The 288358-nt window shown below is 47.1% G+C and overlaps 4 protein-coding genes across 9 annotated transcripts; 2 read left to right on the top strand and 2 right to left on the bottom strand.

Annotated features, from left to right (window-relative positions):
* Positions 1-5677: 5677 nt before the first annotated feature.
* ttc12 (tetratricopeptide repeat domain 12) lies at positions 5678-68498 on the bottom strand. Of its 2 annotated transcripts, XM_085967793.1 has the most exons (21): positions 68391-68498; positions 62335-62534; positions 57780-57801; positions 57125-57202; positions 45889-46010; positions 43108-43167; positions 39643-39714; positions 37678-37738; positions 36055-36243; positions 33528-33597; positions 32556-32644; positions 30547-30715; positions 29129-29221; positions 27624-27687; positions 26161-26295; positions 23607-23705; positions 16404-16472; positions 16110-16211; positions 14220-14319; positions 8645-8870; positions 5678-7052 (listed from the first exon to the last, which is right to left on the bottom strand). In XM_085967793.1, the coding sequence occupies exons 1-21, from the start codon at positions 68434-68436 to the stop codon at positions 6983-6985; spliced, it is 2136 nt and encodes a 711-aa protein (XP_085823919.1). In that variant the 5' UTR covers positions 68437-68498; the 3' UTR covers positions 5678-6982. The 2 variants fall into 2 exon arrangements, with proteins under 2 accessions (XP_085823919.1, XP_085823921.1); XM_085967795.1 differs by lacking the exon at positions 39643-39714.
* A 52257-nt stretch (positions 68499-120755) lies between these two features.
* Positions 120756-208655, bottom strand: usp28 (ubiquitin specific peptidase 28). 4 transcript variants are annotated; one of them, XM_085967787.1, is made up of 26 exons: positions 208408-208655; positions 183706-183783; positions 171487-171619; positions 170980-171103; positions 169388-169550; positions 162809-162895; positions 160261-160398; positions 158159-158229; positions 157204-157280; positions 155113-155261; positions 153861-153988; positions 152363-152458; positions 150186-150374; positions 149176-149393; positions 148933-149003; positions 147959-148187; positions 146153-146353; positions 141991-142130; positions 138642-138803; positions 136643-136807; positions 131423-131601; positions 128584-128662; positions 127284-127363; positions 125690-125813; positions 123169-123364; positions 120756-121183 (listed from the first exon to the last, which is right to left on the bottom strand). In XM_085967787.1, exons 1-26 carry the CDS (start codon positions 208450-208452, stop codon positions 121008-121010), a joined length of 3498 nt encoding a protein of 1165 aa, XP_085823913.1. In that variant the 5' UTR covers positions 208453-208655; the 3' UTR covers positions 120756-121007. The 4 variants fall into 4 exon arrangements, with proteins under 4 accessions (XP_085823913.1, XP_085823914.1, XP_085823915.1 ...); XM_085967788.1 differs by having other exon boundaries at positions 138642-138788; XM_085967789.1 differs by having other exon boundaries at positions 136643-136738; positions 208408-208654.
* htr3b (5-hydroxytryptamine (serotonin) receptor 3B) lies at positions 206667-244361 on the top strand. 2 transcript variants are annotated; one of them, XM_085967791.1, is made up of 10 exons: positions 206667-206934; positions 220128-220262; positions 225153-225310; positions 227448-227492; positions 231023-231132; positions 232036-232205; positions 236154-236311; positions 237578-237788; positions 239644-239853; positions 241712-244361. In XM_085967791.1, the coding sequence occupies exons 2-10, from the start codon at positions 220226-220228 to the stop codon at positions 241993-241995; spliced, it is 1383 nt and encodes a 460-aa protein (XP_085823917.1). In that variant the 5' UTR covers positions 206667-206934; positions 220128-220225; the 3' UTR covers positions 241996-244361. The 2 variants fall into 2 exon arrangements, with proteins under 2 accessions (XP_085823917.1, XP_085823918.1); XM_085967792.1 differs by lacking the exons at positions 206667-206934; positions 220128-220262 and adding an exon at positions 206999-207498.
* Positions 244362-255294: 10933 nt separating this feature from the next.
* On the top strand, positions 255295-287810 carry htr3a (5-hydroxytryptamine (serotonin) receptor 3A). The gene is made up of 9 exons (XM_085968250.1): positions 255295-255708; positions 265134-265294; positions 267628-267672; positions 267919-268028; positions 275929-276098; positions 279461-279627; positions 281846-282056; positions 283206-283439; positions 286126-287810. Exons 1-9 carry the CDS (start codon positions 255645-255647, stop codon positions 286407-286409), a joined length of 1446 nt encoding a protein of 481 aa, XP_085824376.1. The 5' UTR covers positions 255295-255644; the 3' UTR covers positions 286410-287810.
* The last annotated feature ends 548 nt before the right edge of the window (positions 287811-288358 follow it).

The raw sequence follows: 288358 nt of genomic DNA, 5'->3' as shown, positions 1-288358 counted from the left end.
AAAAGAGAGGCAAAAAGTTGCACCCCAATTGATAGCCCCAATGACACCTGGTAACTCAGCATAGACCGGCAATCAAAGGTATGACCTTCTGGTTTCCTCAGCTCAGTACCAGACCTTGTGCTGCATTTACTCCCTAAGACATGAGGAGATAGAGTTTAACCACACTTCTGTACACCATAACATTTCAATAGGAAACAAGAACTGGGGGGCAAAACCGAGTACGGCACCTACCTGACTGAAGTAACATGCGGACTGTCAACAGCAGAAGGCTCAGCATCTTTTTATCCAGGTTCAGTATTGAGCTAGAGTTTTGTTCAAAATAATACATTCAAAAGTTTTACAACAAATGTTTAAAGGTGTTCATTCCAGTGGAAACGTGTTTCTTGGAGTAAATCTGACTGTACGTATATCGTGGGTTGTCTCTTCAATGACTTCTTGTATTAATGCAAAGTGCGGTATTCAATTACATTTTGCAGTCTTGCACCAATTACAATTGATATCCCTTCTCCACTAAAGCAAAAGCATTTAACCCTATCACTCATCATTTTTCATTTTGTCACCAAGCAGCCTGTTCCCAGAGGTGGGAATCGAACATATTTATCAATTTGTTTCGCGGTTTGGGGTTTAGGGCGAGAGGCAGGCTTGGCAAGAGGGGACAAAACAAGACTGCAACAGCCTTGCACAAGACAGAACATCAAGGGTGTCGTGTCTGACCAAGCCAATACTTACCACAAACAACAACAGAAAATGCTGGAAACATTCAGCAGGTCAAGCATCATCGTGGAGAGAGAAACAGAGTCAACGTTTCAGGTCTCTGACCCTTCGTCAGAACTGGAAAAAGCTGGAGATGGAACAGGTTTTTAAGCAAGTGTAGGGGCTGGGAAAGGGGGGAGGGGAGGAAAGAACAAAGGGGAAGGTCTGTGATAGGATGGAAGGCAGGAGAGATTAAAATACAAAGGGGATGATGGTGCAAGGCAAAAGGAGATGGTAACGGGACAAGTAAAGAAACAAAAGATGACTCTAGATGAGGTGTAAATGCCAGCAACAAAAATGGCCGCCCAGCACCTCGCCTTTAATTAGCGCCGCCCCGGCCGCAGGTAGGTCCCCCCTGACCCCGTCGGACATAGCGTCCGGTGGTAAGTCGGGGGCGCTACCGAATATTGCGGCTGGGGCGCTGCGCATGGCGATGACATCAACGCCAGCGGCACAGCGGGGCGCTAACGGTTACCGCCGCCGCTAATCTCCCGCTGAATTTTGCGGAAGGCGTTGGCGGTGCTGCGTCTCGCTAGCACCCTAAGAAGCGCAAAGCAACTGAACTTTTCCCCCATAGAATTTACAGCATAGAAACAGGCTCTTTGGCCCAACTGATCCGTGTCAGTGTTCATGCTCCACACGAGCCTCCACCCACCCTACTTCATCTCACTCTATCAGTATAACCTTCTATTCCTTTCTCCCTCTTGCACTTATCCAGCTTCCCCTTAAATGCATCATTGTAATGTATAGTAGTGATTGCTTGTAGCAAATTTCATCATCAGGATTTTTTTAAGCAACTTTACAGATTTTTATTTCATTAAAAAAATGTTTTAAAGTATAAAGAGATTATTGAGGCAGCTTACCTGCTTGAAGTTTCAATTCTATGGTGGCGACATCTAGCCACGCTAGGAAGGGATCAGGTCCATGAAACTAATTTATACTTTGTTTCTTCCTCCACGCTTCTTTACTCTGCCCCAATCCTCTTCACAATTTTCTACCTTCCTTGCCTGTAGGTGCTGACTTTTGTTTGATCAGCGCTCCATAGAGACTGGCAGCTTTCCAATACCGCACCCTAGTGACCATTCTTCATGTGTTAGCCTTAGACGGTGATTGATGGCAGGTTATTTGGCTAGGAGAGGTGTCACAATGGCGCCTGACATCCACACACTTGGGCATTTGAACGGGGCTGCACAGGATTTCCCAAACCCCCCTCCCCCAAACTCTGAGGGCAAGTGTAGCCCCCGTAACCTTTCATAAGAAATAGGAGCAGGAGTCGGCCATTCGGCCCCTCGAGCCTGCTCCGCCATTCAATAAGATCATGGCTGATCTTCCACCTGAACTCCACCTTCCTGCACTATCCCCATAACTCTTGATTCCCTTAATATCCAAAAATCTATCGATCTCAGCCTTGAATATACTCAACGACTGAGCCTCCACAGCCCTCTGTGGTAGAGAATTCCAAAGATTCACCACCCTCTGAGTGAAGAAATTTCTCCTCAGCTCAGTCCTAAATGCCCGACCCCTTATTCTGAGACTGTGACTCCTGGTTCTGGATCAGTCCTTAATCAAATCCGAGCCCACCCAACCATCAGGTAATGTTTCTTTAAGCACTGGTGTAAGGGTGCAAGGAAAATCCATCTATGAATGTGTCCACAGTTCACTGAAGTTCTGCATTTCTATTTAGAGAACATTTCATCCATTTAAGTCACTGCCATTGCAGGTATAAATCTGCAGTCAAAAGGTGAAAACGTAATTCAAGAGAGGGAAAACAAAATCAGCAGACGGGAAGTGTCTTCTGAAGGATAAAACATAAGGGGGGAAAAATTCGGTATCGCCCCATTTGGGCCGCCATTATCGGCCGTGCGCAAAGTTTAGCGCCTGGCGCTAATTATCGCCTCCGACAGCAAACTTGGCTTTTATCACCCCTGGAGGTGATTGGAGCGCTAAATCAGTCACTTCACACCTGTCTTAAGGCGCAAAGGTCGAGGAGCGAGGCGCTACCTCAGAGTGCTGGCGAACCAAGGAAGGGCAAATCAAAATGAACCTGCAAAGTGCTGCTCAGTACCCAAAACTCCTTCACACAGCGTTGAATCTCTCCAGAAGTCTCTCTCTTTCTCTCTCAGAATGCGTGGTGCAAAAATGTCACCGACAAAAAAAGGCAGGAAGCGGTCGCCTTTAAATAGCGCTCCCCCAGTCCCTTTCTGACAGCAAAATGCTCCCTTCAACCTGTCGTTGCTAGCGGCAGGCGGTAAGGCAGGGGGCGCCACTCAATATCCGGTCCGGGGCGCTAACGGGGCGTTGCACAATCGACTGACGTCACAATCTGCCGGCGCAGGAGATCGTGGCGGTAGTGTTTAGCGCCGCCGCAAAATGTCTAGTTAATTTCGCGAGCGACGCAAACATCGTGCGCCTGGGCGCTAGTTGCTTTGCGCCCCATTAGCGCCCTCTTAAGGCGCTAATGGGAGGCGCAAACAACTGAATTTTTCCCCCAAGATGTGGTTTGTAACTATTACATCTAAATTAGGTGCAATTAATTCCTCCTCAAAGTTAGAAGTACACATGTACAGAGAGGCTCATACCGTGGCATTGCGAAATGTTATGACCAGTTTTGTGCCGTTGACTTAAACCTGTTGGGCTGAAACTGTCCAAACTTACTTCATCTGACAGAGAGATGACTTTAACCCATCAGTCCAGGACTAAGATCCTACGGGGTAAGAGGTGCAATCTCCAATTCTGATGCAGACGCAAACATGTTCCTCATTGGCACCGAAATACACAGAAAACCCTTTTTTCTGCATCATATGCTTCAGTATAAACAACTCTTGTACAACTTGGTGAGTTGCTATTACTTCATGTTATAACCTCAAAGGGCTCTTTGAATTTGCAGATTTGCCAAAGTTTTATATTACCCAGTGAAATCAGTAAAGAGCACATAATTCTGTAATTGCATATTCAAGGCCCTTAGAATTTTGCTGAAAATAAACTGATGCGATGATTGCAGCAATCAGCGTTGGACTCGTGTTCACCAGCAGCAAGGCAGCTTGCAGACAATCGACAAACGGTTTGATTTAAATTGGCAGATTGCTATTCACTACCAAGGACAGCGCGACCTTTAAAGCTGAAACTTCTGATCTTCGCTTCTGTGTCTTCTGATGTGCAGACGTTGACAAAGAACCACCACCCCCACTAGCTCAGTTGGTTAAGTGAACTGCCCAGTGAACCATGCAGAGCAGAGATATTCCAGGATAACAACAGAAAACGCTGGAAAAACTCAACAGGCCAGGGCAGCATCCGTGGAGAGAGAAACAGAGTTAACGTTTCAGGTCAAAGACCCTTCGTCAGACGAAAGGTCATCGACCTGAAACGTTGACTCCGTTTCTCTCTCCACGGATGCTGCCCTGGCCTGCTGAGTTTTTCCAGCGTTTTCTGTTGTTATTTCGGATTTCCAGCATCCGCAGTATTTTGCTATCATAGAGATATTCCAGGTCTGTGCCAAACTAGTTGATCAGAGCTCGGTGACAACTGACCCCGGTGCCCCTGGACTTGGGAAGGAGTAGTACTAAGGGACAATGTTCTCTCTTATTTATTTATTTTTTACGTGCGCGGACCCTTTAACTGGCTGCTTGGCCCATTCAAATTTTCTCACATGCGCGCTTTCTTCAATATAAAAGCCGGTGAGCGGCCTGCACAGGACCTCCAGACCGCACCCCACACTGCGCAGCTTAGTGGGAGCGTTTCTGAGGGAGTGTCAATTGTCCGAGGTGCGGCCTTTCATATCCGATGTCAAACCGGCGCCTTGTCTGCCTGTTCAGGTGGATGCCAACGATCCCAGGGCACTATTTGAAAAGAGGAGAGGGAGCTCCTGCTGCCCTGACCAATAATGCTCCCTGAACCAACACCACCAAAAAATAAACTAATTGGCCATTCATCTCCTTTTTCGGTTTGTGCGATCTTGCTGTGGGCAAACTGGCCTACCTTACAGCGACGACTCTTCAAAAGTAATCATGGCTATGAAACACTTTGGGACTTTCTGGGCTGGATTTTGCCAGCCCCGAGGAGGCGGGTATGGAGGCGGGACTACCGGTAAAGTTGCAGAAAGTGGGGGCGGCTGGTAAAGCCATCCTGACCTGGGTCCCATCTCCTTGAGGCGGGAAAGGGATTAAATCTTTTTAACTGCCTGTTAACAGGTAGTTAACGGGTTGAAAAAAGGATTAGTCCCATTTTACCTTTTCAATTGCAGGCTTCCCGACCTCGGAGAACCCTGCCGGGTTGGAGAAGTCGAGTAGGAGGTCTGTGGGGGTCAGAGGGGTCTGAAAGTAAGATGTAGAGGTGAGTGATGGGTGCAAGTGTGGAGTGGTAAGTATGTAAGGGGAGTGTAAGTTGTTAAAAACTGTTCACATACCTTTGTTTCTGCCTACAGCCTTCATTTGCTCTGGATGGGGAGTCCCGACATCTTCCTTGTAGATTTCACAGACTGGCTGTTGGATCCTCCAAACGAACAGTCATCTGAAATCTACAAAGTAGAAAGGTTTGATGAGTCCTGAACACAAGGGCTCATCAAACTACACAGAATCTGAGTGTTTGACAGCTTCACAGAGCTATCAAACGCTGACATTTCATTGTTCAAGAAATCTTGACAGATAGCACGTTAGATTTGACGTGCTCTGAGCGTCAGTGACTTCCCCCTAATTGGCCTGCTGAGCCCGCAGAGCGGGCTTAACAAAGTCAATCAGGGGAAAATCCCACTGGTTGGCCAGAAGATGATGGAGGCAGGACTTAGACCCGACAAGCAGCAGGCCCGCCTCCAACTTATCTCCATTCACAAAATCCAGCCCTCTTTTTTTACACACTCTATATTTGAACATATAAAATAGTAGGTTTAGATTCTGCTGTTCAAAATAGAAAATGCCTTGAATAGCTTAAATTTACTTCGTTTTGTAAGATTTATTGCGTTAACTAGTTATACATAAAGGATCAAAATGTACAAAAAAATTTACTATTGGTTTTAACAGTTACACCAGAAATGGAAGTCTTGCTTTAATATATGAGATGAGAATCAGCAGAAATTGACATTAACAGTCCACACGAGTCTTCCACTGGTCTCATTTTCCAAGATCTATGGTAAGAGCTAAGCACTGCCAGGACTCAAATGAGTTACAATACTGATGAAACCTCACAGCATCTATTATCCAGCATAAATCCCTGAAAGAACAGGATTTAATACCAGCGGGAATTGCCTAGCAGGAGGTCCATTAGTTTGCACAAATCGGGACTGTACAAATCTTGGAAACACCTTAAAAGTATGCTGTGCAAGTCTTAGCGTACAAAGTCTTAATGCGTTTGCATGTAATCTTTTTATCCTCTATTTTAATGGAGGTGTAAATCTTATTTTAAATGGATTAACTTCTCTTGTAAAATAGCGCTAAGCACTCAGACAGCAACATTTCAGAGCCAAATAGCAATAGATTTGTGAAATAAATCATCAAGAAAGGCTACTGACAGGGACATTATAAATGGACTCAATGTACAATTAAATGCTTTGGTGGAGAGAGTAGAGATCGAGAGATAAGGCAAGAATAGTGGCAGGTGTGGTGGGAATATATCAAAAAATGGGACAGGCTTAATGGTCTTTTTTCTGTTGCTAAAATTAGTTATGGTTGATGAATTAACTTTAAAATTATAAATGTGACAATCACAAATTACGATTTATTTATTTTTTAAGTTGGGAAACCTGGTTTAAGGGCCGAGGCCCATAGTCCAAGGCACCAACAAAGGTTGGAAAACCTAGAAGGGAAGACTAGGTAAATCGAGAAGTAATGTTAGCCAAGCTTAGAACTTAAAATGTTGTGGATAATTGGGGGGGGGGGGGGAGGGGGGGGGAATAATGAGCGTGGGAAAGCATTCCACATTTTGGCGGTGCTGGGAAAAAAATGAGCTTGAAAAAGAGCCGTAGTAATAAACCCTGATTTCAGCACAGAGTGATGCGGTGAGGAGGACTGTGTAGGATGCTGATTTTGCAGCTTAGGAAGAAAATGTGAGTAAAGTTTGGAAGAGCACTGTCAGAGTCAGAGTGTATTAAACGTCAACAAGCCCTATGTTGCATGTCTTCCACCTCCAATTAATCCGAGATGCAAAATGTCTGTAGAGTAACCAGTCCCTTTAGACAATTCCCGAGAGGCATTATCATCGTGTACACAATCCCTGAGCCACGGCTGGTAACGTTACATCCTCACTTTATGTACTTCATGCAGGAGATCAGAATTTCCAATCCATGTAGCTCTCGGAGTTCAATCTTATGCCTGAGTACAGCAAGAGAAATATTAGAAACTAACCAGCAGAAGGGAAACTCGTTAATCATTTTCAGTGGTAGCTGTTTTCTGTCAGAACTTATTATTAAAAAAAATCAGAGATCTTTGGGGATTTTCACTCTTTAAGACAGTGGTTATATTGAAAGTACAGGTACACTATCCCTTATCCGAAAGCCTTGGGACCAGCTGAGTTTCGGTTTTCGGAATTTTTCGGATTTCAGAAGGTATTATTATAAGACTGGGAAATTAGTATTTTCGGGTCGGGGGTCGGGTGGGAGAAAAGAATATCGGACAGGCCGCGGTTCGGGTCGGGTCGGGGGGAGAAAAGAATGTCGGACGGGCCGCTGCAGCTATCGGACGGGCCGCTGTATTGTTGGGTTCACCCTCCCGGTACCTCCTTCACACTGCCCGGCTTGGCCTGCAATCTCCTACCCAGGAGGGAACTCTGTGACCCTCTGCCCTGCTCAGCGTAAGTCGTGCGCCACTCTGGTCATGTCGTGCGCACGACTTACGCTGAACGAAAAAACTTTCGGTTTTTAGAGGTTTTCGGAAGTTCGGATAAAGGATAGTCTACCTGTACCAGTTTGAGATGGTGCCTGATTCAAGCAAATGCAGACCCAAGTAACTCTGCTGGCTTCAGTGCTCTCTGGCCAGGGGAAATGGAGCTATGCACACATGTGGATAGGGTGGAAGGAGGCTGGTGTGGTGCAAAAACACTGGCACAGCCCAGTTAGGCCCAATGGCCTGTTTCTGTGCTGTAAATTCTACATAATGTTTGTAATGATGCTCCACTCACTGGTGTCAAAAGGCTAGTTAAACGTTAATGTTAAAGAGCGTTCAGCACAGTCAGGTCTCTGCTAACATTAAATGGGAAAATTAAACGATTCCCGGGCCTGGCAACTTCTTAACGTTGCATCCCGTTAGTTTCATTGATACTGCCTTGGTGAGACCACACCTGGAGTACTGTGTGCAGTTTGGTCTCCTTACCTAAGAAAGATATACTTGCCATAGAGGGAGTGCAGCAAAGGTTCACCAGACTGATTCCTGGGATGGCAGGACTGTCTTATGAGGAGAGGTTGGGTCGGCTAGGCCTGTATTCACTAGAGTTTAGAAGAATGAGAGGGGATCTCATTGAAACGTATAAAATTCTGACAGGGCTAGACAGACTGGATGCAGGGTGGATGTTTCCCTTGGCTGGGGGGGGGTTTAGAACCAGGGGTCACAGTCTCAGGATACGGGGTAGGACATTTAGGACTGAGATGAGGAAAAATTTCTTCACTCAGAGGGTGGTGAACCTGTGGAATTCTCTACCACAGAAGGCTGTGGAGGCCAAGTCACTGACTATACTTAAGAAGGAGATAGATAGATTTCTAGATACAAAAGGCATCAAGGGGTATGGGGAGAGAGCGGGAATATGGTATTAAGATAGAGGATCAGCCATGATCATATTGAATGGCGGAGCAGGTTCGAAGGGCCGAATGGCTGACTCCTGCTCCTATTTTTTCTATGTTTCTACTGCAGGCTGTGTGAAACTGCAGGCATGTGCTAATCCCTTAATGTTGAGACTTGAAGTTAAACCTTACCTAGGTTCTGCCAAGCAGAGTTTACCCAGAGCAATCGCTGCATTCTGTTGGAGGGCATTTTCCTTGGCGTCGCCACCAGCGTGCTTTAACAACGATCTGACGATGTCGGTCTTGAGCAGAGACGCAGCAGCTCCCGGGATCTCGAAGCAGTGCGAAAGGCAAAAGGCGGTGTTCGCCGCCACCAGCTCATCGTCCGAAGGCAGCAACATCCTTAGGCCACTGAACTCTGGGAATGGGACAACGGAGAGAGAAGCAGCATTTAGAAAAGGTGGGCGGGGTTTCTAAAAAGTACCAACAAATTGGCAAGGAAAAATAAAAGGATAAGCATAATTTAATCGGACAGAGTCAGCATGGTTTTACGAAGGGGAAGTCATGTTTGACAAATTTGCTCGAATTCTTTGAGGACGTAACAAACAGGGTGGATAAAGGAGAACCAGTGGATGTGGTGTATTTGGACTTCCAAAAGGCATTTGACAAGGTGCCACACAAAAGATTACTGCACAAGATAAAAAATCACGGGATTGGGGGCAATATACTGGCATGGGTGGAAGATTGGCTATCAAACAGAAAACAGAGAGTTGGGATAAATGGTTCATTCTCGGGTTGGCAATCAGTAACTAGTGGTGTTCCGCAGGGGTCAGTGCTGGGACCCCAACTCTTTACAATCTATATTAACGATTTGGAGGAAGGGACCGAGTGCAACGTATCCAAGTTTGCCGATGATACAAAGATGGGAGGGAAAGCAGTGAGTGAGGAGGACATAAAAAACCTGCAAAAGGACATGGACAGGCTAAGTGAGTGGGCAAAAATTTGGCAGATGGAATATAATGTTGGCAAGTGTGAGGTTATGCACTTTGGTAGAAAAAATCAAAGAGCAAGTTATTATCTAAATGGAGAGAAACTGCAAAGTGCTACAGTACAAAGGGATCTGGGGGTCCTGGTGCATGAAACACAGAAGGTTAGTATGCAGGTACAGCAGGTGATCAGAAAGGCCAATGGAATCTTGGCATTTATTGCAAGGGGGATGGAGTATAAAAGCAGGGAAGTCTTGCTGCAGTTATACAGGGTACTGGTGAGGTCACACCTGGAATACTGCGTACAGTTTTGGTTTCCATATTTAAGAAAAGATATACTTGCTCTCGAGGCAGTTCAGAGAAGGTTCACTCGGTTGATTTCGGAGATGAGGGGGTTGACTTATAAGGAAAGGTTGAGTAGGTTGGGCCTCTACTCATTGGAATTCAGAAGAATGAGAGGCGATCTTATCGAAACATATAAGATTGTGAGGGGGCTTGATCGGGTGGATGCGGTGAGGATGTTTCCACTGATGGGTGAGACTAGAACTAGGGGGCATAATCTTAGAATAAGGGGCTGCCCTTTCAAAACTGAGATGAGGAGAATCTTCTTCACTCAGAGGGTAGTAAATCTATGGAATTTGCTCCCTCAGAGAGCTGTGGAAGCTGCGACATTAAATAAATTTAAAACAGAGATAGACAGTTTCCTAGCTGATAAGGGAATAAGGGGTTACGGGAAGAGGGCAGGGATCCTATTGAATGGCGGAGCAGGCCCGAGGGGCCGTACGGCCTACTCCTGCTCCTACTTCTTATGCTCTTATGTTCCCTCCATCAGCACCCGTCCTGGGTTCATTTATCTAAAATGAGCGCAGCAGGGGAGGAGATGTAAAGTCAGCTATGGGAGACAGGACAGGAGTCGGGAGGGAGAGCTGACGTCTAAACATCACGGCCTAGAAATTCGGTAGGCTTAGCGCCGCATTTGAGGCGCTAGAGGGCCTAGCGCCGGAGTTATGGCCAGTTGAGAAATTCCCTGGGGCCCTAAATTGGCGTTGCACCGGTAGCGCTGCGCCGGCACCGATGACGTCATCGGTGTGCGCAGCGTCCCGGTTGCCGTGGTAACCCGGCCCCAAGCTGAAATTCAGTTGCGCCCGCCTCGCCCGTGGCAGGCGCAACTAAGACTCTGGCAACAGAGTCTTCCCCCAGTGTGTGCCGGCGCATAAAGGTGGAGCGGCGGCCGGCCGCGTTCCCGGCGGCCGCCTGCCCGCACCTCCCTTCCCGGACTCCTGCATTCCCCCCCCGCGGCCCTGATCAGTGTCTGATGCGAGCCCGGCACTTCCCCGAGGTGCCGGGCTCAGATGTCGGGTCAATCCGCCGGACAGTTGTCGGCTGCAGGCAGCTCCTCCTTAACAGGAGGAGGAGGCCTGCAGTTCCCCCGCCTGCCGCACCGCATCGGGTGCCGCAGCGGGGGATTAGCGCCGGGAAACCCAAGTTCACGCCCGTTTTGAGGCGCTAAAGGAGGGTTTTAGCGCCCGCTGCCGTCTGGGCCCGGCGCACCCGAATTTTCGGCGCGCGCTGCCGCATTACCGCTGGCGCAAACTTTCTGGCGCTACAGCCCTGGCAAGACCAAAACCCAATTTCTAGGCCCACAGCTCTGGAGCAGCAGAGCAGCAGCTTTCGGTACTGCACAGTTTGACGTGCAGAACAGAGAGAACATGGAAAACAGTCAACATGAAGGTGAGAATTATGGTGTTTAGAAGCTTCACAATTGTGTCCTGTGCCTTGTACAAGGGTGGCGTATTGCGTTCAGGCTTTTAAAAAATTTTAAATGGAAGTTTGGGGAGATGTCTTAAACGCGAGTCACCGTATATGCAAGCACATGCAGCACTAAAAAAAACATAAAACGTTTCGAATGAACAGCAGGTCAATCAGCACCGCAAGAAAGAGGGAGCCACAACCAAAATGTTAACCTATCAGTCGCACATCATTATACCTTGGACATACGTCACCATTCCTTCATCATTGCTGGCTCAAAATCATGGCAGCACCATCGGCACAAGGACTGCAACCGCTCTGAATCTAGGCGATGTGAGTAAAGTGGCATTTATTACCCATCCCTAGTTCTCAGGGGCAGTAGGTAGGGATGGGTACTACATGCAGCTTCTGGTGGCATCGGCCATTACCAGACAACAAATAAATTTAGGCTGATTATTGAGTTTATCTTCCCATTTCAGGTGCCAATTAGTTTGGTCTCCACCTTCACATTGGCCCCGATTTTCGGCTTGTGTGGGAAATGGTCGGGTTTCCCCGAATGTGGGGTTTCTGACACGCATAAAAAAGTGTCAGCCAGCTCCACGCAATTTTCCCTCAAGTGGCCAATTAATTCCCAGCATGTGGGAAGCCTTGCTAATTGTCCAATTCGAGTCAGAAATCCCCACACTATGATGTCATCATTCGTGGTGCTTTCAAGGTCCATAGCAAGCACTGCATCCTCTGAAGGCTTCCAAACGAACCATACAGGATGGCAGAGGAGCCTGCAGCAGCTGTGGCCAGTGCCAGACCCCGAGCTGCCTTCAAATTCGACGAGGCTTCACTGCAGGCATTATTGGATGGGGTTAGGGCCCACAGGGAGGTCCTCTTCCCTAGGTCAGGGAGGAAGAGGCCTCTCACTGAGACCAATGCTGCATGGATGCAGGTGTCAGCAGATGCCAACTCGCTGGGAGTCACCAGAAGAACCTTGGCATTACATCTCTAACTCCTTCCTTTACTCCCCCACAGTACCATCCAGAGCCCCCGTCCCCACTGTGGAGGAGGAAGAGGCTGTGCAGCCAGACTCCTCAGAGGAAGCTCCAACATCTGAGGGCGCAGCATCAGCAGAAGTAAGCGCACCCAGCACCAGCGCAGACACTCACACCTCGGGGGGACCTTCGGGACATAGAATAGTGTTGTCACCTGGTGTTTCACAGCTCACAAGTGAGCCTCAGCAGATTCTGGAGACAGGGACAGCAGTGGAGAGTCCTCGTCGGAGGGCGCAGGACTCTGCCAGCTCAGCTCAGCTGCGCTGCATGTCGACCCTCTGCCTCTGGGTCCGTCCGCAAGAGAAGAGGTGATGGATCTCCATGCACAGATGCAGGAGTCTCTGGCAGGTTTTGTCTCCAGGGTCGCTGCGAGTGTGGAGCGAATGGAGGAGTCCATAGCGACCATGAGCAGAGCCTTTGTGGAGTCATTGGCGCATGAACGCATCACCATGGAAAGGTTGGCAACCTCCATGGAGGAGATAACTCGCCAGGGTACGGAAAACATGGTGAGTGCTCATAAGAGAATGACATCTCTTGAGGAGCGTTGGCCATCTATTGAACAGAGAAACCAGACCTTCATGGAAGTCCTTCTGAGTAGGACTGCCAGTGCAGATATGGGTCACCATGGCCCCCTGAAGCGCAGCAAGGTGCTCTCAAGCCACTTCCAAGCGCTGGCCCCTTCTGGCCTGTGCAGCTTCAGGTGAGTGAGCAGCAGCCTGGTGCTCCTGTTGCTGATCCTGCTGTTCCTGATTCTGCTGCTGCCGCCTCTGCTGCTGGAGATCCTCTAATGGCAAGAAGGGAAGGAAAAAAAGGCGTCCCATGCTTCTCGTAGATGCCTCCGCTGAGGAAGCGCTGAGTGAGGGTGGTGAGAGGGCTTCCCAGGAGATCGCATTGGAGAAGTGTGTGAGGCTCCAGCCTTCCACAGCTGTGCCTAAGCCTTGAAGAAGTAGCCCCAAACCTGCAACAACAAGGTCCTTCAACATACAAGTGCTGTCCCTTTAAATCGCAGCTTCTCCGATTGACCTGCAGCTGACAGCAAGCAAGCCGGCAAGCTTCACGCCAGGTCTCAGCAGCGGGGTTCCCCGCAGGCGTGTTTCAGGTGGGGAAAGCCCCAAAGTCACAACGGCCCCGGAAAATCTACCTCAACAAGCTGATAATTGCTTATTAGTGCTCCGACGACCAGTCCCGCCAGCGGCGGCCGGGACTGAAGCAGGTCGCGGAGAAACAGCGGTCCGAAAGTTGGACGGGGCGGGGAATCAGGCGGAGGGGGGTCCCGACCCGCTTTTCGCCGATTTTTGGCCCCTGGCCGCATGAAAAGCCGCCCAACGGCGGCCAGAAAATTGACCCCATTGCTTTTACTTCAGATTACCAGGGTTAGTTTTTTTTTATATATGATTAGACAATGTATTAATAAAGTACACACCCACCATTATAATAATGTTCTGTTTACTGATGATTATAAATAGATTGTGCTGCAGTGTCAGCTCAGTGGGCAGCACCCTCGCCTCCGAGTCAGACTGGCTGTGGGTTCAAGTCCCACTCCAGAGACTTGATCACAAAAATCTAGGCTGACACTCCAGTGTAGTGCTGAGGGAGCGCCGCACTGTAGATTAAACCGAGGAACCGTCTGCTCTCTCAGGCGGACGTAAACGATCCCATGGCACTATTTCGAAGAAGAGCAGGGGAGTTATCCCCGGTGTCCTGGGCCAATATTTATCCCTCAATCAACATCACCAAAACAGATTGTCTGATCATTATCACATCGCTGTTTGTGGGAGCTTGCTGTGCGCAAATTGGCTGCCGCGTTTCCTACATTACAACAGTGACTACACTTCAAAAAGTACTTCATTGGCTGTAAAGCACTTTGGCACGTCCTGAAGTCAGTCTTTCTTTCTATTTCCACCCACTCGGCCCCCAGATGCCTTGTTGAAGCTCAGTGAGAAAGTCATTTTAAAAGATTGCCCAAACGGGAAGCTAATTATCACATACTTTTATCACATTTGACAATCTCTTCTCGAGCCTGTTCGCTGTTTCCACTGCAGATTGCCAAGGTCTTCACAGCATATCGTGTAGTTGTCTTCCCACCAGCCTGAAACACAAACAAACCAAACTGTGGATGTGCACACAGTGGGAGTCAAGCAAGCAGATGAACAAAAGTTTGAATAATCATCTTTCTTTTTCTTTGCCCCAATTCCCAATTTATCCTCTCCACGCCCAACCCACTTCCCTACCACATTAAAGATGTCCGTTCTCGCTGAGGTATGATTCCACAAGCACCAGCACTTCTTTGGTACCGTGCCCAAGTGTTTATTATTCAAGTGTGAGCCTGGTTAGTGTCAGCAGGCTATTGAACGGCAGAGGCATCATTGCCAAATATTCAGTTGATCCACTCAAGAGTTTGGAGGCTCTTTTCTGGTCTCACCCGATGGCCACACACAATATGCCCCCAGCTGGAGGTCACTGGGCAGCAATGGAGGGGCACTGAGACCACTGATTTGTCAAAACATAAGAAATAGGAGCAGGAATAGGCCACTTGGCCCCTGGAGCCTGCTCCGTTCAGAAAGATCGAACCCGATAACTGATTCATTTACTTCTCGTTTAAAGTGTTATTTACTTCTTTTTTCATTTAAACTCGTGTCCCATTGCCAGGAAAAAAAAACATGCCCAGCTGAAGAAAAATTAAGTCACTGATACGGTCTAGGAGCTAATGGGCCTGAAATTGCGATCGGAGGCTTCCCAAGGGCGGATGCCTCCGACCTGTAAAAAAATAATCTACGAATGTACCTGGTGGCCCGGGAGGCTTTGCGATCCTGGGCCTCTCCGGGTCCGCGCGGGCAGAGCCCCACCTATCCCAGGGCGCATGCGGTTCGCAAGCGCCCCTGGGATTACGTGGGCCGGCCCAACCAATAAAAGAAGGGAATCCCCATTCATACTTATGGGAGTTCTGTACGTACGGAACTCCGATAAGTACGAATGGGGATCACTTAAAAAAAACACTAACACATTAATTAATTTTTTTAAATTACATATTTAAAATTAATTAAAATGCCATTTAATTAAATATTTAAATGAAAATTTTATTTGTTGAAATTTTTTAAATATGTTTTAAAGGGGCTAAAAATAAATTTACCTTATTGGACAGGGTTTTTAATGTATAATTGAGTGATAAAATTTTATTTTTCTATTTTTTTAAACTCTTATGCTAGTAAAAGCAGGCCTTACGCCTGCTTTTACTAGGCGTAAGAATTTCACAGGCATTTAGCGGGCGGAAGTTGTGCAAACAGCGCAACTCTCCACCCGCGGAGGCCCATCTCCCGGGGATGCGGAGGAGGATTCTTGACAGATCGCAAGTTCCTGGTTTTAGGGCATGCGCTTCACCTGCCTAAACCTGGAACTTGCACGGCCCCTACGGGCATGTGCGCACCTCGTACGCACCCGTAGGGGTCGCAAAATACAGCCCAATGTCTTTTATATAGAATCATGGAATGATGCACACAGAAAGAGGCCATTCGGCCCATCTTGCCAGTGCCTGTTTGGTAGAGCTATCCAATTAATCCCACTTTCCCCATATCCCTGTAAATTCTTTCCCTTCAAATATTTATCCAATTCTCTTTTGAAAGTTACCATTGAATCTGCTTCCACCGCCCTTTCAGACAGCGCGTTCCAAATCACAACAACCCGCTGCGTAAAAAAATGTTTCCTCATGTCGCCTCTGGTTCTTTTGCCAATCACCTTAAATCTGTGTCCTCTGATTACCGACATTTCTGCCACTGGAAACAGTTTCTCCTTATTTACTCTATCAAAACCGTACGGCATGTATATGTAAAAAGCCGATTTATACCATGTACTGAAGTTTCGATGTACATCGGTGTTTCTTACCTTTATAAATCGGAGCATTTTCTTCACCATCCCGGCTTTCACTACCTTTTCCACTGCTTCATCAGACTGAGGGAGCAAGTGACTCAAAAGCCCTGTTGTTCGCTGAAAAATGACAAAAATGACCAACTCTCAAAGTAGCAAGTAGTGTGAAGCAGAGGATTCAGTAGCAACACGTTAGACCACTCTCTTAAACCACCCAGATTGACCTCTCATTGTGAGTTCCTGTTGGTGCATCTGCTTCCAATTAGTGAGTGAAACGCTGCAGTAATTAGATCAGGAATAGATGGTACTCACTGTGAGAATCCCACCATCTACGCTGCCAAGCAGGGAGATGCACCTTTCTGTAATAGCTGGAGCTTTGACCTAAAACACATGGAGAGAAAGTAAGGAAGGAAAAGCTAGAGATCATGGACAGGTGATTTATTTACAATCTTTACCCCATTTCTAAATGTTCTTATACAGATCCCTTTACTCCTTCCATCCCTTTCAGCACTGCAGTCGGCGGCGGCAGGATACGCGGCGGCAAGGCTATAAAAGGCGGCTGAGACCAGGTAGGCCTGAGTGGCAGCAAACACGGCAGCGAGGCTATAAAAGGCGGCTGAGACTAGGTAGGCCTCAGAGCGGCGGCGGCGGGAAACGCAGCGGCGAGGCTATAAAAGGCGGCTGAGACCAGGTAGGCCTCAGAGCAGCAGCGGCGGGAAACGCGGCGGCGAGGCTATAAAAGGCAGCTGAGACCAGGTAGGCCTCAGAGCGGCAGCGCGAAACACGGCGGCGAGGCCATAAAAGGTGGCTGAGACCAGGTAGGCCTCAGAGCGGCAGCGGCGGCGGCGGGAAACGCGGCGGCGAGGCCATAAAAGGCGGCTGAGGCCAGGTAGGCTTACCAATCTCAAAGAGGGAGAGAAGTAAAAAGTAATCGAAGTGTGACGTCACCAGAAAGCAGGTAAGTGATTGGCTGGTGAGTATTTCTCTCTTTTTTAAACTTTAACTCTGTGATTTATACTTTCTAAGCTCTCTGTGGTGTAGCGGGGACTGTTGGTAAACCAGGGCCCTTAAATATATCATTTATCTGTAATGTAATTGGTGGGATTGATTTGTTTAATTTAATTTGAATTAATTAAAGGGTAAGTCATGGCAGGACAGCCCGGTGCCGTGGTATGCTCCTCCTGCGCTATGTGGGAACTCAGGGACACTTCCTCTGTCCCTGACAACCATGTGTGCAGGAAGTGTATCAAGCTGCAGCTACTGACAGACCGCATTGCGGCACTGGAGCTGCGATTGGGTACATACTGGACCATTCGTGATGCTGAGGACGTTGTGAATAGCACGTTTAATCAGTTGGTCACACCGCAGGTAAAGGTGGCACAGGCAGCCAGCTCTCGCCGCCAGCTCTCGCCGCTCGCTCCCGCAACCGGAGCGAGGTGCTCGGTGAGTCGGGCAGAGGCAGGGTCGGCCGGCAGCTCTTCGACGGGAAGGAATTCCGACTGGGAGGAGGGGAGCCGAGCATGGCAGCCAGAGGCCGAACCGTGAGAGGGAGAAGCAGGCCCGGGCCGTCGGACCGTGGAGCCGGCGACAGTGAGGAGGAGGCCGCGGCGACCGGAGCATTCACATCCTGACGATGTGTTCGGCAAGTCGGGCGGAGGCAGCGCAGCGCAACGAGCAGCAGCAGCAGCCACGACGACCCGCTGCAGCACGTCGGCCGGCAGCTCCATGGCGGGAAGCTCGCAGTCCGACTGGGAGGAGGGGAGCCAGGTATGGCGGCCAGAGGTCAGATCGTGAGCGGGAAAGCAGGCCACCACTTGGAGCCGGCAACAGTGAGGAGGAGGCCGCGGTGACGAGGAGGATGGAGCGGCTGAGGGACATCGTGCTCCCACTGCCACGGGAAGCCATTGTATTGACTTTCTGAACGCGGCGCTGTATGAATAGCTGACGCGTCCCTACGGGGAGTAAGCATTCCATTGTAATTGTACTTGTACTGGTTACATATGACAAATAAAAAATTGAATTGAGAAAGGGAACAGGTGACCAACAGGCAGAGTAGTAGGCGCAGGCAGGTAGTGCAGGAGTCCCCTGTGTTCATCCCCCTCTCAAACAGATATACCGCTTTGGATACTGATGGGGGGGGATGGCTTACCAGGGGAAGGCAGCAGCAGCCAACTTCCTGGCATCAGGGGTGGTTCTGCTGCACAGGACGGGAGGAAAAAGAGGGGGAGAGCTATAGTAATAGGGGATTCTATTGTAAGGGGAATAGATAGGCGTTTCTGCGGCCGCAAACGAGACTCCAGGATGGTGTGTTGCCTCCCTAGTGCAAGGGTCAAGATGTCTCAGAGCGGCTGCAGAACATTTTGGAAGGGGAGGGTGAACAGCCAGTTGTCGTGGTGCATATAGGTACCAACAATATAGGTAAAAACCGGGATGAGGTCCTAAAAGCTGAATATAGGGAGTTAGGAGGTAAATTAAAATATAGGACCTCAAAGGTAGTAATCTCAGGATTGCTACCAGTGCCACATGCTAGTCAGAGTAGAAATAGAAGGATATTTCAGATGAATATGTGGCTAGAGGAATGGTGCAACGGGGAGGGATTCAAATTCCTGGGACATTGGAACCGGTTCTGGGGGAGGTGGGACCAGTACAAAACGGACGGTTTGCACCTGGGGAGGGCCGGGACCGATGTCCTAGGGGGAGTGTTTGCTAATGCTCTGGGGGAGGGTTTAAACTAAAATGGCAGGGGGTTGGGAATCTGAGCGGGGAGACAGAGGAAAGGGAAACAAGGAAAAGCAAAAGACAGGAAGGAGAAAAACAAAAGTGGCAGGCAGAGAAATTCTAAAAGATCTAAGAGCGTTAAAAAAACAAGCCTGAAGGCTTTGTGTCTTAATGCGAGGAGCATTCGTAATGAGGTGGATGAATTAGCTGCGCAAATAGAGGTAAACGCATATGATATGATTGGGATTACGGAAACATGGCTCCAGGGTGGCCAAGGCTGGGAACTCAACATCCAGGGGTATTCAATATTCAGGAAAGATAGGCAAAAAGGAAAAGGAGGTGGGGTAGCATTGCTGGTTAAAGAGGGGATTAACACAATTGAAAGGAAGGATATTAGCTCTGATGATGTGGAATCTGTATGGGTAGAACTGAGAAATACCAAGGGGCAGGAAACGTTAGTGGGAGTGGTATATAGACCTCCAAACAGTAAAGCGGAGGTCGGGGATGGCATTAAACGGGAAATTAGAGAAGCGTGCAATAAAGGCACAGCAGTTATCATGGGTGACTTTAATCTACATATAGATTGGGCTAACCAAATTAGTAACAATACTGTGGAGGAGGAATTCCTGGAGTGTATACGGGATGGTTTCCTGGACCAATATGTCGAGGAACCAACTAGAGATCAGGCCATCTTAGACTGGGTATTATGTAATGAGAAAGGATTAATTAGCAATCTTGTTGTGCAAGGCCCCTTGGGTCAGAGCGATCATAATATGATAGAATTCTTCATTAAGACGGAGAGTGAAATAGTTGACTCAGAGACTAGGGTCCTGAATTTAAATAAAGGAGAATACGATGGTATGAGGTGCGAGTTGGGTAGGATTGATTGGAGAATGTCACTCAAAGGGTTGACGGTGGATGGGCAATGGCAAACATTCAAAGATCGCATGGATGAACTACAGAATTTGTTCATCCCAGTTTGGCATAAAAATAAAACAAAAAAGGTGACTCAACCATGGCTAACAAAGGAAATTAGGGATAGCATAAGATCCAAGGAGAGGACATATAAATTGGCCAGAAAAAGCAGTAAACCTGAGGATTGGGAGCAGTTTAGGATTCAACAAAGGAGGACAAAGGGATTAATTAAGAGGGGGAAAATAGAGTATGAGAGTAAGCTTTCAGGGAACATAAAAACTGACTGTAAAAGCTTTTAAAGATATGTGAAGAGAAAAAGATTGGTGAAGTCAAGCGTAGGTCCCTTGCAGTCAGAATCAGGGGAATTTATAATGGGGAACAAAGAAATGGAAGACCAATTAAATACATACTTTGGTTCTGTCTTCACAAAGGAGGGCACAAATAACCTCCCAAAGATGTCGGGGAACATAGGGTCTAATGAAAGGGAGGAACTGATAGAAATCAGTATTTGTAGGGAAATGGTGTTAGGAAAATTGATGGGATTGAGGGACGATAAATCCCCAGGGCCTGATAATCTACATCCTAGGGTACTTAAGGAAGTGGCCCTAGAAATAGTAGATGCATTGCTGGTCATCTTCCAAAATTCGATAGACTCTGGCACAGTACCCATGGATTGGCGGGTAGCTAATGTTACCCCACTGTTCAAAAAGGGTGGTAGAGAGAAAACGGGAAATTACAGACTGACATCGGTTGTGGGGAAAATGCTAGAGTCCATTATAAAGGATGTAATAGCAGAGCACTTGGAAAAAAGTGACCGGATCGGACAAAGTCAACATGGATTTACAAAAGGTAAATCGTGCTTGACTAATCTACTGGAATTTTTTGAGGATGTAACTGGTAAAATAGATGAGGGAGAGCTTTCGATAAGGTCCCGCATAAGAGATTAGCGTGTAAAATTAAGGCACATTGGATTGGGGGCAAGGTATTGACTTGGATAGAGAACTGGTTGGCAGACAGAAAGCAAAGAGTTGGAATAAACGGCTCTTTTTCCGAGTGGCAGGCAGTGACTAGTGGGGTACCGCAGGGATCGGTCCTTGGACCCCAGCTATTCACAATATATATTAATGATCTGGACGAGGGAACTAGATGTAATGGGGTAGATTTTGCCGAACCTGTCGGGAAGAAGGCGGGACTTCCGCTTTCGGGTTTTTGACCCGCCTACTTCAACATCCGGCCAATCCATGCGGTTTTCCCTTGATTGACCTTGTTGAGCCCGCCCAGCAGGCCAATTAAGGACCACCCGGCAACAGGTGACGTCACAGACTGCAATTTCATCTGTCAAGAGTGCTTGACAGATGAAATATCAGCGTTTCACAGCTGTTTGAAGCTGTGAAACACTGACACTCTGAGTTCTGACATGAGTCATTCTACGCAGACTCAGTTAGAACTCTTACCGGCACTCAAATCTGTCACTTTTGACAGATCGCAGCCGTTCAGCTTTAAGTTCCGGCTGAGTGATGCAGCTCCCGACGGCTACAGGAAGAAAGGCTGTTAAGGTAAGTACAGGTAAGTAAAAGTTCTTTACACACTTTAGACACACCAAACACACTTACCTTTGCACTCATGCACCCATCACTCACCTGAGCGCCGACATCGCGACCCCTCCAACTCCTTCAACCCGATGGCCCGCCTGCTCAACCTGGCGTGGTTTGGAGCCGTCGGGAAACCCACACGAAACCCCTCAAAATAGGGATTGGCTAAAAACTGCCTGTTAACTACCTGTTAACAGGCAGTTAATTGGCACTAATCCCTTCCCGCCTGGTTTCGGCGGGTCCCAGTGCGGGGCGGGTACCCGCTGCCCCTGAAACTTACGTGGGGCGGGGTTTTGGGCGGGATGGTGTCGGGACCCCCCCGAATTCGGGATTTTCCCCCCCTACACGCCTGAAACCCCGCCTGACGGCTGCCCGATCTCCAAGTTTGCAGACGACACAAAGCTGGGTGGGCATGTGTGCTGTGAGGAGGATGCCGAGAAACTCCAGGATGATTTGGACAGGTTGGGTGATTGGGCAGAAGCATGGCAGATGCAATATAATGTGGATAAATGTGAGGTTATCCACTTTGGTGTCAAAAACAGGAAGGCAGATTATTATCTGAATGGCAATAGATTGGGAGAAGGGGAAGTGCAACGCGACCTGGGCGTCCTTGTGCACCAGTCGCTGAAAGTAAGCATGCAGGTGCAGCAGGCGGTTAAGAAGGCAAATGGTATGTTGGCCTTCGTAGCGAGAGGGTTTGAGTACAGGAACAAGGATGTCTTGCTGCAGTTGTACAGGGCCTTGGTGAGACCACATCTTGAGTATTGTGTGCAGTTTTGGTCGCCTTATCTGAGGAAGGATGTTCTTGCCATGGAAGGAGTGCAGCGAAGATTCACCAGGCTGATACCTGGGATGGCAGGAATGACGTATGAGGAGAGATTGGGTCGATTGGGCTTGTATTCGCTGGAGTTTAGAAGAATGAGAGGAGATCTCATCGAAACTTATAAAATTCTAACAGGACTAGACAAACTAGATGCTGGAAGGATGTTCCCGATGGTCGGGGAGTCCAGAACCAGGGGTCACAGTCTAAGGATAAGGTAAGCCATTTAGGACAGAGATGAAGAGGAATTTCTTCACCCAGAGAGTGGTGAACCTGTGGAGTTCTCTGCCAAAGAAGGCAGTAGATGCCAATTCATTAAATATATTCAAGAAGGAGTTGGATATATTTCTTAAGGCTAAAGGGATCAAGGGATATGGAGAGAAGGCAGGGACCGGGTACTGAATTTGGATGATCAGCCATGATCTCATTGAATGGCGGAGCAGGCTCGAGGGGCCGAATGGCCTACTCCTGCTCCTATCTTCTATGTTTCTATGTTTCAGTCACATTCCCACACCGCAAATATAAGTGAGTGCTTTATATTTTACATAATTTAAAAAATTAAATTGAAGGGTACACTTAAGAGGACTTAATTTAGTCAGTTCTGTCCCTTCACAATTAGTGCCTTAGTCAATGCACGGTAATGTATTACAGATTTTTCATTCAGTGCTAATTATGCCAAAAGTAGGGCTTGCTGTCAAAATAATCACTCTGCAATAAGTGGTTTATAGCTGGTAGCATTGCTGCAGGCAGAACAGTTTTACCTAATATCTTTAAAGAAGATTCCATCCCCAATGATTCAAAGAAACCAGGGAGGGGCCAGCATCCCATTCCCACTTTATGCAGAATTAGCTAGTCTCAGCGGGCCAAAATGTCTCAAGGACAGGAAGGTTCTCATTCCTGGTTGCTGTCCAGTGAGTCTTGCGGCAAAGTGCATGTGTGAATATCTGCTGCAGACAGGATCAGGATCGATCATGATGCCCTATATGGGTGAATAGCCTGCCACGACTAACTACCCAGACCCACACATGAAATCAAGTGGAAAGTCGAACACTTGGATTAAAAACGGTCCATAATTCATTTCTTGTAAAAGTACCGGGTTGAGCGGGGGGGAAGAGATGAGGATTTTTTTTCTGCACAGCGAGTTATGATGATCTGGAATGCGCTGCCTGAAAGGGCGGTGGAAGCAGATTCAATGGTAACTTTCAAAAGGGAATTGTATAAATACTTGAAGGGGAAAACATTACAGGGCTATGGGGAAAGAGCAGGGGGGAATGGAATGAATTGGATAGCTCTACCAAAGAGCCGGCACAGTCGCAATGGGCCACATGGCCTCCTTCTGTGCTGGATCATTCTATGATTCTAGGAATTGTACTCCAGCATGAGGCACTGCCTTTAGAGGGAAAGTGGGAAAATGTTTTGAAAACAGTATCTAAAGGTGAGCTCTTGCTGTCCTTGTCCTTAATTTCCTACCTGGATGGCACCGCATTGTTCTATGGATAAGTTTACCATCAGGCCTAGGAGAGCGTACAGGCTTTCCCTGTACTCCGCCTCGGTTGACACACCCTCATCCTGTGCAAATGGAGAGACATTATTATTAAAAGTTGGGTGACCATCGAGTATTTGAGACATAACAGCCTCAATTCTACACATAAAACACAGGCTTAGAAATCAATGGGATGTAATGACATTGCCATTTGAAACCTCAGATGATGTCGTGTAAGCAGTTAAATTAAGCAGAAATACTAAGGTAGTTTGGTCCAAGTAAAGACCACTTTGACCACCCAGCCCATAACCTTCCACTATCTCAATCGTGAACTTTCAACCCATACCCCCAATCCACGATTTCTTAACTTTCTTCCAACTCCTATGAGAATCAAACAGATTTTATTAGTATTTTTTTAACCCTCAATCCCTTTTCTGTAACCCACCGCTGCCGTGGCACAATTAAACTTTAACAGTAGGAGAATGGGACATGGGTTGAAACTGATGAAAATTTAAAACTGATGTCAGGAAATTCTTCTTCATGCAGAGAGTGATCAACACCTGGATTGGACGTCTAGACAAAGTGATGGAAGCAAGATCCCCTGGAATCATCAATGAGACTTTTGGATGATGTAATTGGAGAGGGGTAAATTTCTTCTGGGTGGGTGGACTAAGAGGACCCTCTTCATTCATATCAATCTTGTGTGCTTGTGTTCCAATAAGCTATCCCATCTGAACCCACAACCTGTTTGTATGCTAACAGGATAATTTCACCAATTGTTCAGATTACACACATTTATGCTGATTATAGCCCAATTTAGAAAGAACTTGACTTGATATAGCACCTTTCATGTCCTCAGAACCCCCAAAAATGCTTCACAGCCAAAGAAGTACTTTTTGAAGAGTAGTCACTGTTGTAACATTGGCAAACGCAGCAGCCAATTTGCGCACAGCAAGGTCCCACAAACAGAAACAAGATAAATGACCAGATAATCTGTTTTATGGTGGTGTTGGTTGAAGGACTAATGTTGGCCAGGATACCGGGAGAACGCCCCTGCTCTTCTTCGAATAGTGTCATGGAATCTTTTACATCCACCTGAGAGGGCAGATGGGGCCTCGGTTTAACGACTCGTCCAAAAGACAGCCCCTCAGTTCGAAACTGTGTCAATCTCGATTATGGTTTAGAAATTGACGCATCCATTATGCGCCTCATGAGGCTGGCGACAGGACCATGCAAAATTGGTCCGCCGGTCTCATTAGGATAGTACCGGCGAGCTGCAAGAGTCAGTAGTGGCTCCAGAGGCAGCTCGACAATCGGGAGTGGGGGTGGGGGGGGGGGGGGGGGGGTAGAGGCGCAAATGGGGGTAGGCACAAACGGGGGCGGGGAAGTAAGAACGGGCAAATGGGACTTCTGCGGATGAGTCCAGGGCAGGAGGCAATCTGGAGGGAGCAAGCAAGTCGCTGGCAGCTCCACATTAAAGGTAAGTAAAAAAAAACTTTAAACTTGTCTTTTGAACAGCAGCCTCCAGCAGTCCCTTTAAAGACTGCTGGCTTGGCTGCTCCGCACTTGAGAAAACAGACTGAAAAATTGTAAAATTACAGGAAACTTTCTGGTATCCGGCACTGATGGGACCGAGCTGGTGCCGGCCCATCAAAACTGCCGGAGAAACCAGCGCTAATGTTAAAACATACGGAGCTTCTGAGCTCTGTCTGAAGCAACAAACCCTGTTGCTTAGCAACAGCTTCAAAACAGTCAGCGCAGCTTGCAAGCGTCTCTGTAGCTAAGCAACAGCTTCAGCTAGACGCTTGCAGAGCCACGACTGGAGAAAAAAAGCAACGAGAAGTAAAAAAACTTATCTGAACCGACTCTTGAATTTTGCCGGTGGATAGAGTGTTCCGGACATTTAACCTCCGTTTAACCGAAAGTTTCCTGTACTTTGCGACAGACTTTGCATGTTAGGCTCATTGGGGGCCTCATGCCAATTTCAGGCGGGTGTGCTGGACAACTACAGGGCACCCTAACCAACATGGCGTGCGGCGCACGTCCGGTGCAGAATGAGCATGCAATATTGGGTCCTGCAACGCCCGTTTGTCACCCGAATAAAATGAGCACTGCGTAATCAAACCATCTGACTCAGAGACAAGAGAGCATCACTGAGCCAAGGCTGACACTTGTCACCTAATTCCTATAAACTATGCAGCCACCTGTCACACAATTCCTGTTATTCCAACAAGGTTAATAATGAAAAGCAGTTACAAATAAAGACAGTATGAAATACGTCACATTTCTGACTGCTTTCCATATGATGAGAAATAAACATGAAACAGAAAGTTATTATAAATCTTTCAGTCAATGCCTGAATCTTTCAGTCAATGCCTGATAACAAGAAAAGTTGTTTGTCATAAAAGAGAGGTACTCACTAAATAGGAATCAGCGTCATTAGTTAATATCCTAAATGGACACAGGAAATTGCTAACTCAAGATAAAAGTGAAAGCACCATTATGAAAACTCAAGTTTTTCCACATTCTCAGGAAACTTACGATAGCAATTAGGCACGATTCCCAGAATTCTTCTCTTCCTGCTACTTGCCTATAAATTGGCTTGTCAGATGCTAAGCTCCCTATGACTGAAATGCACTGCGGAAAGATCTGCTTATTCGTCAACTTCAAGTTTTTCTGCAACAAATATCAAACCAGCAAAAATAAAACATGTATTAGAAACAGTAAAGTGAATAGTTGAAGCATGTATACTGAGAACTTACTAACAGCACCAGATCCCCTGAGGTACTGGCCCAGAAATTCGGGTCGGGGGCTTCCCGCGGGTGCAAGCCCCCAACCTGCACTTACCTAGCGCGCCGGCCGTTGAGCTGTGGGCCCGCGTGGGATTCCGATCCGGGGCCTCCTCCAACTGCCGGTGTGCAGTGCTCACGTATCCCAGGGGCGCAGTTAGTTTGAAGCGTCCCCTGGGATCACGTGGGCCATGGAGAGCCAATCGTAGCAGGGAATCTCCATTCATAAATTTGACAGGAAGACCTGTCAAATCTATGAATAGAGATCAGCCCCAAAACATAACTAAAACTTCAAATACATTTTTAAAAAAACATCACATTTTTAAAATACAGGAAACTTTGTGTTATCCGGAGGCTAAATGTCCGGCAAGCTCGAGCCACCGGCAAAAATCAGGAGCCGTTTTGTTAGGTTTTTTTTCTTCTTGTGGCTTTTTTTTCAACAGTCAGGCTCTGGAAAGTCTCTCTGAAGCTGTTGCTAAGCTACAGAGACGCTTCCAAGGTACGGGCAGACTGTTTAGAAGCTGTTGCTAAGCAACAGTGTTACATACAGTGTTTGTTGTCAGATACGGAGATGAAAAGCTCCGTATGCTTCAACATTAACGCTGGTGTGTCCGGCAGTTTTGAGGGAACGGCAACAGCTCGGTCCCGTCGGTGCCGGATAGCACAAAGTTTCCTGTAACTATAAATTACATAAAATAACTATTTTAAACAATAATTTAAAATTTTGAAAAAATTAATTACAGTTTTTAACGGGGCTAAAAATAAACTTACTTTCTTTAAAGTATTTAAAAATAATAAACCTGTGGAAAAAAAATTTTTAATTTTACTTAATTCACCACTTACCTTGTTGAAAGCAGGCCTTGCGACTGCTTTTTAAACGCGCAGCTGCTGGAGACTTACCCTCCCGGAGAAACCTGTAAAAAAAATCGGAAGTTCCAGGCGTCGCGCTGCCTCTCTAGCGCACGCGTTTGACCCTCAAACCCCTTCCTTCAAGGGAACGGAAGTTCCAGTTTCCAGCGCATGCGCAGTACATGCACGAAACCGGCACTTTCGTTGGCCTTACACGTGAGTACCCAGCGCGTACTCACCCGTGGGGACCCGAATTTCTGGCCATTATAAAGGTAATGTTCAAATACACACAGAAATATACACACACACACACACAAAGTTAAGTGACTGGTGAATATGTGGGAAGCCTCAGTATGAATTCCTTACCAAGAGGATTTCAAATGATGGTAACACATGGAACGCAAAAACATTTCGACAATGCTTTTTAAACCTAATGGGGAAAAAAGTGAAGGTGTTATTGCCATAAAAACCCTTATGCTAAAATCACAAAAATGTTCACCATTTTAGAAAACAAAATTTCATATATATGCCAGCAACACCTTTCAATATGGGATTTTAGGCCCAGTCATAGGCTTTTAATAGTCCCAATTTATCAGCCAAAGCACAGTGTTGAGGAATCATGACTGACATCACTTCAGAAGAAGCATCCGATTAATATTACGTTCTTTGGGGGAGAAATTCGGTTGCTTTGCGCCTCCCATTAGCGTCCCCGGGCGCAAAGCACCTAGCTCCCGGGCGCAGCGCCACTAAAGCCTCCTGCGAAATTCAGCGGGAGGTTAGCGGCGGCGGTAGCGCCCCGTGGCGATGACGTCATCGCCGTATGCAGCACCCCGGCCGCAAACTTCACTCGTGCCCCCTGACCTACCACCAGACGCCATGTCCGACAGGGTCAGGGTGGCCTTTCAGCGGCTGGGGCGGCGATAATTAAAGAAATCTTCACTGTATACTATGAAGTCCTTCTGTAGCACTGCTCGGTGAGTCTGGGATATAGAATCTTGGTTAGACCACACTTGGGAGTACTGTGCGCAGTTCTGGTCTCCATATTATAAAATAGGATACAGAGGTACTGGAGAAGGTGCAAAAAAGATTCACAAGGATGATACCAGAACCAAGAGGTTATTGAACAGGCTGGGGCTTGGTTCTGTAGAAAAGAGAAGACCGAGGGGCGACCTGATAGAGGTCTTTAAGATTATGAAAGGATTTGATAGGGTAGACGTAGAGAAGATATTTCCACTTGTGACCAAAACAAGGGGCATAAATATAAGACAGTCACTAATAAATCCAATAGGGAAATCAGGAGAAAATTCTTTACCCAGAGAGTGGTTAGAATGTGGAACTCTCTACTGTAAGGTGTAGTTGAGGTGAATAGAATAGATACATTTAAGGGGAAGCTAGGTAAGTACATGAAGGAGAAAGGAATAGAAGGAGATGTTGATATGGTTAGATGAAGTGGGGTGGGAGGAGGCTCATGTGGAGGATACACACCAGCACAGACCTGTTGGGCCGAATGGCCTTTTTCTGTGCTGGAAATACTGTGTAATTCTATGTAAATTGTGGACCTTCCATGGCATTGCTCATGGCGAGTCTGGGATATGCTGTTTAAAATGGAGACCAAATTACAAATAGGAAGTCTCAGTGGCGTTGAGCTAAGGGTAGACACACCAGCAGGAACGGACGATCAGCTGGTGGACACTGCGGAGTGCCAAGGACTAGTCGAAGGAGCAATGATCTCTGCTTCTGGCTAGGCAAAAGGATTTGAAAACACTACATTGTACACGCAAACACAAGGCTTTTAATAAGATAGATAGAGCAACAATGAGAGAACGATAGATGTAAATTTTTTGAAGCAGGAAAAAAAAAGTTAAGGTTACTTGTTCTCTGGCACGAGGTTGGTGAGGATTCCCATGGCATCACCAGCGGCTGCATCAGGGCAATTCACAAATCCCATCAGGATCTGCATCAACCTACACAAAAAGGCAATTAACATCAGCCAAGTCAGTCAGGAAAGAACTCACATTTATACAGTTCCTTCTCATAATCCCAGAACATCCCTAAGCATTTTACTACCAATAGATAATTTTTGAAGTGCAGTCACATATCATATATACTACACGGACACCATTATGCTGACTGATATTGTCGCTATATGTTATGGCGCAGTGTTTTTGTTGACTGGCTTACGACAATTTCCCCCCCCCCCGCTAACTGAATCTTTCAAAATAGTCCTGGTAGTGAAAGAAGGAAAATATAAGGAGATTGCTTTTATTTGAAGTACTCCTTTTTAATAGAAGCAAATGACAAACCCACTTTTATTATCAAAATATCAATTAAGTTTTCAGCATGGACCCTCTGGAGAAGGAGCTTCCTTCCCCTACTAGGCCGCCCGTGCAAAATTAAGATGGGAGTGCCTTGGAGTGACTCCATTGCGAATAAATGGGTTGGGGACCCAGGAAACTATACCGCCAGACTGGTTATTCCATTTTTTTCCATCCCATGATGGTATCTTCCTTCAGGTGGTAAATTAATGAGCAATGGGCTCCTGTATAACTGGGCCAGATCCCCATGCCCAGCACTTAGGTCACCTGTTGCAAGAATGCTAGACTAGGTCAATTTTTCACACCCATTTCAGTGGTAATGGCAATATCTCTACTACTGATTAAACTCCATCAAACATCTTTGAATGCTTAAAGGATCAGAATCAAGATGGTAGCTCAACCAACTTTACCCGTATAGTAAGACTTTAATTGTCCTGCACTGGGAAATTGAGGATACCAAGCCAACTGAAAGCATCAATCTGCCTATCTTTAATTTCCCCATGCAATAAGGTATGTGTCAATTATCCCTTCTCTTATTTTTGATCTTCGTTGTTGCAATGCCTTCTCATTAAAAAAATAAGAATTAGGAGCAGGAGTAGGTCATACGGCCCCTTGAGCCTGCTCCGCCATTCAATAAGATCATGGCTGATCTTCGAGCTCAACTCCACTTTCCCGCCCGATCCCCATATCCCTTGATTCCCTTAGAGTCCAAAAATCTATCGATCTCAGGGTTGAATATACTCAACGACTGAGCATCCACAGCCCTCTGGGGTAGAGAATTCCAAAGATTCACCACCCTCTGAGTGAAGAAATTTCTCCTCATCTCAGTCCTAAATGGCCGACCCCTTTTCCTGAGAAGTGTTATTTAAACTGTCCTCACATACAGACAAGTTCACCATCCCTTCCTTCTCCAACCTCATCACAAAAAGGAAAAACTCTATTTGTGCTTTTACAGGGATGGTACAGGGGATTACCTGGTTAAATTCAGATTGCACAGCAGTAAACCTCTGCCATAGTCGGACAACAAGTAAATGGATAGTAGAGCTAGGCACTCCTTGTAGATTTCACTCTCCTTACATGACAACAGATCCAGTAACGTTTCACTAGTATCAGAAGAAGTGATAAGTAATCGCTGGTTTTCCTCTATAAATAAAAGAAAAAGTTACGGATTAAAAATGCAAACAAAGTTTGCCAGACTTTTTCATCAATCCAGATTGAAATCTGTAAAATGAATGCCATTTATTTTGCATTACTTGTGAAATCTTTCTGTAAAAGGCTTTGCGTCCTGGTTTCATTCTCACGTCTTGTTAACTGGAAGAACAAATTCATAATCTCACCCTGCCCCCACAGAGGCTGCTATTTCAATTTGTTGTTTATTACATAATACGAGAACGACCAAGGAGATGAAAGACCATTCAGCCCATTGAAACTCATTCCTTTTGTACCCTAACTCTGCCAGTCTGGCATCCAAATGCATGTTGAGTGCCTTTATATCTACGTTCTTATCTGGCAGATTGTTCGAAATATCTAACAGCTACTGAGGAAAGGAATTCTCAGTTTTAACGTTACTTCTACTGTCCTCTGGCCATAATTTTCTGACTTATTTTCAAGTAATTACATAGGAATACATAGGATATACGGCACAGCACCAGTCCATGCCAGCGTTTATGCTCCACACGAGCCTCCTCCCGTCTTTCCTCATCTAAATCTATCAGCATAACCCTCTATTCCCTTTTCCCTCATGTGCTTGTCGAGCCTCCCCTGAAATGCATCTATACTATTCGCTTCAACCACTCTCTGTGGTAGCGAGTTCCACATTCTCACCACTCTCTGGGTAAAGAAGTTTCTTCTGAATTCCCTATTGGATTTCTTGGTGACTATCTTATATTGATGGCCTCTAGTTATGCTCTTCCCCACAAGTGGAAACATTCTCTCTGTATCTACTCGATCAAAACCTTTCATAATTTTAAAGATCTCAATTAGGTCACCCCTCAACCTTCTTTTTTCAAGAGAAAAGAGACCCAGCCTGTTCATCCTTTCCTGATATGTATACCCTCACATTTCTGATATCATCCTTGTAAATCTTCTCTGCACCCTCTCCAGTGCCTCTATATCCTTTTTATAATATGGCGACCAGAACTATACACAGTACTCTAAGTGTGGTCTAACCAAGGTTCGATGCAGGTTTAGCATAACTTCCTTACTTTTCAATTCTATCCCTCTAGAAATAAACCCTAGTGCTTGGTTTGCTATTTTTATGGCCTTGCTAACCTGTGTCACAACTTTTAGTGATTTCTGTATTCTGGGTTTACTTTATCTGCACCAGTTAATATTTTATAAACTGAGGTCCCTGCCTTAGCCGCCTTCTCTTATAGACTGTGCAGCTTAAGGTCTTCAAATCTTCAGGACATCATCTCGTTGTTTGTAATAGAAACATAGAAACATAGAAGATAGGAGCAGTAGGCCATTCGGCCCCTCGAGTCTGCTCCGCCATTCAATGAGATCATGGCTGATCATCCAAATTCAGTACCCTGTCCCTGCTTTGTCCGCATATCTCTTGATCCCTTTAGCCTTAAGAAATATATCCAACTCCTTCTTGAATATATTTAATGAATTGGCCTCTACTGCCTTCTGTGGTAGAGAATTCCACAGGTTCACCACTCTCTGGGTGAAGAAATTCCTCCTCATCCCTGTCCTAAATGGCTTACCCCTTACCCTTAGACTGTGACCCCTGGCTCTGGACTCCCCGCCATCGGGAACATCCTTCCTGCATCTAGTCTGTCTAGTCCTGTTAGAATTTTATAAGTTTCAATGAGATCCCCTCTCATTCTTCTAAACTCCAGTGAGTAATTAAAAGCTTTACTTTTTCTTAATTCCCTTTCCTCTCCTAGATGCACTGATTTGACAGATTACAGTAAAGCAAGCGCTGATCTGTTACAAAGATTGACCTATTAACTCTATAAGAATAGGTGTGTCGAATTACCATTTCCACGAGAGACTGCCTGCCACAGCACGAGGACAGAAACACATAGCTCCACCTCACACGGTTCCTTCACTGAGCTGGTAAGACTCCTGTTAAAGGCATGAATGATAGATAATATGTACTTTTGGCTCTTGCAAAATTATACAAATAAAAAAGCTTGGGATTACATAGAATTACAAGGAATATACACGGAAACAGGCCATTCAGCCCAACCAGTCGAGCCTCCTCCCATCCTTCCTTATCTAACTCCATCAGTATAACCCTGTATTCCCTTCTCCCGCTTAGATGTTTAAAAACTAGTAAAATCAGTGATTACCCGAGTCCTTTTCAAAAGGACAAAATTTATTCAATTTAGTAAAAGAAAATGCCACACATTTTTATACATTACTACAGAAAAGAATGTCTACAATTTATGTCATTCTTTTTACTAATTATCACGTAGTTTTGCAATTACTCAATGTGCATTTACTATGAGAAATACACATTGGTAAAGAGATAACATTTCATGCATGTGGGGTAGTGCGCAGTTAGTGCACATCTCAGCGATAGCTCTTGAATCTAAACTGTATGTTTGCTCACTGCGATAAAGGCGAGTCTATGCTGCTGGTCTGATGTACCAGTTCTACTGCAGCTGCTATGAAGCCCAACTGGTGTGTGGGGCTCACCTCCTCGAGATGGTTTCACAATGCTTGCCAGAACTTGACCTGCTATCAGATAAGCAGTTCTTCGACTGGTGCAAATCAGAACGCACGTCACCATCACACCACGACTGGACTGTCATTTATTCACACTCGCACCAAATAGCAGGTTTTCCAGGCACTATGGTACCTGGCCAAGTGCCAGCTATAAAGGTTAATAGATGCAAAATTAATTTCAATGCATCTCTATGCTGTTCTTAATTTCCAAGCCTTCGGTTGGTCTCAGCGTCGGTGTTACCCGACACTGGCACGGACAACAGCCATGGTTCCTTACCTTCTTATAATCTCATTGTCCTTGATAACACTGAATCCACCGTTTGTTCTGAATAAAGTCTGTTCAGTGCCTACAACAACAGATAAAAGACATATTCATGAAAAACTTTAAAATAAACGAATGCCCATCGTCCTTTATTGCAGATGGCAATGTGTCACATTCCAAAAACAAGAAATGCTGGAAATACAATAGAGAACCATCACCATTTGAAAATAAAAGATGACTAATGTTTCAAGTTTATCAGGACCAGGGAGAGATAAGCAAGCCCATTTTATAGGACTGAACAAAACAAAGGGAGGGGGGAGAAAACAGGTGAAAGTCAAGACTTGGGAAACCAACCTCCGAACACAAAGAAACAATTAAAGACTGTATTAGCCTGTGAGTAAAAAATCTGTAGAGAGGTATAAAAGTCCCGGATTGTGACTTTTTTTAAAATTCGCTTATGGGATCTGGGCGTCGCTGGCAAGGCCAGCATTTATTGCCCATTCCTAATTGTGACTTGAAGGCACAACCTTCGGAGGTGAGAGTGCTGCCAGTCTAATGAGTCAAGCTCTACTGTGCCTACCAATCCTTTTCTAATAATTCCAGAAGAACCATCCCAATAACCAGTCTCCATACTTTATGCCCAGCATCCATGAAACCGTACCCCAGCTGGGCTTCCCTCTTTAAGGGAGAGGAGAAAAGGCAGGGCAGGGGGAATGGGTAAGAATTGTTTTTAATCTAATTTGTGTACTGAATAGGCTGTAGATTTTGATTAGTTAGAAACACGTCAAATATTCTTCCTTCCTTTTATTATGTCATTTTTCTTCTGTGTTTAATACTTTGCAGCAACTTATTGAGTATTAAATTGCCCTGAAATCAAAATGAGGGGATATTAGGTATTAAGGGGCAACAAGTATGGAGACTGGTTATTGGAATGGTCTTTCTGGACTTATTAGAAAAGAATTGGTAGGCACAATATGCAGAACCATAAGAACATAAAAATTAGGAGCAGGAGTAGGCCATTCGGCCCCTCGAGCCTGCTCCGCCATTCAATAAGATCATGGCTGATCTTCTACCTCAACTCCACTTTCCCGTCCGATCCCCATATCCCTTGATTCCCTCAGTGTCCAAAAATCTATCGATCTCAGCCTTGAATATACTCAATGTCTCAGCATCCACAGCCCTTTGGGGTAGAGAATTCCAAAGATTCACCACCCTCTGAGTGAAGAAATTGCTCCTCATCTCAGACCTAAATGGCCGACCCCTTATCCTGAGACTGTGACCCCCTAGTTCTAGACTCTCCAGCCAGGGGAAACAGCCTCTCAGCATCTACCCTGTCAATCCCCCTCATTGTTTTAAACTCCAGAGAGTTTAGGCTCAATCTACTCAACAACCCTGGCAGATGTGAGTCTGGAGGTAAAGTATTCCAGTCTTGGGATTGCCTTTTACTTGAATCTGTCTGCCCCAAGTCAGAAGAATCTTCTCAGTTGGATTCCCCGATGCATGATAGAATCTTATAGCACAGAAGGAGGCCATTCAGCCCATCGTGCCTGTGCTGTCTCTTTGAAAGAGCCGTTCAATTTAGTCCCAGCATTTCCCCTATAACTCAAAAATTAGTCCTCTTCAAAAAGTAGATGTCCAGTTGCCTTTTGAAAGTTCCTATGGAATCAGCTTTCACCACCCTTTCAGGTAGTGTGTTCCATGATATGGAATTGAACCATACAAACCAGGAGCATGTTGGCTTCAAAGCCACAGTTTATGCTGAGTGAGCGAATCTCAGCTGCACCAGTAGTAAGAGCACTATAATTGGCCTCAGCACCCCAGGCCAGTGAAGAAAAAAAAACCAGATCTTGATCACTATCCAGACATCTGCAGAAAAGTGAACATGCGAGGTAACAAACGGGCTAGGTTGCATGTACTGATGGACAGCACCAATTATATACGCTATTCGCTGCTCATGATGCAGTCTCCTCTTCACTGGGGAGACCAAACGCAAATTGGGCGATCGCTTTGCTGAACATCTCTGTTCAGTATGAGCCAGAGTTTCCGGTTGGTTGCCATTTTAATTCTCCATCCCACTCCCACTCTAATCTCTCTGTCCTCGGCCTCCTACACTAATCCAATGAAGCTCAACGGAAGCTCGAGGAACAGCACCTCATCTTTAGATTAGGCACTTTACACTCAACACTGAGTCTAATAATTTCACATCATAACCACTGCTCCCATTTTTTCGGGCAGCAGGTGCTGGTAATGATTCTGCTGTTAATCCCTCCTGCCTTCCACCTGATCACAAACCTTAACGTCTTCCAGTTCTGACGAAAGGTCAGCGGCCTGAAACGTTAACTCTCGTTTCTCTCTCCACGGATGCTGCCTGACCCGCCGAGTATTTCCAGCATTTTCTGTTTATTTGGCACCAATTATACCATTCACCCAACAGATAGCATTTATCCAATATTAGCACAACCACAGTGGGGCACCATCTCGAAAATGAGTGCCTCTGGGTAGCTCTGTGACAGTTAAGGGCATCAATGTATCTTCGACTTACACTCCTTCATCAGCTCAGTCAGAAGCCTCACACCGCCAATGTAGAAGAGAGGGATTTTATTAGGGCTGGATAGTTTCTTCAGCACTTCATGGACTGTCGTAGTATTCACATTGCCCCGTTCAAATTCTTCCACAACTTCTTTCTCCTGTTGTTCCTTTTTTTGGGCCAGGTCCAGTAAATTTATATATTCTAAATTTAAAAGGCAGATTTTCTGTCAGTGGTTAGAAAATAACAACAACAACAACTTGTATTTATATAGCGCCTTTAACGTAATAAAATGTCCTATGGCACTTCACAGGAGCATTATGGCAGATGTTAGGGCAGATAACCAAAAGCTTGGTCGAAGAGGTAGGTTTTAAGGAGCGTCTTAAAGGAGGAGGAAAGAGAAGTGGAGACGGCAAGATTTAGTGAGGGAATTCCAGAGTGTAGGACCTTAGAAAAGATGAATATTATACACCACAGTACATAACAAATCAAAGCTGATTCTGAATATAACTATGAAGGTTGTGTATCCGGTTTTCCCAATGGTTCAGTGGACAAATCGTGTGTTGTAATGACCCAGAAAGACCAGAAAGGTCCCAGGCTCAATATCTGTTCTCTTCCAAGTGGCAGTCAACTTGGGCTCAACGCTCGCAGTGCCAAAGAACAGAAACACAGTCAGTCATGGTTCTTGCTCCCAATTGCTACGCGGTGATCCTAACCGGAAAGGATGCCTGTTTTAGAATCGGGTGAGGCCGAGATACCACCTGTGCTCAAAACAGCCCCACTGACACTCTAATGTCTGGGTTCATGAATTAAAAATGAACGTAGCAGGAGTCACTGAATAATGATCAGGAGTAGGAGCCCTGCTGATTTTTCTCAACTCTATTCTCAGGGCACGAAGCCCAAATGTAGCATTCCAAGTGCTGTCCTGGCTGAGAACAACAAACTCCGACAGGGACAGGGTACTGAATTTGGATGATCAGCCATGATCTCATTGAATGGCGGAGCAGGCTCGAGGGGCCAAATGGCCTACTCCTGCTCCTATCTTCTATGAATGAAGACCAAACCTGGGACCTTAATACCCACTACTTAGTTTCCTACATTACAACAGTGACTACACTTCAAAAGTACTTCATTGGCTGTAATGCGCTTTGTGACATCCTGATGTTGTGAAAGGCACTATAGAAATGTAAGTCTTCCTTTCAAATTTATCAAGGGAGCTCTCAAACCAAAAGTTCTAAAGCAAAAAATAGGTAAACGAGGAGTAATTTAGTACACACAAAGCACACACATATCCCTCTTCTAGATTCATCTTTTGTTTCTTTACTTGTCCCGTTACCATCTCCTTTTGCCTTGCACCATCATCCCTTTTGTCATTTAATCTCTCCTGCCTTCCACCCTATCACAGACCTTCCCTTTTGTTCTTTCCTCCCCTCGCACTTGCTTAAAACCTGTTACATCTCCAACTTTTTCCAGTTCTGACGAAGGGTCATCGACCTAAAACGTTAACCCTGTTTCTCTCTCCACAGGTGCTACCTGACCTGCTGAGTATTTCCAGCATTTTCTGTTTTTATTCCTTCTTTATATTTTGGACTATATGACTGCATAGTGCTTCTTAAAGCCAACAAACATTTCTCATACCATTAACCAGCTTCTCTCGGTTTGGATCAATTGTCAAAATCTTCTGATAGCACTGTCGAGCCTGGCGGGGGGGAACATAAACCCATTAGATCACAGCATTTCCCACAGCAACACTGACCTTCTGAAGACACAGAACAATGGGGACTCAGGATTGATTACACTGCAGTGGATCTAATATAACACTTCAGCGAAAATCAGCAACTGCGACAGTAACACTCATACAGTAAACGGAACCCCCGAAATGAGAATATAGCCCCGAAACCACCTCGTTTTATGAATATAAATACTAGCCGACCTCGCCTGGCACTGCTCACGTCAAACGATATGCTGTTTTATAAGAACAGCAGCATTATATCGTGACGTGCACAATGTATTATTCTGCTGCTAAGGTGAAGCTATGTGAGTCTAACTGCTGTTAAGCAAACACTGGGTGAGGTCAAGAGTTCAATTCCTTTTCAGCCTGCAGGTCACAACTGGCTTTCTTTCTCTTTTTTAATTTGTGATTGGTAAGGCCACTTATAATATTATCATATAAACAGAGATATAGATACATACTATGGCATTAGTGAAAAGAGTTTTATTCACGTCTGAAGTCATTTTCCGAGGGTTTTTTATAAACTTTTGATCAGTCATTTGTTTGCCCCACAGCCTAGTTACAGGTTTGATTTCATCTCATTGAAACATGCAAGATTCTGACAAGGTAGAGGCTGTATACCCTGGTTGGAAAATCTAATACTGGGGGCATAGTCTCAGGATAAGGGGTCGGCCATTTAGGACTGAGATGAGGAGAAATTTCTTCACTCAGAGGGCTGTGAATCTTTGGAATTCTCTACCCCAGAGGGCTGTGGATGCTCAGTCGTTGAGTAGATTCAAGGCAGAGATTTTTGGACTCTAGGGGAATCAAGGGATATGGAGGGATACGGAGATAGGGCGGGAAAGTGGAGTTGAGGTCGAGGGTTAGCCATGATCTTATTGAATGACGGAGCAGGCTCGAGGGGCTGTATGGCCTCCTCCTGCTCTTATGTTATGTTCTTGATTTGTACTTCAGCTAAAAATCTATTTTTTATGCTTTTCCCACAAAAGTGGTTACACTTCAGAAATGTACTACAGTCACACTTGACAGGGAATTGATTATAAACTTAATTGTACGGAGTATTAAAAAAAACAGACAGCTGTGGAATACCCTAAACTGGAAATTATAATGAATGTGAATGGTTAATCTTTAATCTACTGGAAACCTAAACATCTGCTTAGTCTTTGCTTATCTGGGGTTGACTGAAGGAACAAAATGGCAAAGGAAGCAGAGATTTATCTGTCGCGTAGTCTCCTTTGCTTTTAATTTAATTTAAATTTGGTAAAGATTGAAGATTATCTTGCACGCCAAAAGTACAGTGGCTAATCTGAAAGCCACTTCGGCAATTTAAAGCAACTACAGGAAACTCTTTTTTATCCGGCACCGACGGGACCGGCGTGCTACCGGTTGATCAAAAAGTCCGGATTACAGAGAAGTATACTTACTAAGGTACGAGAGCCCCATACACGGCCACAGATCCAGGCGTCCCTGTTGCATGGCAACAGGTGCAGGAACCCCGGTTATACGGCCACAGATCCAGGAACCCCGGTTACACGGCCACTAATATGAAGTAAAACTTACCTGAACCTACTCCTGAATTTTGCTGGTTAAGAGAGATTTCCGGTTATTTAGGTGCCGGTAAAAAGAGAGTTTCCTGTAGATTTTTTATCCCAGACTTATTGCATTTCAGAAGGGAATTGGATAAATACTTGAAGGAGAAGAAATTGCAGGGATATGGGGAAAGAGCGGGGAGTGGGAATAACTGGATTGCTCTTCGAAAACAGCCGGCGCAGACTCGATGGGCTGAATGGCCTCCTTCTGTGCTGTACTATTCTATGATTCTATAAATATCAATAGAAAGCTGTGATAATAAACTACTGAAACAGTCTTACCTCCTCATACTTCTTTAAGCCTAGGTTAGCCTTTCCCATATGGACATATGCCTTTATACAATTCTCATTGCACTGAAGACATAAAATAAAGAGCAGCATGTTAAATGACCATAAGTAATGTACCAGTAGCCTACTTAGACCAGTTTGACTGCTGCGTCACCCATGGAGCTGTAGGTTAGAGGGTCGCTTTAGGACTCGAGTACAAAAATTTAGACTGATACTTCAGTGCAGTACTCAGAGTGTGCTGCACTGTTAGTGATGCCATCTTCTGGCTGAGACGTTAAACTGAGGCCCCATTTGCCTGTTCAAATGGTACAAGTGGACATTAAAGATCCCGTGGTAATTTTTGAAAGAAGACAAGGGAGTTCTTCCCAAGTCCTGGTCAATATTCCTCCCTCAATTGACACCACCAAAAACACAGAAGAACTGGTTGTTCAGCTCACTGCGGTTTGCGGGAAACATGACTGCCGCAGTTAGCTGCATACCAGCAAATGTATTTCAAAGTAATTATTGTATGTGAACTACTGTGGGATGTTTCAGAGATACAGAATGCAATGTTATATAAATGCAAATTTGTCCTTTAGCTTGAATCTGCAAGAAGGACTCCTGAATAACCAATCACCTCAACGTGGGGATCAAAAATACTGTGTGAACTCGGGTAGGTGAAGGGTCACTGTAGAAAACCCTCATTCTGCAAGTGAGGAAGATTTAATAACTGATGTGATATAGTCCAAAGAGAGTTAAAATCTTGCATTATTCATACAATAGGTTCCGTATTTCTCACTGGCGGTATTGTTTATAAGAACTCAAGAATTAGGAGCAGGAGTCGGCCATTCGGCCCCTCGAGCCTGCTCCGCCATTCAATAAGATCATGGCTGATCCTCGACCTCAACTCCACTTTACCACCCGATCCCCATATCCCTTGATTCCCCAAGAGTCAAAAAAAATCTTTTAAGTCACCTTATTTTGATTTATCCAAGGGTGAATGCTTCAAGATAAAGCCACCTTTAACCTTGATATAATAAAACTGACTAACCATAGATTATCAATGGATCCATACTCACCCCAACTTATTGGCAGCCATTTTCAAAATACCTTTTAAAATGATGAAACGAAAGTGCACTGTGACTACTTGTGAAGTTTAAGGAGTAACCATGCATTGAATTCCTTTCTATGAATTTATATTTTCCATTCTATTATTTCAATATCTGCTCATCTCATCTTTATAACATGGTGCTGCTGTAAGTTGTATTTTCAACCGAGCTTGTCTTGTTTATTGATTAAGGACATTTTCAAGATGGCAGCCAAGTGTTTCCCCCTCTGAGAGCATGTACCACAGTAATAAAACAGAACAATCCCACAAAAGTATAACTAGGCAACCATGAATACAAAGTCCTCTGTACGCTGGGAATTCATGATGGCAGCAATATTGTAATGTGAGGTTTGGATTACATGCATCACTTTTCAATTCAAATTGACACTGTGATACCAAAGATGATACGAGGTTATGAAAGGTGGAGGAATTTGCCATTGAGGAACTTGCTCTCTGGATCCAAAGGCTGTTCTTACGAAGGGTAATTAACTCATTATGGACTTTTTGCAATACAGGTACACTATCCCTTATCCAAAAGCCTTGGGACCAGCTGAGTTTCGGTTTTCGGAATTTTTTGGATTTCAGAAAGTATTATTATAAGACTGGGATATTTGTATTTAATATAAATTTTAAAAGTTCAGGCTACCTCTTGCGACTGTTCCGTGTCTGATTCCCCTTCCTGCTTCTCTGGAAAGCCGGATATCGGCTGACTCCTACTAAGCTGGCCCGCAAATCAGGTCGGGTGGGGGGGGGGGGGGAGAAAAGAATATCGGACGGGCTGCGGTTCAGGTCGGGGTCGGGGGGGGTCGGTCCGGGGGGGGGGTCGAGGTCGGGGGGGGTCCTGGGGGGAGGGGTCCGGGGGGAGAAAAGAATATCGGACAGGCTGCTGCAGCTATCGGACGGGCCGCTGTATTGTTGGGTTCACTCTCCCGGTACCTCCTTCACACTGCCCAGCTCGGCCTGCAATCTCCTACCCAGGAGGGAACTCTGTGACCCTCTGCCCTGCTCAGCGTAAGTCGTGCGCCACTCTGGTCATTTCATGCGCACGATTTACGCTGAACAAAAAAACTTTCGGTTTTTAGAAGTTTTCGGTAGTTCGGATAAAGGATAGTCTACCTGTATATGCATATTTATACTTTTGTTGTCCTGGCCAATATTTATCCCTCAATCAGCATCAATAAAACAGACGATCTGGTCGTTATCACATTGCTGTTTGTGGGAGCTTGCTGTGCGCAAATTGGCTGCTGTGTTTCCTACATTACAACAGTGACTACACGTCAAAAAGTACTTCATTGGCTGTAAAGCGCGTTGGGATTTCCGGTGGTCATGAAAGGTGCTATGTAACAGGAAACGCTGGAAAAACTCAGCAGGTCAGGCAGCATCGGTGAAGAGAGAAACAGAGTTAACATTTCAGGTCGATGACCTTTCGTCAGACCTGTAACGTTAACTCTGTTTCTCTCTCCACCGATGTTGCCTGGCCTGCTGAGTTTTTCCAGCGTTTCCTGTTGTTATTTTGGATTTCCAGCATCCGCAGTATTTTGCTATCGTAAGGTGCTATATAAATGCAAGTCTTTCTTTTCTTTATTTTTACAGTTAGTATTTACCAATATTTTGTGCTTCATATATTCCCGTTTCACGGTAAATAATTGCTTGAGTTTGCAAATCTAGGTTGGGTTTAATATCCACCAATCCAAAGCATGTGTGATTGCATAGCACCAACAACAACTACAGGAAACTTTGGTTTATCCGGAGGTTGTATGTCCGGAATACTCGATCTAACGGCAAAAATCAGGAGCCGTTTTCTATAAGTTTTTTTTAGTTCTCGTTCTTTTTTTCCCAGTCAGGCACTGCAAGGTCTGTAGCTATAGCAACAGCTTCAGCTAGAGACGCTTGCAGCTGCAGCCGACTCTTTAGAAGCTGTTGCTAAGCAACAGTGTTTGTTGTCAGATATGGAGATGAAAACCTCCGTATGCTTCAACATTAACTTTGTATGTCCGGCAGTTTTGATAGATCGGCAACACGCCGGTCCCGTCGGTGCCTGATATCACAAAGTTTCCTGTACTTGCATTTATATACCACCTTTAATACAGCAAAACATCCCAAGGTGCTTCACAGGAGCAATTATCAAACAAAATTTAACCCTCGGGCTCACATCGCTTGGAAAGGGAAAGGCTGCTGAAAAAAGGCTCCCGATTGTTGGGTTCAACAAACATTTGAGAATTGCAGTGAAATTGTTGAGAGACAATATAGTTCCAGAGAAACCTGGAATAGTTAGCCAATGTACGTACACACACACAAACACACACACACACCCACACACATTAGAACCACAAGGGTTCATGTATCATACTCTTAGATTTAACTGTTCTCACCTTCAGGGCCCACTCACAATCAGTGATTGCCTCTTCATATTTTCCTAGCTTGATATAAGCCTGAAAATAGAAACAAACACAGACATTTAGTGACCACAAAAGGTAATTCAACCAAATTATGGCAAATGGTTCCAATCCCAAGGGACACGCCAAAAATTAGGAAAGCCAGGAGTAGGAAAGCCAGGCAGAACTTTTTCTTTCAAAAGAATAGAACTGTGAAATAAGTTACCAGGAAAGGCCATTGAAGTGGATAGTTTAAATGGATTCAAGAGAGAATTGGCAATATTTCTGGAGAAGGATGGAGGGATGCGCTGAATAGAGACAAGCCTTGGTGGGCCCTATTTCCTGTTTGTAATTATTCTTACCTTCTAGATAATCTGCATTCCCCCCCCCCCCCCTCAGGCTGATTTAAAGGAAAACTCAAGTTAGACTACTATTGACAGTAGATAATCTTATTATATTCCTTCATAGTTTCAACTACTATCCAGATGAATGGAATCATGGGACGCATACGACATAAAAAACCAACACCTTATCACTGAACCAACAGCAGAGGTCCCTGGCTTCAACGTCCCTCGAAGACAGTGGACAGCGCTCAACCCAATCCGCACAGGGCGTGGACGGCGCGGCCACCTGCTCCACAAGTGGAAGAAGAGGGATGACCAAAAATGCGACTGTGGCCCTGAGTCCCAAACCATGGAACACATCACATCCACCCGCCCACTGAGATCTGTTGCTGGAGGCAACCTCATTTCTCCACTCGGCATCTCAAGAGGCCATCGAATGGAGAGCCAAACGAGACCTCCCATTATAAGCTGCTCCTGTCACACAAAAGTAGTACAGGAAACTCTCTTTTAACTGGCACCTAAATAACCAGAAATCTCTCTTAACCGGCAACATTCAGGAGTAGGTTCAGGTAAGTTTTACTTTATATTAGTGGCCGTGTAACCGGGGCTCCTGGATCTGTGGCCGTGTAACCGGGACTCCTGCACAAGTGCCGAGTAACCGGAACTCCTGCACCTGTGGCCGTGTACGGGGCTCTCGTACCTTGGTAAGTATACCTCTCTGTAATCCGGACTTTTTGCTCAACCGGCACCACGCTGGTCCCGTTGGTGCCGGATAAAAAAGAGTTTCCTGTAGTACAGTTTCAACTCTACAGAGGTGCTGTAGTAAAAACTATGCTCAGAGCATTAATTTCAGTTACCCATCTTTGTTCTTAAAATGGTGTGCCCCTTTATCTTTCACATAAACGAACCAACTTTTTGTTGACATATTTGAAGGAGTTTGTCTAAATTAAGTTAAATTTTTTTGTGCAAGTTTTGTCAGCCATTTTAAACTTTCTACTTTTTGCACCCAGTGTCAGCGTCAAACACTTCCTGGCCATAATTAAAAGCTGAGTAAAGCTCGCTCTACTCTACCCACAAAATATGCTTGGACCCTGACGTAATAAAACTCACTCCGCACTTGGTTTGAGTATAAAGCAAGGCTTTAATCAACTTGTTTCAGAACATGGAGGTCTAGTTGTACTTCACTAGCTCCTTGTCTTTACAAAATGTCCCAGGAAAGCTGGGGCCAACGCCCGAGTATTTATACTCCTTGGACGGCACCACCAGCTGGCCGTCCAGTGTTATTTCATAGGTAGTTTCTCGATAATGAGATTTATGACAGACCCCAAACTTCTGCTGCATCAGTGTGGCATTTCCGCTCCTCTCGACAGCCATCCTTGCAACTTCCAAGTTAGTCAGTTTGGCTCAATTAGTGGCATACTTTTCTGGGCCAGAACTGGGAATGTTAACTCTTAATGTAAGCGGACACTCCAGTGCAGTACTAGGGTATACTGAACAGTTGGAAATGCCGTCCCTCAGATGAGACTTTTAAATCAAGGCCCCATCTACCTGTTTTGGTAGTTTAGATGAACGTTAAAGATCCCTTGGAACTGTCCCTTGGAACTTGCCTTCTGTTGCCTGGGCCCTAAGCTTTGGAATTCCCTGCCTAAACCTGTCTGCCTCGCTACCTCTCTTTCCTCCTTTAAGACGCTCCTTAAAACCTACCTCATTTACCAAGCTTTTGGTCACCTGCCCTAATTTATCCTTATGTGGATCGGTGTCAATTTTTTTGTCTTAAAATACTCCTGTGCAGCGCCTTGGGACGTTTTACTATGTTAAAGGCACTATATAAATACAAGTTGTTGTTGTTATTCGAGGAACAGCAGGAAGTTATCTCATGTCCTGGCCAACAATCCTCCCTAAAGTAAAACCATCCAAACCTAATTAACTGGCCATTCATCTCACTGCTGTTTACCAACTACCAACACAACAGTCACTACCCTTCAAAGTAATTCATTGTATGCTTTGAAAAATTTCAACAACAACAACTTGCATTTATATAGCACCTTTAATGTAGTAAAACATCCCAAAGCGCTTCACAGGAGAGTCATCAAGCAAAATTTGACACCGAGCCACATAAGAAGATATTAGGACAGATGACCAAAAGCTTGGTCAAAGAGGTAGGTTTTAAGGAGCGTTTGAGACACATGACAAGACACTTTGTAAAACTAAGTCTCATTTCTCTGGCAACCAGCTTATAGCAGTAGCAAAAGAGGTCCAAGAACAGGTCATTTACCCTTCTCGGCCTAAACTGGCTTGTGACACTGGTGGGAGAAAATAGTAACCTCACAAAACAAATTACAGGCAAAAACCTTCCTCCAACACCCATCTTTCTAAACTGTTTTTATAAAGTAACAATTCCAAAGCACGTTTAGCAATGAATGGTTACACATACCTGCGCTCGATTGGTGTACAGGGCCTGAAAATCTCGTAGTTTTTCCAGGCCGGCCGTATAGTGCTGCACAGCAGTTGCATAGTCCCCCTTGTCAAATGCTGCATTCCCCTTCTCTTTTAACGCTACGGGAGAAAACATTAATGTTCAAAATAGAAAAGTTGAATTAAAAAAGTACCAGGTGAGGAGAAATATTTTTTACACAGCGAGTTATGATCAGGAATGCACTAGCTGAAAGGATGGTGGAAGCTTCACCTTGTTAAATCTCTCCTTGCCTTCAAAAGCCTCTAGCTCTTATTTAATGTTTATCCTTTCTTCCCTTTTAAGAAACACATTGGGACGTTTCACTATATTAAGGGAGCTATACAAGTACAAGTTGTTATTGTGCACAATGGGTAGCACTCTCGCATCTGAGTCAGAAGGTTGTGGGTTCAAGTCGCATTCGAGAGATCTGAGCACAAAAATCTAGGCCGACACTCCAGTGCTGTATGGAGGCAGTGCTGCTCTGTCAAAGTGTGACGTCTTTCGGATGAGACGTTAAACTGAGTCCCCGTCTGCTCTCTCAGGTGAACGTAAAAGATCCCACGTCACTATTTTTAAGGAGAACAGGGGAGTTATCCCGGTGTCCTGGGGCCAATATTTATCCCTCAATCAAAATCACTAAAAACAGATTATCTGGGCATTATCACATTGCAGTTTGTGGAAGCTTGCTGTGTGCAAATTGGCTGCCGCGTTTCCTACACTACAACAGTGACTACATAATGCACTGCAGCAACTCGCCAAGGCTTCTTCGGCAGCACCTCCCAAACCCGCGACCTCTTCCACCTAGAAGGACAAGGGCAGCAGGCACATGGGAACACCACCACCTCCAAGTTCCCCTCCAAGTCACACACTGACTTGGAAATATATCACCAATCCTTCTGATATGCCATCAATGACTCAAAGACAAGGGCCTAGAAATTCATTGACGCCACTTTTGGGGCGCTAAAGTGGGGCGTCCGCTAAAGTTTGCGGCCGCTGCCAAACCTAGGCCACTTCTCCGATATTCATTAGCTTCGCCCTACTAGTTCGGGCGAGCGCTAAAACTGCTGCTGGACGCCTCTCTTTGGGCGCTAAGCCGGAGGTGGTGATCGATAGCGCCAAGGCCGGGCGCAGCGCAGGTGCGGCCATCTCGTGACTGACAGCAGACACCCTGGCGCCGGCCAGCTCTTAAGGGGGAAGGGTCGACTGTGTCTGCTGCCACGCCCTGGATAGTGGAGCCCTCCAGCTAGGCCTGAACACTGCTGCTGGACCCAAATAGCGCCTGAAGACATGGAGAAGGCCCGTGAACGTGCGCAGCGCTTCTCAGAGCGTGATCTGAGTGTGCTGCTTGCTGCTGTGGAGAAGAGGCGCCATGTTTTGTACCCGGACAATGGCAAGAAGGCGACGGTCCGCGTCTACAGGAGAGCCTGGAGGCATGTCGCCAGCAAGCTGTCAGCCAACAGCGACGACCCCAGGACCGGTGCCCAATGCCGCAAAAAGTTAAATGACCTCACACGCATTGTCAGGGTGAGTACCCTTTCCAATGACCTCCTCATCCTTGCATGTGCACCTCACATTATGGGCAAAGGGACCTGAAAGCTCTAATGGCCAGCCTTCATCCAGCAGCTATGGCACAGGCATGAGCATCAATTGCACATTCTGCACTGAACACACTGGCCAAGCTATTCCACCATGGGAGGCAGCGCACACAAGATCACGGCGACACACTGGCCAGGCTATTCCACCATGGGAGGCAGTGCACACAAGATCACGGCAACACACTGGCCAGGCTATTCCACCATGGGAGGCAGTGCACACCAGATCATGGCGACACACTGGCCAGGCTATTCCACCATGGGAGGCAGTGCACACCAGATCATGGCGACACACTGGCCAGGCTATTCCACCATGGGAGGCAGTGCACACAAGATCACGGTGACACACTGCACTTAGAGGCCGTCCTTTCTCTTGCAGGCCAAGCTGGCGAATAATCGCAAGAGCCGGACTGCGACCGGGGGAGGACGACCCCATATCCAGCCACTCACCGACCTGCAACATCGCGTGGAGCGCCTCATGGGTGGCCGGGTGATTGGGCCCGTTGCATGTGGAGATGCCGACCCTGTTCTGGGCAGCAATGGTAAGGACATCACCTTTTGCACCTCTCTCGTCCCACTTGCGCATCAGATCTACATCCTTTGCCACTGTCCGACCAATGCGCTGAATGCCACCACTCATGCATCCCGCACTGACGCCCTCTCCTCACTCTAAAGCTACTCTTGTGCCTTCCTGCTTTCAGATGGTCAAGAGGAGGTCCCTCAACTTGCCAGTGACAGACCCTCCGAGGAGGAGCAGGAGGAGGAGCAAGAGGAAGGCGGCCCATCAGGGGAACCCTCAGCCGCGCCCACCCAGGCCAATGTAGGGGACACGTCTTCCCTGGAGGGCAGCGTGGCGGAAGTGTCGAAGGGGAGGGAAGCTCCTGGGACCTGCATGCTGCAGAAAGCCGGGAGGGGGGTGGAAGCTCGGCAGCCTTCTCCCCAGAGGGGGGATGCGTCGGAGGGGAGTCCAATTGCTGGGCCCAGCGGCCTCCAGCAACGGAGGAAGGGTCGGCCAGCTCGGCGGCCTTCTCCCCAGAGGGAGAGTCCGGCCTCCAGTCAGGAGATGCTCTTCGCCGAGGAGATGGAGTGCCTCGAAGACTTGTCCGCGGACTCGGAGCGCCGGCACACGGAGCTCATGGCGGCAGTGGCACGGTTGCCTGAGTCCATGCCTGGCTGACACCGCGAGTGTGGCCGAGTTCGGGCCCTTAGAGGCCACCAGTCGGGCGGAATACCGGGCAGATCTGTCAGCGACTGGCCAGGTGATTAGTGGTGCCGTCCAGTCACTGGCTGCTCTGCTGCGGTCAGTGAACAGGTCAACACGGGCACTCACTGCTGCCACACTCGCGGTGTCAGCCAGGCATCGCCAGGGCACCCGGCGCGCTGCAGCAGCACATCGGTCTGTCCCTCGGCAGATTGGTGCGAATGCTGCAGTGCTGGCCCAGGCGAGTGCCAGTGTCTCAGGCGGCCAGCAAGCGCCTGCCATCCGCCAGCTTGCCGCCATTCCTCCAGCCGCCACTGCCACTCCCCCAGTGGAGCTGCCAGGAGCTGTTGCAGCGACTGATGCTGGCCAGCCACAGCTGCAGCAATCAACAGCCAGCCGCTCGACGGCCAGACCTCGACTAGGCCGACCCCCAAGGGCATCTGCCGTCACGACATGTGCCCCTCAGGAGCCTGCCCCCAGCCTTGCAGCAGCCAATGGCCTTACTTTGAGGCGGAGCAGCAGGGCGGGCAGGGGCCACCCAAAGATGGCCAAGGCATCGCCCTAGCGGGCCAAATAGTCGAATGTGTGGCCATTTGTGTTTGTTTCTTGAGGCCGAGAATTGGATGTTTGTTTTTTGAAGGCCGATGATGTGATGTTTGTTTTGGACGAAGGCCGAGAATGACGGCCGTTTTAGTTGCCCTAGTTTGTTAATCCTCCCCAGGTTGTGGGAGCGAGTAATGTGTTTGAGTGTTTTTTGGGGGTTTCATCTGTTTTTGGTTTTCATGTGGGAAGGGCCCAGAGTTTGTACAATAAAGCATTTTATTTATTCACATTGTCCATGTTTGATCTTTGAAGTGTTTGTTGCCTTAACCGGCTGAGGGCTTGCGGAGCGGCTGCAATCATGTTCTATCATTGGCACAAGCCATTCCCTGACAGGGGGCCTAGAAGTGACGTTCAATAAGCCGACGACGGGCGGCCCTTGGACCTTGTGCTTCCCTCCTGGGCTGGTACTCCTCGTCCTCGTCGTCCTCATGCTCCTCCTGCTCCTCCTCCTGAGGTGGTGGTCCAACGTGAGGTGGCAGTGCCTGAGTCCTGCGGATAGCCAGGTTGTGCAGCATGCAGCAAACGACGACGAATTGGGAGACTCGATCCTGCGAATACTGGAGGGCTCCCCCGGAGCGGTCGAGACAGCGGAACCGTTGCTTGAGCACGCCGATTGTTTGTTCTATGAGGTTCCTCGTCGCTTGATGGCTCTCGTTGTATGCCTCTTCAGCAGGGGTCGTGGGCGCGCGGAGCGGGGTCATGAGCCAGGTACACAAAGGATAGCCTTTGTCCCCGATAAGCCATCCTCTTGGGGGAGGCTGTGCCTGGAACATGTCAGTCACAGTTGTCTGTCGCAGGATAAAGGCATCGTGGCTGCTGCCTGGAAAGCGGGCATTGACAGCTAGGATGCGCTGCCTGTGGTCACACACCAGCTGTACATTGAGGGAATGGTAGCCCTTCCGGTTGCGGTACTCCTCGGCATGCTCAAGAGGTGCCCGCAAAGCCACATGCGTGCAGTCAATGGCGCCCTGCACCATGGGGAAGCCCGCTATTCTTGCAAACCCCACTGCACGCTGCTGCTGCTTGTCCAGGGTCATGGGGAAGGAGATGAATTGATGTCTCCTTCTGAAAAGGGCTTCGGTCACCTGGCGGATGCAGCAATGCACGGCGAACTGGGAGATGTTAGCGATGTCCCCAGTAGCGGATTGGAAGGAGCCGGAGGCATAGAAGTTGAGAGCCACCGTCACCTTCACTGCCACCGACAGAGACGTCCTGCGCATCAGCTGTGGCTGCAGATCTCTCTGAAGCAGCCGGCAGATGTCTGCAACCACCTCCCTTCGGAATCGCAGCCTCCTAACACACATCGCGGCAGACATGGTCAGATAGGAGGTCTGCGGGCGGTATACCCTGCGTGGGTAAGGCCTCAGTTGGCGACGCCTGTTGCCCCCTCTGCGTCTAGCCAGGGCTGCCACTCTCTCACGGCGTCTGTAAGCCCTTCTGGCATAAGGCTGAAATTCTGCGTTGCCACCCAATGCAGCCCCCATTATATGCTGGCAAACACTGAGCTCTGAATGAAGGCAAAGATAATTGGTAAGCTCTGGCCTGAGCCAAAAATACCTGTCCAAGTGTTGGTCCAAACCAGTAAACTCTCCTCCTTGGTCTCTGTCCAAAAAACCGTTGCACAAGAGTGAATGCTGCAAAATGGCTGGCCTTTATACTGCTGGGTAAGTGCCCTTTAATTAGCGCTCCCCCCGGCCCGGCTGGCCTGTGTACCGTTCCACTTCACAGTCGCTCGGGACGCCCGGCGCACAATTGGCCGGCGCGAGTGAAGTTCCGGTTTGGGGCGCACAAAGGGCGTTGCACTATTAAATGACGTCATGATCTGCGCGCGCAGCAGGGCGCGCGCTAAGACTTTGCGCCGACGCTAAATGTGTCCTGAAGTTGGGGAGAGACGCAGATCGCGCTGCGCCCGGGCGATAAGCGCCTAGCGCTCGAGATCTACTCCCCCTAAGGCGCTAACGGCTGGCGCGCCCAACTGAATTTCTAGGCCAGGGATTCAACTGAAGGCTTTTAATCACTAAGAACATTGCAGCATTACAGGTCTTCCCACATCGGGTTCGTCTGGTAGGAATGACTCATACAGCTTTTGAGACCTTTATATGGCAAAGGACAGGGGCGTAGCCAATACACACAATAGGAACAAAAGGGGGCGGTTCACACAATACAAGCAGGTAAAACACATGGGCTGATGAAGGCATATATTTCATCACATTCACCCCTTCTACAGATTTAGTCTGTCCGGGGGTGTGATAGTCCTTCCTGAACGTCGCAACTGTACCTCGGGTTCCGACCGGGAGTCCGTGGTGCCCTCCTGGGCATACCCATGTGCTGGGGGTGTTGCAGGTACTTCTGGGGGCGGTGAGGATACCTCTGGGGATGGTGGAGGTTCTTCTGGGGGCGGTGGTGATGGGTCGTCGTCGTCGCTTCCTGCCGAGGCGAGGTCCTTTATGGACACGGTGTCCTCACGCCCATCGGCGTGCTTGACGTACGCGTACTGTGGGTTTGCGTGGAGTAGGTGTACTGCCTCCACGAGGGGATCCGTTTTGTGGCCCCTCACATGCTTCTGTAACAGGACTGTCCCTGGGGTGGAGAGCCACGAGGGTAGGGATACTCCTGAGGTTGATTTGCGGGGAAAAACAAACATCTTCTCGTGGGGAGTGGCGTTAGTAGCAGTACACAGTAGCGACCTTATCGAGTGGAGTACGTCTGGGAGGACCTCCTGCCAGCGGGAGGTGGGGAGGCCTTTAGACCTTAGTGCTAAGGTGACCGCCTTCCACACTGTCGCGTTCTCCCTCTCCACTTGCCCATTACCCCGGGGGTTATAACTAGTGGTCCGACTCGTGGCTATCCCCTTTGACAGCAGGTATTGGCGCAGTTCATCGCTCATGAACGACGCCCCCCTGTCAGTGTGGATGTAGTTAGGCATGCCGAACGTGCAAAACAGGTTGCCGAGGCACTTGATGACCGTGGCACTGGTCATATCTGGGCAGGGGTAGGCGAATGGGAAGCGGGAGTACTCGTCCACAATGTTGAGAAAGTACACATTGCGGTCGGTGGAGGGGAGTGGTCCCTTGAAATCTAAGCTCAGGCGCTCGAATGGCCGTGTAGCTTTGATCAGGCGGGCTCGGTCGGGCCTGAAAAAACGGGGCTTGCATTCCGCACAAGTGCGGCAGTCCCTGGTCATAGACCGGACCTCCTCGATGGAATAGGGCAGGTTACGGGATTTTATAAAGTGGAATAGCCGGGTGACCCCCGGGTGGCAGAGGCCATTGTGGAGGCCCTGTAGCCTGTCCCCCTGGATGCTGGCACACATCCCTCGTGATAGGGCGTCGGGGGATTCGTTGAGGGCCCCCGGCCTATATATTATGTCGTACTCAAACGTGGAGAGTTCGATCCGCCACCTGAGAATTTTGTCGTTCTTGATCTTCCCCCTCTGTTTGTTGTTAAACATGAAGGCTACCGACCGCTGGTCGGTAAGCAGGGTGAAGCGTTTGCCGGCATGGTAGTGCCTCCAGTGCCGCACTGCCTCCACTATGGCCTGGGCCTCCTTCTCTACCGAGGAGTGCCTGATCTCGGGCCCTTGGAGGGTTCTTGAGAAAAAGGCTACGGGCCGCCCATCCTGGTTGAGGGTGGCTGCTAAAGCGAAGTCGGACGCATCGCTTTCGACCTGGAAAGGGATGTTTTCGTCCACTGCCCGCAGCGCAGCCTTCTCAATGTCGTGTTTAATGCTGTTGAAGGCGGCGTGGGCCTCGGCCGTGAGCGGGAAGGACGTTGATTTCAGGAGGGGACGGGCCTTGTCGGAATAATTGGGGACCCATTGGGCGTAATAGGAGAAGAATCCCAGGCACCTTTTCAGGGCCTTGGGAGTGTTTGGTAGGGGTAGCTCCCGTAGGGGGCGCAATCGGTCGGGGTCCGGACCGATTTCCCTGTTTTCCACCACGCAGCCCAGGATACAGAGGCGCGTGGTGCTAAAGACACACTTATCCTCGTTGTAGGTGAAATTGAGTCTGAGGGCGGTTTTCAGAAATCTCGCGAGGTTCGAGTCGTGGTCTTGCTGGTCGTGGCCGCAGATGGTGACGTTGTCTAGGTATGGGTAGGTGGCTGTTAACTGGTTCTCATCGACCATGCAGTCCATCTCCCGCTGGAAGACAGAGACCCCATTCGTTACCCCAAAGGGGACTCTGAGGAAGTGGTAGAGACGTCCGTTCGCCTCGAAGGCGGTGTATGGACGGTCCTCCGGCCTAATGGGGAGCTGGTGGTATGCCGATTTTAGGTCGATGGTGGAAAACACCCGGTATTGCGCGATTTGGTTAACCATATCCGCTATGCGGGGCAGAGGGTAGGCGTCTAGCTGGGTGTATAGATTAACCGTCTGGCTATAATCTATCACCATCCGCTTCTTTTCGCTACCCTTAACTACTACTACCTGGGCGCGCCACGGGCTGGTACTGCATTCGATGATACCTTCCCGCTTGAGTCTTTCTACTTCCGACGCAATGAACCGTCTGTCCTCCCAGCTGTACCGCCTACTCTTGGTCGCTATGGGTCGACAGTTGGGTGCGAGGTTGGCGAACAGAGAGGGCGGCTTGACCTTCAGGGTAGCCAGACCGCACACTGTGAGGGGCGGCTGGGACCCACCGTAGGTAAGCGTGATACTTTGGTGGTGGCACTGGAAGTCCAGACCCAAGATCACGCTCAAACAGAGATCTGGCATTATCAATAGTTTAAAATCTCTGTAATCATTGCCTTTTACCGACAACATAACCGCGCAGAAACCTGTAATTTTTGAGGTATGAGTCTTATCGGCCATGGCGATTTTGCCCTGTGTGGGGACTATCGTTAGTGAAAGTCGTTTTACCAGGCTAGGATGAATAAAGCTTTCGGTGCTCCCGCAGTCAATCAAGCATTTAACCTTGTTCCCGTTTACCTCTATGTCCATCATCGATTTAGACAACGGATGCGGCCTGGATTGATCCACTGTGATCGAGGCCACCAGTGGGTCCTGGAGGTCCGTGTAGTTGGGGCAAGATGGTGGACTCCATGAGGGTGGACAAGATGGCTTCCAAGATGGCCGCTCCCACGGCGCGCACGCGGCGGTGGTGGAGTTGGAGGCGGGGTTCCCTCTGCAGACTTTGCTGAAATGTCCTTTCTTCCCGCATTTAGAACAGGTGGTGCCCTTCGCTGGGCACAGATGCCTGGAGTGTTTGTCCTGGCCGCAGAAGTAGCATTTCGGGCCCCGATGCATCGTGGCAGTAGTGGGGCTCCTGGGTGGAGGCTGGGGCTCCGATGGTGCTGGGCTGGCCTGAGACCTGGGAGGTGAAGATGGCTTCCAAGATGGCGGCCCCCACGGCGCGCACGAGGCGGAGTGGGCTGCGTGGCCTGGGGAACAGGATTCAGAGTTCTTCTGGGCCATATCCAGCGATCGCGCTATATCTATTGCCTGTTTTAAGTCCAGTCCCTCCTTTTCAAACAGTTTCTGCCGAATGTAATTTGAACTGAGGCCCGCAATAAGGGAGTCTCGAATCAGCTCCTCCGTGTACGCGATGGCAGACACGGCCTTACAGTTACAGTCTCTGCCCAGTACTTTTAGGCTTAGTATAAAGTCCTCTAGTGACTCACCATGCCGCTGCGTGCGAGTAGTCAGAAGATGCCTGGCGTACACCTCGTTTATTGGCCGCACGTAGTGGGCCTTCAGAATGGTGCAGGCATCCCCGTAGCTGGTGGCATCTTGGATGAGAGGGGAGACCCGATGGCTCACCCAGTTTCGCAGGATTCCCAGTTTCATGTCTCCGGTAGCGGTTGCGGCTGCTATGGTGGTGGATGAGTTTGCAATGAAAAATTCGAAGCATTGGAACCAGTGTCCGAACTGTGTGGCTGCGTCTGAGGCATGGGGGTCCAGATCCAAGCGCTCTGGTTTCAGGAGTCGATCCATCTTGGTGTTTTAGTGATTAAAATTGATATGCCATCAATGACTCAAAGACAAGGATTCAACTGAAGGCTTTTAATCACTAAGAACATTGCAGCATTACAGGTCTTCCCACATCGGGTTCGTCTGGTAGGAATGACTCATACAGCTTTTGAGACCTTTATATGGCAAAAGACAGGGGCGTAGCCAATACACACAATAGGAACAAAAGGGGGCGGTTCACACAATACAAGCAGGTAAAACACATGGGCTGATGAAGGCATGTATTTCATCACACCTTCATCATCACTGGGTCAAAATCCTGGAACTCCCTCCCTAACAGCACTGTGGGAGCACCTTCACCACACGGACTGCAGTGGTTCAAGGCGGCGGCTCACCACCACCTTCTCAAGGGGCAATTAGAGATGGGCAATAAATGCTGGCCTTGCCAGCGACGCTCACATTCCATAAACGAATAAAAAAAAAAATTCAAAAATACTTCAATGGCTGTAAAGCGTCTTGGGACATACTGAGGTCATGAAAGGTGCTGCAGAAATGTAAGTCTTTTCTTTTTTTTAACTTCAATCCTGCAGTCTGAAAATCCAGAAGGGAAACTTAGCAATGAATCAAGTATATTCAATTTCTGGGCAATAAACAGTACGTAATGGAACCTTTTTAAACTTGTGGTTGGGCTTCTATATAATCTTGAGAGCACTAAGAAGCTCCATCGGAATAAAAATATTATATTATAATATAGGGAAAGGGCGAGAAAGTGCAGTTGAGGTACAAGATCAGCCATGATCTTATTTTTTTTTATTCGTTCATGGAATGTAGGCATCGCTGGCAAGGCCAGCATTTATTGCCCATTCCTAGTTGCCCTTGAGAAGGTGGTAGTGAGCCGCCTTCTTGAACCGCTGCAGTCCGTGTGGTGAAGGTGCTCCCACAGTGCGGTTAAGTAGAGAGTTCCAGGATTTTGAACCAGCAACGATGAAGGAACAGCAATATATTTCCAAGTGTGGATGGTGTGTGTCTTGGAGGGGAACTTGGAGGTGGTGGTGTTCCCATGTGCCTGCTGCCCTGGTCCTTCTATGTAGAAGAGGTCGCGGGTTTGGGAGGTGCTGTCGAAGAAGCCTTGGCGAGTTGCTGCAGTGCATCTTGTAGATGGCACACACTGCAGCCACAGTGCGCCGGTGGTGGAGGAAGTGAATGTTTAAGGTGGTGGATGGGGTGCTGATCAAGCGGGCTGCTTTGTCCTGGATAGTGTCGAGCTTCTTGAGTGTTGTTGGAGCTGCACTTATCCAGGCAAGTGGAGAGTATTCCATCAAACTCTTGACTTGTGCCTTGTAGATGGTGGAAAGGCTTTGGGGAGTCAGGAGGTGAGACACTTGCCACAGAATACCCAGCCTCTGGCCTGCACTTGTTGCCACAGTATTTATGTGGCTGGTCCAGTTAAGTTTCTGGTCAATGGTGACCCCCAGGATGTTGATGGTGGGGGATTCAGTGATGGTAATGCCGTTGAATGTCAAGGGACATTGGTTAGGCTCTCTCTTGTTGAAGATAGTCATTGCCTGGCACTTGTGTGGTGCGAATGTTACTTGCCACTTATCAGCCCAAGCCTAAATATCATCCAGGTCTTGCTGCATGCGGGCACGACTGCTTCATTATCTGAGGAATGAATGGCGGAGCAGGCTCAAGGGACCGTATGGCCTACCCCTGCTCCTAGTTCTCATGATAGATTTTGTTGGGCAAGTGTATCAAGAGATATGGAGCAAAGGCAGGTAAATGGAGTTGAGGTACAGATCAGCCATGATCGAAGTAAACGGCAGAGCAGGCTCGAGGGCCCGTATGGCCTACTGCTGCTCCTAGTTCTAATGTTCTTGTGTATTAACTGTTGCAGCTTTCCAAATTGCTTACCGTTGGCTAGTTTATGACTTTCCTTTCTTCTCTTTCCTCTCTCCTCTGCGTCCCTCTCAAAAATCGTTAAGAAATTCTCTAAAAACATGCCACAAATAAAGACATTCAGCAGAGTGAAAAAACATCGCAAACCTAAATTCCCTCTGTTGCTATGTTGTAAGTGCCAACTTTTTTTATGGTGAGTTTTTTGTGTTAAGTAAGAGATATTAATTGCTGGGGAATGGAACATTTTCAATTTGGGCACAGTGTCAACGTCAAGCATCCCAGGTTAGATACAGCCCAACAATTTGCCTCAGCACCTACCTCAGAAACACCCCCAACTGCACTAGCCATCCCATAACTGCGTACGATTTCCAATTTAGTGCTGAATTAGGAGCATTTTCAGTGGTCCTATGACCACTCGTACCTGATTGAGACTCCTCTAAAGTCACTCCAGTAGGGGCAAAACCAATACAAATACCACGCAAGATTCAAACTCAAGTCTTGCACCTGGAGTCCGATATACCAGGAGTCCGGCACACCTGGGGTTCGACACACCTGTAGCTACTTGTACACTGGAAAAGATCACTTGTCATTTGCATATTTTAATAGTACTTCCTGAAAACCGTATATAAACCTGTGTCACAAATTATCTTATTTTTTTAATGTATCTTACCTTGACTCATGCTCTCCATTCCCTGCAAGAAATAGATTTTTAAAAAGTCAGTTGCCATTATCAGATGGGTACTCTGAGGAATCATGCAGAAAAAACAACTCCCAGATAGTGATTGCAACTCAGTAATATAACTGAGGTGTTCCGACATGAGGGAGATTTCTAGCCATCCTCTGAAGCCTACACAACCCTAAATGAGCCATAATGAATCCAAGCTAATTGTAGCTGGAATAAAAACAGAAAATGCTGGAAACACTCAGCAAGTCAGGCAGCATCTGTGGCGAGAGAAACAGAGTTAACGGCCCCGATTTTCCCCGAGCCGTCGGGCGGGGTTTCAGGCGTGTGGGGGGGAAAATCCCGAATTTGGGGGTCCCGACACCATCCCGCCCAAAACCCCGCCCCACGCAACTTTCAGGGGCGGCGGGTACCTGCCCCGCACTGGGACCCGCCGAAACCAGGCGGGAAGGGATTAGTGCCAATTAACTGCCTGTTAACAGGTAGTTAACAGGCAGTTTCTAGTCTAATCCCTATTTTGAGGGGTTTTGTGTGGGATTCCCGACGGCTCCAAACCACGCCAGGTTAGAGCGGCGGGCTGTCGGGTTGAAGGAGTTGAAGGGGTCGCGATGTCGGTGCTCAGGTGAGTGATGGGTGCATGAATGTAAAGGTAAGTGGGTTTGGTGTGTCTAGAGTGTGTAAAGAACTTTTACTTACCTGTACTTACCTTAACAGCCTTTCTTCCTGTAGGCGTCGGGAGCGCATCACTCAGCCGGAACTTAAAGCTGAACGGCTGCGATCTGTGAAAAGTGACAGCCTTCAGCTTTGAGTGCCGGTGACAGTTCTAACTGAGTCTGTGCAGAAGGACTCATGTTAGAACTCAGACTGTCTGTGTTTCACAGCTTCAAACAGCTGTGAAACACTGATATTTCATCTGTCAAGAAATCTTGACAGATGAAATTGCAGTCTGTGACATCACCTGTTGCCGGGTGGCCCTTAATTGGCCTGCTGAGCCCGCTGGGCAGGCGCAACAAGGTCAATCAAGGGAAAATCGCGCGGATTGGCCGGACGTCGATGTAGACGGGTCAAAAATCCGAAAGCTGAAGTCCCGCCTTCTTCCCGACAGGTTCGGGAAAATCTACCCCAACGTTTCAGGTCGATGACCTGTTGTCAGAACTGAAAAAGGTTAGAGATGTAACAGGTTTTAAGCAAGTATGGGGGCAGAGAAAGAGGGGGGGCAGTGGGGGGAGGAAAGAATAAAAGGGAAGGTCTGTGTTAGGGCGGAAGGCAGGAGAGATTAAATGACAAAAGGGACGATGGTAATGGGACAAGTAAAGAAAAAGATGGATCTCGAGGAGGTGTAAATGGGAATGAGAATCTTCAGCAACAGCTGCCGTCCAAAGAAATAGGGGCAGAGGTTATGATCTGAAATTACTGAACTCAGTGTTGAGTCCAGAAGGCTGTAAAATGCCTAATCGAAAGATGAGGTGCTGTTCCTCAAGCTTACATTGAGCTTCATTGGAACAGTGTAGGAGGCCGAAGACAGAGAGGTCAGAGTGGAAGTGGGACGGAGAATTAAAGTGCGAGGCAACCGGAAGCTCGGGGTCACGCTTGCGGACTGAACGGAGGTGTTCCACAAAGCAGTTGCAGTTGGTGTCAACATGCAGGCACCCAACATTACACGTGGTTTAAATGGACTAACGTGCTTAGCAATACTTGAACACTGGAAGCAGACTGAGAAAACATTCCTTTCCCCAGAGCCCTGCTCAATTTAATAACAATACAAACATGTTTCGTTATTTCATACTTGTCAAATTTACTATTCCCTGAAACAGCCCAAAACCTCAAACTATTTCACAGCTAAGCATGCAGAAACACAACTATTCCCCATTTCCATTATTATGGTAATTCTTCCTCTAAACTTTCCCTTCATTCCTCCAGTACGATCTCTAGCCAGCTTCTCTGCTTCACCGTAACCTCACTGGATTAAAATCAAGATTCTTCACACCCACTCTACGCATTACTTCCAAGAATTTCAAAATTCTGGGACTCCCAACCGAGCTGACCCCCCCGCCCCTCCCCCAACCGAGCTGACCCCCCCCCCCGCCCCTCCCCCAACCGAGCTGACCCCCCCCCCGCCACTCCCCCAACCGAGCTGACCCCCCCGCCCCTCCCCCAACCGAGCTGACCCCCCGCCCCTCCCCCAACCGAGCTGACCCCCCGCCCCTCCCCCAACCGAGCTGACCCCCCGCCCCTCCCCAACCGAGCTGAACCCCCGCCCCTCCCCCAACCGAGCTGACCCCCCCGCCCCTCCCCCAACCGAGCTGACCCCCCGCCCCTCCCCCAACCGAGCTGACCCCCCCCGCCCCTCCCCCAACCGAGCTGAACCCCCCCGCCACTCCCCCAACCGAGCTGACCCCCCCGCCCCTCCCCCAACCGAGCTGACCCCCCCGCCCCTCCCCCAACCGAGCTGACCCCCCCTGCCCCTCCCCCAACCGAGCTGAACCCCCCGCCCCTCCCCCAACCGAGCTGAACCCCCCCGCCCCTCCCCCAACTGAGCTGACCCCCCCGCCCCTCCCCCAACCGAGCTGAACCCCCCCGCCCCTCCCCCAACTGAGCTGACCCCCCCGCCCCTCCCCCAACCGAGCTGAACCCCCCCGCCCCTCCCCCAACCGAGCTGAACCCCCCCGCCCCTCCCCCAACCGAGCTGACCCCCCCGCCCCTCCCCCAACCGAGCTGACCCCCCCACCCCTCCCCCAACCGAGCTGACCCCCCCGCCCCTCCCCCAACCGAGCTGACCCCCCCGCCCCTCCCCCAACCGAGCTGAACCCCCCGCCCCTCCCCCAACCGAGCTGACCCCCCGCCCCTCCCCCAACCGAGCTGACCCCCCGCCCCTCCCCCAACCGAGCTGACCCCCCCGCCCCTCCCCCAACCGAGCTGAACCCCCCGCCCCTCCCCCAACCGAGCTGACCCCCCCGCCCCTCCCCCAACCGAGCTGACCCCACGCCCCTCCCCCAACCGAGCTGAACCCCCCCGCCCCTCCCCCAACCGAGCTGACCCCCCCGCCCCTCCCCCAACCGAGCTGAACCCCCGCCCCTCCCCCAACTGAGCTGACCCCCCCGCCCCTCCCCCAACCGAGCTGAACCCCCCCGCCCCTCCCCCAACCGAGCTGACCCCCCGCCCCTCCCCCAACCGAGCTGACCCCCCGCCCCTCCCCCAACCGAGCTGACCCCCCCGCCCCTCCCCCAACCGAGCTGACCCCCCCGCCCCTCCCCCAACCGAGCTGACCCCCCCGCCCCTCCCCCAACCGAGCTGACCCCCCGCCCCTCCCCCAACCGAGCTGACCCCCCGCCCCTCCCCCAACCGAGCTGAACCCCCCGCCCCTCCCCAACCGAGCTGAACCCCCTGCCCCTCCCCAACCGAGCTGAACCCCCTGCCCCTCCCCAACTGAGCTGAACCCCCCGCCCTTCCCCCAACCGAGCTGACCCCCCACCCCTCCCCCAACCAAGCTGACCCCCCCACCCCTCCCCCAACCGAGCTGACCCCCCCACACCCCCCCAACCGAGCTGACCCCCCTGCCACCCCCCCAACCGAGCTGACCCCTCCACCCCTCCCCCAACCGAGCTGACACCCTGCCCCTCCCCCAACCGAGCTGACCCCCCCGCCCCCCCAACCGAGCTGACCCCCCCGCCACTCCCCCACTCATACAAGGTTTTAAACCCCAAGCTTAATGTCAGCTAATAGAAACATAGAAAAACAGGAGCAGGAGTAGGCCATTCGGCCCTTCGAGCCTGCTCCGCCATTCAATATGATCATGGCTGATCCTCTATCTCAATACCATATTCCTGCTCCCTTGATGCCTTTTGTGTCTAGAAATCGATCTTGTGTCTAGAAATCTATCATAGAGATTCTCATAGAATGGTTACAGCACAGAAGGAGGCCATTTGGCCCATCGAGCCTGTGCCGGCTCTCTGCAAGAGCACTTCAGCTAGTCCCACTCCCCCGCCCTTTCCCCAGAGCCCTACCATTTTTTTTCCTTCAGGTACTTATCCAATTCTTTTTTGAAAGCCATGATTGAGTCTGCCTCCACCACCCTTTCAGGCAGTGCATTCCATTCTCAGGATAAGGGGTTGGCCATTTAAGACTGAGATGAGGAGGAATTTCTTCACTCGGAGGGAGGTGAATCTTTGGAATTCTCTGCCCCAGAGGGCTGTGGATGCTGAGTCGTTGAGTATATTCAAGGCTGACATCGATAGATTTTTGGACTCTAGGGGAATCAAGGGATATGAAGAAAGTGGAGTTGAGGTCGAAAATCAGCCATGATCTTATTGAATGGCGGAGCAGGCTCGAGCGGCCGAATGGCCGACTCCTGCTCCTGATTCTTATGTTCTTATCCCACACCATTAATCTTCTTGGAGCGTGACTGCCAATTAGGGAAGCCGTCTCCGCTGGCACAAACCCGTTTCACAGCCAGCATGCTAGAGGCTTTCTCAGAACCACAGTGCCAGAAGTGAAAGGCCAGCGTTAATGGAATTTCTAATGACTGATCTGACTGAAAACTCACATATTGTCCCGGCAGATTAGGAGGCTGGGGTGGTCCGCCGCGTGAAGGGTTCGTGTTGATCAGGGTGCGGTTCAGATTCGTTCTGCATCCTTCCACTGTCTCGGCTCCTACGGGACCTTTTCCCAACTTCTCATCTGCTTTCTGAAAAGCTTTGTCTCGCACTGCAGGGTCATCGGAGTTAATTCCTGCAACTAGATCCGCTAAACGAGGAGATTCAAATAGAAAAGCACAGAGTTTTAAAGGGGCTTCAACTCCTTGTATTCTATATAGACTGGGGTAGTGAAATGGGTGGCAGGAAGAGCAAAAGGCTTTTAGACCCAATAAGCCTGTCCCTTCCGAATCACAATCCCATGTTCTCACTATATTCTCACTTCACAAACATATCTACTTGGCTCTTGAACCCATCTGTATTGTATTGTATTGTCAATTGCCTTCCCTGGTACTTTACCCCTTACTCCTCAGGTACCTTCTCCCGCCATTTCAAATCTGCCATCATCACCACCCCCCCCCCCCCCCCCAGTCAAAAAACTGACCCCTGACCCCTTCGGTCCTTGCAAATTACCGCTCCATCTCCTACCTCCGTTTCCTCTCCACAGTCCTTGAACATGTTGCTGCCTCCCATCTTTCCCGAAACTCCATGTTTGAACCTTTCCAATCAGATTTCCGCCCCTTCCACAGCACTGAAACAGCTCCAATCAAAGTCACGAATAACATCCTATGTGACCGTGTTACACTATCCTTCCACATCCTTGTCTGAAGCTGAACCAGACTGTTTGCAACTTTGGTGTCATATCTGACCCCGAGATGAGCTTCCCACTACATATCTGCGCCATCACTAAGACCGCATATTTGCACCTCCGTAACACTGTCCGACTCCTGCCTCAGCTCATCTGCTGCTGAAACCCTCATCCAAGCCTTTGTTACCTCGAGACATGACTATTCCAACGCACTCCTGGCCAGCTTCCCATCTTCCACCCTTCATAAACTTAAGGTTATCCAAAACTCTGCTGCCTGTATCCTAACTCACACTACGTCCTGTTCACCCCTGTGCTCGCCGACCTACACTGGCTCCTGGTTAAGTAATGCCTCGATTTTAAAAGTTTTCATCCTTATTTTCAAATCCCTCCACGGCCTCGCCCCTGCCTATCTCTGTAACCTCCTCCAGCCCTACAACCCTCCGAGATCTCTGCGCTCCTCCAATTCTGACCTATTGCGCATCCCCGATTTTAATCATTCCACCGTGCCATCAGCTGCCGAGGCCCTAACGTCTGGAATTCCCCCCCAAACCTCTCCGCCTCTCTACCTCTCTTTCCCCCTTTAGGACACTCCTTAAAACCTACCTCGTTGACCAATCTGCCCTAATATCCCCTTATGTGGCTTGGTGTCAAATTGTATTTGATAACGCTGTGAAGCGTGTTTGGACGTTTCACTACATTAAAGGTGCTATATAAATACAAGTTGTTTTTGTTGAACAGTCTGCAGTTTTTGACACGGTTCACCACACTATCCTCCTCCAATGCCTCCCCTCCATGGTCCAGCTGAGTTGGACTGCCCTCACTTGGTTCCACTGTTACCTATCCAGTTGTAGCCAGAGAATCGCCTGCGATGGATTCGCTTTAGCTCTGGAGCCCAAGGATCTATCTATCCATGGCTTCCTTCTGTTTCTCATCTACATACTGACCCTTGGCGACATCATCCGAAAATACATAAGGTTCCACAGGTACACTGACACCCTGCTGTACCTCACTACCACCCTCACTCGACCCTCCACTGCATCTGTGTGTCAAACTGCTTGCCCGACATCCAGTCCTAGATGAGACAAAATTTCCTCCCACTAAAGATTGGGAAGGCTGAAACCACTGTCTTCAGTTCCTGCCACAAACACCACCACCGTTTGCATCCCGCTTCCTGGCTACAGTCTCAGGCTGAACCAGACTGTTCTCAACGCGACGTCCTACTCGACACGGAGCTGAGCTTCCGACCACATATCCTCTCCATCACAAAGACCTACTTTCACGATCGTAATATCGCCCTCCTCCGCCCCTGCCTCGGCCCATCTGCTGCTGAAATCCTCGCCCATGCTGTTGTTACCTCCAGACTCCACTATTCTTTGGCTCAGTGTCAATTTTTATCTGATTATGCACCTTTGAAGCAGCTTGAGATGTTTTACTAGGTTAAAGGCGCTATATAAATGCAAGTTGTTGCTGCTGTTATAATCTATTACCCTCTGGGTCAAAGGGTTCCGCTTAATTTGCCTTCTTATTCTGAACTTCCACTCCCTGGTATTTGAACTCTTTATCACAATTTCCCTGGATCAACTTCCGCCCAACTTCCTTACACTTTTCTCATAACTGAAACTACTACATGAAATCACATCTGTTACCCTTTCACATGCAATAGGAAACTTTCGATTTACTGGCACCTAAATAACCGGAAATCTCGGTTAACCGGCAAAATTCAGGAGTAGGTTCAGGTAAGTTTTATTACTTGCCTTCCTCCATCTGTTGCTGTGCAAGGGTGTGGCTGCAGCTGTTGCTAAGCTACAGAGACGCTTGGAACCTGTGGCCATTGTTCTGAACCTGTTGCTAAGCAACAGGGTTTGTTGCTTTATACGGAGCTCTCAGCTCTCCGTATCTTTTACTATAGCTTTCGGTTATCCGAAATTTTTGATGAACCGGCACCACGTCGGTCCCGTCGGTGCCAGATATTTCCAGCTGTTAAGTAACCACAGCTGCACACAGTTCCCCAGATGGGATCTAATCAACACCTGAATTTTTGTGCTCAAGTCTGGAGTGGGACTTGAACCCACAACCTTCTGACTCAGAGGTGAGAGTGCTGCCCACTGAGCCACAGCTGACACCTTGGCAGAAGATGGCACCCTTTTTCTCACACATACATATACACAATGCACACTATATATAAATCTAATACAGAATTACACATGCACATATTTTCAAATCCATCCATGATCTCACCCCTCTCTCTAATCTCCTCCAGCCCCACAACCCTCAGAGATTTCTGCGCTTGTCCAATTCTGACCTCTTGCGCATCGCCAATTTTCATTGCTCCACCACTTCAGCTGCCTGGGCCCTCAGCTCCAGAATTCCTTCCTTAAACCTCTCCGCCTCTCTCTCCTCCTTTAAGATGCTCCTTAAAACCTACCTCTTCGAACAAGCTTTTGGTCATCTGTCCTAATATCTCCTTATGTGGCTTTGTGTCAAATTTTGATTGATCAAGAAAGACTAACATTTATATAGCGCCCTTTCATGACCACCAGACGTCCCAAATGGCTTTACAGCCAATGAAGTACTTTTGGAGTGCAGTCACTGTTCTAGTGTAGGAAATGCGGCAGCCAATTTGTGCACAGCAAGCTCCCACAAACAGCAGTGTGATAATGACCAGATAACCTGTTTTAGTGATGTTGAATGAGGGATAAATATTGGCCAGGACACCAGGGATAGCTTCCCTGCTCCTCTTCGAAATGATGCCATGGGATTGTTTACGTCCACCTGAGAGGGCAGACGAGGCCTCGGGTTTAGCGTCTCAGCACTGCACTGGAATGTCAGCGGAGATTTCTGTGCTCAAGTCTCTGGTGTAGGATTTGAATCCACAGCCTTCTGACTCACAGGCAAGAATACTACCAATGGAGCCATAGATGACAATAGCTGATAATCGCCATGTGAAGCACCTTGGGACGTTTTACTATGTTAAAGGTGCTATATAAATGCAAGTTGTTGTGGAAATATAGAATCACACATGCACACTATATACAAACTCCAATATAGAATTACATATGCTCAGCTGTGTCTCAGTGGGTAACACACGTGCCTTTGAGTCAGAAGGTTGTGGGTTCAAATCCTACTCCAGAGACTTGAGCACATAAAGCTAGGTTGACACTCCCAGTGCAGTACTGAGGGAGTGCTGCACTGTTGGAAGTGCCGTCCTTTCGGATGAGATGTTAAACCAACGCCCTGTCTGCTCTCTCAGGTGGACATAAAAGATCCAAAAGCAGCGGAGTGCTCCCTGGTGTCCTGGCCAATATTTCTCCCTCAACCAACACAACAAAAACAGATGATCTGGTCATTATCACATTGCTGTTTGTGGGAGCTTGCTGTGCACAAATTGGCTGCCGTGTTTCTTACATTACAACAGTGACTACACTTCAAAAGTACTTCATTGGCTGTAAAGTGCTTTGAGATGTCTGGTGGTCATGAAAGGTGCTATATAAATGCAAATCTTTCTTTCCATATATAAGCGCTAGAATTATATATAAACTAAGAAAGAATTGCATTTCTATAGCATCTTTCACCACCACCGGACATCCCAAAGCGCTTTACAGCCAATGAAGTACTTTTGAAGTGTAGTCACTGTTGTAATGTAGGAAACACGGCAGCCAATTTGCACACAGCAAGCTCCCACAAACAGCAATGTGATAATGACCAGATAATGGCCCAGAAATTCAGGTCTCCACGGGTGAGTACGCACGGGGTACTCACCCGTAAGCCCAATGGAAGTGCTGGTTTCCTGCATGCACTGCGCATGCGCGGGAAACTGGCACTTCCGTTCCCCTGAAAGAAGGAGTTCAGAGGTCGAATGCATGTGCAGGAGAGGCTGCGCGTGCGCATCGAACTTCGTTTTTTTTTACAGGTTTTCCCGGGAGGGTAAGTCTGCAGAAGTTACACATTTAAAAAGCAGGCGCAAGGCCTGCTTTTTACAAGGTAAGTGGTGAATTATTAAAATTAAAACATTTTTTCCACAGGTTTATTATTTTTAAATACTTTAAAGCAAGGTAAGTTTATTTTTAGCCCCGTTAGAAAATAAAATTATTTTTTTCAATAATTTAAATTGTTTAAAATAGTTATTTCATGTAATTTATAGTTTATTTTAAAAAATGTGATTTAAAAAAAATTTATTTGAAGATTTAGTGATGTTTTGGGGCCGTAGTATTTATAAGTTTTGACAGCTCTTCCTGTCAATCTTATGAATGAAACATTCCCTGCTCCGATTGGCTCCCCATGGCCCACGTGATCCCAGGAAACACATCGAACTAACTGCGCCCCTGGGATACGCAAGCACTGCGCGCCGGCAGCTTGAGCAGGCCCAGGATCGCAATCCCACGCGGGCCCACAGCTCAACGGCCGGCATGCTAGGTAAGTGCAGGTCGGGGGCTTACACCCGCGGGAAGCCTCCGACCCGAATTTCTGGGCCAATGTGTTTTTAGTGATGTTGGTTGTGGGATAAATATTGGCCAGGACACCGGGGATAACTCCCCTGCTCTTCTTCAAAATAGTGCCGTGGGAGCTTTTAGGTCCATCTGAGAGAGCAGACGGGGCCGCGGTTTAACGTCTCATCCAAAAGACGGCACCTCCGACAGTGCGGCACTCCCTCAGCACTGCATTGGGAGTGCCAGCCTAAATTTTGTGATCAAGTCCCTGGAGTGGGACTATGAACCCACAACCTTCTGACTCAGAGGCGAGAGTGCTGCCAACTGAGCCACAGCTGACACTAATATACAATTAATTATGCACGCTATATACAAGCTATCCTATAGAATTACAGATGCACAATATATGCATTATCATATAGAATCACACACGCACACTATATGTAAAATCATGCAAGCTATCCTATAGAATTACAGATGCACAATATATGCAATATCATATAGAATCACACACGCACACTATATGTAAAATCATGCAAGCTATCCTATAGAATTACAGATGCACAATATATGCAATATCATATAGAATCACACACGCACACTATATGTAAAATCATGCAAGCTATCCTATAGAATTACATATGCACAATATATGCAATATCGTATAGAATCACACACGCACACTATATGTAAAATCGTGCAAGCTATCCTATAGAATTACATATGCACAATATATGCAATATCGTATAGAATCACACATGTACACTATATGTAAACTCTAATGTACATCATTGAGTTTCTATAATGTGAATCCAGCCCTTTAGGCTGCAGCCCAGGGCCATGCTCTGACTGATCGTCCCCCTCCACCCCCAGGCCGGGCCCCCACACTCACTGATCTCATCCACCTGCCGCAGGAAGCGCTGCAACTCCGGCTCCATGCTGCCCGGCCCGGACCCGCTGGCCGCCGCCGCTCCCCACGCCCCGCCAATAGCCCACGCCCTTGCTACGCAACCCGGCAGTAAAGCCAGAGCCCATTGGGCAAAGACTGTCGCTAGGGCGCGGGGCACCGCTGTTGCCCCTGGTTACCGTCAGGCCCAGCTGGCAACCGGGCCCCCCGCTGAAATATCCAATCCTCAGCATCCTGTAAATCAACCACAAGAACACAAACAGGCATCTTTGTAAATATAGAGCCCTATCAATAGAAAATAAAAGCTATATAAAGGTTTGTTCCGGTTTATCCCTAAAAGAAAGACTTGCATTTCTATAGCACCTTTCACAACCTCAGGACCTCCCAAAGCGCTTTACAGCCAATGAAGTACTTCTTGAAGTGCAGTCACTGTTGTGATGTAGGAAATGCGGCAGCCAATTTGCGCACAGCAAGGTCCCACAAACAGCCATGTGATAATGAGCAGATCATCTGTTTCAGTGATGCTGGTTGAGGGATAAATAGCAGCCCCAGGACACCGGGGAGAACTCCCCTGCTCTTCTTCAAAATAGTGCCGCGGGATCTTTTATGTCCACCTGAGAGAACAGACAGGACCTCGGTTTAACATCTCCTCCGAAAGGCAGTACCTCTGACAGTGCAGCGCTCCCTCAGCACTGCACTGGAGTGTCAGCCTAGGTTTATTGTGCTCAAATCTCCTGGTGTGGGATTTGAATCCACAATTTTCTGACTTAGCAGCACAGGTGCTACCAACTGAGTCACAGCTTTCTTTCAGGTTTATCTTTAAAAGGTATATATACTTATAACTATTATTATAATAATGTTAATAACGGTAATGATTCTGCTATTCCCATTTACACCTCCTCTAGACCCATCTTTTGTTTCTTTACTTGTCCCATTACCTCCTCCTTTTGCCTTGCCCCATCATCGCTTTTGTCATTTAAAATATCTTCTGCCTTCCACCCTATCGCAAACCTTCCCTTTTTGTTCTTTCCTCCCCTCCCCCCTTTCCCTGCCTCTGTACTTGCTTAAAACCCATTACATCTCCAACATTTACCAGTTCTGACAAAGGTCACGGACCTCTCGCCACAGAAGCTGCCTGGCCTGTTGAGTATTTCCAACATTTGCTGTTTATATTATAAATATACACAAGTGTTTATTTTTCAGGTTTATCCCTACTTTCTCCTACTGCTGCACAGTTGCAAGTGAGGGTGGTCTCCACTCGGGTACCTCTCTCAGTATTGTCAACCTTCCAGGATTGCCCTGGCATCTCCAGGAATTTAAGATTAATCTCCAGGACACTGCTGAGAACAAAACCCAAGGAGAAAAATATTGGGGTATTAAAAAAAATGTATCTTTTAAAATTTTCTTTGAACACTTTAGTTTATTAGTTATAAAAGTATTGGAGATGGGGAAAAAAGGCTGTTTGACTGAGCAGAGCAGTCGGAGGTGGGAGGTCATGTGATGAAACCTCCAGGGATAAGACAAACCAAAGTTGGCAACGCTACTCCGTATCCAGCCGGTTATTTTAAGCAGGCAGCCCACTTTTTGTTTTTAATGTAAACTGGGTGGCAAAGGTGCAGTTAACCAGGTCTGGTCTTTGGCAGATTATTTCCATCCAATATCGGGAGGTTTAAAGCCATAATCAGGAGCATGTTCCATGTTCACTGACACTAAGGTCATCCAGAACATGCACCAGGTGTAGCTCAGCTCCCCAGCCAGATCCAAGACCTGGTCCTGGTCAAAGGGATCTCACCAACCCCTAGTCAGTTAGCACCTGACCTGACACATGGCATGAGCCAGAAAGACAACAACAAAATAAATATAATACATCACAGATACTGATCTCAAAAAAATTTAAGAAATAGGGTCAAAACTAACACTAAATACAAAATATACAAATTATAATCGATAATATTCAGCCCCCTCCAGAAACAGCGACAGTCTAAATGAAAACATTTTTGAGGATATAACTGGTAGAATAAATAAGGGAGAACCAGTGGATGTGGTGTATTTGGACTTTCAGAAGGCTTTCAATAAGGTCCCGCATAAGAGATTAGCTTACAAAGTTAAAGCACATGGGATTGGGGGTAAGATACTGTCTTGGATAGAGAACTGGTTGGCAGACAGGAAGCAAAGAGTTGGAATAAACGGGTCTTTTTCCAAGTGGCAGGCAGTGACTAGTGGGGTACCGCAGGGATCGGTGCTAGGACCCCAGCTATTCACAATATATATAAATGATCTAGACGAGGGAACCTGATGTAATATCTCCAAGTTTGCAGACGACACAAAGCTGGATGGGCGTGTGTGCTGTGAGGAGGATGCAGAGAAACTCCAGTATGATTTGGACAGGTTGGGTGATTGGGCAGATGCATGGCAAATGCAGTATAATGTGGATAAATGCGAGGTTATCCACTTCGTTGGCAAAAACAGGAAGACAGATTATTATCTGAATGGCAATAGATTGGGAAAAGGGGAAGTGCAACGAGACCTGAATGTCCTTGTGCACCAGTCACTGAAGGTAAGCATGCAGATGCAGCAGGCAGTTAAGAAGGCAAATGGTATGTTGGCCTTCATAGCGAGAGGATTCGAGTACAGGAGCAAGGATGTCTTGCTGCAGTTGTACAGGGCCTTGGTGAGACCACACCTTGAGTAATGTGTGCAGTTTTGGTCGCCTTATCTGAGGAAGGATGTTCTTGCCATGGAGAGAGTGCAGCGAAGATTCACCAGACTGATACCTGGGATGGCAGGAATGACTTATGAGGAGAGATTGGGTCGATTAGGCTTATATTCGCTAGAGTTTAGAAGAATGACCTGAAACGTTAACTCTGTTTCTCTCTTCACAGATGCTGCCTGACCTGCTGAGTATCTCCGGCATTTTCTGTTTTTATCCCAGCCTCACCTTCTGTCCACTTTGGGCTTGGTTTAAAAAAAATGGCACCTCTTCCATTCTTCGTGTGTGAGCCTAGACCATGAGTGTTGGTTGGCTATTCAACTGTTCAACAGTATAAGGGTATCTCAATCGAGCCTGTCGGGTTCTCACCCAGCGTCGCCACATTCAGACTTTTCACCAGAAATCATTAAGTAGCAATCAAGAACAGGAACCCTGGTTGAATTTAAACCCCTCTTGAGGCCAGGGTGATGAAGGCAATTGCAATGCCCCCAGTTAGATCAGCTATCTCAACACAGGAGATCAGGAGTTGAACCTGGGACCATTCCTGCTCTGTATGGCTTAGTATTACACTATGAGTTGTACTTACCCATTCAGCCATGTATTAAAAGAACTTGATTAAATCTGCTAAGTTTTTCTTCTCAAACATATTTGGGAAATGCAGTAAACATTGAAGTTTGGATTACTGCTGCTCTGGAGATGCCAGGTTGCTCTTTATTTGGTTATTAGAGATTGCTGATTTATAAAATGTCCACTACAGACAAAAATAATGAAAACCATATTTAATATTACAATCGTTCACAGTAGAGTAAAAGAGGATGACAGATTTAATATCACAGTGCATCAGAAATCTATTATAACAAAAATTACTTTGCCGCATGGTTGCACTTGCAGTTGAAATCGCTACCTGGGACTCAAAGCTCAAATCAGCCAACCTTCAGTGTGTTTTTTTTAACGCAGGGTGCACTACCAGATTGAGCATCGTGATCCCAACTGGCATCCCTCCATCCCTGCCCCAGCCCCACCCACCCGGGCCCCCCACTCCCCTGACAAAAATAAATAATTTTTGTCTTGTTTTAAAAAGAAAGACTTGCATTTATATAGCGCCTTTCACGACCACCGGACGTCCCAAAGTGCGTTACAACCAATGAAGTACTTTTTGAAGTGTAGCCACTGTTGTAATGTAGGATTAATTTTAATGTAATTTAGCTTGGTAGCAGTCCCTTTAACTTAGTCGCAACATATTAGGTTTAAAAACCAGCTTCAAAATTACGACCCCAGCCTAACTCAATACAAACGTTGCAAAAATTTGTTTGACCATCTCCAAGAGGAAGGAGCCAAGCCACATTCAAACAAGTGCATACTGTTATAAATCTCATCATCATAAAGAAATGACTCATGAAATAATGCTGGACGGCCAGCTGGTGGCGCCGTCCAAGGAGTATAAATACTCGGGCGTGGGCCCAGATTGCCCAGGGACATTTTGTAAGACAAGGAACTAGTGAAGTACAACTAGACCTCCATGTTCTGAAATAAGTTGATTAAAGCCTTGCTTTATACTCAAACCAAGTGCGTAGTGAGTTTTATTACGTCACATACTGTGTGATTTGTTATGTGTGTGACTAACAGTTAGTTTTGAATTTAGCTGACAGTTATTGAAATCCATAACCATTGGGTGGGTGGGGGGTATTCATGAGCATGGATTGTTCAAATCATTAAGTTGCTTTACAACTTTCAAAGAGACAGGCCAGACCAGTTAACTCCCACAGTTAGTAAGACTATAAGAAGAGAGCAATTGCATATATAAAATAATATAACAAAGTTTATGAATATTTATTATTCTTTAGAGTTACATAAAAACGTTAGATATTTGCTAGTACCTTTAATGTTCAATGCATTGCTCAAAGTCTAAAATGAGATCTAACTTTGCGACATTCAGCAACTTTTCACAAGACGTGAGCAAGATCCCATGGAGGCACACGATAAATTCAGCCGCCACAGAATATTTTAAGAAACAGTTTTCTGTTTATTATCTGGGGCATATTACCAAAATTGGCCGAGATATCAAGGCCAGTGAAATCTTGTGATCGCAAGGAACTAAGATTTCACCTGCGAGCGTACTCTAAACTACGGTAGGGAAGGGCTTGGAAGGGAAGGAAAGGGGAGGAGGAGGGAGGCTTGAATTTCACGACCTCAGGACGTACCAAAGTGCTTTACAGCCAATGGGAAGGCGCCGAACACCTCGAGTCTCTTCGCCGGGAGCAAGCGGAAGCCAAGTGCAGGCAGCGCAGGGAGCGCACGTCAACCCAAGCACCCCACCCACCCGCCCCTTCAACCACCATCTGCCCCATCTGTGACAGAGACTGTAGGTCCTGCATTGGACTCATCAGTCACCTGAGAACTCATTTTTAATGTGGAAGCAAGTCATCCTTGGTTTCCGAGGGACTGCCTAAGAAGAAGAGACAAAGGGAGTGCTGCACTGTCGGAGGTGCCGTCATTCAGGCAAGACGTTAAACTGAGGCCCTATCTACTCTCTCAGGTGGACATAAAAGATCCCATGGCACTATTTTGAAGAAGAGCAGGGGGAGATCTCCCCAGTGTCCTGGGGACAATATTTAATCCTTCAATCAACATCACTAAAACAGATGGTCTGGTCATTATCACATTGCTGTTTATGGAAGCTTGCTGTGCGCAAATTGGCTGCCGCATTTCCTACATTACAACAATGTAGGAAATGCGGCAGCCAATTTGCGCACAGCAAGCTTCCATAAACAGCAATGTGATAATGACCAGATCATCTGTTTTAGTGATGCTGATTGAAGGATTAAATATTGTCCCCAGGACACTGGGGAGATCTCCCCCTGCTCTTCTTCAAAATAGTGCCATGGGATCTTTTATGTCCACCTGAGAGAGTAGATAGGGCCTCAGTTTAACGTCTTGCCTGAATGACGGCACCTCCGACAGTGCAGCACTCCCTTTGTCTCTTCTTCTTAGGCAGTCCCTCGGAACCGAGGATGACTTGCTTCCACATTAAAAATGAGTTCTCAGGTGACTGATGAGTCCAATGCAGGACCTACAGTCTCTGTCACAGATGGGGCAGATGGTGGTTGAAGGGGCGGGTGGGTGGGGTGCTTGGGTTGACGTGCGCTCCCTGCGCTGCCTGCGCTTGGCTTCCGCTTGCTCCCGGCGAAGAGACTCGAGGTGTTCGGCGCCTTCCCAGATGCTTCTCCTCCACTTTGTGCGGTCTTGGGCCAGGGAATCCCAGGTGTCGGTGGGGATGTTACACTTTTTCAAGGAGGCTTTGAGGGTGTCCTTGAAGCGTTTCCTCTGCCCACCTGGGGCTCTCTTGCCGTGCCGGAGCTCCGAGTAGAGCACTTGTTTTGGGAGTATCGTATCGGGCAATCGGACAATGTGACCCGTCCATCGGTACTCCCTCAGTACTGTGCTGTGAGTGTCAACCTAGATTTTTGTGCTCAAGTCTCTGGAATGGGACTTGCACCCATAACCATTTGACTCAGAGGCGAGAGTGCTGCCCACTGAGCCACGGCTGACACTGTGAAAGGACAGAAAAGGCCCAAAGATTTGACAACCGCTTTTCTACACAACTAGTGTGTTAGCTTCTTGGTGCCCAGGCTTTGTAGGTGAGGAAGAATATCAACAAAACTACAAGGCCAATTATGTATTGACCCTGGTACAAATACAATCTTAGCCCTTGTTCCCAAAAGGAAATCTTGACTCATTATCATTATCCTGTTCAGGATTGAACTTCATAGTTTGGTTTCAAAATGTCTTCCATAATCCAGGCCACTTTGGATATAATTGCAATGAAATCAGTTACACCGGATTTTCACACCAGGATACATGGTACAGTTTCTCACCATGCTCAAGTGCATCATTATGAAATATCATTTATGTTAACATAAAAACATTGCTCCTGTGATTGATTTAAAATAGAACTACTGCAGATGAATCAAATAGATGTGGCTAGCAAATACCAATTCAAGCCTGCCATTGTAGTGCATTGATAGTCTGAAGGTGTCCCTATTCCAGAGGGAACAGGGTAAGTATTAAAGTGTCATTCAAAGAATAGTAAAGAATATATTAGCCACGTTACACAGTAAAACCACTTTCAGAATATTATATGTAATATAATTGAAATGTTTTAGCAATACTTCGCTCTGTATTTCTTACCGATTTTCAATATTCTCTAGGCGGTAATAAATTATTTACATACAATTTCTCAGATCGCTTTAATAATCCAGGCTTGGGTGAGATTTAACATTAGCATCATAAAGTTTACATGAATGTAAAGCTGAAACTATAAGTTTGTTTGTTGTGTTTTATTTGTTATTTCCAGTGAACAAACTGTTCGAATCATTCTTTGCACAAAAAAAACAAGAACCAACAGGATAATTATATGTAAATATCATTTCTTAGTTGTTCCGAGAGCTGAAATACATAATCACACCTCCCCATATTTCTCTTCAACATCGGTTTTGTTGGCCAAGCAACATTGAGGAAACGTGAAGTAAATACTCAAGAAATAAAAATTGCTGTTTACACCTTTTAAGATTTCAAAACTGCCAAAATTCATTTATTTCTTAACACACTGAAATATCTGAATCATTCAGGGAACAAATTGTTGGCTTGCCTATTAACATTAATGAGATGTTAGTTAGGGGCTTTGCCCTTCCCTAGCTCTGTAACCTCCTGAAATCTCCGTTCCTCTGACTCTACCCCCTTGTGTACCCTCACCATTGGCAGTTGTGTCTCCATCTAGGCCCCACACCCTGGAATTCCCTCCCTAAACCACTACCTTTCTCTCCTCCTTTAAGGTCCTCCTGAAAACCCACCATTTTTAACCAAGCTTTCAGTCGCCTCTCCTAATATCCCCTGCTTTGATTCGGTGTCCATTTTATTTTTGCTTCTGCCTCTGTGAAGAACTTTGGGACACTTTACTACATTAGGATCAGGACAGAGGCTGGGTATTCTGCAGCAAGTGTCTCACCTCCTGACTCTCGAAAGCCTTTCCACCATCTACGAGGCACAATTCAGAAGTGTGATGGAATACTCTCCACTTACCTGGATGAGTGCAGCTCCAACAACACTCAAGAAGCTCGACACCATCCAGGACAAAGCAGCCTGCTTGATTGGCACCCCATCCACCACCTTAAACATTCACTCCCTCCACCACCGGCGTACCGTGGCTGCAGTGTGCACCATCTACAAGATGCACTGCAGCAACTTGCCAAGGCTCCTTCGACAGCACTTCCCAAACCCGCAACCTCTGCCACCTAGAAGGACAAGGACAGCAGGCACATGGGAACACCACCACTTCAAGTTCCCCTCCAAGTCACACACCACCCTGACTTGGAAATATATCACCGTTCCTTCATCGTCGCTGGGTCAAAATCCTGGAACTCCGTCTCTAACAGCACTGCGGGAGTACCTTCAGCACCTCCTCAAGGGCAACTAGGGATGGGCAATAAATGCCGGCTATGCCAGCGATGCCCACATCCCGTGAATGATTAAATTTAAAAATTAAAGGCACTATATAAATGCAAGTAATTGTTACATCTATTTCATGAATAAAAAAAACTTGTGCATTCAAAAGAAAAACCTTCACTATGAATTTCCTGATGAGTATGAGGGCCTGCGTAACACTTACAGGCACTAAAGGAAAAGTATAGATTACACCTTTTAGAAATTAGATTTGTAACCATCTATACAAGCCTCAACTAACAACAGTCATTTCACTGACCTTCAATTTTTAATCAAAGTCTGAACACGGTAATTTATTCTGTGATGCTTGGGTTCTTGGAGAAGCTGACTGATTACTGGAATTTAAAAGTTATTTATGAAGATGTAGGGGAGTTGAAGAATTCAAAAAGAAAGAAAAATAAAACCTAACACATCCTTGTTATAAAATATAAATGTGTGCTGTTAAGGGAATTAAACCAACAGATTTAAACTCTGTCACTAGGTCATGAGTCAAAGGTCACTTGTATAGAGGTAATTGGTGCTTCGCTGGCAGAACCTCAATGCCTCATCAAGAAGGCCAGAGAGGATCGAGAAGCTTTATTGTAAGAGGGGACTTCAATCAGCTTTCAAACCTGACCAACCGCACAGAACTGGGGCTGAATTGAGGCAGTGAACTGGAACAATGCCTAGTGCTATACATTGATGGGCTGCAGTTTCATATACCGACTCTGTTCTGCTTCTAACTTCAGTTGCTATGCGGAAACATAGAAACATAGAAAAATAGGAGCAGGAGTAGGCCATTCGGCCCTTCGAGCCTGCTCCGCCATTCAATACGATCATGGCTGATCCTCCACCTCAATACCATATTCCCACTCTCTCCCCATACCCCTTGATGCCTTTTGTGTCTAGAAATCTATCTATCTCCTTAAATATATTCAGTGGCTTGGCCTCCACAGCCTTCTGTGGTAGAGAAATCCACAGGTTCACCACCCTCTGTGAAGAAATTTCTCTTCATCTCAGTCCTAAATGTCCTGCCCCGTATCCTGAGACTGTGACTCCTCGTTCTAGACACCCCAGCCAGGGGAAATATCCACCCTGCATCCAGTCTGTCTAGCTCTGTCAGAATTTTATACGTTTCAATCAGATCCCCTCTCATTCTTCTAAACTCTAGTGAATACAGGCCTAGTCGACCCAATCTCTCCTCATACAACAGTCCTGCCATCCCAGGAATCAGTCTGGTGAACCTTCGCTGCACTCCCTCTATGGCAAGTATATCCTTTCTTAGGTAAGGAGACCTTTCTTAGGTAAGGAATAATCAGCAGAAACCATCCACTGGGCCTACAGAGGCTAATCTTCAGTTACTTCAATCTGTTCTCTCCTTTGTGGCATTATGGAGGACCTTACATAGAATAGGACACTTTACAGACCATGATAATATTAATATCGCACGTTAGGCACAGCATGGAATCAATATATGACAGCATAATATGATAGAATTTTTCATTAAGATGGAGAGTGAAGTAGTTGACTCAGATTCTAGGGTCCTGAATTTAAATAAAGGAAACTACGATGGTATGAGGCGCGAGTTGGCTAGGATGGATTGGGGAATGTTACTTAAAGGGTTGACGGTGGATAAGCAATGGCAAACATTTAAAGATCGCATGGATGAACTACAGAATTTGTTCATTCCTGTTTGGCATAAAAATAAAACAAAAAAGGTGACCCAACCATGGCTAACAAGGGAAATTAGGGATAGCATAAGATCCAAGGAGAGGACATATAAATTGGCTTGAAAAAGCAGAAAACCTGAGGATTGGGCGCAGTTTAGGAGTCAGCAAAGGAGGACAAAGGGATTAATTAAGAGGGAGGAAATAGAATATGAGAGTAAACTTGCAGGGAACATAAAAACTGACTGTAAAAGCTTCTATAGATATGTGAAGAGAAAAAGATTGGTGAAGTCAAGCGTAGGTCCCCTGCAGTCAGAATCAGGGGAATTTATAATGGGGAACAAAGAAATGGCAGACCAATTAAATACATACTTTGGTTCTGTCTTCACAAAGGAGGACACAAATAACCTTCCAGAGATGTCGGGGAACATAGGGTCTAATGAGAGGGAGGAACTGAATGAAATCAGTATTTGTAGGGAAATGGTGTTAGTGAAATTGACAGGATTGAAGGCCGATAAATCCCCAGGGCCTGATAATCTACATCCTAGGGTACTTAAGGAAGTGGCCCTAGAAATAGTAGATGCATTGCTGGTCATCTTCCAAAATTCTATAGATTCTGGAATAGTTCCCATGGATTGGAGGGTAGCTAATGTAACCCACTATTTAAAAAAGGTGGTAGAGAGAAAACGGGGAGTTATAGACCGGTAAGCCTGACATCGGTAGTGGGGAAAATGCTAGAGTCCATTATAAAAGATGTAATAGCAGAGCACTTGGAAAACAGTGACAGGATCAGACAAAGTCAACATGGATATACAAAAGGTAAATCATGCTTGACTAATCTGGAATTTTTTGAGGATGTAACTGGTAGAATAGATAAGGGAGAACCAGAGGATGTGGTGTATTGGACTTTCAGAAGGCTTTCGATAAGGTCCCGCATAAGAGATTAGCGTACAAAGTTAAAGCACATGGGATTGGGGGTAAGGTACTGACTTGGATAGAGAACTGGTTGGCAGACAGGAAGCAAAGAGTTGGAATAAACGGGTCTTTTTCCGAGTGGCAGGCAGTGACTAGTGGGGTACCGCAGGGATCGGTGCTAGGACCCCAGCTATTCACAATATATATTAATGATCTAGACGAGGGAACTAGATGTAATATCTCCAAGTTTGCAGACGACACAAAGCTGGGTGGGCGTGTGTGCTGTGAGGAGGTTGCCGAGAAACTTCAGTATGATTTGGACAGGTTGGGTGATTGGGCAGATGCATGGCAGATGCAGTATAATGTGGATAAATGCGAGGTTATCCACTTTGGTGGCAAAAACAGGAAGACAGATTATTATCTGAACGGCAATAGATTGGGAAAAGAAGAAGTGCAATGAGACCTGGGTGTCCTTGTGCACCAGTCGCTGAAGGTAAGTATGCAGGTGCAGCAGGCGGTTAAGAAGGCAAATGGTATGTTGGCCTTCATAGCGAGAGGATTCGAGTACAGGAACAAGGATGTCTTGCTGCAGTTGTACAGGGCCTTGGTGAGACCACACCCTGAGTATTGTGTGCAGTTTTGGTCGCCGTATCTGAGGAAGGATGTTCTTGCCATGGAGGGAGTGCAGCGAAGATTCACCAGACTGATACCTGGGATGGCAGGAATGACGTATGAAGAGAGATTGGGTCGATTAGGCTTATATTCGCTAGAGTTTAGAAGAATGAGAGAGGATCTCATTGAAACTTATAAAATTCTAACAGGACTAGACAGACGAGGTGCAGGAAGGATGTTCCCGATGGTGGGGAAGTCCAGAACCAGGAGTCACAGTCTAAGGATAAGGGGTAAGCCATTTAGGACTGAGATGAGAAGGAATTTCTTCACCCAGAGAGTGGTGAACCTGTGGAATTCTCTACCACAGAAGGCAGTTGAGGCCAACTTAGTAAATATATTCAAGAAGGAGTTAGATATATTTCTTAACGCTAAAGGGATCAAGGGATATGGGGAGAAAGCAGGGACAGGGTACTGAATTTGGATGATCAGCCATGATCTCATTAAATGGCAGAGCAGGCTCGAGGGGCCGAATGGCCTACTTCTGCTCCTATCTTCTATGTTTCTATGTAACGTGCTATATTAACTTTACACCTCAACTGAAATGTGAGACAAGTGCCTGTGTGTTACAACAGCATGCCATTTCCACTCCACACCCTCAACTTGTGAAAGCGGGGGGGAATGAATAGAGGTAGAATCACACCTACAAACAAGCAAGAGGAACAGTAATGCAATCTGATTGCACCTGAATTAATAGCAAGATGTGTTCCTGTCTGCAATTTCTTTTTTTAAAATATGCAATTTTGTTTTGTGCCCATATTGGAGGAATAGTAGATTAAACGACAAATTTAATTGTAAAGGATTATCTGCACCAGTCAAATAATGCCAAAAATCAAAATTTCATTGCCTCAGGGATGGAATTAATGCAATACATGTTTGGAATTGGGAGGAAATAAATAGAAGAGATTGCAGAATGCTAACTGTGAATGACAATCAAATAAATTGTTAATTTATCAAGCCTGGAGAAATGCCATTGAGCTGAACCAGCTAGCCAGCAAACTGAATGGAAATCCTTTGCAGACCAATTTACTTCACACCATTGCCACTCACAAAAAATGCACCTTAAAAAAAATCACAAATAATGGCCCAGAAATTTGGGTCCCCACGGGTGAGTACGTGCTGGGTACTCACGAATAGGCCCAAAGAAAGTGCCAGTTTTGTGCATGCACTGCGCATGGGCGGGAAACCGGCACTTCCGTTCCCCTGAAAGAAGGGGTTGACAGGTGGAACGCGTGCACCGGAGAGGCAGCGCGTGCGCATCGAACTTACGTTTTTTTTCCAGGTTTCTCCGGGAGGGTAAGTCTCCAGCACTTACACTTTTTGTGAGGGTGCCGGTCAGTTCCTTCAGTAACCCCTAGATGGCACCTTCACTGGTTGGTTTCCCTTTGTTAATTGTTACTTGTTTCTCCTGTTTATTACTTAACTGCCTTTCATCTGGTTTATTGGTTTCACCTGTTTTTGCTTGTATTTAAGTTCATAATCACATAATCACATAAATCACACAGTGCAGATAGAGGCCATTTCGGCCCATCGAGCCTGCACCGACACATATCCCACCCTATCCCCGTAACCCCACGTATTTAATCCCCCTAACACTAAGGGCTCCCTCCCTCTCTTCCGTGGCCATGTTCGCGCCCGGGTGGCCCTGGAGCTGGAGCACGTGGTGTCCGCCGGCACGCTCGATCACTTTCGTGACCGGTGGGCGCCGCGGGGACTGGAGTGCATAATTGGGCTGGAGAACCAAATTTTAATTTGATTATTAAGGTTTATTTGGAGTTTTATTGGTTCATTTACAGTTTTATAGTTTATTTACAGTTTTTATTTGTCTAAATTTATGGGTTCAAAAAAGAGGAACACTAAGGGCTCAGTTCTGACAAGCGAGTTAGTCTTGACTAGGTGCTTTGTTTCAACAAGCCATTTGCCTACGTGGTAGCTTGCCTTGACAAGCCGGTTGCCTTAGTGGTTGCTTGTCTTGAGATCCTATGTCTATAACTGTTTATCTGTGTTATGTTTCTGCTTGTATTTAAGTTCTGTGGTTCTTCCCTTTGTTCTCGGTCTTGACAAGGTGCTGACAAGTTGCTCAGTCTTGATAAGGTGCTCAGTTTGGACAAGCCGGTTGCCCTGTGGCAGCTTGTCTCGAGCTCAGTCTGGACAAGCCGGTTGCCTCACGGTAGCTTGTCTTGAGTTCCTATCTTGACTAGCCATTTGCCTATGTGGTAGTTTGTCTTGAGCTCCTATGTTTTGTAACTGTTTACCTGTGATCCCAGGGGACGCTTCGAACTAACTGCACCCCTGGGATACGCAAGCACTGCGTGCCAGCAATTGGAGGAGGCCCAGGATCGGAATCCCACGCGGGCCCACAGCACAACAGCTGGCGCGCAAGGTAAGTGCAGGTCGGAGGCTTGCACCCGCGGGAAGCCTCCGACCCGAATTTCTGGGCCAATACTTTTCAGTATTGAAGAAAGAAGAAAGGCACAAAGACGGGAGCTCCGCACACATAGCTTACCTGGATTTGCATTCACCAATGTTTTCAAAGATCTCTGTGATTGGCATCTTCCCTCCTAGAAATGCATTTATACTTTTTTCTTTAATTCCCTCCAATTCTCTCATGGAGCAGATCCCTGAAAGAGGTAAGATTCAACAGGCACTGGGCGACCTCTAATGCCCTTTCCAAGTGATCATTCTTCACGTGTGAGCCCAATATTACCAAGCTAACGCCTCTCCCTAACTCTGTAACCTCCTCCAGCCCTGCAACCCTCAGATCTCTGCGTTCCTCCAATTCTGCCCTCTTGAGTGTCCCTGACTTCCTTCTCCCCTCCATGGGCGGCCGTGCCTTCAGATGCCTAGACCCTAAGCTCTGGAATACTTTCCCTAAACCTCTCCACCTCTCTACCTCTCTTTCCTCCTTCAAGATGCTCCTTAAAACCTACCTCTTCACCCGTCCTAATATCTTATTATGTGGCTCGGTGTCAAATTTTGTCTGATCACTCCTGGGATGTTTTACTACATTATAGCTCTGTGAATGCCTCTGCTTTGCCCATAATATCAAGTTTACAAAATGCCCCAGGGGATCGACCCAGCCATCCACCGGAGCACTCCCTAAGCCCAGCTTCACTCCTACAGCAGTTGTACCCACACTGTGACAAGGCATTCTGATGCCACATGGTGTAAGTGCATCCTGGAATTATTTTTGGGACCTGACTCCAGAGTTACACTGCGCCTTGTGTGTGGATGTATACCTGAAGCCACTTTGTGTCAATGCGAAGATGGTACAGGTAGTACAACTGGACCTATGGTCCTATGTGGTCTACAATGCAACATCAGGCATGATGTGGTGTGGCGACTGAGAGGTTGTAGAACGGTCATCGCCTATGGTCCTTAATAACACTTGCCAAATTCTCCTGCACTCAGTACAACTAACAGCTCCCACTTTCATACCAAACAGCCCCTTTCTGTTCTACTTCTACATTCCAGAGAGACAAATCCAGGTGAAGCAATTACACAAAATCATTCATTTTTAATAAAACTCAATCAGATTTAACATTATATTTTATAATCCAATTCTTGGAGTTTTTTGGTTCCTATTCAAGTTAGAAATGAAAAATGTATAATACTTTAAATAGTTTATTGCCGTCACACTGAAAGATATTTCTAACACAAATTGGCACAACCTTGCCACCACTCTGTAACCCTTGAATTCAAGTTTAGGATGAACCTAGCTTACTTTTATCAGGCGCTACCTTTGAGAGTTAATCCCGTGCATTTTAGTTTAATGCTACACCTTGGATATTTTGAGGTTACCATTCAGACAGTAACACTTCTCACCAGAGGTTGTCACCTTCCTGGGGATGGTTCTATAGGCATCAGATACCCTCAGGCATCCATTCTTCAGGTGTGAACTTGGACAGGGAGTACCGGCAGGCTACTTTAACCATATTGGACCTGCTAGCATCCCTACCTGACATCCACACATGCTCAGTGCAGAGGGGGGCGGTCACTGGATAGCAATCAAGAATGGGAACCCAGGATAGGAAATGGAGAAAAGGGGAGGAATTTGGAAAAAGATACTCCGATATTATTCCCTTGTGTGCGAGTCGGAGTACAAGTTCTCTTGGCACACTCTTGTTAGGGTTAGCACACTCATCCTTGAGTCAATAGGTTCAAGCTCTACTCCAGGACTTGAGCACATTATCAACTTGAAGGACTGGTGCATCACCAGAGATGCTACTCTTCAGATGGGATGTTAAACCAGGGCCCCATCGGCATGTTCAGGTTGGCAATAAAGATCTGACGGCTGTACTCAAAAGAGTCGTAACTTCACCTGACCAATGTTCTCTCTTTAACCAACAAAGCTGATCATTTAGTTCATGGCTACTTGGGGGGACCTTGCAGTGTGAAAAGTGGCTACCAAACGTGCCTATATAACAGTCATTGCATTTCAAAGTCATTGTATGTGAAGCTCTTTGGAAAGTTAACGGGAGATTTAATAAAGGTGTTCAAAATTATGAGGGGTTTTGATAGAGTAAATAAGGAGAAACTGTTTCCAGTGGCAGGAGGAACAGTAATCAGAGGACACCGATTTAAGGTAATTGGCAAATGAACCAGAGGGAAGTTTTTATGATCTGGAATGCGCTGCCTGAAACATAGAAACATAGAAGATAGGAGCAGGAGTAGGCCATTTGGCCCCTCGAGCCTGCTCCGCCATTCAATACGATCATGGCTGATCATCCAAATTCAGTACCCTGTCCCTGCTTTCTCCCCATATCCCTTGATCCCTTTAGCGTTAAGAAATATATCCAACTCCTTCTTGAATATATTTAATAAGTTGGCCTCAACTGCCTTCTGTGGTAGAGAATTCCACAGGTTCACCACACTCTGGGTGAAGAAATTTCTCCTCATCTCAGTCCTAAATGGCTTACCCCTTATCCTTAGACTGTGACCCCTGGTTCTGGACTCCCCGACCATCGGGAACATCCTTCCTGCAACTAGTCTGTCTAGTCCTGTTAGAATATTATAAGTTTCAATGAGATCCCCTCATTCTTCTAAACTCCAGCGAGTACAAGCCCAATCGATCCAATCTCTCATACGTCATTCCTGCCATACCTGAAAGGGCGGTGGAAGCAGATTCAATAGTAACTTTCAAGAGGGAATTGGATAAATACTTGTAGGGGGAAAAAATTACAAGGTTATGGGGAAAGAGCCGGGGAGTGGGACTAATTGAATAGCTCTTTCAAACAGCCGGCACAGGCACCACGGGCCGAATGATCTCCTTCTATGCTGTATGATTCTATATTTCCGAGTGACATGATTTGACGCTATATAAATTCAAGTCTCTCTTTCTTTAAGGAGGAAGTAATGAACATCACAACACCGTAACAAACGTTAAAGCAACAAAATATACTTGCAGCCCATAGCAGCTTCAGGATGCTCAGTATTTCAGTGTGTGGCTGAAGGTTTGATTGGCAGCACTGATTGACACGAGGGCTCCTCAGATGCACAAGTGACAGCGTTTCTTTGAGGTCCTGATTAGTTTGCTTGACAGCCCTCGGAGACTCGGCATCGCACATATCTGACAGCTGGCGTGCCATCTGCCATCTGAAGTGTTACAGCGCCGTATCCAATGCCACAGGCTTTGCAGGCAGTTCCTAGGGGTGGGCAGCACATGGAGATGAGTCCACGGGGAAAGAGCGGAGATTTCTGAGAAATGAGAGTCCTGCTAAATGACCGCGAAGCAAGAGCCTCAGTAATATCAGGCGATTTAGTGACATTCGCTTCTCCATACAGATACCATCAAAGAAAAAAAGACTTGCATTTAATTAACACTCACGCCACAGGATGTCGCAAAACACTTTACAGCCAAGTAAATACTTTTGAAGTGTAGTCAAATCAGGGATAAATATTGGCCAGGACTCGAGAGAGAACTCCCCAGTTCTTCAAAATAGTGCCATAGGATCTTTTACATTCACCCGAGAGGGAAGATGGGGGTCTCGGTTTAACGTCTCAACTGAAAGACAGCACCTCCGACAGTGCAGCACTCCCTCAGTACTAGCACTGGAGTGTCAGCCCAGATTGTGTGCACAAGTTTCTTTCTTTCTGTGCAATAACTTAATAAAACACAGCCAGCGTGGGTTTTAGAAGGGGGAGATACTGCCTAACAAGCCTCAACTTCTTTGCGGATGTTGTAGTTAAAACAAAGAACTCCCTATGATATCGGGGCGGATCCTGGGACAGAGCTTCATACATCAGGGCACTTATCGGAATACCAGGTGCAAAGGTTGGTACAGAAAGTCATATATGCTGCAAAAAACAGGGTATTCAATTCCAGGCCAAATATTCCAATCAGCGCTCGTGGCTCATGAATCTCCATCACAGGCACATTAATTCACAAAATCAACCCCATGTTCCACCTGGCTTCCCCTCTGTCTCCCAGCTTCCTAATTTTTAAGCTGTGTATCTGAACCCATCCTTTGCCCCTTTGAAAAATTTTGCCCAGAGCAACTTAGTCAGTTCCTTTTTGTGGACTGGAAGACATCAAGCGAAATGCTTGAAATTCTCCTCTTTCCTAAAATCAAGCAAAGATCAGCTTCCTTAACATTCCCCTCGCAATTTAAATCCCTGACACTCAGTAAACTTTGCTGCTCTTCTCTGTCCTCCTGGAGGGGAAAACATCATGGAGAGCCAAAGGTTAAATTGACTGACCTATCAAATTCCCAAACCATCTGTTTGTGCAGTCGCAGCAGTTTTGTTGAAAGCGCTCTCACTCCAAAGCATCCTCGGGTACTTATTTGCCCAATTAATGTTGCCTTTCAGCTGCAGGCTGAGGTCATTTAAGATCTGCTAATAGTTAGACACGATCGCCAGCTTGTTTCCCCGCCACACTTTTGAGGTCACGCAAGGTTCAGGCGAATGGCACAGGCGCATTCAGAGAGAAGCTAGATAAACACATGGCGGAGAAAGGAATAGAAGGATCTGTTAATAGGGTGAGATGAAGCAAGGGTGGGAGGCGGCTCGTGTGGAGCAGAAACACCGGAATGGAACAGTGGGCTGTTTCTGTGCTGTAAATACGGACGTAAGAACACTCACTAAGCACTTGGTTGAGTATAAAACAAGGCTTTAATCAACTGTTTCACAACCATGAGATTCTAGTTACATCACTAGTTCCTGGTTACAAAAACGTCCTGGGCAAGCTGGGCCCACGCCCAAGTATTTATACTCCTTGGACGGCGCCACCAGCTGGCCGCCCAGTGTTATTTCCTGAGTCATTTCTTCATGAATGATAAGATTCACGATAAATACTATGTAAGGTTAATTCATATTAGATAGGCTATTCAATTATGCAGGAATGACAGCTGAGTCCATCATATCCTTACAAGACTTCCACGCACGTAGGAACATAGAAACAGGAGGAGGCCATTCAGCCCCTTGAGCTTGTTCCGCCATTCAATTAGATCATGGCTGATCTGAACTCCATATATCGGCCTTGGTTGCGTAACCCTTAATACCTTCACCTAACAAAAATCTATCAATCTCCATTTTGAAATTTTCAGTTGACCCCACCAGCCTCAACAGCTTTTGGGGGAGGTAGCAGCATTCAAAAGGGAATTGGATAAATACTTGAAGGGGAAAAAGTAACAGGGCTATGGGGATGGAGTGGGACTAACTGGAGAGCTCTTTCAAAGAGACAGCACAGGCACGATGGGCCAAATTGGCCTCCTTCTGTGCGGTATCATTCTATGATTCCCACTACCTTTTGTGTCACTTTCTGCCCAAAGTAATAGAGCAATCAGGGAAGCCCGTCCATTTTATCGTCTCCTTAGTCCAAGGACGCTGAGGCCATCTGCAATTCCCCCCCCTACCACCCACTGCTGCTGAAATTAGCGAATTCAACATAAACCAGGGATTGGGATCTTCCCATTCTTCAACACTGAGCAATCCACTTACCCACCGAGCTATCAGAAAGCCTCTATTTTTATATTTCCGTGCCATGTTAGGAACATGGGAATTGCTAGACGAAAAAAAAACAAGGTCCATCTAGCTCTCTTTCTGCCATCCTGGTGGTCGTGTGACACCGTCTGTGTACCATCTACAAGATACACTGCAGCAACTCGCGAAGGCTTCTTCAAAAGCACCTCCCAAACCCGCAACCTCTACCACCTAGAAGGACAAGGGCAGCAGGCGCATGGGAACACCACCACCTCCAAGTTCCCCTCCAAGTTAAACACCATCCTGATGTGGAAATATATCGGCCGATCCTTCATCATCGCTGGGTCAAAATCCTGGAACTCCCTACCTAACAGCACTGTGGGAGCTCCTTCACCACACGGACTGCAGCAGTTCAAGAAGGCAGCTCACCACCACCTTCTCAAGGGCAACTAAGGATGGGCAATAAATGCTGCCGTTGCCAGCGATGCCCACATCCTATAAACGAATATATAAAAAATACGATAATGGAGTTGTTGACTAATCACAGCAATCAATCTCTATCAATGAGTCTACAACAGACCCAGACATGAGGTGAGGAAAACCCCCAGTGGTGGAGAGCTTTGGGAACCAGAGGTCCAAAGTCACCTGTTCCTCGCAAGCATTCTACACTCACCACACATCATGCCTCAAATTACTCATATACTGGATCCCAAAATGTTATGTTCTTGCACTGGGTACAAATCTTACGTTGAACCAGTTCAGATTGAACTATCCTTGTCCATTTTACAAAAGAAAAGATGTTGTGTGTAGAGAGAGCCAACAATGATTGGACATGACTTCTGATATCATCTCTATTGCTTTAACCAGATATACGTAAAGCAACACTGACAGTATTTTTGGATTTACACAGGTAAATGCATAGAACTAGCATAGTGTCAATGCAAAAGCTAATGTTCAGGAACATCTGAAACACCTTTGCTCAATATTCAACCTCATAACCTATGATTAATTTAAGATGGCACAACGGTATGTTTTAATTGAACCCGACATCCCATCACCTCTGTACAACTGGCCTGGCAGTAGCGAGGGATCAGATCTGATTGCTTACATCCTGTAGCTTCAGGGCAAAGCATTTCAAGTAAATTACATACACATTTGCAACAGAGGGTTGCGCAGTCACTGCTACATGATCTCTAGAAGCTTTGAAACTACTTTTACTTTACTCAGTAAGGTTCGCCCCCAACTGGGCACAAGTTTAAACTGAGTAACCGCAGGGTACAGACCTGGACGTTCTTAGTTTTGATCCCTCAGTCTGCACCTGATCGAAGCTGAGGCAGAAATTGCTACAAGTAGTTATCCGTGTCCTTGGATTCAGAAGATGAAAGGTGCCCAGGTTTCCCATTCCCGATCGCTATTTGGTGACCTCCGTAATGGAACTGTGTGCGTGTGGATCTCAGGCGCCCACGGGATCCGACCCAGTCATTGGCAGGCTATTCGACCGTGGTGGCCAAGGCAATTGTAGCTGCCCTGGCAGAAACCAGCGAACTCAGCACAGAATGAGAAATCAAACTTGGAAACACTGGACAGTACAGTTTAGTCCCACACTAGCCAGTGAGCTCTCGGAGGAGATGAAATATCCTTCTTCCTATTTTTTTTCAAGTGGTGTGTATGTGTAAAGGAGCACAATGTCTCCTACCTTCTCAGAATCATACAGCACAGAAGGAGGCCATTCAGCCCATCATGCCTGTGCCAGCCCTTTTGAACGAGCTCTCCAATTAGCCCCACTCTCCTGCTCTTTCCCCATAAACCCTGCAATTTTCCCCTTCCCTCACCTTCATTTTTATCAGTTTCACTGTTGCCTCCAATTTTTCAGTTTAACAACAATAACTTGCATTTATATAGCGCATTTAAGGTAGTAAAATCTCTCAAGGTGCTTCACAGGAATGATTATCAAACAAAATTTGACACTTCTTCTTTTGTATGGCAATAGCAAAGCAAATCAAACGTCAATATCTAAGACAGATATCCGGGCCAAAGCTTCCGGTGTAGCGGCGTGGATATCTTGTAGGCTGCCTGTGAATTTCCTCTGAGGGCAGTGCTCAGTGATGTGTCCAGGGTCTGATCAGGAGCTCCACAGTCACATGATGGGGATTCTTTAATCTTTTATCTATGGAGAAGGTGGCAGCATCTACTGTAAGGGGTTTTCTCCGATACCGGTCCCCCGTTACACACCGTTCTTGGGCGTCAGGATTTATAAGAACAAAATACACATGGCCCAGGGTTTTGGCTCAACCTTTGATTCGTTTGTTTATTGAACACACACACACAATTACTTCCCCAGTATAAATCCCTACGATTTATATTAGACTAACAACCGCAAAATACAAATCCCTGCAAGAGTCATTTGCATCGACACAATATGACACAGTTAAACCCGTCCGCGATTTGACTGTTACATATAAGGTTACCCAGACTCAATCACAAAACCCTTATTGTGATGTGACTGAAACTCACAAACTTACTTAGACTCAATCTCAAAAACCCCCTCTATGATTTGGCTGAAACATACAATCACCGCTCCCGATCGGCTGTCTCTTGGAGTTGATTGTCGGCCCGAATCTTTCTGTTCGCTGTTCTGCCATCGGCTTCCCCCACACTGTCTTCGAAGTGATCTTACTTTAAACCAAAACCAACCTTCAGTATTTCATGGCCCCCTCTGAGCATGCGATGGCCATATCAAAATGTGTGAATTCTTCCTGGTTTTGTTCATTGATTTGAGATATCTTTTTTGACACTGCAACTCTCCCAAAGAGACTGTGACATGAATCTTGTCATTCATGAAAGAAAGACTTATGAAATAATACTGAGCGGCCTGTGGGTGGCGCTGTCCAGGGAGCGTATAAATACTCGGGCACGGGCCCAGCTTGCGCAGGACATTCTTAACAGGAACTAGTGAAGGACACAACTAGACCTCCATGTTGTAAAACAGTTGATTAAAGCTTTGTTCAACGCTTAGACCAAGTGCCTAGTAGTTTTCTTACGTCAGACTGCATGTGCGAAGTTGCTGGTTTCTGTTAGCATTCGTATTCAAAAGGTTCGAGGTCCGGCCCATTGTCTAGGCCTGCACTGAAACTGGTTATTCGTGGGCCATGGTCTAATGTGGACAATGTAACTCCTTAAGGTACATGAAGATGTGAATGTTCTTGTATCTTCCCTTTAGATTTGTATATTAGATTGTCTGTGATCCAGTCTCTTGAAGGTACGTAGTTTCGGCTGCAATGTTTGAATTAACCCTTTATTGCCCAGCTCTTTTTGCGGGCTGTGCACTTCTGGGTATTTATCTTTCATAGTCCAATATTTTTACCGTTGGGGGTGGAGGAATCGATCCTACACTACCATGACCGGTTCTGAGGTGGTTGATGGTTGTCCACTGTTTGTGAGGAAGGTTTGATCCTTCAGGTTGTACTGTGGGGTCCTCTATAAGGAATCCATTCCTTCCTTATGTCGCAGTTCTTCCAAGCATTTCGCCATCGGTCATCAAGGCTGAGGTAAGGTCGCTAAAGGGCTTCGGCGACGGCCCAGATTGGCCCTCTAGGTTTGAGAGGGGTTGGTGGTCGGTTGTTCAAGTCGGCCTGGATCGGCATGTCTTTGCTGGTGCAGCGGTTGTATTCTCTGGAGACTGTATATTCGCGGTGTAGGTGTGTTGGTGCGATGTTTGCAAGCACGGGCAGCCAAGGTGTTGGTGTCGATAAAAGCGTACCGGTGATAATTCTCATAGCAGAATTCAACTGGACATCAACATATTTGACATGCGGACTCGATAACAATGCCGGAGAGCAGTACTCCGCTATAGAGTACACCAGGGCGAATGCTGCCGTACGGAGGGTTTGAGTGTCTGCTCCCCATGTGGATCCGGCCAGTTTCTGGATCTGGTTGACCCTACTCTCTAGAGTCTTCCCGAGGTTCTGGAGATGTTGTCTATATGACCGGGTGCAATCGAGCCTGGCTCCTAAATAGGAGGTTTTTTTGGCATGGTTTACCTCTGCGCCGGAGAAGGAGACTTTCAAAGCTTGGTTTGCTTGACGGGTGTTGAGGTGGAATGTCGAGGTGACGGTCTTTTGCGGGTTTGGCCGAAGTCGCCATCGGCAGAAGTAGGCCTCCATCCTCTGTAAATCACTGGTCAGGGTCTCCTCGGTGATTGACAGATCCATGTTTTGCGTGGCCAAGGCAATGTCCTCAGCGTGTACAAATTTGCAGGACTTTGTTTCGGGCAGGTCACTGGCGGAAACGTTGAATAACATGGGGGCCAGGACAGAACCCTGTGGGAGTCCGTTGTTCAATGTCCTGTATCTGCTCTTCTGGGCGTCAGAGTACACACGGCAGCATCGGTAGCTAAGCATGGAGTTGAGAAGATGGATCGTTGTTCTGCAGGGTAAAATGGCGGAGAGCTTGAAAAGCATTCCATGCTTCCATACAGTGTCATACGCCGCTGACAGGTCCACGAGTGCCACGGTGGTCTTAAGCTGGCGCTGGAAGCCTGCTTCGATGTGCGTTGGTCGCAGCAGCTACGGCCGCTCTGGATGCCCGCTTGCTCCTTAGGAACGGATGACACTGAGCCACATAAATAAATATTAGGACAAGTGCTCGGTCAAAGAGGTAGATTTTAAGGAGCGTCTTAAAGGAGGAGAGAGAGGTAGAGAGGTTTAGGGAGGGAATTCCAGAGCTTAGGGACTAGCAGAAGGCTTGTTAATCACCTTGTTTCTTCCCAGCTGTCTGCCCTCGTGTAGGATTGATTCGAGCAGTCTCAAACCAGTAAAAGTTCAGCCTCCAGATGTAATTGGGGTTTCCGCCTTCTGCCAATTCTATCTGGTAAAATCTCCGGCAGCAGTGACATTCTCCAAACAGACCCAGTCCGATGTACAACAAGGAGAAGCTCACGGTTTCAAATCTGCTGCAGCTGATCACAAGCTGGATGCCCCCACAGGCTGGCTGGGGGAGTAGGAAGGGCTGCCCATTCCGCAATGCCAGTCTTATGCCCGGGCATCAAGTTACAAAAAAAAAAATCTAGCCTCATATCACCTGACACATTGTGAGGAGTGCCAGGGAAGATTTTGCCAGATTTTGCAATCCCAGACTGCCATTAAGTTGTTCTAAATGTACAAGCCCTTTAGATCATTGTTCCATTTATATTCGTTTCTTGCCAGAAGACATGGTCGTGAAGCAGCCTCAAGTTATGTCTGATGTGGCCCTCCTCTCAGCTCCCCACTGAACTTACAAAGAAATTAATATGCGCTGGCACACATCACCGTACTGGCAACAGAATGAAAAGACATTTCCATCTGGGGTAGGAATGTCTCTGGTGACATTGAATGAAGCATTTACACCTCTCTGCTGTCCTACCCGCCAATCAATGAGTGCCGCACCCACCCGGGTCACTAACCAATAGGATGCGTTCCCATTGCAACTCTCAGCTGGATGTAAGAGATCCCGCGGCACTACTTTGGAGAAGAGCAGGAGGAGATCTCCCCGGTGCCTTGGCTAATATTTATCCCTCGACCAACATCACTGAAAACAGATTATCTGCTCATTTATTTCATCGCTGTTTGGTGGGACCTTGCTGTGCGCAAATTGGCTGCTGCATTTCCAGTAAAAAAAAATTTCCAGTTCAATTTCCACAGGCGACATAAATTCAGGGTGAAACTCATCCCCTCCCACCATCTCGGTAGAAATATCACCATTTAATTTGCTCGTAATTTCTGCCCACGATATTCACTCATTGCAAAGACCTCAATAATGTTGCATTACAACATTTATAATGACTTGCACTTCTATAGCGCCTTTCACAACCTCAGAAAGTACCAAAGCGTTTCACAGCCAATGAAGTACTTTTGAAGTGTAGTCATTGTTGTAATGTGGGAATATCATAAAAAGGAAAGAAATTAAACAATTTAGTTGTCCTTACCATCATTGCTTTTCTTTCGTGTTCCGTCTTGATCGTATTATTTTAAATTTTAATTCTCATTTTATCCTTTTCCGCCTACACTAATGCTATTTTAGCTTTCCTCCAACCCTCTTTATTTCTTGCTTTGCAATATTTCAGATCTTTCACTTTTTCACCCTTGGCCTCCGCACATCCACTTTGAATGTGGGTGCAACTTACCTTAAAAGCTCAATGGCTGAGAACATGTTTTAGGGGCTGGATTTCCAGCCTAACAAAAACCTAGGAGTGCTTGGCAAGTTCCCCTTCAAGTCACACACCATCCTGACTTGGAAATATATCGGCCGTTCCTTCACTGTCGCTGGGTCAAAATCCTGGAACTCCCTCCCTAACAGCACAGTGGGAGCACCATCATCACACGGACTGCAGCGGTTCAAGAAGGAGGCTCACCACCACATTCTTAAGGTCAACTAGGGATGGGCAATAAATGCCGGCCTTGCCAGCGACGCCCACATCCAGTGAATGAATTTGGAAAACAGGGAGTAATGATGACAATGTCCCATTATATCAGAGGAAACTAGGTCATGATCTTTCACCTTCATTTTTTCAAAAAAGTTCCACATTTACGTGATTATTGCAAAAAATTGGATGGTGTAAGCATAACTGACAACTTGGTAGCCAATGAATATTGAAAGCTAAAAACCTACCAATTATATGAAGACTGCAAGACTGAGAGATGTAAGGGGTTAGATCCTGGGAAAGAGTGGGATAGATTAGGAGACAGTGAGGAGCCTCGATAATCCTGATGGGTTGGAATGAGACAGTTCCATCTGCCCGATATAACTCTGACAATCACTTTTTCCGCATCTCATCATTAACTAGGTGTATCTGGCAGTATTTCATTCAATTATTTTCATCTTTTGCGCACTGAATAGCACTCGGAGCAGAGAAAGAAAAAAAAACTCATGGCAATGCAGGAGGTTTTAGTAAGTGAGCACTAACTAGAGGGAGCAAAAGTATTCACAGCACGAGAATGAGATGGAAAGAAGTGCATCGTTCTTCAATCACCAGAAAGGCTAAGAGGAGATTTGATGGAGGTGTTTAAAATCACGAAGGGTTTAGGTAGAGTAAATAAAGAGAAACTGTTTCCAGTGGCTGAAGGGTCAATAACTAGAGGGCATGGATTTAAGGTGATTGGAAAAAGAATCAGAGGCGAGGTGAGGGAAAACTTTTTTACACAACAAGTGGTTAGGATTTGGAATGCGCTGCCTGATAGGGTGGTGGAGACAGATTCAATAGTAGCCTTCAAAAGGGAATTGGATAAATACTGGAAGGTGAAAAAATTGCAGGGATCTGGGGAAAGAGCGGGACTAACTGGATTGCTCTTCGAAAGAGCCGGCGCAGACTCGATGGGCCGAATGGCCTCCTTCTGGGCTGTATCATTCTATGATTCTATAGCTTGTACTAGTAATCAAATTGGCATCGTTTTCTTTAGTATTTTTGTTTCATTTTACAGCACCCTGACTTCAAATCGCTCAGCCTTTGGAATTTCACTCTACAGCACCCGGATTTCATATTCACTCGCTGAATATGATGCTGAAAAGGTATAGAAAAAGTAAAATCCCTGGGTACTACCTCAAAGGGTAAACCTGACAGGAGGACAGGGAGTGATGGATTCAAACTGGCAATAGCCACATTTAAGACTGATACCAGGAAGTTCTTCACAGACGGACTGAACTTCTGAAGTGGAAGCAAAACTTTCCTTTAAGAGAGTGAGATGCTGTGATAGCGAGACTTCCGGTTTTGCTCGATGGCCGAGCCAAGGTGGACAAATAGATTTCCTCAAGTGTATTTATGTTGCGAGTCAACACCATTGGTTCCAGTGGCACATTGACTACCTGCACGCCCCTTATAATCACTAGAGTTTAGAAGAATGAGAGGGGATCTCATTGAAACTTATAAAATTCTAACAGGACTAGACAGACTAGATGAAGGAAGGATGTTCCCGATGGCGGGGGAGTCCAGAACCAGGGGTCACAGTCTAAGGATAAGGGGTAAGCCATTTAGGACTGAGATGAGGAGGAATTTCTTCACCCAGAGAGTGGTGAACCTGTGGAATTCTCTACCACACAAGGCTGTTGAGGCCAATTCATTAAATATATTCAAGAAGGAGTTAGATATATTTCTTAAGGCTAAAGGGATCAAGGGATATGGGGAGAAAGCAGGGACAGGGTACTGAATTTGGATGATCAGCCATGATCTCATTGAATAGCGGAACAGGCTCAAGGGGCTGCTCCTATCTTCTATGTTTCTATGTTTAATGAGCAGGTTTAGCTGTCAGAAACAATGGGGGTTATTTTGACTTGGGCGATATCGGATCAGCCGCCTATTACACATCTCTCTCATTGACTTCAATGGAATTGAAAATCGGGCAGGCTTCTCAATTTACCTTGTCCTCTATTCTACTCATTTCAACCTTTCTGTTACCCTACGCTGTCAGTGGGTGGTGTAGGATAGAGTGTACCTGTAGGATTTAGTAAACATTGTTAAGATTTTGTAACCATTGTTAAATAACTGTAATATGTGAAATTGTATGTTAAAAACCTAAAAAGCCTGTATAAACTGGCGAATGGCTGAGAAGCAAAGCATGATGGTAAATTATGCCAACTTGATGTAATTCTGTAAAATGGTCTGTTAAGTAAACAAGGAGATAGTGGGGGACAAGAAATTCAGCAACATTGCCAAAGAAGATAGGGGGCTGGAGACGGTCACCACTCCCCGTCTTCTCAAAAACACAGAACCGGCTAAACAATGAGCTGATTAAAAAGCAAAAAGACATCGTGGGAACTTAGTGTGAAGGTTGTTCTCAGATAAGGCCAGCTTGCTTACGAACTGCCACGTAGGCAAAATGGGAGAAAAAGGGGATAGAAATACAGATATTGAACACCGAAAGCAGCGCAAAGCCATAGGAAGAAGAAACTTCAGTCAACAGAACACGGCAAGAGAATGAAAGAGACCGCACCACGGTCACGCGGAAGGAATGCCGGAGTTCGATGAACAGACTGCGACTATCTTTTTGTTAAGTGACATGAATCTTGTCATTCATGTGAAAATGACTTATGCAATAATACTGGGCGGCCTGCTGGTGGCGCTGTCCAGGGAGAGTATAAATACTCTGGCATGGGCCCAGCTTGCTCAGGACATTCTTTAACAGGAACTAGTGAAGGACACAACTAGATCTCCATGTTGTAAAACAGTTGATTAAAGCCTTGTTTAACGCTCAGACCAAGTGCCTAGTAGTCTTCTTACGTCATTAAGTATTACTTCTTTGTATTGGACGTTTAATGTTAATAAACCTGTTTTAGTTATACACAATATACCTGGACCCAGTGTGGTTTGTGTAGTCATGGACAAATTATTATTAAGAGCTTTTAAAGCAACAGTAGGACTTTCGTCTCTGAGTCAGAAGGTTGTGGGTACAAGTCCAGAGTCTTGAACAGATAATCGAGGCTGACACTCCAGTGCAGTGCTAAGGGAGTGCCGCATTGTCAGAGGTACTGTCTTTTGAATGAGCTGTTAAACCGCGGCCCAGCCTGCTCTCTTCAGGTGGATGTTAAAGATCTCATGGCACGCGAAGAAGAGCATGGGAGCTCCCCCCAGTGTCCTGGCCAATCAATACCTCAATCAACATGACTAAAACAGATGATCTGGTCATTTATTTAATTGTTGTTTGTGGGAGCTTGACGCATTTCCTAAATTCCAACAGTGACTACACTTTAAAAGTACTTCATTGGCTGCAAAGCGCTTTGGGACGTCCTGAGGTCATGAGAGGAGCTGTAGAAATGCAAGAATGATGTAGGAAGAGAGATTGGGTCGATTAGGTTTATATATTCGCTGGAGTTTAGAAGAATGAGAGGGGATCTCATTGAAAATTATAAAATTCTAACAGGACTAGACAGACTAGATGCAGGAAGGATGTTCCTGATGGCGGGGGAGTCCAGAACCAGGGGTCACAGTCTAAGGATAAGGGGTAAGCCATTTAGGACTGAGATGAGGAGGAATTTCTTCACCCAGAGAGTGGTGAACCTGTGGAATTCTCTACCACAGAAGGCAGTTGAGGCCAATTCATTAAATATATTCAAGAAGGAGTTGGATATATTTCTTAAGGCTAAAGGGATCAAGGGATATGGGGAGAAAGCAGGGACAGGGTAGTGAATTTGGATGATCAGCCATGATCTCATTAAATGGCGGAACAGGCTCGAGGGGCTGAATGGCCTACTCCTGCTCCTATGTTCTGTGTTTCTAAGTTTCTTTTCTTCCTTTTTTTTTGCCTTTTATTTACTTTCTTTTGTCTGCTGTTGGTTTAAGGTGAACCCTGAGAGAAGAGGAAGTGGGCGAGGGACCGGAGAGCAAGTGGCACCTGTGGAACTGTACGAGTCCCAACCTTCAGGAGAAGATGAGAGAAAACTGGAGGGGAAAGAAGGAAACTTCAACTGCTCTCTGGAGAAATAGACTCTAATAAAATGCTGAGTGCTTGACAATGCTCAGTGAAGCACGACGGGTTATTGACCCCGTCATGTTAGCACTAGAAATAATACTGACTGTTGGAAAGCTGAATCAATCTTTCAGTACACGAGCTGAGCATGACCGCGGAGGCACTGAAACCGACTGGGACTCTCCACCTGTCAACGTTGCTCGCGACTGCGCCGTCAAGAACCTCTGCGTTCCCCGTGGCCTAATGTCCATCACTTGATGTCTCAGGGAAAGAGTTTTAGTGCAGCCCGTGATCCGCGATAGTAAAAACTAGCAGACCTCTCCCCAGCTTTGACACTGCTCATGGTAAGTGAAAGGACGCGCTGTGTTATACAGGGAGCGTTAGACCATGTAACCCACAGTGTACTATTCTGCTGCTAAGGTGGAGCTGTGAATGAGCTGGCCTCTTCCTATAAGGCCACTGGATCTAACCAGCTGAAATTAGACACCTCCTGAGATTACGTAGGGCAAGTTTCTCTGCAGATTGGCAACTGCTTCCCGCCGTCAGAAGTAACTAGCGGGAAAAAAATGTTTTCCTTAAGTTCACAGAAATTTGCTTTTTGTGACAAAGTGTGACAGATACACATCAAAGGTGTCAGCCCAGGGCTCAGTGGGCAGCACTCTCGCCTCTGAGTTAGAAGGTTGTAGGTTCAAGCCCCACTCCAGAGACTTGAGCACAGGATCTAGACCGACACTCCAGTGCAGTACTGAGGGAGCGCCGCACTGTCGGAGGGGCAGTACTGAGGGAGCGCCGCACTGTCGGAGGGGCAGTACTGAGGGAGCGCCGCACTGTCGGAGGGGCAGTACTGAGGGAGCGCCGCACTGTCGGAGGGGCAGTACTGAGGGAGCGCCGCACTGTCGGAGGGGCAGTACTGAGGGAGCGCCGCACTGTCGGAGGGGCAGTACTGAGGGAGCGCCGCACTGTCGGAGGGGCAGTACTGAGGGAGCGCCACACTGTCGGAGGGGCAGTACTGAGGGAGCACCGCACTGTCAGAGGGGCAGTACTTAGGGAGCACCGCACTGTCGGAGGGGCAGTACTGAGGGAGCGCCGCACTGTCAGAGGGGCAGTACTGAGGGAGCGCCGCACTGTCGGAGGGGCAGTACTGAGGGAGCGCCGCACTGTCGGAGGGGCAGTACTGAGGGAGCGCCGCACTGTCGGAGGGGCAGTACTGAGGGAGCGCCGCACTGTCGGAGGGGCAGTACTGAGGGAGCGCCACACTGTCGGAGGGGCGGTACTGAGGGAGCACCGCACTGTCGGAGGGGCAGTACTGAGGGAGCGCCACACTGTCGGAGGGGCAGTACTGAGGGAGCACCGCACTGTCAGAGGGGCAGTACTTAGGGAGCACCGCACTGTCGGAGGGGCAGTACTGAGGGAGCGCTGCACTGTCGGAGGGGCAGTACTGAGGGAGCACCGCACTGTCGGAGGGGCAGTACTGAGGGAGCGCCGCACTGTCGGAGGGGCAGTACTGAGGGAGTGCTGCACTGTCAGAGGGGCAGTACTGAGGGAGTGCTGCACTGTCGGAGGGGCAGTACTGAGGGAGCGCTGCACTGTCGGAGGGGCAGTACTGAGGGAGCGCCGCACTGTCGGAGGGGCAGTACTGAGGGAGTGCTGCACTGTCAGAGGGGCAGTACTGAGGGAGCGCCGCACTGTCGGAGGGGCAGTACTGAGGGAGCGCCACACTGTCGGAGGGGCGGTACTGAGGGAGCACCGCACTGTCGGAGGGGCAGTACTGAGGGAGCTGTGCACTGTCGGAGGGGCAGTACTGAGGGAGCGCCACACTGTCGGAGGGGCAGTACTGAGGGAGCACCGCACTGTCGGAGGGGCAGTACTGAGGGAGCGCCACACTGTCGGAGGGGCAGTACTGAGGGAGCGCCACACTGTCGGAGGGGCAGTACTGAGGGAGCACCGCACTGTCAGAGGGGCAGTACTTAGGGAGCACCGCACTGTCGGAGGGGCAGTACTTAGGGAGCACCGCACTGTCGGAGGGGCAGTACTGAGGGAGAGCCGCACTGTCGGAGGGGCAGTACTGAGGGAGCACCGCACTGTCGGAGGGGCAGTACTGAGGGAGCGCCACACTGTCGGAGGGGCAGTACTGAGGGAGCGCCACACTGTCGGAGGGGCAGTACTGAGGGAGCACCGCACTGTCAGAGGGGCAGTACTTAGGGAGCACCGCACTGTCGGAGGGGCAGTACTTAGGGAGCACCGCACTGTCGGAGGGGCAGTACTGAGGGAGAGCCGCACTGTCGGAGGGGCAGTACTGAGGGAGCGCCGCACTGTCGGAGGGGCAGTACTGAGGGAGCGCTGCACTGTCGGAAGGGCAGTACTGAGGGAGCGCCACACTGTCGGAGGGGCAGTACTGAGGGAGCGCCGCACTTTCGGAGGGGCAGCACTGAGGGAGTGCCGCACTGTCAGAGGGGCAGTACTGAGGGAGCGCTGCACTGTCGGAGGTGACTTCCGCCGATTTTCCGCCAAAGCTGCAGCGGCCGATCGGAAGAAGCCCTCAAGCAAATTTCTGGAGCTAAATTTTAATTTATACTATGAAATGCTCACACAGAATTTTCTAATGACACTTTGTAATAATTTCCTTGTAGCATATTAGAGTGTTACAGGGAGGCCAGTATCTTGCAATCTAAGAATATCTGATGTTACACTGACAAGCGATTCACAGTAAGTGGGATTGGGAATGATGATGGGACAGGCACCTATAATTGTCGCCATTTCGTGCTTTGGTCACCTCTCCCTGGTTTGATAAATGAAACCATGTTTAATGGGCCTTTCAGCGAAGCCCAGTCTCAACACATGCTCCTGTAAACATGGCTTTATACAACAATCCTGACCCCCGGTGTTTAACTAAAGGAAGTTCTTCTGAAAACATTTCTCACCAGTTAATGAATTGAGCAAGGTTAACAGTAACACTTATGCACAGTTAATCCTGGTCAATTACTTTATTTTCACTGTCTGAAGGCTATATTTGGACACATTTAACTGGCCAATTAAATCTAATGCGTTTTGAACTTCTATATTCTGTTACGTGCTCATTTGAAGGGAAATTGTTGATCACAGCAACAACAACTTGTATTTATATAGCACCTTTAATGTAGTAAAATGTCCCATGGTGCTTCACAGGAGGGTTATGAAACAAAATTTGACACCGAGCCACAAATGGAGAAATTAGGGCAGGTGACCAAAAGCTTGGTCAAAGAGGTAGGTTTTAAATAGCATCTTAAAGAAGGAAAGAGAGGTAGAGAGATGGAAAGGTTTAGGGAGGGAATTCCAGAGGTTAGGGCCTAGGCAACAGAAGGCACGGCCGCCAAGGGTGGAGTGATTAAAATCAGGGATGCTCAAGAGGCCAGAATTAGAAGAGCACAGAGATCTCGGAAGGTTGTGGGGCGGGAGTAGATTAGACAGATAAGGAGAGCCGAGGCCATGGAGGGATTTGAAAACAAAGGCATTGCTTAACCGGGAACCAACAAGACGCCAACAGGAAATGGGTGAAACTGCTGAGTCATGAGAGCAAAAGTTCCTAGGGTTGGTTCTCAATCTGTGGTGAGTTAACTGGTCTAAACCAGACGGAAGCAGTGGCACTAAAATTCCACTCAGTACCCTTAGGATTTGTGTGGAGTGGGGAAATAGGCCTGATACTCCTGATCGTTATCCAGTGACCTTTACCAGAACATGTGTGTCAGCCGTGACTCAGTTGGTAGCACCCTCTCGCCTCTGAGTCAGAAGGTTCGAGTCCCACTCCACAGACTTGAGCACGAAAATCTAGGCTGACACTCCAGTGCAGTGCTGAGGGAGTGCTGCACTGTCAGAGGTGCCGTCTTTTGGATGAGAAGTTAAACCGAGGACCCATATGCTCGCTCAGGTGGACGTAAAAGATTCCATGGCACTATTTCGAAAAAGATCAGGGGAGTTATCCCCTGTGTCCCGGCCAATATTTATCCCTCAAGCAACTAAAAAAAAAATTATTATCACATTTCTGTTTGTGGGAGCTTGCTGTGCGCAAATTGGCAGCCGCATTTCCTACATTGCAGCAGTGACTACACTTCAAAAGTACTTCATTGGCTGTAAAGCGCTTTGTAACGTCTTGAGGTCATGAAAGGTGCTATATAAATGCAAGTCTTTCTTTTTCTTTTTATTCATGAAAATGTTAGCGTTCAAAATGATTTACTTAAAACCTGTATCTATATATCCGATATGTTATGTTAGCGTGGCCAGATGTCACTCTTTGTTAAAGATTTAAAAACAATCTTCTGATCTGCTACTGTTGTTGTAGAAAAGCATGACTTTTCCCAAGCAATGCCACGGAAGGTCTGCCAGTAGTTAATAAATATGTTGACCATTGTTTTTAGAATGGAGACATATAGAAACATAGGAACATAGAAGATAGGAGCAGGAGTAGGCCATTTGGCCCCTCGAGCCTGCTCCGCCATTCAACGAGATCATGGCTGATCATCCAAACTCAGTACCCTGTCCCTGCTTTCTCCCCATATCTCTTGATCCCTTTAGCCTTAAGAAATATATCCAACTCCTTCTTGAATATATTTAATGAATTGGCCTCAACTGCCTTCTGTGGTAGAGAATTCCACAGGTTCACCACTCTCTGGGTGAAGAAATTCCTCCTCATCTCAGTCCTAAATGGCTTACCCCTTATCCTTAGACTGTGACCTCTGGTTCTGGACTCCCCGACCATCGGGAACATCCTTCCTGCATCTAGTCTGTCTAGTCCTGTTAGAATTTTATAAGTTTCAATGAGATCCCCTCTCATTCTTCTAAACTCCAGCAAATATAAGCCTAATTGACCCAATCTCTCTTCATACGTCATTCCTGCCATCCCAGGTATCAGTCTGGTGAATCTTTGCTGCACTCCCTCTATGGCAAGAACATCCTTCCTCAGATAAGGTGACCGAAACTGCACACAATACTCAAGGTGTGGTCTCACCAAGGCCCTGTACAACGTAATTACTTTTATTTTGAGAATGCTGTGCCTCAGATCTCAAACTGTCGTGCAGTTCAATTGGCACTGGGGGACAAAGAGGAAATGAATAATCCAGATACCATTATTAACATAATCAATATCAGCACCATTGAGAAAAATTAAGCTTGCTCTCCAATAAACAGCCGGTCTGGTAATGAAGTACCTCGGCAACGCACTCTACACATTCACTTGTTCAACAGAAAAGCCTTTTTTTTTTTAAAACGCTTTCATGTTACATGCTGACAGGCACAAGAGGCTGCGGAGCATCATGTTCAGTTTAATTTGTCCAGAGCTAATCCCGATCCTCTGTGAGTGGAGGTGAAACAGCAGCAGCTTGTTTAATAAGCCCGGACATCTGTTTGCTTACACGCAAGTCTAGGTACTGCGGATTTCTGACAAGAAAACTCGCTGACCTCCGTGTTATGAATTGCTTTCATATTCTTCGTTTGTTCCAAATGATTCAGTCGCAGAAAGTGCTTGAGAATCGAGGGTCGATCCTGGAATCGGCATTTGTGCGAATGCCGTTTTTGCAATTCTCCTCAGTGTTGCTTCCATGTAATGTTCTCATTCGTTTCACACTGGACGAGCATGGATATGTTTCTACATTACTTTTATACCGAACAGGATAGGCACATGTAGGTAATTAAATAAATAAGCCAGGGGGACAATATTGAGCTTAAAGGGTTGTAGGCTTTTAAAACACAGGCTTTTGATCACAGCAGGGAGGAGTGTAAGAGCTAGATTGCTAAAAAAAAAAGAGGCAATATTGCTATAGATCTACATCAAAGGTTTTGTATAAAGTTATGGCTCAAATCTTATTCCCTTCCCCTGTGCAGCTCCATCTCCTGGACCCACCCAAGGTGGAGATCCGCCTACGGAGGAGAACCAGACCTCCCTTGGTATAGAATCATAGAAATTTATGCCACAGAAGGAGGCCATTCGGCCCATTGTGTCTGTGCCGGCCGACAAAGAGCCCTCCAGCCTAATCCCACTTTCCAGCTCTTGGTCCGTAGCCCTGTAGGTTACGGCACTTCAAGTGCATATTCAAGTGCTTTTTAAATGTGATGAGGGTTTCTGCCTCTACCACCCTTTCAGGCAGTGAGTTCCAGACCCCCACCACCCTCTGGGTGAAAAAAGTTCTCCTCAACTCCCCTCTAAACCTCCGACCCAAGTACTTTAAATCTATGCCCCCGGTGTTGAAATAATGCCGCAGAATCTAATGGGCATCATGGCTGCCCAGTGTCACAAGTAATGTTTCTTCTAATTTTTTTCCCCTTGCGCAGGCCCTTTAACTTTGCTGCATGGCCTGCGTGGTGCCTTGCGATCGCTGCATGGCCGCGCATGCTGAGCGGCCTGCGTGGTGCCTTGCGATCGCTGCATGGCCGCGCACCTTAGGGAGAACATTGGTCCCTGCATCTATCCAGCAGCGCCTGCCTCACCCATCGGGTTGGCGGGTAGAAATTACCGGTGGACGGCTACTTTTCACTCAGCTGGCACACCGACCGTTCCAGTTTCCACCAGAACAGAGGGCATCAGTGCACATCTGGAGCAATGTACACAATGTATGGGTTGTTGACAACTTGGCTTGGTGGCACCACTCAGAGTGTCAGCCTGGTCTCAGTGGGTAGCATGCTCGTGCCTCTGAGTCAGAAAGTCGTGGGTTCAAGTCCCCACTCCAGAGGGAGAGGTTGCAGGAGTAGGGAGGAGAGAGGCTGTGGAAAGTCTTGAACGTGAGGAAGAGGCTGTTCGAGTCAATGCCTTTGAGGAATGGGGAGCCAGTGGAGGTTGGTGAAGCCAGGAGCAACGGGTGTAAGAACATTGTGCGGGGACAGGACACGGGTCACAGAGGTCTGGGTGAGTGTAGAGTGGAGCTGGGGAGGCTGACAAGGAAAAGTTCGGAGAAATCAAGCCTGGAGTAGATAGTATTACAAAAACTGCCAATCATTAAATCCCACAGCTAGACTGAGCCCTATGAAGCAGCCATAAAAATGGACAAGTGTGAGCTGAATCCCAAAAACTAAATGACTTGAAGCTCGACGAGAGCTGAATCCTATCTGTCCTCATAATGGTAGTCAGGTGAATCTCCTAGCAACAGTGAGCTGGGCTGTCGGTGACTGGCACTTTGGCAATTACCCTTGACTCGTTTTCTTCCATTTCTTCTTTCACTGGCAATATTACAGCATCATTGTGCAACTACTTCATGCATTTCTAATATTGCTTCATTAACACTGAAGCTGAGCTGCCATGGACAAGTTGACTAGCATAGAATATGGCAACTCATTTCTATTAAAGTAGCTGTAATAATTTCAGCTCAACCTATGAACATATATTAATCTCGATAAACATCCACTGCCTGACAATAGTTGCCCCTCGCAATGCTCTCTTTGACTTTTAGGTGTCGAGCTGTATTTTTTGGCCAATTGTTCCCACAGTCGGTGTCCTGGAATACGTATCTGCATCCACTTCAATTGTTACAGGAAGGTTGTAGTGTAATGACAGATATTTTTCCCCAAAAAAATTGACACAGTGTGAAATCCCACAAATAGCAAGAGATAATGCAGTGTTTAACTTCTTTCAAATTAACTCCAAACAGGGTTATATACAGAACAGTGTGTACTTAATAATAAATGGTATCCGTGGTGGTGCATGCCATTTCTCTCCCTCGTTCTGACGAAGGCCCAACCATCTTCAGCTGTTTCATCAATGACCTTCCCTCCATTATAAGGTCAGAAGTGGGGATGTTCGCTGATGATTGCACACTGTTCAGCACCATTCGAGACTCATCAGATACTGACGCAGTCCGTGTCCATATGCAGCAAGACCTGGACAACATTCAGACTTGGGCTGACAAGTGGCAAGTAACATTCGCACCACACAAGTGCCAGGCAATGACCATCTCCAACAAACGAGACTCTAACCATCTCCCCTTGACATTCAATGGCATTACCATCGCTGAATCCCCCACTATCAACATCCTGGGGGTTACCATTGATCAGAAACTGAACTGGACCAGCCATATAAATACTGTGGCTACAAGAGCAGGCCAGAGGCTGGGAATTCTGCGGCGAGTGTCTCACCTCCTGACTCCCCAAAGCCTTTCCACCGTCTACAAGGCACAATTCAGGAGTGTGATGGAATACTCTCCACTTGCCTGGATGAGTGCAGCTCCAACAACACTCAAGAAGCTCGACACCATTCAGGATAAAGCAGCCCGCTTGATTGGCACTTCCTCCACCACCTTCAACATTCACTCCCTCCACCACCGGCACACTGTGGCTGCAGTGTGTACCATCTACAAGATGCACTGCAGCAACTCGCCAAAGCTCCTTCAACAGCACCTTCCAAACCCGCGACCTCTACCACTTAGAAGGACAAGGGCAGCAGACGCATGGGAACATCACCACCTACAAGTTCCCCTCCAAGCCACACACCATCCTGACTTGGACCTGTATCGCCGTTCCTTCACTGTCGCTGGGCCAAAATCCTGGAACTTCCTTCCTAACAGCATTGTGGGTGTACCTACACCATATGGACTGCAGCGGTTCAAGAAGGTGGCTCACCACCATCTTCTCAAGGGCAATTAGGGATGGGCACTAAATGCAGGCCTAGCCAGCCAGCGATGCCCATATCCCACCAATGAATAAAAAAAACAAAAAAAAAACGTTAACTCTGTTTCTCTCTCCACAGATGCTGCCTGACCTGCTGAGTATTTCCAGCATTTTCTGTTTTTATTTCAGATTTCCACAGTATTTTGCTTTTGTATCTCCCTCCCCCATCCAGGTCTTGCCTGACATACCCAACTTCTCCTGCCCATCCCCCTCCAGGTGTGACAGGAGTCATACTCCACCCCGACCCCCTCAAGGTCATTACAACACTAGCCAGTTTTCACCAGGGGGGGTGGGGGGGGGGCGGAAAGGGCTAAATGCAAAATTGTTGAAAGATTATTTTACAATCTGTCAATCAACAGGAGATACTTTAGCAAATCTTAAAAGGGAATTGAATAAGATTTGCAAAGGAAATAAATGTGAAAGGACACAGGAAAAGGGCAGGGAAATGCGATCAAGAGTAGATGGCTTCAGAAGAAGAGGTAGCATTAGACATCCCGCCTGTGCTGTAACTTCTATAAAATGTATAAAACTTATAAAATTCTGACAGGACTAGACAGACTAGATGCAGGAAGGATGTTCCCGATGGCCGGGGAGTCCAGAACCAGGGGTCACAGTCTAAGGATAAGGGGTAAGCCTTTTAGGACAGAAATGAGGAGGAATTTCTTCACCCAGAGAGTGGTGAACCTGTGGAATTCTCTACCACAGAGGGCAGTAGAGGCCAATACATTAAATATATTCAAGAAGGAGTTGGATATATTTCTTAAGGCTAAAGGGATCAAGGGATATGGGGAGAAGGCAGGGGCCGGATACTGAACTTGGATGATCAGCCATGATCGCATTGAATGGCGGAGCAGGCTCGAGGAGCCGAATGGCCTACTCCTGCTCCTATCTTCTATGTTTCTATCATTCTAAGAAAGGTAAACATGCTATTTTATCCGCTCACTCTCTTTATGTTCGGGAGGAACAGGTGATTTTGGACCTATTGTTCCCAAAGCTCTCCACCACTGAGGGTTTTCCTCGCCTCATGTCTGGGCCTGTTGTAGACTCATTGATAGAGATTGATTGCTGTGATTGGTCAACAACTCCATTATTGTTGGATCATGCGACTACCAGAATGGTAGAAGGCAAACTAGATGGACCATGGGTCTTTTTTCATCTAGCAATTCCTATGTTACTATGAAGAGGAAACTGATAATAATGGACTTTATTACTGATTTTCTTAGTTGCAAAACAACAAATACAACTGAGGATTTACGGATGAGACGTTAAACCGAGGCCCTGTCTGCTCTCTCAAGTGGACATAAAAGATCCCACGGCCACTATTTCAAGGAAAACAGGGGAGTCCTCCCCAGTGTCCTGGCCAATATTTATCCCACAACCAACAACTAAAAACAGATGATCTGGTCATTATCTCATTGCTGTTTGTGGGAGCTTGCTGTGCGCAAATTGGCTGCTGCATTTTCTACATTACAACAGTGACTACATTTGAAAACGTACTTCATTGGCTGTAAAGGGCTTTAGGATGTGAAAGTCCTGAAGTCGGGAAAGGAGCTATATAAATGCAAGCCTTTCCTTCGAATTGTAAAAAGTGCAACAGAGAAAGATGAGGAATCTCTGTGGTCTGGAGTCTCCATATTCTTTTCCTTATCCTCATTTCAAGTGGCTGTGCCCCTTTTGAATCATCTTCTCTATCTCCTAGTCCCTGCCCTACACTCATCTAAATCTAGACTGCTGCCTGTTCCTCTCCCACCACAACACCCACACTTTCTGCTCCACCATCAATGGCCAACCTTTTCAGCCACTGCACTCCCTTCCTCTGAAATTTCCTCCCAAAACTACTTTTGTCTGGTGGCCTCCCACCTGTCTTCAAAAGTCGCTTAAAAACCTTCCTCTTTGACTGTTTCTAGTCTCCTCTCATTTGAAAAAAAACATTGACTAATACAGCATTATGATGCACACTAATTAGTTCCAAGCTATTAATTTTAAACCTGAGATTGATCGATTTTTGTTAACCAAAGGTATTAAGGGATATGGGCCAAAGGCGGGTATGTGGAGTTAGGTCGCAGATCAGCCCTGATCTCATTGAATGGCGGAACAGGCTCGAGGGGCTGAATGGCCTCCTCCTGTTCCTATGTTCCGATGTGTTGTGTTGCCGAGGATGAGGAAAGGCCAGCAGGCCCCATACATGCCCGTCCCAATTTTAACTAGACTTGTCCCTGTATCTCCACCCCACCTCCAAGGGAGAAAGATAGAAGACCCCATGCCAATTCAGGAAGCCTCTGTCAAAGATTCCTCTCTGACATCTCAAATGCAAGACTCAGAATACACCAACGCTTCAGTTAGTATTCCAAAATCTTATCTTCATGGAAACAAGGCTTGAGGCCCAATATCAGGGCCCCTCGGGCCTCACCTTTCAAGCGTAGGAATTGTGCCCTGCCCCCGTCTTCACACCCCCCCCCACACCTCCCCGTAATGCGCCCACAAAGCCTGACATCGGTAGTGGGGAAAATGCTAGAGTCCATTATAAAAGATGTAATAGCAGAGCACTTGGAAAACAGTGACAGGATCGGACAAAGTCAACATGGATTTACAAAAGGTAAATCATGCTTGACTAATCTACTGGAATTTTTTGAGGATGCAACTGGTAGAATAGGTAAGGGAGAACCAGTGGATGTGGTGTATTTGGACTTTCAGAAGGCTTTCGATAAGGTCCCGCATAAGAGATTAGCGTGTAAAGTTAAGGCACATGGGATTGGGGGCAAGGTACTGACTTGGATAGAGAACTGGTTGGCAGAGAGAAAGCAAAGAGTTGGAATAAACGGGTCTTTTTCTGAGTGGCAGGCAGTGACTAGTGGGGTACCGCAGGGATCGGTCCTAGGACCCCAGCTATTCACAATATATATTAATGATCTGGACAAGGGAACTAGATGTAATATCTCCAAATTTGCAGACGACACAAAGCTGGGTGGGCGTGTGTGCTGTGAGGAGGATGCCGAGAAACTCCAGTATGATTTGGACAGGTTGGGTGATTGGGCAGATGCATGGCAGATGCAGTATAATGTGGATAAATGCGAGGTTATCCACTTTGGTGGCAAAAAACAGGAAGGCAGATTATTATCTGAATGGCGATAGATTGGGAGAAGGGGAAGTGCAACGAGACCTGGATGTCCTTGTGCACCAGTCGCTGAAGGTAAGTATGCAGGTGCAGCAGGCGGTTAAGAAGGCTAATGGTATGTTGGCCTTCGTAGCGAGAGGGTTCGAGTACAGGAACAAGGATTTCTTGCTGCAGTTGTACAGGGCCTTGGTGAGACCACACCTTGAGTATTGTGTGCAGTTTTGGTCATCCTATTTGAGGAAGGATGTGCTTGCCATAGAGGGAGTGCAGCGAAGATTCACCAGACTGATACCTGGGATGGCAGGAATGACGTATGTGGAGAGATTGGGTCGATTGGGCTTATACTCGCTGGAGTTTAGAAGAATGAGAGGGGATCTCATTGAAACTTATAACATTCTAACAGGACTAGACAGACTAGATGCAGGAAGGATGTTCCCGGTGGCGGGGAGTCCAGAACCAGGGGTCACAGTCTAAGGATAAGGGGTAAGCCATTTAGGACAGAGATGAGGAGGAATTTCTTCACCCAGAGAGTGGTGAACCTGTGGAATTCTCCACCACAGAAGACAGTTGAGGCAAATTCATTAAATATATTCAAGAAAGAGTTAGATATATTTCTTAAGGCTAAAGGGATCAAGGGGTATGGGGAGAAAGCAGGGACAGGGTACTGAATTTGGATGATCAGCCATGATTGCATTAAATGGCGGAGCAGGCTCGAGGGGCCAAATGGCCTACTCCTGCTCCTATCTTCGATGTTTCTATGTAAATGGCCTCCTCCTGTTCCGATGTTCCTAAGGCAAAGTATGAGATGATTGAGATTCAGTTTTTGCTGCGCTGAGTACAATTTAATCCCGTCTGCTCATGGCCAACAAACACAGACAGATCTTGCTCTGCAGTTACAGTCCTGTTGATGATTTTCACTGGTCGATGCCGCGGGGCAGAATTTCACTTCTTCTCAAGTACATTCAAAGGCAGCAATCATTCCACTCAGACAGACATCAATTCAGTGCGGGAGCCTGGTGGCAAGATTTGATACCGGGTATCAGAGCTGCTTAATCTCCTCGTTCACGGACTCAGCCGTTTGATAACAAGAAGTTAGGAGCCTTTCTCAGGGATTTCATCTCGTGCAACGCCAAAAAAGCCGGCACTTAAGTCTCGTTTGTGGAGCTTCAGTCGGTCTGTTGACCCGTGTGCAGAAAGCAAAGTGAAGTTAGTCCCATTTTGTAATAAAAACAGAAAATGCTGGAAACACTCAGCAGGTCAGGGCAGCACCAGTGAAGAGAGGAACAGAGTCAATGTTTCAGGTCGATGGCCTTTCATCAGAAACGGAAGATGTTCAGAGATTTAACAGTTTTTGAGCAAGTACAGAGACAGGGAAAAAAATGTGTGTGATGGGGAGGGGGCGGGGTAGAACAATTGGGAAGGACTGTGTCATAGAGTCATAGAGTCATAGAGTTATACAGCACAGAAAGAGGCCCTTCGGCCCATCGTGTCTGCGCCGACCATCAATCCCTGTCCAGTCTAATCCCATTTTCCAGCATTTGGTCCATAGCCTTGTATGCAATGGCATTTCAAGTGCTCATCCAAATGCTTCTTGAATGTTATGAGGGTTCCTGCCTCTACCACCCTTTCAGGCAGTGAGTTCCAGATTCCAACCACCCTCTGGGTGAAAAAGTTCCTCCTCAAATCCCCTCCAAACCTCCTGCCCCTTACCTTGAATCTATGCCCCCTTGTTATTGACCCTCCTACTAAGGGGAAAAGTTCCTCTTTATCTACCCTATCTATGCCCCTCATCATTTTGTACACCTCAATCAGGTCCCCCCTCAGCCTTCTTTGCTCCAAGGAAAACAACCCCAGCCTGATAGGGTGGAAGGCAGGAGTGAGTAAATGACAAAAGGGATGATGGTGCAAAAGGGAGTGATAATAGGACAAGAAAGAAACAGAGGATATGTCCAGAGGAGGTGTAATTACAGCACAGAAGGAGGCCATTTGGCCCATCGTGTCTGTGCCGGCTCTTTGAAAGAGCTCTCCAATTTAGTCCCACACCCCAGCTTTTTCCCCATGACCCTGTAAATTAGTCCTCTTCAAGTAGATGTCCAGTTGCCTTTTGAAAGTTCCTATGGAATCTGCTTCCACCATCCTTTCAGGTGGTGTGTTCCAGATCATAACAATCCTTTGTGTGAAAACTGTCTCCTTATTTCCCCTCTAGCTCTTTTGCCAATTATTTTAAATCTGTGACCTCTGGTTACTGACCCACTTGCTGGAGTTTCTCCCTACTTGCTCTATCAAAACCCCTCATGATTTTGAACACCTCTATTAAATCTCCCCATAACCTTCTCTGCCCTAAGGAGAACAATCCCAGCTTGTCCAGTCTCTCCACATAACTGAAGTCCCTCATCCCTGGTACCATTTTAGTAAATCTCCTCCGCGCCCTCTCCAAGGCCTTGACATCCTTCCTAAAGTGTGGCCTAGCCAGTGATTTGTAACGGTTTATCATGACTTCCTCGTCTTTGTATTCAACGTCCCTCGTTACAAAGCCAAGTATCCCAAACTCTTTCTTAATCACCTTATCAACTTGTCCTGCCACCTTCAAAGATTTGTGAACATGTATCCCCAGGTCCCTCTTGCACTTGCACCCTCTCAAAATAGCACCGTTTAGATTATACTGTCTCTCCATGTTGCTGCACCCAAAGTGCATCACTTCACACTTATCCGCATTAAATTGCATCTACAGGAAACTCTTTTTTATCCGGCCCCGATGGGACCGGCGTGCTGCCGGTTGATCAAAAAGTCCGGATTACAGAGAGGCATACTTACCAAGGTACAAGAGCCCCGTACACGGCCACAGGTGCAGGAGCCCCGGTTACACGGCACTTGTGCAGGAGTCCCGGTTACACGGCCACAGATCCAGGAGTCTCTGTTACACAGCCACAGATCCAGGAACCCTGGTTACACGGCCACTAATATATAGTAAAACTTACCTGAACCTACTCCTGAATTTTGCCGGTTAAGAGAGATTTCCTGTACCATGTTCTCCATTTCACCAGCCAAAGTCCTCCTGAAGTCTGCTACCATCCTCCTTATTATTTGCTGCATTGCCAAGTTTTGTATCATCAGCAAACTTCAAAATTGTACACCCTATACTCAGGTCCAAGTCATTTATGTGTAACAAGGAAAGCAATGGTTCTAATACTGACTCCTGGGGAACTGCACTGCGCTACATACTTCTCTCTAATCAAAAAACCGTCAGTTCCCAACCTCTTTCTGCCTCCTATCCCTTAGCTAATAACGTACCCAAGTTACCACTGTCCCTTTAATCCCATGTGCTTCATTTTTCCAAATTATGTGGTACTTTATCAAATGCCCTTCAAAAGTCTACGAATACAACATCTACTGCACCACCTTCATCAACCCTCTCTGTTACTTCATCAAATAACTCAATCAGGTTATTCAGACATGATTTGCCTCAAACAAATCCCTTATTAACCCATGCTTCTCCAAGTGAATTAATTTTCTCCTTGACAATTCTTGAGTAGTTTTTCCACCACTGACTTTAGACTGATTGGCTTCCAATTACCAGGTTTATCCCTCTCCCATTTTTTGAACAGGGGTGTAACATTTTCAATCCCCAAGTCCTCTGGCACTACTCCCATATCCAAGCAGGATTGTGGGCGGAGTTTCTGCTATCTCCACCCTTCCTTCCCTCCACAACCTAGGCTGCATCCCCATCTGGACCGGGTGACTTGTTATCTTTGAGTGGTGCCAAATGATTTAGCACCTCTTTTCTATCTATTTTAATCCTATCCAATGTCTCTACTCCCTCCTCCTCTACTGCGACATTAACTTCATCCTCTTTTATGAAGACAGATGCAAAGTACTCATTCAGTACCCCAGTCAGGCCCTCTGCCTCCACAAGATTATTTCCTTTTTGGTCCCCAATCGGCTGCACCATCCCTTTAACTATCCCTTTACTTTTTATATGTTTATAAAAGATTTTTGGGTCCCCTTTTATGGTGCCCGCTAATCTTTTCTCTGTATTCTGCCAGGTTTTCGACTGTATTCTCTACTTGACATGTCATAAATCTCCTTTTTCTCTTTTATTTTAACCTCTATTTCATTTGTCAATCAGGGAGCGCTAGCTTTGGATGCCCCATCTTTCCTCCTTATGGGAATGTGCTTGGTTTGTACCCAAATTATCTTCGCCTTGAAGGCCTGCCATTGCTCATTTACTGTTTTCTTGGCCAATCTTTGTTTCCAGTCCACGTGTGCTGGATCCCTCCACAAATCACTAAAATTGGCTCTTTTCCAGTTGGTTATTTTCACCATTGATTTTTCTTTATCCCTTTCTGTAACTACTTCAAACCTAATTATATTATGATCAGTATTATCCAGATGCTCTCCCACTGCTACACACTCCACTTGCCCTACTTCATTCCCTGGAACTGATCCAGCACTGCTTCCTTCCTCGTTGGGTTAGAAACATATTGATTAAGAAAGTTCTCCTGCACACATTTTAGGAATTCTTCATCCTCCTTGCCCTTTCAGATTGCAAATGTTACCCTCCTGGTCAGCCAGTGGTTCAGTGGGCAGCACCCTCGCCTCTGAATCAGAAGATTGTGAATTCAAGTCCGACTCCAGAGATTTGAGCACAAAAATCTAGGCCGACACTCCAGTGCAGTGCTGAGGGAGTGCTGCACTGTCGGAGGTACCGTCTTTCGGTTGAGATGTTAAACAGAGGCCCAGTCTGCCCTCTTGGGCGGACGTAAAAGATCCCATGGTACTATTGAAAGAAGAGCAGTGGAGTTCTCCCCGGTGTCCTGGCCAATATTTATCCCTCAACCAACATCACTAAAACAGATTATCTTGTCATTATTACATTGTTTGAGGGAGCTTGCTGTGGGCAAATTGGCTGCCACATTTCCTACATTACAACAGTGACTACACTTCAAAAAGTACCTCATTGGCTGTAAAGCACTTTGGGATGTCCGGTGGTTGTGAAAGGCGCTACAGAAATGCAAGTCTTTCTTACACTTGTCATCAATTCTGATATCTTTCTGCTTATAGGGCAACAGATGGTTGGTCGGTGGGTGGGTGGAGGAAGGGGAGAACTGTTTGGGGTGAAGCGAATGCCCAGCTGCCTCCCCATGACAGAGGGGGAAGAACAGCACATTGCCAGGGGAGAGCAACAGCCTGCCACTGAACCCCATAGTGGGAGTGGTGGTGGGAGGAGGAGGGTGGTGGCCCAGCCCAGTGTATCGACCTGCGCACCCCACAGAGCTCCAGCTATTGCCTCGTGCCACAGGGAAATCCTGTAAGATATCAACACATGAAGGAGTGTGCCAGCACAACATAAACTAACTTTAAGTTCATGTTTATGGAGGCGTTATTTCAGCGAGCGAGTGATAAATCTGTGAAACCGACTCCGTAGGGAACAGTAGAAGCTGTTGATGTAAAGTAGAGAGATTTATTTCTGAAAATAATATTGGGATCCAGTATTCGAGCAATTTGAGACATGACGTGTGGTGAGTGTAGCGTGCTCGGGGGGAACAGGTGACTTTGGACCGATGGTTCCCAAAGTTCTCCCAAACCCGCGACCTCTTCCACCCAGAAGGACAAGGGCAGCAGGCGCATGGGAAACACCACCACCTCCAAGTTCCCCTCCAAGTCATACACCATCCTGACTTGGAAATATATCGGCCGTTCCTTCATCGTCGCTGGGTCAAATCCCTGGAACTCCCTCCCTAACAGCACTGTGGGAGTACCTTCACCACACGGACTGCAGCGGTTCAAGAAGGCGGCTCACCACCACCTTCTCAAGGGTAACTAGGGATGGGCAATAAATGCTGGCCTTGCCAGCGACGCCCACATCCCATAAACAAATAAAAAATACCAAGATGGTAGAAGGTGAACCAGATGGACCTTGTACAATAGCAAAATATTGCGGATGCTGGAAATCTGAAATAACAACAGAGAATGCTGGAAACACTCAGCAGGCCAGGCAGCATCCGTGGAGAGATGGAGCTTGTGTCTTCTTTCATCTAGCAATTCCCAAATTCAGAATAAATTTCTTTTTAAAGTTTAAATAAATGAATAGCACAGATACCAATCTGCTCAATTCCAAGCCACAACTATCAATCAACCCATGAACTCTCAATATTGAAAATTAATTTGGATTCAGGGACTTTAAGATGACTGAATTATAAAATACATATTCTGAAAATCAGGATAAAATAGTTATAAGAAATTAAATGAAAACTCCTGTGAAAATTCATATTTGCAGTCATTTTTGGCTGATCTTATGTTGGGTACAAAATTCCATTAAGAGATGATTTTCAGGTCGAGTTCCACTGCTGTAAGCTTGCAATGCCCTCTGCTGGAAAATGCTTGGAACTGCACAACAGTTAACATAAGAATTAGGAGCAGGAGTCGGTCATACGGCCTCTCGAGCCTGCTCCGCCATTCAATAAGATCATGGCTGACCATCAACCTCAACTCCACTTTCCCGCCCGATCCCCATATCCATTGATTCCCCAAGAGTCCAAAAACCTATTGATCTCGGCCTTGAATATACTCAACGACTGAGCCTCCACAGCCCTCTGGGGTAGAGAATTCCAAAGATTCACCACCCTCTGGGTGAAGAAATTTCTCCTCATCTCAGTCCTAAATGGCCGACCCCTTATCCTGAGACTGTGACCCCAGCCCAAGGGAAACAACCTCTCAGCATCTACCCTGTTAAGACCTCCTGAGAATCTTACACGTTTCAATGAGATCACCTCTCATTCTTCTAAACTCCAGTTGCCGTAACTTCAAAAAGCAAATTGGGAAGTGGTTTCAGAGAATCATCGCAGCTTTGGAAACCACTTCTCAGTATGTACCAGAAGTCGCCGACAGCGACACTGTTTGACACTTGCGCTAAATTTAGAAAACATCTGCCACCATTCAGTAACCAAGGAGGTAAAGCACTCACAATGATCAAAAGACACTCGCACACTCTGCTTTCCGTCTTGCCGCTTTCCCAACAAACACGCAAAAGGGTTAAAGTGCAAATACGTGTATTGCGATCACAGGCCCAATGACTGTGTCTATTAATCATTTTTATTTACTAATCAGAATTGCAATGAGTCACATCTGGATTCCCAATTAGACACACGTGGTTAGTGGCGAACATATTGGACAACGCTGGTACATACAATCGACAGGATGAGCTCTGCAGCCACTCACCAAGCTTACTTCAACGGTACCTTCTGGCCTCATGAGGGAGCAGGGCGAGAACAGTAAGATCGCGAGAATCCTGGTTCCCCTTAAAGTCGCACACCCATCCTCCCCTTGCTGTTCCTTCATCGTCGCTGGGTCAAACTCCTGGAATTCCCTATCGAATGCCAAGGACTGGTTCAAGTGGTTCAAGGAGAGGGCCCACCACCACCTTCTCAGGGCAACCTTGCCAGCGACACCCGTGTCCCGAAAACATATTTAAAAATTCTATTTTTCAGCACCTTCTGTTTGGGCACAGACTGGAACAATGTGTGTGCTATCTTTGTGAAAGGTGAAGAATTGACCTGTTTATTCCAGGTCAATAAATATCTTATTCAAATAACCAACTGACAGTAACCACATGGTTTTACCTTGCCTAGAATCTTATGCATTGCGCAGTTGGCCCAGGCATTGAGCCATCTACAAGTGTGGGGGAGGGAGGGGCGCTACTTCATGTTATTGGCGTTGGTCAGAATTTTGCACCAATGATAGTTCAATAATTTGGTGTTGACCACTGTGTGACATTTTACTTTCAAAAACAATGCAAATTATCAACAACAACTTGCACTTATATAAGAGTAAACTCTCGTCTAAACGGCACCTAATTATCCGGTATTCTCTAATAACTGGCAAAATTCAGGAGTAGGTTCAGGAACCCAAAGGTAAGTTTTACTGTTTATGTGTGGCTGTGTAACCGGGGTTCTCGTACGTTTTACCGTGTAACCATGGCTCCTGCACCTCTGGTTGTGTAACCGGATCGCCGTTACCTGTGGCCGTGTAACTGGGTCCCCGGTACCTGTGGCCGTGTAACCGGGGCTCCTGTACCTGTGGCCATGTAACAGGGACTCCTGGATCTGTGGCCATGTAACTGGGGCTCCAGCATCTGTGGCTGTGTAACCGGGGCTCCTGTACCTGTGGCCGTGTAACCGGGGCTCCTGTACCTGTGGCCGTGTAACCGGGGCTCCAGTACCTGTGGCTGTGTAACCAGGGCTCCTGTACCTGTGGCTGTGTGACCGGGGCTCCTGTACCTGTGTAACCAGGGCTCCAGTACCTGTGGCTGTGTAACCTGGGCTCCTGTACCTGTGGCCGTGTAACCGGGGCTCCTGTACCTGTGTAACCGGGGCTCCTGTACCTGTGGCCATGTAACCAGGGCTCCTGTACCTGTGGCTGTGTAACCAGGGCTCCTGTACCTGTGGCTGTGTAACCGGGGCTCCTGTACCTGTGGCTGTGTAACCGGGGCTCCTGTACCTGTGGCTGTGTAACCGGGGCTCCTGTACCTGTGGCCGTGTAACCAGGGCTCCTGTACCTGTGGCCGTGTAACCAGGGCTCTAGTACCTGTGGCCGTGTAACCAGGGCTCCTGTACCTGTGGCCGTGTAACCGGGGCTCCAATACCTGTGGCTGTGTAACCAGGGCTCCTGTACCTGTGTAACCGGGGCTCCTGTACCTGTGGCCGTGTAACCGGGGCTCCTGTACCTGTGGCCGTGTAACCAGGGCTCCTGTACCTGTGGCTGTGTAACCGGGGCTCCTGTACCTGTGGCTGTGTAACCAGGGCTCTAGTACCTGTGGCCGTGTAACCGGGGCTCCTGTACCTGTGTAACCAGGGCTCCAGTACCTGTGGCCGTGTAACCGGGGCTCCAGTACCTGTGGCCGTGTAACCGGGGCTCCAGTACCTGTGGCCGTGTAACCGGGGCTCCAGTACCTGTGGCCGTGTAACCGGGGCTCCTGTACCTGTGGCTGTGTAACCAGGGCTCCAGTACCTGTGGCCGTGTAACCAGGGCTCCTGTACCTGTGGCCGTGTAACCGGGGTTCCTGCACCTGTGGCCGTGTAACGGGGCTCTCGGACCTCGGTAGGTATACCTCTCCATTATCCGGAATTTTTAATCAACCGGCACCATCCCAGTCCCGTAGGTGCCGGATACGAGTTTACTGTAGTGTCTTTAAGGTAGTGAAATGTCCCAAGGACACCGGGCCCCATAAAGAGATATTAGGACAGGTGAAAGGTAGGTTTCGAGGAGTATCTTAAAGGAGGAGAGGTAGAGAGGTTTAGGGAGGGAATTCCAGAGCTTAGGGCCTCGGCAGCTGAAAACACGGCCGCCAATGGTGGAGCGAAGAAAATTGGGGATTTCAAGAGTTCAGAATTAGAGGAGCGCAGAGATCTCGGCGGCTTGTAGGGCTGGAGGAGGTTATAGAGATAGGGAGGGGCGAGGGCCATGGAGGTATTTGAAAACAAGGTTGAGAATATCTGCTCCATTACCTCTCGGAGACACGGGCCTTGTGAAATCAGTTGCTGTTTTTTTTTTGTTTTTTTTTAAAAGAGCAAGAGTTTATGGAAGGATTTCAAAGCACGCTCTGATGAGCCAGTCACTTGCCTGCTGATTAAATGGAGCCTTTAAATACTGAACTCGCATTTACTTCACAAGAACTCTGGATCTCTGCCAGGACGCCAGGGTGAAAGGCAGTACACGGGGGCCGTGCACAGAGCAGGGCTGTTCATTATCCCTAGGAACCTAGGAACAGGAGGAGGCCATTTAGCCCCTCGAGTCTGTTCCGCCATTCAATGAGATTAGGGCTGATCTGTGACCTAATTCCATATACCCGCCTTTGCCCCATATCCTGTAATACAACAAAAATCTATCAATCTCAGATTTAAAATTAACAACTGACCCAGCATCAATTGTCCTTTGCAGAAGGGAGTTCCAAACTTCTACCACCCTTTGTGTGTAGAAGTCTTTCCTAAGAAGTGAACCAGAGGACACAGATTTAAGGTGATTGGCAGAAGAACCAAGGCGACATGAGGAAAAACTTTTTTACGCAGCGAGTGGTTATGATCTGGAATGCACTGCCTGATAGGGCGGTGGAGGCAGATTCAATCTTGGCTTTCAAAAGGGAGTTGGATAAATACAGGAAACTTTCGATTAACCGGCCCCTAAATAACCGGAACGCTCTATCCACCAGCAAAATTCAGGAGTCGGTTCAGGTAACTTTTTTTTACTTTTAGTTACTTTTTTTACTCCATTTGTTGCTGTGCAAGGGTGTAGCTGAAGCTGTTGCTAAGCTACAGAGACGCTTGCAACTTGTGCCGATTGTTTTGAAGCTGTTGCTAACAGGGTTTGTTGCTTTATACGGAGCTCCGAGCTCCGTATCTTTTACTATGGCGTTCGGTTATCCGGAATTGTTGATGAACCGGCACCACGTCGGTCCCGTCCGTGCCGGATACCAGAAAGTTTCCTGTACCTGAAGGGGAAAAAAATGCAGTGCTACGGGGAAAGGGCGGGGGAGTGGGACTAGCTGAAGTGCTCTTGCAGAGAGCCGGCACGGGCTCGACGGGCCGAATGGCCTCCTTCTGTGCTGTAACCATTCTATGATTCTATAATTTCACTCCTGAATTTCGCTTCCAGCTGGTCTGCCTGCTCGATCAGGCTCGAGGGACTGAATGGCCGACTCCTGTTTCATGTTCCCTCCGTCCCCCTGTTGTGGCTTGAGTGGGTCTAAACGTTACCTTAACTTTCATGAAAAAACATGCAAGAGCACTTGGGGGAAAAATGTGTTTACACACCACTGGGAAATAAAGCACAAAAAAATTATTTATTGCACAAAAAGTACAAAATACAAAGTTGCATGAAAATAAAGGGCAGCCAGTATTTCATGTAACCGTTGCTATTCCCCACCCTCCCAGCCCCAGTCCTGATGTAACAGATAACAGTGTTTGATAATTAACTGCGGGGTCAATGCTGGTGAAGTGCTTTGGTACTCAAAGACCACGCAGTTCGAAGGGTCCAGTGTTCAAAGTTCCAATCTCATGTTATCTGGTGGGGTGGCTACTTGACCGCGACAGGCGACGTGCTGTGAATTGACTCCATTACCGCCGCGAACCTGTTACACAGGTCGTGGGGCGAGTTGGGCCGGATCTTTGGAGGCTCTCGCAGGATTCGAACCTCGGCAGAACAGTCCAGGAGCCTCGGGAGGAATTCGGTGAGTTTCTCTTGTAGCTGGGCTGCAAAGGAAATTACAATTTCACTGCGATTAAGAACACACATAAAATATTAAAAAATATATAAACATAAATCATTTTTTTTTTTTTTTAAATGGGATGGGTGGGGGGGGGGGGGGGGGGGAAGGGACACCAGAGAATGGCAGCTCCCTGTCCATACACGTACTTTAGGGAAGGAAATCTACCGTCCTTACCCGGTCTGGCCTATATGTGTGACTCCAGACCCACAGCAATGTGGTTGACTCTTAACTGCCCTCTGAAATGGCCACTAGCAAGCCACACTGTCGTATTAAAAAAAAAACTGCCCCATTAGACTGCTACGAGGGACTCGAGGGCAATTAGGGATGGGCAATAAATGCCGGCCTTGCCAGCGATGCCCACATCCCGTGAATGAATAAATAAAAAAAAATGAACTTGCATTAATAGAACACATTCCCAGGACATCCCAAAAACACGTCACATCAAATGAGATGAATGACCAGTTAATCTGCTTTTTCCGGTGGTTGGTTGAAGGATGAATGTTGGCCAAGACACAAGGAGAATTTCCTGCTCTTCTTTCAATGATGCCGCAGGATCTTGTAGATCCACCAGAACCACTTGAACAGGGCCTTGATTTAACCTCTTATCCGAGAGACAGCCCCTCCAGTAATGCAACACTCCCTCAGTACTGCACTGGAGTGTCACCTTCGATTATTTGCTCAAGTCTTGCAGTGGGGCTTGAGCCCAAAATTTTCTGATTTAGGAGAGTGCTACCGATTTGCGCCCATAATTACCTGACATGAAATGCTACCAACTGACACAAAACCACGTGAATAACTCTGACAATGGCATGAACAATAGGAGCGATACAGGCTCAAGCCCTGCAGAAGAGTTACAAGATAATTACAAATGAGGAAGGTCATTCAGCCCATCTTAATTCATCAATCCAGGAAGACAGTAAATTCCCCCCCAATTGCAGCATCTTAAATTATTCCAGGGTTTTTGTGATGTTTTAAAATGTTTTTTTTATTGAGGATCCCTCTCAGGAAAGCCTCAACCTTAAAGATCGATGAGACACAGCTCTGCGCCAATTATGGATTCCGAGATAGTCTCTCTTCCCCTGTGTCCCTTCTTAATGGCATGCCTGTTTCCTCTGGCTGTAGAGTTTAACGAGAAGGAACTGCACCAAATCCCAACAACATCCCTCTGCCAAGTGTACTACGAACAATGACACGTGGGGCAGAGTCTGCGGAGGGCCACAGATAAAGGGGAGGTGGGCAGCGTGCCCCTGGAGCCATACTATAAATAGAACTGCTTTACAGAACATGCTCGAGGGGCTGAATGGCCTCTCCTGCACCTATGTTCCCAATTCTTTAGATATGGTCCTTTCTTACTTTTGGGAGATGTTCCAAAATAGAGCTGGAGAATGATTGGGTTAAACCTTCTTCAGGGCTGGCGACCACCAGACCATAAGATTCTGGAACATCATCTGACTTCCCCTTCCCCCCCCCATCATCTTCAAACACACAAAACCCAGGGAGCCTCCCCCGATGGCTCAGCTGGTTAGGGTTCTGAGCGGGTGAGCTGTGCAGACCTGGGAGGCCCCCCAGGTTGGATCCCCTGTGCTGAAATGGTTGACCTTATTCTGGGGCAAAAGCTGCAGTGGTGCGATGGCTGGCATGAGTGCCCTGGATTAAAGGGGAGAACAGGTCAGGCGGCCCACTCGTGAGCACTGTCCAGCGCCTCCTGTTGGCAGCACTGTCAATCTGTTAGAATATTGACCATTCTGAGTTGACCATCTACAACATCATCAAAAATTTAATGTTGTCAAACATCACAAGGTGCTTCACAGGAGCGTCATCAACCACAAATTTGACACATAAGGAGGAATTAGGACAGATGAGGAGGTAGGTTTAAGGAGCGTCTTAAAGGAGGAGAGAAGGTAAGGAGCCACATGGCCTCTTTCTGTGCTATATGATCCTAAGAACAGATGGTCCACAAAGACTTACAATCCATGTCTTCGCCGAGGTAGGAACACCAGTGGTTTCTCATCATCTCCACCGCAGTCAGGTCTTCTTTGGAGAGCTCGTTGGTGACTATGAGATGCATGCACGGAATGACCAGGTCGTTCATTATGCTCAACCCTTCTGTTACATCGCCGTCATCGCCACTTTCAAACAAGTCTGCTGCACTGGCATTCAACTCCTGCAACGATAGGTGTGAAGTGCGGGTCAGGATCATTATTAGTGAAAGGGATGTAAAAACCATAGACCCGTTACATGAAGTGTCCACGCCTTCAATACCCTGCTGACTAACCAGGCAGAATTTTTTTTTTCTCCAGTTTGTCGTTACTGCCGATTCTCGTCCATCACCACAGACTGTTACCTGGAAAAGGGAGAAGGCAAGACACCTGCTTCCAGGCCACTCAACTAGTTACTCCCCCAGCCAGCCACTCGGGGATGAGGGGGACTCCAAGAGCATTCCCAGGGCTGCTCCCACTCAAGACTTCTTCCCTGGATGGGAACACTGAGGACCATCAGAAATGATTGAACAGGCTGGGGCGCTTTTCACTAGAAAAAGAGAAGGCTGGGGGGGTGACCTGATAGAGGGCTTCAAAATTATGAAAGGTTTTGATAGGGGAGACTTGGCGAGACCAGAACTAGGGGCCATAATTATAAGATAGTCACTAATAAATCCAATAGGGAATTCAGGAGAAACTTAAGAATGTGGAACTTGCTACAACAGGGAGTAGTTGAGGCAAAAAACAGAGATATATTCAAAGGGCAGCTAGATAAGCAAAAGGGGGAGAAAGGAATAGAAGGATATACAGATAGGGTTAGATGAAGAGGGATGGGAGGAGGCTCATGTGGAGCATAAACACCGACCGGCATGGACCTTTTGGGCCGAATGGCCTGTTTCTGTGCTGCAAATACTTTGTAACTGAAGTTAACATGTTACATAGAATTACATAGAATATACAGCACAGAAACAGGCCATTCGGTCCAACTAGTCTGTGCTGCTGTTTATACTCCACACAAGGCTCCTCCCATTCTATCTACCTCATTTCAGCCTTTCAGCATATCTTTCTATTCCTTTTTCTCTCATGTACTTGTCTCGTTTCCTTTTGAAATCAGATAAGCTATTTGCCTCAACCACTTTGTGTGGTAGCGAGTTCCAGATTTGGGATTCGGTATAGGGACTGTAGGTTATTGGATTAATTTGAAAATATCAGCACAAAAATTCTCAATTGATTTCTAAATGAAATTAACACCAGAAAAATTGAGATTTAAGGATTGAGAAAGAAACAGAGGAATATCGGAGAAGGAGGTTAAATTAGAGTTAAATCTGATACAGAAACAGAAAGAGAAATATAAAGAGGGAAAGAAAGATTGGTTAAGAGAGGGAAAAGAAGAGATAGAAAGGAAAAGAAAACAATTCAAACATTTAAAATTTTAAAAATCTCCAACAACAGTTTAGTACCTGTAGGAATGAGACTCCACAGTTTACATTGTTCACATTCTGGGCCAGAGAGGTTGCGTGGCATTGCAGGAACTTAAACCTCCTCATTAAAAAGGTACTTACGCTGTTAAGTAGTAGCCCTAATTTTCTGTGGTGAGTTTAATGGGCAATTAAATGAGCAAATGCAGCAATTTCTTGAAACTCACAGGGGAGGTTGAGGGCGAGCTGCCGTTTTCGCGAGGCTAACGGGCGGAGTGGCGCAAACCGTCCAGTTACTTGTGGCAACTCGCAGCTCACGGGATATCTCTTCCTCGCCACAAGTTGCCGGCCGATTTATAACGGTGAGCGCCATTAAACATGCGGTTAGTTTGGTTGCAAATTCTGTCCCATCATTTCAGACAACAGTTGCCTCACGTCCCGTTCAGGAGTGATGGAGAGAGATGCTTGGCTCAGTGGGCAGCACTCTTGTCTCTGTCAGGGGGTTGTGGGGTCAAGTCCCACTCCAGAGACTTGAGCACAAAATCTAGGCTGACACTCCAGTGCAGTACTGAGGAAGCGCTGCACTGTTGGAGGTGCCGTCTTTTGGATGAGACGCTCTGCCCTCTCTGGGGGACATAAAAGATGCCATCGGACTATTTGAAGAGGAGCAGGGGGAGTTATCCCCAGTGTCCGGGACAATATTGATCCATCAATCAACATCACTAAGCGCCTCTCAGCTGCAGGAGCTGCAATTCAAGTCTTGGATGGGCTTGAGATCGATAAAGAGCACAAGATCTCTTGCAACAGCCCAACAACAGCTGAAAGTATCGACATCGGCAACAGAAATAAGAAAACCTGAAATAGAACTGGAAAATGCCAGAAACACGCAGCCGGTCTGACAGCTGGTGGATGAGGAACGATTAACTTTTCGGGTAAAGAGTCTTTCAGGTCTGACAAAGAGTCTACACCGGAAATGTTAACCTGTCTTTACTCTTTCAGACGTTGCGTATTTTCCACTTTTTCATGTTTTTAAGTGCCAGACCTCGCCTCAAGTATTCGACTTATTTTCCCTCTTCTAAAGTAGTGACTGACCAAAAGGCACTTTCTCCTGTAGTATGCAATTAGCGGCTCATCAATCCCTCGGTTCTTTCCGTTCTTCAGTAGCTTCAAGTTGCTGTGGTACGCATGGACCAAGTAAGTCAGGGATTCACGGCATCTGCAAGTAGATACAAAATATTCGTTCAAGCATTTCATTCATTTTGAAGGACGGCTCCTACCATGGTTACAAGAACCCTGGCTGTCAAGGTCAAGAAAAGGTCATTCGCCCCATCAAACCTCATCCTTACGGTACCCTGTACCTTCCATTAAACCTCACACTTAGGGTGTCAATCTTGGCTCAGTGGGCAGCACTCTTGTCTCTGTCAGGAGGTTGTGGGTTCAAGTCCCACTCCAGAGGCTTGAGCACATAATCTAGGCTGACACTTTAGTGCAGTACTGAGGGAGTGCTGCACTGTTGGAAGTGCCGTCTTTTGGATGAGACGTTCTGCCCTCTCTAGGGGGGACATAAAAGATGCCTTGGGACTATTTGAAGAGGAGCGGGGGGAGTTATCCCCAGTGTCCGGGACAATATTGATCCATCAATCATCACTAAAACAGATTATCCAGTCATTATCGCATTGATATTCGTGGGAGCTTGCTGTGCGCAAATTGGCTGCCGCGTTTCCCACATTACAACAGTGACTACACTTCAAAAGTACTTCATTGGCTGTAAAGCGCTTTGGACCATCCTGAGGTTGTGAAAGGTGCTATATAAATGCAAGACTTTATTTTTCTTCTGGCTCTCCCTGTGACAATTTGATCCCATTTGTTGTGTACTTATGATGGTCATTTTTTTGACCAATGTGAATACTTTACATTCATCGGCACTGAACTGTATTTGCTGCTTGCCTGAATCCGTAGCTCACGTAGCTCGTTTGCTATATGCTCTCCCTCTACAGCTCTCCCTAACTTAGGGCACATCGTCAGCAGACACAAGGAACCTGTTCTGCTTCAGAACTTTTGGAAAGGTGAACTATACCGTTAAAAAAAGTTGCCAAATAAATTTACAGGAGTTCTCTGACCCCATCAGCATCTGAGAGCTGAGCCAAACAGCAAGCTGCAGTTGCCAGTTCCTACACCCCTATCCTATTCATACGTTTTTAATTTCCCCCCTCTTTAGGCGTCCTCACAACTGAGGACCAATTCCTGGCCGAGAGGATGGACAACCAACCTGCTTCCAGCCCTATTCCAAGACCATTTGAGTCAGTCGCTAAGTAGCACCCAAGAGTGGTTGGGGCAGGGGGAGGTGGGGAGATGGGGGAAGAATTTTGCCTCTGACTTTTCGCTTCCCCCCCCATTCCCTGCCCCTAGTAGGGAAGCCCCTTCTCCAGAAAGATGTCCTGAGCCACTCCTCTGTGTCCCAGGCAAGATTGGGATCTTCCCCCTGTAAGAACTACAGCCTCAAACTCATCTTGTGTCACTCCTTCCAGAGTGGGGTTGGGGGGTGGTGGTGGGGGGGGGGGTGGTGGGGGGGGGGGGAAATGGGAAGAGAGACAGCAATTTCAAACAGAAAGGCCCAAAATATTCAGTCAGCTATTTAAGGATTCACAAGGAGTTCCCTCCTGATTTTGAAGCATTCAACACGTACTTTCCATTCTGATAGCACTCCAGTCCAGTCAGGAGATAGACGGAAACCTTCCGGAACAAACTGTAGTCCTCGTGCCATTCCTGTAAAGGAAAAGGTTGACGTGCCGTTGAATTAATTATTGAAATGTGGTGAGAAAAGGATGCTGAGCGCCTATTAAGTGGCACCACTTTAGGTGTCATCAGCGCTCATTCACTGCATGCGTGAGCATGTTTAAAAAAAAAGGCCAAAGTGTAATTCCAAGACTCCTTCACAAACTGAACGCAGGGCAGGAAGAAGTGGCCCCAATTTTTCAGGAAGCCAGAAGCAGTATTTGCCTTTTAAAACAGGTTTCCCAATTGCCAAAAAAAATTGCGCCAAAAAACTCAGGAGGGAAACAAAGCAGGAACTTTGCAGAGAAATCTTAAAAACTGGAACCCCGGTTAAAGCGGATGTATTTGCAACAATGCTCAATATTTATGTCCTTTCCCCTCTACTGTAGGGGGCCACAGCCTCAAGATAAAGGGTCGGCCATTCAGGACTGAGATGAGAAGAAATTTCTTCACACAGAGGGTGGTGAATCTTTGGAATTCTCTACCCCAGGGGGCTGTGGAGGCTCAGTCATTGTCTACATTCAAAACAGAAGTCGATAGATTTCTGACTAGTAAAGGCATCAAGGGATATGGCGACAGGGCCAGTGAATGGAGTTGAGGCAGAAGATCAGCCATGATTTCATTGAATGGCGGAGCAGGCTTGAGGGGCCGATTGGCCGACCCCTGCGCCTATTTCTTATGTTCTTACAGTGTCAGACGTGGCTCTGTTGGTAGCACTCTCGCCTCCGAGTCAGAAGGTTGTGGGTTCACAGCCCCACTCCAGAGGCTTGAGCGCATAATCTAGGCCGACACTCCCGGTGCAGTGCTGAGGGAGCGTCGCACTGTCAGAGGTGCCGTCTTTCGGATGAGACGTTAAACCGAGGCCCCGTCTGCCCTCTCAGGAGGACGTAAAAGATCCCACGGCACTATTTTGAAGAGGAGCAGGGGAGTTATCCCCGGTGTCCTGGGGCCAATATTTATTCTTCAATTAACGTCACTGAAACAGATTATCTGGTCATTATCACATTGCTGTTTGTGGGAGCTTGCGGTGCGCAGATTGGCTGCCACGTTTCCCACATTACAACAGTGACTACACTTCAAAAGTACATCATTGACTAAAGCGCTTTGGGACGTCCTGAGGTCATGAAAGGCGCGATATAAATGCAAGTCTTTCGTTTCTTTATGATAGGGTGCTTAAAACAATACCACACGACAGATAAGTTCAATCGCACCTTGTACTCCTGCATGTCCATGTCGGAGGGTCCAATGAGCTTCAGCTTTGTCTGTGCCACCTTCATTATACTTATGGACCTACGAGTTGAACACAAGAACATTGTTTATATCTTGCAGCGATGTTTCGACTTGAAGATTTGTTAAATCAATTTTCTGACAGGTGGGACAGTGCGTCCAGAGCTCTGGATGTAAATCCAGGCCAGACTGACAGAACGGAAATCTCATTTCCCCCGTTAGCTGTTCCCATTCCTAGTGTAACAATGGCCCAGAAATTCGGGTCGGAGGCTTCCCGCGGGTGCAAGCCTCCAATCTGCACTTACCTAGCGCGCCGGCCGTTGAGCTGTGGGCCTGCGTGGGATTCCGATCCTGGGCCTCCTCCAGCTGCCGGCGCGCAGTGCTTGCGTATCCCAGGGGCGCAGTTAGTTCGAAGCATCCCCTGGGATCACGTGGGCCATGGAGAGCCAATGGGAGCAGGGAATCTGTATTCATAGATTTGACAGGAAGAGCTATCAAATCTATGAATACAATTCAACCCCAAAACATCACTAAAACTTCAAGTAAATTTTAAAAAAACCACATTTTAAAAATAACCATAAATTACATAAAATAACTATTTTAACAATAATTTAAATTTTTGAAAAAATTAATTACAGTTTCTAACAGGGCTAAAAATAAACTTACCTTTCTTTAAAGTATTTAAAAATAATAAACCTGTGGAAAAAATGTTTTAATTTTACTTAATTCACCACTTACCTTGTTAAAAGCAGGCCTTGCGACTGCTTTTTATAAGCGTAGCTACTGGAGACTTACCCTCCCGGAGAAACCTGCAAAAAAAAACGGAAGTTCCAGGTGTACGCGCAGCCTCTCCGGCGCACGCGTTCGACCTGTGAACCCCTTCCTTTAAGGGAACGGAAGTTCTGGTTTCCCGCGCATGCACGAAACCGGCACTTTCGTTGGGCCTACGCCCGAATACCCAGCGCGCACTCACCCATGGGGACCTGAATTTCTGGCCAAATGTTTGGGCCGCGTTCACACAGTTCCCAGCGGGTAGCGGCAGTCCACAGCACATTAACTTACAGTAACACAGCAGACAACACGGGAATGGTGTGGGAAATAGATAACACGGTTGGGACTAATGCAATTTTTTTTTATTCTGGAGCCTCAGCCTAGATCTGCGCTGTGCTCTACCCAATCCAAATGCGCATTTCCGCTAGTGCTGGAACCAATGTTCCCTTTAAGCTGTGCAGCCACGCAGCGCTCTGCAGGTCCCGCGCAGCTGGTGAGCCTGCTTTTAAATAGAAAAAAAAACGCGCAGGCGCGGAATTCTGAATGACCCGCACAGCCCGTTAAAGTGGCCGCGCAGGCCAAAAAAAATTAAAGGGAACACTTTTTTTTAAGTTTATGGGATGTGGGAGTCGCTGGCAAAGCCAGCATTTATTGTCCATCCCTAGTTGCCCTCGAGAAGGTGGTGGTGAGCCACCTTCTTGAACTGCTGCAGTCCATGTGGTGAAGGTGCTCCCACAGTGCTGTTAAGGAGGGAGTTCCAGGATTTGACCCAGCGACGATGAAGGATCGGCCGATACATTTCCAAGTTAGGATGGTGCGTGACTTGGAGGGGGTGGTGTTCCCATGCACCTGCTGCCCTTGTTCTTCTAGGTAGTGGAGGTTGATGGTTTGGGAGGTGCTGCCAAAGAAGCCTTGGCGAGTTGCTGCAGTGCATCTTGTAGATGGTACACACTGCAGCCACGGTGCGCTGGTGGTGGAGGGAGTGAATGTTTAAAGTGGTGGATGGGGTGCTGATCAAGTGGGCTGCTTTGTCCTGGATGGTGTCGAGCTTCTCGAGTGTTGTTGGAGCTGCACTCATCCAGGCAAGTGGAGAGTATTCCATCACACTCCGGACTTGTGCATTTACATTGGTTGGCATCAAGTACTTTTGCAGCAATCCTCCAGTTATAGTCTAAATGTCGCCTAAATCCCAGGAGGAAGCTTCACTCCGGAATCAGGTGAAGCCTCAACTCTGAATCTACATTGTGCAAGATTAGCGCTGGCGTGAAACGCAAACCGCTTCGCACCTGCACTAAAACCTTCGTCGCATCGTTTGAAAGCTTGACGCCGACACTGGGAGCAAAAACGACAGGAAAACTGTCCCACGTTCCAGCACCGACGTCCCTTACTTGGAACGCAAGAAATAATATGGAAACATAGAAGATAGGAGCAGGAGTAGGCCATTCGGCCCCTCGAGCCTGCTCCGCCATTTAATGAGATCATGGCTGATCATCCAAATTCAGTACCCTGTCCCTGCTTTCTCCCCATACCCCTTGATCCCTTTAGCCTCAAGAAATATATCCAACTCCTTCTTGAATATATTTAATAAGTTGGCCTCAACTGCCTTGTGTGGTAGAGAATCCCACAGGTTCACCACACTCTGGGTGAAGAAATTCCTTCTCATCTCAGTCCTAAATGGCCTACCCCTTATCCTTAGACTGTGACCCCTGGTTCTGGATTCCCCGACCATCGGGAACATCCTTCCTGCATCTAGTCTGTTTAGTCCTGTTAGAATTTTAAAAGTTTCAATGAGATCCCCTCTCATTCTTCTAAACTCCAGCGAGTACAAGCCCAATCGACCCAATCTCTCCTCATACGTTCATTCCTGCCATCCCAGGTATCAGCCTGGTGAATCTTCGCTGAACTCCTTCCATGGCAAGAACATCCTTCCTCAGATAATGTATTTATTTTGGTGGGGGGGGGGGGGTGGTGGTGATCTAGGAAAGGTGCCAATTTGACTTTGAAAGCTGCAGTTGTAAGTTCAACTTGCGCCAGGGTTGAACTGATCTCTACCTTTCATCGTAGCTGAGGTTTTTATCCGCAAACTGCTCCAGGAGCGTCCGCTCGATCACCCGCTTGGAAGCTTTGTTCTGGAAGAAGTAAATGAGGACGTGCTGGAGGCGCGGATCATTCTGGGGTGTCGGCTTCTCCTTGGCCAAGTCAAAGAGCCGTGAGTATTCTTCATGGAATGCCTAGGTATGGGGGGGGAGGGGGGGGGGGGGGGGAGGGGAAGAGGGAAGAGGAAGGAGAGATCAAAAAACAGACTGCTCAGCAACAAAATATAGCTGTGACTGAAAAAACACAACAACTTGCGAATGGTGGAAACCCAAGATGATAAGAGAGGCTGGAATTTACTCAACGGGTCTGAAGACATCAGTTTAAAAGACAGAGGGGAAAAAATTGGGTATCGCCCATTTTGGAGCGCTAATATCGGCCGGGCGCAAAGTTTAGCACCCAGCGCTAATTATCGCCTCAGACTGCAAAATTCGCTTCTATCGCCCCTGGAAGTGATTTGAGCGCTAAATCAGGTGCTACACACCTCTCTCAAGGCGCTAACGTTGGGGAGCAAGGCGCTACCTCAGAACGCTACCGAAGCTCAGGCGATGTCCGTTACCATGGAAGCCAGACAGACTGGCGCCGTCCAGTTTCTCGGCCTGGAGACCTCGAAAGCAATTGTGTTGGAAGCACTAATGGATAGGCCCAGGGAAAGAGCTCGGCACTTAGGAACCTCAAAAGTGGTGCTGAGGACCAAAACTCCTCAGGACAGCGTTAAATCGCTCCAGACGTCGCTCTCCCTCGCAACCTGCGTGTACCAAAAATTTTGCTGACAAGAAAAGGCAGGAAGTGGCCGCCTTTAAATAGCGTTCCCCCAGCCCCATCTCGACTTGAAAACGTTCCCCTCTACCTGTCGTTCCTAGCGGCAGGCGCTAAGGAAGGGGGCGCGATTCAATATCCGGTCCGGGGCGCTACAGGCTCGACTGACGTCACGATCTGCGGGCGCAGGAGACCGTGGCGGTAGTGTTTAGCGCCGCCACAAAACAACTGATCAATTTCGCAAGTGGCGCTTAAATCGCCACGCTAAGGTGCTAACCAACCGAATTTTTCTCCCAGCATTTTAAAAGAGGAAAGATGATGGAGATCAGAACTGGTGTGCAGTAAAGCAACAGAGCCTCTTTATAAGACTGAATGAGTCAAAGAGGGAAATGCCCTCACACCAGCTCTGATGAAGGGACAACAGCCAGATCATTCACTTGCCTTCAAGATGCCGAGGGATCTAGTTGTGTATTTCTGCCTTGACCAGTGACCCAGCAATCTGGGCCTGGCATGTGACACAACAGCTCTCGATTTCAGTGAGATATCATTTTGCATTCCAAGGTCCAACATGCCAGGCTTTTTTTTGGTTTTAAGATAACAAGCTGCTAGGCTTATAAATAAATCCACCATGAGACAGTGCAGTAAGAACTAAGAGGGCTGATGCATCAACTTCAAAAATCTGTAAGGAAACTGTACCTTAAGGAATAGTTACTACCCACCAGATTCGCAAACACCTTAACTGTTGTGGATATGAATACATGTTTCACATCTTAATGAGGTTGAATTCGTGCCATTGAGAGATATTTATATACAGCTGATTTGATCCAAGTATTCACTCACCATGAGAGCTGAGCTTGGAATTAATAGTTTGCAAAAAGGATTCTAGTGCAAAGAACAACAAGGTCCTATAACAATTTAATTGAGTGCGAAATGTCATTAAGCTGCCGTGGGGGATGTGGGGGGGGGGGGGGGGGGGGGGGATAGACAATGTCAAAGTCCAGTTAGGCTTCGTTCACACCACAACTGCGGTGTGTTTGTACAAAGTGATCTCACTTCGCACAAATGCTGTGTTGAAAGTGCGAGTGCAGCCTGAATCCAGAGTCAGGACCAACGTTCCCTTTAACCTGCGCAGCGTTCTGGAGGTACCACGCAGCCAGCTCACCGGCTTTTAAAATGGAAAAACCGCGCACGAGCAGAATTTTGAATGGGATGAAACATTGGTCAGGACTCCATCAAACACCGTCGGAGGTCCCATCTTTCGGATGAGACGTTAAACCGAGGCCCCGCTGCCCCCTCAGGTGGATGTAAAAGATCCCATGGCACTATTTCGAAAAAGACCAGGGGGAGTTCTCCCCAGGTGTCCTGGGGCCAATATTTATCCCTCAATCAACATCACCAAAACAGATTATCAGGTCATCATCACATTGCTGTTTGTGGGAGCTTGCTGTGTGCAAATTGGCTGCAGCGTTTCCTACATTACAACAGTGACTGCACTTCAAAAAGTGCTTCATTGGCTGTAAAGCGCTTTGGGACATCCGGTGGTCGTAAAAGGCGCTATATAAATGCAAGTCTTTTTTAATAGTGGATAAACTAGTATCAGCAACTCGAGGCGTATGCAAGTTGATGAGAATATAGATTTAAACTTTACATGTGGTGCCTGAGGCTTCACCTAAGTGACCCACGAAGGCTGGGACAGCCCAAACCTCATCCATTGTGGGAAGGGGCAGTGGGGGGGGTTTGTCGCCTGAAACAAAATGAAGAAAAGCAAAGAATCCATTGAATGAATTTACTCCCAATAATAATTGTACTTTGGACTTCTAAATATGCACGGTTGGTAGTCATGACACCCCTCTCTCCACCCCCCTCCCCTCCCTGTTGTATTTAACTAATTCTCCAATCACCAAAAAGATGGTTGATAGTTAGATACCATGGAATGAATGGGCTGTCAATATAGAAAAAAGTGCTGCAGTTTTGGTATTCTCCCTCTAGATGTCACTAGCACCTTAAGTAAATACTAAATTAAGTTATTTTGACCAGATAATCTGTTTTTGTTATGTTGATTGAGGGATAAATATTGGCCAGGACACCGGGGATAACTCCCCTGCTCTTCTTCAAAATAGTGCCACGGGATCTTTTACGTCCACCTGAGAGCAGACGGGGCCTCGGTTTAACATCTCATCCAAAAGACAGCACCTCCGACAGTGCAGCGCTCCCTCAGCACTGCATTGGAGTGTCAGCCTAGAGTTATGTGCTCAAGTCTCTGGAGTGGGACTTGAACCCACAACCTTCTGACTCAGAGGCGAGTGTGCTGCCCACTAAGCCACAGCTGACACTTTGAATGTAGTCCTATCCAAAACCACCAGGATCAAAGAGGATAACTGATCAAATAAGACATCTAAGCACAACTAGAACGGATTCAAGGGCCGGATTGCCAGGGCTCGGTGATCACGGGTGGCCCTTGATTCGCTGGTTGGACCCCCCTTATTAGGTGCACTAGTACGTGCATTGTGCCAATCATTGGCAGCACAGGTCAAGGACAAAGCTGCAACCCAGTGGATAAACTGTTAAAGTCAAATCCCGCACTGAGCCATGCTGGCCCCGAAGGTACAAATAAAAAGAGACACAAAGCGCAAATGTTGAAAATCTGAAATTAAAAATAAAATTCTGGGTAACCCGCAAATGTTTTTTCAGTTGCTGATAATCTGCTGTGTATTTTCAGCAATTTCTATTCTAGTACCATGAGTTCTATCCAAAGCTCTGCTGTCCGTGTCCTAACTCGCACCAAGTCCCATTCACCCATCATCCCGGTCGGTGCGCGCCAACCTACACTGGCTCCCGGTTCACTAACAGCTCAAATTTAAAATTCTCATTATTGTGTTCAAACCCTTCCATGCCCTCACCCTTCCCGATCTCTGTAACCTCCTTCAGCCCTACAAGCCTCAGAGATCTCCGCTCACCTCCAATTCTGGCCTCTGGCGCATCCCGGATTTCTTTTGCCCCCTCCACTGGCGGCCCTGCCTTCAGCTGCCTGGGTTGGCCCTAAGGTCTGGAATTCCCTCCTTAAACCTCTCCGCCCCCCTCTCATTTAAGACGCTCCTCAAAACTATCACTTTGACCAAGCTTTTGGTTACCTGTCCTTATAGGGCCCGGTGGCAAATTTTGTCTGATAATCGCTCCTGTGAAGCGCCTTGGGACGTTTTACTACATTAAAGGCGCTGTATAAATGCATGTTGCTGTTGTTGAAGGTACAGGAAACTCTCGACTTACCGGCACCTAAATAACCGGAAATCTCTATTAACCGGCAAAATTCAGAAGTAGGTTCAGGTAAGTTTTACTTCATTAGTGGCCGTTCCTGGATCTGTGGCCGGGGTTCCTGCACCTGTTGCTAAGCAACAGGGAAGCCTGGATTTGTTGCTGTGTACGGAGCTCTCGTACCTTTTACTATACCTCTCTGTAATCCGGACTTTTTGATAAACCGGCACCACGCCGGTCCCGTTGGTGCCGGATAAAAAAAAAGAGTTTCCTGTACCAGGTTTAATCCCTTGTTCTGGACTGATTTAGCTGCTCCCAGCCACAGTGCCAGTGGCAACAAGTGGATCACCGGCACTAGGGAGAGGAAAGGAAATCAGCTGGTGTTTCTACCCTTAATTGCTATCCAGCAATCTTGCTGGTCAGTGCTCACGCGTGCGGATCTCAGGCAAGCGCCGAGGACAGGACTAATCTCAGCTGAAGCACCACTCCTCCAGTCCCCTCCCGGTTTCAATAACCTGCCAATGCTCACTGCCTGGCCTCACACCTGATACATGGATACTTGGGAGCAATGTTCCCCCTAATTTGAAGTGTGGCTGTGCGGCCCATTCAAAGTTTCGCGCATGCGCGAATTTCACATGGTAAATCCGATCCCGGGCTGCGCGGGACCGGCAAACAGCCGCGCGACTTAGAGGGCGCGTTGCTTGGGGGTAGGTACATTGAGAGCAGACGTTGTACAAGAACGTATTTATGATCTGGAACGCGCTGCCTGAAAGGGCGGTGAAAACAGATTCAATAGTAACTTTCAAAAGGGAATTGGATAAATACTCGAAGGGGGAGAATGTGCAGGGCTCTGGGGAAAGAGCGGGGGGGGGGGGAGGGGGGGGGTGGGACTAATTGGATAGAATCTTTCAAACAGCCGGCACAGGCACGACGGGCCGAATGGCCTCCTTCTGCGCTGTGAGATTCTTTAAGAAACGATGTCTCGGCATGAGGAGATTGTAAAGGGAGTGGCAGGGGAAGGGGGAAAGATATCAGAAGACATTAAATCCACAGGAAATGTACAAAACCAAGGTGGAAAAGGTTAACATTAAAAAAAAGCTACAAAATCTGCAGAAGTCACATGCACAGCAAAGCACAAGACTGGCAAAAGTGCTCAATAGTAAATACCTTTATTAGCCCTGCCTCAGCCCCATCCCGGTCATAGACTTGTCTGGACTTGGCAATAGCCAGGATGATGCCCTGCATAGCCGGGCTTAACATTTCCTGCCCCAAGAGGGCAGCAGGAGGAAAACCATCAGGAATAGACAGACAAAGAGAGAACAGGTCATAAAACTGTGTAGAGAAATACAGGACTCAAAGACCATGCACATTTCAAAAAACCATTAATTAACAGCAACTACACATGCACGGCAGTGAGGAAGACTTAAGCTCAGAGTCTGATAATATTGCAGCTTAGTGATTCGTAGTTTGAACAGGACGATGAAGGGAAGGTTTTCAAACTGGGGACTGGTAAAGTGTAAAAGGGTGGGGAGCAACTCTCCCTCTAATTATTACCGTGGGTCCGCGGCCCCTTTACTTAACTTTAAATATGCGCGTGCAGTATCTTCAACGGGACAGCTTGTGAGCAGCCCGCGCAGTACGTCGCAGATTTTTTTATGCGGCCGCGCACAGCTTGCAGGGAACATTGGTGGGGGGGGGGGGGGTGGGAAGAGAATATGGAACACCCTGCCCAGAAGGACATAGATTGAGAATCAGCTGAAGTGTTTTAAAGGTGGGGCAGATGCTTACTTGGAAAGTAAGGATATTAGTGGGCGCGGAGAAAGGAAGAGCAATTGGAGCTACAGCCAAAGGCTCGATTGCCAACAAAATGGCAGAGGAGGCCTCAGGGCCGTTTGGTCTACACCCCTGCTCCTATGTTCTTAGAAGATTTCTGTCAGTATAGATTCGGACTTCTCTTCGTAATTCTGTATTGTTGACTGAACACATATTTTCTGTGCCGATTGAGACAAAGCCAATATTTACAAGTGACCCCCGGGAAGCCCGCCAATATTTTCTGGGGGCCCCAGGGAGTGTGCACCACCAGAAACAGTAGTGGAAGAAGAGTTCCATCGTAGCTTTTCAAAGGGAAGTGGATAAATATTTGAAAAATACATTTTTTTTTTTTTATTTTTTTTTAAGATTACAGGGTAAGGGCATGGGGTAATGGGGTTAAATGGATCGCTCTCTCAGAAAACAGGCACAGGTGCAATAGGCCGAATGGCCACCTTTTGTGCTCCAACGTTCTGAATCTAAGGCGGCCCAACAGCACTGTGTGCCTGTGACTTAACACACACTGTGACAAGGTGGTGAACGATAAATTCATTCTAGAAGCAGTGTGGAAAAATACTGAGGCGAGATTGAGGCGTTTCCTCGATTCAGTGTCCTATTCCTCCCCCACTCCCGGGTATGGGATTGGGCGGAGGGAATTACCAGTGTGAAATCCAAAATTGGTCTCCGTCGCTTTACAGAAGACCAGTGATGGAGCGACTGTGATACAGTCGCAAGAACACGTCGCGAGCCCAATGGTGCATGGCACGTGGGGAGGCACAAGCAGGGGGACAATCTGTTAAAGTATTGTACCTTACAGAGCATTATTAAAAAATAAATGAGATTGAATCTCACAAAGGCAATTTTTCACCATTTGCTGTAACCTTAAGAAAGGATTTCCCAATTTCATTAAAATATCTTACTGTATTAAACATACTTTTGGAACTTTCAGGGCTCCGCACTTGCATCACCCAACTACAGCAACAGTACGAAGCAGTCTCGCTTCACACCGGCACTGCGGTTACAGTGTGAACGCAGCCTTGATCTGGAGCGAGGGTCCCAACCTGATACTGGAGTGATTGATGAGCAGCGAGACACGCTGAAGGAGGGAATCTCACTCTGGGTTCAGTCACACCTTATCACCCGATCTACACTGCACCGGGTTAGCTTTGGTGCAAAGGCACGATTTGCTTAGCACTGGCACTAAGCCCCAAGAGGACCAATCTGCCCATTTTTTCTCTTAATCTACACCCATTTCAAAGGATAATTCAGGAACCACAGTTATAATGTACTGACTTCCTCGAGCAAAGAATGGTTAACATTGCTCATCTGCCTATAAAGTCTCCAGTCAAGCTGGTACCTCCTCGTTGTAGCCATCAGCATCATGTCGAACCAGAACCTTTCCGACATTAGGGATGTCCACCTCAGATATCTGGGTGCCAGTGCTTTCAGGCTGCTGCTCTCGCTCCCTGGCCGGCTCGGTCTTCTCCTCAGTTTCCCTGGTCTCCTGCTCCGCACCAGACTAGCTCAGACAGCATGGGGAGGAGAGAGCAGAAAGGAAAGCAGACAGGAGGGAAGAAAAGAGGACAAGAAAAGATGACAGAAACAGGCAAGAGCGATAAACATAGAAACATAGAAAATTAGGAGCAGGAGGAGGCCATTCGGCCCTTCGAGCCTGCTCCGCCATTCAATATCATGGCTGATCCTCTATCTCAATACCATATTCCCGCTCTCTCCTCATACCCCTTGATGCCTTTTGCGTCTAGAAATCTATCTATCGCCTTCTTAAATATATTCAGTGACTTGGCCTCCACAGCCTTTTGTGGTAGAGAATTCCACAGGTTCACCACCCTCTGAGTGAAGAAATTTCTCCTCATCTCAGTCCTAAATGTCCTACCCCGTATCCTGAGACTGTGACCCCTGGTTCTAGACCCCCCAGCCAGAGGAAACATCCTCCCTGCATCCAGTCTGTCTAGCCCTGTCAGAATTTTATACGTTTCAATGAGATCCCCTCCCATTCTTCTAAACTCTAGTGAATACAGGCCTAGTCGACCCAATCTCTCCTCATACGACAGTCCTGCCATCCCAGGAATCAGTCTGGTGAACCTTCGCTGCACTCCCTCTATGTCAAGATAATCAGGGGAAGGCAGGGTAGAGTGTGTGTGTTAATATTTACTGTAAAATACAAACAAACTCCTTGAGCAGGAGAAAATGTATGTATGTTTGGGTACGATAGCATAGTAGTGAAATCCTGTTCCACTGTGACTCCTCGTCTGCAACTTCTGTGCCCCAGTGTTCTGGACCTCCCCTACTTGCATCCTTCGCCCTGTCTTTTTGTACCAACGTACTGCACGAAGGTTGACTTGAATTTATCTCTAACTCCATACTCATCTCTCAGAAATACCTCAAAACACTTCACGTACAATGAATTGCAATAGATGTCTCTGGGCAGGCCAACCTCGCAGCTCGTTTGCACAGATTCTTAATGAGATGAGTGACCAGTTAATCAGTTTTCAGCATTGTTGGATGGGAGAGGAATGTCGATCCGGGCACCGGAAGAACCCCTCTGCTCCACCTTGAGTAGCGGCGTGTGAACTTTGAACCACCAGAACATCTCATCTGAAGGAAAACCCCTCTGACAATGCAGCCCTCTCTTTGTAGCGTAACAGTTGACCGAATTACTTTGAAGCGCAGTCACGGTTGTTGTACGGACACGTGCGGGCAGTCATTTCACGCAGAGCAAGATCCCACAAACGGCAACCAAATAAATGGCGAATTAATCTGTTTTTTTTTGGTTTCAGGAGGAATGTTAGTCAGGATACTGGGAGAAATCTTTCCAATAATGCCAGAGAATTCTTACTGTCCATCTCTACCACAGGAATAGACAAACAGCTGCTCGGTTTAACATTCCCTCCAAAGGCTTGGTGGATCAGTCCATTATTGTGCGCCGTGGACATTCTCTTCACAAAATAATTTGGTTTAAAAGGACAAATCACCTTAATCCCAAAATGTGACGGTGTCTCCCTAAAAAAAAACCTTAAAAACCTTAATAAAGAGATATAGGAGTCCAGGTACACACATCACTAAAAGCCAATAGGCAGGTACAAGAAGCAATCAAAAAGGCTAATGAGATGTTTTCCTTTATCTCAAGGTGGTTAGAATACAAAGGGGCGGAAGTGATGCTTCAGTTGTACAGAGCCTTGGTCAAACCCCATCTCGAGCGCTGCGTTCAGTTCTGGGACCCGCACCTCAGGAAAGATATATTGTCCTTGGAGTGGGTGCAGCACAGATTCACCAGAATGATACCGGGGCTTAGAGAGTTAATTTATGAGGACAGGTTGCATAAAATTGGCTTGTATTCCCTTGAGTATAGAAGATTAAGGAGTGATCTGATTGAGGTGTTTAAAATGTTAAAATGATTCAATAGGGTAGATGAAGAGAAACTATTTCCTCTGATCACAGAATCACAGAAACCCCACAGTGCAGATAGAGGCCATTTCGGCCCATCGAGCCTGCACCGACACATATCCCACCCGATCCCCGTAACCCCCTACACCAACACATATCCCACCCGATCCCCGTAACCCCACGTATTTAATCCCCCTAACACTAAGGGTCAATTTATCATAGCCAATCAACCTAACTTGCACATCTTTGGACTGTGGGAGGAAACCGGAGCACCCGGAGGAAACCCACGCAAACACGGGGAGAATGTGCAAACTCCACACAGACAGTCGCCCGAGGCCGGATTCGAACCCGGGTCCCTGGCGCTGTGAGTCAAGGATGAGGGGAACATAAGCAATGTGCCCCTCGAATTTTTTTTGTTGGGCTGCGCGGCCCCTTTAACTGGCTGTGTGACCCATTCAAAATTCTGCGCATGCGCGGTTTTTCCATTTAAAAGCCGGTAAGCCGGCAGCGCGGGACCTCCAGCGCACTGCGCGGCCGCGCAGCTTAAAGGAAGCATTGGACATGAGCTTAAAATTAGAGCTCGGCCATTTAGGAGGGAAATAGGGAAGCATTTTTTTTTTTTTTTTTCCCCCACACGAAGGGTAGTGGAATTCTGGAACTCCCTTCCCCCAAAAGGCTGTGGCTGCTGGGGGTCAACTGAAGCTTTCCAAGACTGAAATAGATTTTTGTTGGGCAATGGCTATCACGGCATATAGAACGGCGGCAGATAAATGGAGTGGAGGTACAGATTAGCCATGATCTAACTGAATGGCGGAGCAGGCTCGAGGGGCTGAATGGACTCCTCCTGTTCCTATAGCACGATCTAGAGGGGCACACGAGGAACGGTCACATGGTTGAGGCACCCACCAATTAGGTGGAACCCGAACCCGAGCAATAGATGTGACTTTCGTGTGGGAAAATTGGAGGGGAAAAATGATACCCTTTCTATTTGAGAGTCTCAATTATCAAGATCAGATATGTGCTTTTCACAGAAAAATGGACAAACAAGGAACACAATCCCTAAAACAATCGATAATAAAAATCTTGGAATACTATTTAATAGTTCCGTGACTACTAGAGATTGGAAAAAATCAAGTACTATTGAAATTTGAAAGAGTGATTCCGAATCCAGAATTTAATTTCAAATTATTTATCACACGCCTAATCTGCTTAAAATTGCGCTTGTAATTTTCCTTGCATTAGAACTTCTACAGAGGGAGGGGGGGTTGTCAAGGAAACGGTAGCATACAGCTCAGGCTCACCTCCTTCAGAGCAGCCTCAGCACCGACATTCTCGTAGGACGTTGCAGCTTTCTCAATAGCCTGGGCGGTCTGCTCCTTCACCATGACCGCGTGCTTGGCAGAAGCGAAGCACGTACTCTGCTGGCTGGCCACAGTCTGTTCTGTAAGGCACAGGACAGGGGGGAAAAAAAGTTGAGAGAATCACCGGACTTCACACACAGCAACACGCGATACCTGATCTGATGGAAGCGAACCGAAGGAATTTTAGTCACTCTGATTGAAACTTTTAATTCAGTCTTTATATTACAGATATAAAAAACAGGATGTATTGGAATTGTGCAGCAAGTTAATCAACATCTGAAAGGGAAAGAATCTGACGAGGGGCTTTAGTACTTACACAAAGTACTAACCTGTTCTTCCTCCCCAAAAGCCTCGACATTCTTTCTAAGGTTAACTTTATTGAAAAGTTGTAAGATTCGCAGAGAAGCTCGGCATTTTGCATTTCAAAGAAAAATAGTTCTACACTACTCCAGCCCTACAACCCTCCGAGATCTCTGCGCTCCGCCAATTCTGGCCTCTTGCGCATCCCCCAATTTTCAGTGCTCCACCATTGGTGGCTGTGCCTTCAGCTGCCGAGGCCCAAAGCTCTGGAATTCCCTCCCTAAACCACTCCGCCTCTCTCTCCTCCATTAAGACGCTCCTTAAAACCTATCTCTTTGACCAAGCTTTTGGTCATCTATCCGAATATCTCCCTATGTGGCTCGGTGTCGAAATGTTGTCCCGATAATCCCTCCTGTGAAGCGCCTTGGGCCGATTTACCACGTTAAAGGCGCTGTATAAAATACAAGTTGTTGCTGTTTCTCCCTCGGATGCTGACTAACCGGCTGTGTATTTCCAGCTTTTTCTGTTTGTATTTCAGATTTTCAAAGTTTTCCTTTTATTACTTTAAGTTTGAAAAGTCATACGCTACCAAAAAACTTTTCTGTTTGTTAAACGAAAAAAGACCTTTTTATTCTTGCTCAATGTACCTCATAATAATAAACCTCAACAACCCTCTGCAAGATAAGGATAATACTATGAGCAAACCACAGATAATTTACAGGAAACACTTCACTAGCACTATGGTCTCCAAGCACGGTAATTTTTAATATAATCTGTAGCGTCCGAATACAGCTCCCACATCTGGGCAAAGCGTCTGTTGACTCTTCTTCTTAGCAGTCCCTCGGAGCCGAGGATGACTCGCTTCCACATTAAAAATGGGTTCTCAGGTGACTGAGGAGTCCAATGCGGGACCTACAGTCTCTGTCACAGGTGGGGCAGACGGTGGGTGGGTGGGGTGCTTGGGTTGACTCCTTGTGCTTGGCTTCCGCTTGCTCCCGGCGAAGAGACTCGAGGTGTTCGGCGCCTTCCCAGATGCTTCTCCTCCACTTTGTGCGGTCTTGAGCCAGGGATTCCCAGGTGTCGGTGGGGATGTTGCATTTTTTCAAGGAGGCTTTGAGGGTGTCCTTGAAGCGTTTCTTCTGCCCACCTGGGGCTCTCTTGCCGTGTCGGAGCTCCGAGTAGAGCGCTTGGTCTGTTGACACCACCATGTCAGCCAATGAATTGTAGGCAGGGCGGGACTTACAGCAATGTACTTTACACCAACCACAGTCTATTTACAGGGTCTATTTCAAAAGAGTCTATAGCAAACAGAACTCATGACCGTAACTGCAGCAACTACTCCTGGTAAAAGCACGTTGATTTCTCCAGCAAAATGTCAAATCAATCGCAGTCACTTACAGCAGTGTGGTCTCCAGGGGAATTACCCAATCATCTCCATTCTGGCCGGGAATAGTGGTGCCACTATATGCAGCCATATCTTTTTTTTATTTTTTTATATTCGTTTATGGACTGCAGGCATCGCTGGCAAGGCCAGCATTTATTGCCCATCCCTAATTGACCTTCAGAAGGTGGTGGTGAGCCGCCTTCTTGAACCGCTTCAGTCCGTGTGGTGAAGGTGCTCCCAGAGTGCTGTTAGGGAGGGAGTTCCAGGATTTTGACCCAGTGATGGTGAAGGAACGGACGATATATTTCCAAGTAAGGATGATGTGTGACTTGGAGGGGAACTTGGAGGAGGTGGTGGTGTTCCCATGCACCTGCTGTCCTTGTCCTTCTAGGTGGAAGAGGTCGCGGGTTTGGGAGGTGCTGCCGAAGAAGCCTTGGGGGAGGCCTGTAACACCTATAATGCCTGAGCAGGATGCAAGGAAAAGCTTGTAGTCTGTTGAACGATCCGTCCCCCCAGTCTCCAACCTCGCTCTCGCTATTGCAACCTTTCCCTTGTACCTCCGACTTTATGGTCTTCCAGTGGCAGATGGGTCAGTGACCAGGGGACACAGATTTAAGGGGGAGATGAGGAGAATTGTTTTTACACAGCAAATTGTTAGGATTTGGAATCCACTGCCTGAAAAGGTGGTGGAGCAGATTCAATAGTAACTTTCAAAAAGGAATTGGATAAATACTTGAAGGGGAAATATTTTACAGGGCTATGGGGAAAGGGCAGGGGGGAGTGGGACTAATTGGAGAGCTCTTTCAAAGAGCTGGCACAGGCACGATGGGCTGAATGGCCTCCTCCTGTGCTGTGTCATTCTATTCTATGGTCATTACTCTTCTTCTCCAGGCCATTCTCTTCATTTCAGGTCAGCACCTCCGGCCTTAAGTCCACCAACCACCCTGGCTGCCATCTCAAGCCGAGCCAGGAAGTGCATAACCTCGGCATCCTGCTCACGCTCGAGCTCAGGTTCCTCCGCAGCGTCCTCTCCGTCGCTTCCACCTCTGCAACGTCGCCCTCCTGCCGCTGAAACCCTAGTCCAGTCTTTCATCCCCTCAAGGTTTAACTTCCCCAGTGCCCCTATAGCTGGCCTGTCTGCCTCAACCTCCACAAGTTTGAATTCAACCCAAAACGCAACACCCTGCATTTTCACCAACACTAAGTCCCACGCCCCCTCCAATCCTCTCCAACCTTCCCTGGATCTTCAAGCCCATTCCAAAATTCTTGTCCTGGTTCTCGAAATCCCTTCATGACCTTGCCCTCCCCACCTTAGTGATCTCCTCCTGCCTTAAGTCCCTGATGCCCTCTCTGCTCCTCCAAAGCTGGACAATTCCTCGCCCCTCCATCAGCGATCATTCAACCACTGCATCCCTTCTTCTGGAATTCTCTTCCCAGCTCCCCCTGCCTTGCCACGTTCCTCCCTGCTTTCAAAACTCTCCTCTTCATTCTCCTCTCTATTTCCCGCACGATTGGGATCCACCCTATCCTTCTCTCCCTCATTGTGAATTGCTCAGGCATCTTCCTGCGTGTGAGGAGCGCTATCTAAATGCAAGTTACTGTTGTAAGCTCCAATAAGACATTGCACATGTACTTCCTGAATGAAGGCACATTGGAGCCTCCGACGACTCCTCTCCCCGTACCTCAAAACTGGAGCTCCTTGCCTCCTTCAGTCTTCCCAGCCTCCTGTTAGCTTTTAAAGTTTGGCCATACCTAATCGTCAGTCCTTTATCTCATCTTCTCTCCTACTCTTTTCAACCTTGGTTATAGAATGATACAGCGCAGGAGGCCGCCATTTGGCCCATCGTGCCTGTGCCGGCTCTTTGAAGGATTCTATCCAATTAGTCCCACTCCCCCCTGCTCTTTCCCCAGAGCCCTGCACATTTTCTCTGCTTCAAGTATTTATCCAATTCCCTTTTGAAAGTTACTATTGAGTCTGCTTCCACCCCCCTTTCAGGCAGCGCATTCCAGATCAAAACAACTTGCTGCATAAAAAAAATTGTCCTTTTCCCCCCCCCTCTGGTTCTTTTACCAATTACCTTAAATCGGTGTCCTCAGGTTTCCGACCCTCCTGCCAATGGAATCAGTTTCTCCCGATTTACTCTTTATCAAAACCCCTCATAATTTAGAGCACGTCTATTAAATCTCCCCTTAACCATCTCTGCTCGAAGGAGAACAACCCCAGCTTCTCTCGTCACTGCATATAACGGAAGTCAATCATTCCCTGGTACCATTCTAGTAAATCACCTCTGCACCCTCTTCAGGGCCTCGCCATCCTTCCTAAAGTGTGGTGGTGGTGGCCAGAATTGGACATTGATCATGTCCTGCATTGTGGGCCGCAGCTTTTCATTTTGGCTTCCCAATAAAAAAAACAAATACCTTCTGTAAGAGTGACCGTGGGCTCCTGAACCTCTGCCGTGGGGACAAGTTCCTTCTGTGGGATCTTTCGGACCTGCTCCTCGTTCCACTCTTCTAGCTCCTGCATAAAATGCTGGTTGTCTTCACGAACATACTGCCGGAGTTCAGAAGGCAGGGTCTGGATGGCTTTCAAAATCTGTCCAGTTTCGACGTCCATGTCCTCTGTAGTTTGGGTAAAACAATTCATTTTTTCAGTAAGCCGCAGTAGAGAATGGGGAAAGAACATTTCAACAAGATTGCGTTCTTGGTCAAACCAGGGCTCTGCCATTTAGGACTGAGATGAGGAGAAATTTCTTCACTCAGAGGGTGGTGAATCTTTGGAATTCTCTACCCCAGAGGGCTGTGGAGGCTCAGTCGTTGAGTATATTCAAGACAAAGATCGCTAGATTCTTGGGCACTAAGGGAATCAAGGGATATGGGGATAGGGCAGGAAAGTGGAGTTGAGGTCGATGATCAGCCATGATCTTATTGAATGGTGGAGCAGGCTCGAGGGGCCGTATTGCAGAGCAGGCTCGAGGGGCCGTATGGCCGGCTCCTGCTCCTAATTCTTATGTTCTTAAACAGGAAATCCTGATGAATGCGCACCCTGAAGAATACCCTATACAAGAACGCTCTGCCATAGGACGGTAGTTTCTGCAGCTACTTTGCCAATTTTAAAGCAAATTCAACTATCAAGCCACAATATGGCGGGTGGCACACCTCCGGCGCATAGCGAGCGCACGCACCCTGCCCGCCATATTGGATGCTTAGGCTCCCATTTTGCACCTGACAAACGGCCGAAGTGGCATCATGTTTCTAAGTCAATGTGGCTTTGTTCTGTTGGTCTTGGCCGAGGGCGCAACGTTCACAGGAGACCGGAAAAACGTCCTGCTCTTCTTCGACTAGTGCAACGGATCTTTAACTCACCAAGCACACGGGGGTCTAAAATCTTAACGACAGTATCTCGGACAATGCAGCACTGCATTGAAATGTCAACCCAGGTGCTTAAGGCCTTCAGTTGGAATTGGTCCAAAGGCACCGTCCGCTAATGACAAACTCCTACCACAACAACTTGCATTTATACAGCGCCTCTAACATGGTAAAACATCTCAAGGTACTTCACATGAGCCAACATTTAGCACTGAGCCACATGAGGAGATATTAGGGCAGATGGCCAAAAGCTCGTTCAAAGAGGTAGGTTTTAAGGAGCATCAAAAGAAGAGAGGTGGAGAGGATTAGGGAGTGCATTCCAGAGCTTAGGGCCTCGGCAGCTGAAGGCACGGCCGCCAACGGTTGAATGAGGCCACAATTGGAGGAGCACAGACATCTCGGAGTGCGGTAGAGCTGGAGGAGGTCACAGAGATTGAGAGAGGTGAGGCCATGGGAGAGATTTGAAAACAAGGATGAGAATTTTAAAATTGAGGTGTTGCTGGACCGGTGTAGGTCAGCGAGCACAGTGGGTGATGGGTGAATGGGACTTGACGAGTTAGGACACGGGCAGCAGAGTTTTGGATGACCTCAAGTTTACTTAGGGTAGAACATGGGAGGCCCCAGGAGTGCATTGGAATAGTCAAGTCTAGACATAACAAAGGCATGGACGAGGGTTTCAGCAGATGATGAGCTAAGGCAGAGCGGAGTTGTTCGATGTTACAGAAGTGGAAATAGGCGGTCTTAGGGTCTTAGATCAGCTAGCTACAACCACAGTGGCAATGACTGTACATCTGGAAAAGCAATTGCATCATTAGCAAATGTCAGTAACATAGGATGATGGAAAGGCTCATCTTCTACCTGCAATGAGTTGTGGTAAATTATCATTGATGTACATCAGGCAATATGCGCTGGCATTCCGCGACCCTCCGTATGAATCTCGCTGCAACTCTTCCCACGACGACTCTGCTACAGCGACATCGTTGTACTTGAGCCAGATGTTCTGGCTGTGGTCATAGATGTAGGCCCAATAGTGGCCAGCTGAAGCCTGACCTTCGTGCACAAGAACTGCGTGAAGTCGATAAGGAACCTAGTTGACAGACAAGGATCCGTCACTTCATTCCAAAGCAAAAAGCCCTGCTGCAGAGAAACAATTAACACCGCAGACAACAGACCCCGAAGCACAGTGCCCGCTCAACCAGCTCCACAGTTACCAACGGGGCATTACAGCTGACACACCCCCCCCCCCCCCCAAAACCTTTTCCTAACCTAGAGGTGCGGCTAGCTCTGGAGCACAGGTCTTCAGTGCTACAGTCGGGATTCACAGCCTTTGCCGTGTCCTCAGCCGTTTCTTGATATCGCATGGAGAGAATCAAATTGGATGAGAACTGGCATCTCTGATGGTGGGGACCTCAGGAGGAGGCCAAGGAGCATCATGCACATCGGCACTTCTGGCTGAAGATGGTTGCGAACGCTTCAGCCTGGTCTCTGGCCCTCGTGGGCCGGGTTCTACCATTTTTGAGGGTGGGGGTTGTTCCTGGAGCCTCCTTCTCCCATTGGTTGCTTACTTGTCCGCCACTACCCTTTGCAACTGGACGGGACAGGGCGGCAGAGCTGTCACAGCTCCAGCCGAGACTAGTTAACTCAGCGAGGGTTAAGGGATTTGAATCTAGGACCTCCCGAGCCTGGATGGGTCAATATCACATCACATAGTTGCTATATGCACTGAGCCAAAAGAGGAGCTCAACCCAGATTTTTGTCTACGCTCAATGTTTTCACCCGAGATTCTGATTGCTACATATTCCTCAGAAGCAAATAGTGACATTGGTCATTACCTGACACATTAAGCTGTCCATGTACATCTGTTCAATTGACTGTGTGATCTGTGTGATGTTGTCCTTTAGATCTTAAATTTAAAAAAAGTACAAACAAATTAAGAGGTTGGATAGGCGAGGTAGAGATGCAGCCCTTAAACTCAACCTTAGATATCCTTTGCCGTGGCATCTAACTCACTATTCCTTCCAGGCGCAGTCACACAGAGATTTCTGTCTCATTGGTTCACCTTTTGGTTCTCTTACCTGCGATATCAAGTTCAACCTCTACCCTCCAACGCTGAAGGCAGCTCTCGAGGAAGCCGAGTTCTTCTGCTGTGATGTGTCGGGGTGCTGGGTGAGCCGGCATCTCCATGGGAGGCCTGGTCTGGGTGAAAGGCTTGTGCACAGTTGCACGCTGCAGTTGGGGTGTGCTCGGGGCGCTTGCAGTTTCAGGGGGCTCGGCGGTAGTCGATTCTGAAGGACTTAAGAGTGAAAATAAGCTAGAGTTATTGATGAGCATGAACTTGTAACAGGCCCGACGCTACTTAATCCAGTCCTGGATGGGCACTGCTGCAACAACACTCAAGAAGCTCGACGCCATCCAGGATAATGTAGCTCGCTTGATCGGCAGCCCATCCACCACCTTGAACATTCACTCCCTCCACCGTGGCTGCAGTACCATCTATAGGATGCACTGCAGCAACTCGCCAAGGTTTTTTCGGCAGCACCTCGCAAACCTGTGCTCCACCAGCTAGAAGGACAAGGGCAGCAGGTGCATGGGAACACCACCACCTCCAAGTTCCTCTCCAAGTCACACACCATCCTGACTTAGAAGTATATCGGCTGTTCCTTCATCGTCGCTGGATCATGTTTCTACCTTAACAACAATGTGGGAGCACCTTCACCACACGGACTGCAGCAGTTCATGAAGACGGCTCACCACCACCACCATCTCAATGGTAACTTCTCAATAGTAACTGTGGATGGACAACAAATGCCGGCCTTGCCAGCGACGCGCGCAACCCGAGAATTAATTTTAAAAAGTCAAATTTCAGTCTCTATCCAAATATTTTTTTTCTCCCTGTCTATGTCCTGTACACTTATATCCCTGTTAAATGTACATGGCAAACTCAAGCTTCAAGATCATAGCGTTGGCACATTGAATCTCACTCTGGTCGCTCAGTCTTCCTTATTTGTGAAGCACCCAGGGGCGTTTCTTTATGTTAAAGGCGCTGTGTGGACACAAGTTGCTGCCCTCGTCCCAACTGGATTACCTGGTTTGCATCGGCGATGCCACGTTAACGTTAGGCTGAGGCCTCGTCACCGGTGGTGGTGGTGATGGTGTGACCACAACGTCCAGAGTAGGGGGCACGCACGATGGTTTGGTGCTGGCAAACTCCCAGACGTACTGCAGCATGTCTGCCAGGGGGAAACGATCGGGACCAGACCCATAATTCATATACCTAAAAACCACAAGGTGAAAGAAAAAAGAAACTGGAAAAATAGGAACGGCTTTACGTAGAATTTACAGCACAGAAACAGGCCATTCGGCCCAACTGGTCCGTGCCGGTGGTTATGCTCCACAACTTACTTCATCTACCCTGATCAGCACATCCTTCTATTCATAAGAACATAAGAAATAGGAGCAGGAGTCGGCCATTCGGCCCTGCTCCGCCATTCAATGAGATCATGGCTGATCTTCTGCCTCAACTCCATTCACCGGCCCTATCGCCATATCCCTTGATGCCCTTACTAGTCAGAAATCCATCGACTTCTGTTTTGAATATACCCAATGACTGAGCCTCCACAGCCCTCTGGGGTAGAGAATTCCAAAGATGCACCACCCTCTGTGTGAAGAAATTTCTTCTCATCTCAGTCCTGAATGGCCGACCCTTTATCCTGAGGCTGTGGCCCCTGGTTCTAGACTCCCCAGCCAGGTGGCAACATTCTCCCAGCATCCACCCTATCAAGCCCTGTAATAATTTTGTATGCTTCAATGAGATCCCCTCTCATTCTTCTGAATTCCAGAGAATACAGGCCTAGTTTACTCAGTCTCTTCTCATACGACAGTCCCGCCATCCCAGGAATCAATCTAATGCACTCCCTCTAATGGCAAGTATATCCTTCCTTAGGTAAGGAGACCAAAATTGTACACAGTCCCTCATGCACTTGTTTTTAGCTTCCCCTTATCTATACTATTCACCTCAACTCCTTATTATAAGTTTCAATGAGATCCCCTCTCATTCTTCTAAACTCCAGCGAGTATAAGCCCAATCGACCCAATCTCTCCTCATACGATCAAGTGTCCCTGCCCTAAGCACGAGCCTGCCTTTTCTCCTTTCAGATGTCGATGGGCTGGTTGAGAATTTTCAACGTTTTCTGATTATTCCAGACTCCGAGTCAAGTTGCCAACTTGGGGGAAGAGAGTTAATTTGCTGGGGGACAACTGGAGCCTTCAATACCGAGATCAATAGATTTTTGTTGGGTATGGAGCTAAGGCGGGTAGATGGAGTTGAAGTGCAGATCTTCCAATGGTCTAACTGAATGGTGGAGCAGACTCGAGGGGCTGAGTGGCCTACTCCTGTCCCTATATTTACTCTGCAAAGCTAATTTTAGCACGCTGGTTAACACGTTCCCATCGAATTGCTGCTCATGCTATTGCAGGACAGTTGCCTGCCTAACAACTGAGTGAAAGGAACGGCCGGCAGGAATTTACTGCAAATGGGTTAACTGGTCAGCAGAGGTAATTAAACCTATTTGTGCCAAATGATGCCTCATACCCAGTGGATGTTGGATTAGGTTAGGAAGGATGTCAAGGTCTTGGAGAGGGTGCAGAAGAGATTTACCAGAATGGTTCCAGGGATGAGGAACTTCAGCTAATTGGAGAGACTGGAGGAGCTGGGGTTGATCTTCTTTGAGCAGAGTAGGTTAAGAGGAGATTTGATAGAGGTGTTCAAAATCATGAAAGGTTTAGATAGAGTAGATCGAGAGAAACCGTTTCCGGTGGTAGAAAGGTCGGTAACAGCCGAGACATATTTAAAGTCATTGACAAACGAACCAGAGGCGACATGAGGAAACTTTTCTTTTACACAGCAAGTTGTTGTGATCTGGAACGCGCTGCCTGAAAGGGCGGTGGAAGCAGATTCAATAGCAGCATTCAAAAAGAGAATTGGATAAATACTTGGAGAAAAAAATTACAAAAGAGCAAGGGAAGGGGATTAATTGGAGAGCTCTACCAGAGAGCCGGCACAGGCACGATGGGCCGAACGGCCTCCTTCTGTGCTGCATCATTCTATGATGATTCGAATTCATCTCACTTCGCACCGTTACTGCTGTGAAAGTCAGAGAACTTTCTCATCCCGTTGGTCCGAACTGATTCAAACTCGGGTCCAAGTGGTAAAAGCAACTGCGTCACTCTCTGCCGGACTGACTGGTAAACAGAAGGCAGTACCTCTCCAGTCGCTGCTGCAGGACAGTTGATTGTTCCTTCAGCCTCTTCACCTCTTCCCTCCTGCTGCGGGTAAGCTCCTTGTTCTTGTGTAGATATCTGCGCAAACATAAGCAAGAGGTTCTCACTGTGTGGATACGACAAGATTTTCAGTGTCAAATAGCTCACACTTTTTTTTTTTTAATTCATTCACGGGATGTGGGCGTCGCCGGCAATGCCAGCATTCAGTGCCCATCCCCGATTGCCCTCGAGAAGGTGGTGGTGAGCCGCCTTCTTGAATACAACTAAGTGGCTTGCTAGGCCATTTCTGAGGGCATTACTATGGGTCTGAAGTCACATATAGGCCAGACCGGGTAACGGCAGCAGATTTCCTTCCCTAAAAAGGACATTAGTGAACCAGATGGGTTGGTACGACAATCCGGTAGTTTCATGGTTCATCATTACTGATACTGAACTCACGTCTCTGGATTATTAGTCCGGGCCTCTGGATTACTAGTCCAGTAACATAACCACTATGCTACCGTACCCTGTTCACAAGGCACAAGACAGTCAATGTCGGTATGCAACTTAAGCTCCTCTGAATCCTGTTGTCTCCACTGGTCATGCATTTGGCAACATACTGGATGCCTCTGTCAATTGAGCTCCATAGGAGTTTAAGGACATCGCGGGTTGACTGGCTGCCCAGTTTTTCTTCTGTTTTCTCCTGCCTCCACTTAGTGCAATATCGCAGCTAACGTTAGGAAATCATTAACATGCTGAACTGCAAGTCCGTGCCCCACTACGTATTCCCTACATTACAGCAGTAACCACACTTCAAAAGTACTTAATTGGCTATGAAGCGCTTTGGGACATCCTGAAGTCGTGAAAGAGGCTATAGAAATGCAAGTCTGTCTTTCTTTATATCTGCAGTTGTAAGTCAGACTCATAATGGCACAGAAGGAGGCCATTCGGCCCATCGAGTCCGCGCCAGCTCTCTGTAATGCAATCCAGTCAGTCCCATTCCCCCACTCTATCCCCGCAGCCCTGCAAGTTTATTTCCCTCAGGTGCCTATCCAGTCTCCCCTTGAAAACATTGAGTGTCTCCGCTTCCACTGCTTCAGTCGGCAGCGAGTTCCAAGTCCTCACCACGCGCTGCGTAAAAAAGTTTTTCCTCACATCCACCCTGTATCTCTTGCCCAAAACCTTAAATCTGTGTCCCCTAGTCCTTGTATCATCAACTAGTGGTAACAGCCTTTCCCCGTCTAGCCTATCCAAACCCGTCATAATCTTGTACACCTCTGTCAAATCACCCCGTAACCTCCTTTGCTCTAATGAAAACAAATCCAGCTTCTCCAACCTGTCCTTGTAGCTAAGATCCCCCATCCCCAGAACCATTCTGGTAAATCTACCTACAACATCAGGAGATCCTCTTGAGAGATTTGCAAGGTATGCAAACTATGTTCAAAAGTTCATTCATGCTCCATAAAGTACTTATTTTCCATTGACCACCAACTCCACTCACCTGTCCATGTAAATGACGTGAGGAAATTCCAGTTTCTTGTGAATTTTTTCTGGTCTACCCAAAGACTGATTAAACTCAAATCTAGAGAGTTCAAAAGTCAGCACGGGAGGTAGTTTTGTAAACCAGTTCTGGAAAAGAAATGGGCAGAACACTAAATACACGAGAGAGTTTCAAGTTCATCACTTAATGCTGCTACACACACCCTGAGGCAGTGGGAGTACTTATTCATTCACAGATTAATCTGGAAGGTTAAGGAAGAAAAGAACTTGCGCATTGATATTGTTTTCCATCACAGCTCTTATACGCTGCGGTTGCTGTAATGTAGGCACATCTGGCAGCCATTTTGTACACAGCAAGATCCCACAAACCGCAATGAGATGAATGATCAGTTGTTGGCCTAGAAATTCGGGCGTGCTCATTTGTGGGTGCATTGGAAGGGATGAGGTGGGGGGAAAGCGGGGGCAGGGCACAATTCCTGCGCTTGAAAGGCGAGGCCCGAGGGGCCCTGATATTGGGCCTCAAGCCTCATTTCCATGAAGATAAGATTTTGGAATACTAACTGAAGCGTTGGTGTATTCTGAGACTTGCCTTTGAGGGGCTAGAGAGGAATCTTTGACCGAGGCTTCCTGAATTGGCATGGGGTCTTCTTTCTTTCTCCCTTGGAGGTGGGTGGAGATACAGGGACAAGTCTAGTTAAAATTGGGACGGACATGTATGGGGCCTGCTGGCCTTTCCTCATCCTCGGCAACACAACACATCGGAACATAGGAACAGGAGGAGGCCATTCAGCCCCTCGAGCCTGTTCCGCCATTCAATGAGATCAGGGTTGATCTGCGACCTAACTCCATATACCCGCCTTTGCCCCATATCCCTTAATACCTTTGGTTAACAGAAAGCTATCAATCTCAGGTTTAAAATTAACAATTGATCTAGCATCAATTGCTGTTTGCAGAAGAGAATTCCAAACTTCTACCACCCTTTTTGTGTAGAAGTGTTTCCTAATTTCACTCCTGAAAGATCTGGCTCTAATTTTTAGACTATGCCCTCCTCGTCCTAGAATCTCCAACCAGCAGAAACAGTTTCTCTCTCTCTACCCTATCTGTTCCCCTTAACATCCTGAAAACTTCCATCAGACCACCCCCTTAACCTTCTAAGTTCCAGGGGATACAACCCTAATTTGTGTAATCTCTCCTCGTAACTTAACCCTTGAAGTCTGGGTATCATTCTGGTAAACACACAGAAGCCAACTCACCTCTTGGCCAGATCTGACCGACTGATCGGAATGGAGCGTCTCTATCTCCCCAACCACCATGGCTCCTTCCAGACACTCGTGGAGATCGTTGAAACCATTAACCTGCAGAGGGTACTGTCCGAAGGTTTCAATGTTGGAGAACATTTTGCCTGTAAAAGCGACAGAGGAATAAAAAACCAAGATTCTCAGCTTGCTTCCCGGGGTACATCCGTTTACAGCAGGATGACACAACCCATCATTCAGAATAAATCAGTTCAGGTTCTGTCAGGAATACAGTGGGTGCTTTCATTCACATTAGATATAACTAGTGCATTCACATTAGATATAACTAGTGCAAAGAACTCAGTGAAAAATCTGCATATAAAGGAGTGCTTGTTGGAAACATGATCAGTCAGCTTCCAGTCGCAAGGGCATCCTCATTCTGTTTTCTCCAATTAAATATTGGGAAGGCCGAAGCCATTGTTTTCAGTCCCCACCACAAACTCCGTCCCCTAGCCACTGACTCCATCCCTCTCCCTAACATCTGTCTGAGGCTGAAGCACACTGTTCGCAACCTTGGTGTCATATTTGACCCTGAAATGAGCTCCCGACCATATATCGGCAGCATAACAAAGACCGCCTATTTCCACCTCTGTAACATCGCCCGTCTCTGCCCTTGCCTCAGCTCATCCGCTGCTGAAACCCTCATCCATACCTAAGTTACCTCTAGACTTGACTATTCCAACACACTCCTGGCTGGCCTCCCACATTCCACCCTACATAAACTTGAGGTCATCCAAAACTCGGCTGCCTGTGTCCTAACTCGCACCAAGTCCCGTTCACCCATCACCCCTGCGCTCGCTGACCTACATTGGCTCCCGGTTAAGCACCTCGATTTCAAATTTCTCATCCTTGATTTCAAATCCCTCCATGACCCTCGCCCCTCCCTATCTCTCTAATCTCCTTCAGCACCCCCCCCCCCCCCCCCCCCCGAGTTATCTGTGCTCCTCTAATTCTTGTCTCTTGAGCATCCCTGATTATAATCGCTCAACCTCTGGAGGCCGTGCCTTCTGTTGCCTAGGCCCGAAGCTCTGGAATTCCCTGCCTAAACCTCTCCGCCTCGCTACCTCGCTTTCCTCCTTTAAGACGCTCCTTAAAACCTACCTCTTTGACCAATCTTCTGGTCACCTGCCCTAATTTATCCTCATGTGGATCGGTGTCATATTTTTTGTCTTAAAATACTCCGGTGCAGCGCCTTGGGACATTTTACTACGTTAAAGGCGCTATATAAATACAAGTTGTCGTCATCATCTGAAGGATTTAGATCCTAGATAATCTCATGCTCTTCTTGTAGAGATAAAAAAGAACTCCCTCATCTTAGTCCTTTGGCCCCATCTTGCTCTCTAGACCCTTTAGGCACCCAGCACCATGTGTCATTGTCTGAAAAATAGGGCAACAAATCTGGCGAAGGGTTTCTACCCGAAATGTTGACCTGTCTTATCTACTTTCAAATGCTGACAGACATTATATACATATTTCCAATCTTTTCTTTTGGCAGGTAGGCAACCCATTGCCAAACCCTGTATACACCAAATTTCAGCGAACCTAAAAAGAGAGCACGAGGGCTACAGTATGACTGACGCCGCCCCTCAGATATTTTATCAAACTTCTCCAGACACCATGGGCAAAGTCCCACATTTCCTGGCGTGGCACATTACTGCATTGTTGGTGTAAAAGGACCGAGTGTCTATCGACACCACTGTTTCAGCCAATGAGTTGGAGGCGGGGCGAGGCGGGACGTACAGCAGTCGATTTTACAGCAAACAAAACCTATTTATTCTGCAAACAGTAAACAAACAGACCTCTCAGAGCCGAGTCGAGCTCATCCATTAAGATGGTTGCAACCAAGAGAGAGGGAGAGAGGAACTTGTAACACATCAGCCCATCGGGGATGGATTGATTCTCAGCCTCCCAACAATCAAAGATCAAGGTACCAACCCAGCCCCCTAATTACATGCAATTCATAAAGCTTTGACAGAAATAATAAGTAAAAGTAATTTCAGAAAAGAGTTAATGAAGCAGTAATGACAAGTCACAGCATGAATGTAGTACCGTTGTGAATGCCTTCGGCCAAGAACGTTCCATAGAAGAGTTCCACCATTGGGTTCTGAGACTTCTTGTGTGATTTCCTGTAGCATACAAAAGATGATAAAAAAATTTAATTACATCCATCAGCCTCCTTTTAATAGTTAACTGAGATAAAGTACAGCATAAATGATGAAGTGCCACATAATAGACTTGAAAGCAAAATTGAAGCCCATGGGATTAAAGGGGCAGTGGCAGCGTGGATACAAAATCGGCTAAGAGACAGACAGCAGAGGGTAGCGGTGAACGGATGTTTTTCAGACTGGGGGGAAGTATACAGTGGTGTCTCCCAGGACAGTGTTGGTGACATAATTGGGGAAACTGGCTTAAATAAATTACTAAATAAAAACGAAAGGTCATCGACCTGAAACGTTAACTCTGTTTCTCTCTTCACAGATGCTGCCTGACCTGCTGAGTATCTCCAGCATTTTCTGTTTTTATTTCAGATTTCCAGCATCTGCAGTATTTTCTTTTTGTATTAAAGGAATTACTGCCCAACAGTGTGGAGGAGCTGAACGGAGATACGATCCTTCACCCAGAAGAAACTTGCACCAACTTTTTCAATAACTTGGAGGAAATTATTACAAACAAGAGCACGAATATGACCATGTTACAAATCTGTTACATCTCTAACTTTTTCCAGTTCTGACGAAGGGTGATCGACCTGAAACGTTAACTCTGTTTCTCTCTCCACAGATGCTGCCTGACCTGCTGAGTGTTTCCAGCACTTTCTGTTTTTATTTCAGATTTCCAGCACCCGCAGTATTTTGCTTTTGCATGAATATGATCTTCCCCATTTAAAAAATATCAAGTATGATTGAAGCATAACCTGATGTCTACCATTGGGAAACAATGATCCTCAAGCACCCTATGGAGTCCCTTCCCATGGAGTCGTCCTTCGAGTGCAGTGAGCTGAACTTACTTTATATTGGCTGCCATCTGGAACGCATCCTCCAACCAGTCCAGGAGTTTGTGTGTAAACTCACTCACATCCTGAAAGAAAAAAGACTTGCTTTTATATAACATCTTTCACGACCACCAGACGTCCCAAAGCACTTTACCACCAATGAAGTACTTTTTGGAAGTGTAGTCACTGTTGTAATATAGGAAACGCAGCAGCCAATTTTCACACAGCAAGCTCCCACAAACAGCACTGTGATAATGACCAGATCATCTGTTCTTCAGTGGCGTTGATTGAGGGATAAATATTGGCCAGGACACCAGGGATAACTCCCCTGTTCTTCTTCAAAATAGCGTCATGGGATCTTTTACGTCCATCTGAGAGAGCAGACGGAGCCTCGGTTTAACGTCTCATCCGAAAGACGCACCTCCGACAGGGCAGCACTCCCTCAGTACTGCACTGGAGTGTCGGCCTAGAATTTTGTGCTCAAGTCTTTGGAGTGGGACTTGAACCCACAACCTTCTGACTCAACAGACGAGGGTGCTACCCACTGAGCCACAGCTGACCCGCCTGGTTAAAAGCAAAGGCAGAAAATAATGCAGGGAGCATTATGAGGTTGGTTCAGGTAAACAAGGCTCTTAATTTGATCTCCTCACTCCCAATTCCAGAACACCAACCCTACTGCTTTCACCTTTAACATCGATCTAAGGTAGGACCTTGGGTTAATGTCTCATATGAAGGATGGCACCTCTGACAATGCAGCACTCCCTCAGTAGTGCATGGAATGTTGGCCTAGGTTATGTGCTCATTACCCTAGCATGGGGCTCAAACTCGTAACTTTCTGACCCAGAGAAGAAAGTAATGTCAACTTAGTCAAGCGTCAAGATCTAGGAGTCCACGTACACGCCCAGTACCAACTTCCCAATGTCCAGTATTAGGCTCATGGTGGAAAAGTTAACACTGGTTCTTAACAACCAACTGAATCAGCTTAAGAAATGGATAGGACCTTGGCTTAATGTCTCAACCAAAGGGACACCATCACTGACAATCCAGCACTTCTTCAGTACTGCAGTGGTGTATCTGTCTACATTATGTGGTCAAACTCCTAGTATTGTTTCAGAGATCCGAGTGATACCAAACTAGCCAAGCCAATACAAGGATCTTTCAAAGTGAGGGAAAAATTGGGCTGCTTTGCGCCTCCAGTTAGCGCTAATGGGGCACAAAGCATATAGCGCCTGTGCGCGGCGCTGCTAACGCCTCCTGTGAAATTCAGCAGGAGGTTAGCGGCAGTGGTAGCGCCCCATGGTGCTGCACCTCCGGCGATGACTGCAATAAAAGTAGCACCCTGGCGAAGTTAGTGTCCCAATTTCCACCCCCCCCCCCAAAGTCTTTATGTGAAATCATTTCCCATATTTCCAGTTATGACGTACCTGACATGAATCTTGTCATTCATGTGAAAATGACTTATGTAATAATACTGGGCGGCCTGCTGGTGGCGCTGTCCGGGGAGAGTATAAATACTCGGGCATGGGCCCAGCTTGCTCAGGACATTCTTTAACAGGAACTAGTGAAGGACACAACTAGATCGCCATGTTGAAAAACTGTTGATTAAAGCCTTGTTTAATACTTAGACCAAGTACCTAGTGGTTTTCTTACGTCACTACCTATCAGTGTAATTACTGTGATGCCTACATCATAACTGGAAATGGATGAAGAGGGGAAGTTACTTAATACATTTGAAATGCAAAGGAATTAATAATACGTAATAAATGGAACAAACCGTATGGCAATTTATGAAACATTAAGTATATTTACACCAATTGAGTGAGCTAGTCATTCACCATTCTATGTGACGTCTGTTAAAGTGTTAAAGATTATACAATAATGTCTATACAACAACAGGTAGGTCAGCATCTGAAACAGAAAGAGGAGTTAATGCTCATCAGAAATTCTTGCAAGTTCCCAACTGAAATGTTAACCTATCGTTCTCTTCCACGTGTTGAACAACCTACAAGGTCATTCTATAATTTTCCATTTTTATCAGCATTTAAGGCTTATGTTTAAATTTCTCATTATATAATTTCTATATTATCATGTGTGTAATGAGTGATTCTTTGACCCACCTGCTGTGCCTCGCTTGACCTAAATGCATCCTTAAGGAGTTCTACTGCACTCGATGGATCAACATACTTCCGCTTGGAGGCAACCATCAAGGCAAATAGGCACCGAAGTTCCTGCATAAATGCCAAGTTTCGCTGCTCCTGTTCAATAAATAACACACTTAGAAGTTACAAATAACTATTAATATACACCCCAGCGTGAACCCATGTGTATTGGCTGGGTTAAAGTAATTGTTCAACAATGCTTCACACACCTTCCGCCCTCCATAAAACTGAGCTTATCCAAAACTCTGCTGCCCGTGTCCTAACTCGCACCAAGACCGTTCACCCATCACCCCTGTGCTCGCTGGCCTACATTAGCTCCCAATCCAGCAACACCTCAATTTAAAAATGATCAATCGTGTTTTCAAATCCCTCCATGGCCTCGCCCCTCCCTAACTCTGTAAACTCATCCAGCCCTACAACCCTCCAAGATCTCTGCGCTCCTCCAATTCCGGCCGCTTACACATCCCTCATATCCTTTGCTCCACCATTGGTGGCCGTGCCTTCAGCTGCCTAGGTCCTAAGCTCTGTAATTCCCTCTCTACCTCACTTTCCTCCTTAAAACCTACCTCTTTGACCAAGCTTTTGCTCACCTGTCCTAATATCTCATGTGGCTCGGTGTCAAATGTTGTCTGATAACGATCCTGTTAAGGGGTCGGCCATTTAAGACTGAGATGAGAAGGAATTTCTTCACTCAGAGGTTGTGAACCTTTAGAATTCTCTACCCCAGGGGGCTGTGGATGCTGAGTCGTTGAGTATATTCAAGGCTGAGATCGATAGATTTTTGGACTCTAGGGGAATCAAGGGATATGGGGATTGGGCGGGAAAGTGGAGTTGAGGTCGAAGATCAGCCATGATCTTACTGAATGGCGGAGCAGGCTCACGGGGCCGTACAGCCTACTCCTGCTCCTAATTTGTATGTTCCCTCATTGGGATGAGAAGCCCCTATCCCATTTCCCACAACCAATCTCCAACCTCTCTCTTTATTCACCGTTACCCAATGTTACACTTTCATTATCACAGGTTTGTGGGTTGCCAATGGCTACACGATATGCAAAACGCTCCACTCAGCTCCTGTCCTCCCTCTCGGTGCTAAATAAGGGCACTGCTCCATCCGACAACAGAAATTTCTAATTTTGACTCTGCAATGCTTTTCTTTTTACATAAATTACATAGAATGTACAGCACAGTAACAGGCCATTCGGCCCAACAGGTCCGTGTCGGTGTTTATGCTCCACGCGAGCCTTCTCCCACCCTACTTCATCTCACCCTATCAACACATCCTTCTATTCCTTTCTCCCTTGTGTGTTTATCTAGCTTCCCCTTAAATGCATCTGTGCTATCCGCCTCAACCACACCCTGTGGTAGCGAGTTCCACATTCTACTCAGTCTCTGACTAAAGAAGTTTCTCCTGAAATCCCGATTGGATTTATTAATTAGTGACCGTCTTACATTTATGACCCCTAAAATTGGTCTCCCCCACAAGTGGAAACATCGGGGTCGATTTTCATTAAGCTGTCGGGAAGGAGGTGGGACTACAACTTTCGGGTTTTAGTCCCACCTACATCGACGTCCGGCCAATCCACGCGATTTTCCCTTGATTGACCTTGTTGAGCCCGCTCAGCGGGCTCAGCAGGCCAATTAAGGGCCACCCGGCAACAGGTGACGTCACAGACTGAAATTTCATCTGTCAAGAGGTTTTGACAGATGAAATATCAGCATTTCACAGCTGTTTGAAGCTGTCAAACACTGACAGTCTGAGTTCTAACCCGAGTCCTTCTGCACAGACTCAGTTGGAACTCTCACCGGCAATGAAAGCTGCAGGCTGTAACTTTTGACAGCTCGCAGCCATTTTGCTTTCAGTGCCAGCTGAGTGATGGACTCCCGAAACCTAGAGGAAGAAAGGCTGTAAAGATAAGTACAGGTAATTTAAACTTCTTTACACACTTTAGACACACCAAACACACTTACCTTTGCACTCATGCACCCATCACTCACCTGAACACCGACATCGCGACCCCCCAAGTCCTTCAACCCGACGGCCCGCCTGCTCTAACCTGGCGTGGTTTGAAGCCGTCGGGAATCCCACACGACACCCCTCAAAATAGGGATTAGGCTAAAAACTGCCTGTTAACTACCTGTTAACAGGCAGTTAATTGGCACTAATCCCTTCCCGCCTCAGGTCGGCGGGTCCCAGTGCAGGGCGGGTACCCACCTCCTGTGAAACTTACGTGGAGGCGGGTTTTGGGCGGGATGGTGTCGGGACCCCCGAATTCGGGATTTCCCCCCCCCCACACGCCTGACGGCTCCAGGAAAATCGACCCCATCGTCTCCAAGTCTACCCTACCGAACCTCTTCATAATCTGAAAGACCTCTATTAGGTCGCCCCTCAGCCGTCTCCGAGAGAAAAGAGCCCCAATCCTGTTTAGCTATCTTTCTCAGTTCTGGTATCGACCTTGTAAATCTTTTTTGTTTTTGCGGCTTTGGACCATTTCATGGATGAACTTACGGTGTGGCTTCTGCAGTTTTCGTGTGGGTTTTCTGGCACCATGTAGTTCAGCACTAGCCGTCGAAACTCAGGCAGTTGGAAGAGGGACTGAGAAAAATATATATACAAAAGCAGAAGTTAAACAGACGACGAACTCGACTGAACCTAAAACTGTTCTCTGCAGATTCCAAACAGCCTCTACCCAAAAGGTACAGAACAGAAATGAAAATCTGTCTCACAGAATCCAACTGGACTTGTTCCAAAGATTATCGGCATATCATTATCCGTTCAGCTTATCGTAGAGTCACAAAGGCACAGAAGGAGGCTGTTCGGAGGCATAGGGCTGGATTTTCATTGAGGTGGCGGGTAGGAGGCGGGACTACAACTTTTGGGGTTGTAGTCCCGCCTCCATCGAGTTCTAGCCAACCCACGCGATTTTGGCTTGATTGACCTTGTTGAGTCCGCCCAGCGGGCTCAGCAGGCCAATTAAGGGCCACCCGGCAACAGGTGACGTCACAGACAGACATTTCATCTGTCAAGACCTTTTGACAGATAAAATATCAGCGTTTGACAGCTCTTTGAAGCTGTCAAACACTGACAATCTGCACTCCAGGTTAATTCCTTCCTCTCAGGATGATTTAGAGATCTCCCCAGAACAGAAAGCTGCATGCTGGAACTTTTGACAGATCGCAGCCATTCTGCTTTCTGTGCCAGTGAGATGAAGGACTCCCGAGACCTGAAGGAAGGAGGGCTGTAAAGTTAAGTACATGTAAGTAAAACTACTTTAAACACTTTACACACACCAAACACACTTACCTCTGCACTCATGCTCCCATCACTCACCTGAACACCGGACATCTCGACCCCGCCAAGCCCTTCATCCCGACGGCCCGCCTCGCTAACTTGGCGTGGTTTGGAGCCATCGGGAATCTCACATTTCACTAATGAAAATAGGGATTAGGCTGGCACTAATCCCCTTCCCACCTCGGGGAGGCGGGTCCCAGTGCGGGTCGGGTACCTGCCTCCTTTGAAACTGGCATGGAGGCGGGTTGGGTTCGTGCCCCCAGATTTTGGGATTTTAACCCCCCACACGCCTCCAATCCCGCCTCCACGGCCCAATGAAAATCCTGCCCATAGTTTCAGAATAAAGGGTCGCCTTTTTAGAACTGAGAAGAGGAGGAATTTCTTCTCTGAGGGTCATAAATCTGTGGAATTCTCTGCCCCAGAGAGCCGTGGAGGCTGGGTCATTAAATACATTTAAGGTGGAAATAGACAGATTTTTGCAGGATAAGGGAGTGAAGGGTTATGGGGAGCGGGCAGGGAAGTGGCTTTGAGCCCAAGATCAGCCATGATCTTATTGAATGGTGGAGCAGGCTCGAGGGGCCGAGTGGCCTATTCCTACTCTGATTTCTTATGTTATGTTCGGCCCATCGAGTCTGTGCCGGCTCTCTGTAGAGCAATCCAGTCAGTCCCATTCTGCCTGCTCTATCCCCGTAGCCCTGCAAGTTTATTTCCCTCAAGTGCCTATCCAGTCTCCCCTTGAAAACATTGTGTCTCTCTGCTTCCACCACTTCCATCGGCAGCGAATTTCCAGGTCATCATCACTCGCTGCGAAAATTTGCTTCACCCCAGATAGGACTTGAACCCACAATCCCTGGCTCCGGAAACCAGTGCCTTATCCATTAGGCCACTGGGGCTGTAATAATCCCCATGAGACCTACACGGCTCAAAATTTCAGCAGTTCCCACAGAATAAATATAGGATCACCGGCACTTGGCAGTACTTCGATCAAAATCTGCTGACTTAATAAATCTTGCTGCACAGAACTCAGGATATAAAGTAATACCTTAATCTCACTGCCTGCTGTTGTCAGCCTCATTAATATACCGAGTAGAGCTCATTTTTGTAAAAGTACACCTGTACTAACATAGGGATTGCCAGATGAAAGGGTCTATCTACTTCGCCTTCTACCATCCTGGGAGTCGCATGATTCAACGATAATGGAGTTGTTGACTAATCACAGCACAACTATTAGCCAGAAGAACTCCCTATCTCTTCTTTGAAATAGTGCCATGGGATCTTTTACATCTACCCGATGGAGGCAGACAGGGCCTCGGTTTAACGTCTCATCTGAAAGACAGCACCTCCGACAGTGCAGCACTCCCCCCGGCACTGCACCGGGAGTGTCAGCCTAGATTTTTGTGCTCAAGTCTCTGGGGTGGGGACTCTGAACCCACAACCTTCTGACTCCAGCGATGGTGCATTCAACTGTGCCACAGCCGACACAAGCCATCCAGGCACTGCTGGCTAGAGGAGGAAAGATGCTGGCAAACGCAAGACCCTGACACTACCACAGCCCTGGGGAGAGTTACGCCATTCTCAGCAGTGATTCACGCAGCAGTAAATATGTACCATCGCTGAATTGTCAACAAATGGAGGTATCGGCAAACTCAAAAGTAATTGCTTGAACAGTTTTAGCTTTGGGGAAACAAACATTTTATGTACCATTGCTCCTGCTGTAACATCTAAATGTCATCAATGAGAACTCATTGCTCACCATCCCTGATCATGTCACTTCACTGAGTTGAGTTTATAACCGGTGGTTGAGCAGGTAAATGCAGAGCACACTGTGGCACTAAGTCACGCAGACCAGAAGTCCCAGCTTCAATCTCTAGTCCACTCTGCTACAACTGACCTCAGCACCCCTCGGATGCGAGGCCCTGTGCTTGCTGACCTAGTTTGGCTCCCAGTTGAGCAACACCTCAAAATTAAAATTCTTATCCTTGTACTCAAATCTCTCCATGGCCTTGCCCCTCCCTATATCTGTAGCTCTCTTCAACCCTACAACCCTCTGCATTCTTCCAATTCTGGCCTCTTGCGCATCCCTGATTTCCATCGCACTACCATTGGCGCCCGTAATTCAGCTGCCTAGGCCCTAATCTCTGGAATTTCCTCCCTAATCCTCTCTGTCTCTCTACCTCTCTCTCCTCCTTTAAGAGGCTCCTTAAAACCTGTGGTAAACCACTGTTTGTTATTGTTGTTGTACACTGTTGTGCCTATGCATGCCTCAGCTGACTCCGCCCCTGGCTCCACCCACATGCCCGGGTATAAAGGTGACTGCTCTGCAGCCCCCTGCCCTTTTGGATACCAGGCAACCACGAGAGGCATGCTCTGTTCTTTGCTAATAAAAGCCTATTAATTACTCTCTGTCTTTTATGAGGAATTGATAGCACATCAAAACCTACCTCATTAACCAAGCTTTTGCCCTAAAATCTCATGTGGCTCGATATAAAATTTTGTCTGATCATCGCTCCTGTAAAAGGCCATGGGAAGTTTTACTATGTTAAAAGCGCCATATAATTAATGTTATTGTTGTTGTTGAGGTATGTGCTGTAATTAACCAGGGCTCCTGTTCCTGACTGCTATCCAGTGCCCCCCTGCGGGAAATGTATATGCATACATATTAGATGATGGCAAAAATCAGGGTTAGCGGTCATGTTCTCCAACGGTCAGATGACCCATCGACACTCCTTGTCCAGGCTCAACAGTGAAGTATGGCCACATGGAAGAGATGCTCGAGGGGCCACCGCTATCTGTACAACAGCACCCGCTCAAGAGAGGGAAAGTTGGGGGAGAAAAGCCATGGAAGGATTAAAAAAAACAGATGAGAGACGAGAGGTGCAACCAGGAACAAGTTGTGGGCGGGAAGGCGATCAAGGACAATTCCAAAATAAAAAGAGTGGAGGGGAGAAGACAGCAAAATTTACGGTGGGGGGGTGGGGAGAAGAGATATTTGCCACAGCGTCAGCCATGGCTCAGTGGGTAGCACACTCGCCTCCGAGTCAGAAGGTCGCGGGTTCACAGTCCCACTCCAGGGACTTGAGCACATAAAACTAGGCTGACACTCCCAGTGCAGTGCTGAGGGAGTGCTGCACTGTTGGAGATCCCGTCTTTCGGATGAGACGTTAAACCGGGACCCCGTCTGTCCTCTCAGGTGGACGTAAAAGATCCCACGGCACTATTTCGAAGAAGAGCAGGGGAGTTATCCCCCAGTGTCCTGGGGCCAATATTTCTCCCTCAACCAACATTACTAAAAACAGATTGTCTGGTCATTATCACATTGCTGTTTGTGGGCGCTTGCTGTGCGCAAATTGGCTGCCGCGTTTCCCACATTACAACAGTGACTCCACTTCAAAAGTACTTCATTGGCTGTAAAGCGCTTTGAGACGTCCGGTGGTCGTGAAAGGCGCTATATAAATGCAAGTCTTCCTTCTTCCTTCCTTCCCTCCCCCCCTCCCTCAGTCATTGCACTTACTCAAAGACACAGAGGGGTAGAAATGTGTCTCGGGCGGTGGCGCTAACCGGGCGGTATCGGATCGGACGTCCGTTATACGCAGCGGCTGATATTCACTGCATTGACTGCAATGGGACTGAATATCAGGCGCTGTGTGCAACAGGCGGGCGATCCGATACCGCCCCGCCCGAGATGAATTTCTAGCCCAGTAAATGTATAGATTTATAACAGTTAATTATAGGATTTTGTCACAACGGGACAGGAAAAAAAATCTCTTCAATAAAAAGGAATAAGACTGATGACATTCCCTTTCAAAGAAGCATTCCTCATTCTGTTAACTGAAAAATTTAATTAAGTTCTCTGAGTTTTATACAGCTGCACTTTTAAATGGGGGTACAAGAGATGTGTTTGTGTCAACAGATCTCAGCTGACCACCTTCTCACCTGTTTATCTCTGACTAAGATTGTAAAGTGAGACCATCTGCTCCGATAAACAGCACAAAGCAGCCAGCACAGCCTCAGCACATTAACTGCCATCTGACACCAACCTACAAACGATGCTATGGCACAAACTCAACGAGAGATACCTCCTCGGTGCCAAATTAAAACTTACATGGTTTGCTCTGGACAACATAATTCTGCAGCTAATTTGGCCCGAACTCAGAGAATTAATCACAGCAAAGATTAGATTCCCAGCGAAAATGATCTCTCTGTTATCCTACAGTGCTATCCAAATCAGTGGGCGCGGGCAGAAGGTAAAACCCAGAGCGTACATTGGCAACACTTCATTTAAAAAGCTGCCGCTACAATTTATGCGGTAATGCGCGCATTTGTTAAAAAGGATTAATTGCAGTATTGCTCCCAAAGGGATCAGAGAATCTGGTGAACACTTCTGACCAAGTAGTGTGAAGCCACTCGTGCCAGTATGTGGGTACCATTTTCTGCGGGACTGTTGGAGCAAAGGTTGCCTAAAAAACCTCAGGTTAGGATATGGTGGAAATTTACTGAACAAAAGAAAGAAGATAAAGACCAACAACTTGCATTTGTATAGCACCTTTAACCTAGTAAAACATCCCAAGGTGCTTCACAGGAGCGTTATCAAACTAAATTTGGCATCGAGCCACATTAGGAGATATTAGGACAGATGACCAAAAGCTTGGTCAAAGTAGTTTTTAACGCGTGTATTAAAGGAGGAATGGTGGGGTAGAGAGGCGGAGAGGTTTAGGGAGGGAATTCCAGAGCTTAGGGCTTTAGCAGCTGAAGGCACGGCCGGCAATTGTAGAGCGATTAAAATCGGGGATGCACAAATAGCCAGAATTGGAGGAGCGGAGATACCTCGGAGGGTTGTAGGGCTGGAGGGGATTACAGAGATAGGGAGGGGTGAGGTCATGGAGGGATTTGAAAACAAAGATGAGAACTTTGAAGATAGTGAACCGGTTGGGGCCCTTTTCTCTAAGTAAAGAAGTTTCTCCTGAATTCCTTATTGGATTTATCAGACTCTCTTAATATTTAAGGCCCCTAGTTTTGGACTCCCCACAAGTGGAAACATTTTCTCGACGTCTATCCCATCAACCCTTTCAGAATCTTAAATGCTTCTATCAGGTCCACCCCTCAGTAGACGGAGCAACCTCATCTACTGTGCTCCCCAAATGGGAGTAATGCGAACTCTTGGGAAAAGCCAAATAAACCGGTGGCCAATTTCCAGATAAAACTTGGGAAATTTCTCTCCAACCCCACAAGGCAATCAAACAAACTCGGAGACCCTGGTTGCCCATAGGCCCATCACTAGACGCACTGAACTGACTGCCACCCACCCAACTGAGCCAACAAGGAGCCCCAGAGATGTTTCTTCTACTTAAAATGAGACAATCTGACGCCAATCTAAATCAAAAACAATCTCTGCAAGATACGGCGCAATCTCTTGACTCTCAAAAATCAGAGAGAAAGCTCTAAACCGCATGCAAGTTCACAAAGCAAAGTACAAAAAGGGAATCAGGCAGAAACGTATAGAATTCCCTCCCTAAACCTCTCCGCCTCTTTATCTCTCTCTCCTCCTTTAAGAGGTCTTAAACCCTACCTCTTTGACCAAGCTGCCCTAATATCTCTATTTGGTTCGGTATCAAATTTTGTTTCATAATCGCTCCTGTGAAGCGTCTTGGGACGGTTTACATCATTAAAGGCGCTATATGAATGCAAGTTATTGTTGTTATTGTACTGTAACAGGCGAGGAGAGCCACAGGTGGGGGGGGTGAAGAATAATAGATGTTCACTCTGGATCGTGTCCTCCTCGGCACTCCGCCTCATTACCTGGATCACCGCACTGAACCAGCAGGTGTTTCCGACGTTCTTGAGTCCCACTGGCCACTTATCCTCGCGTTTCCGATCGTGCGGGTTGGGAGAATCCCCCCACGCTTCGCATCTCTTCCTTTTCAACCCAGCTTTACTCTCACCAGTGCTTGTGTCGCCCGCTCTGTAACACAAGGAGACAATTCTATCACTTTTAAACAAAGAGGCGCAAAAAAATTACGTAGGAGGACACGAGGTTCAATCTACATCAAGAGAGAAAAAAATTGTACAGTTTTCTTTTTATACAATGATGACACCTTTAAAGTACTTTTACCTAAAACACAAATGCAATGAAGCAAAGAGATAATGAGGTGGATAGACTCGGGCTTACAATCTACTACTCCAGGGAGGGACTGAACAAAGGTCAAGTGTCTCCTGTAAGTTGGAAAGCTTCAAGTAGGACCCTGTTCCTCGAAGGACTGAGACTAACGCAGGCAGTGATTTGGATACAGGGCACGAGAAACACAACTAGGTCGGGGGGGGGGGGGGGGGGCAGGCAGGGGGTTGGTGGGGGAAGGAGGTGGGGGGGGGGGGGAAAGAGATCAGGAATATGAACATAAGAAATAGGAGCAGTAGTCCATACGGCCTCTCAAGCCATTCAATAAGATCATGGCTGATCTTCGACCTCAACGCCACTTTCCCGCCCAATCTCCATTGGTTCCCCTAGAGTCCAAAAATCTATCGCTCTCAGCCTTGCATATACTCGACGACTGAGAATCCACAGCCCTCTGGGGTAGAGAATTCCAAAGATTCACAACCCTTCGAGCGAAGAAATTTCTCCTCATCTCAGTCCTAAATGGCCAACCCCTTATCCTGAGACTATGACCCTGGTTCTAGACTCTCCACCCAAAGGGAAAAAAAAAAAGAGGGTCCGTACGATATCATAGTGGTTCTGTTACTGGGCCAGTAATCCAGAGGCCTGGACTAATGATCCGGAGTCATAAGTTCAAATCCCACCACGACAGCTGGGGAATTTAAATTCAGGTAATTAAATAAATCTGAAATTTAAACAAACCTAGTATCTTTAATGGTGACCATGAAAGAACTGGTTCACTAATGTCTTTGAGGGAAGGAAATCTGCTGTCCTTACCCGGTCTGGCCGATATGTGGCTCCAGACCCACAGCAACGTTGTTGACTGTTAACTGCCCCCCCTGAAATGGCGGCCCACCACCACCACCACCTTCTCGAGGGCAATTAGAGATGGGCAATAAAAAATACTGGCCTTGCCAGCGACGCCCACATCCCATGAATTAATTTTAAAAACGTTCATACCAGGATATTTTTCCCTCCCCCCACCAACAAAACACAGTTGGGTTGAGCTTCACAGAAAAAGCCGAGCGGATGGTCAAAGCCAAACACCAAGCCAAGTGTTGTAGAAACAAACCACCTCGCAACCTCCAGCATCAGAACTTGGCATCGGGCCAAACGTTCAATGCTCATCCCAGATTCCTGAACAGTACCGATTACTGTGGCTTGTACAAAAATAAAATGGGAAAAGGGCCCATTCAATTCTCAAAAACCACTGCATGACGACGTTTGTGGGGCACTGTACTGGTTAGGGTCCTGATTCTCCGCCGCAATTCCGGCTTCCTTCTGCAGCTTCTTGCTTTCCCGCAGGCTGAGCGCGATCGCCTTCTGGAGGTCCTCCTTCTCGTCACCGGTGAGGTCAATGACACCTGAAAGAAACAACGGGATTTGGTGTGGATTTATGGATCAGAAACTGGACTGCAATAACAACATGCGAGCTGCTGCGCATAGTTTGAAGATGTGCTCTGCACTTTTTAATTCGCACTATGGGTAGGTAGAGGTTTTTAATCACCACTCTCACCGATGTGCTTTTCTTTGAACGATGGAAGTCACAGGCCAGGTGAGAAGAGGAGGAGGGGGGAAAGTGGGCACTGGAGACAGTGCACTGCAGTGTCCACTGGTGAACAATGCAGCCGCTCGCTCCCTGATCATCCCCTTCCCTCAACGCAACCCCCCCCCCCCCTTCCCCCACCCCCCAAAACCAACTGGCTCGGAAGTGAAGCGAAGTCAACTGCAGGCGCTAAGTACTTACTGCCACGTGACTGGTTGACTGTGGCTCCGCTGATCTCATTGTCTGGTTCATTGGCTGTTGCTCCGTAACTCGGTTCCCTGGCACTTTCATCGGTGAGGAAGCTCACGGCCTGATTTATGTCCCCGCTGCTGACCTGCGAGCGAGAGGACAATAACAACATTAAAAGTTGACAACGACGATTCAGCACGCTCATCGTTGCTATTTAAAAAAAGGAAATGCTAACTGACATAATAAACCTCACTACGCACTTGGTTTGAGTATAAAGCAAGGCTTTAATCAACTTGTTTCAGAACATGGAGGTCTAGTTGTACTTCACTAGTTCCTTGTCTTACAAAATGTCCCTGGAAAGCTGGGGCCGACGCCCAAGTATTTATACTCCTTGGACGGCGCCACCAGCTGGCCATCCAGCATTATTTCATAAGTAGTTTCTTGATGATGAGATTTATAACACTAACTGCTTTAGTTACATTTTTTTGGGGGGGGGGGGGGGCGGGGGGAATGGAATATTTGAACACGGATTGCTGAACATCAGAGAGAGGAGCTGAATAATCAAATGCTCTCCACCTCTCCCTTTAAGTCACACCTTGAAACCTACCACTTTGACCAAGTTTTTTGGTCACCTGTCCCAATATCTCATGTGGCTCGGTGTTAGATTTTGTCCGATTACACTCCTGCGAAGCGCCTTGGGATGCTTAACGATGTTAAAGGCGTTATATATATTCAAGTTGTTGTTGTTGTTGTGCATGGCACTGGGTCATAGAAACCAGCTGTGTCCCATGTTTGATCCATGGTTCCTGCTGTATCAGCTGATCTCAGCTGGGGGCACAAGTGGAAACAAAACAATTGCCCTCAGTACCTTGGACTAAAGAACAAACTTGCATTTATATAGCGTCTTTCACAACCTCAAAGCACTTGACAGCCAAGGAAGTACCTTTCAAGCGTTGTCACTTGTTGGAAATGCTAGAGAGGAGATTAAAAAAGAATCATCCCACTTGTGATTGTTATCCAGTGACCCCACCCCCGTACACAAGTGGACACTTAGGATGGAGCTAAAACACGGACAAACAGTCCACTTATCCTCGGTGCCTTGGCTCACCACATGAAGAATAAGCCAATGGATAAGGTGCCAGACGGTTGCACTAAGAAACAGAGGAGAGGAGGGAAGAAAGGTGAAAAACACCGGCTCACAGGAATCAATGAGTCCCACCAGCGGGGGGATGCCAAGTCATCAGCAATGCACCTTTGACTGTGTATGTTGAGCTCCATTATGTGAAAGGATCGGGGCGGGGGAGAGTCATCCCAGACTGCCCTCCATATCACCGCACCGCTGGTTTCAGAGTGAAGTCTGAGGAGGTGGATTCCTGCGATTCCCATTAGCCAGGGAATTGTGCAGGGCAACAAGTCAGGGGGCTATGTTAAGTTGGGTAGAAAGACACATTAATCAAAAATGTGCAGGTGGTGTTAGGAAACAACATGGATGAGTGCTGGACCTGTTACAGAAAGTAAATCAGCAGAAACTCCAGTGCAGTACTAAGGAAGTGCTGCATTATTCAAGGTGTCTTCCTCTGGATGAGACGTTAAACCAAGGTCCTGCCTGATGTTAAGAATCGATGACAATATCCGGGGAAGAGCAGGGAAGTCTCTGTGTACTGGCCAACATTTCTCCCAATGCAGCCAAAAACAAATTAACTGGTCATGCTTCTCACTGCTGTTTGTGGGATCTTGCTATGTGCAAAAATGGCTGCAGCATGTGCTAGCATAGTCACTGCATTTCAAAGCAATTCATTGTACACCAAGCGTTTTGGTGCTCTATGTCTTCTTCCCACAGCTTCACTCAATAAAATGAATGGCTGCAGTTTCAGACTTCTGCCACGAGAGGCCACAAGTTAGCTATGTAAATCCTGCACGACTGCTTTGTAGAAAGGTTTCAGGTTCTTCAGTCACCGGATCCACAGAGAGTGTGGGGCCCTGCCGTCTCAGAGCGCGCACCACATCCACGGCAGTGACCGCCTTGCGCTTGGGCGTGCTCAGCGTGGATGAACCGCATTCCTGATCACGTTCTCCGGGGAAACCTTCAGCGGGTCTGCTTGTAGATCAGACCGAAGATCCGCTTGACAACGAGCCAGGTGGCTGCTTTGGTGATGCCTTGGGACAACGTCACAGAGCTCTTGGCTCCACCTTTGCCCAGCCCGTTGCCTCCTTTACCTCTGCCAGATTATAATTCCATCCCCAATTTGCAGAACGACGTAGTATGTACAGCACAGAAACAGGCCATTTGGCCCAATTGGTCTATGTTGGTGTTTATGCTCCACACGAACTTCCACCCACCCTACTTCATCTCACCCTATCAGCATATCCTTCTACAGGAAACTTTCGATTTACCGGCACCTAAATAACCAGAAATCTTGGTTAACCGGCAAAATTCAGGAGTAAATTCAGGTAAGTTTTACTTCATATTGTACTTGCCTTCCTCGATCTGTTGCTGTGCAAGGGTGTGGCTGCAGCTGTTGCTAAGCTACAGAGATGCTTGGAACTTGTGGCCATTGTTCTGATCCTGTTGCTAAGCAACAGGGTTTGTTGCTTTATACGGAGCTCTCATCTCTCCATATCTTTTACTATAGCTTTCGATTATCCAGAATTTTTGAAGAACCGGCACCACGTCGGTGCCGGATAAAAAAAAGTTTCCTGTATTCCCTTCTCCCTCATGTACTTATCTAGCTTCCCTTTAAAACTTCGAATGGTATGAAATGGGTCCCTCCACATTTTTGGGGGGAAAACACTCTAGGATGCCACAAAAGCCACGACAAGCACTAATGTCTCCTCAAATTTACTCCCCTCTCCTAGGCCCGTGCCCACCCGAGATGCATGGGCAGGAACAACCATCAATGCTGACAGCAAGAAAATGCATCTCGCCATGAAAACCTCCTCCCACTTCAAAAAATGTGGATTCGACACCTGTTAGACACGTCAGTCAGACCCAATTATGTACAAAAATTGGGAAAATACCAAGCAGCTTGGACTGCCTTCCCGAGACCTGAAGGAGGAAGCTCAGCCCAGGGACTAGCAGCACGATAAGTTTCTGCTCCTTTGAATGCAGCCTGAAGTGCCAGCCGAGGTGGAGGGGTGCGGGGAAAGGGGTTGGATTGGCTGCAGATCAGAGACTGGGAGCCAAAGACATATAGCTTCAGTTTTACTGACATTTAAGCTGTTGGAAATTATGATTCATCCACATCTCAACGTTGTACTGACAGGATAACAGTGGTGGAACTGATGCTGGAAACAGAAATATAACACGGTGTTATCTGCGTCCACGTCAAAGCTATCTCCAGGCTTATGGATGATATCAACAAGGGGCACCATGAACAACAATAACTACTACAGGAAACTCTCTTTTAACCGGCACCTAAATATCCGGAAATCTCTCTTACCGGCAAAATTCAGGAGTAGGTTCAGGTAAGTTTTACTATATATTAGTGGCCGTGTAACCAGGGTTCCTACACAAGTGCCGTGTAACCGGGGCTCCTGCACCTGTGGCCGTGTATGGGGCTCTCGTACCTTGGTAAGTATACCTCTCGGTAATCCGGACTTTTTGATCAACCGGCACCACGCCGGTTCAGTCGGTGCCGGATAAAAAAAAAGAGTTTCCTGTACTTGGAGTTAACATTGTAAAACATCCCAAGGTGCTTCACAAGAGCGCTATCAAACAAAATCTAACACTGAGCCACACAAGGAGATAGTAGGATAGCAAAATACTGCAGATGCTGGAAATCCGAAATAACAACAGAAAACTCTGGAAAAACTCAGCAGGCCAGGCAACATCCGTGGAGAGAGAGAAACGGAGTTAACGTTTCAGGTCGATGACCTTTCGTCTGATGAAAGGTCATCGCCCTGAAACGTTAACTCTGTTTCTCTCTCTGCGGATGCTGCCTGGCCTGCTGAGTTTTTCCAGCGTTTTCTGTTGTTATTAAGGAGATATTAGGACAGGTGACCAAATGCTTGGTCAAAGAGGCAGGTTTCAAGGAGCGTCGTAAAGGCGGAAAGAAAGGTAGAGAGGCGGAGAGGTTTAGGGAGGGAATTTCAGAGCTTAGGACCCAGGCAGCTGAAGGCATGGCCGCCAATGGTGGGACAATGAAAATCAGGGATGTGCAAGAGGCCAGAATTGGAGGAGTGCAGAGATCTCGAAGGGTTTTAGGGCTGGAGGAGGTAACAGAGACAGGGAGGGGGCGAGACCTTGGCGGGATTTGGAAACGAGGATGAGAATTTTGAAATCAAGATGGTGCATCAAGTGCAAGGTGAAAATTTTCCACTTCCAGCATATATCCAACACTATAACGTGGATAAATGTGAGGTTATCCACTTTGGTGTCAAAAACAGGAAGGCAGATTATTATCTGAATGGCAATAGATTGGGAGAAGGGGGAAGTGCAACGAGACCTGGGTGTCCTTGTGCATCAGTCGCTGAAGGTAAGCATGCAGGTGCAGCAGGCGGTTAAGAAGGCAAATGGTATGTTGGCCTTCGTAGCGAGAGGGTTTGAGTACAGGAACAAGGATGTCTTGCTGCAGTTGTACAGGGCCCTGGTGAGACCACACCTTGAGTATTGTGTGCAGTTTTGGTCGCCTTATCTGAGGAAGGATGTTCTTGCCATGGAAGAAGTTCAGCGAAGATTGACCAGGCTGATACCTGGGATGGCAGGAATGACATATGAGGAGCGATTGGGACGATTGGGCTTATACTCGCTGGAGTTTAGAAGAATGAGAGGGGATCTTATTGAAACTTATAAAATTCTGACAGGACTGGACAGACTAGATGCAGGAAGGATGTTCCCGATGGCGGGGGAGTCCAGAACCAAGGGTCACAGTCTAAGGATAAAGGGTATGCCATTTAGGGCAGAGATGAGGAGGAATTTCTTCACCCAGAGAGTGGTGAACCTATGGAATTCTCTACCACAGAAGGCAGTTGAGGCCAATTCATTAAATATATTCAAGAAGGAGTTGGATATATTTCTTAAGGCTAAAGGGATCAAGGGGTATGGGGAGAAAGCAGGGACCGGGTACTGAGTTTGGATGATCAGCCATGATCGCATTGAATGGCAGAGCAGGCTCGAGGGGCCGAATGGCGGAGCAGGCTCGAGGGGCCGAATGGCGTACTCCTGCTCCTATCTTCTATGTTTCTGTGTTTCATGAGCACAAAATGGACCAAAAATGGAAATTAAGGTAACAGCCGATAGACTAAGTCACTCACAATATTTACAATAAGCTTTCTTGTGGCCAATGTTTGTATATACTTCAATTGTCCTACATGCAGAAAAGAAAAAGAGAAACAATGGGTGTGATCCAAAAGGAAGCCATTCCTCATAGTCGGGCAAGACCAGAAGTGTCACAATATGTATTCGCTCGTCCGATGGCTCATTGATTAACTGCACTGTGCGGTTTGGTGCTGAACCGCATAGTAACACAGGTTACGAGGGTTTAATTACTAGTTTTTTTGCTCTCAACCAAAGTTCTACAATTGGCCCCCCGAGCTGGGCAGGGGGAGAAGTTAAGTCGTCCAATCCTGATTGCTGTCCAATGACCCCTGCTAGAAAGTGCACGTGAAAGAAAAGAAAGAAGTTGCATTTCTATAGCGCCGTTCACAACCTCAGGATGTCCCAAAGCTCTTTACAGCCAGTTACTTACCTTCTGAAGAGTAGTCACTGTTCTAATGTAGGAAACGTGGCAGCCAATTTGTGCACAGCAAGCTCCCACAAAAACAAAGTAACAGCGGCCAGATCACCTGCTTTAGCAATGTTGTTTGAGAGGTAAATAGGGGTCTTGACTAAACATCTCATCCGAAAGACGGCACCTCCGACAGTGCAGCGCTCCCTCAGCACTGCACTGGGAGTGTCAGCCTGGATTTTTGTGCTCGAGTCTCTGGAGTGGGACTCGAACCCACAACCTTCTGACTCAGGCGAGAAGGAGAGAGTGCTACCCACTGAGCCACGGCGGACACCTGTGTGTGGACACTGGGTGAGAACAGGATTGGTCCTTGCTGTGATAAATTTGTTGACGCTCACGGTGCAGACTCACACCTGAATGGTCATTTTGAGGATACACCGGAGAGATGTGAACTCCAATGGGACTGTACCCAGGCATGAGTCACGGGCTTCCACCAAGAAGAGAAGAGATTTTCATGTGAAGCACCTGCTCAACAGCATCCAAAAGATCCATTAAAAAAAAAGACATTCTGTATCCACTGCCACCCTTGTTATTACTGACCAGGCTTCGCTGTAAGGAGCCGCACTGTTAGTAAGGAAAGTTTAACTGTAATGTACTGATCAAGGTATTATTCTCCCGTTTACTTCAACTAAAGTGTCAGCTGTGGCTCAGTGGGCAGCACTCTCGCCTCTGAGTCAGAAGGTTGTGGGTTCAAGTCCCACTCCAGGGACTTGAGCACATAAAGCTAGGCTGACACTCCAGTGCAGTGCTGAGGGAGTGCTGCGCTGTCGGAGGTGCCGTCTTTCGGATGAGATGTTAAACCGAGGCCCCGTCTGCTCTTTCAGGTGGACGTAAAAGATCCCACGGCACTGTTTCGAAGAAGAGCAGGGGAGTTATCCCCGGTGTCCTGGCCAATATTTATCCCTCAATCAACATAACAAAAACAGATTATCTGATCATTATCGCATTGCCGTTTGTGGGAGCTTGGTGTGCGCAAATTGGCTGCCGCGTTTCCCACATTACAACAGTGACTCCACTGTGGTCGTGAAAGGCGCTATATAAATGCAAGTCTGTCTCTTTCTTTATTTCTAAAGCATGACAGGAGAAGGAGCAGAATTCAACCAAGGATGCACAGGTTCAGGACTAGCTGCTATTTTCTTCACAATGAGTGACACATGTAAGCCTTATACTCTGAAGTTTAGAAGAATGAGAGGTGATCGCATTGAAACATATAGGCCTAGAAATTCAGTATAGCCACGTTTGGGGCGCTACAGCTGGGCGGCCGCTAAAGTTTGCGCCCGGCGCAACTTCGCGCCACCTTCGCCGATATTCAGTGGCATCGCCCCAAGAGGTTGCTGCTGCGCTAAAACAGGCGATGCACGACTATCATTAGGCGCTAAGCCGGCGGCCCGGGGCGATACCCCCGAGGGCGGGCGCAGCGCAGGTGCGGCGAGTTGCTGATTGACAGCAGACACTCTGGCACTGGTGAGCTCTTAAAGGGGGAGGGTGGATTTGTTTGCCTGCCACGCCCTGCACACTGCAGCCCTGAAGCAAGGCCTGACCACTGCTGCTTGATCTGTGCAACGCCCAGGACTATGGAGAAGGCCAGGGAGAGAGCGCAGCGCTTCAGCGACGGTGACCTGAGGGTGCTGGTTGGCGCAGTGGAGCACAGGCGCCATGTTCTGTTCCCTGAAGGTGGCAGGAGGCCACTGCCCAGCGCCTATCGGAAAGCCTGGAGGGAGGTGTCAAACAGGGTGACCTCCAACAGCGTGGTTGCCAGGACTCCTGTGCAATGCCGGAAAAAGTTCAACGACCTCACTCGGGTTGTCAGGGTGAGTACCCTTTCCAGTGTCCTCCTCATCCCTGCATGTGCACCTCAGTTTATGGGCAAAGGGACCTGAAAGCCCTAATGCCCAGCGCTCATCCAGCAGCTATGGGACTGTCATGAAAATCACTTGCACATTCAGCACTTTACACGCTATTCGACCATGGGAGGCAGTACAGCCAAGGTCAGGGCTTCACACAGTCAGGGCTAGTCCACCATGGGAGGCAGTGCAGACAAGATCAGGGCTTCACACTGTACTTAGAGGCCGTCCTTTCTCTTGCAGGCCAAGGTGGCGCACAACCGGAGGCAGCAGCGTGAGACCGGGGGAGGCCATCCTGACTTCAAACAGCTCTCCGACCTGGACCAGCATGTGGAGCGCATTATGTCAGGCCGGCTGATTGGCCCCGTCGCCAGTGGAGATGCCGACCCTGTTCTGGGCCCCAATGGTAAGGGCATCACCTTTTTGACCTCTCTCTTTCCACTTGCGCCTCAGAACAGCATCCTTTGCCACTGTCCGACCAATGCAGTGCATGGCAGCACTCATGCCTCCCTCGCTGCCGCCCGTCCTCACTCTAAAGCAACTCTTGTGCCTCCCTGCTTTCAGATGCTGAATCGCCAGGTGAGGAGGCGGGCCCTCAACCTGGCACTGTGAGTGAATCGGAGGGCGAGGAGGAGGAAGAGGAAGAGGAAGCCGGACCATCACTGCCACCCTCAGCCGAGGCAGCCCATGGCGATGATGGGGACACGTCTTCCCTGGAGGGGAGCTGGGGGGGGGGAAGGGTCGGAGGAGAGTGAAGCTCCGGGGCCCAGCGGCCTGCAGCAACGCGGGAGGGGTGGGGAAGCTCGGCGGACTTCTCCCCGGAGGGCGAGTGCAGCCTCCAGTCCTGCGACGGTGAGCGCAGAGGAGGTGCGGCTCCTAGAGGAAATGGCCGCCCAGGCTGAGCGCAGGCACACTGAGCTCATGGCTGCAGTGGCAAGGATGCCTGACTCCATAGAGTCACTGTCAAGGAGTGTGCAGGGATTCGGGGCAGCACAGGCGGCTTCTAGCCAAGTGCTCAGTCATGCCGTCCATTCACTGGCTGGTGTCATGCGGACACAGACCAGGGCCACACGGGCACTAACTGCTGCCACCCTCGCTGGATCGGCCAGGCATCGCCAGGGCACTCGCCGCGCCGCAGCAGCCCAGCAGTCTGTGCTTCAGCAGATTGCTGCGCATGCTGCAGTGCTGGCCCGTGCGAGTGCCACTGTCTCAGGCGACCAGGGAGTACCTGTGATCTGTCAGGTTGGCAGCATTCCTGCAGCCGACACTGCCACTCCTCCATTGCAGCTGCCACCAGCCGCTGGACAGACTGCTGCCGCACAAGCAGAGTTGCAGTCAGCAGCCGGCCCCTCCAGGGCCAGAGCTGGTCCAGGCCGACCCCCAAGGGCATCTGCCGTCTCGCCATCTGACCCTCAGCAGCCTTCCCCCAGCCTTGCTGCAGCCACTGGGGTCCCATTGAGGAGGAGCTGCAGGGCGGGCAGGGGCCAGTCACGGATGCGAAAGGCATCACCCTCGCAGGGCAAAAAGTAGAAGGTGTGCCCAAATGTTTTGTTTCACATGTAAAGGCCGAGACTGTTCGATTTGTGTTTTTTGAAAGGCCGAGACTGTTCGATTTGTGTTTTTTGAAAGGCCGAGACTGTTCGATTTGTGTTTTTTGATAGGCCGAGACTGGTCGATTTGTGTTTTTTGAAAGGCCGAGACTGGTCAATTTGTGTTTTTTGAAAGGCCGAGACTGGTCAATTTGTGTTTTTTGGGGGGGCTTCTCTCCATTAGTTTGTAATGTGGGAAGGGCAAAGGTATCAAAGTAATAAATGTTCTTAAATCGCACTGTCCGTGCTTTCTTTTGGAAGTCCTGGTTGCCCTGCTCGGCTGAGGGCTTGTGGAGCGGCTACATTCATCTTGTGCCATTGGCACAAGCCATTCCCTGAGAGGGGGCCTAGAACCGACGTTCAATAAGCCGCCGATGGGCGGCCCTTGCACTTTCTGCCTCCCTCCTGTGCTGGTCCTCCTCCTCCTCCTCCTCTGGTCCTCCAATGTCTGTTGGCAGTGGCTGAGTCCTGCGGATAGCCAGGTTGTGCAGCATGCAGCACACGACCACGAAATGGGAGACTCGCTCAGGCGAATACTGTAGGGCTCCTCCGGAACGATCCAGACAGTGGAACCGTTGCTTCAGGACGCCGATTGTTTGCTCAATGATGTTCCTGGTTGCTTGATGGCTGTCATTGTATCCCTCTTCAGCAGGGGTGCTGGGCGCACGGAGCGGGGTCATCAGCCAGGTGCACAAAGGATAGCCTTTGTCCCCGAGAAGCCATCCTCATGGGTGAGGCTGGGCCTGGAACATGTCTGCCACAGAAGTCTGGCGCAGGATGAAGGCATCGTGGCTGCTGCCTGGAAAGCGGGCATTGACAGCTAGGATGAGCTGCCTGTGGTCACACACCAATTGCACGTTGAGCGAATGGTAGCCCTTCCGGTTGCGGTAATCCTCGGCATTCTCTAGAGGTGCCCGCAAAGCCACATGCGTGCAGTCAATGGCGCCCTGCACCATGGGGAAGCCCGCTAATGCTGCAAAGCCCATTGCACGCTGTTGCTGCTTGACAAGGGCCATGGAGAAGGAGATGAACTGACGTCTCCTTCTGAAAAGGGCATTGGTCACCTGGCGGATGCAGCAATGCATGGCAAACTGGGAGATGTTGGAAATGTCCCCAGTAGCGGATTGGAAGGAGCCGGTGGCATGGAAGTTGAGAGACACCGTCACCTTCACTGCCACCGACAGAGACGTCCTGCTCCTCAGATGTGGCTGCAGATCTCCGCGAAGCAGGTGGCAGATCTCAGTGACCACCACCCTTCGGAATCGCAGCCTCCGAACACACTGCTCGTCAGACATGTTCCGATATGAGAACTGCTGGCGGTATACCCTGGGTGGGTAAGGCCTCCTTTGCCGACGCCTGTTGCCCCCTCTCCGTCTGGCCATGACTGCCACTCTCTCACGGCGTCTGTGAGCCCTTTGAATGCAATGGAGAAGGCCAACGTTTGCACCCATTGCAGCCCCCATTATATGTTTCCAATCAATGATATGGCTCTGAAGTTAAAGACAAGTGGAAAGCTGTGGCCTGAAGCCACAAGTACCTGTGCGAGTGTTGAGCCAAACCAGAAAGCTCTCTACCTTTGTCTCTCTGCAAAGATCCGTCTCTCACAAAGAAGGAGTGTTGCAAAATGGCTGCCTTTTCTACTGCAGGAGGAGTGCCCTTTAATTTGCGCCCCCCGCGGCGACTGGGAACCGTTCCCCTCTACTAGTTGCTAGGGGCGCCAGGCGCACAATAGGCCGGCGCCACTGAATTTCTGGTTTGGGGCGCACAAAGGGCGTTGCACGATGAAATGACGTCAGGATCTGCGCGCGCAGCTGAGCGCGCGCAAAGGCTTTGCGCCACCGCTAAATCTTAACTGAAGTTGGGGAGAGGCGCAGATCGCGCTGCGCCCGGCCACTAGCCGCCTAGCACCCCACATCTCCTCCTCCTAAGGCGCTAGCGGCTGGCGCAAACAACTGAATTTCTAGGCCATAAGATTCTGAGAGAGCTGACAGGGTAGATGCTGAGAGGTTGTTTCCCCTGGCTGGAGAGTCTAGAACCAGGGGTCACAGTCTCAGGATAAGGGGTCGGCCATTTAAGACTGAGATGAGGAGAAATCTCTTCACTCAGAGGGTGGTGAATCTTTGGAATTCTCTACCCCAGAGGGCTGTGGAGGCTCAGTCGTTGAGTATATTCAAGGCCAAGATCGATAGATGTTTGGACTCAAAGGGAATCAAGGGATATGGGGATCGGGCAGGAAAGTGGAGTTCAGGTCGAAGATCAGCCATGATCTTATCGAATGGCGGAGCAGGCTCGAGGGGACGTATGGCCGACTCCTGCTCCTGATTCTTATGTTCTTATGATAGTGAGGCAAAACCTCCAGCATCTATGAAGAATCAGTTAGATACTGGGGAAGTGTTGGGTGGGGTGGGGGGAGGTGGAAGGGGAGGGGGAAAGACCATAGGATCTTTCCAGATGGATGAGCTAAGATAGGTCACATAGAAACATAGACGATAGGAGCAGGAGTAGGCCATTCGGCCCCTCAAGCCTGCTCCGCCATTTAATGAGATCATGGCTGATCATCCAAATTCAGTACCCTGTCCCTGCCTTCTCCCCATATCCCTTGATCCCTTCAGCCTTAAGAAATATATCTAACTCCTTCTTGAATATATTTAATGAATTGGCCTCCACTGCCTTCTGTGGTAGAGAATTCCACAGGTTCACCACACTCTGGGTGAAGAAATTCCTCCTCATCTCTGTCCTAAATGGCTTACCCCTTACCCTTAGACTGTGACCCCTGGTTCTGGACTCCCCCGCCATCGGGAACATCCTCCCTGCATCTAGTCTGTTCAGTCCTGTTAGAATTTTATAAGTTTCAATGAGATCCCCTCTCATTCTTCTAAACTCCAGCGAGTATAAGCCCAATCGACCCAATCTTTCCTCATACGTCATTCCTGCCATCCCAGGTATCAGTCTGGTGAATCTTTGCTGAACTCCTTCCATGGCAAGAACATCCTTCCTCGCATGGTCTTTCTCACCCCTATCTGCCGTGCAATGAGGCTTGTGTTTAAACACATGAATCAGTGGATTACTAACCTGGAGCGCCTTTTGCAGCAGCCGATTGTCATGAATCCCTGTGATTTCTCGAAGTTGGCTGATGATTAAGCAACTGTTCTGGGGGGTGAAAAAAAGAGAAAGGTGAGGTGAAAGAGAGCAGAGACCAGCACGTTTCCGATGCTGCGCAGATGCTGAGCCCACGCAGTTTCCAAAGTTACCGACCTGGATTACTGGTCGAGGATCAGAACGCACAGAACATAACTGGCCCTGATCTCAAGACCTCGGCAACCAGATACCATAACTTCAGTTAACCTTCTGATTTCACAGGTTCATTGACGTTACAGCACCAACGCAAGGCCATTAGGGGGCATTGTGCTGATGTCTGTTCTTTAAACATCTTCAGCTCTCTACTCTAAACCCGTTTACCTTTACCACATATACTTTTCAACTAATTATCCAGTTACCTTCTAAATTGTGCAATTTCCTTTAACACTACAAGGAAGAACTTGCATTTCTACGCTCTTCACGACCTCAGGACGTCCCAAAGCGATTTACAGCCAATTTAATACTTCTGAAGCGTAGTCACTGTTGTAATGTAGGAAACGCGGCAGCCAATTTGCGCACAGCAAGCCCCCACGAACAGCAATGTGACAATGACCAGATAATCTGTTTTTAGGTATTGGTTGAGGGATAAATATTTGGCCAGGACACTGGGGGCGAACTCCCCTGCTCTTCTTCAAAATAGCGCCGTGGGATTTTTTACATCCACCTGAAAGTGTAGACGGGGCCTCGGTTTACCGTCTCATGCGAAAGACGACACCTCCGACAGTGCAGCGCTCCCTCAGTACTGCCCCTCCGACAGTGCGGCGCTCCCTCCGTACTGCCCCTCCGACAGTGCGGCGCTCCCTCAGTACTGCCCCTCCGACAGTGCGGCGCTCCCTCAGTACTGCCCCTCCGACAGTGCGGCGCTCCCTCAGTACTGCCCCTCCGACAGTGCAGCGCTCCCTCAGTACTGCCCCTCCGACAGTGCAGCGCTCCCTCAGTACTGCCCCTCCGACAGTGCAGCACTCCCTCAGTACTGCCCCTCCAACAGTGCGGCGCTCCCTCAGCACTGCGCCTCAGACAGTGCGGCGCTCCCTCAGTACTGCCCCTCCGACAGTGCGGCGCTCCCTCAGTACTGCCCCTCCGACAGTGCGGTGCTCCCTCACTACTGCCCCTCCGACAGTGCAGCGCTCCCTCAGTACTGCCCCTCCAACAGTGCGGCGCTCCCTCAGCACTGCGCCTCAGACAGTGCGGCGCTCCCTCAGTACTGCCCCTCCGACAGTGCGGCGCTCCCTCAGTACTGCCCCTCCGACAGTGCGGTGCTCCCTCACTACTGCCCCTCCGACAGTGCAGCGCTCCCTCAGTACTGCCGAGTGGGACGTGATCCCACAAACCTCTGACGCAGAGGTGACCAAGTGAGCCACAGCTGACATTTAATTTTCACAGCAGATCTCTTACGTGACACATAAGGCCCCGATTTTAACCCCAGGTGGATTCCCCGCTCAGGCCGGAGCTCAAATGACAGTCGGGTCTCAATGATGTCATCGGGCTGCAATGTGCAGATGTAAACAAGGACCCTGTTGGCTCCGGGCACCTGTCCTTCACAGCCCGAGCAGGAGAGCAGCTTAAAATTACAGATGTTGCCATCACGGCAGCTTTCGGACAGGTAAGAGCCGCCCACCCGCCAGGTTTCTGCTGAGCGAGGAGGGTTAAAATCACCCCCCATCATAATCCATACACACATCATTTGTAATCCCGTCATCTACCCACACTGAGATTTCCTGAAAAAAATGTAATTCATTCGTCAAGCACGATCTTCCCTTTTCAAATCCATGTTGGCTACTCCAATTAGCCCTTTACTAAGTGCTCAATTTCTTTGTGGCTGTTAGAGTTAAAGGTCAATAATGTCTTGTACTGAATCTAGTTTTCCAGCCCTAGAGACTCAGGGACAGTGTTGTAACTCACAGTGTTATTAAGAATCAATCTTCTTATACAGTGCCTATATTGTTTTTCCAATGACGACAAAGACTGCTCGCTACACTTTCCTTCACTCTGAATGAAGCTTCTCGGATTTTCTGTCTTTCTTTATAGACACCAATTGTTTAAAGGAACTGAAGGCACTCTTTCCTCCGCCCTAGAGTAAGAGGGTTTGTCCGACCATTAAGGAGTATTTTCTGCCAGTCCTGAGCCTTGGACCAGTCGAACTTTACACTCCTGCTGTTTTGATCATTTTTGGTGGGTTTTTTTTACTAATAATATACTTAACAATGGACACCGCACTCCAAAAGGCAATTCAATATCTGAAGTGCTTTGAGTCATTTCAACAATGTGATATTCAGGAGAAACTTCTTTACCCAGAGAGTGGTGAGAATGTGGAAATTGCTACCACAGGGAGTGGTTGAGGCGATTTTGGGTGAAGCTCGATAAACACACGAGGGAGAAAGGAATCGAAGGTTAGGCTGATAGGGTGAGCTGAAGAGGGGTGGGAGGAGGCTCGTGTGGAGCATAAATGTCAGCATGGACCCTGTTGGGCCGAATGGCCTGTTTCTGTGCTGTATGTAATTCCATGGTATGGCACTATATCAATGCAACTTTACTCTTATTTCTTTAATGCCTCATCACATGGTAGAACACTCCTGTCATTATAAAACAGGGCATCCTCCGACATGGTCCGAGCAACTCCTGCTCCTGCTCCGATTTTTCTATGTTTCTATAAAAGGCATCAAGGGGTATGGGGAGAGCGCGGGAATATGGTATTGAGAGAGAGGATCAGCCATGATCATAGCGAATGGCGGAACAGGCTCGAAGGGCCGACGCCTGCTCCTATTTTTCTATGTGTTCTATGTTTTTTCTATGTGCGGCCATACAGATCGAGGGAGGGCTCAGGTTCGATCCCCAGGCTGGGCTGAGTCAGCTGACCCATGCCAGTGTAACGGAGGCTCGACGGTTGGACTCGGTATCACGGAACGACAGAGGTGATCGGCGACACTTGCCAGTGTCCCTGCTGCTGATCACGAGTCAGTGACGAGCTCACGGGCTGCCGTGGGACTGTGTGCTCCAGTAATCACACTCACAGGCTAGGCGTGCGCGGGAAGATTAACCCTTTCAGAACGCCATCAGTGTCCCAGAGCCAAACCCCAGTAAGAGTCGGCACCTTCCGATGGGGAGTGAGGAAACGTGGACAGAGGATGAAACACAATGTGCTTTGGTTGCAATGTTAAACGTAAATGGTTTAAAATGCATTTACAGTCAACTCTTAATTCAAAGTTACTTCATTCAACCCACAACCTTCTGACAGAGGCGAGAGCGCTACCAACTGAGACTCTGGTTGACTCTGCCTTGAATATACTCAATGATTCAGCATCCACAGCCCTCTGGGGTAGAGAATTCCAAAGATTCACAACCCTCTGAGTGAAGAAATTCCTCCTCATCTCAGTCCTAAATGGTCGACCCCTTATCCTGAGACTAGAATTGATTGATTGATTCCTGGGATGAGAGGGCTGTCCTATGATGAGAGATTGTGTAGAATGGGCCGATACTCTCTGGAGTTTAGAAGAATGAGAGGTGATCTCATTGAAACATACAAGATTCTGAGGGGGGATTGACAGGGTAGATGCTGAGAGGTTGTTTCCCCTGGCTGGAGAGTCTAGAACCAGGGGTCACAGTCTCAGGATAAGGGCTCGGCCATTTAGGACTGAGATGAGGTAGAATTTCTTCACTCAGAGGGTGGTGAATCTTTGGAATTCTCTGCCCCAGTCTTTGAGTATATTCAAGGCTGAAATACATAGATTTTTGGACTCTGGGGGAATCAAGGGATACGGAGATTGGGCGGGAAAGTGGAGTTGAGGTCGATGATCAGCCATGATCCTATTGAATGGCGGGGCAGGCTCGAGGGGCCGTGTGGCCGACTCCTGCTCTTATTTCTTATGTTATCAGCTGGTTTGAGATGCACGCCACGGTGAAATAGCCCGCTGATACGCACTGTATCAGTTCACACAGAAGATTGACCTCTAGGGTCATAATTCAGGAGTGAAGGCATTCAGGAGAGGGAGGGAAGAAAATTGACCAACAAAATGCTTCGAAGAGGGATGTACTTTACACAGAGTACTCACCTCTAACCTTTCCACCGCAGAAACATTGAGTTTTCAAGCAAAGCTATTAAAACATTTATAAATAGATGGCCAATATTTATCCCACAAGCAACACCACAAACAGATTATCCAGTCATTATCACATTGCCTTTTTTTGGGATCTCGCTTTGCGCAAATTGAATGCCAAGTTTCCTACATTACAACAGTGACTACATTTCAAAAAGTACTTCATTGGCTGTAAAGCACTTTGGGACATCCTGAGGTCGTGAAATGTGTTGTATAAATGCAAGTCTTTCTTCTCTTTGTTATTAAATTTTCCAATTGCAATTCACATCGTAGATCATAGAGTCTGTGAATCGCACTAGTTTCCTTTGGGTAACAGAAGCTAAGACGGTGGGAGCTTTCTGGCACTCTGTCAATATTATGGGGAATCCCTAGAAAAGCATCAATATTTAGAGGGGATCCCTGGGAATGTGTCAATATTATGGGGAATCCCTAGAAAAGCGTCAATATTTAGAGGGGATCCCTGGGAATGTGTCAATATTTAGAGGGTATCCCTGGGAATGTGTCAATATTTAGAGGGGATCCCTGGGAATGTGTCAATATTTAGAGGGGCTCCCTGGGAATGTGTCAATATTTAGAGAGGATCCCTGGGAATGTGTCAATATTTAGAGGGGATCCCTGGGAATGTGTCAATATTTAGAGGGGATCCCTGGGAATGTGTCAATATTTAGAGGGGATCCCTGGGAATGTGTCAATATTTAGAGGGGATCCCTGGGAATGTGTCAATATTTAGAGGGGATCCCTGGGAATGTGTCAATATTTAGAGGGGATCCCTGGGAATGTGTCAATATTTAGAGGGGATCCCTGGGAATGTGTCAATATTTAGAGGGGATCCCTGGGAATGTGTCAATATTTAGAGGGGATCCCTGGGAATGTGTCAATATTTAGAGGGGATCCCTGGGAATGTGTCAATATTTAGAGGGGATCCCTGGGAATGTGTCACTGTTCGTATGGGGTCCCCAGGAGTGTGCCAATATTTACGGGGGTCCCCAGGAGTGTACCAATATTTACGGGGGTCCCCAGGAGTGTACCAATATTTACGGGGGTCCCCAGGAGTGTGTCAATATTTACGGGGGTCCCCAGGAGTGTACCAATATTTACAGGGGTCCCCAGGAGTGTACCAATATTTATGGGGGTCCCCAGGAGTGTGCCAATATTTACGGGGGTCCCCAGGAGTGTGCCAATATTTACGGGGGCCCCCAGGAACGTCAGTATTTAAAGGGGGTCCTCTTCACGAAAAAAAGTTTGCTGTATGTGATGTATGGAGCAGCGGGCTTCACATTAGCATTCAGTCTTCACTCTCCATACCTGTGGTCTTACTGCACGCAGATACAATTGAAAACAGTTTTTAAAAATGATAGAATTTTCAACCTTATCACAAAGGATTATTTGATTGAATTCGAAAAGTATATTTAAATACAGCGGAGTTCAGGAGGGCAACTGCCAACGAGCTCCTTGTATGTGCCATCAGAGGCGAGGATGGAGGGGACAGAGAGGGCGGTGGAATGAGGTGGTTACATTCGAGAAAGCTGGGGTTGTTCTTACCATTTCTTATGAACTTAGACTAGTAGCAGGATTTGGCTGCAGAAAGGAGATCTTGCTTGGGGTGATCAGGTGAAGCCAGGTGTTGAATTCAATAGCGCAACTGCCCTGTTTATTAGTTTGCAGTTTACAAAGGGTTACGTGAGCAGGGGTTTGCTACATTATCCTGACGAATGATAGACAGTTGTCAAGGGTGGGGTGCGCAGGGCAGTAGATAGAGACATGAACCACACTGGGGAAGACCCACAGGTTCCCCACAGACAGCAAAATGCCGGTTCAGTCGGATGAGGCTTTCGAAGATTATTCCCATTATAAAAAAAACCAAGATACTTTTTATTCATAATATATAAACAGCAAAACAGCAGTCATTGGTCAGGTACAGTGTGCCCTTTACAGCAGGCATGTTATTAGAACCTTCCGTGAAAAATTGCTCCAAGAGTCCATCAGAGGCTAAGAAAAGCTAGGCGCCCGGCAGCAGATGCAGAATCTGTTTACTTCTGCTCAAGAGCCAGGCCATATGCTATCAGACATATATGGAGCTAATCACAGCAAAGGGCTGGCAACAGAGTTATTTTCAGCAGGGTCATGAATGCCATTTCAGTTTTCCATTCCGCTTCTCACATGACACATCGCAGAGGAAGGAACTGTTCAAGATATTCTTCATGTGAAGCACCGAACGCCAGCCTAATTTTTTCCTCAATCCCTCTGCTCTTCCGAAGGTGCCGATTCTGGTTGGGGAAACGGGTCCAAGGGGCAGTGGCCTTATATCTTTTAATGACTGATGGCTGTAAACGCCCGTTATATCCCGGACTCGATTGCAGCCACACTCTGCTTTGTGCTTCTTCATACAGAATATGCTCCAAGAATGGGCCGTGCAGTGGGGACATCTGTATTTCGCTTCTTTAGTGCCGCATGTTCACGCCCCGATAGTGAGATCTTTCCTTTCACAGCAACACGTGGTACCTCATCCAACTGGCCAATTCTTCATGAGTGAGCTGAGTCAAGGAGCTATTCCATCATGTGAAGAGTAACAGCCGCGTTTGGTCCTGCCGTCTCACCCAACATCCAATCACATGCATCTACCGGGGGACAGCAGTCAGGAGTGGCCTTATGTTTTCCCCACTCTCTGTGGCCCAGTGCTCCTGGGAATAATTCCTTCTCCAAGCTTCTTTTTTTTTTGGGGGGGGGGGGGGGCGGGAGGGGTGAGAGGGAGTGGGGAAAGAGAATCAATACCACATAATGTCCACAGGAATAAGGATGTCTTGCTGCAGTTGTACAGGGCCTTGGTGAGACCACAGCTTGAGTATTGTATGCAGTTTTGGTCGCCTTATCTGAGGAAGGATGTTCTTGCCATGGAGGGAGTTCAGCGAAGATTCACCAGGCTGATACCTGGGATGGCAGGAATGACGTATGAGGAGAGATTGGGTCGATTGGGCTTATACTCGCTGGAGTTTAGAAGAATGAGAGGGGATCTCATTGAAACTTATAAAATTCTGACAGGACTGGACAGACTAGATGCAGGAAGGATGTTCCCGATGGCGGGGGAGTCCAGAACCAGGGGTCACAGTCTAAGGATAAGGGGTAAGCCATTTAGGACAGAAATGAGGAGGAATTTCTTCACCCAGAGAGTGGTGAACCTGTGGAATTCTCTACCACAGAAGGCAGTGGAGACCAATTCATTAAATATATTCAAGAATGAGTTAGATATATTTCCTAAGGCTAAAGGGATCAAGGGATATGGGGAGAAGGCAGGGACCGGGTACTGAATTTGGATGATCAGCCATGATCGCATTGAATGGCGGAGCAGGCTCGAAGGGCCGAATGGCCTACTCCTGCTCCTATCTTCTATGTTTCTATGAGCTGGGTGCTCAAGTCTAACAGACAATACAATAGACATGTCTCAAAGTTGGAGAGAGTGGCTCTCAGCGCCTTGGCCAGCTTTAAAAATGGAGTCTGGAGTAACAATCTACACTGCTTTTAATGCAACAGAACATCTCAAATCATTGCATGGGAGGGGTAAGATTTGGAATTGGAGTTAGAGGAGGCAACAGACAGTGTGGGCAGGGTGGGGTAGGAGATGGAGCAAGGCGGAGGAGCATAAGAGAATTCGTAAGTGATCGCAGGACAACAATGGCTAAAGGTCCTGCCACTGCTGGTAGAGCAGAATTGGATGGGGGTGAGGTGAAAATCGCACTGCCAGGATTTCAAATACAATGCATTAGAAGATGGGGTGCCACTGGAGATCAGCGATAAACAAGCTTAAGACCTAGGGGGAAAATTGGGTTGATTTGCGCCTCTTGTTAGCGCCCCCAGGGGGGAATTAATGGGGCGCAAGTCGCCTAGCGCCCGGGCAACACTAACGCCTCCAGCGAAATTCAGCGGGAGGTTAGTAGCAGTGGTAGCCGGTAGTGTCCCGCGGCGATGACGTTATCGCCGTGCGCAGCGCCGCGGCCGCAAACTTGAGTTGCGTCCCCTGACCTACCGCTGGACGATATGTCCGACAGGGTCAGGGGGCGTTGTTGCAGCCGCGGCGGCACTACTGAAAAGGGCAGGTGCAGGGCAGCCTTTTTTTTGGCCGACTGCCAGCACCTGCCCCCTTCCCCTTTTTTTTTCGGGGTGCCGGCCGCAATCGCTCAGCCCGTTAACTCCTCGAGTGCCAGGCTGTTTTCACGGCACCCCGCTCCCCGTTGATCCAGCAGGGCCCGGTGTGTGCAGCGCTAGGCCCCTCCCCTTTAAATCGGGGGGGGGGGGGGGGAGGCCTGCGATGACGCGGCGCTACGTGCCGATGCGTGTGGTGCTGTTGCATGCAGCGCCCCGATATTCAGTTGTAGCGCCCCGATATTCAGTTGTAGCGCCCCAAGAAGGAGGTGGAGTGCTTCCAGTAGCCCCGCCTCCTGCTTGTGGCGCTACCACTGAATTTCAGGCGGAGGGGCGCTAAAATTAGCGACTCGGCGACGTTGACACTGAATTTTCCCCCCCTAGATTTTAGCTCATCTCTGTGGGGTTAGCTCCACCAGGTGGTAAGCAAGGCCTAGGACCAATCATCACTCCAGGCTGCGCACGTGCGTGGCCGCGCTGTAATCAGCAAGGTCCCGCGCAGGCCCCTCACAAGCTTCTCCATCGGAAATATCACATATGCGTAGAAATTTAAAGGGACCGCACACTGAAATAAACAGGCCGCGCACAACAAAGCGCAGCTTAGAGGGAACATTGCCGAGTACATGATGAGATGGAGGTGGTTAGCACGACCTAGTACAGGATAAGATGCAAACAGTGGAGTTCTAGATGACTGAAGTTTGTACAGAATAGAGCTCAGAGAGAGGTGGAAATAGGCAGTCTTCAGCAAAGCGTCGGCAGGTTGCACACTGTGGGGCTCAGCTTAAGCGTGCATCAGTGGGACAGACAGAATTGGGAGTAGAGAGCCTGCTGAGAACAGAACAGGATAGCTTAGGTCTTGCCAAAGTTCAGCTGAATGAAGCTCCACATCATCGCAATTATGTCAAACAGGTGGTTGCACAACACGGAAACCAGCTGTGGTGTTGAGGGCAGTGACGGAGAGGTAAAGCCGAGTGTCGTTGACACATATATGGGAGCTGACCCCATGCATCCTAACAATATTGGTGCAAGGCAGTATGGATATGAGGAATAGGAAGGGGCTGGAGGATGAATCCTTGGGCGCAACAAAGGTGAAGACATTGCAAGAGATGGATTATTACACAGAATTAACAGCATAGAAACAGGCCACTCAGCCCAGCTGGTCTATGCCAGTGTTTATATTCCGCATGAGCCTCTTCCCACCTACTTCATCTCACCCTATCAACATGTCCTCCTATTCCTTGCTCCTTCATGTACTTATCTAGCCTCCCCTTAAATACATCCATGCTGTTCGCCTCAACCACTCCCTGTGGTAGCGAGTTCCACATTCTCACCACGCTCTGGGTAAAGAAGTTTCTCCTGAATTCCTTAATTGGATTTATTAGTGACTCTCTTATATTTATGACCCCTAAGTTTTGGATTCCCCACAAGCGGAAACATTTTCTCTACGTCTACCCTATCAAACCCCTTTATAATTGTAAAGACCTCCATGAGGTCACATTATTAGTCCAGTAACATAACCACTACACAACCGTACACCCCCAGAAAACAAACAATTTTTTAAAAACTTTTTTTTTTTAATTGATGAGCAAGTGCTTCAGGAAACAGAATTCCAAAGGATGGTAGAAAGGGCACCCTCTATGAAAGGGCTACAGAGGTGGAAAAACTCTGTGTAAAATTCTGAACTTTATCTGCAATATTGTCCTGTTCAGTAATTTCCATTGCACCACAACAACAGATAACACAAATAAGAGAGCACATTAGTACCCCTCTATAAATAACTTCAGCAATAAGGGCACTAGACCATTCTCTTGGGCAATCTCCCAATTTGGAAAGGCTGCATATCTCTCCGAGTGGACGCGTTGCACGCACTCACAGCTGTGACATACGGTGATCTATGTTCATGGTTCAAAAATTCTGGGACTATTAAAGAAACTCTTGTGTGCATCTTGGAGTTGCTGGGCAAAGATTTTATAATTAACAGTGATCGGGTGTCAGAGGTGAGCTCCATCAGTTCAAAAATGTTAAAAGACCTGTCTGCCTGTTCAAGCGGATGTTAAAGATCCCATACCACGACTCAAAATGCAGGGAGTTACACCAGAGTCAACATACCAGCCTCAACCAACACCATGAAAAAAAGGGTAATGTTTCATCCGATTGCTGTGTGTGCGATGTTCTGTCACAGAATGGCGACATAAATGTAACTGCACTTAAAAACCGATTTGGAACTTTTGACACGACAATGTGCCATATAAATGCGAAGATTTTTCTAATTTTTAATTCAACTGTTGTCCAGAGTTAGGTGTCATTGGAGCGTCAGGAAGCATCTCGCAATGCAAAAGTACACTTCAGACATTTGCTGGCAATACAGCTCCCACCATCAGCTCAAATGCCTCAAGGGTACTTCACAGGAGCGTTATCGAACAAGATTTGACTGCGAGCCATGCAAGGGGATATTAGGACAGGTGACCAAATGCTTGGCCAAAGAGGTAGGATTTTAAGGAGCGTCTTAAAGGAGAGAGAGGTAGAGAGGATTAGGGAGGGGATTTCAGAGCTTAGGCAGCTGAAGACACGGTCACCAATAGCGGAGTGAAGAAAATCAGGGATGTGCAAGAGATTAGAATTGGAGGAACGCAGAGATCTCAGAGGGTTGGAGGAGGTTATAGAGATGGAGATGGAATAAAAAATTAAACCAGGATTGTTTAATTGAGCCATGAACCTCTACACTTTGAGATTAATATAGCAATGGGGAGAGGTCCTATATGCTCACCCAAAGCTAGCACCTCATTATTCAGTGCTTCGAACAGTGCACTGTCCTCAAGAGCGGGTCATTTCCTGGGCAGTGATCAAAGCCACTGTCCACAAGTGACAACAACACATTGCTTACTGAACCCAGGCTTTTCAGGCATTTTCCACCTTAGTTCCTGCTGCCTGCAATGCTCGTAAACTTGATGAGGTGGGCGAAGTCACAGCAGATTACTTCCATTCCCTTCTTGGAACCGGTTGCATTACGCAGAGGAACAGAAGTTTAAGGACAACCTGTGATTCTCTATAAAGGCCTAATTACACCACTTAATGCCAACACTCTTTGCCCCTAATCATTGAGTTAGTCACTACCTCAAACACATTTTCACTTCGGTCACAGGACAAGAATGCTACTGTAGCAAAGTATATTTAGAAACATATTAGAACCGAAATTCCCTGGTGACTTTCAAAGCATGGGGTGTAACATATAACAGAGTACTCCGTGAGTTTGGCTGGCGTTCGGTTGTCTGAAAGCGTTGGTAACACAGTGCTCAAAAGAAACACAAGTAATTTGAAATTGTGCTGTGCACTATTTGTAACAATTCATTAAACGTTTGTTACCAACACCACAGTTTATGGGAAAAGTTCCGATGTGAATTAGGCACTTCGAAAATGTCAGTGTTCATTGGCTTTAACTCTTCAAACTGTACTGTGTAAAGTCAGCATCAAACAGTTGCAATCGCAGTTCATAGAGACACTCGTCTCCCCCTCCCCACCCACCACATAGATACACGCCTCCCCCTCCCCACCAGCCCAGTACAGAGACACTCATCTCCCCCTCCCCACCCACCCAGTACATAGATACACACCTCCCCCTCCCCCCACTAGAGACACTCGTCTCCCCCTCCCCACCCACCCAGTACATAGATACACGCCTCCCCCTCCCCACCCACCCACTAGAGACACTCGTCTCCCCCTCCCCACCCACCCAGTACAGAGACACTTTCTCCTGCTCCCCCTCCACCCAGTTCATGGAGGTACTTTTCACGTCACTCTGGAATGCTCGTACCATGAATTACGTTGAAATACATAGAAACATAGAGATAGGAACAGGAGTAGGCCATTCGGCCCTTCGAGCCTGCTCCGCCATTCAATGAGATCATGGCTGATCCTCGTCTGAGATCATAGCTGATCTTACCAGTTCAGTACCCCGTCCCCGCCTTTTCTCCGTAACCCTTAATCCCCTTAGCCTTCAGAAATATATCCAATTCTCTCTTGAAAATATTTATTGAATTAGCCTTCGCAGCCCTCTGTGGCAGGGAATTCCACAGGCTCACCACTCTTTGAGTGAAGAAATTCTTCCTCATCTCTGTTTTAAATGATTTGCCCGCTATTTTTAGACTGTGGCCCCTGGTTCTGTGCTCCCCGGCCATTGGAAACATTCTCTCTGAATTCAGCCTGTCCAGGCCTGCCATAATTTTATATGTTTTTTATATAATTTTATATGTTTCGATGAGATACAGTATTTGTAATTGTTCTGTGAGCCGGAGCCAATCGGCACACTGCAAGATCTCCCAAACAGCAATCAACATTGGTGATGGTGTCTGTGAGAGGAATGCTGGCCTGAACATTGGGAGAATTCCTCCCTGTTCTTCAAACTGTACCATGGGATGCGTTAGTGTTCACCTCAACCGCAGGAACATGCAAGTGGATGTCAATTTAACATCTCATGCGAAGGATGATACCTCCAACAATGCAGCAATCCCTTGGTCTGGCACTCGTATATTATTAACATCACTAAAAAAAAGATAATCTGGTCATTACCACATTGCCGTTTGTGGGAGCTTGCTGTGCGCAAATTGGCTGCCACCTTTCCTACATTACAACAGTGACTGCACTTCAAAAAAGTACTTCATTGGCTGCAAAGCGCTTTGGGAAATCCTGAGGTCGTGAAAGGAGCTGTATTAAATGTAAGTTCTTCCTTTTCTTTTGCGCCCAGGTCTCGCAGTGGGACTTGGACCCACAGCATTCTGACTCCGAGGTCGAGCGCTACACCAACATGAGCCAAGCTGACACCCTTTGAATTTCCGCGTTCATCTGTGGCTGGGTATTACTGTGCAGACAGAGCAGCACTGTGCTCAGACAACCCAGCAGCTTGAGTTTTATGATTACTGCCAACAGAAATAAACTTGCTGCAGTCAACCTAGTCACACAGTCACATTTACCAGTGAATTTAAAATTCATAAACTTGTCGTTTCAATTGCATAGATCAGTAATTACAGAGAATCTATTGCAAAGTGTAAGCTTCACTTCTTGAAAAAGCATCAACTATTAATCTCAAAATCCTTAGGAATGTTAGTGCAAATGCACAATGATTATCCGCAGCAAAGGAAACCACTGTGTACACTGGCCTTTCCTCAGTCTTCATTTCCTTTGTTTCCCCCCCCCCCGCCCCCCCGAGTTAACAAAAACTATTTTTATGAAGAGCCTTATCAGTATTCCATTACACAAAAAGTGAAAGAGTAATTACCATTATGCCTGAGTACGAGCCTGGACAGCCACTGTTTAAGCTCACACAGCAGGTGTTTATGGAAAACCTTTAGTATAAGTAAAGTGTCCCAAAATGCTTCAGAGTGTCCGCCGTGACTCAGTGTGTCGCACTCTCGCCACTGCGTCAGAAGGTTGTGGGTTCAATTCGCACTCCAAAGGAAAAAATCTAGGCTGACACTGCCATGCAGTACTGAGGGAGCGCCGCACTGTCGGAGGGGCAGTACTGAGGGAGCGCCGCACTGTCGGAGGGGCAGTACTGAGGGAGCGCCGCACTGTCGGAGGGGCAGTACTGAGGGAGCGCCGCACTGTCGGAGGGGCAGTACTGAGGGAACGCCGCACTGTCGGAGGGGCAGTACTGAGGGAGCGCCGCACTGTCGGAGGGGCAGTACTGAGGGAGCGCCGCACTGTCGGAGGGGCAGTACTGAGGGAGCGCCGCACTGTCGGAGGGGCAGTACTGAGGGAGCGCCGCACTGTCGGAGGGGCAGTACTGAGGGAGCGCCGCACTGTCGGAGGGGCAGTACTGAGGGAGCGCCGCACTGTCGGAGGGGCAGTACTGAGGGAGCGCCGCACTGTCGGAGGGGCAGTACTGAGGGAGCGCCGCACTGTCGGAGGGGCAGTACTGAGGGAGCGCCGCACTGTCGGAGGGGCAGCACTGAGGGAGCGCCGCACTGTCGGAGGGGCAGTACTGAGGGAGCGCTGCACTGTCAGAGGTGCCGTCTTTCGGATGAGACGTTAAACCGAGGCCCCGTCTTCTCTGTCAGGTGGACGTAAAAGATCCCATGGCACTATTTCAAAGAAGAGCAGGGGAGTTCCCCCCCAGTGTCCTGGCCAATATTTATCCCTCAATCAACATCACTAAAACAGATTATCTGGTCAAAAACACATTGCTGTTTGTGGGAGCTTGCTGTGCGCAAATTGGCTGCTGCGTTTCCTACATTACAACAGTGACTACACTCTAAAAGTATTTCATTGGCTATAAAGCGCTTTGAAATGTTCTATATATGTCCTGCAAGTTCCCCTCCAAGTCACACACCATCCTGACTATATATCGGCCGTTCCTTCATCGTCGCTGGGTCAAAATCCTGGAACTCCCTCCCTAACAGCACTGTGGGAGTACCTTCACTGCACGGACTGCAGCGGTTCAAGAAGGCGGCTCACCACCACCTTCTCAGGCGCAATTAGGGATGGACAATAAATGCTGGCCTTGCCAGCGACGCCCACATCCCATAAATGAATTTTTTAAAAATTAGCGTTTACAGTTATATACTGAAAGAAACAAAGACTTTTATTTATATGATAGCAAAATACTGCAGATGTTGGAAATCCGAAATAACAACAGAAAATGCTGGAAAAACTCAGCAGGTCAGGCAACATCCGTGGAGAGAAATTTGAGTTGACGTTTCGGGTCAAACCCTTCTTCAAAACTGGAAAGAAAAGCGATTTACTTGTACTTCTCGCAATCCAGTACACTGCATTTGCTGCTCACGATGCGGTCTCCTCCACACTGGGGAGACCAAATGCAGACTGGGTGACCGCCCCGCGGAACACCTCCGCCCAGTCTGCAAGAGTGACCCCGAGCCTCCGGTCGCCCGTCACTTCGACTCACTGCTCCATTCCCACTCGGACCTCACCGTCCCTGGCCTCCTGCACTGCTCCACGGAAGCTCAACGCAAACTCGAGGAACAGCACCTCATCCTCCGATCAGGCACACCACAGTTTTGAAGAAGGGTTCGACCCGAAACGTCAACTCAAATTTCTCTCCACAGATGTTGCCTGATCTGCTGAGTTTTTCCAGCATTTTCTGTTGTTACTTTTATTTATATAGTGCCTTTCACGACCACCGGACGTTCCAAAGCGCTTTGCAGCCAATTAAGTACTTTTTTTTTTTTTTAAAGTATAGTCACTGTTGTAATGTATGAAACGCGACTGCCAATTTGCGCACAGCAAGCTCCCACAAACAGCAATGTGATGATGAGCAGATAATCTGTTTTTTAATGATGTTGATTTGATGCTGCACACAATATTCATGCCAACTACTTTTTAACTTGACCTTTATATAGCTGCCAGCATCGAGATGATGAATCTGGTATAAATGACTTGCTTCGGTGCTTCGTAGGTGTAACAGTGCCAAAACCCAGCCTCTACTTTATGCTTCAGGATGGCCCGGCTGAGTTAACGCTTCCAAAAATATCTCAATGCGCTGGTCTGCTTGACATGAGGGAGATTCTGAAATAGAACCCGAACAGCTGCTCAGGGAAGAGGCAGCAAAATGAACACCAAGCATTAAACAAACTTTCTTTTCCCCCGCCAGGCACATTCATTGCAAGATTCCAGGAATCGGGTAGAATACAGAAACGATTTGGACTCGGGAATCGCAAGTACAATTTCAAAAATGCCAGCCACAAATCAGCGAGCATTCCAATTCCTGTGGCTGTGAATCCTGCTGGATGGGCACACGTGTCTGGATGGCAGCAACGGACAGGATCACGTGCAGCAATAATGCACCCCGAACAGCTCACTATCCGAGCTCGCACTTGGAAGGAGTCACTTTAGTGGGGTACTAGATGATCCTAACCCCTATGGATGCGCACTCGGGATGAGTCACTGCTTCCAAGAGATGAAGGGAACAAGTTGGAGAATACTCAGTAAATCTTAAACTTCAGATGAGATTACATGGATTATTAGCTCCACAAAAGGCTTCTCCACAGATGTCCTCCAATCGGGACTGGAGCTAAAGAGCAAACTGCAGCCACACACACACAGGAACTCCTTGTTCAATACTCTCTGACACGTGCCCTAGCCTAGTGCACAGAAAACAAAGGTGTAGTGTTCTAACAGATAAGATTCAATTCAAAAATCAATGCAATCTAATAAACAGTATAAAGAGGGCAGGAGCAGGACCAACTCTTCTGGGAACTAACTTGGTGCTTAACAGCAAGTCGCAAATCGAGAAAAAAAGCATCTCACAGCCTAAAAACAATCACTTGCCCACAATCAACTTCCACATGGCTTTCTGATCCAATATAACTAATATCCAACAGACACCAATTTCACAAGCACGCTCCAGTTTTCACTTAGTCGTGTGTATTGCACCACCCGTGAGTGGGTTCTGTGCACTGTCGGTGACCAAACCCTAGTTTGAAAATGTACTATAGATAAGCTATTTCGACCCCCCCCCCCTCCCCAGATTCTCCAAGCAAAGGGGACCTTTATTTTCCCCCTCATCAAACATCAAGGATCTTTCCCTCAGTCGCTGGTCTCTTGTCCATGAGTCCCGCAGTATTCTGCAAACGTCCTATTAACTGGGAGCCTTCCCTTCTCAGTTGGATGAAGTGCTTATCATAAGTAGAAGGTGATAAAGATACTTCACTTGGTGCAGTGATAGGGCTTGTGTTTGTTCAGCATGTTTGCACAGACCAATTCAAATGACACTTACTGATGAATCTGTTGACCAATCTTGAGTTTAATACTTCAGTCCAATAATCAATCACGTTTTAAATTTACAGCAGAAACAGGCCGGCACGGACACGATGGACCGAGTGGCCGCCTTCTGTGCTGTAAATTTCTATGATTCAAATGTCATTCCTTTTCCCCACATTTTCTCCCATCCTCGTGAAGGCAGCAGCTCAGATTGGGGTTGGTTCCACTGGTTCTGTACTATCTTACCTAAATGGTTATTCTTTATGCATTAGCCTGAACATCAAACGTTAACACACTATTTGACTGTAGGGGCATCACATCAAGAAAGACCCCATCCTCATCTGCCTTTTTTTTTAAAACCAGAAGGGGGAAGAAGGGATGGGGTGGCCTCCCAACACTCCATGGACTCTACATTTCTCCAACTCTGGCCTCTTATAATAATCATCAACTTTATTGTCATTGCTAGTGCACAAGTGCAGTACAACGAAATGTAGGCTTGCGGCTCCCGAGAGTGTACATTTAGATTAAGACATTTAAACATTCAACATTCATTTGGCTTGTAATACATTAACATAAACATAACCATAATAAAGTGCATTGGCAGATGTGCAGGCTTTAGAGTTTATTTGTGGAGTTCAGTAGGATGACAGCCCTGGGAAAGAAGCTGTTCCTAAATCTGGTCGTACGGGTGCGAATGCATCTGTAGCGTCTCCCAGATGGCAGGAGGGTGAACAGACTGTGGCTGGGGTGGGTAGGGTCTTTGATGATGGACCGTGACCTCCGTAAACAGCGTTTCTGGTACATGTGCTCTATGGTCGGTAGCCGGGTGCCGGTAATGCGTTGGGCAGTTTTGACTACCCGCTGCAGGGCTTTCCGGTCATAGTAGCTACAGCTGCCATACCATACTGTGATACAGTTCGTCAGGATGCTCTCTATTGTGCAGCGGTAAAAGTTAGAGAGGATCAGGGGTGACAGGTTACATCCCTTCAGCCTCCTTAGGAAATATAGGCGCTGCTGGGCCTTCTTCACCAGAGAGGAGGTATTGAGGGACCAGGAGAGGTCTTCCGTGATGTGGACTCCGAGGAACTTAAAGCTGTCCACCCTTTCCACCACAGCCCCATGGATGTGGATGGGGGTGCGACTTCCGCCTTTAGACTTCCTGAAGTCCACAATGATTTCTTTGGTTTTCTTGATGTTAAGGGCCAGGTTGTTATCGGCGCACCACTGACTTCTTTCACCCCACCATTGGCGGCCGCACCTTCAGCTGCCGAAGCCCTAAGCTCTGGAATTCCCTCCCTAACCCTCTCCGCCTCTCTTTCCTCCTTTAAGACGCTGCTTAAAACCTACCTCTTTGACCAAGCATTTGGTCACCTGTCCTAATGGGTGCCTCTTTGGCTCGGTGTCAATGTATGTCTGATTACACTCCTGTGAAGCACCTCAAGATGTTTTATTGTGTTAAAGGTGCTATATAAATACAAATTGTTGTTGTTTAGGTTTCCCCTCTTTAGCCTGGGAAAATGGAGGCTTGTTGTGCCCCGACAGCTACCCTGCCTGAGACCCACCAACACCGCACAGACACGACGGTGCATTTATCAACCGAGCCATCTGGGCAACTCATGTCTATCTGGGGTCAGGTCCTGCAAGAGACTACGTAAGCTTTTGGTTGTGACAACGCCACTATTTTCCACTTAGACGTCCGGCTTATACCCAGTAAACAAGGCTGTGTAACATGTTCTTCTGATTCTCCTGCCCTCCTAGCAAATTTGTCAAACGGCAAGTTAAAAATCCCTGCTTCTGTGGCAGGAGGGGTGGGTCAATGACATGGAGTCCACCCATCACCATCTGCACTCAGAGATACTGCTGACACAGAAAAATGGGGTCCAAAGCCTAAATAAAACCACCACCATGAAGACTGCAGCAAATATTTTGGGATCCAGTATACGAGTAATTTGAGACGCGACGTGTGGTGAGTGTAGCGTGCTCGGGAGCAACAGGTGACTTGGGACCGATGGTTCCCAAAGCTCGCCATCACTGGGGTTTTCCTCGTGTCATGTCTGGGTCTGTTGTAGGCTAACTGAGTAGCCAACAACTCCATTATAAGAAAAAAAGAAAGACTTGCATTTATATAGCGCCTTTCACAACCACCGGACGTCCCAAAGCGCTTTACAGCCAATGAAGTACTATTTGATAGCAAAATACTGCGGATGCTGGAAATCCGAAATAACAACAGCAAACGCTGGAAAAACTCAGCAGGCCAGGCAACATCCGTGGAGAGAGAAATAGAGTCAACGTTTCGGGTCAAAGACCCTTCGTCAGGACAAAGGGTCTTTGACCCGAAACGCTGACTCTGTTTCTCTCTCCACGGATGTTGCCTAAAGTACTATTTGAAGTGTAGTCACTGTTGTAATGCAGGAAATGCGGCAGCCAATTTGCACCCAGCAAGCTCCCACAAACAGCAATGTGATAATGACCAGATAATCTGTTCTTGTTCTGTTGATTGAATAACTATTGGCCCCAGGACACCGGGGAGAACTCTCCCCTGCTCTTCTTCGAAATAGCGCCGTGGGATCTTTTATGTCCATCCGAGAGGGCAGACGGGGCCTCGATTTAACGTCTCATCCGAAAGACAGCACCTCCGACAGTGCAGCGCTCCCCCTCAGTACTGCATTGGGAGTGTCAGCCTAGATTTTTGTGCTCAAGTCTCTGGAGTGGGACTTGAACCCACAACCTCTGACTCGGAGGCGAGAGTGCTGTCCACTGAGCCATAGCTGGCTATCATTGCGGCATATGACTACCAGGATGACAGAAGGTGTTTTTCTCTCTCTGCAGATGCTGCCTGACCGGCTGAGTATTTCTAGCATTTTCTGTTTTTAATTTATGGCAGAAGGCGAACTAGCTAGACCATGGTCATTGTTTGTCTAGCAATTCCTATTATGAAACAGGGCTCAGATGAGTTGTTGATGGCTTGAGTTTCAACCTCGCCAGTTATCATATCACCCAAGCTTCTTGGTCACATTACTGCCTTGTAATCAATCTCTAGGGTATGTCCTATTCACAACAAAACCCAACATGAGCAGCCTAACTCTACTGCAATAAATGCGCTAAAACACAACCAACATTGAGTAACTGGCACAAAATATAAACTAATTAAGAAAGAAAAGTTCATATACCATGACACAATTCCCCATTAAATCTCATAAATGTCGTTTTCCCTTCCCACAGGGGCTTATAGAAACATAGAAGATAGGAGCAGGAGTAGGCCATTCGGCCCCTCGAGCCTGCTCTGCCATTTAATGAGATCATGGCTGATCATCCAAATTCAGTACCCTGTTCCTGCCTTCTCCCCATATCCCTTGATCCCTTTAGCCTTAAGAAATATATCTAACTCCTTCTTGAATATATTTAATGAATTGGCCTCTACTGCCTTCTGTGGTAGAGAATTCCACAGGTTCACCACTCTCTGGGTGAAGAAATTCCTCCTCATCTCTGTCCTAAATGGTTTACCCCTTATCCTTAGACTGTGACCCCTGGTTCAGGACTCTCCCGCCATCGGGAACATCCGTCCCGCATCTAGTCTGTCTAGTCCTGTTAGAATTTTATAAGTTTCAAATGAGTGGGGCATAGTGGGGCAGCACGGTGGCATAGTGGTTAGCACTGTTGCCTCACAGCGCCAGGGACCCGGGTTCGAATCCGGTCTCGGGTGACTGTCTGTGTGGAGTTTGCACATTCTCCCCGTGTTTGCGTGGGTTTCCTCCGGGTGCTCCGGTTTCCTCCCACAGTCCAAAGATGTGCGGGTTAGGTTGATTGGCTATGATAAATTGGCCCTTAGTGTTAGGGGGATTAAATACGTGGGGTTACAGGGATAGGGTGGGATATGTGTTGGTGTAGGGGTTACGGGGATCGGGTGGGATATGTGTCGGTGCAGGCTCGATGGGCCGAAATGGCCTCTATCTGCACTGTGGGGTTTCTGTGATTTCTGAGACCCCCTCTCATTCTTCTAAACTCTAGCGAATATAAGCCTAATCGACCCAATCTCTCTTCATACGTCATCCCAGGTATCAGTCTGGTGAATCTTCGCTGCACTCCCTCCATGGCAAGAACATCCTTCCTTAGGGCTTAATGATAGCCTGCCCAAGCATTGGAATGTCTGGGCCATAAATGTTGCTCCACTAGGATAACACTGGCCTTTCCACGGCTCGCTTCACACAATGCACTAGGTTCCAGCCTACCAACAATCAAATACCCGATCCGCTACCAAGATTGCCTCCAACAGTCCATATTCATGATCCAAGGCCAGCTCTATCAGGGCACCAAATCCTTCCTTGGGACGAGGCTTCCCTACACAGCTGGACGCCACGAGCAGCACGGATAAAGAGCTGCCAACGCGGCACTTGGGTTGGGCCTCCATTTTGGGTCTAACTACAGGCCGGATTCAGGAAATCTCTGGATCAGACGGAAAAAAGGAAGGAAAAACTTGCAGCTATATGGCGCGTTATCACATCAACAAAATGTCTTGAAGTGCTTCACCCAATGAATGACTTTGGAGCTCATTGTTATGTAAGTAAACTGCTTTGAATCAACTGCTCAGCCATGGCTCAGTGGGTAGCACGCTCGCCTCACAGTCAGAAGGTCGAGGGCTACATTAAAGGTGCTATAACACAGAAATCTAGGCTGACACTCCCAGTGCAGTGCTGAGGGTGTGCTGCACAGTGGGAGGTACCGTCTTTCGGATGAGATGTTAAACCGAGGCCCCGTCTGCTCTCTCAGGTGGACGTAAAAGATCCCATGGCACTATTTCAAAGAAGAGCAGGAGAGTTATCCCTGGTGTCCTGGGGCCAATATTTATCCCTCAATCAACATCACAAAAACAGATGATCTGGTCATTATCACATTGCTTTTTGTGGAAGCTTGCTGTGCGCAAATTAGCTGCCGTGCTTCCTACATTACAACAGTGACTCCCCTTCAAAAAGTACTTCATTGGCTGTAAAGCGCTTTGGGATGTGCGGTGGTCGTAAAAGGCGCTATAGAAATGCAAGTCTTTCTTTTCTTTTTAGGAGCAGGAATAGGTCATACGGCCCCTCGAGCCTGCTCTGCCATTCAATAAGATCACGGTTGATCTTCGACCTCAACTCCACTGAGCAAAGTTGACCCACTTGACTGTATTGTGGAGCCACTTTCGATGGCAGATTCCAGAATATAAACGGGGTGCAAGAGCCAACCAAATGGGGAAAAAAAATCATTAACAAGCAGCGATATTTTGTTATCTTTCAGTTAAATAAATAAAAGAAACAGAGGTGATTGACCAGCAGTTCCCCAGCCACCACAGAATCACCAGGACTTTTAAGCAGTCTTTGGACGACCTTGGATACTGTAAGATGCACCAACCTAAAAATAGCACGGAAGGCCACTCTCGGCTTTTAGGGGGATTTGCACAGCCAGCTGCAGCTTGCTGAAAATATTTCTCTCAAACTCCGCCTCGCTGGCTGCTGGGGAAAGTTGGAGTTGCCGCTGATACAGATTCAGTTGCAAAAATGCCTTTCCGTTTTGCTAGTTTGAAGGCATTTTGCTCCTCACTTCTCTTTCTGGTCTCAAACGGGCTCGCAAGCCAGGGCTGTGCCAATGCTGCTCCCGGGGCAGTCACGAGGTTGGTGGCCCGCGGTCCAATCCCTCCCCTCGTTGGAAGAGACTGGCTTCCACTTGGCAGATCCCGCGCACGACATCAGCGATCCAGAATTCACTGGAGGGGGTGGTGAGGCAGGGAGAGATTGTAGATGCAAGCTTGCATTCTATCCCTCTCCTGCTACATTATAGCACACAGTTCCACATTTAGAAAACTTTGTTTTCAATTTTTCGCCCCCTCCCCTCCCCCTCCCCCTCCTTCCACTGAAGGCACTGGCTCTTTGCTGAGATAACATTCCGCAGGCACTGGGCCAGAGCGATCCTTCTTTACGTGTGAGACGAGGGGATGAGTGTTGCCAGGGTATTCAAATCTTTGGGGGTGGGAGAGAAAGGGCCATCACAGCTGACCCCAATCCGATCCGTACCCCAAATCTACATAAGGACATTCTCCAGTAGGATCGCTGGATGGGGATCAAGAGCAGGAACCCTAATTTCCCCCTTGCCAGCTCAGGGCCAGTGTTAGCACCTACTGGCTGGAATCTGCCAACTCAGCACAGAGCATGGGGAGCAAAGAGGGACCTTTCAAAAAGTTAACATGCAGGTACAGCAAGCCATTAGGAAGACAAATGGTATGTTAGCATTTATTGCAAAGGGGTTGGTGTATAAGAATAAGGCAGTCTTACTACAGTTACATAGGGCCTTGGTGAGACCACATCTGGAGTACTGTGTACAGTTTTGATCTCCTCACCTAAGGAAGGATATACTTGCTTTAGAGGGAGTGCAACGAAGGTTCACTAGATTGATTCCTGGGATGAGAGGGCTGTCCTAGGAGGAGAGAGTGAATAAAATGGGCCTATACTCTCCAGAGTTTAGAAGTAGAGGTGATCTGATTGAAACATAAAATTCTGAGTGGGCTTGACAGGTTAGATGCTGAGAGGCTGTTTCCCCTGGCTGGAGAGTCTAGAACTAGGAGTCATAGTCTCAGGATAAGGGGTCGGCCATTTAGGACTGAGATGAGGAGAAGTTTCTTCACTCAGAGGGTTGTGAATCTTTGGAATTCTCTACCCCAGAGGGCTGTGAATGCTCAGTCGTTGAGTATCTTCAAGACAGAGATTGACAGATTTTTGGGCACTTGGGGAATCAAGGGATATGGGGAATCGGGCAGGTAAGTGGAATTGAAGTCGAAGATCAGCCATGATCTTACTGAATGGCGGAATAGGCTTGAGGGGCTGTATGGCCGACTCCTGCTCCTATTTCTTATGTTATGTTCCAGGTTTGTAGGTCTCAATTCCATACCACATAGGTTACGGAACTGAGGTGGGTAGATGGAGTTAAGATACAGATCAGCCACGATCTAATTGAATGGCAGGACAGTCTCGAGGGGCTGAACGGCCTCCTCCTATTCCTATGTCCCACAATGTGCAATGGGCCAACCTTTAAATCCACGGCTGCAGCCACATCATCCCAGACACCAGTGACATAAATGTCCCCATCCCACCCCACCCCAAATCTGCATTCACATCCGAGAGTGGGGAGGAGGGGGAGCAACATGTACACAGGCACTTAAAAAGAAATGCATTGTTAAAAAAATTAATAATGTTAAGAAAACAAACACAACGAGCGGTCAGTTTACAATGAAAGTTCGGAGTGGGAGCAGAGATTGGCGGAATCAACTCACTGAACTTCCCCAATGTTGCTGGACAATAAAACTTATATTGCCTTTAAAGTCTTGGGGAAAGACCCTCAAGAGAGACTTGCATTTATATCGCGCCTTTCACAACCTCATGACATCCCAAAGCGCTTTACAACCAATGAAGTACTTTTGGAAGTGTGGTCACTGTGGTAATGCGGGGAAACGCGGCAGCCAATTTGCGCACAGCAAGCTCCCACAGCTACAGGATAACGGCCCGATAATCTGTTTTTTAGGGACTTTGGTTGAGGGATTAATATTGGCCCAAGAGAACTACCCTGGGCTTCTTCAAAAGTGATACAAAGTGTCGCAAAGTGATACAAAGTATCGCCTCCCATTGTCTGCACCATTCAGCTTTGACACATTGTTGCTGGGTTTTGTTACCTTCTCCTCGCCGCTCTGTCCGGGTTGACTCTCTCCCGCCGTCATGCTCGCTCGTTCCGCCTCTTCAAAGTTGGAAAGTTTAATAATTTGATTATTTCTTTTTGTTCTTCAAAACCAAATGATCCCGATCTCTTTTTTTTTGCACTCCTCGTGCAGCCAGGGACCGGAGGAGATGGAGCCGGAGCAACAACAACCGCCGCCGCCGCCAGACACAGCGACAGCCACTCCACCGCTCCCTCCCCGCCACAAGCCGGCCTGAGGGCGGGCGTGTTCACGTTGCAGGGCGTGCGCGCCGCTGGCGGCAAACGAGAGCCCCCGCCCCCGCCCCCTCCGGCAAGCGCGATTCCGACAGCGTGCGCGCTACCCCAGGACAGGTGCTGCACTGTGCGTGCCGCCGGCAGAGGTCGGCGGCGCGCACGCACGCACTGTCCTTCAATGACTCATAACCAGAGGGGTGATAAAAGAGATTTATTTTACCTTGAACCTGACATTACATAGGATTTACATAGGATATACATAGGATTCACATAGGATACACATAGGATACACATGGCATTTACATAGGATTTACATAGGATACACATAGGATTTACATAGGATATACATAAGATACGCATAGGATACACATGGCATTTACATAGGATTCACATAGGATACACATAGGATTTACATGGGATACACATAGCATTTACATAGGATTTACATAGGATACACATAGCATTTACATAGTGTTATAAATCTCATCATTCGTCAAGAAACTACTCATGAAATAACACTGGACGGCCAGCTGGTGGCGCCGTCCAAGGAGTATAAATACTCGGGCATGGGCCCAGCTTGCTCAGGGACATTTTGTAAGACAGGAACTAGTGAAGTACAACTAGACCTCCATGTTCTGAATCAAGTTGATTAAAGCCTTGCTTTATATTCAAACCAAGTGCGTAGTGAGTTTTATTACATCACATAGTATTTACATAGGGTGTATATAGCATTTACATTGGATTACATAGGATACACATAGGATTTACATAGGATACACATAGCGTTTACATAGGATTTACATAAGTTGGAATTTTCCCTTTAAAAAATGGAGTATGGGGACAGTTAAATTGTTAAAAATGCGAATCCTGACCTGATCCTGCCTCCAATCCACCCACTTCCGGTTTGCCCGGAGGCTGGAAGGGGGCGGGCGACCAACCCGCTCCCAGGGGGCGGTACATTCATTTAAATATTGTAATGAGGCTGGAAGCCTCTATTTTCCCCTCCATTTTGCATTTAACTGCCTGTGGACGAGTTTCGTGAAACCCGGCAGTTAAACAGAGGCGGGGACTGCTGCATCCAGGGGTAAGTGGTTTTATATCTACCTTCTGGATCCAGGGTCCCTGTCTAACATGCCCCCTGCGATCGCAGACCCCCTCACGAGGCCTCCGATCGCATTCCCAGGCCTCATCCCCACCCCCACCACCACGCAACGATGATGATGAGGCTGGCCCTGACCCTCCGGCACCCACCCCCCAGATCCCTGGCCATCCCCCTCTCCCCGCGATCCTCGATCCCCCCGTGATCCCCAATCACCCCGCAATCCCCGATCCCCCCGTGATCCCCGATTCCCCCCGCGATCCTCGATCCCCCCCACGATCCCTGATCCCCCCCGCGATCCCCGATCCCCCCGCGATCCCTGATCCCCCCCGGCGATCCCCGACCCCCTCGCGATCCCCAATCCACCCGCGATCCCCAATCCCCCCGTGATCCCCGATCCCCCCATGATCCCCGATCCCCCCGCGATCCCAATCCCCCCGTGATCCCCGATCCCCCCGCGATCCCCAGCCCCCCCACGATCCCCGATCCCCCCCACGATCCCCAATCCCCCCGCGATCCCCAATCCCCTGCTATCACCTGCTGATCCCCTGCCATTCCTGCAACACCCCCACCCGCCCCCCCCCCGATCCTTTTGTAATAAAGACTAACATACCATTGGCTTTCCTAATTGCATCAAGGAGTTTCAAGCTAACATGGATTTTTTTAACTGAGAAACTAAGGCCCTTAGTGCAGTGCTGAAAAGAATAGAAGGTGTGGTAAAGCAGCAAGTAGTGATTAGAAAACAAGAAAGAAAGACTTGCATTTCTATAGTGCCTTTCATGACTGCAGGATGTCCCAAAGCGCTTTACAGCCAATTAATTCAATTCAATTCAATTCAATTTTATTTGTCATATATGCAGCAAACGTGTGTACTGCACAATGAAATGTTGATTTTTATGCGTCCTCCCAACATTGGAATAAATATGGCATAGCAATGATAAAAATACTAATATAAATACAGTAATAATAAATAAAATAACAGTAATAAATAATAATAAATTATTCGTTCATGAGTCTTATGGCCTGGGGGTAGAAGCTGTTTCGAAACCTGCTGGTACGAGACCGTATGCTTCGATATCTCTTACCAGACGGGAGCAGGGTGAAGAGGTTGTGGCTGGGGTGGCTCACGTCTTTGATGATTCTCAGGGCCTTCCCCCGGCACCTCTCGGGGTAGATATCCTGGACAGCAGGTAGTTTAATTCCTATAGTATGTTGTGCAGCTTTCACCACCATCTGTAGAGCCTTGCGGTCTATGGCGGTGCAGTTGCCATACCAGGTAGTGATGCAGCCGGACAGGATACTCTCGATGGTGCACCGGTAGAGGTTGGTGAGAATCTGGGGGGTCATTCCAAATTTCTTCAGTCTCCTGAGGAAGAACAGGCGTTGGCATGCCTTCTTGGTTACAATGTCGATGTGATGTGACCATGTTAAGTCCTCCGTAATGAATACACCCAGGAATTTGAAGCTGCTAACCCTCTCCACCTCAGCCCCTTCAATGTAAATTGGGGTGTGTCCCTCCCCCTGCCGCTTCCTGTAGTCCACGATCATCTCCTTTGTTTTGCTGATGTTGAGGGAGAGGTTGTTGTACTTGCACCACTCTGCTAGGGCTCTTACCTCCTCCCTGTAGCCTGTCTCATCACCATCTGTGATCAGGCCTACAACGGTAGTGTCATCAGCAAACTTGATGATGGAGCACAATTAAGCACTTTTGAAGTGTAGTCACTGTTGTAATGAAGGAAACGCGGCAGCCAATTTTGTGCACAGCAAGCTCCCACAAACAGCAATGTGATAATGACCAAATAATCTGTTTTTGTTAAAACAGATTAGGTGACAGCAACCTTTGGTTTTAGAAACCTATAGATTGTAGGGGGAATATCTGGGGCATATTTAATTAATATTATAATTGCAAGTTTGTATAATAAGGGCCTGGAATGTCACATAATGTGGATCCCGTAGATATTATACAGTACAACCAACATTGTGTTTTGAACGTCATAAGAATTCAGCTCCAAAGGGTTAAGCAATGCGTTGCTAAATATACTTTACTCCAGCAGTGTTTTTGTCCTATGACCGAAGTGAAAATGTGTTTGAGATAACGACTAACCTGATGATGTGGTTTGGGGGGTGGGGAGGGGTGGGGTTGGGGGGGGGAGCGGTGGTAGACTGTCAGCTTTAGGTGGTGTAATTAGCCGGTTATAGCGAATGACAGCAATGGGTTGAAGGGGTTGTCTTATGAGGAAAGGTTGAGCAGGTTGGGCCTATACTCATTGGAGTTTAGAAGAATGAGAGGTGATCTTATTGAAACATATAAGATTCTGAGGGGGATTGACAGGGTGGATGCTGAGAGGATGTTTCCCCTCGTGGGGGTATCTAGAACTAGGGGGCAAAGTTTCAGAATAAGGGGGCACCCATTTAAAACAAAGATGAGGAGGAATTTCTTCTCTCAGAGGGTCGTGAATCTAAGGAATTCTCTACCCCAGAGAGCTGTGGAAGCGGAGTCATTGAATATATTCAAGGCAGAGATTGACAGACATTCGAACTACAAGGGAGTCAAGGGGTATGGGGAGAGCACGGGAAAGTGGTGTTGAGGCTCAGGTTGAATGGAGGAGCAGGCTCGAGGGGCCGTGTGGCCGACTCCTGCTCCTATTTCTTATGTTCTTATATTCTTATGGGTTCACAGGTGGTACTAAACTTGTCCCAAGTTGTCAGCTTGACTCAATTGTAGCATTCTTGCCTCTGCGTCATATCGTTGTAGGTTCAAGTCCCACTTAAGCGCATAACCTGGACTGACACCGCACTTCAGTACTAAGGGAGTGCAGCACCATCAATGCAAGTCTTGACAGGGTAGATGCTGAGAGGCTGTTTCCCCTGGCTGGAGAGTATAGAACTAGGGGGCAGAGTCTCAGGATAAGGGGTCGGCCATTTAGGACAGAGATGAGGAGAAATTTCTTCACTCAGAGGGTTGTGAATCTTTGGAATTCTCTGCCCCAGAGGGCTGTGGAGGCTCAGTCGTTGAGTATATTCAAGACAGAGATCGATAGATTTTTGGATATTAAGGGAATCAAGGGATATGGGGATAGTGCAGGAAAGTGGAGTTGTGGAAGAAGATCAGCCATGATCTTATTGAATGGCGGAGCAGGCTCGAGGGGGCGTATGGCCGACTCCTGCTCCTAATTCTTATGTTCTTTTATCAGGCAGCAGGAATTAAGTTGCAATTTGTGAGAAAACCTCAGTTCTGTTGGGTGTGCATCACTGTCCAGTGGGTTCAAGTGTTGGCTAGTCAGTCATCCATTCTAGAGGATAGCATGGCTAGGTTTTCGGTGATTGTCCGCTTAGCTCTCTCTGTAGCTATAACATTTCCCCAGGATAGGAGTTTTTAAAAATTAACTCTCGGGATATGAGCGAGACCAGCATTTATTGCCCATCCCTAGTTTTGCTAGAGAAGGTGGTGGCAAGCCCTGGAAGGTCATTGAGGCCAATTATATTGCCCTGGCTGACAGCAGCAAGCTCAACACAGAGCTGGGTCCTTCCTGGTCTGTGTGGCTCAGACCACACTGGGCAGCGCATTCAGTACCTAAGCCAGAAAGAGAGCTTTGAGTCACCTTTATGTAGATGTGACTTTGAGGCAAGATTACAGAGAAGAAAGACTTGCATTTACATAGCGCCTTTCATGACCTCAGGATGTCCCAAAGTGCATTACAGCCAATGAAATACATTTGAAGTGTAGTCACTGTTGTAAAGTAGGAAACGTGGCAGCCAATTGCACACAGCAAGCTCCCACAAACAGCAATGTGATAATAACCAAATAATCTGTTTTCATTATGTTGATTGAAGGATAAATATTGGCCCCTAGGACACTGGGGGATAAATCCCCTGCTCTTCTTTGAATTAGCTCCGTGAGATCTTTTACATCCACCTGAGAGCAGACGGGGCCCCGGCTTATCATCTCATCCGAAAGACAGCACCTCCGACAGTGCAGCACTCCCTCAGCACTGCACTGGGAGCGTCAGCCTAGATTTTTATGCTCAAGTCTCTGGAGTGGGACTTGAACCCACAACCTTCTGACTCAGAGGCGAGAATGCTGCCCACTGAGCCACAGCTGACACTTAACTGTCGACCCAGATCTCAAATCAATCTTTTCTGCACATGCGGATCACTCACTGGCAAAAAATGCCTTCTGTTGGCGACTACATTGTGGGGAAATCATGTGGAAGATGACTCTGGAAAAGCTTGAACTGTAAAGGTGCAACTTTAAAGGGACACTGTCTTCATAAAAAAATTGTTTGGCCAAACTTTTTTTCTTTTATTTACATACACAGGAGATAATTAATTCACTTGTGGTCGTGTGATTGTGACAACATTTATACCTCTATTGCTTCCTTATATAAAAAGAATCGCCAAAAACTTTATTATATTTTTCACGAGTAGAGTTCCCCTTTAAGACAGAGTAAGGGGCGGGGCAGCTGTTGACTCTTGCTCTGGCCTTTATCGCCCCCCTTTGGATCTGTTCTGAACTTCAGTTTATTCTGGAATCACGACTTAAGAGTAACAGAAAGTGAAAGGCAATGAATATCCTTCCTAAAGGCCACATGAAACCGAATTTATAATCAAGCAGAACTCAGCATCATATCCAAATGGTCTTTACACAGAACCCATTAAAATTCTCCTTAAATTCCAGTGATCTATTGTAGAAGACTCCAGAAGAGAAATGCCTTCATGTTACAATGCCAGCCATGTTTCAGTGGGTAGCACCCTCGCCTCTGAGTCAGGAGTCTGTGGGTTCAAAGTCCCACTCCAGAGACTTGAGCACAAAAATCTAAACTACCATTCTAATGCAGTACTGAGGGAGTGCTGCACTGTTGGAGGTGCTTTTTTTGGGGATGAGACTTTAAAAAGAAAGACTTGCATTTTTATAGCGCCTTTCATGACTGCCGGACGTCCCACATGAAGTACTTTTTGAAGTGTAGTCACTGTTGCAATGTAGGAAATGCGGCAGCCAATTTGCGCACAGCAAGCTCCCACAAACAGCAATGCGATAATGACCAGATAATGTGTTTTAGTGATGTTGATTGAGGAATAAATATTGGCCCCAGGACACTGGGGAGAACTCCCCTGCTCTTCTTCGAATAGCGCCATTGGATCTTTTATGTCCACCCGAGAGGGCAGACGGGGCCTCGGTTTAATGTCTCATCCGAAAGACGGCACCTCCGACAGTGCAGTACTCCCTCAGTACTGCACTGGGAGTGTCAGCCTAGATTTTTGTGCTCAAGTACCTGGAGTGGGACTTGAACCCACAACCTTCTGACTCAATATTTATCCCTCATCTAAAATCACTATAAGATTATTTGGACATTTGGTCATTTATCTCACAGCTGTTGGTGGGAGCTTGCTGTGCGCAAATTGGCTGCCACGTTTCCTACTTTACAACAGTGGCTACACTTCAAAAGTACCGCATTGGCTGTAAAGCACTTTGGGACGTCCTGAGGTTGTGAAAGGCGCGATAGACACGCAAGTTTATGACAACTCGCGGTACTGTTTGCTCCAAATTTGGAGTCACCTTCAGTCTGTCTCGTTACAGTTTAACCGCCACGTAAACGGTTCCAGAGCTTTAATCTCAGCAAATTTGACAGATTTATCGGTGTACTGACTGCTGGCACTTGGGCCCCTCATCATCCCTGTTGGAATAAATTGTTTTGCAGAAAAGCGAGGGTAAGCAAATGCTCGTCTGTGATATTTGCTGTTGTGCTGTGGGGTTACTGGGATTTACTGGCCACTGCGTATAGCGGGCAAATCGCATCAGTATGACAGCGCCCGCTCTATGTGATGGGGGCTGTATATCCTTCCTGTGATGCGGTGCCCAGAACAGAATGCAATACTCCAGATGGGCTCTGTACAACTCAAGCATAACTTCCGCCCTTTTGTATTCCAGTCCCTTTGAGGTAAGAGCCAACATTCCTTCTTGATTACTTTCTGTACCTGTTGAGGGATGACCCAATTCTCCAGGTTATCCTGCCAAATACCTATCTATACAATCACAGACTGAGATTCTACCAAAATGATTGACTTTATTGTCACACAGCGTCAGAAGTCAATGCATCTGGAGGACAAACTGAAGACAACACAACCATCAATCATACACTTCTTGTGAAAACCATGATTGCACCTGATCTCCCCACACGATGATTGTCTGCACAAAGAATTAGGCTTCTGCTCTGCATTAAGCAGTGAAGCCGTTTCGCCGGAGAGTATCCGGATGTGGCAGGCTTCAGCTTGCCAGTTTTGGCCTGGAACTAACCTGCCCTGTCACTCAAAGGGGCTGCTCTGTCTGAACGAGAGAATGCGTCCGCACATGAGTTGGTGTATGACCAGCAAGCATGCAGAACAGTCGCAAGAGGAGCTTTAAGATGAAATGAAAAATCATAAAGCAGGAGCTTGCGTTCTGAAGTGTAGTCATTGTCGTGAGGTCAACAAACACAACAGTCAATTTGCATACAGCAGGATCCCAAAAAACAGCAAATGACTTGAAGAACCAGTAAATCTGTTTTTGGTGGTGCTGCTCAATGTTCCCATTAATTTTTTTGGGGGGTGCGTGGCCCATTCAAAATGCCGAGCATGCACGGTTTTTCCCATTGAAAAGCCGGCAAGCTGGCTGCGTGGGAGGTCCAGAGAGCTGAGCGGCCACGCAGCTCAAAGGGAACCATTGGTGCTGGCTGAGAGAGGAATGTTGGCCAGGATACTGGGAGAATTCCCCACTCTTTTCCAAAACAGTCCCATGGGATATTTTATGTTCCCTGAACAAGCAGGTTTACTAAACCATCGGAAAGACAGCACCTCTGACAATGCAGCACTCCCTCAGTACTTAGGTGCTGCACTGATCGTGTAGTCGGGTCTTGGTGCGGGGTTTAAACACAGAACCTCTGAGGCGATAGTGCTAACTTAACTAGCTGCTGATAGAATACGTAAAATAGTTATACCACAATATGGTGAGAGGCAGGGGCAGTGAATTATTGTCACCAGTTGATACCACATAATCACCGTCACATGATCTTTGGTTTTTTGCATCACTGTCATTTCCGATTGTAAAATAATTAGTTTGTTTGATCACCGATATAAAGCACACACATAATGGATGTTTACAAACTTGGTCTATATGTAATTAGTCAACTTTGCAAACTCCTTGGGGGAGAAATTCGGTGGAGCCGCAAACGGGGCGCCAAGCTCGCCTGGGCGCCGGAATTAGCGCAGCGATCGGAGCAGTTGCGACCGCCGGAAATTCAGCTTGAGCGCCCCAAGAGGGACACGAGGCGAGGCTCGAGGCGCTCCGCGTCCCTCTTAGGGCACTGAAACTGAATATCGCAGCGCAATGTGCCGCAGCGCCACACGCTGCGGCACGGCGCGCTGCGGTACTGCAGGCCTTCCTCCCATTCTTAAGGGGGGGGGGCCTGCACCAGCGCGATCAGAGATCGCGAGTGCCGGCAAAAGAGCCCGGCACCGAGGAGAAGTACCGGGCTCTCGGAAAACAGCCGGCACTGCCGCACAGGGAAATCAGGAGGCCAGGGACGGAGGTGCTGGCAGGCAGCCACCGAAAAAACGGCCGCACCGCACCTCCAGCTTAATTTGCGCCACTGCTGCCACAGGTAGGCCCCGTGAACCGGGCACGATTAGCGAACGGTGCTACAGAGGCGGGCGCTACCAAATATCGAGATCGGGGCGGTAGCGGGGCGCTGCGCACACCGATGATGTCATCGGTGGCGGTGCAGCGCAACAGGCTAACGCTGCCATTAGCGCCCCAGCTAAATATCGCGGGAGGCGTGGCCAGTGGCGCTAAAGCCACTGAGTGCCCTCTTTAAGCGCTAACTGGTGGCGCAGCCCACCGAATTTCTAGGCCCGTGACTCCTAACTTCAATCTGATGGGTTGCACCTTCCCTATGTCGCTTTGACCGATTTTCTAAGCAGGGATTTCCCATGCTCTGGGAGTTCATGTTGAGTTTATATTGTACAGAATCACTTCAAGCAGTTCAGTCAATCGTGGCAGCCAGTGTTGTGAAATGTGTGAATGAGGGAAATTTCACAGTATCACCAGCAATGCAAAAAGAACTGCACATGTGGTGAGTGTAGCGTGCTTGGGTGGATCAAGTGACTTTAGACCTATGGCTCACAAAGCTCTCCACCACTGCACCTCATTGAAGGGGCTGCTCCTCGATTTTTGGTTGCACTTCAGTCCCACGCTCCTGATCTTCGGTCACCCGTTGCGGAGGGGAGCGGGCGGGTCGGAGGACCTCCTCGTAGCACTACTCCTGGGCCTGGCCAAAGTGGCCATTAATAGGTCCAGGCAGCGGGCGGTTGAGGGGGTCATCCAGCCCAATTGCCTGCCTCTCTTCCGCAGCTATGTTCGCGCCCGGGTGGCCCTGGAGATGGAGCACACGGTGTCCACTGGCATGCTCGAGACATTCCGCGACCGGTGGGCGCCGCGGGGACTGGAGTGCATCATCAACCCGGCCAATGTAATTTTAATTTAATAAGTTTTATTTAAAGTTCTATTAATTTACAGATAATTGGTTCAACAAAAGAGGACCACTGGGCCTGTTGTAGACTAATTGACAGAGATTAATTGCTATGATTTGTCAACAACTTCATTATCGTTGTATCATGTGACTACTGGGATGGTAGAAGGCAAACTGGATGGACCTTGGCCAAAAGCAAAATAGTGCGGGTGCTGAAATAAAAACAGAACATGCTGGAAATACTCAGCAGGTCAGGCAGCATCTGTGGAGAGAGAAACAGAGTTAACGTTTCAGGTCAGTGACCATCGACCTGAAACATTAACTCTGTTTCTCTCTCCACAGATGCTGCCTGACCTGCTGAGTATTTCCTGTATTTTTTGTGGATGGACCTTGGTCTTTGTACGTCTAGCAATTCCTATATGCAATTGGTTTAAGTTGTGAATCTTATTTCTGGCGGATGAACCTTTCTCGCTGCTTGGGGGAGATCCATACAGGACAGCCAGGAGAAATAGCAAGGGAATGAGCCAGGAGCTCCGAGAGCGTTGGGTGAAACCTCCTCTCGAAGTGATCCTTCTTGATGCCTCAGTAACTCAGAGGGGAGACATTCTGATCGCCAAAGTTCACCTACGAATGTGCTTGTACTATCTTTACTCATGCGTTCAACCATAACGGTGCTATCATTGAAATCACAGGTTGCACAGATGGCAATAGCATTTTAAGGCAAATTCAGCAAAGTCTGGTGCTTGGGCCTGTGGGGATCACAGTGAATGCAAGAAGTGATCAGCAATAAATGCCTCTTAAGTCACAATCTCTTTCAGCCATGGCTCAGTGGGCAGCACCCTCGCCTCTGAGTCAGAAGGTTGTGGGTTCACAGTCCCACTCCAGAGACTTGAGCACAAAAATCCAGGCTGACACTCCTAGTGCTGGACTGAGGGAGCGCCGCACTATTGGAGGGTCAGTACTGAGGGAGTGCTGCACTGTTGAAGGTGCCGTCTTTCGGATGAAACGTTAAACCGAGGCCCCGTCTGCTCTCTGAGGTGGACGTAAAAGATCCCATGGCACTGTCGCGAGAAAGAGCAGGGGAGTTACCCCCGGTGTCCTGGGGCCAATATTTATCCCTCAACCAACATAACTAAAAACAGATTGTCTTGTCAATGTCACACTGCTGTTTGTGGGAGCTTGCTGTGCGCAGATTGGCTGCCGCGTTTCCTACATTACAACAGTGACAACACTTCAAAAAGTGCCTCATTGGCTGTAAAGCACTTTGGGACGTCTGGTGGTCGTGAAAGGCGCTATATAAATGCAAGTCTTTCTTTCTTTTTCTATCATTTATTCTCGGCATGTGGGAGTCACTGGCAAGGGGGGCATTTATTACATTGCCAGTCTTGAGCGACTGGCTAGATCACTTCGAAGGGCAGTTTAGCGTCCGATTTATATTCTACAAATTTCTGGATAGCTCACTCAAAAAAACAAACTCTCCGCTCCAAACCCGGAGGGGGGACAGGTGAAGATGCCGGGCATTAATAATGTCAGGGACTGCATTATGCCTGACTATAGACGGCGGTGGGAAAGCATTAACCGTATTTACATTTGCTCAGTGGAGGTATCACAACCCCCAGGAGAGCCACTCCCATTAAACCATTATCCAATTAACTGCTCTCACTCGCAATGAAATCAAATTGCAATGTACAGTCAGAAATCTGGGGTCCAAATTACAATCTTTTTAAAGAAATCTCTCCAGCTTTGGCCCTTTGCACCAGGGCAGTGCCAGGGATCAGATTAGCACAGAAGGGAATAGATTGATAATGTTAACATGAGATTTGGGGTTAATTAACCAGCCTGCTATTTAAACTTACAAAGGTCAGTCTGCCCAGAATGGCTGGATAATTTTCATCCGGTTCCAGTGCCCATGTAGATAAAGCAACCAAGATTCAAGATTCAGCAACTCCAGGAAGGAAATGGCATTGTTCCCACTCCTCCTCGTCCTCTTTACGGGTAAGAGCTCTTCCACTCTTATCTCTCAACTTGGTGAATGAACCCCGCGCGCATGAAATAGATGCATTTTGGATTTTAAAAAATTAAATGCCTTTTAAAAGCGGCACTCAACCGATGTCGCCCCTCTTGTTGAGCAATCGCATCAATGCAGAGTACAGAGTGCTTTGGTCATTGCGACAGCGCGATTTTCATGCTATTTTGAGGGGGGGAAAGTACAAATGAAAGGATTTTTTTTGTGGCCATAATGTATTTTTTTAAATTCGTTCCTGGGATGTGGGCGTCGCTGGAAAGGCCGGCATTTATTGCCCAGCCCTAGTTGCCCTGGAGAAGGTGGTGATGAGCCGCTGCCTTGACAACATAGCCCAAAATATTTTGATATAAAACAGCGTTTTGTGTTGCTTTTAAATGAATAGATGATTAAGGTGATATTTTGCTTAAATACAGTGCCGGGGTTTTTTTTTGTAAATAAAGTTTCCTTCTGCGGTTCCGTTATAAATCTATTTGGGAAGGTGTAACAGCGAGGGGGGATTTTTTTCGAGACATTGTAAGGTGTGTTGCATTCTGACAGGAAAGGGAGTTTGCAAGGTTCAGACAATGACCACATTTGGAATGAAATAATTTTCATATCTCTACGCTGATAATGAAAGTGGTTCAATAACTGCAAAAAACACAGCGAGTATTTGAAAACATGGGATTGTCCCGGAGTCAATCTGCTGCTAGGAGTTGGTGCGAGGACTCAATTCTTCATTGCCTATCAAGGAATGATGTTAGTTTTACGATAATTATTAAGTTTTCATTTATCCCTTACGATCTACAGGCTTGGCCACTGAACCACTTCTTGATTTATCTTGTCTTCCCTTGGCCCTTGGCCCAGGTCTCTCAATATGATAAGCGTCACGCTGCTGATGATGTCTCAGTAACGCACTGGCGTTGTTGAATTACTTTGTGTTCGCTTAACAGTTGCAATACTGTTGTATCTCGGTACATTCATGAGCAGAATTATATATCCCGTTTCCATGATACTTCGGAGAGCTGAACCTTCGAACGCCGATTCAAATTTTATCATTGTTATGTCATATTTATTCCAATGTTGGGAGGACTTGTAAAAATCAACATTTCATTGTGCAGTACACACCTCTGCTGCATATATGACAAATAAAATTGAACTGAACTGAAATTCCTGAACCTTGGCATTCTCAATGTTTAGGTAAAAAGCCTCCATCGATAAGTTTTTACAAACTCTCACCTCTTTCAATTCATCTGCAACTTTCTTGCTGCTCGCTATCTTATTAATTCTACTATGATGATTGCTCCTCAGACTTTCCTCTCTTAAGTTCCAACCACATCGGGTTTTTTTTTCATTCACGGGATGTGGGCATCGCTGGCCAGCATTTATTGCCCATCTCTAATTGCCCTCGAGTGGCTCGTGAGGCCATTTCAGAGGGCAGTTAAGAGTCAACCACATTGCTGTGGGTCTGGAGTCGCATATAGGCCAGACCGGGTAAGGACGGCAGATTTCCTTCCCTAAAGGACATTAGTGACCCAGATGGGTTTTGACAATCCAGTAGTCACATGGTCACCATTGCTGATACTTTTTTAAAATTCCAGATTTAAATAACTGAATTTAAATTCCCCAGCTGCCGTGGTGGGATTTGAACACATATCTCCAGATCAATAGTCCAGGCCTCTGGATTACTAATAAATTCAAAATACTGCGGATGCTGGAAATCTGAAATAGAAATAGAAAATGCCAGAAAATCTCAGCAGGTCAGGCAGCATCTGTGGAGAGAGAAACAGAGTTAACGTTTCAGGTCGATGACCTTTCGTCAGAACTGGAAAAAGTTAGAGATGTAACAGGTTTCTAAGCAAGTGCAGGGGCAGGGAAAGGGGGAGGGACAAGTAAAGAAACCAAAGACAAATCTAGAAGGGGTGTAAATGGGAATGACAGAATCATCAACAGCTGCCATGTGAAAAAATAGGGGCCGAGGTTATGGTCTGAAATTGTTGAACTCGATGTTGAATCCAGAAGGCTGTAAAGTGCCTAATTGAAAGATGAGGTGCTGTTCCTCGAGCTTACGTTGAACTTCATTGGAACAGTGTAATAGGCCGAGGACAGAGAGATCAGAGTGGGAATGCTTTGTACAATCATCCCTTTTGTCATTTAATCTCTCCTGCCTTCCACCCTATCACAGACCTTCCCTTTTGTTCTTCCCTCCCCTCCCCCCTCTCCCTGCCCCTGCACTTACTTAAACCCTGTTACATCTCTAACTTTTTCCAGTTCTGACGAAAGGTCACCGACCTGAAATGTTAACTCTGTTTCTCTCTCCACAGATGCTGCCTGACCTGCTGAGTATTTCCAGCATTTTCTGTTTCTACTCTGGATTACTAGCCCAGTAACATAACCACTACGCTACCGTCCTATACATTCTTCCTCCATCCTGCATTGAATGTTGAATCCCATACTCCAACTCATTCTTTCTCAGCATCTCAATCCATCTCTTATGGAGAAGCTTCTGGAAATTGACTATTTAAAGAATGACACTGACGAGGAGATTCTGAAAGTAAACAAACAAAGTATTTACAGCACAGAAACAGGCCATTTGGCCCAACTGGTCTGTGCCGGTGTTTATGCTTCACACGAGCCTCCTCCCACCCCTTTTTATCTAAGCCCATCAACATATTCCTTTCTCCCTCATGTACTTATCTAGCTTCCCCTTAAGTGCACCAAAGCTAGTCGCCTCAACTACTCCCTGTGGCAACTTTATGCACTTGAATTGATGCCTAAAGGCTCAGCTCTCCAAACTGTTGGAAACAGGATATTATAGCAAGCATTAACACTACAGGAGCTATTTTTCCAAATGGACTCCCCCAGCATGTAGCTTCACTCTTTGGGATTGTAGCTCGGAAAATTACAAGCACACTTCCCATAATTCTACACCCCATAGCGCATGTATTTGGAAAATTGGGGCTTGTATTTCTTCTTGCATTTTTGCCTGATAGATATTATGGGAGTGTTTAAAACAGGCAGAACTCCACTCAGATCTCCCCTCCCCAAAGAAAGAAAGACTTGCATTTCTATAGCGCCTTTGACGACCACCGGACGTCTCAATGTGCTTTACAGCCAATGAAGTGCTCCCAGTAAAAAAAATAGCCATTCGCAGGTTAATGTTACAAGGCAGAGGGACTTGGGGAGTCACAATAGGTATAAGAAAATCTTGCTGTTACATGTTATCTCTCTCCATTGGAAATTTCTACACAGTCCTGCAGCCTTATGATCTAAGTATTAATTACCAAGTAGGAAATCTCCACAGGGATCATTTGCACAATAAGTGCCCTTTTACAATCAGCCCTGCAGAGACATAATTACTTTGGAAATCAGGCCCTTAACACACAGCCATTAACAAGCCATTGTGGTATGGGAATAAGTGCTGGAAATTGATTTTGAATGAGATGGGTCTTAAATGAGCATCTAAAACAAGGGTTATGTCATAACCAACAACTGATAGAATAAATATCACCACAATTAAGGCTGGCAGGATCACATGAAGAGCTGAAAGCAAAATTTATTATGGCAATAAAAAAATTATCAATTCCTATTGGTGGTTGGGGCAGGAGAAACTCCATGGGACAGTCCCGTTCAGTATTTGAAACAGGAAAAGCTCTATAGAACAGTACCCGTTGTTGATTGTATTCAGATGGTGGGTATTAATTGGGTCTCTCTTGTGTTCATATATATATGGGAGCAGGCTCGGGAAGTGGGGGAAGCTTATCTCAGGGGTGCGGGTGCGGGTGCGGGAGCTGTAGCTGTAGCTGTAATGTGTGTTTCTCTATAAATAAAGGCTTGTAAGTAACTGAAGACTAGGCTCTAGTATTCTATCCTTCACCACCTGGCTATCTGATTTTTACACCTGTTAATGGTTGGAACGGGAAGAATTCTGTTTGAATGAGCTCTCCAATTAGTCCCACTCTCCCCTGCTCTTTCCCCATAGCCTTGCAAATTTTTCCTTTTCAAGTATATATCCAATTCCCTTTTGAAAGTTACTATTGAATCTGCTTTCATGCAGTGCATTCCAGATCTCTCTTCATCTCCTCTCTGGTTCTTTTGCCAATTACTTTAAATCTGTGTCCTCTGGCTATTGACCCTTCTGCCACTGGAAACAGTTCCTCCTTAATTACTCCTTCTAAATCACTCATAATTTTGAACGCCTCTATTAAACCTCCCCTTAACCTTCTCTGCTCTAAGGAGAACAACCCCAGCTTCTCCAGTCTCTCCACATAACTGAAGTCCCTCATCCCTGGTACCATTCTAGTAAATCTCCTCTGCTCCCTCTCCGAGGCCTTGCCATCCTTCCTAAAGTGGGAATTCTATGGGGTAACAACACATCTTGGGCAGCAGTGTATAGCGGGTGGGATCGCACTGGCTACCTGTTATACGGGCCGCCCGATATTCAGTTCCATTGAAGTCAAGCTGTTGGTAATTGTTAGGATTCTGAGTCAACATCCTAAGTGTATAAATTAATCACCATCCAGCAAATTATTTGTGCCTCTAATTCTATATTTTTAAGTACACCTGACCAGTGTTATTTTTCATATAGAATGAGACAGCACAGAAGGAGGCCATTCTGCCCATCATGCCTGTGCCAGCTCTTTGAAAGAGCTGTCCAATTAGTCCCACTCCCCTCTGCCCTTTCTCCATAGCCCTGCAAAATTTTTCTCGTTCAAGTCTACATCCAATTCCCTTTTGAAAGTTACCACTGAATCTGCTCCCACTGCCCTTTCAAGCAGCGAGTTCCAGATCACAACGACTCGCTGCGTAAAAAAAAAAAAAATCCTCCTCATCTCACCACTGGCTCTTTTGCTGATTACCTTAATGTGCTCTGTTATTTTCAGCAAGTTTTGCTTGCAGTGCGCCCCGTCAGAATTCAACACTACATCAACTGACGGAGAAACTACTGGCAAACTATAACAAAGGAGTGCGGCCGGTAAAAAACTGGACACAGCCCACAACCATTTACATTGACTTTATCCTTCACGCTGTGCTGGAAGTGGTAAGTGTTCACCTTTAGAGAAAATTATTCACAAGACACATGTATTCATACTACATGGCATATTTTTCTTATTTAATTGATATAATCACAAATAAGATTATGCTTTGTAGTTAGAAGCATCCTGGGTGCAGCTATTTTGTGGATAGTTTTGTGCGTGATCCATTATTTCGATCCTCATATCACGACCTTGGGATGTCCCAAAGCGCTTTTCAGCCAATGAAGTACTTTTTGAAGTGGAGTCATTGTTGTAATGTAGGAAACGCGGCAGCCAATTTGCGTACAGCAAGCTCCTACAAACAGCAACATGATAATGACCAGGTAATCTGTTTTAGTGATGTTATTCAGGGATAAATATTGGCCCCAGGACACTGGTCTCACGGGATCTTTTACGTCCACCTGAGAAGACAGATGGGGTTTCGGGTTAACGTCTAATCCGAAAGATGGCACCTCTGATAATGCAGCACTCCTTCAGCGTTGCACTGGGAGTGTCAGCTTGGATTTTGTGCTCAAGTCTCTGGAGTGGGACTCGAACTCACAACCTTCTGACTCAAAGGTGAGAGTGCTACCTGTTATAAATCTCATCATCATAAAGAAACTACTCGTGAAATAACGCTGGACGGCCAGCTGGTGGCGCCGTCCAAGGAGTATAAATACTCAGGCGTGGGCCCGGCTTTACCAGGGACATTTTGTAAGACAAGGAACTAGTGAAGTACAACTAGACCTCCATGTTCTGAAACAAGTTGATTAAAGCCTTGCTTTATACTCAAACCAAGTGCGTAGTGAGTTTTATTACGTCACTACCCATGGCCAACATGATAGGGTTAATGACTCAGGCACCATTATCATCCAATCACAACAACCTCTGACAAAGCTACTTATGCTCATCAGATTTTGACTGGCAGGTTAAAAAAATAAAAAATAACTTGACTGATATTCACGAACAATGAATGGTAGGACCCTAGGAAGGACAGAGGATCAGAGGGACCTTGGTGTGCATGTACATAGATCCCTGAAGGCAGCAGAACAGGTGGATAAGGTGGTTAAGAAGGCATATGGGATACTTGCCTTCATTAGCCGAGGCATAGAATATAAGAGCAGGGAGGTTATGATGGAGCTGTACAAAATGCTAGTTAGGCCACAGCTGGAATACTGTGTGCGGTTCTGGTTGCCACACTATAGGAGGGATGTGATTGCATTGGAGAGGGTGCAGAGGAAATTCACCAGGATGTTTCCTGGGCTGGAGCGTTTCAGCTATGAAGAGAGACTGGACAGGCTGTGGTTGTTTTCCTTAGAGCAGAGAAGGCTGAGGGGGGCCTGATTGAGGTGTACAAAATTATGAGGGGCATAGATAGGGTAGATAGAAAGGAACTTTTCCCCTTAGTAGAGGGGTCAATAACCAGGTGGCATAGTTTCAAGGTAAGGGGCAGGAGGTTTACATAAGAACATAAGAACATAAGAAATAGGAGCAGGAGTAGGCCAATCGGCCCCTCGAGCCTGCTCCACCATTCAATAAGATCATGGCTGATCTGATCCTAACCTCAAATCTTCTATCACTCTCCATCCCACCCAAACCCATGTGATCTCCCGGGAGAGGCGAAAAACCAGATAAAAAACCCAATGGCCAATTTGGGAGAAAAAATCTGAGAAACTCCTCTCCGACCCATCTAGGCGATCGAAACTCTTCCAGGAGATCACTCTGTCCCTATATTTTCTACAGTACTTACCTTCTGTAAAGGCGATCTCCACCCCAGCCAGGAACAGGAATAAGAGAAGAGATTTGAGGAAAAACTTTTTCACCCAGAGGGTGGTTGGAATCTGGAACTCACTGCCTGAAAGGGTGGTAGAGGCAGGAACCCTCACAACATTCAAGAAGCATTTAGATGAGCACTTGAAACACCATAGCATAGAAGGCTACGGACCAAGTGCTGGAAAATGGGGTGAGAATAGACAGGGCTTGATGGCCGGTGCAGACACGATGGGCCGAAGGGCCCCTTTCTGTGCTGTATAACTCTATGACACGATGGGCCGAAGGGCCTGTTTTCTGTGCTGTATAACTCTATGACTAACATGCTTACAGATTTGAACGTATAACATCCCTGCTCATAACAACAGTCCATTTCTTTTATTATTATTGCAGGATGACCAGAACCAAAAACTGAAGACGAGTGTCTGGTACCGACAGGTATGAACAGTTGTGAATCTCTTGATCTCTATCAGGCCCATAACACATTCCCAGTGCAGTTACTGTAACAGATCGTCCACTGGCTGCACCTGCACCCCACAAGCCGACCTCGCCCAACAATGAAACATTAACTCATCTAAATATTCTTGCCGGGCTCCTGGCACTTGATGCTTGATGCCCCTGGAGCAACAAGGGGGGTCAGGGATCAGGGGTCGGAATGGCAGGAGCCAGCACCTAAGGAAGGACTGGCGTCTGCCTGTGAAGCACCTAACATTTATAATTTTTTTTTGAACAAAGACCTCTGTGAAGAATTGGGATGCTGAAGGCCAAACAAATTCTGAGGGGGGTGACCCTATTTCAAGGAGGGGGCCACTCAAGAGAAAAATCTTAATTGTTAAATCGTGTTCCTGCCCCAGGTTGTTAATGAGTGGCGAGTGTCTGCAGCACTAGACAGTTGTTCCAGTCGCAATGATGTGCCTCTGGCTTCATTTCAGTATAGGTTGTGGCCTTAATGAGGTTTAATAAACAGCCATAAACTGGCTCCTCAAAGGCCTGGGCACATCCTAGAGCATACCTAGTGCATTGCACACGGAATAAGCCTCAAGCCTACTCCATGGCCAATAATACCAGGCCCCACATTTATATAGCATCTTTTTTTACTTCAGCCTTTCTCTCCTTCCCCGTCTCCTGGCTGAATGCAGTATTACCTGGCAGTATCATACATAGAAACATAGAAGATAGGAGCAGGAGTAGGCCATTCGGCCCTTCGAGCCTGCTCCGCCATTCAATGTGATCATGGCTGATCATCCAAATTCAGTACCCTGTCCCTGCCTTTTCCCCATATCCCTTGATCCCTTTAGCCTCAAGAAATATATCCAACTCTTTCTTGAATATATTTAATGAACTAGCCTCCACCGCCCTCTGTGGCAGAGAATTCCACAGGTTCACCACTCTCTGGGTGAAGAAATTCCTCCTCATTTCAGTCCTAAATGGCTTACCCCTTATCCTTAGACTATGACCCTTGGTTCTGGACTCCCCGGCCATCAGAAACATCCTTCCTGCATCTAGTCTGTCCAGACCTGACAGAATTTTATAGGTTTCGATGAGATCCCCTCTCAATCTTCTAAACTCCAGTGAGTATAAGCCCAATCGACACAATCTCTCCTCATACGTCATTCCTGCCATCCCAGGTATCAGCCTGGTGAATCTTCGCTGCACTCCCTCCATGGCAAGAACGTCCTTCCTCAGGTAAGGTGACCAAAACTGCACACAATACTCAAGGTGCGGTCTCACCAAGGCCCTGTACAACTGTAGCAAGACATCCTTGTTCCTGTACTCGAACCCTCTTGCTATGAAGGCCAACATACCATTTGCCTTCTTAACCGCCTGCTGCACCTGCATGCTTACCTTCAGCGACTGGTGCACAAGGACACCCAGGTCTCTTTGCACTTCCCCTTCTCCCAATCTATTGCCATTCAAATAATAATCTGCCTTCCTGTTTTTGCCACCAAAGTGGATAACCTCACATTTATCCACATTATAGTGCATTTGCCATGTTTCTGCCCATCACCCAACCTGTCCAAATCGTACTGGAGTTTCCCGACATCCTCCTCGCAGCTTACCCTCCCGCCCAGCTTTGTGTCATCTGCAAATTTGGAGATGTAACATCCAATTCCCTCGTCCAGATCATTAATATATATTGTGAACAGCTGGGGTCCTAGGACCGATCCTTGCGGTACCCCACTAGTCACTGCCTGCCACTCGGAAAACGACCCGTTTATTCCAATTCTTTGCTTTCTGTCCGCCAACCAGTTCTCTATCCAAGTCAATACCTTGCCCCCAATCCCATGTGCCTTAATTTTGCACGCTAATCTCTTGTGTGGGACCTTATCGAAAGATAGACTTACATTTATATAGCGCCTTTCACAGCCTCAGGACATTCCAAAGTGAATTAAATACTATTGAACAGTTGTAATGTAGGAAACGCGGCAGCCAATTAGCGCACAGCAAGCTCCCACAAACAGCAATGTGGTAATGACCAGATAATCTGTTCCAGTGATGTTGATTGACAAATAAGTATTGGCCAGGACACCGGAGATAACTCCCCTGTTCTTCGAAATAGTGCCACAAGATCTTTTACGTCCACTTGAGAGAGCAGACGGGGCCTCGATTTAATGTCCCATCCGAAAGACGGCACTTCCGACAGTGCAGTACTCCCCCTCTGACAGTGCAGCACTCCCTCAGTACTGCCCCTTTGACAGTGCAGCACTCCTTCAGTACTACCCCTCCGACAGTGCAGCGCTCCCTTAGTACTGCTCCTCCGACAGTGTGGCGCTCCCTCAGTACTGCCCCTCCAACAGTGCAGCACTCCCTCAGTACTGCCCCTCCGACAGTGTCGCGCTCCCTCAGTACTGCCCCTCCAACAGAGCGGCGCTCCCTCAGTACTGCCCCTCCGACAGTGCAGCACTCCCTCAGTACTGCCCCTCCGACAGTGCGGCGCTCCCTCAGTACTGCCCCTCCAACAGTGTTGCGCTCCCTCAGTACTGCCCCTCCGACAGTGTCGCGCTCCATCAGTACTGCCCCTCCAACAGAGCGGCGCTCCCTCAGTACTGTCCCTCCGACAGTGTCGCGCTCCCTCAGTACTGCCCCTCCGACAGTGCAGCACTCCCTCAGTACTGCCCCTCCAACAGTGTTGCGCTCCCTCAGTCTTGCCCCTCCGACAGTGCAGCACTCCCTCAGTACTGCCCCTCCGTCAGTGCGGCACTCCCTCAGTACTGTCCCTCCGTCAGTGCGGCGCTCCCTCAGTACTGCCCCTCCGACAGTGTTGCGCTCCCTCAGTACTGCCCCTCCGTCAGTGCGGCGTTCCCTCAGTACTGCACTGAAGTATCAGCCTGGGTTTTGTGCTCAGGACTCTGGAGCACACTTTGCAGCAGAGGCCAATGGATAGTGATCAATAACTCTGACACTGGGGTCAATTGCAGTTCCACGTTGCTGGCCTGGTGAGATCGAACAACCCAGCACAGCCAGGAATTAAATTTAGGACCTTTGCGATCTGGACCAACAGTCTGTACCAGCCTACCAATGGCATGCTAGCCACTTGCATCAGCTGACCTTTTGCCAGGCACCTTTAAATGCCAGTTTTAAGACAGGTGCACAAAAGATAAAGGAGAACTTCCTCAACACCTTGCATCAAGCTGTACGGCCAATATTGAGAACTTGCCCTGCGGAAAGATCTCAGCACAAGCCCAGTGTAATGAAGACCCATCTTTGTTTGAATCACCCAATCGGCTGAGAGATAGACAGCTCCCTTTTCCAATGGCAACTTGAAGGCAGGGAAGGGCAACCCTAGAGACCACTTTTTCCCCCAAGCCTCGTTTCACCAGATCCCCCCCCCCCTCCCCAGGTCGGGCACCACTGATATCCACCTCAACAACACCCTGTAGCCACAGCTTCTGCTCTTCAACGGCCTATTGCCACACCAAACGTACACCAACGCATTCTGACATGGCCTCCTTGTACTCTTACTGCAGATATGGATGGATGAGTTCCTGGTATGGAATCCTACAAGTTTTGACGGCATAAATGAAGTTTCGCTGCCTGTCGAAACCATCTGGATCCCTGACATAATAATTCAAGAATTGTAAGTAACTGGGATGAAGCATGTTTTATGAACAGCAGATAAGAGGACTTCTTACTCTTTACTGAATAGATTTTTTTTAATCAAAAAGAAAGACTTGCATCTATACAGTGCTTTTCATGACCTCAGGATGTCCCAAAACACTTTACGTCCAGTTTTAATGTGTAGTCACTGCTGTAATGTAGGAAACACAGCAGACAAATTACGCACAGCAAGCTCCCACAAATAGCAATGTGATAATGACCAGATAATCAGCTTTCATGAAGTTGGTTGAGAGATAAATATTGGACAAGACACTGGGGATAACTCCCCTGATCTTTTTTGAATAGGACCGTGGGATATTTCACACCCAATTAAGAGGGCAACACTCCCTCAGCACTGCATTAAAGTGTCAACCCTGGATTATGAGCTCAAACTGCTGGAGTGGGACTCGAACCCACAACCTTCTGACTCAGAGGCAAGAGTGCTCCTCGCTGAGCCACGACTGAACACCGTATGGTACTGGTTGGCTGCAGGTGTGCTCTCCAATTGCCAACCATCAATCCGGGGCTTGCAGTGCTGTACAGCTCTACCAGGAACGCACATACTCCATTTCCTGCCTCCATATTTATCGTGTCAGATGCTTATTCTTTGAATTACATTATAAACTTCATGAGGGTATAAGTTTGGATCCATTTTATTCTCAACGGTGGTTCTCAGTGAGATCACAGCTAAGTCGGTGTGGCTTAAGGGTCCATATTGGGACCCTTGGTTTGTTTCATCTCATGAACTGCCTTGACTGGACTGTTTTTCGTATGTGCCTGATTTTCTCCATGTCACTAGGAGTTTGTTAACAAGCCGAATTCCTACCTCAGTTATCTTCATTGACTAAAACGTTGACAGAGTGCTGTTATTGTCCTCCTGCAGTATTGACGTGGGCAGATCACCTTATCTGCCCTATGTGTACGTGAATTCCTCTGGGACCATTAAAAACTACAAGCCGGTACAGGTCGTCTCCGCCTGCAGCCTAGAGATTTACGCCTTCCCGTTTGACAAACAGAACTGCAGCTTCACATTCTGTAGCTGGCTGCACACAGGTAAGCAAGAGTGAAAACAACAATAACTTGCATTTATACAGCACCTTCAATGTACTAAAACATCAACAGGAGCGATTATCAGACAAAATTTGATACCGAGCCACACAAGGAGATATTAGGGCAGGTGACCAAAAGCTTGGTCAAAGAGGTAGGTTTTAAGGAGCGTCTTAAAGGAGGAAAGATGGAATTCCAGAGCTTAGGGCCCAGGCAGCTGAAGGCACGGCTGCCAATGGTGGAGCGATGGAAATGGGGGATGCGCAAGGGACCAGAATTGGAGGAGTGCAGAGATCGGAGGGTTGTAGGGCTGGAGAAGGTTACAGAGATGGGGAGGGGCGAGGCCATGGAGCGATTTGCACACAAGGAGGAGAGAGAGCTAGAGAGACGGAGAGGCTTAGGGAGGGAGTTCCATAGTTTAGGCATTCTTTATACAATAATCTCTTATTCTTGTACATCAAGCTCTTGTTCCCTCTCCACCCCCAGGAAATATGGCTTTTTACTGTAGCCCTCAGTTACAACACTGTCCTTTTATCTTTGGTCAAAAGTCAATAAGAAACTAAGGAGAGATTTCAAACTGATAATACTTAAATGTCCTTAAGAGTTTAACCACTTGCCACTGGGCACAGGCCAATAATACCGCCTAAAACTGGCCAAAGCTGGTCCAGCAATCGCAGTCTGCTCCAATGATATCTATCAAAGTCTAGTCCGACTAACTCTCAGGCTTGCTTTGTTTTGAGGCGAGTTCTTTATTATTACATCTTCTGTTTGGAAGGTAATGATACAAAATTCTGAGGAGCTTTGATAGAGTAGATAAGGAGAAACTGTTTCCAATGGCAGGAGGGTCGGTAACCAGATTTAAGATAATTGGCAAAAAATTTCAGGGGAGGGATGATGAGAATTATTTGTTTACACAGTTGTTATGATCTGGAATGCACTTTGAAAGGGAGTTGGAAGCAGATTCAATAGTAACTTTCAAAAGGGAATTGGATAAACACTTAAAAAGGAAAAATATGCAGGGCTATGCGGATAGAGCGGGGGAGTGGGGCTAATTGGAGAGCTCTTTCAAAGAGCCGGTACAGGGTTGAAGGGCTGGAGAAGGTTACAGAGATGGGGAGGGGCAAAATTTGGAAAAACAAAACCATTTAGTCAGGGAGAAAATAAGCAAAGGGGCCTTTCCTGACATTAGATGAGGGAGCTCTTTTCATCAGAGCAGAGATTTACAGCACAGAAACAGGCCATTCGGCCCAACTGGTCTGTGTTTGTGTTTATGCTCTGCACCAGCCTCCACCTATCCCCTCTTCATATAACCCTATTAGCAAAACCTTCTATTCATTTCCCGCTCATGTGTTTATCTAACTACCCATTAAACGCATTTGTGCTATTCTCCTCAACCACTCCCTGTGGTAGCGAGTTCCACATTCTCACCACTCTCTGGGTAAAGAAGTTTCTCCTGAATTCCCAATTGGATTTATTAGTGACTATCTTATATTTATGGCCCCTAGTTCTGGACTCCCCCGCAAGTGGAAACATTTCTCTATGTCTACCCTATCAAACCCCTTCACAACTTTATCATTGAGAAGATCTGATAGAGGTTTACAAAATTATAAAAGGTTTTGATAAAGTAAATAAGCATAAAGCTATTTCTGCTATTCAGTGAACTGGTAACTAGAGGGCCTAATTTCCTCAGAGAGGTTAGGAGGAGTTTCTTTATGCGGAGTGTTGTTGGGGTTAGAACATGGAATGTCCTACCAGAAACCGTGGTGGAAGCAGAATCCATAATAGTTTTTTAAAAAGGGAAATGGATAAATAGATAAAGAGAAAAAGCATTAAAGTGTATGGAAAAAGTGCAGGGAAAAAGGATGGGACTGAGTGGATCGCTCCTTCAGAGAGCCAGCGCAGGCCGATGGGCTGAATGGTGTCCTCTGCGCCGTAAAACTATCATACAGCAGATTCAGTTCTTCCCCAAAACATTTGTTGGTCTGACTAAGTTGAGGTCAGGAGAAAATGGTGCTGCACAGAGTGCATTTCGTGAAGAGTGTTGTCAGTCAGGACTATTAAAGGCTCTTGCATCAACAATTAGAGAGACAAGGTGAAAGCAGACAGCAAGAGGATAAACTTTCCGGGGAAAACAATCCAGACATGAGATATGACTCTGTGGTAGTCTATCCATTCCCTATCTCTTCTCATCTGGCCTTCATAATGTAATTAGTATCCCTTCAGACATTTACATTAAAAATTATCCAATTAAATATCTTTTTTTATGATCAGTTTTCCATTTCCATTTCTATAAGAGATGCCTCCATTACCTTGTCTTTCTCGTTTACAATCCATGGCACTTACACTGTAACCAAATCTAGATTACAGGTTTCAAAAAAAAACACTGCAACTTATTCTCGTCAGTGAATATTTTGTGAGGAAATTTTGTGAGGAAATGGACAACTTTGCCAAAGCCAATGAACGTCAAAGGGCCCATCTGGATTTGTACAAGAGAGTCTTGCTACCAAACTTAGAAGGTGGCGATAAAGCCAAGCTCTTTATTCAATGGTTTAATGGTCAGGATGTGAAGGAATAAGCCATATAACCGATTCAGAAAAATACACCATTCTATGAAAGAATTCTGGCCTCATTAAAACATGACAAACTGGGTTTGGAAATCTAGAAACCGAACTATGAAAAAGCTGTGAAAGCATTCTGGCTATTGAGATAAGACAGTTGTTGACCCTGAATAAATAACCTTATTGAAACAAAAGGTGAAGGGCTCTGACAGGCTGACCTTTGGGAACGAAACAATGGTTCACCCTGGATAAGGTGTTCTAATTTACATTTCGTAAAGAAGCACATAAAGTAAGGAACATCTGCCATTGTAAAGATGACAAAGTAAGGAATACCTGCCGTCACACCGTTTTTTATATGGTAAATTTAGAGCACCTCGAGATGAGACACTAGTCTGGCAGTAAGAATTGCAGAAGTCAGCAGAAAAATGACTAGAGATAATTAGCTTGCATCAGCAGAAAACCTTAAAGGAAATAACACTGGAAAAGAGTATAAATATTGAACTCTCAAATGGGATAGTAGACTCGCTTTATAATCGGGCAAAGCGATTCTTGGCTTCAGAGGCAGCTCTGTAAGTCTCCAACTCTTTGTACCTCGGGGATCAAAGGTATTTGATTTTGGTGGATATCCTGTAGAACACTAAGAACTGTAAAACTGTAGCGAAGTTAAGATTTGAAAGTAAGGTTCTCTGATAAGATTGTAAGCTTTCTCTTTTTGGAACTGTTAATGCTGCGATTGACTCACCAACTGTAAATAACATGTCGGTTCTTTAATAAATCTATATATTTTTAGAATTGTCTCACAAGACTTCTGTATCAAAAACTTGCAAACTCAATCTCTGTACACTCTTTGGTGAGGAGTTGCAGAATTCTGGGGGAGTTTTCTGGACCCTCATAATACCCGGAACGTTACAGTCTAGCTAAACTTATTAAAAGTGCTATCTGGAGGACGGTAACATTTTCAGGTTGTTCCTTTCCTTTAGGGAGGGATGGCCCGGACCTTTAGACCCAATTAAGCGTCTTTAGGATTCAGCTACCTCAAACTTTAGTTGAAAGTGAACGTCTGAGAAATACGCCTGATCCGAGGTAGCCCTAAAGGGGCTCGGACTAGTAATAATCCCTTCAAGGAAAAACTTCACAGGAGTTTGCTGCTCTTGCAAGTCTCGCTTCTGGTTATTTTTCACTCTCAAGAAATTAAACTATATATATATATATAGCACCAGCCTCTCGAGATGTGGTTAGTCCAGGGCAGTGGAAGCCATGACCTTTCTTGAAGGCCTTGGAAGAAGCTTTCTTGCATCTCCAAGCCCCACAAAGGAAATCTTAAGGCTTACCTGAAGAGCCTCTTCTGTCTGTGACCAGCTTCTGCCTCAACCCTTTCTCTCTCCTTATTTTGCAGTAGATGATGTTAATCTCAAGTTGTGGAGAAGCTTTGAAGAGATTGCGAATGATACCAGGATATTTCTAGGTGACGGTGAATGGGAACTCCTCTCCGTTCCTTCCAAATATGAAAGGATGCATGATGAAGGCAGGGAGTACGCTCAAATTCAGTTTAATGTAAGTAGATCTGAGAGTTCACTTTTAATCTGTGGACATAAAGAATGCCAACATTTGAGGGCCAATTCTTTTTGTCATTTTAAAAAAAATATTTTTAAAAAATGAATAAACTCACTGTGAACAATTTCAAAACCAACTCAAGGGCTGTAGAATTCCTGAGGTGCCACAAGTTATCAGTTACACCAAGAAATTAGGCTGGATATGGGGAAAGTGGAGTTGAGGTCGATGATCAGCCATGATCTTATTGAATGGCAGAGCAGGCTCGAGGGACCATATGGCGGAGCAGGCTCGAGGGACCATATGGCGGAGCAGGCTCGAGGGACCATATGGCGGAGCAGGCTCGAGGGACCATATGGCGGAGCAGGCTCGAGGGACCATATGGCGGAGCAGGCTCGAGGGACCAAATGGCGGAGCAGGCTCGAGGGACCATATGGCGGAGCAGGCTCGAGGGACCATATGGTGGAGCAGGCTCGAGGGACCATATGGCGGAGCAGGCTCGAGGGACCATATGGCGGAGCAGGCTCGAGGGACCATATGGCGGAGCAGGCTCGAGGGACCATATGGCAGAGCAGGCTCGAGGGACCATATGGCGGAGCAGGCTCGAGGGACCATATGGCGGAGCAGGCTCGAGGGACCATATGGCCGACTCCTGCTCCTAATTCTTATGTTCTTATAACTCATAATTCCACTAGGATTCCACCTCATCTCAACCATTGAACTTTCAGTCGGATGGGGGGAGCCATGGACAATCTTCTGTCTAACCCCGCCCGCCCCCCCACCCTTGACCCCCTTCATTAGGGAATGTCTTGGGGGACCGGTGGGGGGGGGGGTTGCGGGGAGGTGGTTCCTGAGCTTCTCCAGGGAATCCCTCCCTTTACACCCCTGAAAAGCCTCGGCAGAACTCATGGGAGTGGAGCCCTGGCGTGAGTCTTCTCTCCGGACTTCTAAAGGCCCCCAAAACCTTCACCAGAGTTAGATGATCGACCCTGGAGGGGGATCAATGATCATGTCTCCTCAGAGTGGTTCCAGGGTAGGGGGGTGGCGGGTGTTAGATTTAAAAAAGAAATGATTCTTAGCCCCATTGGGCGTTGGTAGGACCCCTATCTGCATTGCAACAGCAGATTGGCTCAGGTCAAGGAGGTCACTACTGAGGCATCCCGAGACCTGCCTGACTGGCTCGGCAAATCCCTCAGCATCTCCCCCCCCCCCTTTCCTTGAAAGAGGACTGCAAAAATAACAAATGCACAACGAACCTTTGCGTTGCAGGTTGTAATAAGGCGGAGGCCACTGCTTTACGTGGTCAGTCTGCTGCTGCCCAGCATATTTCTGATGATCGTAGATGTGACCAGCTACTTTCTGCCTCCAAACAGCAGTGGGCGAATAACTTTCAAATCCAGCATCCTGCTCGGATACACGGTGTTTCGGATGAACCTCAGTGACGACCTTCCTGCTACTGCCATGAAAACTCCTCTCATTGGTAACATGCTCCTTTCTACACCTTAAGCCTTTCTTTGAAATAAACAGCGAGACAGAAAGGAACAACAATTTATATCTGCATTCAAACGTATTGCGCTAGCGGAGTTTGGGTCATGGAAGCGAGTTAGTCCTTGACCTTTCATCTCAAAAGATCTCAGCTCAAATTCTACCCAGATGATGAGATGCACTAAGAACAAGAAATACTCAGCAGGTCAGGCAGCATCTGTGGAGAGAGAAACGGAGTTAATGGGGGTAATTTTAACCCTCAGAAATGAATGGGTTTGGGACAGATGAGAAGTTAAAAATTTTTAAATTTCAAACCTGACTCCAAGCTGCCTTGAACCGCACACTTCCGGCTTTAAGGGAGGCGGAACGGTGGGGCGACCAATCTGCGCTCAGGAAGCAGGTCGGTCAGTAAAAGCTCCGAAGGAGGCTGCGTAACTTATTGTTTTTTATTTTTAATTGATGTCGGCCAGGTTTCCCAGGCTTCGGGAAACCCGGCAGGTGAAAGGAGGTCAGAAGGGCTGGATCCTTAAGGTAAGTGCATTTACAGTTCAAAATCATGAGGGGTCTGACCAGAGTAGATAGAGAGAAACTGTTCCCATTGGCAGAAGGGTCAAGGACCAGAGGACACAGATTTAAGGTGATTGGCAAAAGAACCAAAGGCGACGTAAGAAAAAACTTTCTTACGCAGTGAGTGGTTAAGATCCTGCAAGGGTGGCGGAGGCAGACTCAATCTTATCTTTCAAAAGGGAGTTGGATAAGTACCTGAATGAAAGAAATTTGCAGGGCTACAGGGAAAGGGCAGGGGAGTGGGACTAGCTGAGAGTTGGCATGGGCTCGATGGGCCGAATGGCCTTCTTCCGTGCTGTAACCATTCTATGATTCTATACAGCACTGCTTGTGGGCCAGGAGAAGCAGGAGTGTTGCCTCACCTGGCTCAACAAGCTTATATTCTTAGCTGATATTCGCTAGAGTTTAGAAGAATGAGAGGGGATCTCATTGAAACTTATAAAATTCTAACAGGACTAGACAGACTAGATGCAGGAAGGATGTTCCCGATGGTTGGGGGATTCCAGAAGCAGGGACCACAGTCTAAGGATAAGGGGTAAGCCATTTAGGACTGAGATGAGGAGGAATTTCTTCACCCAGAGAGTGGTGAACCTGTGGAATTCTCTACCACAGAAGGCAGTTGAGGCTAACTTATTAAATATATTCAAGGAGTTAGATATATTTCTTAAGGCTAAAGGGATCAAGGGATATGGGGAGAAAGCAGGAACAGGGTACTGAATTTGGATGATCAGCCATGATCTCATTAAATGGTGGAGCGAGCTCGAGGGGCCGAATGGCCTACTCCTGCTCCTATCTTCTATGTTACCTGTAAACCTCCTGCCCACTTTTTTAAGCAAGTACAGAGACAGGGAGAAAAGAAGTGTGTGGGTGTGTGTGGGGTGGGGGGGTTGCAGGTAAGAACAAAAGGGAAGGTCTGTGATAGGGTGGAGGAAAGGAGCGATTAAGTGGCAAAAGGGATCATGATGTAAAGCAAAAGGTGGTGGTAATGGGACAAGTAAAGAAACTTTTCTGACGAAAGGTCATCGACCTGAAACATTGACTCTGTTTCTGTCTCCACCCAGTACGGCCTACTCCTGCTCTGATGTTCTTACACTATAAAGTGCTAGGGGCCGTCCGGTTAAGGTACCCAGAGATAGTCGCAGTCAGAGAATGTTTTTTTTTAATGGGGGCCGTTTGGGTTGTGTGTCTGAAGGAAAAGGGGGAAAGAAAAGTTCGATTGTAAGTGTACACTTCTCCGTGCGTGTCTAAAAGCAAACGTCTGCCATTGTTCCGCCCCTCCCCAGGAGTGTTCTTCGCTGTCTGCATGGCTTTGCTTGTGATCAGTTTAGCCGAATCGATTCTTATTGTAAAACTCCTGAACATGAACGAGGAGACCGAACCGGAGACTGTTACCTCCAAGTGCTGCCTTTCGAAGATTATTTCTTCAGATCAGAGCACCACAGACAGCCTGTGCACGTCACTGAAGACCCAAGAAGGAATCTGTGATGACAGGGGTGAGAACTGGTGGAAATATTCTCCCTTTTTTCTTTCACTCCCGCTCCCCGCATTAGCTCCCAACAGTTGCACTTTTCTTTAGTTTCTTCCTTCTCCTGGGTTTCTATGGGTGCAGCTGCTCTCCAGTACCTCCCTCAAGTGGCCATTCTCACCGGGGAGAGTCAGCAGGCTATTCGGCTGTAAGAAGCATCACAGTCAGGCTCATTCCGGTTCCCCACCTGATTTTCATGCATGGGCACTTCCTACCAGGGATCATTGGATAGCGATCAGGAGCTGAAACCATGGCTGATCTTTAACTCTCCCTAACCTGAAGGGGTGGGGGGGGTGGTTTGGGGGAACTTAGACCAATTGTAGAGCTCACACTGTTGCTAACTCACCAGAGACCAGGGCAATCCCAGCATTCATAGTCATAGAGTCATAATGGCACAGAAGGAGGCCATTTGGCCCACCGAGTCCATGCCAGCTCTCTGTAGAGCAATCCAGTCAGTCCCATTCCCCCGCTCTGTCCCTGTAGCCCTGCAAGTTTATTTCCCTCAAGTGCCTATCCAGTCTCCCCTTGAAAACATTGAGTGTCTCCGCTTCCACCACTTCCGTCGGCAGTGAGTTCCAGGTCCTCACCACTCGCTGCGTAAAAAAGTTTTTCCTCACGTCCCCCCTGTATCTCTTGCCCAAAACCTTAAATCTGTGTCCCCCTAGTCCTTGTACCATCAACTAGTGGGAACAGCCTTTCCCCGTCTAGCCTATCCAAACCCGTCATAATATTGTACACTTCTATCAAATCACCCCTCAACATCCTTTGTTCTAATGAAAACAAATCCAGCTTCTCCAACTTGTCCTTGTAGCTAAGATCCCCCATCCCCAGAACCATTCTGGTAAATCTCCTCTGCACCCACTCATAGCGCAACCAGAAAATCTCCGTTAAAAGTACATGCTGGAGAGCGAGAGAAAGAAAGCAAGGGTCAGACTTTACAAGTGCCAAGTGTCCTCTATGAAGGCAGGGCGCCTAAAATCAGGATATCCCAGGACAATCCATTTCTATGGAGATGATTGAATACTTCATAGAACACGATGGTTCCTGCGCTGTTGAGAGGGCAGCCGGGGCCTCGGTTTAACATCTCACCCGCAAGATGACACCTCTGACAGTGCAGCACTCCCTCAGCATTGCACTGGAGTGTCAGCCTGGATTTTGTGCTCAAGTCTCTGGAGTGGGACTTTGAACCCACAACCTTCTGACTGAGAGACGAGCGTGCTACCCACTGAGCTCTTCAGGAGTTTGTACGGGCCGGGTGCAGTCCATGGTAGAATGGATTGCACATAGTCTGTCGAAAGATTTGCCTTGATGACCTGAATTCCATCTCACACTTTCTCGGTTCCTTATATCGTGTGACTTCCAAAAAAAGTCAACAGAATGTTAAAAAAAGTAACAATTTTTAACAAGAACTCACTCATAATTGAAGTGTTTAAGATGATTAAAGGATTTCATAGGGTAGAAAGAAAGAAATTATTTCCTCCAATGTGTTGGGGCTTCAGAACAAGGGGGCACAACATTAAAATTAGAGCTAGGCCGCTCAGGGGTGATGTCAGGAAGCACTTCTACATAAAGGGGAGTGGAAATCTCTCCCTCAAAAAGCTGTTGATGCTGGGGTCAATTGAAAATTTAAAAACTGAGATTGATAGATTTTTGTTAGGTAAGGGTATTAAGAGTTACAGAACCAAGGCGGGTAGATAGAGTTAAGATACAGATCAGCCGCGATTTAATTGAATGTCGGAACAGGCTCGAGGGGCTGAGTGGCCTCCTCCTGTTCCTGCGACTCCCGACCATTTATTTAAATGCTCTTGTGTTTCCTCTTCATAAAGTTTCTGAGAGCAATGCTGAGACTCCTGTAGAACAGGAAGAGGAAGTTCTCGACAAAGAGGCCCGCAGTGTGCGGGCCAAGAGGCTACCGGTGGAAGAGATACTGGGGGAGATCTCCTCAATCAAGTTCTGGTTGCACGAGCTGGATGATACAACCAACCCCAAGAATGACTGGCTGGCATTTTGTTACAGATTTGATACGTTCCTTTTCCGTGTGTATTTGGTGATACTTGGCGTTTATGCTGTTACAATGAGCACCCTCTGGCTGATATGGAGTAACCCTTAGTCCTTAAGTCCCAAAGCCCAGAGACTGCAGACTGAACCAGCAAAACAACCATTCACTGCAGCATCACGCCATTCGGATTATTCTTGCCCCTTTTAGTAAAAGTAGGTTCTGCCTGGGAGGAAACCAGCCTTAAAGAGCAAAATTAGCAGAGATTTTTGCCCTGACAAGAGGGTCGGTCAAGTCTGAGCAGTTCATTTCTTCTTCGACCAAGGCGCTCTGGGAAGCTGGTTAGTCACTTGGTCAGTTCCTCGCCTCATTTCATTGAGGATTAACCAGTATGTCACGATGGGCTGAATGACCCCCCTCTGTGCTGCACCATGCTATGTCACAGCACCATCATCTGTGAGGGGCGGGTAGTCCATCTGCTATCCCTTGCGGATTCTCCGACTTCCACAGCTTCTCAATCCCGTAAAAAAAGAATTTCCGCTAAATTTATCCCCAATGACCCCCCGATGGCTAAATTTTGCAGCAAGTAACAAGTGTTGTCGCTTCATTCTACAGTCTCTGATTTAAGCACTTAACCTCAAATAATCATGAAAAGATCCTTAAATAGCTTAAAATCTGATGACAGAACAGATTACACATCAGGATGCATGTTGAGAGAAACATAATATTGTACGAATATAACGATTCAGCATAAAGTGAATCCAATAAAGGGTAGCTTCAAAATGATTCCCAAATCTGATTTAAATGATTTCAAGATCAGTTGGGATTTTTTCATCTTTTCTTTCTGCTTGAAAACAACTCCGACTCTAGGCGAAAGTAAATAAGAAACTGCTGCAATTACGCAGCAGACAACATCCGAAAGGAGAGACGACAGTTCAGTGTTTCGACCTGAGATTCTTTTTGTCAGGTATCCACTGAAGGGTCTCAACGCAGAAGGATTCAACTTACACGAACCCGCCAGACGGGAACAGATCGGGCCGCCCGCTTTATATGCCAATGAAGTTGAGCGCGTTAAACGGGCGGCCGATTTGCTTGCCTTAGTTTCCCGTCGGGCAGGTTACAACAACAGCCAAAACTTGCATTTATATAGCTCCTTTAACATAATTAAATTGCCCAAAGCGCTTCTCAGGAGGACAGGTGACCAAAAACTTGGTCAAAGAGGTAGGTTTTAAGGAGCGTGTTAAAGGAGGAGAGAGTGGCGGAGAGGCTTAGGGAGGAAATTCCAGAGTTTAGGGTCAAGGCAGCTGAAGGCACGGCCGCCAATGCTTTGGTTAAAGTTACCCCCAAAATGCTCCATTTTTACTTTATTTTCATCTCAGGTTCTGGGTGTCACCTGGGTCCATTTGAGCTGTGTTGCAGTGTTGCATCCAATAACATCTCAAACCAACTATCAATCTATAGGAAAACCCAATCCAAGGGCAGGGCTGTGACAGAACACACTGGTGCTCTGGTACATTGTGCCATGGAGTGGGTAAGACATGGAGCTGTGCCTACTGTCACCCACACCATTAATATCTGACAACAACTTGCATTTCTATAGCGCCTTTAACGTAGTAAAACGTCCCAAGGCGCTTCGCAGGAGTGATTGTCAGACAAGGTTTGACACCGAGCCATTGTCCCAAGGAGATATTATGACAACGACCAAAGGCTTAGTCAAAGAGGTAGGTTTTAAGGAGCGGCTTAAAGGAGAGGAGAGAGGTAGGGAGGGAATTCTGGAGCTTAAGAGTTTAGGCCCAGAATATCCCAAAAGGGAACCGTTTGCTGCATGGTTACATGAAGTTTCCAAGTTTAAAATGTTTGCGGTGTAACCTCAAAGAAAATCTAGCCGCAAAGTCATTTTGCCAAATCCCAATCGAGATTTTGGGGATTCCAGTTTTCAGATATCCAAATCTGAATGATGAATTGGGATTTCCCCACAGTCCAGTGAGTCTGTTGAGGGCTTTAGGTGAGACTCGTGGTAAAACCAATATGAAAAACCCTACCTATGTGAACGAGGTGGAGACAGAGTCAAAACTTAACCTTATGGGCAAGTTTGGAAAATTAAAAATTTGAATTGGATTCAAATGAGATTTGGAAGCAATTTTGTATCAAATCTTCGTGACACAGCCCTGTCCATACCCTTCACCCTGGGTATCTCTGGACAAATCACCCTTGGAGACCCCACTTGGACAGCTAGCTCTTGGGAGAGTCTCCCTGTAGTGATGGTAAGAAAGACAGCTCTGGATTGCCACGCCATGTTCACTGGGAGTGGCTAGATAGACCCCAATGGTGTTTCCCCATCCTGTACATTCCTATATTCAGTGAATGCCCTGTCTGCATGTACAATTCTTGCCCTTTATAAAAGAGCTCTTGTGTAAACTGTATGTACAAAAAAATTTTTAGCATATTATTCTGAATTAAATGTGATCCTTTTGCCTTAACTTTTTCTATTGAGAGACAGAGGTGTAGGGCCAAGCTCCTACGTATATTGTGACAGCACCACGGGTGAAAGGAGTCAGAGAGAAGATGAGATAAATCAGTAACTAGGGATTAGTTTGGATCAGACTTGGATTTTAAAAGCCTGAAGATTTCAGGAGGAAGAAAAGACCAAAGAAGGTAAACAGTTCCACAGTGTCGAGATCTTCTGAAAGGAGTTAGATTACGAAGTGCTGCAATTCAGCCTTGATTTCAGCACAGTGAGGGGGTGCAGGAAGAAAGAAGAAGGTCTTGCATTTCTATAGCGCCTTTCACCACCTCAGGACGTCCCAAAGCGCTTTACAGCCAATGAAGTACTTTTGAAGTGTAATCACTGTTCTAATGTAGGAAACGTTGCAGCCACTATCACCACAGCAAGGTTATATAAACAGCTATGATATCGACCAGATAAATATTTTTAGTGATGTTGGTTGAGGGATAAATATTGGCCAGGATACCGGGGAGGACTCCCCTGCTCTTCTTCAAAATAGTGCCATAGGATTTTGTACGTCCGCCTGAGAGGGCAGATGGGCCCTCGGTTTAACGTCTCATCTGAAAGACGGCGCCTCCGACAGTGCAGCACTCCCTCAAAACTGCACTGGGGGTGTCAGCCTGGATTATTGTGCTCAAATCCCTGGAGTGCCTGCAGTAAACACACCACCTGTTGGCTCAACTCATAGTGACAGAGACACAGAAGCTGTGATGTGGGTATAAACTCTCCCGCCTTCACAAACAGGGCCGTGCCGGAAATCCAAAAAAAAACTAAATGTGGAGACAAAATGTCATAAATGGCTTTCCAATAACTACAGCTGCTCTGATTGGCAGCTGAACTAATCAAAACGGCACATCGGGAAACTGTATCTATATTGCTGCGTGTTGCCTTGTGATTGAAAAAAGATTGCACTGAAATGAAAATGTCTGTGTGCAATTAGCAAAATAGCATTAGTCTCTAGTCTATAAATGAAGGCTAACTGCATCTTGGATCTATCCAAATTCATTTTTGTGAACCTGAATGAGACACGGGAAGGAAGATGAATGAACAATCAACTGGTCCATGTGCATTTCAGATGCAATTAATGGCCATCAATAGACTTCAAAAAGACCGTAATGACATTGGATAAACATACAGGTTAGTTAAATTGTTCCAGTTAAAAAAGGTCAGGGGAGAAAATTACAATAATTTCTTGACCTTTTCAGAAGTGTCATCTTGAGTTAGAGACAGTTTGATGTAATTGTTATTTTTCTTGTGTAGTTCTTCACTGATTGTACTTAGGCCACACCTTTCCCCTTGACTCAGTCCCATGGTTGTATTCGCAGCAGATTTCAATAAACTCTAAAGGGGAAGCACCTTTATTATGGCCCGTATTTTAAATTGTAAAAACATTTAGGAACAAGAAAAATCAACTAGACCGATCAAGCCTGTGCCTTTATCGGGAGAGCATCTCTCTCCTGAAACTGCTGCAATTGCACAGGCTTCCAAATCATATCCTTCAATTACTTAAAAATAACAACAGAGAATGCTGGAAAAACTCAGCAGGTCAGGCAACATCCGTGGAGAGAAATTTGAGTTGACGTTTCGGGTTGAAACCCTTCTTCAAAACTGGAAAGAAAATAAAAAGATCGAAGGCAAAGCTGCGATCGAACAAAAGAAGAAAAGAGACAATAAAAGGTATGCGAAGCCAGATGAGATCGTAATGGGCCCGTGGAGACAAAAGGCAGCTGACGTGGCTCAGTTGGTAGCGCCCTTGCCTCTGAGTCAGAAGATTGTGGGTTGAACGTAAAATCTAGGCGGACACTCCCAGTGCAGTACTGATGGCCCCGTCTGCCCTCTCAGCTGGATGTAAGAGATCCCATGGAATTATTTCGAAGAAGAGCAGGGGAGTTCTTCCCGGTGTCCTGGGGCCAATATTTATCCCTCAATCAACATCACTAAAAACAGATTATCTGGTCATCACATTGCTGTTTGTGGGAGCTTGCTGTGCACCAATTCGCTGCCGCGTTTCCTACATTGCAACAGTGACCACACTTCAAAAGTACCTCATTGGCTGTAAAATGCTTTGGGACGTCCTGAGGACATGAAAGGCGCTGTAGAAATGCAAGTCTTTCTTTTAACTTCTCCCTCCAGAAATGTATCTAAAGGCTTTTTAGAAACATAGAACAATAGGAGCAGGAGTCGGCCATTCAGCCCTTCGAGCCTGCTCCACCATTCAATATGATCACGGCTGATCCTCTATCTCAATACCATATTCCCGCTCTCTCCCCATACCCCTTGATGCCTTTTGTGTCTAGAAATCTTTTCACATCGCAGTGCCAGTTTCAGCAGAGCCAAGCACTGCTTTCCCTAGCTACCATTTCCACCCAGCACCAGTCTCTGCCAGTCACTGGGCAAAAGTGAAATTGGGTGGCAAATCATATGACCAACAAAAAGTGGGTATTCACTGCCACTGGAACAATGTAAGTTTATATCTCCAACCGCAGACTAGGGAGAGAGGATCAGCTGCAAATTTTAAACACAAAAGCAGGTAAATTGTCTCTTAAACCCATTAATACTGTTCATTTCAATGCTCAGTGGGCAGCACTCTCGCCTCGGAGTCAGAAGGTTGTGGGTTCAAGACTCACGCCAGAGACTTGACCACAAAAATCTAGGCTGACGCTCCAGTGCAGTGCTGAGGGAGTGCTGCACTGGCTTCCGGATGAGACGTTAAACCGAGGCCCCGTCTGCTCTCTCAGGTGGACGTAAAAGATCCCATGGCTCTATTTCAAAGAAGAGCACCAGTGTCCTGGCCAATATTTATCCCTCAATCAACATCACTAAAAACAGATTATCTGGCCATTATCACACTGCTGTGCGCAAATTGGTTGCCACGTTTCCTACATTACAACAGTGACTACACGTCAAAGGTATTTCATTGGCTGTAAAGTGTTTTGGGACATCCAGTGGTCATGAAAGGCGCTATATAAATGCAAGTCTTTTTTTCTTTAACTCTTTACCCTGTAAGTGATAAGGGCTTGGCAACCCATCTTACGCCTAATTTCCTCGTTTTAACGTGTTTCTGCTGGGGTTTGAGTCCTTCAACATGGTGAGCAATTAGACTGGGTCAGTCTAGTCAATCAATACCCTTTGTACTCAGATCGCCCTAAAGTCTACTCTTTTCCAAAGGAAGCCAGCTTAACAGTTTGCTCGAAGAGGAATTGGTTCTGCCTTGTGAAAGGACTGTTAGAGATTGGTACATTTAAAGTAGAAAAGTGGTCAGGGGGAGAACAAGAGGTAGTTTGAGGCTAGTTTGTGTATGAGTGTCAAAGACAGACAGCATTAGCAAGCCCAATAGCAACACGGGGCCATAATGCTCATCAGTAACTCATTAATGGCCATCTTTTTGGATTTGCTTCAACCGAGAGTTGGTGTCAATCCATTGAGCAACTTTAGAACTTCAATTGGATGTCACACTAGGCTAACAAACTGTCTGCCCATAAACTTCAGCTCATCCAAAACTCTGCTAACCATATCCTAACTGGCACCAAGTCCCGTTCACCCATCACCCCTGTGCTCGCTGACCTACATTGTTCCTGTGAAGCGCCTTGGGCCGTTTTACTATGTTAAAGGCACTATATAAATGCAAGTTGCTGTTGTTGTTCACTCTAAAACATGGGCCTGAATCAAGCCCAGATAGGTGGGACAAAAGTGCCCTCTCTCTGCCAACCCCTGGATGAAATGAGCTAAATTCAGTACATTCAACACTGCATCTCGACCATTTTATAAGGATGAGGGAGGGAGGGGGCTACTGAACTTTGAAGCAAGGCCTTTCTAATTTTAAAATAAAATAATTTGCAATATAATACTGACCATCCGTAAACCATGGAAAGTCTCCACTCCCTTTACTAGATAGACCGGTGATCTGACTTCTGAGGAAGGTAATATAAGAACATAAGAAATAGGAGCTGGAGTCGGCCATTCAGCCCATCGAGCCTGCTCCACCATTCAATAAGATCATGGCTGATCTTCTACCTCAACTCCACTTTCCCACACTATTCCCATAACCCTTGATTTCCCCTAGAGTCCAAAAATCTATCTATCACGGTCTTGAATATACTCAACGACTGAGCCTCCGCAGCCCTCTGGGGTAGAGAATTCCAAAGATTCACCACCCTCTGGGTGAAGAAATTCCTCCTCATCTCAGTCCTAAATGGCTGACCCCCTTATTCTGAGATTGTGACCCCTGGTTCTAGACTCCGCAGCCAGAGGAAACATCCTCCCTGCATCTACCCTGTCAAGCCCTGTAAGAATTTTATATGTTTCAATATGATCATTTCTCATTCTTCTAAATTCCAGGGAATATAGGCCTAGTCTCCTCAATCTCTCCTCACAGGACAATCCTCTCTTCCCAGGAATCAGTCTAGTGAACCTTCGTTACACTCCCTCTAAGGCAAGTGTATCCTTCCTTAGGTAATGAAGTAAAAAAAAGACTTGCATTTCTACAGCACCTTTCACAACCACTGGATGTCTCAAAGCGCTTTACAGCCATTGAAGTACTTTTTTGAAGTGTAGTCACTGTTGTAATGTAGGAGACCAAAACTGTACACAGTACTCCAGGTGCAGTCTCACCAGGGCCCTATATAATTGCAGTAAGACTTCTTTACTCTTATACTCCAATCCTTTTGTAATAAAGGCTAACATACCATTTGCTTTCCTAATTGCTTGTTGTACCTGCATGTCAACTTTCAGCGATTCGTGTACAAGGACACCCAGGTCCCTCTGAGTACCAACATTTCTCAGTCTCTCACCGTTTAAAAAATATTCTAATTTCCTATTTTCTTATATTTTCCTATAACTTTGATAAGCAGGAACTGATCTAATCAGGGCTAAACAGATTAAAACTAATGAACAAGTTAATTGAGGCAATTTGGACATCATTTTCCAATTTAATTGGTTTCATGGCAAATTTAAGAGATGATTACCAACAGGTTTCTGGTCATTTGAAAGGTAACAGGTCAAATGACATTGAACCTAAGAAGTAACTGTAGCCATTACCTTTGATGTGGAAGGAATGTTCCAGCAGAACCTAATTACGTTTGTGAAGTGCGCTGCCATCAGGGTTTGAGGTAGGAAGAACAGAACCTCTTTCTCTTTGCTTTTTTTTCTTCTTCTCATTTCCCATACCTGCCATACCGAGTCCTCCCTGATTAAGATTGCTAACTAGTGCTGTTTTGTGCTGTGGAATGGAATGGAATGGAACGGCCACTGCAGTGAGGCACCAGAGGGCTATCGACAACGAGGGAACGGTACCCCAACACGAGTCGACAACTTCAGCAAAGGCAAGGGAGAGCATTTAAGGGATTTAGTTGTCCTTATCAAGGTGAGGGTTGGCACTGCTGAGAAATGGAACACTTTCAATTTTAAAGCAAATGTCGCACTGGGCAATTACAAATCAGGTACGGCAAGTTCCCTCCACTCCACCTCCAACCATTGGCCGCCACTCCAACCCTCAGGATAGCATCTCCTATTGCACCAGTTTAGCATTCTTTCCCCCATTTCCCAAACCATCCTTAGTTCTGTCTGAGTGACATTACTGTCAAATTAGGGGCAGTTTTGGTGCTGCAATCACATGCTTGATATAAATTGCCATGGTGTGGAGATGCCGGTGTTGGACTGGGGTGGACAAATGTAAGAAGTCACACAACACCAGGTTATAGTCCAACAGTTTTTTTGAAATCACAGGCTTTCGGAGCGCTGCTCCTTCATCAGGTGAAGTGGAGAGATGGAGCACGAAGGAGCTGCGCTCTGAAAGCTTGTGATTTCAAAAAAACTGTTGGACTATAACCTGGTGTTGTGTGACTTCTGATATAAATTGGATCAAGACTGACTGAATTCACTTCACATAGGACTTTAATCCCATCAGTCTCTTAACCTTATACAAATCATTGTTTAGGCTGCAGTAAGAATATTGGGTCCAGTTTTGAGCGCCCTACCTTCGGAAGGATGTCAAGGCCATGGAGAGGATACAGAATAGATTTACTAAGATGATGCATCAGATAAGAGCTTTTAGAAAGAAAGACAGACTTGCATTTCTATAGCGCCTTTCACGACCTCAGGACGTCCCAAAGTGCTTTACAGCCAATGTGTAGTCACTGTTGTAATGTGGTTAGGAGAAACTGGGCATCTGTCCAGTAGGACAGAGAAGATTAGGACAAGCTATGATGTGGGTGTTCAAACCTATGGGGAGGCCTTGATATGGTAAATAGGGAAAAAACTATTTCCACTGCTCGGTGAGTCATTAACTGGAGGGCATCCATTTAAGATCATCAAAATCAAATCAATCAAATCAAATCAACTTTTATTGTCATTGTTAGTGCACAAGTGCAGTACAACGAAATGTAGGCTTGCGGCTCCCGAGAGTGTACATTTAGATTAAGACGTTTCAACATACATTTGGCTTGTAATACATTAACATAAGCATAACCATAATAAAGTGCATTGGCAGATGTGCAGGCTTTAGAGTTTATTTGTGGAGTTCAGTAGGATGACAGCCCTGGGAAAGAAGCTGTTCCTAAATCTGGGAAAAAGGGAGAGATTAGGAATTTTTTTTACTTAGTGTTGTTAGGGCATAGAATATCAGAACAGTGGTGCAAGCTGAATCCATAATAAAAGCTTATAAAAGAGAGGTGGATAAATATTTAAAAAACAAAGAAAGAAGAAAGGACTTGGTACTGCACACACCGCAGCGCAGGCAGCTTAACAAGAACAAGAAAAACTGGACCGAGCACAGTGATGTTACTGAAATGGAGGAGTCCCTGGAGGAGGTGCTGCTGCAGGAGCGGATGGCTGATGGTCTTGTGTCTGAAAAGACAGGTGGCAGCCTGTATTTCATTGACGCTGGACACGAAAAGGAAGATCTGCTCCATAATAAAGGAAAATTGAAGGCTCTGCGGATCAACCTCGTTAGTTTCTGCATCTGTGGTACCGAATAAGGGGATGTTGAGCACTGCCTCTGTCTGAGGATGCAGGATGGGTCTTTTTTTGTACTTGGGTCAACTTGGAGTGTCATCCTCTGTTCTTGCAAGTTCTGTTGTGTCGAGCGACCTTGGTTCTGCATTCTCCTTTCGCTTTCATTGATGGGAAGAGTATGTCGGAGAGTCTCAATCTTTGCACCAGGCTGACCGAGAAGATCACTCTGGTATGGTCTTGCACTGCTGGCTGCCATTGCTCGTCCTTATATACTGCCTTTCATGACCTCACTACTATTGGGAGACTCACTCACCAGCAACATATGTTGGGAAATCATGAGCGTTCTGCTTAAGGCTTTTCCGACCATTATAATTCTTGATGGAATATCACACCAGGCATTCCAATGGTAACACTCATCCACAAGTTTGGCTCTATACATTAAAGAAAGAACTTGCATTTCTATAGCATCTTTCACGACCTCAGGACATCCCAAAGCACTTTACAGCTGATTAAATACTTTGGAGGTGTTCTACTGTAATACAGGAAACTCTTTTTTATCCGGCACCGACGGGACCGGCGTGGTGCCGGTTGATCAAAAAGTCCGGATTACAGAGAAGTATACTTACCAAGGTACGAGAGCCCCATACACGGCCACAGATCCAGGCGTCCCTGTTGCATGGCAACGGGTGCAGGAACCCCGGTTACATGGCCACAGATCCAGGCATCCCTGTTGCATGGCAACAGGTGCAGGAACCCCGGTTACACGGTCACAGATCCAGGAACCCCGGTTACATGGCCACTAATATGAAGTAAAACTTACCTGAACCTACTCCTGAATTTTGCCGGTTAAGAGAGATTTCCGGTTATTTAGGTGCCGGTAAAAAGAGAGTTTCCTGTATAAGGAAACACGGCGGCCAATTTGCGCACAGCAAGGTCGCTCAAACAGCAATGATGGCGAATGACCAAATAATGTGTTTTTAGTGATTTGGGTTGAGGGATAAATATTTACCAGGGTACCAGAAAGACTCCTCTGCTCTTCTTTGACAGGGCCTTGGTTTAACATCTCATTTGAAAGACGGCACCCTCTGACAGTGCAGCACCCTCTCAGTACCGCACTGGAGTGTCAGCCTTGTTTCTTGCGCTCAAGTTTCTGGAGTGGGACTTGAGTCATGGGGGAAAAATTTAGTTGTTTGCACCTCCCGTTAGCAAAGTAACTAGCGCCCGAGCGCAGCGATGTTTGCGCCGCTCGCAAAATTAACTAGACAAATTGCGGCAGCGCTAAACACTACCGCCACAATCTCCTGCGCCGGCAGATTGTGATGTCAGTCGAGTGCGCAATGCCCCGTTAGCGCCACGGACCGGAAATTGAGTGGCGCTCCCTGCCTTACCGCCTGCCGCAAGCAACGACAGGTTGAGGGGAGCGTTATGCTGTCAGAAAGGGACTAGGGGAGCGCTATTTAAAGACGACTGCTTCCTGCCTTTTTTTGTCAGCGACATTTTTGCACCACGCATTCTGAGAGAGAGAGACTTCTGCAGAGATTCAACGCTGTGTGAAGGAGTTTTGGGTACTGAGCAGCACTTTGCAGGTTGATTTTGATTTGATCTTGCATCGATTTAGAAGAGACTATGGGGGTTGCACCCTGAGCTCTTCCCCTGGGCCTCTCCATTGTTCTTTCCAGCAGATTTGATGTACAGGTCTCTCCAGGCCGAGAGTCAAGGCTGCAATGAGCAGGGTGTGGATGGAGAGCAAGATCGACCCTCCCCTTTAAGAACTGGCCGGCGCCAGTGTGTCTGTGTTCCATTGCTGACTGACATCACATGAGCTTCGCCAGCGTTCTGAGGTAGCGCCTCGCTCCTCGGCCTTTGCGCCTTAAGACCGGTGTGTAGCGCCTGATTTAGCGCTCCAATCACCTCCAGGGGCGATAAAAGCCAAGTTTGCAGTCGGAGGAGATAATTACCGCCAGGCACTAAACTTTGCGCCCAGCTGATAATTGCGCCCCAAATGGGGCAATACCCAATTTCTCCCCCATAGAGTCATAACGGCACAGAAGGAGGCCATTTGGCCCATTGAGTCCGTGCTGGCTCTCTGCAGAGCAATCCAGTCAGTCCCATTCCCCCACTCTATCCCCATAGCACATCCCCCCTGTATCTCTTGCCCAAAACCTTAAATCTGTGTCCCCTAGTCCTTGTACCAACTAGTGGGAACAGCCTTTCCCCGTCTAGCCTATCCAAACCCGTCATAATCTTGTACACCACTATCAAATCACCCCTCAGTGACATGAACCCACAGCTTTAATTGACTCGCAGGCGAGAGTGCGACCCACTGAGCTGAAGCGGATGTTTTTTTAAAAAAAAATGAATTAGCATAGGTGTGAAAGGCTGACTGGGCTCCTTCTCTGCTGTAACTTTCCATGGTTCCAGAACGGAGTGCACAAACCCAGCTGGCCAGCTTATGGTTACAGTCTGCCTGGTCGCAACTGGTTCACTCCATCCATTAGCAACTGTAAATTACAGAGGTGGGCCCTACAACCCTCGCAGGACCCCTACCTGTTTCGGGCGGGTGAGTGGCTCGTCCAGTTACAAGCCTGCCTGAAATTTGCCTGAGGCAGGATCCTGGGCATCAACGGGGTGGCCGAGGTGTGCGCCTCCCCCACCCACCCCCCCCCAACATTCAACTGTTGGCCGCCCATTTTTTCAGACGAGAGACGGGCATCTGGCAGATGAAAAATCACCCCCTCCTCCCACACATCCCCTGATGGCTTGGTAAGAAAAAAAGACAGGACATTTCATAATTATGCAGAAAACGAGAAAACGAACACCTCACTGCTGTGCTGGCAGCGGCCCTGCTACAGTTCAGGAGCTAGGAGGTTAAAATATGACACTAGAGATTAAAGAGAATGTTTTAATAACTCACGTAAATTATACTAAATCTGCTATTAGTATCATACTGTTCTCTGCATTATTGATAATGACAATTCTCAGTCACTTTGGAACAAATTAAATTAATATTTTTTTTTAATTTTATTTTGTAAGTCTATGAATTTCAGTGCTGACAGCAGTTTATCAAAATTCCCAATCTTATTTCCGGTCACTTTAATAAGATTCGGTTGCAGCTGATCTACTTAGTAAATTTTCTGTAAGTCATTCGACCTGATTACTGGCAGACTTGATTGCTTCCAGCCTAAAGGGGAAGAGATTCCTTCGGGAAAATATCAAGTGCAGAGAACAGCCAGGTAAACACACATCATTGCATTTCCCCTCTCTGTATGTAACTCGATGCTAAATGGCTCCTTTTATTGCATTATTGGGAGAAGCCAACTGTGGCAGATACGCAGGCCGGCCCATTAGCACCATTAGTAAGCTGCTGGACAATTGGATTAAGCCTCCCTCTTGTCTTCTTCCCCCTCTCCCCACCCCTCTAACAAACTACTCCCCCCCCCCCCCCCCACTGCCTTCCCCATTCCAACCTATTCCTCAAGAGCTGAGGAGAAATATAAACTATTTCACCGCCGCCCATGTTGCAAAATTTCTTGCAAAGTGTTGACGAGAAGATGAAATGGGTTTAAAGCAAAAAAGTGCCTCCTCCGTGAAGCATCAGGGTAACAGGCCGGGGGAGGGGGCCCAGTGGTCGCCTGGGCAACAGTGGCACGTTTAAGCCCGTGCATTAGTTCCCACCTGTCCCCTCAGTGCCAGCAACTTTAAAACTGCGACCCTGTAATCATCATGTAATTCTCTTATTTACACATAATCAATTCTCCAATTAAAAAAATATCCCTCAAAGCAATAAAATAAATGGATCCTAACGTAAATTAAGAAAAATTATCCGAACAAATTACCACCTTGAAAATCGCAGCGCGTTAAGTGTCATTTGTTTATCTTCTTGGCCATTTTTTTTATGTCTGCTGTCATTTTTATTTGAAGGTGATTTTTGACTCAGTTCTTGTGTTGTCAGCTCGCTGGGGTACAGGAATCACCAGCACTCTTGGGTCTGTACAGTACAGTCAGACCACAGCAATGACATCAGCCAGCAACACTGGCTGAAACCCGATGCAGATCTGTCCTTCACATCTGATTACGCGACCAATTAATCATCACGAGTTGCTAAAACACGAGGGGAGGCCAGGCGAAAAAAAAGTCACCCGCGGATTCGGGTTCAACTCAGTTTTAATGGAGAGAGAAGATCACAAGGCTTCGACTGTCCCGGAGAGCTGTAGGTCCACTTGTAACTCGCTGGTCTACAGAGGCATCCGTCTACTGCCGTAGAAATCACTGGTTAGCATTGCCTAGAAGTGGAAGAAAAGGCAAAATGAGTTTCTGCTCTTTCTGGGCAACTGTTGCTTTGCTTCTCACGGCTTTGTTGCTTTCTGAAGGTAGGTCGATCTTTATTGTTCCTTTGAAATCATATCTGGGCAGCTGCCCTTTAAGTTCCATCCTTATCCTGCTTGGTATCCAGCTTGTTAAGTGCCTTGAGAAATTTCTTTTACAGGCCGTGTCCTATATAAATGTAAATTGCTGCCATGCTCGCCCTGGTATAGCATTATATCGGTCAATATAAACCATGTAATGCACCTGAACTCCAATGCGTGATCTAAATTTTTTTAATAGACACTCTCACGATTGTCCATTATCAGCGTTAACTGAAAGAAGGCATGATCACACGAGCCTGAAATGGTACATTGCAGTCCTTTTCTGCCAGGACAAGCATGGTTTCTCAATAAATAAGCCAGTTAGTCAGTCTTGACATTCACTGAGCCTCCTGGTAGAAAGTCCCTAAAGCTGGTAGCACAGATATTTTGCAGTACTTTCGAGGTAGTTCCTCTAAAAGAATCGCTGTTATTTATATTGCTTGTTAGTTTTCACTGGCGAAAACAATTCATGCTTAATATGCAGTGCACGGTAAGCATGAATTGTTGCTGTGCCGTGGCTCAGTGGGTAGCACTTGCCTTCCCGAGTTAGAAGGTTGTGGGTTCAAGTCCCACTCCAGAGACTTAAGTGCAAAAATCTAGGCTGACACTCCAGCGCAGTACTGAGGGAGTGCTGCACTGTTGGTAGGTGCTGTCTTTCAGATGAGAAGTTAAACTGAGGCCCTGTCTGCCTTCTCAGGTGTACGTAAAAGATCCCGCGGCTATATTTGAACAAGAGCAGGGGAGTTATCCCTGGTGTCCTGGGGCCAATAATTATCCCTCAACATCACTAAACACAGATTATCTGGTCATTATCATATTGCTGTTTGTGGGAGCTTGCTGTGCGCAACTTGTCTGCCGCGTTTCCCACATTACAACAGTGACTACACTTCAAAAAGTACCTCATTGGCTGTAAAGCACTTTGGGACGTCCAGTGGTCGTGAAAAGCGCTATAGAAATGTAAGTCTTACTTTTCTTTCTTTAAACCTAATGCCCAGAATAGAACAGAATGAAAATAAAAGCACTTCGGACTTTTGGTTACTGGACTGTTTGCAGAACAAGAGTGATGGATGGATTTACTGGGAGGTCAATGCTCCTCGATGTTCTAACAGCTGGGGAGTGGTGTGCCAGCACAGCAAGCTGCAGTTTGGTAGAATGGGCGATTTTGGCCTGTTTTATTCCCTACTCTGAGTTCTCAATCTTGGCATGGTCCGCGCAAGGGCTTTCTTGTGGGGAAGGGACATCCTGTTCCTCGTAATTACAGAGCAGCAGTAGTGAGGGCCTGGCAGCACCTCAGCTGCCCACCCAGATACCAGGCCATTTACTGACCCACTGAATTAGGCATAACACCTAAAATTTTAAAAAAATTAAAAAAAAATTTTTTATTCCTTCATGGGATGTGGGCGTCGTTGGCAAGGCCAGCATTTATTGCCCATCCCTAATTGCCCTTGAGAAGGTGGTGGTGAGACACCCTCTTGAACCGCTGCAGTCCGTGTGGTGAAGGTGCTCCCACAGTGCTGTTAGGGAGAGAGTTCCAGGATTTTGACCCAGCGACGATGAAGGAACAGTCGATATATTTCCAAGTCAGGATGGTATGTGACTTGAAGGGGAACTTGGAGGTGGTGGTGTTCCCATTGAATAATGAATAATGGGTATGTGTCAGTGATAGCAAAGCTGTGATAACCTCAAAGGTAGAGGAAAGTGTGCATGAGGTTTACACACATTCTGGTCCATTATATATTATTTACAAATACCTGCAGTCAGAACCTGGTATGGCTCTGTAAAAAAGGAAAGAAACTTGCATTTATATAGCGCCTTTCACGACCTCAGGACGCCCAAAGTGCTTTACAGCCAATGAAGCACTTTCTTTTTTGAAGTGTAGTCACTGTTGTAACGTCGGAAATGCAGCAGCCAATTCTGCACACAGCAAGCTCCCACAAACAGCAATATGATAATGACCAGATAATCTGTTTTTAGTGAGGGATAAATTTTGGCCAGGATACCGGGGAGAACTCCCTTGCTCTTCTTCGAAATAAAGCCATGGGATCTTGATGATCAGCCATGACCTCATTGAATGGCGGAGCAGGCTCAAAGGGCCGAATGGCCTACTCCTGCTCCTATCTTCTATGTTTATGTCCACCTGAGAGAGCTTACATCTCATCTGAAAGACAGCATATTCAACAGTGCAGTAAGTTCCGCAATACTGTGTTGGAGTGTCAGCCTGGATTTTGTGCTAAAGTCTCTGGAGTGGGGCTTGGCTCCTCGACCTTTTGGCTCAGAGGCGAGGGTGCTACCAACTGAGCCATGGCCGACACCTACCTGGTACGGGTTCGATACACTTTGATAACATTCTGTAAGGAGGATTGAGAGTGATTTATAAGCAATGGATGAGCTTTAGATCAGATAGGTGTCTTGAAGTCAGTCCTCAGTGTATATTAGACCGCTTGAGTTTTATGTGGAATTTTAGTTTGGTCAGCGGAAGTTGTCCCTGAAGATGGCAACAAATCAGCATAGGCCAGCTCGACAACAAATGAGAAACTTGGGTAAAACCATTTGCAAAGGTTAAGTGGCCAACTAATGGCGATTGGTGGAATGGTGGTCATTGTAAGTTGAGCCGCTCTACAAAGCCTAGGAAAAAAGCTAAAAGCTCTCCTGGTGCCTCAGTTGACCAGTGTGGGGCTGAGCCTTGGAGACCAGGAGGGTCTTAGGTTCAATCACTGCTCTATGCTATGCTAAGGGAAGCAGTAAGGGTAGGTCTTTACAACTAGAGGGCTAGAATATAAAGGGGAGGAAGTCTTGCTGCAGCTGCTGTACAAAGCCCTGGTTTGACCACATCTGGAGTACTGTGTACAGTTCTGGGCACCACACCTTCTAAAGGATATATTGGCCTTGGAAGGAGGGGCAGGTTCACTAGGGCTCCACGGGTTAGGTTACAAAGAGAGGTTACATAAACTGGGCTTGTATTCCCTGGAATATAGAAGGCTAAGGGGTGATTTGATTGAGGTTTTTAGGACTTTGAATGGAATTGATAAGGTAGATAGAGAGAAACTTTTCCACTGGTGGGGGTGTCTGGGACAAAGGGGACATGACCTTAAAATTAGAGCCAGGGCCTTCAGGAGAGAAGTTAGGAAACACTTCTTCACATAAAGGGCGGTAGAACGCGCTCCCACAAAAAGAAGTTTAATTTTAAATCTGAGTGGAAAATGGGCGATGTCGAGTTGCACGCCCATTATACACCTTCAATGGAAAGAAAAATTGGGAGAGGTGTATAGCGGGCGGCCAATCCGATATCGCCCGTTTTACATTCTCGCCAGTAATTAATATGACCCCTCATGTGCCTGGAGGCCACTCTCCATCTCGTCTTACTAGGACATTCTGTTCTCTTTCAAGGAGCGTGGCCTTGATTGAAAACTGGCAAATATTCTGTCTCTGTTCCTCAAATACTGTGATGCAAAAATCAAAAAGGGGCCGTTGTGTCTTAAAACTGACACTGCATTGCCTGCAGGTGACATGGTTTTTGTGCTCACCTCTCTCCTGATGTATAAATATGGCCCCTCTTTGAGAAATAAACACAACAGCCAATTGCTGCCTCTGTGGTACATCTTTGGCAATGTACTACATATTGGATGTCGATAGCGCATATTAACGTAAAAGTAAATTGAACTTCAACTGAATTTTTTTCCCTATGGGATTTAGCGTTGCAGGATCTGTTTCTGTAGCTTTCAATTTCAAGAAATTCAAGCAATTTCTTTCGAAAACCGCTGATCCATTTCGTACATGAACATTACTGCAACATCACTTCAATAATAATAAGTAGATAACAAGGAAGGTAAACCAATTAACTAGACTTCCAAATGCTCCCCTGCTGATCAGTGTGGAATGGCAGACCAAGACTCATCCATGTTCCGTGCCGAGTTAGCTGATATTAGCGGGGACAGAGGTAACCAGCTGGGCTAGCTGGAGAACAATCGGCCAATGTTCCCACTCATCGTTATTATCCATTGACCCACACGCTGCGGCACTGATGGAGCTGACCGCTCGGTCCATGTTGGACAGCATGGTCGCTGACGTAAGAAAACTACTAGGCATTTGGTCTAAGCGTTAAACAAAGCTTTAATCAACTGTTTTACAACATGGAGGTCTAGTTGTGTCCTTCACTAGTTCCTGTTAAGAATGTCCTGCGCAAGCTGGGCCCGTGCCCGAGTATTTATACTCTCCCTGGACAGCGCCACCCGTAGGCCGCTCAGTATTATTTCAGACGTCTTTCTTTCATGAATGACTGATTCATGTCAGTCACCACGCTCTGCGGAAAGTCTCGACACTTTGGGAGTTGGACTCAAGCTTTGGGAGTGCGCACTGGCTCTCTGGCAGGCTGCCCCGTGCACCTCGCGCCAAGTCCAAGAGGGATGGGGGGTGGGGGGTGAGGGGGAAGTTGCAAAACATAAACTAGGCTTGTATTCCCTGGAATATAGAAGACTAAGGGGTGATTTGATGGAGGTTTTTAGGACTTTGAATGGAATTGATAGGGTAAATAGAGTGACAGTGCAAGTGATAATGAATTGCAGTCCGTCTTGCACCCAGTACGATTTTCTTTTCAAAGGAAAAGATAATCGGGCGGGTTGCCAATTCATTATTGCACATTTTGCGCCCCCGCTGAAGACCAATCTCACCCCCATGGGGGTAACTTTGCCAGTTGCCTTTAGTGTAAAATGGGCGATATTGGATTGGCTGCCCGTTATACGTCTTTCCCGATTTTCGTTTCCACCGCACAAAGTTAAAAATAACCCCGCGTGTGCATGTCGGGTAAGGGTAGGATCGAGCTCAGCTGTGCCACCTCCCATCGTGTGACACTCCCTCACTGGGTTCACACTTAACAAATGCTTATTGAGTGTGGTACTGGAGGGCACCCAGCCCCCATGGAGCTGTGCCCTGGTGAGAATCAGCCCCTTCAAGAAAGAAAAACTTGCATTTGTATAGCGCCTTTTGCGACCTCCGGATGCCCCAAAGCACTTTATAGCCAAATAAGCACTTTTGAAGTGTAGTCGCTGTTGTAATGTGGGAAATGCAGCAGCCAATTTGCGCACAGCAAGCTTCCACAAACAGCAATGTGATAATGACCGGATTATCTGTTTTAGTGATGTTGGCTGAGGGACAAATATTGACCAGGACACCGGGGAGAACTCCCCTCAAAATAGCGCCACGGGATCTTTTACATTTATCCGAGGAAGCAGACGGGGCCTCAGTTTTAACGTCTCATCTGAAAGACGGCACCTCCGACAGTGCGGCACTCCCTCAGCACTGCACTGGGAGTGTCAGCCTGGATTTTGTGCTCAATTCTCTGGAGTGGGACTTGAACCCACAGCCTTCTGAGTCAGAGGCGAGAGTGCTGCCCACTGAGCCACAGCTGGCACTGGCAAAGGCAAACGTGGGAAAGAATACTCAACACTATTAATTAAGGAAAAGCTTCTTTTGACAGTTTCTCGGTCCATGTTTCTGACAGATATTTCTTGGGTGGCTGATATTGTGATGGTACCTAGATATGTTTTTTTAAGTACTTTTTCCCTCTTTGTTTATCTACAATTCCAATGGGAGTTCAACTTCTGGTGCACTTTGAAGTCATTTATTCCAATATTGTAAGATTTTGCGCCAATGCAATGTTTTTATTTCCTACTACTTTAAGTCATGTTGAGCCAAAGATAATGTGTGGAGATCAACTTTCTGTCTGTTGAGGTCCTGACCATTTGCCAGCGTATTAATGGACTGTCATTAAACAATGAAATGTAAATAGACATCTTGCTGGATGCATCAAGGGCATTTATATAACCCCAACCGATTTTCCCACAGCATTCTTAATTTTAATTGTTGGGAACTCTTGCGTTGGCCAAGCTGAGGAAATAGAAAGCTTTGTTACTCTTTCCGCTCAATCTCAGCCTCTTCTTAGGCAGTCCCTCGGAACCGAGGATGACTTGCTTCCACATTAAAAATGAGTTCGCAGGTGACTGATGAGTCCAATGCGGGACCTACAGTCTCTGTCACAGGTGGGGCAGACGGTGGTTGAAGGGGTGGGTGGGGTGCTTGGGTTGACGTGCGCTCCTTGCGCTGCCTGCGCTTGGCTTCCGCTTGTTCCCGGCGAAGAGACTCGAGGTGTTCGGCGCCTTCCCGGATGCTTCTCCTATAGTGTTCTATAGCAACGAGGTTTGACACTCCTACAACAGTGTCTAAATAAATATCTTCAGAACAGCACACACGACTGCTCCAGTGTGATATTCCCATTGTGCAGGAAATGAAGGTGAGCTTGAGAGTGCTTGGGGTACTCAACGCAACCTGTTAATGGGTTATCTGGCCACACTCAAAATCATAAGACTCCCTGTTCCTCTTAACTTTCTTGCCCATATTCTTTTCCTTTAAACTGCAGGAATTTCTGTCCATACGAGAGCATTGAATATAAGACGTAGGCTGTTGGAGCAGTAGTAGATCATTTGGCCCCTCGAGCCTGCTCCACCATTCAATAAGATCATGGCTGATCTGCTCTTGGCCTCAACTCCACTTCCCTGCCCGCTCCCCATAACCCTTGACTCCCTTATCGTTCAAAAATCTGTCTATCTCCACCTTAAATATATTCACTGACTCCGCCTCCACAGCTCTCTGGGGAAGAGAATTCCAAAGATTCACAACCCTCTGAGAGAAGAAATTCCTCCTCATTTCCGATTTAAAAGGGTGCCCCCTTATTCTGAAATTATACCCCCTAGTTCTAGATTCCCCCACGAGGGGAAACATCCTCTTTGCATCTACCCTGTCAAGCCCCCTCAGAATCTTTTATGTTTCAATAAGATCCCCTCTCATTCTTCTAAACTCCAATGAGTATTGGCCATGACATAAAGCTGCCTGTATCATTTGAATGAGTGTCAGTCAAACATGGGGTAATGCGCAAGAGGAAGGGGTAATGCACATGGGGTCGGCAGAGGGGTCATGTGCTGGCAGGCAGCCAGCAAATAAAATGGCCGCCCGGCACCTCCCCTTTAATTATCGCCGGAGGCGCAGCGCCGCGGGGCGCTACGGGCTACTGCCGCCGCTAACCTCCCGCTGAATTTCATGGGAGGTGTTAGCGGTGCTGGGCCCGCGTGCTAGTTGCTCTTAGGGCGCTAACAGAAGGTGTAAAGCAACCGAATTTTGCCCCCAGTGGATCTGTGAAACTTCTTTTACTTAAAAATCAGCAAGAGATTACAAGTAATCCGATAGGTATGTAACGTGTAATAATTCCCAATTACACCTCAGCGTACACAGAGATATACCTTTACTTTAAGCTCAAGCAAAAAACACCACGTAGGTACTAACACCAGCGAGTGGTCAATCCGGCAGTGACTAGATGTGCTGGCAACTGACCGGGTCATCCCCGACTGCAGCCTCGAATGTTTTGTTGCAGCATCTTTTATACCTTAAAACTTGGCAACCCCTCTACTGTGTACGTGCCCCTAACTATACGGCATAATGGTCATTAATTGTTTCTCAGACCCTCTTATCACTAGTCCATTAAACACCCATGGGCCTTCCAAGGCCGGTTACGTTCCACAGTCAGAAGATTTTGCTGGGGTTTTTTTTTTGCAACGGCTTCACAGTTCAATAGCCAAAAACTTCTTCTCCACAAAACTTTTTTGAAGGTCTGTTTTCCTAATCTGTTGAAAGACAGTTGGCAGCCTTCCACATTTTTCTTTTTTAGCAGTCAGTCTCTGATCCTGTTCAAGGCCCCTTTATCTGTGAACAGTTTTTTCGCACAAATTCCCGCAGGAACCTCTCAAAGCATGCTGGTATTTGGTCAACTTTTTAAGTTTGGCCAAGTTGCAGCAGAAGTTACAGCAAATGGCTTATTCTTACACGGGACTACCGAAGGCAATCTGGCCACTCCAGGCCAGGATTATTGCGTAGAACGGGCATGGCACCATGCACAGTCTATGGGCATTCACCATTGCTGAGAAACCTATACCTAACAACGGATGGAAGATAAAGTTCTCCATTGGTTTCAAGTCATCAGTCAACTTTCAACTGAACAGAACTTTATTTTTGCTACTCGCTTATCGCCACAGCGAGTTAGAGACAATTAGAAGCCATTCAGAATGTGCTGACTGCTGGGGAGCAAAGCAGCTAAATTCCATTTGCTACCAAGATAAACGCACACAACATCCACTGAGGCCCTCTCTGTCTATCCCGACGGATCATGGTGGATATTAAGGATCCTACGAAGAAGAGCGGGGAAGTTTTCGAGTGTCCAGGCCAACATTCCTTCCTCAAATTACATCAACGAGAACAGATTAGCTGATCATTCACTGCACCGCTGTTTGTGGGATCTTGCTGTGCTCAAAGTAACTGCTGTATTTGCCCACCTGCCACTGTGGCTGCACTTCAATGTAATTCATTGTATATGAAGCCCTTTTGGGACATTTTGGAGAGATGTGATGTGGTGTAGCAAAAATGCCAAGGCTCACAGATTTACAAAAAAGGACTAAACCGCATTTGTACCGAACCTGGTAAAGATTATGAAGTCCGCTCAATTGTGTTCAATTCTGAGCACCACTCTTTTGGAAGGATGTCAAGGCCTTGGAGAGGGTGCAGAAGAGATTTACTAGAATGGTTCCAGGGATGAGGGACTTCAGTTATGTGGAGAGACTGGAGGAGCTGGGGTTGTTTTCCTTAGGGCAGAGAAGGCTAAGAGGAGATTTGATAGAGGTGTTCAAAATCATGAATAGTTTTGTTAGAGTAAATAAAGGGAAACTGTTTCCAGTGGCAGAAGGGTCGGTAACCAGAGGACACAGATTTAAGGTAATTGGCAAAAGAACCAGAGGTGACATGAGGAAAAAATATTTTTACACAGCGAGTTGTTGTGATCTGAAATGCACTGCCTGAAAGGGTGGTGGAAGCAGATTCAATAGTAACTTTCAAAAGAGAATTGGATAAATGCTTGAAGGGAAAAATTACATGGCTATGGGGAAATAGCAGGGGAGTGGGATTAATTGGATAGTTCTCCCAAGGACCCAGCACAGGTACGATGGGCCAAATGGCCGCCTTCTGTGCTGTATCATTCGATGATTCGATGCTCTCAGGCATTGAGTAATTATACAGAAAGCCATATGTTTAAATCTCATTTTATTACTCATCCCTCAACCAACAACAGATTATCTGGTCATTTATCTCATTGCTGTTTGTGGGAGCTTACTGTGCATAAATTGGCTGCCGCGCCTCCTGCATTACGACAGTGACACCACTTCAAAAAAGTACTTCATTGGCTGTGAAAGGTTTTTGGACATCCTGTGGTCGTGAAATGTGCTATAGAAATGCAAGCTCTTTCTTGTTTTTATGATACTTCCACAAATAAGAGTTGCCGGCAATTATTTTTACAGGACAGAGAAGCGGAAACCGAACAGCGAGTCCAAGGCCAGGTCTACTCCAGCTTTCTGACTACTTAATGGCCAATTATTCCAAGGGGGTCCGCCCAGTGCAGGACTGGAGGAAAACAACAACAGTGGCCATTGATGTCATGGTGTACGCGATCCTAAATGTGGTACGTACTCTCGATCGAGCAGGACTCTGTATCGTGCGTGATACTGTCTAACTGTTCGTAATTTCTAAATTGGCTTTTGAAAAAGACCCAAAAGTGGTCCCTCACTTTTTATAACCTTTCATGTCTCTCAGCATTTTCCGACATGGTTACATGAATGGACACGTTAGTGTCGTGTTTAACTTACTGGACTAGCAATCCAGAGAACGTGAGCTCAACTCGCACAATGGTAATATGAGAATTGGAATTCAGCCTTAAAACTCTGGAAATAAAAAATCCAATGCCTGTAAAAAAAAAGTGACCGTGAAGCTTGTAAAAACCCAGCTGGTTCACTCATGTTACTCAGGGAAGGAAACTCTCTGTCTGGCCTACATGCGACCCCAGTCCCACACCAGTGTGATTTGATTCTTAACTGTCCTGTCTGAAGCGGCTGAGCAAGCTGCTGGGGGTGGCCAATAAATGCAGGCCTTGCCAGCGATGCCCACATCCCAAGAATGAGAATAAAATCACAGCAAGGCTTTAGCTGCGCACCTGGCTGCTAAGAGGGACATTGGTAAACTCCTGGGAGACTGAGGGTCAATGCGTTAGAACAAGGCTGCTGAATAAACACATATGCATGGATCTAAGTGATTTTTCTTCAGTATTATTACTGACATCGCAGATACAAAAAGCAATTAAAAAGGATAATGGAATGGTGACCTTTATCTCAAGGGGGGGCTGGAATACCAAGGGGAGGAAGTGATGCTTCAGTTGTACAGAGCCTTGGTCAGACCCCCATCTTGAGGAACTGCGATCAGTTCTGGGCCCCGCACCTCAGGAAGGATATACTGGCCTTGGAGGGGGAGCAGCCCAGATTCACCAGAATGATACCGTGGGTTAAAATAGTTAAATTATGAGGACAGGTTGCATCCTTCTTCTTAGGCAGTCCCTCGGAACCGAGGATGATTCGTTTCCACATTAAAAATGAGTTTGCAGGTGACTGATGAGTCCAATGCGGGACCTACAGTCTCTGTCACAGGTGGGGCAGACAGTGCTTGGGTTGACTTGCGCTGCCTGCGCTTGGCTTCCGCTTGCTCCCGGCGAAGAGACTCGAGGTGTTCAGCGCCTTCCCGGATGCTTCTTCGCCACTTTGTGCGGTCTTGGGCCAGGGATTCCCAGGTGTCGGTGGGGATGTTGCACTTTTTCAAGGAGGCTTTGAGGGTGTCCTTAAAGCATTTCCTCTGCCCACCTGGGGCTCTCTTGCCGTGTCGGAGCTCCGAGTAGAGCGCTTGTTTTGGGAGTCTCGTATCGGTTACACTTGGTTTGTGGTCCCTGGAGTATTGGAGATTAAGCGGTGATCTAATCAAGGTGTTTAAATTGATAAAAGGATTCGATAGGGTAGATAAGGAGAAACTATTTCCCCTGGTGGGGGGGGAGACCAGAACAAGAGGTCACAATCTTAAAATTAGAGCCGGGCTGTTCAGGGGTGAAATCTGGACGCACCTCTTCACACAAAGGGTAGTAGAAATCTGGAAGTCTCTTCCTCAAAAGGCTGTGGATTCTGGGTCAAGTGAAACTTTCAAAACTGGGGTCGACAGATTTTTGTTATGTAAAGCATGTGGATCAAAGGCGGGTAAATGGGATTGAGATACAGATCAGCCATAATACAATAGAATGGCAGAACAGGCTTGAAGGGCTGAATGGCCTACTCCTGTTCCTATGTTCAAATCCAGTCTCAAACACACACACACACAAATCACCTACTACTCTAGGGAAGAACACATCAGGAAGCACTTTATCACACAAAGGGTAGTAGAAATTTAGAACGCCGCTTGATCGGCACCCCATCCACCACCTTAAACATTCACTCCCTCCACCACCGGCGCACCGTGGCTGCAGTGTGTACCATCTACAAGATGCACTGCAGCAACTCACCAAGGCTTCTTCGGCAGCACCTGCCAAACCTGCGACCTCTTCCACCTAGAAGGACAAAGGCAGCAGGCGCATGGGAACACCACCACCTGCAAGTCCCCCTCCAAGTCACACACCATCCTGACTTGGAAATATTTCGGCCGTTCCTTCATCGTCGCTGGGTCAAAATCCTGGAACTCCCTCCCTAACAGCACTGTGAGAGTACCTTCACCACACGGACTGCAGCGGTTCAAGAAGGCGGCTCACCACCACCTTCTCAAGGGCAATTAGGGATGGGCAATAAATGCTGGCCTTGCCAGCGACGCCCACATCCCAGGAACGCATTAAAAAAAAACATTGATGGACCAATATCCATCTATCGATCACCCCCTCCTTTATAATTGAGAATCAAGCTTTGGTTAATGGTGTGATTTATCTAATTTCAGGATGAGAAAAATCAAGTTCTAACCACCTATATCTGGTACCGACAGGTAAGAACATCTCACTGGAATTGTTTTTACATAATCTCAGTTTAGGGACCTAAATGGACTCTTACTTTTTTTTTAATTGAATGTTCACATAGTTTAGATATTTTTACTATGTACATCTTTGAATTGTCTGAGTCTTGGGGTCTATAATCCGGCAGAAATATCCAACAACTCACCCATATTGTAGTTGGAATATTTGTACGGAACTCTGCATAAACTTTGAGTAACGGTTTCACCAATGTGTTTCAGTTTTGGACGGATGAATTCTTGATGTGGAATCCCCAGGACTTTGACGACATCAAACAGATATCGATTCCCACTGCAAACATATGGGTGCCCGACATTTTAATAAATGAATTGTAAGTAATTCCTACAACTTATCATTAATAGTAACAGTGTGGAAAAACATCCAGCTTGTAACTAGGATTGGTACCAGGTCACTTTTGGCCTAGACAGACCCATTCTTGAATACATTCTCCAGAAGCTACTAAACTCTATTTACCAAAACTCTGATTTTCTTTTAATACGGTTCCAATTTTCCCCTCACTGTTCTATCTTATGATTTAAGGGCATTAGTTATTGAAGATGTTAATGATTATTTTTATCATCAGCAAACCAAATTTCAGAACATGCGCTATGATTTTACTCCCCCTGCCAAGCTTTGGTCGCGACCATACTTATATCGAGGAATAAAGGTCAGAGTTTTTCCATAACTTTCAAAACATAATTTCCCAAAAGGAATAAGCAGGCAGGTTGTTCAGTAATAACAACAGAAAATGCTGGAACTAGCAGAGCACTTGGAAAGCAGTGACTGGATCGGACAAAGTCAACATGGATTTACAAAAGGTAAATCGTGCTTGACTAATCTACTGGAATTTTTTGAGGATGTAACTGGTAAAATAGATAAGGGAGAACCAGTGGATGTGGTGTATTTGGACTTTCAGAAGGCTTTTGATAAGGTCCCGCATAAGAGATTAGCGTGCAAAATTAAGGCACATGGGATTGGGGGCAAGGTATTGACTTGGATAGAGAACTGGTTGGCGGACAGAAAGCAAAGAGTTGGAATAAACGGGTCGTTTTCCGAGTGGCAGGCAGTGACTAGTGGGGTACCGCAAGGATCGGTCCTAGGACCCCAGCTGTTCACAATATATATTAATGATCTGGACGAGGGAATTGGATGTAATATCTCCAAATTTGCAGACGACACAAAGCTGGGTGGGAGGGTATGCTGTGAGGAGGATGTCGTGAAACTCCAGTACGATTTGGACAGGTTGGGTGACTGGGCAGAAACATGGCAAATGCACTATAATGTGGGTAAATGTGAGGTTATCCACTTTGGTGGCAAAAACAGGAAGGCAGATTATTATTTGAATGGCAATAGATTGGGTGAAGGGGAAGTGCAAAGAGACCTGGGTGTTCTTGTGCACCAGTCGCTGAAGGTAAGCATGCAGGTGCAGCAGGTGGTTAAGAAGGCAAATGGTATTTTGGCCTTCATAGCAAGAGGGTTTGAGTACAGGAACAAGGATGTCTTGCTACAGTTGTACAGGGCCTTGGTGAGACCGCACCTTGAGTATTGTGTGCAGTTTTGGTCGCCTTACCTGAGGAAGGATGTTCTTGCCATGGAAGGAGTGCAGCGAAGATTCACCAGGCTGATACCTGGGATGGCAGGAATGACGTATGAGGAGAGATTGTGTCGATTGGGCTTATACTCACTGGAGTTTAGAAGATTGAGAGGGGATCTCATCGAAACCTATATAATACTGACAGGCCTGGACAGACTAGATGCAGGAAGGATGTTTCTGATGGCCGGGGAGTCTAGAACCAGGGGTCATAGTCTAAGGATAAGGGGTAAGCCATTTAGGACTGAAATGAGGAGGAATTTCTTCACCCAGAGAGAGGCGAACCTGTGGAATTCTCTGCCACAGAGGGCAGTGGAGGCCAGTTCATTAAATATATTCAAGAAAGAGTTGGATATATTTCTTGAGGCTAAAGGGATCAAGGGATATGGGGAGAAGGCAGGGACAGGGTACTGAATTTGGATGATCAGCCATGATCTCATTGAATGGCGGAGCAGGCTCGAAGGGCCGAATGGCCTACTCCTGCTCCTATCTTCTATGGTTCTATGAAATACTCAGCAGGCCAGGCAGCATCCGTGGAGAGAGGAGAGAGAAACAGAGTTAACGAGGCAGAAATTCCGATCCCGACGGGTGGGTTCGCGCTGTGTACTCACCCGCAGGGACATCGGAAATGCCGGTTTCAGGCGCGCACGTGCTGGAAACCGGCATTTCCGATCTGTCAAGAAAGCTCTTGACATCCTCCGGCTGCCCGGGAGAAGGGCCTCTGCGGGCGGAGAGTTCCGCTTTCTGGAGCCCCTCCGCCCGCAGAAAACCTTTACAATTCTTGCACCTGGAAAAGCAGGCCTTACCAGGCTAAGAGTTGAAGAAAGTTAAAAAAAAAAAATAAAAAAAAAATTTCTACTGATTTATCATTTTAAATACTTTAAAGAAAGGTAAGTTTATTTTTAGCCCCGTTAAAACTTTAATTATTTTTTTCAAAAATTTAAGTTTTTGTTTATAATAGTTAATTTATGTCATTTATAGTCATTTTAAAAATGTGACTTTTTAAAAAAATTTATTTGAAGTTTTACTATGTTTTGGGGCTGATCTCTATTTATAGATTTGACAGGTCTTCCTGTCAAATCTATGAATGGAGATTCCCTGCTCTGATTGGCTCCCCGTGGCCCTCGTGATCCCAGGGACGCTGCGAACTAGCTGCGCCCCTGGGATACGCGGGCCCTACACACCGGCAGTTTGAAGAGGCACATCAACAGAACTCTGCGCCTCCCGGGAGCCTCCGGTCCAGGCGGAGATTTTTCCAAATCGCAGCCCTCCGCCCGCGGGAGGGCTGCGAACGGAATTTCTGGGCCAACGTTTCAGGTCTGGGCGGTCCCAGACCTGAAACGTTAACTCTGTTTCTCTCTCCACAGACGCTGCCTGACCTGAGTATTTCCAGCATTTTCTGTTGTTATTTCAGATTTCCAGCATCCACAGTATTTTGCTATTGTAGGTTGTTCAGTATGGTGGCTGGACATACCAAGTGATGGGACACAGATACATCTCTGATAGATAGGTCCTTCCTCTATCTCTAGATAGAGTGGATAGGAAGGACCTATTTCCCTTAGCAGAGAGGTCAATTCAAGGGGCATAGATTTAAAGTAATTGGTAGAAGGATTAGAGGGGAATTGAGAAGAACCTTTTTCACCCAGAGGTGTGGTGGGGGTCTGGAACTCACTGCCTGAAAATATGGTAGAGGCAGAAACCCTCATCGCATTTTAAAAATACTCGGATATGCTCTTGAAGTGCTGTAATCAAGATTTGCAAAGTGGGAATAGGCAGGATGGCTCTTTCTCAAACAGCACAAACAGGATGGGCTAAATGGCCTTCTTCTGTGCCATAAATTTCTATGATTCTGTAACCTCCTCCAGCCCTACAAGCCCTTCGAGAACTCTGCGTTCTTCCAATTCTGGCCTTTTGCTCATCTCCGATTTCCTTCGCCCCACCATTGGCAGCCGTGCCTTCAGCTGCCTGGGCCCTAAGGTCTGAAATTCCCTCCCTAAACCTCTCTGCCTCTCTCCCCTCTTTCAAGATGCTCCGTAAAACCTACCTCTTTGACCAAGCTTTTGATCACCTGTCCTAATATCTCACGTGGCTCGGTGTCAAATGTTCTCTGATGACGCTCCTGTGAAGCGCCTTGGGAGGTTTTACTATGATAAAGGTGCTATATAAATGCAAGTTGTTGTAAAGTGAATTCTCATTCGCAGGCCATTCTTGGGTCGAGATGCATGGAATTGAAGAATGGAATAAAATTGGTTGGCAGATCAACCCAAGCATTTCTCATGCACCTTCTAGCAGCCAGTTACAAAGTTGAATTGGAATGATGGTGTACATCCAGGGCATTTAACCTGATCTCGCAGCTGGGAAATAGTACATCACGCAGCATGCTTAAATATTTTTTTATAGATTAATTCACAGGATATGGGTGTCACTGGCAAGGATGGCAATTATTGCCCATCCCTAGTGTCCAGAGGAGGTGGTGTATTACTTTTGTGGATGTTTAATAGAACTGAGTGGCTTGCTAGGCCACTTCAGACAGGGCAGTGAAAAGCCAACCATGTTGGATCGGGTGGATGCGGGGAGGATGTTCCCGATGATGGGTGAAACTAGAACTAGGGGGCATAGTCTTAGAATAAGGGGCTGCTCTTTCAAAACTGAGATGAGGAGGAACTACTTCACTCAGAGGGTGGTAGGTCCATGGAATATGCTGCCCCAAAAAGCTGTAGAAGCTACATCATTACATAAATTTAAAACAGAAATAGACAGTTTCCTAGAAGTAAAGGGAATTAAGGGTTACGGGGAGCGGGCAGGAATTTGGACATGAGTCTAGGTTCGGATCGGTCATGGCCCTGTGGGTAGCGGAGCGGGCCCAGGGGCCGTGTAGCCTGATCCTGCTCCTATTTCGTGTGTCTAATTCTGTTAGATTCAGGAGATGGTTCTGTGATAGTAGATTGGCGGTTAGGATCAGATCAGCCATGATCTTATTGAATGGCGGAGCAGGCTCGAGGGGCCGATTGGCCTACTCCTGCTCCTATTTCTTATGTTCTTATGTTGGTGTGGGACTGGAGTCACATACAGGCCAGACCGGGTAAGGACAGCAGATTTCCTTCCCTAAACGACATTAGTGAATCAGTTGGGTTTTTAACAACAATCCAATAGCTTCATGATCACTTCTACTGATTTTTATTTTCATGGTGGGACTTTAATTCACATTCTCTGGATTCTTAATCCCAACCTCTGATTTACTAATCCAGTAACGTAACCACGATACTACCTACCATAAATAGGATGATAAATTAAACTTTAATAATGGCCGGGAATAGGGCATATCATTCATCCATCAGAACATTCCTTATTTCTCTCTATTTTTGTCAATATTATGGTCATTGCTCCCCTGAATTTTCATTGCTTGATCCTGATAGGCATATCACCTTCTACTCTCGCTCATTCTTTGCCAAGACTTCAAAATTGCAAAACTCCTTACTTCCTACAATCTATAGGCCTAGAAATTCGGTGGGCTGCGCCACCAGTTAGCGCCCAAAGAGGGCACTTAGTGGGTTTAGCGCCACTGGCCATGCCTCCCGCGAAATTTAGCGGGGCGCTAATGGCGGCATTAGCCTGTAGCGCTGTGCCACCACCGATGATGTCATCGGTGTGCGCAGCGCCCCGCTACCGCCCCAATCACGATATTTGGTCACGCCCCCCGCTGTCACGCCGGTCGCAATTTGCGACTGGTTCAGGGGGGCCTACCTGCGGCGGTCGTGGCGCTAATTAAAGGGGAGGTGCGGGGCGGCCATTTTTTTCGCTGGCCGCCTGCCAGCACCTCCTCGCGCCGGCCTCCTGAGCCCCCCGGGCAGTGCCAGCTGTGTCCCAAGAGCCCGGCACTTCTCCTCGGTGCCGGGCTCTTTTGCCGGCATTCGCGATCTCCGATCGCGCTGGTGCAGGCCCCTCCCCTTTAAGAAGGGGAGGAAGGCCTGCAGTACCACAGCGTACCGTGCCGCAGCATGTGGCGCTGCGGCATGGTGCGCTGCGATATTCAGCTGCAGCGCCCCAAGAGGGAAGCGGGGTGCCTCGAGCAGCACCCCACTTCCATTTGGGGCGCTGAAACTGAATTTTCGGCTGGCGCAAGCGGCTCCGTCCGGAGCGGTAATTCCGGCACCCAGGCGAGCGCCACCAAATTTCTAGGCCATAGGGTTTTAAAACTCTTATCTTTGTGTCACTCAACCATGACTTTTATCGACTCATCTATTCTTTTCAAACTTAGTGGCATCCAATCCAATAGTTTCATGGTCCCTATTACTGATACTAACTTTATTATTCCAGATTTATTCAATTAATTGAATTCAGATTCACAGACTGCCACGGTAGGAATCGAACTCACTTTAGTCCCGTAACATAACCACTATGATTACCGTACCCCAAATGTATATGAAATAGGACAGTTCTGTAGTCTCATAATTTTGTAACACTTATAACATTGGCCTGGATTTTCCGGGGCCTATGACCATGTGCGCACAGCGTAAGCAGCCATAAATGCCCCACAAGTTCCGGGTTTCCCTGTACGATGCGCATGCGCGAAAACCCGGAACTTGCGATCTGTCAAGTTTCAGCTTGGACAGATCGTACGAATCCAAAGGAAATGGACATTCACTGACGCAGGGTTGGACAACTACTGGCCAGCGAATGCCCACCAAACTCTTACACCAGGTAAAAGCAGGTGTAAGGCCTTCTATTACCAGTGCAAGGGTTTAAATAAATATTAAAATATATTTTTAAAAATCATTTAAACATTCAAAGACCTTTAAAATTGGGAAAATGTGAGGTTATCCACTTTGGTAGGAAAAATAAAAAAGCAAATTATTATTTAAATGGAGGGAGACTACAAAATGCTGCGGTACAGAGGGATCTGGGGGTCCTTGTACATGAAACACAAAAAGTTAGCATGCAGGTACAGCAAGTAATTAGGAAGGCAAATGGAATGTTAGCCTTTATTGCAAGAGGGATGGAGTATAAAAGTAAGTAAGTCTTGCTACATCTGTACAGGGCGTTGGTGAGACCACACCTGGAGTACTGCATACAATTTTGGTCTTCTTATTTAAGGAGGGATATACTTGCATTGGAGGCAGTTCAGAGAAGATTCACTAGAGGGGGGTTGACAGGGTACATGCTGAGAGGATGTTTCCCCTCGTGGGGGAATCTAGAACTAGGGGGCATAGTTTCAGAATAAGGGGTCGCCCATTTTAAACGGAGATGAGGAGGAATTCCTTCTCTCAGAGGGTCGTGAATCTTTGGAATTCTCTACCGCAGAGAGCTGTGGAGGCTGGGTCATTGAATATATTTAAGGTGGTGATAGACAGATTTTTGAATGATAAGGGAGTCAAGGGTTATGGGAAGCGGGCAGGGAAGTCTTATCAAATGGCGGAGCAGGCTCAAGGGGCCGAATGGCCTACTCCTGCTCCTATTTCTTATGTTCTTATGTAAAATTAGTTTAGCCTATTTTTGGCCCCTTTAAAAATGTTTACATTTATTTTTCAAAAAGTTACATTTTTGTTTTAAATGTTTAATTAAATTGTATTTGAATTAATTTTAAACATGAGGTGATTTATTTTTATTTAGGTTGTGTGAAAATGTATTTTTATGTCATTTCTATTGTGTTTATGGGGATTCTGTACGTAAATGGAATCACCGTAAGCATAATGGGAATCCCCCTTTTTGATTGGTTGGGCCAGCCCACGTGATCCCAGGGATGCTTGCATACACCCGCAGGCCCAGGAACGCCAGTCTTCGTAGGTCCGGGGCCATCAGGTACGTACGGATGGATTACCAGTCTACTTATGGTTTGGAGGCATTCGCCCGTGGGAAGCCTCCGACCGCAATTTCAGGCCCAATATTCTTTGAACTCATCCACACCAGTTGGTGTTCTTCTTGTGTTATATTCTTAGGATTATTAATAATCCAGCATTGACTAATAAAAGGATAAAAAAAACAAGAATTATTAATGGTTTTAGATAACTTTGCATTCAGCAGCTAGACTCTGCTTACAACCTCCATCTTGCGGATTCATTGACTTCAGTCTGGATCTAACCAACTTCTTAACTGCAACATCGATACAACACTTACTGGTGTTGAGGGGAAGGTCTCTAAATTCTCACACTCAAATTGAGAATTTCTTTTGGTTATTACATAGAATTACATCAAGTCTACAGCACAGAAACAGGACATTCGACCCAACTGGTCCATGCCAGTGTTTATGCTCCACACGAGCCTCATCCCACCTACTTCACCTCACTCCATCAAAGTATCCTATTATTTTCTCCCTCATGTGCTTATCTACTGACGTAAGAAAACTACTAGGCACTTGGTCTGAGTATTAAACAAGGCTTTAATCAACTGTTTTTCAACATGGAGATCTAGTTGTGTCCTTCACTAGTTCCTGTTAAAGAATGTCCTGAGCAAGCTGGGCCCATGCCCGAGTATTTATACTCTCCCTGGACAGCGCCACCAGCAGGCCGCCCAGTATTATTACATAAGTCATTTTCACATGAATGACAAGATTCATGTCATCTATCTTCCCCTTAAATGCATCTATGCTATTTGCCTCAACTACTCCCTGTGGTAGCCTGTTTAACAATGTGTTTTCTCTCAGTGTTGACGTAGGTAAGTCCCCTGAAATCCCGTATGTTTACGTTAACTATGAAGGCCAAGTGAAGAATTACAAGCCCATCCAGGTAGTCACCGCCTGTAGCCTGGACATCTACAACTTCCCGTTTGATGTCCAGAACTGCACATTGACGTTCACTAGCTGGCTGCACAACAGTAAGTAACAGAGAATGTAAAAGAAATCACTTTTTTTGTTGTTGTGGTTTTGCATGAGGAATGATGGGAATTTTGGAAAAAAGGTGGTGGGGGGAGTAATTTTGACTTCAGTGGAAATAAAAATCAAGAGAAATGTAAAACGGGGTGTTGATTTGCTATCGCCCATTTTACACAGGGCGGGACTCACAGCAGACAGTCTATTTTACAGCAAGCAAAGTCTATTTACTCAGCAAACAGCCTACAGAGTCTACTTAAAAAGAGTCCCTATGAACTACAGCAAAAGGAACTCATGACTGAAACTACAGCTAAATCTCCCGATAAAAGCAGGGTGACTTCTCCAGCCAAATGCAGGGAGTGGAGGATAGTTACATAATACACATCATGTGCATAAAATCAATCCCAGCCACTAACAGCAAGCGTGATTGATGGGGGAATTACCCAATCATTTCCATTCTGGGCAGGAATAGTGGTGTCACTATATGTAGCCAGCAATGTCATAGCAAGTGGAAAGGAGCTACTTCCTGGAGGTAGCGAGAACAAAAAAAAGTGAGCCAACTGCTGTGCCCCATCTAGCGGTGGGTTCAAGAGCGGCACTGGCAGAAGCTTTGGGGCTGGATTTTGCCGGGTCCCACCCGCACGGTGCGGGGGAACCTTGGAGAAAGCGGGAAACCTGGAAGTTCGGGTTCCCCGGCATGCTGTGGAGTTTTAGCACCACAGCGTGCGTGCAACGTCAGCGGCGGGTTCCCCGCCCGGGGGTCAGCCTGAGTGACAGGTTGGCTTCCAGTTGTGCGGGGTACGCGGACCAGGAGGCCACAGGACCAGGTAGGTGCTGGGCCCAGGATGGCGGGTGGTGGGTGGGTGGGGGGGGGGAGGGGGGGCTCCAAGGCCAGACTCCGCCCCCCCCCGGTCCCGTCCCGCCTGAGTGAAAGGTGAAAGTGGGCGGGTTGGGGTCGGGTTCATGTTTTTTCAACTTTCACTTTCCCCCCACCCCTCCAACCCACCCGCTCTTACCTCAGAAAGCTCTGGCCTTGGGACTTCTCAATCGATCAATGGGAGTTTGATGCCTGGCCATGAGCAGACCCGACTGAAATGGGGGAGCAGGGAACTGTGGAGAAGGGATGGGAGGATAAATAAACAAATCTAAACCAGATGGAAAATTGCATATTTTTGTTTCCCATTGGTTTTGAAGACCATGGGCAGAAGACCTCCAATGTGTAGTGGCAACAAAAAAAAAATCACAAAAAAAAGCAACTTTATATCCAATTGATATATAAGTCTTTCTAATTTAGCATTACAGGAAACTTTGTGCTATCCGGCACCGACGGGACCGAGCTGTTGCCGTTCCCTCAAAACTGCCGGACACTCCAGCGTTAATGTTGAAGCATACGGAGCTTTTCATCTCCGTATCTGACAACAAACACTGTTGCTTAGCAACAGCTTCTAAACAGTCGGCCCGTACCTTGGAAGCGTCTCTCTGAAGCTGTTGCTAAGCTACAGAGACTTTGCAGAGCCTGACTGTTGAAAAAAAAGCCATGAGAAGAAAAAAAAACAAACACAACGGCTCCTGATTTTTGCGGGTGGCTCGAGCTTGCCGGACATTTAGCCTCCGGATAACACACAGCTTCCTGTAGTTAGATGACAGGAACTAAATGGGTGCAGTTGACTGCGAAAGGAAGACATTAATGTTTTATTTTTCAATGTAATGCTATTAAGTTGTTAGATACAATGTCCTGGGACTCACTCCTCAACACAATAGAAGCAGAAGTGTTGATATTAATCTCTTTTTATAGCATAATCATGAGGAAAGCCACATTAATGCTGATGAGATTTGGTTGTTATGCAAGAGAATTTTTATATTATATTAATTATATTGAATATATTATTCTTCACTCAGAGGGTTGGAATTCTCTACCCCAGAGGGCTGTGGATGCTGAGTCATTGAGATCGAGAGATTTTTGGACTCTAGGGGAATCAAGGGATATGGGGATCGGGCGGGAAAGTGGAGTTGAGGTCGAAGATCAGCCATGATCTTATTGAATGGTGGAGCAGGCTCGAGGGGCCGAGGGCACTCCTGCTCCTAATTCTTATGATCTTATGTGATTATATAAATTATACTATATCATATTATATAAAATATTGTTATATTGATCATATTAATTATATTATAATTGTTATATTATATATCATTTGTTGAGCTCGTTCCAACATTGTAATCTCCTGTTGTTGGCAAACAATGGCATCCACTGCACAATGGAGGGTCCATTTTGTGACACTGTGCTCCTGGCTCGGTGGCTCACTCGACGGGAGCACGGACTTGGAGAATTTGGTGTCAGGGGCTGGCCGGAATATGCTGGCCTGGCGGCACTCCCAGCTTTCTGACGTTTAATTTCCACAGAGAACTAGGAGAGAGAAATAGAACTTGCATTTATATAACCCTTTCATGACCTTTAGATGTCCCAAAGTGCTTTACCACCAATGAAGTACCTTTGAAGTGTAGCAAATGATGTGGCAGCCAATTTGCGCACAGCACTAATTATATTGAACACCAAGCTTCGCACCAAGTCCCGTTCACCCATTACCCACTGTGCTCACTGACCTACATTGGCTCCTGGTTCAGCAACGCCTCGATTTAACATTCTCATCATTGTTTTCAAATCCTTCCATGGCCTCGCCCACTTTCCATCTCTGTAATCTCCTCCAGTCTTACAACCCTCCGAGATCTCTGCGCTCCTCCAATTCTGGCCTCTTGTGCATCCCTGTTGTTCATCGCTTCACCATTGGCGGCCGTGCCTTCAGCTGCCGGGGCCCTAAGCTCTGGAATTCCCTTCCTAAACCTCTCCGCCTCTCCAACTCCCTCTCTCCATTAAGACGCTCCTTAAAATCTACCTCTTTGACCAAACTGAGTCCTAATATGTCCTATAGCAAAATACTGCGGATGCTGAAAATCCGAAATAACAACAGAAAATGCTGGAAAAACTCAGCAGGCCAGGCAACATCCGTGGAGAGAGAAACAGAGTCAATGTTTCAGGTCAAAACCCTTCGTCAGGACTGAAAAAACACAGGAAATCTGTTTCATTTCCTGTGTTTTTTCAGTCCTGACGAAGGGTTTCGACCTGAAACTTTGACTCTGTTTCTCTCTCCACGGATGTTGCCTGGCCTGCTGAGTTTTTCCAGCATTTTCTGTTGTTATTCCTAATATGTCCTTATGTGGCTCAGTGTCAAAATTTGTTTAATAATGCTCCTGTGAAGCACCTTGGGACATTTTGCTATGTTAAAGGCGCTATATAAATGCAAGTTGTTGTTGCAGTGTTGGTCTAAAATTAGAATGCAAGCTGTCCAACTGTTTTCCCATATATTTTCAGTTCGAGATATTAATATTTCGCTGTGGCGATCGCCTGAGGTCGTGAAGTATGACAGGAGCGTTTTCATGAACCAAGGCGAATGGGAGCTCCTTTACGTTGATACCCAATTCAACGAATTTAACCTTGAAAGAGGAGTGTCTGACGGCTACGCAGAAATGCGCTTCTTTGTAAGTCCTTCTTACTTAACACTTATGGCTAACTTTTGGTCTACGCAAGGCTGTATGGTGATGTGCTGTCACACGCTATGTATAAGCAGGTTCTTGTAATATTCCAGCACGGAGTGTATTAAAAAAAAACTGTTCTTCTACTTGGAAACATAGAAACATAGAAGATAGGAGCAGGAGTAGGCCATTCGGCCCCTTGAGCCTGCTCCACCATTCAATGAGATCATGGCTGATCATCCAAACTCAGTACCCGGTCCCTGCCTTCTCCCCATATCCCTTGATCCCTTTAACCTTAAGAAATATATCCAACTCCTTCTTGAATATATTTAATGAATTGGCCTCAACCACCTTCTGTGGTAGAGAATTCCACAGGTTCACCACTCTCTGGGTGAAGAAATTCCTCCTCATCTCTGTCTTAAATGGCTTACCCCTTATCCTTAGACTGTGACCCCTGGTTCTGGACTCCCCGACCATCGGGAACATCCTTCCTGCATCTAGTCTGTCCAGTCCTGTCGGAATTTTATAAGTTTCATAAATTTTTTATAAATTTTAGACATCTGGAGCCTGAGCTCAAATTCAGTCCAAGCTGATGGGACAACGGTCTTTTATTTTTTGTACTACCGAGGATGAACAGAATAAGAGAAAAAGAGGAGATAAATCAGAAAGCAGTGGTTAAGTGACACTGACCTTGGGTCGATTGTCAGAATTAGGAAAAACTAAGGGAGATGAAGAGTTCCACAGTTAAAAAAAGAACTTGCGTTTCTATAGCACCTTTCACAACCTCAGGATGTCCCAAAGCGCTTTACAGCCAATGAAGTACATTTCTGAAGTGCTGTCATGTAGGAAACGCGGCAGTGAATTTGTGCACAGCAAGATCCCACAAACAGCAATGTGATAATGATCATATAATCTGTTTTTAGGTGTTGGTTGAGGGATAAATATTGGCCAGGACACTGGGGAGAACTCTCCTGCTCTTCTTCAAAATAGTGTCATGGGATCTCTTACATCCACCTGATAGGGTAGACGGGGCCTCGGTTTAACATCTCATCTCAAAGATGCCACCTCCAACAGTGCAGCGCTCCCTCAGCACTGCACTGGAGTGTCAGCCTGGATTTTGTGCTCAAGTCTCTGAAGTGTGACTGCGAACTCCCAACCTTCTGACCCAGAGGCGAGAGTGCTGCCCACTGAGCCACGGCTGACAAGCCACTCTACCTCAGAACTTTGCCACCACCTAATCATTAATTCTCGATTGATCCCATCTTTACTCCTGCTCTTTCCAACTTTGGTATTGCCCTGTGCTATGAACCTTTCATTTGTCTGTATTCATTTGTCATTTTGCTTACAACCTCAAATTCTTTTTCTTTTCAAAATAGCAATCGATGAATGTGATTATAGTCAGGAGTTCCTGGGGGTGGGGGGAGTGTTGAGAATATCTTTTACGGTTAGGAACAGGAGTAGGCAACATTCCCTCAAAGAAGCGCGGCCACGCGGCTGTCTGCCAGTGCCGCAAAGCCCGGTTACGGCTTTTCCGATGTTAAATTTCGCGCATGTGTGAAACTGTGAATGGGCCGCACGGCCCCTTAAAGGGACCGCGCACCCAAAAAAATTTAGGGGGAACATTGGGATGAGGCCATTTAGCCCCTCGAGCCTGTTCCATCATTTTATGAGATCATGGCTGATCTGTGGCCTAACTCCATATATCCGCCTTAATGCCTTTGGTTAACAAAAATCTATCAATCTTCGATTTAAAATTAACAATTGATCTAGCATCAATTGCCGTTTGCGGAAGAGAGTTCCAAACTTCTACCCGCCTTTGTGTGTAGAAGTGTTTCCTAATTTCACTCCTGAAAGGTCTGGCTCTAATTTTTAGGCTATGCCCCCTAGTCCTAGAGTCACCAACCAGTGAAAAAATAGTTTCTCTCTATCTACCCTATCTGTTCCCCTTAATATTTTGAAAACTTCGATCAGATCACTCCTTAACCATCTAAAATCCTTGGAATACAACCCTAATTTGTGTAATCCCTCCTTGTAATTTAACCCTTGGAGTCTGGTAAAGCTATGTGGCGCTCCCTCCAAGGCCAGTATATCCTTCCTACGGTGTGGTGCCCAGAACTGAACACGGTGCTCCAGGTGTGGTCTAACCGGGGCTTTGTAAATCTGTGGTATAACTTCTACCCATAATATTTTCATGACAATATTTCTCTCTTTTGTTTTACCTCAGCTTGTCATCCGAAGGCGCCCCTTGTTCTACGCGGTTAGTTTGCTGCTGCCCAGTATCTTCCTGATGGTCATGGACATCATAGGGTTTTACTTACCTCCTGACAGTGGGGAGCGAGTGTCATTTAAAATTACCCTTCTTCTGGGGTATTCCGTTTTTTTGATCATCGTGTCTGACACCCTTCCAGCTACAGCCATCGGGACTCCACTGATAGGTAAATGGAAACTTGGCCCACTTCATAGTCAGTTCTTGGTTTGTGTCGGCAGCAGGTTTGGTTGAATGCTGAATCGAACGATAATCTGCCATTTTCTTCAAAAAGCTGTTTGTGCATTGCATATTTTAAAGAGAAAAAACAGTATCAGGGATTGTACCTGGGACATAGAGATACGTTATAAAAACAGACAATGCTGGAAATGCTCAGCAGGTCAGGCAGCATCTGTGGAGAGAGAAACTGAGTTAACGTTTCAGGTCAATGACCCTTCTTCAGAAGTGGAAAAAGTTAGAGATGGAACCAGTTTAAAGCAAATATAGAGGCAGGGAAAGGGGGGAGGGGAGGAAAGAACAAAAGGGAAGGTCTGTGATAGGGTGGAAGACAAGAGAGATTAAATGACAAAAGGGATGATGGTGTGAGACAAAAGGAGGTGGTAATGGGACAAGTAAAGAATCAAAAAGATGGGTCTAGAGGAGGTGTAAATGGGGAAACATGTTATACCTCTTACCTTTTCCAGTTCTGACGAAGGGTCATCAACCTGAAACGTTAACTCTGTTTCTCTCTCCACAGATGCTGCCTGACCTGCTGAATATCTCCAGCATTTTCTGTTTTTATTTCAGATTTCCAGCATTTTGCTTTTATAATAGAGATCTGCTGATCACTAGGTAGGAAACCCTGGAGGCGATAAATGGGAACCATCCTCAGCGTGGTTCCTGAGGAATTCCAAACCACTCAAAAGTTAAGCAGATGTGTCAACACTGGCAAAGTTCTGCTGTAAGTGACTGGGATTGAATTTACACACATAATTTTTATTGTGTAATTATCCTCCACTCATTGCATTTTGCTGGTGAAATCACCCTGCGTTGCTGTAGTTTCAGTCATGAGTTCTGTTTGCTGTATTTCGTATTGACTCTTTTTAAGTAGACTCTGTAGACTGTTTGCTGTAGTGTGCTGTTTAAATAGAATCTGTTTGCTGAGTAAATGGACTCTGTTTGAGTCCTGCTGTAAGTCCTGCTCCACCTCCAACTCATTGGCCGACACAGTGGTGTCAATAGACAATCTGCTCAAAAGTTGAACTTCATGTTTAGGGAAAGACTATTTCGGTAACCAAATCCTATTCTACCCCTCCATCTTTCCCCATTTCTACACCAGGTGTCTATTTCGTGGTGTGTATGGCCCTGCTGGTGATCAGCCTGACTGAGACCATTCTCATCGTGCGACTGGTGCACAAGCAGGACCTCCAGCCACACGTCCCGGAGTGGGTGAAGAACTTGGTTCTGGACAAAGCCACGGTCTTGCTCTGTATCAGAGACAAAAAGCGATTCCATCCCATGCGCCATCACGGCGAAACACCAGATAATCCCAGGGACAAAAAGGGCAGCACAGGTAGGTGAATGGATCCCAGGACAAGCGGTAGCATAAATCAGTTCGCCAGATTTTGTAATCACATCGATACTTAAGGACGTCAGAACATACAAAATTGAAAGGCAGGAAAAGATCAGCAGGTCCATCAAGCCTGCCCCACACACCTTGATGGCTAGAGCTTTGTGACTGGACACCAATCACACTCCCCCTCCCCAACCTTCATCCCCCCTCTCTCACCCATCTCACCCATATAATCTGGGAGAGGCAAAAAAAGAGAAAAAACCCAGGGCCAATAAGGGAAAAAATATTAAGGCGGTCAATTAAATTGATGAGTGACTCCCTATTAAACAAATCACACTGTCCTGCCACTTTAACAGTTAAACTGCTGGTGGATCAGTTGCTAACTATACCAGGTGATGTCGCACTGAGTTCAACAAAACAGGAAGGCCCCTGTTCAAATCCTTGGACTGTCATGATCTCAGTTGGTGTGACAGTAGAAAAGCAATAGAGGGAAATCAGCCAGTGTTCTCTGCTGGAAAGTGTGCGGGGGTGTGGTATGTGTTGGATGGACGACAATGTTCCATCGAATTTTTTTTCCCGTGCGCGGTCCCTTTAAATTTGCTGTGTGGTGTCTTCCAGCGGCTTGTGAGCGGCCTGCGGGGGACCTCCCAATTGATGCACGGCCGCACACTCACGCACCTTAGGGGGATCATTGGTGTGTGTGTAGTATGTGTATGGGTGGGGTGTGCGTGGGGTGGGCATGGGTGCGGGGTCTGTGTGCGGGGGTGGCTGTGGGGGGTGGGTGTGGGGGTTTGCGGGTGTGGGGTGTGTGTGTGATTGGGGTGTGCACGGTATGTGTGTGTGCAGGGATGCATGAGGGAGTGGGTGTGCGCGGGTGGGTGTGCGCGGGTGGGTGTGGGGGGGTGGGTTTGTGGGGGTGGGTGTGCGGGGGGGTGGGTATGCGGGGGGGTGGGTGTGCGGGGGGGTGGGTGTGCGGGGTGGTGGGTGTCGGGGGTGGGTGTGCGTGGGGGGGTGGGTGTGGGGGGTGGGTGTGGGGGTTTGCGGGTGTGTAGTCGTGGGTGGCTGGGTGTGGTCTGTGTGGTGTGTGTGCAATATATATAATGTCAGGTGGGGACGGGATGAATTCCCACAATTAAAGCTGCCAACCCTGCCAACATTCAGACATAGTGCCAGTGGAACTTTACTCCAACATCGATCAGCATTTTCAAGAGAGAAAAAACTGGCAGAAGAAAATTAAGTTAAACTCCAATATGCTGAGATCAATAAGCCAATGCCTTTCAAGCTGGAGATTAGGAAGTGATTACGAATGTTCTTGGATAACCTACCCTTTGCCCCCTGCCCTCTGCCCCCACCCGCCCCCACACCATGTAAGGGAGCTCTTCCTCCTCCTCGAATTCTAGAGACTTGAGCCCATAATCTAGGCTGACACTCCATTGCAGTACTGCAATGGTCGGAGGGGCAGTACTGAGGGAGCGCCGCACTGTCAGGGGCAATACTGAGGGAGCGCCGCACTGTCGGAAGGGCAGTACTGAGGGAGCGCTGCACCGTCGGAGTTCTGTCTTTCAGATGAGATGTTACACCGAGGCCCCGTCTGCCCTCTCAGGTGGATGTAAAAGATCTTGTGGCACTATTTCGAAGACAAGCAGGGGAGTTCTCCCCGGTGTCCTGGCCAATATTTATCCCTCAATCAACATCAATGAAACAGATTATCTGGTAATTATCACATTGCTGTTTGTGGGATCTTGCTGTGCGCAAATTGGCTGCCATATTTCCTATATTACAACAGTGACTGCACTTCAAAAAGTACTTCATTGGCTGTTAAGTACGTTGGGAAGTCCCAAGGTCGTGAAAGGCGCTATAGAAATGGGAGTTCTTTCTATTTTTAACTTGGTGCCCTTAGTGATGGATGACTGGGATTGGAAATTCACCCTGTGCACTTGCAGGTCATATAGAAACATAGAAACATAGGAGTAGGAGTTGGCCATTTGGTCCTTCGAGCCTGCTCCAACATTCAATCTGATCATGGCTGATCCTCTATCTCAATACCATATTCCCACTCTCTCCCCATACCCCTTGATGCCTTTTGTGTCTAGAAATCTATCTATCTCCTTCTTAAATATATTCAGTGACTTGGCCTCCACAGCCTTCTGTGGTAGAGAATTCCACAGGTTCAGCACCTTCTGAGTGAAGACATTTCTGGGGCACATTACGTCGAAGCACCTGAGCTGCTCTAATTGTGGTCACCTAAAGAATCCGACGACAACAACAACAACTTGCATTTGTATAGCGCCTTTAACTTAGTAAAACATCCCAAGGCGCTTCACTGGAGCGATTATCAAACAAAAATTTGACACCGAGCCACAGAAGGGGATATTAGGACAAGTGACCAAGAGGTAGGTTTTAAGGAGCGTCTTAAAGGAGGAGAGAGCGGCGGGGAGGTTTAGGATGGGAATTCCAGAGCTCAGGGCCCCGGCAGCTGAAGGCACGGCTGCCAATGGTGAAGCAATTATAATCAGGGATGCTCAAGAGGCCAGAATTGGAGGAGTGCAGAGATCTCGGAGGGTTTTAAGACTGGAGGAGGTTGCAGAGATAGTGAAGGGCGAGGCCAGGGAGGGATTTGTAAAGGAGGATGAGAATTTTAAACTCAAAGCAACTGTGTTTTAAAAAAAAATCTTTATCTTGACAGTGCAACTCAATCACTTCATTTGTGAGAACGGGGCGGACTGCGAGAAACCAGTGGACTCCAGCCCACTTCAGGTGGACTCCCTACCCGCAGTGGACAACATTCTGCAGGAGATCTCCGCCATCCGCCAATTCCTGGAGAAGCGGGACGAGTACAGAGATATCGCGAAGGAGTGGCTGCAGGTGGGGTACGTCTTGGACGTTCTCCTCTTCCGTGTATACCTGTTGGCGATCCTGGCCTATGCAATCAGTCTGGGCACCCTGTGGTCTATCTGGCAATACTCCTGAGCTGACGAGATATCAGGCTGTGCACCTCCCTCCACCTGGCACGGCACACGTGTATAGTTTGCTTTACATCGCATTACATCGAGTCTACAGCACAGAAACAGGCCATTCGGCCCAACTAGTCCCTGCCAGTGATTATGCTCCACACCAGCCTCCTCCAGCCCTAATTCCTCTCACTCCATCAGCATAACCTTCTATTCCTTTCTCCCTCATGTACTCATCCAGCCTCCCCTTAAATGCATCCATGATTTGCTATAAAACATTCAAACTATTTTCTGCAGCCACGTGCATGAAGAGTTGCTCATCTTGTGTCTTGGCGGGGGACATTTTAATTTAACCCGCCCGGTGAGGAACGGACGCCATCGGATCAGCTGCCAGTTTCACACAATGAAGTCAATGGAAAGTAAAATGGGCGGCTGATCCGATCCCGTCAATATCCCGCCGGCTAGGTTCGGGTGAAATGACCTCCTTTAGTGTTGTTGTCGTCTGCAGGGTCCACATATCTGACCGAGTCATTGTGCACAAGGCGGGGGAGGCCCTCTGGTGATTTTAATCGGACCCGCCAGTCGTGAAACTGATGAGAATCGGGTGCAAGGTTTGTATTGCACCCGATCTGATTTCACTCTCCGCTGAAGCCTCAATGGAGAGCAATATTGGGCGGGCTATAAAACTGCCGTTCAACCTGATCCTGTTAGGTCACTGATGGGCATTTTAGGTTAAAATTAATCCCCTATATATTGGTGACATTGTAAATACAGCGGGAAGATCTTGCCTCTTCCCACTCTGACTTTTTCGTTAAGATTACATGCAGCGCAGAAGATACTTGGCTCCCTCTATTTCATCAGCACTCTGCGATGATTGTTCCTCCTCTGAGCTTTCCTTTCTTGGTCCTCATATCCCAATCCGACATGACTTTCCCTACACCCTCACTGTGCTGCAACCAAGAGTCATTGCAGAATCTCCTACTGTAACTCACTCTTCCCCAGGATCCCCTGAAACCGTACAACTCCTCATCGCCCTCATGTCTTCCCCTTCCTCCAACAACCTGCAGAGATTTAGAAAACCCCGAGCTTGGTGTGACCGAGCCGGTCATTGTTGACTTGCCTCGTGTTCGCTCGCCTTGCTGGTGTCCTACACCATGGGCCTTGACCCTTCACTTAGGATGCTCCGTTAAAAATGAACTTGTTAAAGGTTGTGTTAAAGAAATGTAATTGAGGTTCCTTTCCCAAAGAGACTCGTAGTCCTGGATTCATCTATGAGTGCATTTGGGCCGGAATTTCCTGAACGAATGTTTTTCCCTGATAGACTTCTTCTCTCAATGTTCTGACTGGAGGTGCAGACCAGACTTATTGCAACTTTTACTTCTCTGATACCCAATTGTAATCGTACAAAATATTTTAATAAAACACACGGCAAACGTTTGCTCTGTACATGCACAAGATATTGTTCACTTTTTTATATGTATCAACTATTTAACCCATTAATAGAGTTAACCGACAAAAGTGTTTGAAATGTAGTTCAGCTGAATTCCGAGTTGACGTGCTCCCGGCTTGAAGCAGCGCGCCCGAGAGAGCGCAGTTTCAGGAAATCATGAGACCGCAAGCCATGATTTTAATCATTCATATTAATCGACGGGTTACGGGCATTGTTGCCCCTGAGGTGCGCGGCCGTGCACCAATCGGGAGGTCCTGCGCAGGCTGCTCACCAGCTGGAAAGGGCAACGCGCATGCCCGACCGCGCAGTAAATTTAAAGGGACCGCGCACCAGAAAAAAAATGAGAAGGAATGACAACAGAAAATGCTGGAAGCACTCAGCGGGCCAGGCAGCATCCTTGGAGAGAGAAACAGAGTAAACCTTTCAGGTCGATGACCTTTCGTCAGAACTGGAAGAAGTTAGAGACATAACAGGGTTTAAGTAGGTGCAGAGGCGGGGAAAGTGGGGAGGGGAAGAAA

This window comes from Somniosus microcephalus, chromosome 26, assembly GCF_052327205.1.
Source record: "Somniosus microcephalus isolate GS21.2 chromosome 26, FLI_Smic_1.0, whole genome shotgun sequence".
NCBI lineage: Eukaryota > Metazoa > Chordata > Chondrichthyes > Squaliformes > Somniosidae > Somniosus > Somniosus microcephalus.
Note: the sequence above shows the minus strand (reverse complement) of the source record. Positions and strands in the feature narration are given on the sequence as shown.

What these genes read in the sequence shown, in the direction of transcription:
- ttc12 (XM_085967793.1), bottom strand. Translation starts at nt 68,436, where the DNA reads ATGGAGCCGGAGTTGCAGCGCTTCCTGCGGCAGGTGGATGAGATCA. An exon ending in AAGTCATAAACTAGCCAACG is followed by an intron (nt 46,011 to 57,124) that starts GTAAGCAATTTG and finishes TTTCTCCCGTAG; the next exon opens with CGTTAAAAGAGAAGGGGAAT. An exon ending in ATTGTGAGTGGGCCCTGAAG is followed by an intron (nt 39,715 to 43,107) that starts GTGAGAACAGTT and finishes TTATGTCTTCAG; the next exon opens with TGCAATGAGAATTGTATAAA.
- usp28 (XM_085967787.1), bottom strand. Translation starts at nt 208,452, where the DNA reads ATGACGGCGGGAGAGAGTCAACCCGGACAGAGCGGCGAGGAGAAG. An exon ending in GGTTGAACTTGATATCGCAG is followed by an intron (nt 149,004 to 149,175) that starts GTAAGAGAACCA and finishes TTTAAATTTAAG; the next exon opens with ATCTAAAGGACAACATCACA. An exon ending in GAGTGCTATCAGAATGGAAA is followed by an intron (nt 125,814 to 127,283) that starts GTACGTGTTGAA and finishes ATCTACTTGCAG; the next exon opens with ATGCCGTGAATCCCTGACTT.
- htr3b (XM_085967791.1), top strand. Translation starts at nt 220,226, where the DNA reads ATGGCATTGTTCCCACTCCTCCTCGTCCTCTTTACGG. An exon ending in CATGAAAACTCCTCTCATTG is followed by an intron (nt 237,789 to 239,643) that starts GTAACATGCTCC and finishes GCCCCTCCCCAG; the next exon opens with GAGTGTTCTTCGCTGTCTGC. An exon ending in AGGAATCTGTGATGACAGGG is followed by an intron (nt 239,854 to 241,711) that starts GTGAGAACTGGT and finishes CTCTTCATAAAG; the next exon opens with TTTCTGAGAGCAATGCTGAG.
- htr3a (XM_085968250.1), top strand. Translation starts at nt 255,645, where the DNA reads ATGAGTTTCTGCTCTTTCTGGGCAACTGTTGCTTTGCTTCTCACGGCT. An exon ending in CATCGGGACTCCACTGATAG is followed by an intron (nt 282,057 to 283,205) that starts GTAAATGGAAAC and finishes TTTCTACACCAG; the next exon opens with GTGTCTATTTCGTGGTGTGT. An exon ending in GGACAAAAAGGGCAGCACAG is followed by an intron (nt 283,440 to 286,125) that starts GTAGGTGAATGG and finishes TTATCTTGACAG; the next exon opens with TGCAACTCAATCACTTCATT.